We start from the raw sequence: 232925 nt of genomic DNA on the forward strand, positions 1-232925 counted from the left end.
ATGAGATCGGCCTCGGGGGCTGCTGTCACTGCCTGCACTGTAGGGAGGGATGCCTCTGGCTGGGCTGGGGGACCGTTGGCCTGGTTCTCCCGCGTTATCGCTCCCTGCCGGTAGGGAGCTTCCCAGCACGGCTTTCTGCTGTTCTTCCTTGGGCGGGGTACAGCTTCCCCCTGGACATGCGGTCTGGGGTCCTTTGCGCTTTGGGGGGTCGCAGGGTGTCCTGGCTTCTGGGGGTGGGGGTCTCTGCGCGGGTTGATCCAATTGCGGTTTGGTGGGCTGCGGTGGGATTGTGGGGCGATTGTCGATGCATCTTGATGAATTATACTTTTTCCCTGGGCAGGGTCTCTGGATGACTGCTGGGCGTTTAGTTTGTGCATTGGAGTCCGGGGGAGGCATCTCCTCGTTGGCTTGGAGGGACCTGTTTGCGTTCCTGTTTTGCTTCGTTGGCCTCGGATCTGTGCTTGCCCATTTCTCTGTCGGCCAGTTGTTGGACCCCTCTGGATACTGAGGTATATAGTTTCGGGATGTGCAGTGTGGGTGCGGGGCAGGGCTGTGCTCCGGTTTGTTCTGGGTTTGTGCCTGGAGTTCTCGGCCCTTGATGGGTGGGTGGGTTGTTGGTGGCATGCAGCTGAGCTAGTTGATTTTGCCTCGTTGCTGGTTTGGCTGGTGTTGCATGGCGGCCGGTGGGTGCGCTGGGCATGGGGGATGTCGGCTGGCGCCGGCGGCCTTAGTTTTTTCCGGCGGTTGGGGGGACGGCGGACTTTTATTGGCGGGTGCACGGTGACCTGTGCGGCGCGTTTGCTGCCGGGCTGGGACTTGCTGCTGGTGTTTCTCTCCGCTGGCTTTCGCTGTCGTGTTGTTCCGTTTGCTCTCTCTCGTTTGCCCGACCTCGCACGCGGGATTCGCGGGGGGCTGCTGGGCATGGGTGTCGCCGTGCTCGTGCAGTGTGCGCGTTGGGCTCGTCACTTGTGCATTGGTGTTGATGATTGCGTGGCATTTGGGCATTTTGGTTGTTTGCTGCGCGGCGGTGTGGTGCTGGATGGGGGGGAGCCACTGGTCTATGTTGTGTGCGCGCCGCGGTCGGTCCGGGCGCTGCTCTTCCTCTTTTGCGTTCCGTCGGCATTACGTTGTCAACTAGCATTTGGGTCGGGGTCTTCTGCGTTTGCATCGCGGTGCATCTGGGAGTCTTTGTTTTTTTTGATTTGATTTATTCTTTTTCTTTCTTCCACCCCTATTGGCTACTGGGGTTCTTGCCTGCCTGTTACAGTCGTGGCGCCCCACTCTCACTAACAACTACATTCTTTAACAGGCTTATGCGCACACACATGTACACACACACATACAGACACATTCACCCACACGCACACAGACACACACAGACACAAACAAATTTAGGTTGTCCCTGGTAGAATTATTCCTGATGCCTTTCTTTCAGTTACTTATTTAAATTAATTATTATTCCAGCTCTAGTGGCTGTGTTGTGTTGCTTATTTAGTGTGTGTGACTGTTTCTTGTTTTCATTGTTCTCTTAATTGTCTTAATATGTCAGCTGTTTATTGCTGCTGTTCGGCTGGTTGTCTTTTACTATTATTATTATTTTTATTGTTTTTTTGTTTGTGTTTGTTTGTTGTTGTTGTTTTTCTCCTCCCCAAGCCCCCCTCTCTGTTCTCTTGCAGGTTTCGTTGCTTTCTGCAATTGGTGTTTCCCACAGCTTTTCCCTGTTGTCCCCACCTTCCATCCCCCTTCTCTTATAGGTCTTGTCCTTTCTCTGTGCTGTCTGTTTGTGCCCCCCCATCCCCGTGTCTGCCCCCCTGTCCGGCCCGGTGACAAATCAATACATAATTAAATAAATAATAAAACAGACAAAGGAGTATTTTAATACTCTCTTGTTAAAGTAAGATCTGTCTGGCACAATAAGGTATCCAGGTCATTATACTCTATACCAGGCTGCTGGGCAGGACAGGTTTAAAAAAATAAATAAAAATCCTTTTGCAGAATCTCTTATTTTCCCTACAGTATAGAATCCAAAAACAGTAGAGAAGGAGACAGGCAGCGACACTCGTCAAGAGATGAAGACGAACTTACCAAAGACAAGGGAAAACACACTGACTTAAATACATGAGCGAGGGCAGGATTACAAGACACAGTTGAAACACATTACGGTAGGGCAGATAGTCAAATAGGCACAACAAGACAGGAAGAAAAGTTTACCAGACACACGAGGAGGGCTACTTTCAAAATAAAACAGGAAATAAGAACACTCAAACCCAAAACCATTACAGTGACAGATTTTTCAGACATAGTCCTCACTCAGAGGACTATGTCTGAAGTGTGGTCGTATATTTTGGTTTTTATAAATTAGCGCTGATTTGAAGAAAATCGCTGTGAAAGGGGGCAACCCATCTTATCTATGAGTCATCTGCGTGAACTGAAGCTCTCTGTTACCTACTATTGTAAAAACACTACACATTGTTTAGTCCCCAGTCACCCAACCATATTTTGTTCATTTAAAAGCCAGCACTCAGAGAAATATATTACAAAGAGTATGGTCTAGGCCTACTCTATATGAAAAGTGCAATGAGACAACTTTTGTTATGAATTGGAGCTATATAAATAAAAATTGAATTGAATAGAATTGTTTGTTTAAGTGTACCAACAGGAGAAACACAACAGACACCCATACAGGAATCCTCTGTATTTGTCAATTAACAGTAACAATTTTGGTCACTATAATTATGATTGAAAATGTTCATAACGTGTCATCTCTGGTCAAGTGGGAAGCATGGGGAACATAAGTAAATGCTGTATACACTGCGGATACAGTAGTGCTTTTTCAAGGACAATCTATTATGACAATTTATGAGCAAAACTAATAAATATCGTATTGAAAGGCACCACAATTGCATAGAACACATACTTTCAAGGATTTCCACCCCATCATCAGCTTCAAAGCCTTCTAGTGTGATTCCCTCCTAAATTTGCATATGTTGAGTTTTTTGCATTTCTTTTTTCCCCTACAACTCTCGCCTAGCCACAAGACAATAACAAACTGATGCTTATTGGTCTGGGAAGATGTTTCAATAAACAATTTGTTTCTCTGAACTTTGTGATGCCTCTGCCTCAGTGGTACATATGCACAAACGTACAGATGCAGAGATATACACACACACACACACACACACACACACACACACACACACACAAAGAAACCACTCTAAATGATTCCGCCCTTACTTCAGAGAAAATCCTATCCCCTCACTACTTACAACTACATTAACCACCCCCTCACCTCTTTTAACCCCCGCCTTATTCCCCCCTCTTCTCTCATCCTTCCATACCACCCTCTCAACAATTTACATCCAGAGGTTGAGAAGCAGCTGGACAATAAAAGCAGCTTAAAAGGACACACTCCCACAATGTTTACGTTAGCCAGCCCTGAGCAGCAATGAAACTGAACAGTAAAGAGGCCAGTTGTGTTGCTCGCTGGCCAGGTTAGTGTGTCTACGTTTATCTCTGGCAGTCACAGTCAAAACGACGTGGGGTCTGGGGGCTTTTAAGACACTGCTTAATAACACAGTTTCTCCAAACAAGCTGTTAGGATGATCAGATTAGACATTAAGGCAGAGAACATGCTCGAGATCAAGGATGAAAGAGATTCCTCTCGTTGAGAGGTCCACCATTCTTACCACAGACTGATGATAGACCATCACTCTACCTGTAGATATAGATATAACAAGACCCATGCTGCAGCTATAGATTAGGATGATCCTATTTGATACAGCTTATAACCTGTACCTGTAAGATGATGGTGTTTACTTAATGACAATAAAACCTATTAAATAAGTAAGAAGACTTTATTTTCAAAGCTGCCCCTATTTGCAAATGTAAATGTACCATTTTATTTATTTAACGTACATTTTTTAAAAAAGCCCGACTTACATCGGAAGCAGAATACTACAACAGACGGACGAAGCTATAACAAATCTATAACAAAATTATTTTCCAAAATTATACTTGACAAGGAATGGTGGAGCAAGAAACCACAAAAAAGATTAAAAAAGTACCTCTGTAGAGTTTCACAGTGTTCATCCCAAGACCCCATATTTAACCTAAAGAAAACTACCAGCAGTGTACAAGACCTGTACATATGAACTAAAGGGATAAGTAATCTCTTATTTAACATTATTTGATTTTATATTTGAATTGGAACTTACATCTAAGCCTTTAGTCTGGAAAAACAAGCAAATGGTTGCAATAATTCAAAAGCCTGCCGTTTTGAGTCATAATATTGCTTTATTTAATGGACAATATAATCTGCTTAATTTCTTCAGCTATAGCAAGAAAGTATGAAACTGCCTTGCTGGACAAATTTTTAATTGCACCGACTGCAGTGAATTCAGGCTGTGTATGTCCATATTGCATACCATTTGAGTAGCAGATACGGTATGTATTTCATGTTTAGACTGACAATTAGTAGGAAGATATGTTAAACAGATGTTGATCCTGGTATAAAGGCTTGTTGGAGAGGTTTCATCCCACAGAACAGCCACATCCTCTGGCCTGATTTTGACACACACACATAAGCGCGCGTGCATCTGTGGCGGGGGACCCAGCTACAAATCTCTCCAATCACACATAGTTTCATCTGCACGCCTTTCAACAAGGATTACTTCATGTACACAAGGCTGTGTGCTCTCTCTCTCTCACACACACACACACTCAGCTAACTAGGGTCTGTGGGTTTGGAGTTGCAGATAGTTTAGAGGGCCGCGGGGTCTGAGGTTGCCGCTTGTCACACGATCAAACAAACATGGCGGAGACCCAGGCCGGTCTGCGTAGCATTGATTTAAAATGTGTTTCTTGAACTAACAGTGCTGGAAACAGAGTGGTTCCTATAGTGGTGAGTGTGGGAGAAGATGAGATGTTGCGGCAGCATTCAAACACTATTTGTCCGTAGTTTCAGGGGATATAAAGTGAATTCACAATGTGTATGGAGTTTATATTTGGCGTCTATAACCTATGACCTCATCACTGCCCACAAATACACAACAAGCTGAAAAGATTTGGGGGGTGACAACAGTAAACTCACTCCAGCATGTGGCTCATTCCCAAACACAGCTCCCCCAGACATTTAAACCCAACCTGTTAGCCTATGCTGTATCAGGCCAAGACAAAGCAGGCACACAGCAAATCATTGGCCAATCTGACAGTCTCCTTTAGAAATTGTATTTATTATTATCATATAAACAGCATATTATCAACAGTGTACTGAAACTATGCACTTCAAAGTTGGGATTGTGTAAATTAGAGTTGAGCGTAACTTAGAAGCAGCGTAAACCACAGAACAAGAGGTCAGCAAAATATGACGAATAGTACAGCAAGATAACAGATAAACATGTTTCTTCTGAAGTTAAAGATTTCATCATTGCTCTGCTGAATATTAAGTTTCTGGACAAAATATGAATGTGAAAAAGCCTTGTTCCAGTGAAGCAAATAACAAAGGGAAATAATTATGTAAACTGACAGCGGGAAAAGCAGCACTCATGTTTAACTACATCCCTGAAGCCAACATGCCATAGTTAGCATCATCTCCAATTTACACTGAGCCAATAGGAAACCGCCCAAAACAACAGCAATAATCTCTTAATGAAGCAGGACCTGCTGTAGGACGATCGATTTTGCGCAAAATGCAAATGAACCATCCATGTCTGATCCTAGCATTTTGTCACACTATGCATGCCACACACCTCCATGAAGCTAGGAGGCGCAGCCAGAACATCAAACTAACCATTTTTATCCTTACTAAACACACAGTAAACACCAAGCATCTAAATGAACTTATATCACAACATAAATCGCTCTGTAACCACTGTACATGCCTTTAGTAATTGCCATCCACATATCTCTCATCTCATCCTACACCATAGTCCGACCACTCTAAAGAAAGCTCAGCTCCAGCTCTTATCAGCTGTATAACTTAACACATATCACAGAAATCACTAAATTCACAGACCTATTAGCCGAATAATAATAACAACAAACGCACCAATATACATATACAGTTACAACCGCAGACCGTTTTCCCTGTTTTCAGTGTTTGTGTGTGTAAAAAGATCTCCCGGGCCGCCATCTTGGTGTTGTGCAATCCCTCTGAGCTCTTAGGTCTCGTTTCTCTAGTCAAAATGAAGGAGAGAAGTAGTGTTGCTTTGGAACAGACGGTCTTTATCGTTGTCTACTGGCCGACTTGTAGGAGCTACATATACCAAACGATTCATCTGCTCAAGACGAAGACAAAGAACCCACAGTTTTTAGTCACAGGAATGTTGATCAACATTGCTTTTATCAATATTTCAATGTTTTGGAAGCTTTAAGTTATTTGGAACATGGTTATATGGATAGAAACAGTGTTTTGAAGAAAACTCCTAATGAAAGTGAACATATATGGCCAAAACATGGACATTCGCCTGGTATATTTTTTCAACAACTGTTGTATATTAGTTTCTTTTCATCAAATTTACAATTACAGTTGTATTCCAGGTGTATTAGCCCTTTCATGCATGAATTATGACAGCCTCTGTCAGGATTTTTTTCCTATGTGTTTATATTGCTCTTTAGGCATGCAAAATATAATTAGAATTTCATTTTTTTAAAACACATTTTTCAAGGAGTTTCTTACATGTCCACTAAAGTGGACAGCGTGCGCGTAAGGTTTTAACTGAAGAAATATTTATTTAACAATGTGAAAACTATATTTTTAATGCTGTTAAACTAATGTAGTCACATATTTTAACATATTCTAATACTGTTTAATGCAATGCAAAAACATTGAACCTCACTTCTTACTCCTCAGCCTCTCTCTTTCTCAGCATCCTCAGCTCCACTATCACTGCTGCTAGCATTTCAGGTTTCTCTTATTTCTGGCAGCCATTCATCATCACTGCCACTAGTATTATCCTTATTTGATTCTGATGGAATTGGCTCCACTGTCCTGAATGCCTTTCTATTACTTATCTCATCTGGACTAACATACCAAAGTCTTTTAGTCTTAAGATAATAGCAGAAAGCAACAATCAATTAGATGAATCTAACAAAAAATGGAATAATATTTTATGTGTATTATAATTATATGAAACCATGTAGTCTTTCCTTTCTCTTTCATATCAAATTTATTCTTCTATTGTAATACATTTTGTAAAAATTGTTAAAATTTTGTATCCTTGTATATTTTTAGGGTGTGAATGTGAGTGTGAATGTATAAGCCTGTAGCGTTTTTGTAGAGTTTTGTTCTGTATGTTCTATTTTCTATTAATAAAAGAAAGTTTAAAAAATAAAATAAAATAAAATAAAAACATACCAAAGTAAATGAAGAACATCTCAAAACATATCACATCTAGAGCATCAAGTATGTCCACTGACAGATAACAGGACAATTTAAGCCTCACTGTTTCTGCACCACAGTCCATTATAAACCACATAATACATGAAGTTTACAAAGGCATTGGCTGGTGGGGATCAAGGCTCCTCTCACTTTGCGTAATTAGATAAGCATACAATCTTACCAAAATGTCTATTTTAATTTTTTAAAATACAGCAGAAATACAAAGTAGTACTGACAGCAATAATTTCAGCTGTGGTAAAATGGTGCAACGTTTTTAATGGGCATTTAGCATCTGAAAGTACAAATTACAGATTTGTGTGCACAGTGGGAAGGCAATATCCAAAAAAACACGTTTTTTAATGCAAATTCGGAAAGTATTCATATACATATATCACCATTAGCAGTAAAAAGAAATACATGTTTTCCACCAGGGCAGTATTTAACAGACGTTTAGCTGCTGATCTGTGCTTCCCTGCTGTTACCGTTTTATTGCCAATAATATTCATCATCTGTTTGTCTCAGGAAGTTAAGGACACATTTCTGTCCACTTGCAAAGCCATAACAGAACGCTGGAGTGAGAGATTAACTACATAAAACTAATCCAACAACATATTTTTTCTACCAGCGCAGTAAAGGTTTAGCTGTCTGATCTCAGCTTCCAGCTGTAAGCCAATTAATGATCAGCTGATTGTCTCAGGAACATAACTGACAAAGCCAAAACAGAGCGCTGGAGAGAGAGTAACTACATGAAATTAATCCAGCTACATAATTTACACCACAAGCCAAAGCCAGCGCTAGAGAATAAACCAATCCAACTAACCTTACATGATTTTTCTACCAGGGCAGTGAAAGTTTAGCTGGCTGATGCTTCCATGCTCTAAGCTAACGTTTTATTGTTTTATTGGCAATTCATGTTACTTATCAGCTGATTGTCTCGCTAATGTAACAGGTGTGACATCAAAATGTGTGACCTATCAGATTCTGTGACCCAAATGGGAAGTTAAGCGCCAGAGGCTTTGTTGATAATGTGAACCGGCTGCAGTTTGGTTAGGTTTAGACACTCAAAGTACTTGGCTATGGTTAGGAAAACATCGTCGTTTGGGTATAGTCACAGAATCTGATAGGTCACAGTTTTGGTGTTACACCTGCAAAGCCAACTCACAGGCTGGAGAATAAGTAGGGGACATGAAATTAATGCAACTACATACTGACAGGGGAAACACCTCACCTCTCTGTGTGATTATAGCCAGCTTCTATCAAACAACAGCTTTCATTTGCATTGCTAAAGTCTGACAAACTTAAGTTAATTACCTGTCCAGCAGAAAACAAACAACTTCAGCACTGCTTTGAAAATATCTGTCCCACATTATAGCCTTCCATCTGGGAAAATCCACAACTTACGTGATTTCTGCCGTCAGCTGTTTGTATCTGTACGGACTCTTCTGGCTTCATGGTATAAAGATCCACAGGCTCTCATGCTAAATAACACGTGTGCTGGTTCATTTGTCCAAATGTCACTTCTCTTCTTACTTCTAATAAACCGGAAGACTACTCAGAGACTGTATATTATTATTATTATTATTCCCTGTTCTTCTATGTATGTATTCAATGTAGTGACGGGCGTCTACACTGCCGGTGTTCTGACGATATATGCTGCCTTGTCAAAGGCGCTACCGTAGCGCAAATCGATAGCAGAGTCTATCGAATCGCTCTGCCCTATCGAAAAATGCTACCTTATGTGTTCCCTTTTCCAATCCCATAAAGTTATAATTCTCACAGTATTATGTATTATGACATCTTCTGTTTTTTTGATTACATTGTAACATCCTTTCAGGGTTAGGTATTCTGATAGACTAATATCCCCTATCAAATAATGCTCCCACTACAGAATAATTTTACACCACTGCTCACTCCATTTGTACTGTATGGAGATGGGGAGCATGTTGAAATACTAGACCATCTTTATTTAAGATAGCGTATTCTGATAGACTAATAATGATTTTTTGTTTTGATATTGCTGACAATCAGCTACTGTCTCAATGGCATGCCCAACAGCAATGTTGCACAGATTTATGGGCGTGGAAACAGACCACTGTTTGTTCGTTGTCGGCTACGGTAGAAACATGACGACAAAATACAGCGACCTCCATAGGAGGGGGTGCCCATGGTTATGTAGATAAAAATGGCTCATTTTAAGGTAATAAAAACATAACGGTTCAGTATGTAAGGTCTTTATACACCACTGAAAACATAGTTATGGATATTATATTGCATTTCTGTCAATAGATCCTCAGAAATATTACACACTAAACCTTTAAGGAGTTATTACTGATTCATTTTGCGTATGTTATTTTAGGTGTTTTTCCTGCAAATAGGTGTCTGTTTCCAAAAGGTTAATTGGGCCAAAATCAATTAAGCCCATAAAATGCATAATACTCAAGCATGATAAGTATTCATGAATGGTCACATCAAACAACAATGATAGCAAAACTGTTAACTAAACCACTAGAAATTCAATTAATTCACAATAGCAGCATGCAGAAGACAATTGCACAGAGCAAACACAATGTTAGCATAGCATAGTTTACAAGCACAGACTGTAGTAATGTAGCTACTTAGCTTGCTGAAGGGAAACAGGACATCATGGGCAAGTAGCAGCAGTCAAAGACCATACTCCTTCGCACTTGAAGTGACGTTTGAGGCCCACACCTGGTGCATAACTTCTCACTTTATTGTAAGAAACATTATTTATTGCCAAAGCCGTCCATAAAGTGATGAAAAACCAACATGGCCGAATCTGAATCTCCGGGCTAGCTTTTATTACATGCTAGCTAGTAACATTTGTGCAGTTTCACAGTAGAGTGATTATAAGCAGTGATGGTTTAAATTAACCGCCTTTTTCAACGTGGTATGGTGGGTTATTGATATAGATGTGTACAATATGTCACAAGCTGTGTTTGAGAAAGATAAAATTAGAAGTACTGTTGCATTATAGACTAGAATTTGAAATGTAGGCTGTCATACAAATATTTTCTGGAATTAGTAAAGTAAATACTGTACGTATAATTTTGAGGTACTTGTACAAGATTATTTCTTTATACCTATATTCCATTAGAGGTAAGTGTGGGTTAAAATTTTACGTACAAAACATGGAGTCAGTTTATATAAAATATTATGCATTGTTATAGATCACTACAGTACAATAATGTTATATAATACAATTGGGACACCTGGACAAAGCAGGGAATTGCTCCAGGGCCCCCAAAAGCACCAGGTTCATTGTGTGTCAGTTTGCAATACCTTTAATTAAGCATTTGTTTGGTAAAATACAGTAGCCTAAGTACAATAATCTGAAATGATATGGGCCTGAAGGCAGATTCTGGGTTATTACCTGTCTTGTCTACCAGGGACCGTGTGTTAAAATGTGCTAACTAAACAATCAGTAGGAGCCCATAGATTATTTTAGCCTCAGGGCCTCCTACCATGTCTGCATAATGACTACTTTTATTCTTTTGATACTTTACTACATTACTGATAATTCCTCTGCATTTATAATTTTTCAAAAAAAAGGTTGAATGTATTTTTATATTGTGGTATTTCTACTTTAGTAGATTAGTAAAATAATCTGAACATCTCATCCAGAACTGCATATTTTCTTTTCACACAGGCACATGCATGCTCACTGACCTTATCAAACATGGAATCCACATAGTCTTCTCATCATCAAATTGATTCAAAAGCATTCACTCACCAAAACACACTCCCGTCATATAATAATAATAATACCCTCCACATCAAATTGCATGCAAGGCAAGGCAAAACAAACAGTGTTTTTTTTTCGGGGAGGACAGAGTATCCCTGTAGGGAGGAAGGATGGAGGCTTATTGTGGTTGGAACATGCTGGCTATCCTTCAGCGCTCTGAGTAAATACTGGCAGTGTGACAATAGGCCAGCTTAAACTGAGGAGGCTGTCACCTCAGCACTCAGACCTGTGGATCTTCCAGCCGTCTCTACCACTTATCACTCTCTATCTCACACACAAACACCACAAAGACACACGACCTTGGTCAGGACCTTAGACCGTCCAGATGCATACTTCATCAGAAATAAACATCTACAAGAAGTAAATTGGATGAATCTAGAGATGACTTATACAAGAATGCAATAGTTCAAAAAGATGATGCTCACAAAGTAAATGATTATCACTATCGCTGCATCTTGCCTCTCGTGGGGGAGTGACAGTTCTCTTCAGATCTCCTCCAGCCTGAGAGCAGATAACAGCTCGTCTGAGTGCTACTTGTTGCAGGATGAAGCCACCCTCATCTCATACACATGCAATCCCCATCCTCATAAATCTATCTACGGTCTAATCTCCTCCATCTCTATAGTCACCACTCCCCTTCTAAGTACCTCCAGTTCACTCTCCCCTGATGAATGGCAATCAAGTGCCGCTTGTAGGTGAAAATGTCACACAAACTATTTACATTTCAGTCATTATCACAACCCTCATGATGGACTCATGCGATCCCATTCTGTTGCACGCGGACACTTGGAGGTTAGAGAGGTGGTTTTCCTAACCAGCATGTGCATCTTCTTCCCACTATCCCTCATCAAAGTAGAGCTGTTCATCTCATACCTTCATTTTTGGATTAGATGAGATGTTTGTTGCAGGACTGGTTGCGGGATCCTCCCAGCTATATTTAAGAGGCTTATTTGTGATGATCTTTCAGTAAAGGTTTTAGTATCTTTTTAAAAACAATGTGTTATAGTTATCTTGAACTCTTGAGCTGCATTTCATTTCCATTTCAGTGTGAGAAATTTGGAAACAGTTCCTCCAGATTAGGCCCGTTACCATATATTTTCTTCCTACTTTCTACATTTTAAATATTTTGCTTTTCTGGCCGATGCACCTGCAGTTTTGGCACCTTTTGCTTTGAGAACTCACCAATCATAGTGCTGATTGCCAGATTTTGATATAGCTAAAATTGCTTGACACAAGGTGTTTGCATTATGTGGTCTTCCCTCTGTAAAGCAACACTGAACACATTAAGTAGCGTGCATACAACTCCTTCCCCTCACGATCCTTCATCCAGGTAATTGCTGCAAATATTTGAGTTTTCAACCCTGCCGTGCAAAATTGGGCAGGTAACATTACCATCAAAGCTGTGGTAGACCTCAGGGAAAACCTCGCAGATCAACTTGTTTATTATTAGGGAATTCAGCTGCAGCTTTACGAGTGTGTCAGGGAAGGAATGACAGCCTCGGACAACATCTAGTGTAAATACAGGTTTATTAGGGATGAAAATGTTCCATGATAAACATGAGGAGAAAAACATTCACAGTACATTTCATCATTTTAACTCCCTATGTGGTGCATTGAAACATTGTACAACTTCAAAACCCCATTGTTGCTCTGCACAAATAGCCTCTTTAAAAAAATACTTTCCTTAAGCAAAAAGGGTAAGGAAATGGAGGGGGGGGGGGGGGGGGACTGGTTTGCTTTTGGCCATGGTAAATTTCTTAAGATTTTTCCATCTCCCCTAATTTGATCAATACCTATAAAGTACAAAAAATGGCAACAGGCTCCAAATATTAAGCAGACATCTCAATGTAATAGTCCTTAAAGATTGCGTTTGCTTGTGTAAACTGACATGTAAGAACAATAAGCCTCATGAGCACTAATGACATCTGCAGCTCTTCACTTGCATAACATACAGTAAACTAGTCAGCAGCAAACTGAGGTCTGATGGTTAAAAAACAATGAACACAAAACAGAAGGCAATTGTGCAGATTTAGGGTATGCAAGTGTGTGTATGGTAAATGACTGGCCCGTAGTAGATTCAGTCATTGATGATTGGTCAGGTGAAGGTCCTATGCAAAGTTATTGGTCATTTTATGGAGAGGTAGGATAGTTGTCATGGTCAATGTATACGGCCCCAGGGTTAACATAATAACTTACTTCTTACAGTACTAACTTAGTTGTCCTGTCAATTCATGACCTGTTGTTCCTCAAACCTTGTACAAAGGAAACGTACTGATTCTTTTACTGTATCATGGCCATAAAACACAGAGAAAGTAAAGTAATAATAGGATGGCAGCAAACCAACCTTGGTCAAAAATTCAAACTTGGTGGACAAGGTATTTGGTGTTTTTAGTTCAGTTAGCTCAGCTGTGTGAAGACAGATGTAGCGTGGGAGCTACTGTCATTATGTCAGGGATCTTTTCAAGAATTACTCAAGTGGTTAGACAACAACCAATCAATCTACATTTGTGCCATGGATTCTATCCAGATTGAGTACAAAAGGGGATGTTTTGGCACAAGTTTAAAAGAAATGAAAAGGGAACATTTGAATTTAGAAATGCACAATTAATAATAATGTTGAATAATTCACGTATTCTGAAATGCGGCAACAAATCAAATCAATTAACTTCATTGTTGTCTTTACACAACAGTCAGGTTTACATATGGCCCTACTTTACATTTCCTTCTGAAGCCATAACAAGGACACACATATTGGAGTGGATGAGCCAAAAAAAATTAAAAAAACTTCTTTAGCGTAAAAGCCAAAGGCCAGACATATACTATAACATCAGAACCACACAGGATGATGGGACACGCCTGGTTCAAAAACATAAAATACATTGAGCTATCAGAGCTGTTTGTAGGAGTAGCACAGTCTTTACTAGCATTACAGGGTAGCTGTGGTCTTACACTTAAAGGTCAGATCCATTCTGTTTTATTGCATTAAATGCTCGATAGACGAGGTTTGAGTGGATTTCTGACAGTTTTTGGATCCATGTGTGATATCTGGGCATGGGTGGAGGTCACAAGACACACTCAAGTGAAAAGAAAAAAAGCAAGTAGCATGACTAGATTTTGGATAACTGGTTATGGCTTTAAAACAGGATCATTTTCTAGGTTAATGATAATTATTAAACCGAATACAAAAATCTCTCAATACAGTATAAAACTGGAACTGAAAGAACTTTACAAAAATGTTGCACTATTCAGCTTTTTTTACTTGTACAGAAAAAGAAGGTGGGACATTAGAGCAAAACAGATCTTTCAAAGAGAACATCAAATGACCTTACTATAATAAGTCTGGAGAGGGGGTGGGGGGGACTGTTTTTACAGCGTGGGAAAACATTAGTGCTGTAACATAAGTCTCTCAGACCTCTTTCTCTGGCGGCTCATGTTTATATCTCTGCCGTAGCTCCTTTTTAATTCCAATTCGTCTTCAATTTTCTTTCAACAACTTACTATTTCCTAAAACATCTTAACAGTGAAATTTAACAAATCTAACATCTTACTGCATCTACATTTCTGATTGTATTACATTAATATAGGTGTCTAACATGAAGATCTGTCAGTTGCTCTGCAGATTACAGACCATGTGCATGTGCTTGACGTACCCTTCCTTCACTAATAAACACAATAAACGTGTCAAAGAGAAAACTGGGAGTAAAACTACAGTATCTGCATTACTTGGCTTTACTGCACAAGCATTTTTTTGTTTTTTTACAACAAATGTTGCCTTTTTTTTTTTTAAATCTATCAATGATAGGAAGGGTGTGTCATAAACATTGTATCTTAGAGATCATCTTTGCTCAACTGGCTGAGTCACAATGGGACAAAGAAGATCTTAATACTGAGACTTTTGGGGGGGAAAACATCCTCGCGCCATGTGTACTACACTAGCTCCATGTGTGCCACACTAGTCCCAGAGTAACCTTACTGGCTCTGGGACTCGCGGGCCTTGGCCAGCAGAGCATCGCAAGTCTTCTTGGCGTCTCCTAGCAACATCGCAGTGTTGGGCTTGTAGAAGATGGGGTTGTCAACAGCGGCGTAGCCCACGCCCAGGGAACGTTTCATCACAATCACCTGGAGGAAGGGGGGGGGGGGGGGCAGACAGACACTCATTAGCCTCAAAGTGGAAAATTGGAGATTACTACAGTGAAGAAGAAGCAGAAATATAAAGACTTTACAGTTTGTTTTGGACCATAAATTCAATAAGGACATATTTTAGTTGAGTTTGACTTAAACAAATGTCTAAAACTAGTGTATGTGAATAGTAAATGAAATTTGTGTGATTTTGTTAGTAAACCCAAATGTTTGTCTTTGTGTGTTTTCACCTGTTTGTGCGTCTCTCTGTATGCGTTTGTATGAGCGTGTGTGTGGTTAGGTAGAATGTTCTCTCTGATTTCCCCGGGGGAAAGTGCGTGTGCGTGTGCACACAAAGGAGCCCAATATAAATCCCAGATCTCGGCGCCGTGCCAATGGGACGCTCTGAATGTCGTCATTCCACAGCGACACGATCACCACTAATGGGATCAGGATGGGATTGCATCTGGAACAGTAACAATCTGTGTCTATGTATGTGAGCCTGAGTCCACGCGTGTGTGTGTGTGTGAGAATGTATTTCTTTAAGTTTGTGTGTGTCTTCAAGCAGGACTCCCCAACATTAAGTTGCGGCGATAAAAAGCAGTGCAGTTATTGTAAAATCTTCCAAGCCTCTTTATCTTTTAGGGCTTCAGGACAACCTCATTATCACACATGAGTGTACCAGATGTCTCACCTGCTTCGACTTCCAGACCTCCAGCACAGGCATACCGGCAATGATAGAGTTGGGATCTTCCTGGGCGGCTGAGTTCACTGTGTCATTGGCACCGATCACCAGGGTCAGGTCCGTTTCTGATTGGACACGTAACAAATCAAATTAGAAAACATATCTCAATACTTTGACGTCATGTTTTTCTGGATTTATTTCTTTCAGCCTTTGCAACTTAGAAACAACAGTCTACAGCTACACTAGCTGCTCCGTGAGGATGTACGTAGGATGTGGCGGTGCTTTGAGCTAAATGCTAACTCGATCTGCAAGTGCAATATTGATCTTTGGCTTTGATATCTTTTTCCCCTCATCCAGTCTTTCGCTTATCAACTCAAGTTATCAAGTTGTATTTCTGCAGGTGTAACGTTTGGGAAGTGATGCCCCTTCCCTTCCAACACAATTACAGTGTGTCGTGGTTTTGTGGCGATTGTCACAGTTCAGTCTGTCACACACACTTCACACCCTAAAATAACCAACAATCATTTTGAGTATTTCAACACGTGCCAAATCAAATATTTCTAATTGTGTGTCTCTTGTTTGTGTGGACCGGCGATATGGCTTATAAGTTAGGGCTCATTTAGTCGGAGATTGGCCATGACGCACTTGGAGACGATGGGATCAATTTTGTGGGAGAAGTTTACAAAAATAGGTTTATGGGGAAAATGTGGTTGGAAAATTCCAAAATGATGTCAATCCATGTAACCATATGAAACAGATTTTACAGCTATACCAAGAAATTTCAGAAAATGTATTGCTGTATGTTTCTGGAACAAGTCGATGTTACTCGCAAAATCACAAGAGTAGTTGTTTTTGTGTTTCTGTTTGGCTCATTGGCATCATTTTTATGGGCTAAACTGTGTGAGAGATTTCAATCCGACTGAAAAGTATAACTATATGTTTTCACTTGGAACTTCTCATTAAAATGTCTTTCTGCTAAGCTAACTGTCTGCTTGCCTCTGGCTTCATATTTAGCGTACAAACATGAGAGCGGTATCTACCTTCTCATCTAACTCGCAACAAAAAAGTGAATCCATTTCCTATAATGTCAATCTATTCCTTTTAACTCGATATTTTTAAATGCCATCTGCTTTCATTGGAAACTCACAACAGCAAAATCATCAACATTTTCAGTCCGTATGTAAAAGGCAGAAAGGATTGACTCTTACCAGGGAAGTCTTCATTAAGCTCCTCCATCTCCAGGACAATATCATATGGGACACCAGCTTCAGCCAACAGCACATTGAGCTGACCGGGCATACGGCCAGCCACAGGGTGAATACCAAACCTGTGGGAACAAAATTTAATGAGTCCTTGAATACAGTCACTCCTCTATAGACCTGTTTATTGACCACCATTATCTTTAACCTGACATGACAAAGGGAGAGAAGAGATCAAAATAAATGTTGGACAAGTGGATTTGAGAGATGTTGTGAATACTGTCTGGTTACACACACACACGCACACTTCCCATTGCAATCCTCCACCATATATTATTTGTTGAGTGTGTGCGCATGTCTGTAACTGGGTGTACATAGCTCTCAAACTCAATTAGCCATGTCATGTAATCAGGGTAGAATTAACACCAACCACTGAATTCTGGTTGCTGGCTCTCTCTCTTTACCCTTCCAGCCGCTTTGCCATGTGACTGACCACCATTTAGAGATTTATTTTCTATTTGTTCTGCAAGTTTAGGCGGATACAGAGTGCAGACCGCCTGTCAGTTCTGGGATCCATTAGCAGCTGTGGCTGCCGATTGAAAAAGTCAGTTTCTGTAATTCCATACAGTCTGCATGCATTGGAGGACACAGTGGGAAGATGCAGAAGCTTTGGTCTGGTGTTGCGCTTTCAAACTCGTGACCAAGGAAAATGAATAAAACAGCATGTGGTTTATTAAGACTGAGGAAGAGGTGTAGAAGGATTGCACAGACAGATATGAATAGTAAGAAGACCAGTGACAAATGAAGAGAATGCATTAGAATACAGAACAGAGAGAAAGAGAAAATATGAGAGAAAGAGATTGGGGGGGTGAAGGTTTTTTTTTTTCCTGACCACCCACTTTCCTCTAATCAAGCACAAATGCTCTAAGTAGCAGCAGCTGCAACAGCCAGGATCAAACGGCTGAGGCAGGACAATTACAAAAGCTTCCGCTCTACCTTGTCCTTCCTCTCGTCTCTTTCGCATTTCCCCTTTTCTCATTCCTTCTTCTCACACAGATCTCTTCCTATTTGTCCCGTCCCATCTCCTTGTCATCAAGCCCAAACCTCAACTCGTCTTTTATGTCCTTTGTACTACAGTTGACATCTTGTATTTGGTAAAACTGTTTTACTTTATTTCCATCCTCCTTAATCTACATGTGCATCCATCTATACGGTCTGTATCTATTGACATATATATACCATCTATATATATCCGTCTCTTTAAATTACAGCTGACTGTTTATGAACATGCATTACTTTTCCCAAAACTGTTTACCTGAGACACACTAGTTACTGTAGTACTGTAGATTCATTCAATGAAGGTACATTTCATGTACATGAGTTTTATCAACCCTTTACCTGACATTCTTGCCTGCATCTCTAAGTAGCTTCACCAGCTCAGCGATGGGGTACTGGGCCTTCGCAGCACAGAGTCCATAACCTGAAAGAGATTTTAAAAACAACTGTTTGTGATCAGAGAAAAAAAAAAAATCTTGTGTTGATGCAGATATGACAAGAGGTGGTCTAGTGCAAGCAGTTCTGAGACATGTCTTGACCTCAATGTAAACAATGTTTGGACCAAAAACAATATGTTTGAAGTTGGAGCACCTTATAAGAAGGAGTGGGGCAGCAGACAAAGAGATAGAGTGCCTTTCCACTGGTCTCTGACTGAAATAACTTGTAGTACGGTTGAGTCGTTTGGTTTGTGCACCGCACATTAACATGACGACAGTCTAGGACTCGTCTAGTGCCAGCCGCACAGGCTCCTCTAGTCTGCACTAGAGCAACCATTGGTAGATTAATCAATTTCTGGATCGACAAACAATTAACTTTTTTTGACCATCAATTAAATTCTCCAAGTAATTTTCCAAGCAAAAACACTGAACATGCTCTTGTTCCAGCTTCTCAAATGTGCAGCCCACAAAATAACTTTTACCAATCCAGAAATAGAAAAATAAAATGCTCAACAGCACACCGTGAGCAAGCACAGAAAATAAGCATAATATCAAATCCTTTCAACCACAATTTAATATATTGTCGGGAGCATATATTCTGAAACTGCTGCAATGCATTCCTTCGGGGCAATTGCGCCAGTCAAAGTGACTCCCAGTAACACCCGTTGTTTTTAACAAGAAACAGAAGTATTGCTCAAGGACAATTCTCGCGAGTGGCGAGTTGCTGCAGGAAGACGCCGGTGGAAACGATGGTGGAGAGGAGTTGTGTACAAAGAGGAACTGCTAGCAAGCCTTTATTTCTTAACGTCACTCCAACACAACAAACTCCTCTCTCCAACGCAGACTCACCTTTCCACCGTTGTCTTCCTGCAACAACTCGCCTCTTATAAGGTGCAAACTTTCAGATGATGGATTGAACAATAGATACAACAAAAAAAGCTCTCATATATATTTATTTCAATTAAGCATTTTTTGCTTATTACTGCCTTCATGTCTCCGAATACTAACTTTTAATCATGTATTCATATTTATATATGAAAGCTGCCATATAATTCTATACACAATACATGTTTTCTCTCCAATCATGTTTAATGCTGCTGCTGTGTGGTACTTGATTTTTATCAAGTCACACAAACACATGTCTAACGGTCCAGTGGGGTTTACTAGCCTCGTCACAACAACCAGTCAGAAAAAAGTCTTGTTCCGACACACCAATCAAAATGACATGGTTTAAAACTCAGCATAAAAGAAGAAAAAAGAAAAAAGCCTAGAAGAAACATGGTTGACTCTCTGCAGTCAAGCTCAACAATTTAATGGCTTCCAATTCTTTCATTCCTTGTGCTTCCAATATTCTCTCTGGAGTTTCTCCTATAAGAAAAACAAGTGGACCCAGACCATGCCGAGATGGGCCAGACGAAGCCAGGAAAACTCTTATGTTTATCAGGCAGAGTCTTGACTGTTTCCACAGATGTCAATCAGGCAAAGTGACTGTGACGGCTCCAATTAGGGAGAATGGTCAAAATGGAAACACGGGGACTGACTGAAAGACGGAGCTGGGTAACGACACTAGTCTGACAACTGACTACTATGGTAGAGAGAAGAATTATGCATTTGGATGGTTGTGATGCCGATGCGATGCGTGAACTTTAAATAAATGTGTGTAATTTTATTGATGTCTGAACAATAGCATATAAACTTTGCACTGATGTTTCTTACAAATGTTGCAGCTGCAGAGAGGAATATGTCTGTAAAACCACTGCAAGTGTGCGGCTTTCACGTCCTGGTCTAAAGGTTTTGTGATGCCCTGACTGACCCTCAAAGTCTCACTCAATTCATGAAATTACTTTGAAAGGTTGTAATATGATTAGTTTCTTCTCATATTTTACTGGTTTAGGTTTTTCTATAATTATTCAAAGAAATGCCTGGCATTTTATTATTCGTCTGGTTGGTGTTGTATTGTTTGCAGACCATTTGAGAAAAAGCTAGAATAAGAAAATGACAAAAAACACATGATTTTTCATTTCCGCTCCTTCATTTATCCCACTCCCTTCCAACTCAAAATGTCTTTGGCCTGTTTTCTGTTTTTCAGCTTTTGTGTTAGTCTCACAAAAGTAAGGGGGGGAGCTGGTTTAATCTACGTTGGATTCATCTCCATAGATAACTTCTTTTTCACTTCTTCTCAACCATGTGACCACTTTTAAGTTTGCAATTCTTTTAAACTGCAGAGGTATCCTCTAAAGAGTTGTATATAGGCACTCAGCACTTTGACTGGAATCACCAATTTGCAGGCTGAATGCCTTTGGTCTGTGTTTACATGTACCCACGTGAGCAAAACAACTCTTTGGAACTGTGACTAGTTCACAACAGTCTGGCAAGAGGACAAAAATGTCACTGGGCCACACAATGATTATTTCAGGACAGCAGCTCCAAGGACCATCATAATTGCCCAAGTGGGAGGTTCAGACACAAATTTAGAGTCAAATATTGAAAAAACATGTGAAACAAAAAAATAAGCATGTAGCTGCAAAGGTTGGACCATTCACTCCAACCCTGAAAAAGGAACTAGAAGCCAATTTTGAACGTATTATTGGAATTGTCAACAAAAACCCAGCATACCCTCATTCCATCTAATTTTCCCCTTGACCTTGCATATATACGCTGCACTGTAGAATGTCTATTTACCAGGGACTGACGACCACACAGAAACCTGAGTGTGTGTGTGTGGGCACTTTACCATGACTTGTCAATTAGCCTAGCAAAATCGTGATGTAACATGGGTCAAGAAAAGGTTAAATAAACAGAACACACACTTTGCTAATGCTAAAAAAAAGTACCATGTTTTTCCACTCACGTACAAGACCTCTGAAGTGTGTGAAGTTGTGCGTGTGTGTGTGTATTTGTGTGCGTTTCTAACCTGGAGTGATGATTATGCTCTGGGCGTCTTTAATCATGTCGACGGTCTGATCCACGTTGACCTCTGTGTGTGTCCCTGTGATCTCCATGGGCTTTCCTCCACCGGTGGAAGACGTGCCGTAGCCTCCCAGGATCACATTAGCCAGTGAACGATTCATGGCCTGGAGTGGGGGGGTGGGGGGAGTTATTTACCTTTTTCTTTAACTTCATTGTGATACAAAATACAGCAATGTCTAAGAAGTGATATTTGTGACCTGAGATTTTCTTCAGTACAGGGACTCTTTACTATGGTAAAGTTAGAGTCCCTCCTGGTGGACAGGAGAGGAACAACCATATGCAACAGTGTGCTAACAGTGTGCTAAAAACGCATCAAATGCTGCACTTTGGAATTTCAAACAGTGCTACTGAGACTCAAGGCAGTAGCACTACAGTGTATGTTCTCCTTTAAGATGAGACTGAGCTTCACTCACCACACACATAATATATGACAGAATGGCTCCAGACGATCCAATGAGCGCTCCGACGATGGTCAGAAGGTTGTTGTTGAGCAGGAAGCCCTCGGCACACAGGGCCCAGCCTGAGTAACTGTTCAGTACGGTGATTACCACCGGCATGTCAGCGCCTCCAATAGCTGCTGTCAAGGTGACACCCTAAAGGACAGAAGAAGAAAAAGCAGGAGAGGAGTTTCATCCACTGCTGTAATCAGATTAGCAGATTAGAAAGCAGAGGTGAGGACCAGCTATAAAGGAGAGAAGTGATCCGTAAGGGAGAAGTGAAGATAATTATTAAAATGTTATCAAGTATTAACAAATTCTCCCTCCTCCATAAGAACAAGAACTAGCTAGCTTAGTGATGTACTTGTTGAACCTCAAAAAAACTAAACATTTCTCTTTCACTGACGTTCCTAACTTCAGTTACATTTTTCACAATCAAATCCACTCTGTCCCTCTATCATCTGGGGGCCAACTATATTTTCAAGATCCAGGAGTGTGTTCTGATTTATTTCCAATGCGCACAGGTGCACATCATATATTGTTTTTGTTGACACTGTTGAGATACTGTAGGTTTATTTTTAGGAAGTTATGCAAGTGAGGGAACACACACACACACACACACACACACACATATAGTTGATGATGCATTATACTGTACTCTAAAGACTGATTAGAGATCAGACACAGCTATTTTAAACAAATTCATTTATATCAGAAATGATATCCATCCAATTTCTCAAGGGATGCACTCATCAGTCCACCTGCTGATTTTCCCAGCAACACGTGTAAATATAAAAAGCAGGCAAAAATGCTGAAATTCCAACATGTCACTGCGTTTGTATTTTTTTCTTTTTACAATAATTATATTAGTGAGCACTCTCTGCCTGGATTCACCGGATTATAATCTATAATCAGAACCTGTCAAACTCAACATCAGTAGAAATAAACTACCAAGGCCCAGGGTTCCTACACATTTTCCAAATTCCATACTTATCCCGGTATAAATTTCCACTTCTTGGTAGATTGTTGAGATCATATATGACATCAGAGTACAAATAGCTAGATGTTTATTATGTAAATACATTGCTTAAAATTAAACCATTAACATATGTGACATTCTGACTATTTTCCCTTAATATTTTATATAAATAATATTATATTATTGTTCCCCCCTATTTTTTAGTGTTTTCCATACTGTATAGGAACCCTGAAGGCCTATTGAGAGTAACTTTCCGGTTAATTGATTTTTTTTCCTTTCTCGGTGAATCGCTGATGACCTGTCATGATAGGGGCCGTTTGACTGTTATATTACTATGCAAAGTTAGAACCTTTTGTAAAATTTTCTTTTTTTAATGTCCTTTTAACTTACTGCATAAGCTTTTTAAAAATGATTTTCTGCAGAAGCCAGTTACAATTACCTTGAAATTGATTTGCCACAGACTTTCTATTACTACTAAGGAAAAATATCTATTGAATGTGCTGTTGACAAAGGACATCTCGGTCTCTGAAAAACTCTGTGGCATATGAGTCTAATACAAGCAGAAACCTGGCAGTTTCCAAAGTCACGCTTGTTTGCCACTATGGCAGCCAGATGATTAACAGCTCAACTCTGGATGAATTTCTGTGCAACTGCACCATTATCTGTGCATGAAGCCTCATCCTTGACTTTGTTTAGTAAATCCCTTTTGCTGTTTTTTCTCATATATAACATTCTAGTTTTTCTCATTCTGTTTTATGCAGTTTCACCTTCCTGGTGTTTACTGAAGTCGTTTAACAGCATATTTTCAACAGCAGTTTTTCAAATTATGGACCTCACCAAGTGCAACAAAAACAAGACCCCAACAAAAACAGACCCCAGAAATACACACACACAAACACACGCACACACACACACACTCTACCATGACAGCAGAGAGAGCAGAGACTGATCCGAGACAGGTAAGGCCTGTGGTGTAACTGGGATCCAGCATGAAGGGAATCATCGCACCAACACTGGCCGCCATGAGGCTTGCGTTGAGAGCATGACGACCAGGGAGCATCAGGGGAGCACTGTCCAGAACACCTGTATGGACGGATGATGGGAGGCAAGGGAAGAGAAAAAAATTATATGATTTAGGAATTTCAAATAAAACACTAATATCTGTAAATAAACACTTCTATATATGTATCATTCAGCTATAAACTTGTCTTAGAAAGGCATGAATCAAAACGACAGGAAAAAGCTTGTATAGCTTATACATTTTGCATTTATAATTAGATTTATCCTTCAGTAGCCACCACTTGAGACTTGTCACTAACTGAATGGTCATGTTCATGCATATTTTGCCCTAATAAAACACTTGCTGCCTACGTGGAAATTACAGTGTGGCTGCCTAGGACTGGTGCCAGCACATGAACCTGATGAACTTCTTTCTTTACTGCAGGCAGCAATGGGTATAAAGCATCAGAGCTTCTCTTGTTGATAACTACAGTACAGCCAAGCTGACATATAATCTGTCATCTGTATGTTCCTTTTATTACTCCTTAATTTTAAAGCTTTACAGCTTACCTGACTGGTGCTGGTTCCACTGAATTGATGTAAATAAAATAAAATAAAATAATAGATAGACTGTATATAAGTGGACAGTCATCGTGACATCACCCGTTCGTTTGTGGACTGCCATTAGTATGCCGCCATGTTGAGTTTTTTTGCAACCAGAGGCACCAGACGTGACCATATTTGGACAAGACGGTGGAGCTAACGGCCATATGTGGAGCTAGCTAGCTTGTTTAGCTAGGGGCATCTGTAATTCACATTAACTGTCATTTTAATAGGGCTGACAAATTTGTCCAGCGAATAACGGTCTTAAAACAAAATGTACTCGCCAGAGAAAGTGAACAGCCAACTCCTAATACGCTTTTTCAACAGCGTTAGTTAAATTTACACAGTGCCGTGGGTATGAGTCACTCTAGTCTGATTGACTGGTCACCATGGTAACGACTTGTCACTCATAGATAATCCCGCCCTGAAGCATACTCTGCTTTATGATCTATTTTCCACTAAATGGGACCATAATTTACTAAATGAACATCATGTTGTATTGAAGAAGACATGGAACTAGCGATTGAGACCATAAACTCATTAGGAAAGTGTTTACCGAGGTAATAAATCAGCTGAGAAGTAGGGTAATTTTACCATTATTTCTAATGTAGCCAGACTTCTTTTTGCAACCAGAAGAGTTGCCCCCTGCTGGCCATTCAATAGAATGCAGGTTTAAGGAACTTTCGCATTGGATTCACGTCTCAGACCAGAAGTTTAAGAAGAAGAGGCATTTGAGGAAATTTGGGGAATCAACAGAGCCAGGAGTAGATTAGCTTATTTTAGCATAAAGACAGCAGGGGGAAACAGCTGGCCTAACTCAATCCAGAAATCCACGTACCAGAGCCTCTAAAACTCACTAACACATTTTATCTCATTTGTTTTATCTGTACACAAACAAAGTGTGGTATTGAACTTCTTTTTTTACTCTCGGAAAGAAAGTAAAGAATGAACAAGTTGATTTCCTGAAATATCAAACTGTTTCTTCAGAGAGAACAAGGTCAATCCAATCCCCATCAAAGGTTTCTCCAATGTATATCATGCAAAGTAAGCCCTGTAGAGAGTCAAATAGCAAACACATAATGGGCACCAATTGACATGCAGTATAGGCCTTCTCTTTGTCTACCTGTGTCACCAACAACTGTGGTAAATGTGCTTTATACCCTTTTTACACCAAAATGAGCGTGTATATGCATTTTCCTTTGCCAATAGACGTGTTTGCATTTTAATTTTTTTCCTGATGAGTCACGTTCGACATCACAAACACTGGAAAACAGGTAAGTAAAACGCAGAATGCAGCATGGAAGCAATGCAGATTGTGCCCTTTCAAACTGAAGCACTGATACAAGATCTGTCTGTATCCGGAAAGTATAAATGTTTGCTTCCATTATATATTTATTAATTATAATATGAAGTTATTATGCACGATTGCACTTCTCTCACCTTGTAGTTTGCCATATGCCACCAAAGAGCCACTGAAAGTGATTCCACCAATGTAGGTACCGATGTACGCTACAACCTTGGTGAGGTTGGCTGCAGGGTCTGTGGCGAAGTGGGGGTACTCGATCATGTATTCGGCCACACAGGTAAGCACTGCGGCAAGCCCCACCAAGCTGTGGAAGGCAGCCACCAGCTGGGGCAAGTCTGTGATCTGGATCCTCTTAGCAATGGCCAGGCCTACAGAGAAAGCGAGAGAGATTGACTGAGAGTGAGACGTATAACACATAAATAAAGTGCAGTGGCCCTGAAAGACCCACACACAAATAACATGCAAATCACAAGCACGTGCACACACATTCAGAGGACTGCTGGGAAGTGGGTTCGTCTGAGGAACCAGGTGTTGCTGGTGAGGCCTGTTTGGGGAAATTCCATGTTGGTGAGTGGGTCTACATTTTGTGCACGTGTGTGTTTGGAAACCTTGCAACGTTAATGTTTCTGGCGAAGAGCATTATTGTCTATGTGGATAGTTCAGTCTGGCTTTCATCCTTGTTACTGGAACAATTAGCATTCAAATGATTAAACTGTTCTGAGTGAGCGAGATAAAGTGAGTAATACAAAATGCTGACCATTTCAACAGACCTCTGGCGGAGAGTTAGTCATGTTGTGTTTGATGAAAACATCACAGAGAGTCTGCGCTCTGCACACCTGCTGCTTAATCTGGCCAAGCTTGGAATACATGCAGACAAAAGCAACGCAAAACCCCTGTCCATTAATTTACTTCTGCCGCAACACAAATCTGCAAGTATTAAGAGTTTGCCTGCAAGCCTGCCTTCTCTTTCTGACATTCACACAGACTCACCAGCGGTGCCGCCAACAGCCATGGCTGCGCTCATCTGTGCCAGGAGCTCAGGACTCGGTTTGAGAGCTCCCAGAGTGGCAGCGACCCCCCCCATGACTCCCATCATACCCAAAGCATTACCCAGACGGGCTGTGGTCTGGTTGGAAAGGCCAGCCAGGGCACCGACACAGCACAGACCTGAGCCCAAGTACATCATCTGGAGAGAGAAAGAGACAGAGAACGAGACAAGGATTTAAGGACCACAGGGTGAGGAAAAAAGGCAAAATGATTTACTTGGAAGGTACTGTAAAACATCTGGGAAAACAAAGCATACATCTGGAGGATGAATAGCTGACTTTTTTAGTTATGGGCTGTTTTGTACCAATTCTGAGGGAATATATTGATTGAAAACCACATATATACTAAACATGCAGATGTGATATAAAACATCCTGTCACACCTGTTCAATGTTGTATCCAGACTGAAGAGCAGCAGCGTAGCCTCCAACAAAGACACCACCAGGAAGCAGATAAAGGTAGTTATGCTCTGGAGGATCAGTGGGGCGCTTGAACATGTCCAACATCTTCTTAGTCACCAGGAAACCACCTGGGTGAGAGACAGAAAATTAATTCACCTGTGCTTACAGTGGCACAAAATCAGGCTTACAAGCTGCTTTACAGAACCAAAAAGAGTAGTAATACACAAAAAACCTAAAAGGACCTATATAATTTAAAATCCACTTTTTCATGTTTTTATTCATCCTTGACGTCTTGAACAGATGTCTATCATAGGACCTCTTTCAGCCCTTAAGCGCAGTAGAAGTCCATCGAACACATACTGAATCCACCTTTCAGCCCCACTGTCCAATTAACACCAAGCGGTTGCTCCATCAAACTAGAGCTGGAGGTTGTTCAGTGTGTCTTACATAAAGTGCTTTTAAAGTTATGAAGGAAAGGTAAATAAAGGTAAAGGTTTTTTTCCTCTGATCTCCTCCAGCTGCTCTGTCTCAGCTCTGTGATTTAGGAAGTTTCCTGATAGAAAGATTGTTGCTAACGCTACGGTAACCGCTAGCTGCTGCTAATTGAAGCTGCTGTAATCAGCTGGCCCTGCCTTAACCAGCGGTCCAATGCTCCCGTACTAACGTTAGATGTGTAAACACTAACAAACCCCCAGAGCACTAAGGTTACAGTCCAGGTAGAGTCAGCTAACAGGCTAACTGAGCTAACTAGGTAGCTGCAGCTTCAGTTAGCAGTAGTTAGCAGCTAACGTAACTGCTAAAAACAAGTAAAGCTGTCTGTCCATCCGCTAACTTGGAAATCACCAAAGTTGAGGCAGAGCAGGCAATGGACATCAGAATGTAAACCAGTAAATCGTTTCTCCATAAAATATGAGAAAAATAATGTGTTTTATGAACCATAAAGCATGTAAACATTACACATAGGCACCCACATCAACAGTATGAACCGGAAAATGAGCATAATAAGGAAAAAGAGTAAGAGGTGTTGAGGCAGGGATGTAAATGCAGGGAGTTGAGGTGCCTGAAGTACATGAAAAATACCTATTTTTAAACGATAGGTGTTGTAAAGCCAATGGCTAAAAACGGTTGCCAAGCCCAATAACTGATGTTTGGAATTTAATGAGTCTACTTCATGTCAGTATAAATATTTCAAATAGGAAACCTCAAAAGTGTCAAACCGGGACCAGACGGTGTCTCACTGCTTTACAGGAGGAGATCGCATTACCGTGTGCATGTCTCCCTTTTTCCCTGTGTCTTGATTGTAGCCACGTGCACACACATGCTCCCACACATACAAGGTGAATCAGAGGCTAGCACCTGTTTCTTTCCACATCATGTAATTTCAGTCGTAGACTGTCCTAGTTAAAACATGTCATAATAAACTGACTACTATTATTGCAAACCAATCTGAGTCAACATATTAATATGGAGGAATGTTCATGTATTTAAACAACGCAAAGCCAGTATCAACTCACTTCTGCTACTGGCAAAGGCGTGAAGAAATAAAGTAAACAACCTTGTAGTGCTAACCGTAGCTCATAAAACCAAGGACAGACAGCTTTTGTTAATGGTAGTCAAGAATAAGGATAACACGAGCATTTAAACTGACCCATGACAACATTTGGTGAATCTTTAAGCTGTTTGATGTGCTACTAGCTAATGAGCTATTTAGCCTGCAAACTGGTGTAAGCAGTGCATAGTGTAGGATGACCAGATTTCTGAAATGAAAACCAGGGACATTTTCATCAAAAAATATAATGTTATTATATATGAAATAAAAAGGGGGGACAATTTCAGTTTTATATTCTTTCAAATATACTCTTCTGAATGAAATCAAGTAATTTTGAGGCAGAAACTACCTTTCAGTCAATAAGTAGAGGCTGTAATCACTTTCTGGCAAGTGAAATGCTGCATGTTATGGGTTGTATTAGCCATTTAAAGGTATTTTAACAGGTAAAATGGACTGGATTGGTTGGTACATAGCAAGTTAAATAATGTAGAGTCATAAGGATAACTGCAAGAGAGATCATGTCTTCATTTTATATATAACTCAGCAGTAAGTCATGTTAATTATAGGCTACTGTCTGTTTTCCAAATATAAACAAGGACATTAGACATACGCCTACCAAACACATAATACATCGGCAACAACAGGCTTCTATTATTGCCTATGATCACATAAATGTCATGCCTGTTATAAACTGCACGTATTTGGCCACAAATGTGATTATTCCATTAAAAGAAATGGTAAAGTTCCACAAAGACATAGCCTATCTTTGCTATTACCACAGACATAAAGTGATGTTTATTTGCACGTTATGTCTGTTTGATCCAGAAAAAAGCAGCTGTAGTCGAAAAGCGTCTGGGCAACACAGCTTTAACATGCTGCGCGAGGTCCCTCGGACGGCAATCAGTTCCCGGCAGACAATCACTTTTCGGCACGACATCAGTATGCTCTGCTGTCCAGTCTTTCTGGCCATGTAAAATCGGATTTCAGGTCTGTTAACAACTTATACAGTATATGATTAACACACAGTTAAAAACAGGGACATTTCCAAGGACAGGCCACCAAAACCAGGGACGTCTGGTCACCCTAACCCAGTGGCTGTTTGGTTGGTAGCGGTTTCAGTTTAAAATGAAAGGATTTGATAGGTTATAGACATTCTCAATCCACAAAGATGCAGAACAAAAACATAAAATAGAAAGCAGCATGAACATATTTAGCACAAAATATTCAACAGACCCAGGTGTTTTCCATGTAGCATGTGGAGACGAAGGGAACAAGAAGCTACGGTCAGGGACCTGTTCCTCAAAACAGACACACAAGCCGAAACATGTCAGGGTCTGTTTTTTTGTTTTATTGGAACTAAATTTCACTATTGTGTTTCGTCCCATTCCATGGAATTTTCTGTTCCCAGGGGTTTATGGGTAATGTGGTGAACCACTTAGAAATGTGCGTGTGGAACAGAACCCATGAAGAACATCAAAAAATGAAATTAAACAACGGGTAAGAAACTAGGTATTTCTATAAAGTGGTATGTGGTATTTTAGCATGCTTTTGTTAAGGGTAAAGTTAAGAGAAATCTAAAAAGATTAAATAGGTGGTTTGAACAGTAATGTCAGAGATCCCAGAGGGCCCAAGATTTGTGGCAGGATTCACAGCCTTGCTTGAACTTAAAACCTAATGGTGTCCTGCATCTCTTACACATAAAACTTATTTTAACAAACAAGCTAAACTGCTCCATCATGCGAGTTAATTATTCATTTGCTTGCATCAAAGTCTCCCCTGGTGTCTAGCTGTGAGCTAATAGAAGAAATTAAAACAAATCCACAGCTCGGCCCCAGTGGAACACACTGTTTGCCAGGACTATTAGAGAGTGATGAGTATTATAATGACTCCAGGAACACTTTGTCATTATAATGGGAATTATTAAGGGTAATAGCAGGAATAAATGTGTGTGGTCCAAGCCAGAGCCACCAACTCTGGTCTGATCCGGTGGGTAGAAAGGGCAGCTGCATGGTTTTGAAGCCATGTTATTGTACAATCAATATAAAACACTTCAATCTTCAGTGTAAGTTGATATTTTATTGGCTAAAGGTTGCTGTAACTGGCAGGGATAACTCTGAGGTGTCTATGTGCAGGTGACTCACCAGCAATGTTGACAGAGGAGATGAAGGCAGCCAGCAGAGCAAGTGTCTCAGCAGTAGTTGTTGGGGTGTAGCCACCTCCCATCAGGGACAGACCACCCACAGCAGTCAGACCTGCAGAACAGGGATATTTTAGTATTCATTACCCTCCAATTTCATAATTCATTATACAGGATATTAAAGGTGTTGGCGAAGATGTTACAAAAAGGCAAAATCTCAACAAAACATAAATTTAGTGACAAACAAGTTCATCTTAACACTACTATTGTTTAATCTGTGTTTAATCTTAAATTCTGAATACTCCGTTTGCTACCCAGATCGGAAAAAGACAGAAGTGGGAAGATTTTGAGATTTTAAAAAAGGAGGAGAGAGAAAGAGAAGGAGAGTGTGTTTACCAAAAGAGGCTCAGGAAACCTTGATAACATCAGCCCTGTAATGACTTACAGGCAGTACGATGAAACACACAGCACCCTGGGAGTCTGCATTCACACGGAATTGTGTTTTTGTACAATTTAGGTTGACTAGCAGGTAGAGAGTAATGTGTGCGTGTGAGTGCTTGAAGTCAATAGTGTTAGATTGGATTTCTAAATGAGGCAAATGTGAAGTTTGACCTCCTCTCACTAGCCTCCTGTTTTCTCCAACAAAGTCAGCTTTATAATCACTCCAAAAAAAAAAAAAAAAAAAAGCATGTTTCAAAAACACTGCCAAACATCATTTCACAACATCTAATTAGTTAATTTAAACTTTCCACTGTAACAAATGAGACGACTACAGCAGGAAACATGCAACGTTATTGTGATGGTGATATTAAAAAAAAAAAAGAAGAGAATTCACAGGAACAACAAGCTCTCAAAAAGCACACAAATGCCTGAAAGTCTGTCAGGATGCCATAAAATCAGCAATTTTCTCCATAGGCTCATGATGAGCATGTTTTGCTCTTAGCTGCGCAGATGTGTGAATTGGCACAGATGCAAGCCAATGTCCGAAAGGTAAACTCGTAATTGAATATGTACCAATACACAGCCGAGCTCACATTCAATTTGTAGTCTTGTTCTGTATGCTTTCAAATACATGTTTCTCTCAATGTTCAGTAGCTGTTTTGCTCTGCTTATTTCAGCCTCCCCTGTCCCGATATTGTGTTCCAGCCAATAAAATATTAGCTTTATCTTAATTACTTTACACATCTTTAGCTGCACTTGTTAAAAATTATTCTGAGGCATCTTAATGCTTCTATTAGCTGTTCATTGGTCAGCGTTAGCTGATTTTTGTTCTCAATGTGTTCAGTCTTTGTAGGTCTTTCCCTGTGTTGATGTTGAAGCCTTGGAGTGTTGGACAGTGAGCTGGATACATAGATATACAGTTGCAAGTCAGGTGAGTGAGGTGGCCACGGTAAAATCTTCCAGAACTTCTTCTGCAAGCAAGCCTTGGTGGAATTTAAAGTATCCTTGGGATCATTGTCCTATATACAGTTATATTGGAAGGTCCAATGACTCCCAAGCTTCAGCTTCTTCACAGATGACATGACATGACATTTTCTCCTAGGATTTCCTTAAACTTCAATGAATCCATCTTGCCTTTCACACGCTGCAGGTTACCAGTGCCAGAGGATGCAAAGCAGCCCCAGAGCATCACAGAGTCACCACAAGGCTTAACTGTGGGCAGAGTGTTCTTATCAGTCTATGCGTCATTCTTTTACGTGAAGACATACAGCTGATCCATTGAGACGAAAAGTTCCAGTTTTGTTTCCCAAAACTTCTGTGGCTTGTCTATATGATTTCAAGCATACTGGAGCCATCTTTTCTTCTTCTTTTAAGTCAGTATGGGCGTCTTGGAGTACTGGCATGGAAACCATCTGCATTCAATATGCGCCTTACTGTGCTCACTGAAACCTCAGAGCAAGTTGCCACTAAGTTGTACTGCAGGTCTTTTGCAGCTTTTCACAACATGCCTTCTCAAAAATCTGGTTGCAGCCGTTGATAGCATCCTTTTTCTGCCCCGTCCAGGTAGTGTAACCACTGTAACTTTGAACTTGCAAACTATGCTTCCAACTGAGCATTCAGTGCCTTCACTATCTTCTTGTGTCATGTTCCTTGTTTGTGAAGGTCGATGACCTCTTCTCTTAACCTTTTGCACCATTCTTTTTACTTAGCCATATTTCTAACATGCAGTCAAATGTGACACTCAACAAACCCCTAGCCAGTTCAGGTATATCATGTGTTCTAGCTTACGCACACCTGGTGCAACTAATAAAGCCCTTAGTTAGTTGTATCAGGAGTGCTTGAGGCCTAACCTGTTTTGCATATTTGAGATGTTCTATTAAAGGGGTTGAATAATTTTGAGACTGGAGAAGTCATTATGAGTTGCATTTTCAGTTTAATTTGGGGAAAACATTTTGAAGTGTTCATTGTGTTGAGTTATTTCAGTTGCTTTTGTTTGATTTATTCATTGCAAACAGCTGTAAGGCTGGAAATTTTGACAATAAACCTGATTTGCAGTGGGGGTTGAATAATTTTGATTGCAACTGTATCTAAACCAATGGAATCAGTAACACTGTACAAATCGGTAAATTGCCTCATAACACCGTTACCGTAACATTAAGATTTTCAGGTTCTTTTTGTATTTGGCCTCAGCATGCAGTCAATGCCCCTCTGATAACTGAATACGGTGCTGGCTTAAAGAATATATATCAAGCCTTTAAGTGTACATTTTTAAGCCATCTGTATATACTGCCAAATCATTATTTCTTAATGCCTCTTCTTGCTAAATAAAATGTAGTTTAAACTGACTTAAAAAGGTCTCAAAATGTGTTCCGACTAAAGAAAAAAAAAAAATCTTACTAGGGGTGTACTCCAAACCCGAACACAGTCCTTGAATATTGGATATCTTTATTGGATACAGAGTCCCACCGATACATTTTTTTGACCTAAATGTTGATAAAATATGTATCATTGAAATAAGCTACTTGGACTCTACCCCACCCACTGACCCAAAAAAAAGGTACAGTTATACCATTAAGGAGGAGATCAAAGGCAAGACTGGCCACCACAATGAACAGATTAGCCAGAAAGAAAGCCAATAGGCGTCAGAGTCTGCACATATACATGCTGGGTGGGCCAATGTCCTGCAGGTGTGCCTCTGTGACAAACATTAGCTACCAGGCTACAGGCAGAGTGTGACAGTGTGTCAGTGCTCTCAAGTAGATTAAAGCATTTTTATCAGACACCACATATAAAGCCAATGGATATAAGACCAGCGTCTGAAGAACTTAAGATGACCCACCAGCCAGAGTCACTCCTGGTTGTAACACTATAACCTCCCAATGAATAATATAACTGTCCCTCACTCATACTCTAAATTCCAATACTATTCCCTAATGTCTGCGAATGATATTTTGTGTGTGTGTGTGTGTGTGTGTGTGTGTGTGTGTCTGTCTCTCTCTTTATGATGCCTGGCACAACAACTGCAGAATTCTGTTGGTCTGTGAGACCATTCTGTTTCCATAACTGCAGTCAGTGGCAAGAATAAAAAAGGTAATAAAGGCCACTCCAAATATGAAGGAAAAATACCTGGACAGGGAGGAAAGGTTGAGAACAGGAGGACAGATGGGGGGCAAGCAGACAACAGAGCAGAGAAAATAGGTACCCTTTCTAAAAAATTTAAGGAGCTTATTCATTTCTTTCATTTGTGTTCTCTGTGATGATCTTATGAACCTTTGCCCTGTAGACTGATGCCGTTATAAAGTGTGAACAAAACAAAAGCATTGCTAGAATTTGACAGATATTGAATTTCAAGATGACTGAAAAGAAGGTATAATAAGGCAACAAATAAGTCACAGACAAAGTAAGATGGTGTTCCACTGCTGGGTTCTGCAACCTGAGCTCTTGTGTCTGGCTGTGTGCATGAGTAAACGAGCAAATGAGCAAAGGACTTCCCTGACCCTCAAAGATCACTGGCGGCGTGTTACTTCCTACCCCACTGTGGGTCTTAAGCACGATCAAAGCCACGACAACACACACACATGCACTTACCTCTCTAACCTCTTAACCCCTCTGTGTTAAGCAGCCGCCGACAATAACGGCAATCTTTTTATTTGGACTGCAGACCTGCTGGACTGAAATGTTACATGTTTGATCCTCTAGCTAGGTCTTTATTTTATGCTTTCTAACATTGTTTATTTTGATTTCCTACTAATACCATGTGTTAGAATTTGATGGTGTTCCGTACCATATTTGTTCGCCATGTTTCATGTTGTGCTGGTTTAATGTTCAGTGACCTAAAGATGTAGATGTCCTCAACTCTTCAACTTGAGGGTTCAAACTGATGCAATCACTGAGAAATTACTTCACAAATTGAAAGACAGGTTTTAAAAGCTGAACACAGTAAAGACAACTAACCCGAGATAGCATTGGTGACAGACATGAGGGGAGAGTGCAGAGCAGGAGTGACTCCCCACACGGTGTGGTATCCCACAATGCCAGCCAGTCCAAAGGTGGTGACGATCTGCGTGAAGGCGGCGTTAGGAGCTGCCAGACCCAGACCCAGCAGGACAGCAGCACCTGGCACAGAGAGAGAGACATCATTTGTTTAAATAAAGTATTTTTAGGACCAGAAATTGTCTTTGTCCAATATTGAACATGAATTGTGAGCATTATAGCCAAAGAGAAGACATTAAACTATTCAATATTTCACTTAAAAGAAAAGTCGGATTAAAAAAAAGCTTAATTTTGTTTTCTAGATTTCCCCAACTCTAAGGACATTTGGTTGACTGTAAGGTGTGGTTGGCGCTTGACCACCCACGTTGTCCTTTTTTCCTGTTACTTCAACAGACAGCTATACTTATCCAATCGTCAAATTGCGATTTCTCTGGTTACATTTTCTAAACTGGTAGCATCAAACAAACCTTCTTTTCCAAAGCAACTGTTGCAGCTAAAGACGTTATCTATGTCCATGACAGTCAATCAAAAATTATTAAACCGACTACCTCACAAGCCGCGTTAATAAGCACGTAACCAGCACAAAGCATGTTCTCAGTTGAGCACATCATCAGCTGTGTGGTGGTGTTAAGTAGGAAACCACTCGAGCACCTAAACAATGTGTGAACCACATTAACTGCATGTGGCGCACTTACAGGGCGCTCTGTGGCTCCGTGGGAACCACTCACTTCGGCGCTACTTCAAACACACACTCAGTGGGACACTGTTTTTACAATGCACACTTCCTGACACCTAACAAGGTGTCTGTGTGTGTCACTTCTCACCTCCTGTGCACATTCCAGCAGTGACCTAAAAAGCTGGTTATTAACCTACCCTTCACCTTACGGCAGACCTCGACCTCCCTTAAGACCCAAGGTTGGCAATTAACAAAATAAAGCTTTAAATGAGCACATTTCTCAGATAGAGCATCATCCTGATTTTTGTATTTAACCAGAAAATCAAAATGTAATGGCACATTCAGTTTCAACCACAATGACTAACCTCCAGTGTATGAGCCAGCAGTGGTAAGTGTAGCCCTGAAGGGGGATATTTGGGAAGCCTTCTCCTTCTGTAATTCCTGGACAGACTTGGGTTTAGGAGGCGCTGCAGAGGGCAAATTGTTAGGCTGAGGAGCAGGGAACAGGTTCTTTCCATTCTGGAGGTGACAGAGTTGGTACGATGTGAAAAGGAGAGGGGGGGGGGGGGGGGTAAAAAACAGAAAATTCAATAAATCTGTCCTAATCGTCATATTAATGTTGATTATCTATGCTCTATAGATGAGACAGAGAGGATGGTGGGCATGAGGGCAAATGTAAGTTATATTAACAATATCAAATGACATTTATTAGGAGCTGATTTCATCTCTCCTTTTCTTCCCTGATCTCATTACCTGATGGCGCACAAAGACCTCTCTTGCATTCCTAAATGTTTGAAACATTAGACTGTGCTGTCAAGATCAAGGTAAGCAAATTCATGATCAGTAGGTACATAATATCTGCATTTCAGCATCATTTAGATGTGAGCCCATTACTGTGATCCGATATGGGTGGAACTGCTAGCTAACATCCCAAAAAAATGACCTCAGCTTGACTAAGACTAATTGCAGCAAAAACAATCTTCCTAAAATATAATAGTGATCTATGACCTAAAGCTGATATAAATGATATGACTCGACCTCACTGAAAAAATATGGATATTTATGAATTAAAGGCAAATCTACAGAAGGTGTGGTGGACCATCGCTGCCTCACACACTCGGTTTTGATGCTTTGCCTCTATAATTAAGTTTTTAATTATAGAATCTTTTTTTACAGTAACACATAATATAAAAATAAACATTCTGATGAGGATCTCTTACATTTGGTTTGGCAGAAGTATGACCAACATCTGTACTGAGCAGGACATTTCAGTTGAAAAATGCACTTGTGTTATGCTGTATCTAAATTTCTGCACTATGAAAAAAAGAGGGGAGCCTTTTCAATGCAGAAAAGTGAGAAAATGTAATGTGCGCACAAATACAAGTACTTAAAAGAACACAACAAAGAATTGACAGCTGCTGGCAGATGCTCTGGATTGCAACGTGTTTTCCGCTGGATGTTCTTTCTCAAACAGCATCAGATGCCTTCTTATCACTTATTAGCCAACAAAATTATACCAATATATTTGTGACAACCTATAGTGCTCTCATTAACAATTCTTTATAAGTATTTTAGACTGAAATTATCAAGAACCACTTTCCAGTTGACTACACAATTGCACCAATAGAGCTAAAGTCAGTGAGAAGCAGCTCAGAGACCCTGAAAAATACAATGACATTTTATATAGAGTTATCAAAGCCATCTTTGAGCATGTGGTTGTATCTTTATTATTACTATTAGGTCAATGTCATTTTTTTTACTCTTAAAACTCAAACATGGCTGATGAGGTTTAATGTGTACTAAGGAGACATTACTCTGCTGTAAAGATGCTCAAAGTAGAGAGTTAAGAAGACATTGTTTGTGCTTAGAGTGACATCTAGTGACTGTGTAGGGGACCTGCATGATTTTCTACAGCATGGATCCTCAGTTTTTATCTGGGCTGAGCCCTCAGTGTCAGTTGACACATCTGTATGAAATCTCAGCCGTTACACCCGCATGTATGTTTATTCAGCTGTAGGCCACATAAGACATCATACCTGCATGACAACAGATCCTCTGACAACGTGGTCCATGGTCCCGTAGTCAAACACTTCCTTGACGTCGAGGTAAAAGTTCTCCTTGTCGGGGCTGACGGCCCGCAACAACTTAGTGATGTTGTTTGAGTACAGTGTACTGGACTGTGTCGGCAAACGGCTGGGAAGGTCTGTGTACCCAATATGGGTCACTCCCTAAAATACATTAAAAAACAGAAACGTTTTGTGGTGTTACACTAAATTGGAAAAGAAGGCCGATGACACCGTCAAAAGACAATCAACACAAACCAAGAAAACATTTTTTGGTATGGGTGTGAGTATGTGCGAACAATATGTGCACTGACCTTGTATACTGACAGCTCTCCAGGCACTGTGGTCTCAATGTTTCCTCCAGCCTCGGCAGCCAAGTCCACCACCACAGACCCATCTTTCATGCTCTCTACCATTGGTTTGGTGATCAGGATGGGCGCCCGTCTACCTACAATGTCACAATGGAAACACAGACCCCAAGGCATTACACATACTAACCCAAGAACTGAATCATTTTAACTACAGCTACTGAGGAGTAATGGAACAAATGTTAAGCTGCAGTAAAATATGTTCTGGTAAAGCTATTTTTTTAATATTCCATGACTTGTCCATTTTATTTTTAAATTCTCTGACTAACTGCTCAGAAAACGCGTCTCACATTCAGATATTCCATAACCAGAGGGAAGTTGTTTACATGTCCTTTCGTTTGACGGCAGTGCCTCTGTAATGTGTCCTTCACTTTTTAACATACACAGTCTTTGTTTACATTGTGTATGAGTCTTTGCTTCTGTGCATACCAGGGATAAGAGCAGTGCTGATGACAATGTCCACCTCCTGACATTGTTTGGCAAACAGCTTCATCTCTGCCTCTATGAACTCCTTTGACATTTCCTTGGCATAGCCTCCTTGACCCTCTCCTGACTCCTTGAAATCCACCTCCAGCGGCTCTGCGCCCAAAGATTTAAACTGCTCCAAAGCTGCAGCTCTGAGAGAGGAGGAGAGGTGATTTCTTAGTCAGGCAGAAAATATGAGAACACATGCTGCATGTGATATTATAATTTTCCATTATCCTAGATTAGTAATGCAGGAGTGACACTGTTTGTCCTTAAAACTGCATACATAGAACAACGGTACAACTGTGCATGAAGCTGAAAGGTACTATACGTGAAGATTTTCATGAAATCAAATCCCATTTTCCCCGTGACCCTGTACGCAGGATAAGCGGTTGACGATGGATGGATGGATGGATGGCAAATCTCATTTTGATACCATTTATAATCAGCATTTTCTGCTATTTATTTATTGTATTTAGGGCATGCCCGAATATAATTTTTTGAGCTTCGAAGCTTCGACATTAATTAACAACAAATAATCAAAGCTCTGACGGCACTGTGCGCATGGTGGTGGGTTACGCTGTAATTTCATGAGATACAGCTATGTATTTGATAGATTAAAGCCAAATATATGAATGCCCAAAAAAGTTCTGGCAATGACATGAGTGAGGGAGAAACCTGACAGGAGAGATAACGAGCGGTGGTCAATGACTGTGCGTGGGTTTTGATGTGAACTGGAACGTTACGTTCACTGCTGTGAGCAGTCAGGCATGCAAGAAAAAAAAAAAAAATCAATATACGAATCCCAAATTGAAAATCTAATGTGTACCCAATAATTGAATATTCGGGACCATCCCTAATTGTATTTACATTAAGAAATGACCTCTCCATATCTATAGCAATATTGATTGAGTCTGCCACACGCACAAGTGATTTTGAGGAAACGATACATGTATGTAATGTATCTCTGTTTACAATTAACTTTCTTTACACCGTAATAAAGGGTAACTTTGTTATTTTTTAAACCTGTTTTCCCATGTTTTGTGTCAGACATGTCAGACAAGTGACTAATGGGGAGAATCATTTTTGGTCCAGTATGGAGCGAGCATGCTGCAGTTGGCAGAAGAAGAACCAGGGTGCAATGTGATCCTTGGGGGGCGGCTGTATACCATCAAAGTACGTCCACTAAAGTGCTTGTTTTGCCACTTTTTCTTCTTTTTTTTTCTTTTTTTTTTTTTTAAAAAGGAGTAAAATTTTTTCATCTTTTTGTTTAACCAGAAACAGGCGTTATATTACTCTGTTCAAAGCAACCAGACGCCATTTAAAACAGTAATTTTACCTCTTGTCAAGGGAGTCTGGTGGCAGAGCAATATAGTGGCTGTTTCTGGTTAAACAAAAAGGATCGTACTCTTTAAAAAAGTTTTTAAAAAAGGTCTTTCTCTGTAGGGATCCTTTCCATAATGTTGTCAATCTGTCAGTGGCAAAAACAAGCACTTCAGTGGACGTACTTTGATGGAGCCCAATTGCCCGGAAGGATTATGTTGCAGCCTGGTTTCGCTTCTGCTAACTGCAGAACAAAAAATTGTTGTACCCATTAGTCACACAGCCATAAAAACATGGTTGGTCCAGGTTGAAAAATACAGACGTTATCCTTTCAGTTACTGCTAAAGCAAAATTAACATTTTCTACTGCTGCTGCTTGAGTTTAATAGCTTTCAACTGGTGAAAGAGTGTCTTTTATTGTAAAGAGTGTTTTTTTTGGGTCCAAAGGCTTTAATTAAGTTTGAATTAGCTAAGAATATATGCATATGTACAACACATATAATTATGTACGCCTGCTAAAATGCAATCTTCAATCAAAGTCAGTTTAACGTCAAAACAAACCTGGTATCAAATCCTCTGACAATGGCTCCCATTGCCCTGGCAGTACCAGCTGCTGCCAACCCAGCCACGCCACCTCCAATGATCAGAACCTATTCAAATACACATACGTTAAATCGTTTGGGATGACTAATACTGTGATTTAGCGTGTTACAACTGTCATAGACACATTTGCACTCAAAATAATACTTCCACCAATAATAGAAATGCAAAACACACACAGATACACACACACACACACACACACACACACCTTTGCTGGTGGCACTTTCCCAGCTGCTGTGATTTGTCCAGTGAAAAAGCGACCAAAGCTGTTAGCTGCCAGCACAACTGCTTTGTACCTGTGACAAAGAGGAAAATAACACAGGAAAGATACATCAATATGGATATAAGTTTAAAACACATCCAAGTAAGACATTAGGAAAAATTCAAATAAATACATGGAAGTGCGGTATCTCTCTTTTTCTGGTCATGGGCAAGATATCTACAAGTTGTGTTTAGGCTGACAATGCCTAGTAGAATGCCTGCCTCTTGAACACAGGTAGTAAAAATTAAAACAAAGCTGAAAAACACAGTTTTATTTTATTTATTTTTTAAATACTGCTGATAATACTTTGTGAGCACAAACTAGCCAACAGGTATAAGTTGTAAATATTTTAAGCTAAATGTATGGCTGCATTGTTTTATTACAAATTTAAAAACAAGGTATAAAAAGTAAAAATTGCAATGTATATTAGCAGCATATCAACACAGAGTAAACACATGTACTGTACGTACAGTATGCCTGTGATTTCATGCATTCTGTTTCCTCCTCCTGCTAAATATTAGCATTTATATGTGCCTTCAAATGGAACATGGAAGGTTTTCTTTTCAACATGGGAGGTTTAGTATGAGATGCCAGGCACCGTAAACATACCCTGCAATGTTTGCCATTGAGCTCAGTGCATCATAACCCTGGGCGATGGTGACTCGGGGCACTTGGTCCATAGCCAGGACGGTGGCCTTCTTCTGGGAAAGCATGTCCATCAGCTCGGGGTTCTGGGCTGGGTAGATGAAGCTGATTAAAGTAGCCGCGTCCTTCATCATCTCCACCTCATGGACACCCAAATCAGGGTTAAAAATGGGAGCGCGGACCTGGAAGCAGAGGAATTGGTTGAAAAAGACAAGGACAGGGCGAAACATGAGAAGGAAAGCTAAATATTCAACTAAAGGCTATAAATGAAAACGGTCAGAATTTCATATTAAATGTTTTCAGCCTATTGAAGGAGTCCGAGACACAGACAAAGAGTGTCCCTCCATTATTCCTCATTACCTTATCTTATATCTTAACCAGCCTTTCAGATACAAGGACATCTGGCGCTTCCGACTACTTGCAATGCTGTTTGATTCATCTAACCATCTTATTTACCTCCTCCTCCCTCTCTCTGGCCTTGGTGAACTAGTAAACAATCCACTATTCATTTGCCATCCACCCCTCACAATCCTACCAACCTTAACCACCAAATCAGATGCCAAGACATCTTTAATGTTTTTAATTGTTGCTCCAGCTTGGGTGTACTGTTCATCATGGAACTTGGATGGCTCGCCAGCTCCAGACTCCACGACAACATTGAAGCCCTGTTTGACGAGCGCCTGGACACCAGCGGGAGAAAGCGCCACACGACGTTCACTCTGGAAAATTTCTTTGGGTATGCCAACTGTCAATTGTTTATATGGAATACCTGCAAAGGTGAAGAGAAAAACACAGGAGCAACAGTGATAAGTGACATGCTATATTAAGTCATATATCACCATTCATCATCACACTCTTGCAGCTTTTCTCTTATGCCAGTTGGAGCTCATGATTTAAGATGCAGGAGATAATTTGAGAAAATGTTTTATTATAAAGATCACAACAACACACCACTGCAGCTTCAAGGAGAGCCTCCTCAGGAAGCGATCTTGAATGTGGTAAATAAACTGTATGAGTAATGGCTTGTTTGGGCAGAGGGACAAGGTCAGTGCCTTGTAACGACACAAAGACTAGTACAGCCATTTTATAGGCTCAGTGAATCAGTACATAAAACACTAAACACCAAGTATAGCTGAGGCTAATGTGAATGTCTGGGAATCATGAATGTCTCTACCAAACTCTGTGCCAATTTACTTTGGTAGATATGAACCACTGGATACATTAAAACTTTGACCTGCTGTTGTCACAAAAAGAAAGTCAGGGGGTTATCAAAGTCATAAATTATCCTTTGGGGACCATTAATCTCTGAACAAAATTAAATGGAAATCCATCCTGTAGTTATCAAGATATTACCGCCTGGCTCTACAGGTACAGTAGCTTGGTGAAAAAAAAAGAACAACCAACAGGGAAGCAGGAAGTTTTCCTTTGTTGTCTATTCAAAGTAGACCTGATTCAACATGTGTGAGAACAAGAGAAGCTTATAATAAGAATGAAACTAGTAAAGAGAAGATTAAAACGATAGAAACACAATGAAATAAATAGCAAAAAAGAGACACAATAGAATATGAAAGGGACTCTAAACTATTACTATGTTCAGCCAGTTTATTCAGTCTTTTTTCTTTTCCAAGCAGTATGCCAATCACATGTTGCGCCAGCTCCTATGGAAAATTCCACTGAAGCTTTTCCTCCCTCAGTCTCCTCATCCATACATAAACACATGGGCATCTGACAGGCTGCCTGTCCACTCACCCGGCTGTGGTGACATGACCTCTAACTACTTTTTTATGAAAAGATTCAAAATACAAGACAGCCAACAAAGTGGTTGCCAGCTGTTTGATTTCTATTTCTATGAAGCAAGAGTCCGCTCATGTTTTGACAGAAACATATGCCCCATTTGTTTCTGCCAACATATTTGCAAATAAATGCAATTTAGATTAAGTTCAATTTGAGTAGAAACCAGAAGATACACCTGACCACCACCATAATCCTAAAGCATTATTGTTTGTGTTTAGACACTACACATTTGTACTTTAAGAGCTGTTGGGAATCTCACCGTAGAGATAATAACATGATAAGCTATAAATCTCACCTGCAAGACAAAGTAAAGCCCTGGCTTACTGGGCCTTCTGCTCTAGCATGCCCTTCTGTCTGACAGACAGAAATGGCAACAAAAGGCAAACCCCGAGATTACTTTAAGGCCCCACTTCTTTTCTGGTGTCAAAAAAAAAAATCACTGGCAACACCCACTTTTTGAAATGGCAGGAAATTTACAATAATTACTAACATGTTGACATCATGAGATGGCAATTTAAAAAAGCTCATTTGTTGTGAAGCTTAAAAAAGCACCCTGAGGAGTTTTTGACAACTAGTATCATTATTCATCAAGGTGTGTAGTGTGAGTGGATGCCGGTTAAACATGGACTTACAGGTGGGCAACACAATACACAATTCGCTCCAACATTCAATAGTTGGTGCTGTTAAAGTGCCAAAAAACTTGCCATGAAATGACATGTGTGAAGGAAGGCACAGAAGAAGACTGCTAGCATGCAAACATGGATGTATATTTAGAACTAGATACTGGACCCAAAAATGGCACCTTCTCAGTCCAATGACAATTGCTGGCCTGGTGCATACACCAAAAAAGTTTCCTCAATGGCAACATAAGGCTCAAGATAGAGTTTAATCCAGTGTATTCCTACCACATGAACAAGGGGCCCACGACCCTGAATGCAGGATAAGCGGTTGCAGATGGATGGATGGATGGATGGATGAACGAACAAGGGGTTCAACTGTGTTGAGTTTAATGGAGTTGCATCCCCTCGGTAGATATATAGATTTAAAATAATTTATGTTTCTATTATAATTATATTATTTATTGTGATTGTCAGTAGTGTCATTAGTGTTGTGTCCAATCAGCAGGACACAATGTACCTTTACGGCCATATTTAGACTGTGAAAAACCACAGTCGGCTCATTCATTTCAAAAGTGATACCATACTGTGTTGACACACAAGGGCATAAATGATTCTCAGGTGATAACTTTCCAGAATCTTTTCTTACAGTATTATAAATCAGTATGCAGTGCTTTTAAATGTCTGATAAGCCTTTAAACTCCAGGATATAAGACTCAAACCCAAGTTCCTGGATTGTATTTCTTTGTCTCACCGACACCTGAAGCAACACAGCCCCACTAACACACGAGTGGTGTCCTGTTTTTGGTTCAAATGTCCGGTAAAAATGTTTATCACGTGTCATTTTGACACAATGTGGAAACAGACAGATCTACGTTGGTGACAATGACGGTCTCTTCAAAAAGCATAGATTAATTCTGTGCATGTCATAGTTCACGAATCCAGTCTCACAACACACTGCCTGAGTCTTTACTGTACATCTATAGGCTCTATAGAGGTCAAAGTTCCTCTCCTCTACTGTAAGCCGATACGCGAGTGTCCAGAATCGACACTGCCAGCTGTTACTGGAGCGAGCTGAACTGCAGGAATGTCATGAAAGAGGTCACAAGCACCCCTCAAACACCCACCTGCGTATACAGAGAGACATTGGCACAACCATGAGCCCAGCACACTCAGACATGAAACACATGCAAACAGCTGATACTGACAGAGTGTGCATGGAAAATGTGGAATTATGCCTCACTGCAGTATCCTAAATGTGACCTTGGGACTGAAAGCAAACACCGGTAGCAACACTGACCTATAGAATAAACCTTTTAAGTAGAGTTAAAGGAAAAGCTACTGCATGGGGTTAAAGGGTGTCTTCTGTTTCGATTTATTTATCTCTATTTTCCCCCTAAACAGGGGAGTATCTTCTTCATAACAATTACAATGACCTTAAAAGGAATAAGACAAAATGAATGAATGGGTAGTTCGCTACTCCAAAGCGTATTTGTATCACAATGAGAGGTCACCTGTTGCCAAGGCCGATAAAGGACGATGGTATAAATAGCCTCCTTGTCTGTTCCTTCTAATGCTGAGTAGTACCAATTTGCTGAAAACATAACCTCTGTGATTTGTTATTGTAACTATGTTGCCACCTGCTATGTTGCACAAGTACATGAGAAAAAACAGCGAGTGTTTACATTTTAAGTTCCAACAAGGGGAAAATCAGAAATAAATCAAAGTAAGTAATCAAAAACTAACATTTAATATTGATTCCAATCTATCATACTGATCACTAATATAGGGTAGTTTTACAAGCTTCAAGCTGTTGCTAATCTCATTATCTTATAGCTTACTAATCAATGCATGCATGCTGTCAGTAAATCAAATGTCCAACACCTGACACACTATTAAAATATTCACGTTTAAAGATGGATAGAAAATATTTAAATGTTGTCGGGACACTGACTATCACAACCTTTATTCTTTCTTTGTGTTGTAAAAATGTAAGACACATGTTGATATCAGCCTTTTGGCAAATTGTAATGGAAGATCATGTGATGTCTTTGGTACTTACTGTAAATTAGTACATTGGTCACACTTCATTGCAACATTATTTTGCTCTCTAGTGGACGTTTAATCCCTTAAAAATGGAAATTTGTAATGATGTTACTTTACTGACCATTTGTAAATAAAATGTTAAATTATTTTTTGGACCAAATGTAGATTAGATGCTTTATGTAAATTATTCTATTACGTATGTCCATGCCAAATCACTAAGTGTGCATAAGTGTCTTACCTGGACTGGCACATCGCCCGAGAGCTTGATGGGTCCTAAAAAAGCGAAGGTATGACGATTTGACAGCATGGCCGCTCCGCAGCTTCACACATGAAACCCCGCTGAACACAGGGGCCGAGCAGCTAGCTGCCACAACTCGTAGGAGGCTCGCCATGGTGCACACACACCCGACACTCACACACCAGGAGGAGCTCAACAGGGACAGACAGCACCCCTCCTGGGAAGAGACGTGAGAGAAGGGCACCAGCAGACAGGGGGGGGGGTTGTGGGTAAAGAACAGTAAAAGTGGTGAAACAGAGTGAAAGTAAGAGTGTCAATATCTCTACACATCATTATCAGCTTTCAAATCAATTGCACACGTTATCACATTTGAAAAAGTATGTACTATACGTTGTGCCCACAAGTTCCACAGAAATATGTCCTTCCCTGCTCCCTTGTAGATCAAGCAAACACTTACGGCACACTTACGTTTATGCAACATGTCACATTCATTGAGACAACATTTTACTACACGCATGTGTACCCAAATCCATAACATAATACATTATGAATAGGTATTATGCTGTCATATAAACATAAACTATTTTGTCAAATTTTCTGTAAGGATCAGTTTGAAAAGAAAAATATGTTTCATTGACACATCTTTACATCAGTAAAATCATGGACAACACAGTCACTTCTATCAACTGCAACCCACCGGTTGACTCTGAGGCAGTAAATGCTGAAACTAACGCTAAAATGATGAGTCAATTAATCAATTAGTAAATCGAAAATCAAAAATGTATCATTAATTTTGATAAATCATTTAAGTCATACAAGTCATACAAGGGTGGTGGTGATGGTGCAGTGGATAAGACACATGCCTTTGGTGGGAGAGACCGGGGTTCAACTTCCCACTATGACACATCCACCAGTGTGTCTCTGAGCAAGATACTTGCTCCAGAGGCACGCGACCTCTGACACAAATAGCAATTGTCAGTTGCTTTGGATAAAAGCATCAGCTAAATATGTAATGTAAAGTCATTTGTTAAGTAAAATGCCAGGTTCCAGCTTCACTAATATGAAAATCTGCTGCTTTTCTCTTTTTTATATCATTGTAAATTGAATACATTTCTTTCACTATTTGCTGACTGATTTCAAAAACTTAAAAAAACGAGTATTTGTAATAAAATATCCATTCTTTACATATACCCACTTATCCATTGGAAGGTCGCAATGGGCTGGAACCAATCCAGGCATACATTGTCAGTTAAGGGATAATGAGAATAATTGTTAGTTGCAGCCCTAGAGGGCATTTTCCACACAATAAAAATTCCATCTTAGGGTCATAGTTGAAAATATATTAATCAACTGTGTCCCAGTTACGCCATTCATGGACTCTTAGTGGCAGAAGTGACCTACTTGGTAACCTTTATGCAGATTAGTCAACATATCATTGCATCTAAAGTCATACGATTAAAGTACAAAGCATTTCAAAGCACACAGTATAATAATTTCCATTTTATGCAACATTGTACTTCTACACCACTACATTTAATTGACATTAGTTACTAGTTGCTTTGTAGCTTCTGATTATTTTCCAAAATATAAATCAACTAATAAATTATGAATCCTGCATAATGACTACTTTTACTGTTGGTACTTAACCATATTTTGATGATAATTTTTATGTACTTTAAATTAAGCAAGATCTATTTTACTTAAGTAATAGTAAGTAATTTACACTGTGACATTGTTACTTTTACTAGTAAAGTAAAGTATCTGAGTATTCTTTCCGCCATTGCAGACCAGACACTCTCTAATCACAGCCTGTGTGTTGTGTTCAGGACTCTTGTTTCATGTCAGAAAAACTGAAGCTACCACGTCACCAAAAAGAGTCGCGGTCTTAAAATATGAATCACACAAACGGTTAACATGTTGCTAACAATATAACGTTAGCTCATAAAAACCTAACTTAAGGATGGAGACAGCATCGTATTGCAGACAAGTGTTGCTCTGTCATGTATGTGCTAAATTAAACCCATACCGTCTATGATTAGTTAAACCCCGAGTCAGGACTTCAAAGGCTCTCATAAACCTCTTATCTGGTTAGCGGCATCGTTTAATGATTCTGAAAATCACAAATAAAACAACGTTTAAATCAATGGTTTCCTCTCGACAACATTGTCTCACAAATGTGTCATCCAGAGAAGTTAATGCGTAAAAACTGGTGGATTACTGTTGTTTTGGCAGGCCAGTGCTCAGTGCCGTGTTTCTCTGTGAATCAGACATCAACAAAAGCACTTCTCGGTTTTTGTCTCCACTCAATGCAAAATCTAGCCGGGGTGAGAGCTAACCTGAGCTAGCTAGCGCGCTAGCTGGAAACTAATACACATCTGGCTCGTGCATGAAGGCGACGTACTTCACAAAAAGCCCCACACACACGCACAGAAATGCACACCGAAACACATGCACGGTGAAAAGTGAGAGTAGAAAGGTTAACAGCAGACAACTCGACTGACCTTTGCTAATAGTCCTGGCACTGCGCTGCTCAGGTCTGTCAACCCGGAAGTTGTCTCGTCGGCGCAGAAATATTATTGGATCATATGGGATGCGTCAGAGGAAATCCTATCACTTTTGATTTGCAGTCACTGACTATGCATGAAAAATCCCATTTTATTTTATATATAAATATATATAAAATGTGTCCAGCTAACTGTTACCTCCACATTTTATTAATTGACAGTAACATTAATGTTCATATTTTGTATTATGAACCGATTCTTCAGTTAAGGCTTAACTTACAAGTTATGCTCAAAAGTTTACGTCGAGAGCATATGCACGAGCATATTTATTGATAAGCGCAACACCATACAAATACATATTTAATAGTAAAGAAATGGATTAATGAGCGCATTTACGTGCCTTGTACTTTATCAGAAATGGCGTCCCAAAACTGAAGCACTGAAGATGCAACTCTGTATACATCCACCAATGGGCGCTCTTTTGCCATTTTATGGACATCCACATGCACTCCTTGTAATTATAGCACTAGTCATTTTGCGACCAAAGCATCACAGTTTGATATAAGTGCACTATTTCAATTTTTCCCTTCCCTCTTGAATTTGAATATGATGTTTGCATCTCTCTGTGATTGCACTGTAAATCTTTGTTGATGAAAAATAAAGTAATTAACATTGTAACAATATTGTAACTAACAACATTGTTTATCCTGTCGTCAGCATATCCATTCACTCTGCACCAGCATATTCATTCACTTATTACGGTATATGCACTGCAGTATATAAACTCTCTCTCTCACTCACATGCTGATCATCTGGTTCTCTTTATTCGGCTCAGAGGGTGGAATGCATTGTTGCTATGCCTGGTTCTCATTTTGTTCCCAACGCCTCTTTAGAGTCATTGTTTTCAGTCATGTGAGTAACACAGCCTGTTGCTGTACCTACCTCTGTTTAGTATATAGATATGTTTATAGACAGGGCATTTTGAAAGGTATCATTAGTCGCATATCCATTTCTTATTGTAAAAATTGTCTCTTTCAGGTGTGTTATTATGTTGAAATACCTTTACAGTTGTCAATTAATGTTGAAAAGAAACTTAAATGTGCCACTAAATGCTACCTTGGTCATGTTATGGATACCTGATGTTTATGTTACAATAAAGAAAGATACAGTACCTTTTTATGAAATCACACACATCTTTAGTCTTATTCAAACATTTTATGGCTGAAAAAACAGGCATGTATTTTTGTACATCAAAGGCCATCAAAATATGAATTTATGGCAACAGACCAAAGAAGTAAACAATAGGATCATGAATCAATTCCATTATCATATCGTTTTTATTAGAATTCATATGGCAATCTGACTCTCAATGAATGCTGCTATCAGTTAGATTTAACTGGTTTTGCTTCATGTTTGTGCTCTGAGATGCACAGATTATTCCATTGGTTGCAGAATAATTTTTAGGAATTTAAATATAAATGTGGTTCATGTATGTTTACTTTCTTTTGCAGGGCTGGAAAGCCCAGCATTTAGGACATTATATTATTATATATTATCCTTTTGTATTTTGTAAATTTGAAGAGAAAAGGCTGTAGATAGTCAAGTTTATGGTTACATTTGGAGCTTTGTGGTCTTCGTGCTAGTATCAGCTGTTTAAAGGGACAATTCTGGGTTTGATACCTGGTGGGAATTGATAGTTGGCTGTGCATTAAGTGATAGATAGCTGTGTTTTAGTGTGGTTGAGATTTTAGTTAGTGGAGCCTTTAGGGAGCAGTAGTCAGAAGAATTATTACTCTTTTTTCTTGGCAGAAAGTCTTCAGGGTCAACTCGCCTGTGGGCATAGATTAACAACTTTGAACTGGTTTGAACTTTTCCAGACTTCAGCATCTGTTATCCTGTCTGGGTTATTAATGGTTGCTGCCATTTGCCTTTAAGTCCGGCTGAACAAATGGCTTTAAGCTAAACTGCTCTACCTCTAAACTCCCACTTTTACTCCCTCATTCTGTCGACAACATGTGTGAGGCAGCCTGCAATGGTCTGTGATCAGGTCAGTGCCAATCTCTGATGGGTAGTGACAGATGTTAAAATCTAAACTGTCAAATACAATCAATTTTCGCCAGGTGTAATAATGCAGGTAACGTGATATATCTTTACTTGCCCCACTGCAGAAGGAGGTCGGAGGTCAGCATTGCTAGCATTTAATCTCCTGATCAAAGATAAAGCCAGCCTTCACAGGGTGCATTAGCATCCATGTGCATTTTATACTCTGTATGTGTGTATGTATATATGTGAGTGATTGATTTTCTGTTGGTGATAGACACCAAAACAGTCGGCTGTGAGACACACACATACACACACATACACATACTGAGAATGTGTGTGTGTGTGTGTGTGTTTGTGTGTGTGTGTGTGCGAGAGAGAGAGAGACAGAGAGAGAGAGAGAGAGAGAGAGAGAAAAGAAAATGCTTTGAAGTCACAGAAAATTCCAGGAGTTTTCTGTTAACAAGCCTGGGGTATAATGTGAAACAGGAGTGTGTGTGTGTCTGTTTGCAAGCAGAGGAGAGTCTCCCCAGTCAGCCTCTCTCTGCTGGTGAGAGGGGTTAACGTCACTGCAGTCTTTTCTGTCCTTTTACCTTTGCGATTCATGCCCCGATTTAGTCCACCAGTTTTGTAAGGATACAGAATGCTTCAGTTATTAGTGGGGTTGTGAATGTGGTTGCAAAGACTGGGGATTTCTCAGCTGGGGACTTTGTGACTGATGATCTAGAGCTTTTTTATTTTTGAATCACTTTTTAAACAGTTGGTGAATCCATCCTGTCCGTTTCAGATGCAACACTGCTGCCCAAGAGTGGTGAACAAATGTATTCTTTAGCCAGAGGAGGATTTGTGAGCTGCTAACCTATTCCAGCTGATCAACAAATCAACTACCCAACCGTGTCAGTAAGGATGTTTAATTTCTATAACTCACACTGGCCTCTGCTGTTGTTTGCCACCCTGTGGAGCCTCAGCTACCCAAGCTTGCTTACCGCTTGGCCGGGCGTCAGTCGAAGAGAGTCCAAGGATCAGTTGGACCCCAATGTAAGAGACTGGGGAGACTATTCAGACCTCCCTCCAGGAATCGAGCAAGGGTTGGGGTTGGAAGAAGACAGAGAGCATGGAGACAACAGAGGAGTCGGGGAGACGTCATTGATCCTGGCCCCGGAGCTCGATTTCCTGGGTGACTTTGCAGGCAAGACAAATGAACTGATCAGCTGATGTGTTTATTTGTCTATCTCCTTACAGTTCCCTTTCTGCCCCCCAGGTAAAAAGCGACTGTGGGTGATAACAGCCCCATCACGCAATAACCACTACCTTCGAATGATGGAGAAACAGCTGGAAGAAATGGAGCAGGTATTGTACAGATATATACGCCATATTAGAAGTTCACTCAAAACAGTCTCCTTTCCAGCTCTTCTTTAACTATTTTTCTTTCTCCTTTTGGGTCTCTCTCAGAAAGGGCTAAACTGCCGCCTAGCAGAAAGAGACACATTCATCATCACCATCATCCAGAATGCCATGATGGAAGGTCGAATCCAGAAAACAACCTTCCAAGGAGATGCAACAGTAGAGAGCTTGGACCCTGACACCGTTACCAAACTGCTGCACTACCTGGAGCTTACCAGCCAGGTAATCAGTTAATACTATGTTGGCAAGTTACAGCCCCTTTGCATTTCTTTTAATCTAAATTTTTCTGAAACTGTCTTTGTGGGTACCTCCTCTTGACTTGACATTTTTATGCTCTCCCAATTGTTTCAGGAGCAAGGGTTCACCATGCTGGTTCTGAAGAAGAACCTTCGGGTCAGCGAGCGCTTCCCTTATCCAGTCCGCATTGAGGCGATTTTGGAGCTCATTGATCAGTTCCCCATGAGGAAGCTGGAGAAGATGACCAGAAAAGGATCCAACTTGAGGTTCTGTCATACCACTGTGTAATTCACTGTACCGAGGAAGTGTTTTACAAGTTCATTCAGTTCGATTTATAACAAGTCAACCATTCTTAGCCATGCTCATGCTGGAATGTCTCAACAGTTACTGGATTGATTATCCTGAAATTTGGTACACAAATTCATATTACCCTCCAGATGAACTGTAATAACTTTGGTGATTCCCTGACTTTTCCATTTGCACCATCATTTGGTCAAAATTCCAATTTATAGTATAACCATATACAGTACATGAAAACTAATGACATTCTCATCAGCCTCAACTGTACATAGGTTTGCATACTAATATGCTAAACTAAGATGGTGAACATTACACCTACTTAGCATTAGCATGTTTTCATAGTCATTGTGGGTATGTTAGCATTTAGCTCAAAGTACTGCTGTGTCTAAGTTTAGCCTCACAGAGTCGTTAGCTTTGCTGCAGCCTCGTATTGTTATTGATATTTGCCAACATAGCACAAATTTGTCTCATGGGGCTATACATTTTTTGCAACACCCTATCCTTAGAGACTCGATTTGGATGAGAAAAAACATATGTTGCATGTTCAGTAGCATAAAATATGGGTTTCAGTCCTCCAACAAAACTTGCTCCTGCAAGAACATCCACATTCAATAAGGATGAGTTGTGAAAAAACAGGAAGCAAGAAATAAATGTACTGGTGGACTGAGTGGAATTTGAAAACAACCATGGGGTTTTTGCATTTTGATTAGATCTTATGAGTGTTCTGCTTGTGTCCAATTTGAAAATTTGAGATATGGAAAATTCTTGTAAAAACTGTTAATCCACTGATGGAAAGAACACATGTCCCGTGTAAGATCAGTTATCTGAGTGACTGTGCAATTCAATTTCAATCTGTATCATTTTGGTTGAAGTTATCAAGGAAAACATACACAAATCCTCTCATGCAAAATGTTTGATGTTGTCTTTTTATTCAGGTGTAAAACCACTAAAAAGAAGATTGTGATGAAAAGGAAAAAGATGAAGAAGAAGATGGTACTGAGCCCTCAGAAGCGAGGGAATGTGACTTCTGTGGTAGCACAAAGAAAACCTCCCCTGGACAAAAAAGCGGCCCTAAAGAGTAAGGTCCAGGATATACTGAGTGGACGGTCATTGTTTGTTATCCGTAAGGGGAGAAAGGACTCGAGCAGTGGTGGTCGGGCCACTTCTAATCGACAGGAAAAAGTGCACACCTCTCCATCTGTGTCAAAGAGTGCTGAAGAAGTGAAGAAAGATAGGTGCTCCCTTCATATTTCTTTGTCATTTTTTGTAATATAGTAGATGTCTGTGGATGTTTGATTGATTTCAGTTACAGTCTGCCTGAATTTTCTGTTACCATCTGGTATGTCACGCCTCTTCATCCCCTTACACCATACAGAGATGCTTTTTTTCTGTGCTGGCCGGACATCAAAGTCTTTTTTTTTTCTATTCTATTCTACTGCAGGCCTGACTCTACTTTGGAAGAAGGAAAGAGAAGACATGGAGGGAAAAACAGTGAAGATACAAAAGAGGACAATGTAAAGGATCACACACAGGAAAAACAGAGCTCTAAGAAAAAGGGCAAAGGAAAAAAAGGAAAGAAAGGGAAAGGAAGAGGTAAAAAGTCCAACAGAGAGGCCAGTGAGAAGGATATAACAGCCCTGAAAGCATTTTTGGACAGTTTAAAAGGGACAAGAAGGTTAATGGTGAGAACTTTCTCCTTTGCTTGCAGCTTTCTCCCTGCCTTCTCCCTAATCCTGGTGTAAAGTGGCCACACTCCACATTCTGAATGCATTCAAAACAATGAACCTTTAAGACATATCTGCACATGATCTGTATCGTCCATTTGGAGTGATGTATATGTTTGTGTGTGTGTTGTCCTGGTACTAGTTGATCTCAACGCCCAGCAGTGATGCAACACTGTACATCCAGCAGAAAGAGGAGAACGAGAAGCAACACTGTGACCTCGCTATCAGGAAGATCACTGTGGCGACCATTGTGGGTGAAGAAAGTGACGCCACACTCACATTGCAACACCACCAGCTCGGTAAGAAGTGTTTTCTGTGTGTGTGTGATGTTGTATGTTTGAATATTTGCATCTAAAACATTTGGTTAGGTTCTCGCCAGGGGTGATCCAGGTAATCGGAAAATCTTATCAGATGTTACTTTGTTTTTTTCATATATATAAATAAAACTACTGTTGGAGTATTTTTTAACCAAATAAAGGAAGCACACTGTATTTTTTCCCTTAAGCGTGACCAAAGGGATATGTGGTGCTTCCACAGTAACAGCAGCTGAGGTTCCTTTCACTTTGAAGTACAACACTGAACTGAAATAGTGAATTTCCTCACTCTGGTATTTGTTGTAGCAAGGGTAACATTGGTGTTTTTCATGCTGCATCCTCTTCACTTCACTTAATATGCTGTGGGTACTTCTGAATTCAAAGACTTGAGTCAGCAGCTGAACAGCAGCAAGACTGAGTCTAGTGGTAGTGCTAGTGGCCCTGTGAGGTTGCACCACTGTGGTTTTAGAAACTAAAACCACAGTGGTGCTTTGAGCTAAATGAGAATGCATCTTAGTTTAGCATGTAAGCATGTTAAAATTTAGTTTAAACAAACTGCAGTGTTGGCTTATAAGAAGTTCATACAGGTATTGATAATGCCACATCAAAACCCTGCAATAAATACTTGAAGGTTATAAGGCTGAAACATTGTTCAGAGGCGTCTGTTCAACTTTATGGTTGTTCTGGGTCATAGTTAATGTTGTTGTGTTTGTACTGGCTTGCATTAGGCTAAACTGTAAGGAGTCCCTTGTATTGTGTCTCCTGCCTCTGCATCTACGCACACATATTCATTCAAATATTTCACGTGTGTGTGTGTTTCAGAGTCCGAACCTCCACTCAGTGACCAATCAGAAAATTTCTCAGATTCAGGCCTTATTTCTCTGTTGAGAGCAGAGCTCGGCCTGTCATCCCCTGACCTCTTTTCCATGACTGTCTCAGACTACGACATCAAACCCAATGTAAGATCTGCACTTTTATTTGTGTTTGCTCATGCTCGTGCATGCTCATTTTTAGCCCCACTCTTATTGATGTTCACACCTGGCAGCAGTCTAGTATACAGCTGCTCAGAGTTATGAAGACATTCACCTCGTCTGCCAGGACGTTTTCAAGCCAGGGCAAGAGTCACACAAGCAATTCTTTCAAATGTGTTTGACAATAACTACTGTCATCCTTTCATTTATTTGTAACAATATAAAATAATCCAGCTTCATTTAGTCAGAGGTTTACAAAATAATTAACTGATCTCTATTGTAATCCAGCTCATAGTCATTGCTGTGTTTGTTTTTTGGCTATGTCAGGAACTGTTGCTGATGTAGGCTTGTAAAGACCAATGAAATTTAATTCCATGTAATATGCAGACTACAAGTTGGTTTCTCTTTTTTTAAATACCTTTTATCTTTTCCACAGAGAGTCTTTGAGGCTCCTCCATCAAGTCCTGCTCTGTTCGAGTACATTGACAACTTTCCTTCAAGGCGCTCAGAAAAAGAAACGGAGATGAAGAGTCCTACGGTCTGCTCCAAAAACAAGCAACAGCCTGGAGCTGATAATTCACTGCTCAGGTATAGAACTATAAATCAGTTCTTGTTATTACCTTATACTATATAGAGACAAGCAGCGTCTGCAGCCTCCTCAGAAATCATATAAAAGATTTATGTTATTGGGAATATCTTATTTAATATGCCCTGATGTTACATAATTATTACTTTATCTTCATATGAATTCCAAATTAGAACTGATCTGTCCTACAAAGCTAAAACGAAGTAACTTCATATTTACTATTTAAAGTTTTGTAAAGGCCAAAATCTGACTTGACATTTATTTAACCACATAATCTTTTTCCATAGAAAAACATAATTCCAAAGAAACTACATGTTTAATAATCACAGCAAAACTAGCTAAACATTAGCTTAGCATAGAAACACTAATTGCCAGTTTTTGACTCCAGTGGAATTCATAATTTGATGTGGTCAAAGTACTAGCTAAGGTGGAAACTGATTTATTATTGTTCATTGCAATGTTATTATTATTTTAAAAAATAAGTAGAAGAAAAGCTGAGAGATTAATTCTTAATTATATTTCCTGAAGACATAGTGAGTCCAAACAAATATAAAATAAATTACTTCCTACCCTTCTGAAGTTACTGCTCTCTGCCTTTGTAGGCCAAAGTGTGTCTCAACACATCATGGCTGAATGAAATGTGGCTGACTTGTACCACACCATTGAAACTTACATCCCCTGTTTCATGGCTGTTTAGGTTCATGTCTAAGAGGAGACTGCTGCTCATCTCTGCACCCTCAGACGACGACTACTCTTTTCAACAGCAGCTCACTGCGCTAAGTGGACAGGACTGTCACCTGGGTCAGTATGTCTGGGACAATCCAAGCCAATAATGTATTTGTCTTACTGGGCAGAGTTAAATCCTAAGTATAAAAATGTACATAAATGTATAGCATTTTTTGTGCAATAATATATTGCTATTTATATTACGCTACATGACACATTTATGTGTTCCTCTCATTTACACAATAAGCCTTTTCGGGTCTTTCCTCAGGTATTCGCCACTTTGCCATGTTGAAGCTGACTGGAGCTGGACACAAAGCATCAGGAACTGTTGAGCTGTTTCCTCTAAATGGTGAGTAAATCATGTGGAGCAGGAACTTGGAATTTATTGCCATTGTTGTGTATTTGTTCAACATTTAAACTTACATTTAATTTGTCTTCTCTTTTTACTGTAAATTTCTCTACTTCGTCTTCATTTTTCTTCCAGGTCACAGTCAGAGTGAAGTTGAGCCTTTATCCCGTGACACGGTCAACAATCTGAGAGAACAGCTGAAGATCAGTAAGGACTATTTCAGCATGCTAGTTGTGGGAAAGGACGGCAACGTCAAGGCGTGGTTCCAATCACCCATGTGGTCCCTGGACAACATCTATGACCTGGTGGACTCCATGGAGCTCCGCCACCAAGAGGAGAAGCTGCAGAAGAGACTGGGGATCCACTGCCCCGAGGACAGAGGGAGAGGAGGCAGTGAGGAGGGGCATTATCGCGGCTATGATGAAGAAGGGGAAGAGGAGACGTACTTGTATCACCGGTCAGAGGAGTGATGAGGGGGAGGAGGAAGAAGACGCAGTGGTGTGAAGAAGAGCTACCTAAATTCTTAAGACGACACAGCAAATACATGAACTCATTCATGACACACAAGTAAACTAATAAATAAAAACCTCAAACATTCATCTTCAAGACTCACGGGATTCAATTTATAAATACTAAAGAGATGATGATGCTGCATCTGTTGGACACCACAATAATAAGCTGAATATTTTATGTTTGCAGTAATAAATTTGAAAAGCAGAACAGAAAATATTGGGATGGTTTAATTCAAGAAAGTCTTAATGAAAGCACATGTGCACCTTTAAAAATGTTCGCGCTCTGTTATTATCTGCTAAACGCAGCAACAGTGAAAAAGGAAGAAAGTCCATCCAGAGCCGAGCAGTGCTTTTTGTCAACACTTCTATCGAGTCCTTTGCAGTCACATTCACTGTGGAAAGTATGCAAAGTTCCTTTGTTGAAATGTTACTATCCTGAAACTGAAATAGTTTTTAAAAGGAAACAAAGGTTCTTTTTTCAAACTCCGAGCTACACATCAGGGTCAGTAAAACAAAGAGTTACTGATGCTGGACTCGATGCATGCGTCAGTGCTATAACAATTCTTTAAAAAGGAATAATTCAACTTGTCTGCAGTGTACACAAAAACTTCACCACATCTTCCATGGTCAGGTTAATTTCACTATCCTACTAGGGAATGTTTGGTTTACTACAGTTACCAGTAGAACGCACAAGCATAATTTTATAATTTTGAGTGATTTATTTAAATCAGACGTCATTCGGTTAATAAAAAACACATTTCTCATAAAAGCAATTTTGCACTTTTAGAAGCCCTGATTTATAAATCCTAACCAATCCAGGGCCAGTAAAAAGAGAGCAGTGAACAGTCATAACTCTGGACTGGAGATATCCCAAAGTCATTTTCAGCAAATCATCAAAATGAGAGGTTATGCACTCATTTCAGGGGAAATGCATCTGTTTGACACTGCACAACAAACACCACCCAAATGTGGATCTTAGTTTCTGACAGTCAGAAAGAGGGAAGTAGGCCTTGAAACATTAAAATAACAAGATAATCCTGACAAGTGTTGATGCAGCAAATATTATATGTTAATGAAGATCTGGCTTCTCACGCTCATAACAGGAATAATCACATTTTCATTTTGCGGTGCTGTACTTTCCACAGTCTAAATAAATCGCAGCCAGGCGGACGAGACTGTGTCATGTTATAGATGATGGGTGAAGGGGAAAGATCCTGGTGAGTGCCTTCTAGTCAGTGCATCCTGGGAGAGGCAGCATGCCACAACCTGCTGGGAGTAGTAGTAGGTGTATGCAGGTTAAATTAGTGAATTTTACTTATTTGTCCCACACCACCTTCTCTCATAACCCTAAAATATTTGGATATCCCAAAATGTCCTTCAGGTAGGCAAAAGAAAGTAATTTTTCAACAGAAAAAAGCTGTCATATACTTGGTTTTAATGAATATGAAAATTGCAGAAATTAAACAGAATTTTAGGTCATTTTAGGTTTGTCTCTTATCAACTTGGCTGTTGTTGTAGAGTACTTTTCTTTTCTCCTGTTTCACTTGACAAAGCGTGGCAAAGCGTTGCCTCTTGTTGGATACATTTTACTAATGAGGCTCCCTCTATAATGATAAAAGTAACTCGACCTTTGCTGTCAGTGACCCTAAATATGCCTAAAGGTCTTAGGCTGCTAAAATTACTGACTCAACCCTCATATTGTTGCAATTATGTTTTGTGTGCTTTGTTGTTTAATTTACTCATCTGATATCAAATGGACACAGAAGCTTAACTTTAACTACAAATCATTATCGCACATTATCTCTCATACTTAGTAAAAGTTCATTTGTTTCATCAAGTAAAGATAATACCAAGACAACCATGACATCCACTAGGGGGACTGCTCAGCTCTCTTTAGGTTCACTGAGGCTGAGCTAATCAACTTCCTTTTCACGATTTACTGTTGTCTGCTTTTCTCTTTTAGTATCTAAATTGGGCTACTGCATGGACCAACATAGACCAAAGGATGAATGTATGATGAATTTATAATATATACGAACAAATATATATGAATTTGTAACACATTAGCATATCAAAGTTGTAATGTCAGTGGTGACCCCTGTCACTTTGCCACACTCTTATTTAAGGCTGCCATGAGAAACTGTGAATAGTTAATTTAATAGTGTTTATTATTTGTTTATTTAGTGTTTGCTTTGATCATTTACCAAATAATAATAATAATATTAATAAGAATAATGAATAGATTGAATGAATTGTACATAGTTTAATGTAGGTCTTTATGTATATTTATACTAAAAATGTGTAAATATTAAAGATTAATTGTTTAAAAAGACAATATTACATTCCATCAGTATTGTTTTTAACTTGTAAAGAGAGAATGAGGAACAAGCTCACTTGGCAAACACTTTCAAGAAGCTACTTATTAACTGAGTTAACATCCAGTGGGTCTGATTATAACAGTATGTGAGTGGCTAAAGGCCACTGGATGTTTTACTTACTGTATATAGCCTAGTATTAATCAGTGGTGGAAAGTAACTTACATTTACTCAAGTCATTTTTTCACTCATTTTCTTTAATCCCAAGGGGGAATTGTGACCCTGTCTATGAAGAAATTACAATAAAACCCCACCTTTGCAGCTTCAACATAAAAGTGATGTAAAAATGAATGAATACATATATATTCCCTCAATATAATATACATCTGCATACTTTTACTATTGGTGCTTCAAGTATTTTGTTCCTAATTCATGTATACATTTACTTAAGTAACATTTTGAATGCAGAACGTTTACTTGTAACAGAGTACTTCTACAATGAAGTATTGTATTTTTTACTTCTTATACAGGCCTAACGGCGCATGACTTTTTCACATTGTATTTACAATTCCTCCACACTTCCCACAAATCAGAAGGAGCTTTATTGCCAAGTAGTGTTTTAAAACTACTGCTTACTGAACATTACAGTAGCACTGTACTGATTTCCATTCAAAGAGACTTTTGCTGTGTGTAGGGGTCAAGTGTCTTGCTGAGGGACACATAGGTGGACATGTCACAGTGGGCTTCGAACCCAGGTCTACCACACCAAAGGCATGTGTCTTAACCACTGCACCATCACCTCATCTTGGGAGTGCAGTTGTTGCCATTTAAATTAGCTAACTAATATAAAATCTAGCTTATTGAAATCATCATTCACCTCAGGATCCAACTGCCGATGAAATCTTTCTCCATGCTGCACCTCTCCGATCTTTTCTCAGGTTGTCTTTGTAGTTAGGTCAAAAAACTCTTTAAACTTAAGGCCAATAAGCTCTGATCAATTTTCTTTATCATTTCCCAGGCATTCAGTCTACTATTTCAATCTCTCTTGTCAGCTATTATCAAAGTATGCAGGTGACAGGAAATAATAAATAATAATAGAAACTCTAAAACATTTTACTGTATACTGCCAGTTTTACTTAAAAAAAATATTTTATGACCCATTTCTGTGCAAAAGGGAACAAAGGGAAAAAATATGAAAAATGATTTAGTCTTGCTGTTATGCAATATAGCCAGATTCTTCTGTCTACTATTCTATAAGTTGTTGCTTATTACGGCTGTAGCTTTTAGACATGTCAGATCTATTTTACCAAAATCACTTTATCGTATTTACAGTGTTTAACATGGCTGCAAAGGAACAAGTCTCGCCGTGGTTTTTCTGTTGATCTGACTGAGTGAGCATCAGTTGTTCAGCACAGAGGGAAACTGCAGGGAGTTTGCCAGGGATAGGCAAATCCACGAGATGAAAACACACAGATAACAGTGGCTGTGAGACTCACACTCACACAAAACACATACTACTGAGAGAGGAAGTAGTCAAGTAGCCTGCTTATGTCACAGACAGAACTAGAGTATACATCCCCCCACATACAAACACACAGACGCACTCAATGCTTGTTCACACTCTTTGTTATCAACTACTTCTCGGTAGCTTTCTCTCTTGGACAGCAACAGAAACTCACACAGACACACTGAACAAACAGGCTCTCCACCACGTGATACACCATCCATTTAGACATAGCAGCGGCACCCAGGATTTTTGTCCTCAATATGGTGAGTACTATTTAACTAAAGGTCAACTAAAACTATTCAAAAATCATCTTCTAGATAACAGAATTACTCAGGAGTAACTTGGTAAGACTTAATGAAAGAGAGCTGCTATTTGAGGTCTTTTTTATGAGCATTTTACAAGACTTATGACTTGTTATGAATAGATATTATGAATATTACGTTGTAACAACACCCTCAAGTGTTATTCATTGTCGTCCACGACTTTGACTATGCCATTTGTTTGAACAAGTTACTGTATGATGATGAGAGGAAAAGTTGTTATATTTAAACTGTAAATTTACATTTAACAGAACTCAGACTACAAAGTCAACAGAACTCTGACTACAAAGTCACTTTAGCGATTTCTTTTAATTATCCTAATAGCCTACAGTGTTTAAGACCCATGAGATTATTGTTATTTAGTTTTATGTTTCATATTCAAGGCATTTTTGTCACATTTAATCATGTATTTTGTGCAAAAACAGGAGAAGTTTTTTTTTTTTGGTTTTGTGTCAACTAGATTAAGCAAGACAACTTTGGCCTCCACTTTTCATCACACTGGAAATAGTAATCATGGTTCCTCTTTGCTAACTGCATAGACAATAGCATTTGTATTTATATTTGCAGTAACAGGGAACCTAGCTCAACATCTCAGCGGCAAGAATTCATGGCCAACCTACTGTGGCAATGCTGTGGTTCTCACTTCTGCCCATGAATTTCCACACAATAAAAGCGACCCTGCACTAAAACAATGCATTGTACCAAAACGTACAGCCAGTTGCTAGGTACACTTAGCTGAAGCTAATGCAGTCTAACACAACAGTTCTGCAACAAATCTTTATGAAGGTAATGTCACATTTTAGTTTTAGAGAGGCACTGATTAAACTTGATAGTCATTTTGGTTGGCTGGACGGCAGTAGTTTGTGGTTCTGTTGAGTTGCATTATTCTGAGAGGTGTTTCCAGGATTTGACAGAATTTGTAGGTTTTTACAAAATTGCAACTGCACAAACATTTAGAGAAGCAGTAAATGCAACTGGTACAGAACATATTGGGTAATTTCTAGTTTACTGCGGTTGAGAAACAGAAGTGTGAGATAAGGGAACTTTCTTCTATTTCTTTACCCATTTTCATATTCAGCCACATGTCAGGCATAGAGTTAACACACTTCGTTATGCCACCCAAGGTTGGAGTATGGACCGGGCCAGCGCCCTGTGACGTTAGACTGCTGGGCACGACGTGTGGCCTAACACTTCCAAAAGAAGTTGAATGCCAGGGCCCTCTGTGCACGTCATAAGCTGATCACTAGGCACCTTGCTGACTAAAAGTGTGATCTCACACTTGTGCATGCTTGAAACAAGAGGCTTTCAGCAAGTACAGTGCTTCTGTACTACTGAGCCACTAGTTAGCACGCAATTATATATATATATATATATAAATCCCCCTCTCACCCCTTGCAGGGTGGTATGTGTCATCCTCAAGCTTGGGTCTGGCCTGGGAGTTACAGGACAGTTTGAATGGCGTCATATTATGGCAAGCCGTTTGTTATTTGACTTACCGTAACTAGCTATCCTTTTCTTTTAGCTAGTTGCCATTTTTGCCAGGTTGCATTTGTTCATGGGTTGTCTGTGTGAAAGGGGTATAAGATAAAGGTATATCTAGCTACAGTGGCTTGAATGAATGTTAAAGCTGCATGCCACTTTCATGGTGTGTGAATCAAAGCTACTAGCTAGCTAAATATTAGTGCTATCAAAACAACTATTTAAAGGGAATAAAAGTAATGGCTTCTTTTTTAAGTTGTTAGAATGTACATAGATTTGGAGGAAAATATGGTCCCAAGCTAAAAGTCCAAAAATTTACACGTATAATACTTCTGAAGCACAAATGCAGTAAATAATTATCAAAAGCTAAGCTCATGCTAAACAGAACTACTACTAACCGTTGCATTTACCCTGAAGACCAATGTAGCTCAGGTGCTATGCAACAACCATTGTAGTTTCATATAGCCACTAGCTAGAAACTAGCTTTTTAAGGCATATAAAAGCTCCAAAATTCATGAGTTGTTGTTGTTCTTGTGTATTTTATGTACAAGCACTGAAAATCTCCCTATTTCGGGGATTAAACCAAAATCCCATTTCAAAAACAGAGGCACCTCTTTGAAGTGCATCTCTTTGGAGTTCTGTTGATGTCAGATCAGGTGTCTGTTTATGTCAGATCAGGTTTCTAACAAAGGTAAATGCAACGGAAAGTACAAATGTATGAAGCCAAATGGGAAGTTAAACCACAGCATCCGCAGCATGTCAATTAGATCTGAACATGAACTTTCCCAACAAACCCATCTAATTTAAGTCTTTCATGTCTGAGGGTAAGAAGTGCCCAAATAAATAGCTTGAGATGTTGCAGGCACTTAATCTGCAGCCAGTGTTGAAAATAGGCAGCAATTACATTTCCTCTAAAACATATAAGCCAAAAACAATAAGCAGTCTACAAACAGACAGGGTCGGTACAAGACAAGAATCCAGAATCTCAATGTTCAACGTATCTGATTTAAGCCCAAGAAACCGTATGTGATATCAGGCTATACAAATAAGCTTGGCTTTTCCATCATTCACAAACATCATTCTGAGATCATTCTAGTAACAGTAACAAAGTGTTTTCTGTGTTTTTACTGGCAACTGCATGGTTTGGTTTAAGTGTTAATGTGTGAAACATAAACTAGATCTGACACTGACTGTAGTTTAACTTCCCATTTAGCTTACAGTACATTTGTACTTTCCGTTCAACAGTTTTCCCTCGCTTGTACTGTTCTGCTGATAAAGGAATAGCAGTGGCTGTTCAAGTTCTTATCTCAACTTCCTGGTATGGTGTCTGTGACTCCAGTCAAACCAGCCTCATTAAAATAGGTGTGGCTGCTACTTGGTCAGCCTATTGTGACACTGTGTGAAACACCAAACCTGATATTTTGGACACATTTTGAATATAACTTGTAGCTAGTGATTCAGCTACCCCAACATAATCAATCAAACTGCAATATGCTATAAACCATTCCTTGCTAAGGCTCATTCTATCTTTATTTACCTATACTGGAGAATGTGCACAAAGTATATAATTAACTAATGTGCCTATAATAAAGATAAACCATCAAGTCAATACAACCTGTGGTCCGGGAAGTAATTGCTCAGTAGTCACTCCTGACTTTAGCTATTTTACAGATGTTAAATAAACATTTTGCTTTTAAGTGTCTTTTAATTTTTATCTGTCTACTTACGAGAATGTTCTCTTTTCAAATGCTTCATATTGCTTGTCATTTGTACATTTAAATTTCATGTAAGGAATACATGTATTTGGTTGTCATCTCTATAGGCTACATTACCCAAAAAAATTATTCCCTTATAATAGAAAATAGCTTTTTATTTGATAAATGAATGGGACTTTTGGTTGCTAATGTTGCACTGATTACTTTTAAGAGCTCATTAAGTGAAACCCATTAATTTCTGTTATGTTATGGGGAGCTCCTAGCTTAGCATCTAAAATGAAGTTAGAGGTTCCAGATTAATTACACATTCACATAATTTGTCTAGAACTTCTGACTTCACATTCACTTTCCAAGGGGCGTTATCAACATGCACAGACCAAAATGCCTGCGAACAATCACAAAAATAAAATGTAGAGCTGAGCAACCCATGCAAGCTGGGGGGAAAAATGGTGGCCTGGTCATAAACTTTCTCAAATTACAGCTAAACAGTACACTAAAAAGGGTTTCTGTTTGAGACAGGAAATAGACAATGCACTGAATGCAGTAACAGAATCTTGATTCATATTTAATCAGTACTGCCTCGTTTGACAGTTTGATCTGAGTTTTATGAGCCGGGTGCGATGCACTGGACACACATGGAGATTAGACACAGATGCAGACCTGATGTTCCAAACCTATAACCAATCAGAACAGCCAAAAGTGTGACTTTTTAAATCTCGACCAGTGAAGCTCCCGTGTCAAACCCTCCCCATATTAGATAAACGGTTGTAATTGGCCCAACCAGATCCACTTCGGGAAGAAGAAGTGGATCATCTGTCTGAATTGCATTCTGACCAGATCAAATGAAACATGACCTCGGCAGATTTCCACACTAGAGAGCTCCTGTTTTATGCAGTCTCGAAATGTTGAGAGTTTTACTTTCCTGTTAAAAACCAAAGATAACAATGAGATAAACAGATATATGATAGATGCTAATTTGGTACAAACACCAGACCAGGATGGTTCAAACATTTTACAGTTAATAAAAAGTGATGGCCTGGAAACTAGTTTTAAGTACTGGATTAATTCAATTTCTTTTGCTTAAGGACATTTCAACATGATTGAACCACGAACCCTTTCATTAATGTAAGCTGTGTGTGATGCCTAGATTTGACACGGTTTGTACTGTACTGTATATATCAGTGGTTTGTGAGTGGCCTCAAGAAAAGAGAGAAAGTGATCTTTCAGTTCAGTATCTATTTTTCTTTTGTCTCGTTCAGAAGTTATTTATGTTTGTATGCATGGACTGCACACCCTAATTTTATTTTCTGGTTTTCTGGTTTTGTATTTTGGTTTTTAATTCTCCTTGATCCTCTTCCATTAATTCCAGCAAAACAAATCTGATGTAAAGGCCATCATGGCTCGCTTCCAAGCGAGTGGGGCCAGCACTGACGAAACTTCTTCCGCACCGGCTGGACGTCCCAAACAACCCCTGCACCCCACCATCTCCGCCGGCCCGATCGTACAGACCAAGAAACCTGTCTTGGAGAGCCTCTCAGGCAGTGCAATAAATGCTCCTTCTAAACCCACTTTCCTGAAAAGTACAGTATCAACAAAAAGTGACACAGAGGCACATGAACTAAACAAAACTAAAGCCCTGGCTAGCAGGTTTGCAAACACCCAGGATGACACCAACACCAACAGCAAACCTTTCCTTGCTAATAAACAGCAGATACCCTTGAAGCCACCTATTTCCCCGGCTCCTGATGCTAAAAGCCCAGTACAGAAGCTCCCTTTCAACAAGCCCTCCCTCAGCTCCCCTCTGTCCGACTCCAAAACTGTAATTCCTAAACCCCCTCCAGTACTTAGCTCTAAGCCCAGCTGGGTGAAAGAAGACAGTGGCGGGGGCCTAAACAGCTCCACACCTCCCAAAATGCCTCCTGTACAACAGAAACCAAGCAGCAGCATTATAAAATTACGTCAGCAAAATGAAGAGATGGCAGGAGCTAACACGGACAGTACAAGCAAACCTTTACCTCCGGCAAACTCCACTTTTAAGTCCCCCTCCAACTTCAGAACTGCTCAGAACATCTTCAACAAGGAGAAGGACACAACTGAGCAGTCAGATAGTGGCGTTAACGCTGTCGAAGCCAGCAAGCCTTCCTTTGCTGCTACTAACTCCACCATTCCTCCCAAACCTCCAGCCAATAAAAAACCTAGCTTAAAGAAGCCGCCAAAGCCTTCTCCTCAGACCAGTAGCGTTAACGGTGACGCCACTTCAGGCCCCAAGCGTAACCCCCTCCCCAACAGTTTAGCTTTGGGTCCTGCTCCTGCCAAGCCCAACCGACCCCCCAAAGTCAACCTGGAGAACTTTAAAAAACGTGCAGAGGCCTCTGATGATGGTAAGTTGGACTTGCATTAATAGCTTTGTTTGTTTAATTGTGACACTATAGACATGTGAACAAAACAACTAATTCTGAGGAGATACTATATCAGCATTTAAACAAACAAAATCACTCATCAGAGAGTCAAAGTTGCTCGTCTTGGAAGCTGTGGTCACAGGCACTACCAAAATAATAACTTAACACTCAGTGTCTCAAAATGCGTGATCACACTTTTAGAGCCCCAGATACAATCAAGTAAGCATTCTTAATTTAGATTCAACAGAAAGTATCCAGTTATGCTTTTGCAAGAGCTTAGTGAAAGGTGGCTCCTTTGCTCATTTATTTTCCTAATTTCACCCACTGTTCACACATTCGTTTTGGTGGGTTCCTATATTGGTATTGACTGATTGGTTCTGGTGAACAGTCGCAAAAGTATAAAGCTCAAACCAAAACAACTGCTTCATGGATTGGTAAATGTTTGGGCCTTGAAACTGAACATATCTGAATGTAAAGAATTAACTAATGTCCAAACTGCAGCAGTCACGTTACTACTGGAATGAACTGGACAACATTTGAAGTTAGTAAGAATAAATCTTCTGGCAGTGATGGTGTCGATAAGTAATTTGTGATTACTAGGTGCCAGTGAGGACACACAGCTTTGTTTTGGGGAATTCAGGGGATTTAACAACATGCAAAGGCTGATTCCGATTCTTATGATCAGATTGTGATCTGTTTTAAGTCAATATTCATACACTTGACTGTTTTAGCCCAGAGCTATAAAGGGACTTACTATTATATATATATATATATATATATATATATATATATATAAATAAATATTACAGTTGGTTCCTAATAAAAATGTCTCAGGGGGTGGGGTTGCTCTGCACAGGGAAGTATGGACATATGACCTCATAATCAATCCTGCTGTGATCTTTTGGTAATGTCATCTCAGGTCTGTGCTGCAAAAAACATACTGACCTGAATGAATAAAGCATAACTAAATCACCAACTAATTAAAAACATAAGCTTTCCCAAAAGGAATGAAAATTGTTTTCAAGAAAAAAAGAAAGCAATGTGTTGAAGGTAGGGATACTTCAACTATATCTAGCTGCATTTGCATAATTTGTTTTCTGTTTAGTATGATATGTTATTGCTCTCCTGCTCTCAACCATTAAGCAACAAATACAGTAAAGAAAACAATGGAAAAGATGTTTGCATAATTTCTTTCCATATAAACAAGCAACACTATTTGAGATTGCCAACGCTCTCTCTAAGATAAATGGCAGAGGGAGGCAAACAGTTTGCAGGTCTCATGACAGAAGGAGTTCCTCTTATTTTGTGCATTTCCTCTCTGTCACTAGCAGCACTACTTTGGACAGGCTATGTGAAGACATTTCAGAAGTGTGAAAAAGACTTCCTTCACCAGTTAGTGTGGTTTCAGTGACATTAGCAATGTGTAGCGTGCAGTTGTTGAGTTCACTTTATTAGCTGACCAACGCAAACAACTTCTGTTTGTGCATGACAGCAATAAAAGTCCTTTTGTTTTTACCCTTCAAGATATGTTTAAACAGCAGCTAATTTGGAATTAGTGAAAGTTAGACAGAAGCTGCTGTGCAGTTATTCAGAGCTCCAGACAAGAGACCAAAGTCACAGAAATGCACTTGGTTCCTCTATTTCCCTTAGCCAAGTTCCCTGTCAAGTTTCTCCTTTCTCCTTCCCCCTCGCTCTCTGCTCTGACAGCTGAGTTGGTTTCAGCACATGGGGAAATGAAGTTCCAGCACACAGGGAGAGTTTCGAGTGATTGGTGAAAAATGAATGGGCAAATACTGGAAGACCAAAAAAAGTTTGAGTTACACTGGCACATATTCTATTCCAGTAGTAGTTACTTTGCAGATTGCATTTTTACATGCAAAACCTGTGATGAGCAGATAAAATATTAAGTATTAGAATTCAATTATTCAGCAGTATACAGTATAAAGTAGTTAAAACAGTAAAACAGTAAAAGCTGCATACACAATAATGCGTCACCAATCATAATCATAATAATATACTGTAAGATATACCACTGACTTTGTAAGTAAGAGTTGAAATATCTACTCTTTTTTAACACTATGTGTTTTGTTATAGCTCCTAGCACCTTTAAGAAACCCATCATCCCAACTCCTCCGGCCTCTCACCCGACTCAACCCCCTCAGACAGCACTTCCCAGTCTGCCCCCACGACACCCTGGAACCATGTAAGTCACACGCTGATGCACACACAAACACACCTACCAAAGATATATACTGTATGTTTTGTAGGTAAAGCTCCTCCTGTTAACCAAAGGTAAATCCTGACTTTTCAGGATCCAGGAAGATGAAGTATATGATGATGTTGATGAATTCAACAGCTCTCCTCCACCTCTACCTCCATCTACAGGTTCAGTAACTGTCACTATTTGATCAAATTTAGTGACTTCCATGTTGCAAGCCATTTGTTTTTTTAGCAACTAAAGGAAGACAAGTGCATGCAAGTACATTAGTATATTGCTATTTCTTAGCAGTGTAGTCTGTCTTGTGGTTAGCAACTTTTACCTGCTTCAAGACAGTTATTTTAGTGACTGCAGTTTCCATCAATGGTTGTCTTGACAGTTTAGTTCTCATTCTATGAATCTTACCACATAAATAATCAAGAGATAAAATGTTTGAGCAACTCTGTGACAGTTACAAAAATACTAAAAATAGATAGAACTTAAGTATGAGTCAGTTCATGATGATTGTTGCTATTCCCAAAAAAACAAAACCACAAAAAAATTCTCATTTAACGTTGATTCATTGTTTCTCTTTAGCTCACCCGAGTCAGAGGGCAAAGGTGAGACATGCTGAATTACTTTCACTCATATAAATACGTATTTACATGTGCAGATGCTGACACATAGACCTACACAGACTCAGATAAGAACATGCATGTGTGCTCATGAATCTAGAGGTGTTACGTGTATGAACGTATCCTTCCACACAAATTTTCAATATGAATTGACTATACTGAATCATCATTGTCGCTGAATGAGTTGCTATTTTTTGTTGCTGTTTTTATTCATTCTGCTTTACTCTGGCCCAGGAGGAAAATGATGGTGATGATGATGATGGAGAGATGTATGAGGACCTTGATGAACGATGGTGAGAATTGTTCTTTGTTAAACCTTTTTTTAAACTTCACTGATTCTGACCTCTGTCTTTGAATCAGGTTCACAGTCCACATTATTTGTGTATGGACAGATTAGTGAAGTGAAAAGATTTAAGATGTGTTTAAGTTTTATTTTTTACACATGTTTAACAATGTATGTGATTTCACTTAACTATGTTCATCTGTGTTCATGTCTTCTTTACTAACACTACTCTCTGGTGGTTATTTTGCAACGCTACAAGAAGTCATTCAATCCCACTCAGATGTACTTTCAATTGAAAACAGAGAAGAAAATAAGTGTTCTCTTTTGTATGGCTTTGTCTGTTCAGGGAGTTTATAGACAGCAGCAGAAAGGAGTCATAAAACCCTGAAATGAGTTAGCATTTTTGCACTTCCTCATCTAGAAGTGTATGTATTTTTGGACTGGTTTTTTTGGCTAGATGCCTGAGATAAGGTTTGTGATTAACACAAGCTCAAGAGATTTTCATGTTTTGTTCTACAAGATAAAATATGTCATTAAATACTACTTGAACTTTGAAGCTTTTACGTTTCTTTAAAAAGCCGGTTGCTACCAAGTGGCTAAATGGGACTACAGAGGTTGTCGGCGACATTAAACGTCCTCACACGAAAAAGAAATTAGAAGTTGCAAACTTTTTATATAAAGTCTAGGGTTGCAAAGAAGCAAGAAGAAGCAAAATCAAATTAGAATTTGGAAGCTTAATGGTGGTGATACTGGAGTCATGAACTGTGGTGTAGTTTGTCACCACCCTAATGTTAGTTTTTTTTTTTTTTTACTTCTGGCGACTGTATTTACACTTCAAAAAATCATAAAAGTGATTGCATTTATGAAGATAATCTTGCTGAATGAAACATGTATCATATAAGTATGTTCCACAGAACTTATTTTCTGCAATAGGCTAATCCAAAATCAAATGGGGAAATCCCATTGGCTTTTGTTGAAGGAACCGGGGCAAATCTAACTTTTGGATTGGGTTACAAATATACGTCATCAATGCAGCACTCTATAAGGGGTGAGCTTTTTAGTGGATGTATGGCATGAAGGGGTGATTAGGTGCATTTCCTCAGGAGTTTATCTACGTGAAACTTTTTTATTATAATTTGCGTTTTCTATGATTGTGTATTAGAAAACGCTGTCTAGTGATGCAAAATTAGCTTAGGCTAACATACTATCATACTGTACATTATAACTAACTCTTTGGTACTCTCTGTCTTACTCTCAAAAGGGAAGCAGCTGAGCAAAAACAAGATAAGACAAAAGAGAAATCCGAGAAGGAGGAGAAAAAACGACTAGAGGCTGAAAAGAAAGAGCAGAAGGAACGTGAGAAGAAGGAGCAAGATGCCAGAAAGAAATTCAAAGTGAGTAAAGAAACTGGAACTCTCAGCTAAACCTGACTTGGCAGCTGAAAGAAATAGTTTGACATTTTGGAAATGTATTATTTGCTTTCTTGCCGAGAGTTAAGATGAGAAGATTGATACCACTCTCATGTCTGTATGCTAAAATATGAAGCTTGAGCCAGGAGACAATTAGCTTAGCTTAGCATAAAGACTGGAAGCAGGGGGAAACTGCTTACCTGGCTCTGTCCAAAGGTAACACAATATACCTACTGACACTTCTAAAGTCCATTAATTTACATAGTACCTCATTTGTTTAATCCGTACACAAACAGAAATGTAAAGATGACATGTTTTGGTTTTACCGGATGGTAACAAGCTTCATATTTGACAGACATGAGACTGGTATCAATCTTCTCATCTAACTCTCACCAAGAAAGTGAATTTCTCATAATAACAAACTCTCCTTTGAATATTTACTACACTTTCCTATTTTCAGAGACCTGGTATATCCATTAAGCACAGTACATGTGCACACACAAACACACAAAGTGCCCCACCATATGAATACACTCTTGTTTTTAGTTATATCTATGTCCTTTGTGGCTCTACAAAAAGTGACAAATATCTTGTTCTGTTATAATCATGTCATAAAGTAATAATAAGTAATAATCTTTTGGGGGGGGTGGTTGTGTGTGCGTTTGCATATATGTTTGTGCGTGGCTATGTGTGTTAGTTGGTTGGCCCCCTGGAGGTCATCCACCAAGGAAAGGCTCGTTTGGATTGCCGAGGCAGTAAAACCGACCTTGCTCTGAAGCAGGGAGAGGGTCTGGACATCATTCGTGTCCAGGGCAACCCAGAGGGAAAATGGTTGGGACGGTCGCAGGATGGGTCCAGTAAGTAAACATATCGATGCCTCATTAGTCTCATTTTCTTCGTTTATCTTTGCCTTTGCTTGTCATCGTTCACCTGTCTTCTTTTTTTGCCATAATATACATCCCGTCCATCTGTAAATACAGGATAAGACTTTTAATTACATCTCTCAACCTTGTTTTCCACCTATTCTCATTTCTAATTTTTGTTGTCTAAATTTGAGCTACAAACATGCCATAAATTATGCCCAGAATCCTAATTAATCCCAATAAATTAAATTAATATTTTACTTTGTTTTTAACAGTTGGTTATGTGAAGACCACTTCAGTGGAAATTGACTTTGACACTCTGAAGAATCGTAAAGCTCAGCCGGCATACGACCCTGAAGTGTATGATGATATTGACGTGGCCTCTCCTGATAACAGGTACCAGGAACTTCAAATTATATATTCTAGCTCCACTTGTGTTTTTTGCACTTTGTAAGAATAGAGACTAGTGAAAGGCTAGGAGCCACTGGTGTCAGAAATATTTTGTTAACATTATAAACCGTCAATAAGAAAAAAATCAACATTACGCAACACACTCACACCGACATTAGTTGTAAAAATATCACCTTTGTTTTTGAGAAATCCCATCTTTTCAGTCTGTTTGGTATACTGAATGGCATTACTACATAACCGTGAATATGAGTTCTGGAGTATTCAGAAAGCTTTGTATTTGCAATTTAGGACACTGCAATGTGGTAGGGTGTTTGTTCTAGGTGTGATCCAAAATCTTAAATGAATAGTTTGTCATTTTGGGAAATATGTTTTTGCATTCTTGGCCATGATTCACTTTCATGCCCCACCAAGTGGAAATGCTCAAATAGCGATTCATGCAACACAAAATTAAAGAAATAGGTGGTTTACATTTGGACCCTGTTTCCTCTTCTTTCGTTTTTTCTCTACAGTGGGATCAAAGGACCAGGAGGTATGCTTAAAATCTTGCAAAACCCAATACATTTCATTATATTCAGTTTCAATGTTGGGATTCAGATATTGTCAAGCAATCAATTAAATTATGTATTTACTTTTGTCCTGTAGTTGTCTTACCCCCACTACCAGGAGATGGAGGAGAGATATATGATGATGTTATTGATCCAAACCTTGAAGTCAGGTGGGGACTGATTTATTTGTTTACAAGAAAAGGGTAAATGGAGAATGAGTGTTTCAGTACAACATGCTTGAACTCTTTTACAAATATTGAATGCAAATGCTAAATGGAGATGGATACACAGGAAAGATTCAAAAATGAAACAGAAAAGAAATGCAGGTCTTTTCATCATTGGTTGGCTCTCTAGTCCCCTGGACCTGAGGTCTTCTCCTATGAAACCTCGTGCCTTCCTATGGATGTTTGACCGGAACAGACGTCATGTCAGCACTAAAGAGTAAAATACACTCAGTAGTAAGACTGATCACTGATCTACTGTACACCATTGTCAATCCCTAATCCTGCCGCCGTCACTCCCCTTTTAATGAAAGTCCTTCTCAGATGAAGTTGCCTTTGAATGTTGATTTCCTCCCCAGATCAGATAAACCACCTTCCCCTCTTACTGAAGGATGTCAACTTGCAAATTGAAATTCAAGTGTTGTGATTACAATCAGTGAGGTTGATTATCTGTGATTTTACTAATCTTCTCGAGTCATTTGCATGTCTGAAATTGATGTGTGGCTGTTGTCTTAATCCGAAAATCAAGGCACCATCTGCTAACACCGTTACAAGCATGTTCTAACAAGTATACTATCCTACTCCGTAGCTGATGTTTTCTTGTCAAATCAGCCACCACCCTTCTCTTAATTAAAATATTGTGTTGTAATTCATGAATACGATTATTAATGTATGTAACATTTTAATAATTGTTCTTCTGTTGTGCCAGAGTGCCTCCACCCAGCCAGTTTACTACAGATGCAAATTCAGGTATAACACCATAATCCTTCTATGTTTTAAATGGATATTTAATGAAAAGAGATATGTGGCAGAGCCTTTTATAAAGGTACACCTCCCCTTATGCAACTGGCCTTTGGTCATTTATTTACCCAAAACACAAGTTATTGGTCCTTGATTGTCATTATTAAAGTAAGACTATGTAACTTTTGATAGAAGGTATAAACACATTATTCCTCTTACAAATAAAAAGCTGATTCATAAGCCAGTGGTTCTTAACCTGGGGGCGACCTGTTCCCAGGGGGTTCGCCAGAATGCTACTATAAACACAAAAATAGCTAGAAAGAAAATAACTTAAAAATAACTAGACGGACTACAGTTGTGAATGGTATCACTTTGGCTGGACACTGTAAATATTTTGCGCTGTTTAATCCAGTAGGTGGCGGTAATGCCAACTACTATAAAACGACAAAGAAGAATCAGGCCCCGATCAGACAGAAAGCGCTTTGCAGGTTCGAAAACGCGAGGCGCACAGCACTGCTTTTTTTGGTTGAATTTAGAAAAGAGCAAAGCGCTGCGGTTTTTAATGTTGATAGGCAACCACCGAATCAGCTGTCCTGTCAGTCTAATGAAAGAATAGGCTATAGCGCCAGCGATGTGTAATCTTTGGTTTGCCCTAATAACTGGCAGTCCGATATTAGCAGAAACTTGACAAACGGAAAGCGCCTGCTCTGGCACTGTTTGAGTGTGTGAGGTGGAGCCTACAAACGCAGGAGACAGGGAAAGGAAGACCTGTGTGGGCACATGAGACCCTCAGAATGGGGAGACACCGCTGGTAGTAGCCTACGAGCTGGTCCAGGAGCCTCGTTGATGGTCGGTTTAAGGCTTATTTTAGGATGAGTCGGCGACGCGCAAAATATTTTCAACTTCCAAAAAGGGTACGGACTGCCAGAAAGGTTAAGAACCCCTGTCATAAGCAATAGAACACGCCAATTCTCTTCTCAATTCAATACACATAGGGGTTTTTTTTCTGCTACAGCTTTACTTGGGCTGGTATGACCAGTACCTCACAGTGGCTAATGTTAAATAATTTGAGCAAACTTAAGATAGAAATTGTCTTTGAAATTTCCATTACTGAGTCACTTTGCTGACTTTATGACTGTTCTCTACTTGTGTTTCTGTTATGTTACATTTTGGCTTTTACCATTATACTGCCATCGTAACTTGGTGTTAGCAAAAGTTACATATTCGCACTTTAAATAACACTCCCTCAACATCACTAACAGGAAATGTTTGTACTGGTGGTTTATATTCATTTATGATTTGGAATCCTTTTATGTCAGCTTTCATGATTCACTAGCCAAAATGCAAATTACTTGACACCTCCTCTTTATATATTTTATAGTTTATGATTGATTTTATTTGTAGTCTGTCTGAAACCTGCCAAATCTGAATGCATGTTAATGTGAGGCGTCTACATTTGAAAAAAAAAAAAAAATTCACACCACTGACTTCTTCCATGTGTTATTGCAGATCAGCCAGGGGCAGATGAGGAAATATACGATGATGTTGACTCTCAAAATTTGCCTCCCCTTCCTCCCCTAAGCAGGTACAATTACAATTCAATCCCTAAACAAACATTTAGATCAATGATTTCAAGTGTATTTTCACAACTCAGAAGATATATTTCGGTTGACATAAAATAATTAGTAACAAAAGAATCAATTAATATTTTACTCACATTTTTTTTTTGTTTGCTCTCCAGCCTTCCACTTAAAGGCAAAAGCAAGACTGAAGAGATGGACCCAAAGAAACAGAAAAAGTTTGAGAAAGAGGAGAAGGAATTCAGGAAAAAGTTTAAAGTTTGTCTCTCTATTATGTATTTGTGTATCAATCCACCCCTCTTACAGTTGATTCCGCATGATCCCACATGTTGAAAAAAGTGAAATAGCTCTGCAGTGCAAGAAACATATTGCTCGTTAATTTAAATGTATTAATACTTTAACAACAAATAAACCTGTCAAGATAAAGTTAGACTTGAGTTCTTAAAATTACTTTTGCAATGCGCTATTAAGGATGTAAAATTCTAATCTATACATTGTCATCAAATTCAATATTGACAATTCTACATCTCTTTCAGTATGACGGGGCGATACAGGTGCTGTACCAGGTGACCATCATCCCAACACTTAATAATAAGAAGTGGGCTGTAAAAGAGCTTCCGGTCAAAGCAGGTGAAAAACTGGACGTCATTGTTAAAGCCGTGGATAACAAATTGATCTGTCGGAACGAGGATGGCAAGTGTGAGTATCTGCTGCTTGTTATTAGGGAAACAAATCAATACATGTGCTACTTTTTCATCATGTGCACCACAAAATTGGACCGTCCAAATCTAAAATATGCCATTTGTTTTTTACAGTTGGTTATGTTTCAACCAACCACATTGATATGGAGTAAGTACCACAAACATTAACAGATCCGTACATACACATACTAAGAAAGAGAGACTTAACAACATGCTTTCTGTACTGACCTTTTCGTTTCCTTTTACAGCGACGGTGAAATCTACGATGATATCGGAGACGGTATGTTTTTCAGTTTATCTTTCAGCATTTCATGTGAATATATCATTTGTAGATATCTCTGTCGAATCTGAATCACCATTAATAATCTTTTTAACGAGTATTATATTTTCTTTTCAGATTGCATCTATGACAACGATTAAAAAAAACATCCTGATCTGGGTTCAATGTTTTACACTGATATTGTTCATGTTATTTATTATGTGTACTGATGATATACATTAGGAGCTGCTTTTGGTTAGCCTGATAATCAGACTGAATTGTCATTTCATTTTCATTTAATTTTTTATCAATCAATATTTGAATCACTGAATAAATTGGACATGGACAATGGTTCAGATACCTGGAACAAGGCTAGCTTTAATTACTTTAGAACAGCATTATTCTTCTGTTTTTGCTTGTGTTTCTTCAAAAAAACAAACAAACAAATTATTTAATGTGGCTATAACGCCTCAGCAAAGTGGGAAACATTTGTTGGAACAACAGTATTTGCATATTTCATATTGCAGTTTTCTTCAATATTTCCTCTTTTTGACTGCTTTCAGAAACTCCAAAGCATCAATTTACCTGTATTTCTTTATTTTTTCTCTACTGTTTAGATTAGCTACATGTTTAAATAAAGTTGTAAACATTACTTGCAATTTTATTTAATGTCCAAGATACTGTATGTATATTCCATTTCTATCTGCAAGACCAGCTGAAATGTTATCAGATTACTCTGGTGTCTTTGTCTTAAGTTTCAACTTGAAGACTAAACTATTGTATTAGTGGCAAAGTGCCTCCTGTACATATATAATACAAATTACATTTTGGGGGGGAAAGTGTTATTTTTCTCTACACCCCTTAGTTTGGTCTGTTGTGGCATGTCTGCTATAGAGACAGTGCTCATTTCCCAGTGGTATATCTGACTATTAAATGATATTGTGCATGTTATTGTGCACTGTTGTATGATGCTTGTATACTTGAGTGACATGTGTGCAGGTGTATGATGTGTGCATGGCTAAATGGACACATTTTAATGTGTCCAGAACTCAGCCACAAAGAAATTGCAGCTCCTCCATCATTACCATCTCTGTGCAGTTTATGTGTAAGAAGGGAATCATTGCCATCTATTGGGAGCAACCAGGAACTGCAACAATAGCAAACTTAACATTGGGATTCTGGGTATCAAGAAAAAGTCAGTAATTGATTCTTGATTCAGGAAACATGCCAGAGATAATACTTATTAGGTTTTTATTGCATCTTTCAAGCAGTGCACCTGCTTTGATATAGCTGTATAAAAGTGTCTCATATAAGATAAAATGCATTTTACTGCCAAGTATGGAATTTTGTATGAAGCAAGGTTCAAGTCATTTACAATATTTCCCTTATCTCAATGATCAACTGTTTATTTGTTTATTCATTTAGCTGAGTGTACATTTATTTGTAAACTCTGTTTAGGTATCATTACCTTGTGAAGGTGGTGAGTTCACTCTCAAATGGTGTTTGTCTGTTGCTTTCAAAGACACTTTCGTACATCGTTTGCAGCGAGAAAAAAAGCGAACAAATACATTTTTTATATTTTCACTATATATTTCGGAAACTGACGTTTGGCTAACAGTATAATTAACTGTGGTTATGTTGATTTTAATTTTCCTCTTATATGTCAAGAAAAAAAAGGGATAAAATGATTACTTCCGCCCCGGCCCGGAAGTTACTTCCTCGCATCGCAATGGTTCCGCCAGTCGCAGTGTCCCCGCTCATCAAGGTAATAACAAAAAATATTTGTCCTGATTGTGAGCGTTGTAATTTTGTTCATCTAAATAGAATAGCTTAATTAAACCCCAGCTTTCCCCTCAAGACGTCGGCACCATGGCTGCTCATGTTAGCTGTTCAAGTAGCATTTTAGCTAATGTTTGCTAGCAATGACATTGACAGGCTGTTGGTTAACATACAGGTGAACTTTCCTCCGCAAGAACGTCTATATAGTACTAACTTGAAGTGTTATCTTGTTAAACGGTGACCGCACCCTGTATTTAGTTAAAGACAGAAACGTAGAAACAAACGGTGACTTCCTCTCATCTTATAATTGTAATTGTTTTTATTATAATAAAAAGTGACGGTCACGTTAATGTAGTCGTGCAGTGGGAATTTTACATTCTTTGAAAATAACTTCATTGACAGCTTATGTCTTGCAGAGATGTCTCAAATAACTCAGTTAGCTACCTAGACATGGCTTACAGTCGTTAATATGTCTGAATCCCCTTTATTTCAGACGGCCAGGTGGTCTGCCCTGCTGCTCGGCGTCTTCTACGGCAAGCAGAGGTTTGGTAAGCTGATTTCTGCGCATGCGCCAGCCTGTCATAATCACAATGTCCAGTCTTCACGGGCAATAATTAAACACAAGGATGTAATGGAAATAGTGAAACTCTCTTAATATGATGAATGTTAAATAGTTGGGTATATGATAGATTAATTCCATCAGATACTTACAGGGTTCACTTGACAACAAAAGAGCCATAGAGAGCTACCTTTCAAATCTACATGAGTGTTTGATACTCAAACTACCATTTTTTTTATTATTATAGCGGTAGGAATAAAATTAAATACTAAGTTTACTTTACAAAGCAAATTCACCACAAGGGTGTCAGGCCCCTTAATTAACACCAATGACCCCATGAAACCCTTAGAATCAGATTTTTGGAGGGGCTTTAAATACAAAATAGAACATTTCCAATATTTTCCTGTGATAAAGGATGTTTGAAATGAGTGGCTGACATATGCCTGCTCTAATTTATAAAGTTTGTATATATGGAGTATATATGTGCTCTTAAAGTATAATGTAAATCTACTTATTACTGTGTGCATGAGGCTGGACCCCTTGATTGTCATTAGGATATTTTGTTCACTGCATAAAGCTAAATTAAAAATGTTCAGCGTTCGTTTTGAAATAATGACCGGTTGTGGTGTTATTCTTGATCAGAGTACCTAAAGCCCATAGCTGAGCAGGAGAGAATGGTAGAAGAAGCGGAGAAGAAGATCCGAGAGGAGCAGGAGCGCATCTACAAACAACTGTCTGAAGGTAACACCAGACCACCCAGTCTCTTTGTGACTATATGTCTAATATATTTGAATTTTAATTAATTTGTGATAGAGCAGATGACCATATTGCGTCATATTTGAGTTTTCAGTGATTCTGCTGGTTGCTGCTGAGGTATGAAAAATGGAAAAACGATGAAAAGCAAGCTAGTTAGCAGCTACAAGTCACTGTGATTTAATTAGCTTTAATTACCGTCTTTAAAACATATTTGGGACACCTCTGGTTATAAGCTATTTTAATTGACTTTAGCCTAACTAGTAGCTGCTAACTTTCTGGCTTTTTACAGTCTGGAGCAACTCTGCTGTGAGGAGTATAAGATGCCGTAGTAACGTTACATAAACTGACTTTGTAATTTATTTTCTGTTGCAGCAAGCACAACACACAGCCATTCAGTAACTATCGTACTGCAACCCAAGCTTATCTACACACATTATGGCTGACTAAAGTAAAGTAATTACCCCTTAAACACTAGGAAAGACTCACTTTCACAACAAACCCACTAGACTTTGTCACACACAGGTTATCCACAAAGCCACCTTCCTTTAAAGGGAAAGGCTCTGTACTTTTTGAAGAAGTATTCTTCTACCTCTGGTTAGCACTAAAAGTTAAATAACTCTGATACTCTGTCCTGCATTGGAAATGTTAAGTCAAACATTGTACATATAATCAGGAAAATGTACTAAAAGTACTGAATGCAGAAAAATGCGAACCTCGACCAACAGTCCAACCTCAATATTATTAACAATAAATTAAAGTTATTGAGAAGAAAATCAAATCTTCACATTTGTCAAGCTGGAACGATCAAATGTCTTTACATGAATAATTACTATTATCAAAATAGTTGATAGCCCCAGCAACATTTCTCCCCATGCAAAATGAAAACCAACTACTTCTGGAACACTACAAAATGGCCAGGCTCACAGAAGACTGGAGTAGATCCTGAAATTAGTACCCCTGTGTATTGAATCAAGAATCGATATTTAAATCAAAAATCATTTTGAATCGAGTTTTGAATCAAATTGTGAGACACTCAAAGATTCAGACCCTAGTAGTTTATTCTACAGCAGTGCATCATATTCTAGAAGATTATCATGTTTGCACTATTTGAGAATTATTTTAGACAGAAATTGTATATCAAGATATAGTGTGTACTGCAATATAGCCTAAAAATATTGCAATATTATTGAAATTGCGCAGCCTGAATTCGAATCACACATTTTGACATTATGTCCACAAAATGTCATTTGTGTTTCCCTCTTGTTCTCTTTTCTGCAGCAAATTCTGACTCCATCCTCCAATGAATTCTCTCTGGACCTGAGTCGTTATGTTCCAAACTCAATAAAAAGAAATAAATATTTTTCATGTAATAATCAAGGGTTCTTGTGTTCTTTTTTATGTCTGTGGTTTAATTTCATACTAAGTTACAAAATAACATCAAACCATGTAAATTCATCTAATTCTTCAGATGTAGGTTGGTTGTTAGTTGCATGATATGTGAAGTACACACGTTTTCTCTCTCTCTGTGTGTGTGTGTGTGTGTGTGTGTGTGTGTGTGTGTGTGTGTGTGTGTGTGTGTGTGTGTGTGTGTGTGTGTGTGTGTGTGTGTGTGTGTGTGTGTGTGTGTGTGTGTGTGTGTGTGTGTGTGTGTGTGTGTGTGTGTGTGTGTGTGTGTGTGTTGTGTACCTGTCCTTCAGTAAGAGATGAGCCTGAGGGAAGAGCACAGTTGTAATCCTGGCCTAGTTTAGCAGCAATCCCAGGATTGGGGTCAGGGACCAGTTGTAGAAAGTGCAGTGTGGACAGAAGTGTTCCCTCAATACTTTTAAGTTGTGTAATATTGTAACCTTATGAAATCTAAATAGCCTTTATCTTTATATAGTACATGCTATAGCATTGTGATAGCTAAGTAATAGCAGATTTTGTGTTCTCAACAAATTGTCGTCTTTAAAAAAAAAACAAAAAACAAAAACCAAATTAGTGAGATGTCTATAAAAGTCAGTCAGTTGTGGGTATGCTTAATCAGTGAATAGTTAGTTACCAGTCAATAAGTATAAAGTTAGTCATTTTAGTTTGTAAGCAAGTTTCTGTATCTCATTCAATTAATTCACACGTTTACCTCATAAAAATACATTTGCTTTATTTGAGACATCATTGTACACATGGAGCACATTAAGAAGCAAGCTTTAACATACTGACCATAAAGTGAAGTCTATTTAAAATGTTAATGGCTTCATCCACAGCATATTAAGGTGCATTTATTGCCTAATATTACACGGCCATCTCTGAAACACCCACTGACTTGTACATCAGTAAGCTGAGGCAAGCAGCCATTAAAAAAACAGCCATATCTCAATAATTTAAGGGAATAAGAAATTACTTTATGCCTCATTTGCCAGTGCTTACAAATCACACTAATTTCACTGTTTACAAAATAAGCTTCTATATTTCAACTAGAAAAATATTTTTTTATATATGTACAGGGAGGAAGAAAATATGTACATTACAAGTCATTACAAGAACTTGTTTTGTCTCAAACAGCTCTTTGCAGCCTTCATTGTCTGTCTGCAGAAATTGTTAGTGCAGATACATGGTGGACGAGTGGGTTAGCGCTGTTGCGTCACAGTCCCCGGGGTCAGGTCTTTGACCTGATCCTTTTTTGTGTGGAGTTTGCTTGTTCTCTACTTTTACGTTTCCTTTCACATTAAAACATATCGTTGTTTGCTATTATAAATACTCCAAGACAGTGGCCTCAGAACTACAGTCCTCGGGTGCTAGGGCTGACCCCTGCTCCTATTTATGGATGGGACCATTGCAGAGGATGAAATTCCCAACAGGGATTAATAAGTGGTAAATATTTGCAGTAGTTGGAGACAGATGGTTCCTCCTGCCACCATAAAAAAGTGGGATTGCCTTTGAGGTCCAATTATTCAGTTCACACAGAACAATCTAATTTCCAGAATAGTGACTGAGTTTCAATGTGCTCTTGATTAATAAGACATTTGTAATTATTCATAAGATATAACATTCTCAACTACTCTCAGACGTATGTACAGTATGAAGGCATCATGAAGAAGCAACTACAGGCTTGTTCGCGGACAGTAAAGTAAAATTTCTATGCCTTTGCCATAAAAAGGAACCACACTAATATGTATATGCATCTTTTACTGCGGCAGTCTTGTCATCTATCTGAAATCAAGGTAAACAAACTCTCAGATGTAAATGGTAAGTGACTGGAAGATGTGAACATGATATGGTCATTTTGAATTATTGGAATATGTACAGTAGTTTCATTATAGTTCTTTCTACCCGTTATTTGATTTTACATTCTGAAACCCTAGCTGACTATTATGTTAATGTACAATATACTCCAAACATGATAAACAATCTACAGTGACTTGGGCTTTGCAGCAAAGACTGAACTTTTACTGTCACACTTACATAATACATACTGTACATGGGTATCATTTACTACACAGATGTATGTACAAGTTTTATCCTCTCATTTTTGCTGTGTTTCATAACTACTTTAAAGAAAAATAAAAGTGTGTCACACAACAAACAAGCACACATACATACATGCAGCATCTTTCCATCTGAACTAAGATTAATCCTCAAAATACCCTGTGACTTGCCTTGTTCTGGATTCATTTTTTATATCACCTGGTTAGTGTTAAAACATTGCTCTTGTTGGTGAGGATTCTTTCCATGTTCAGGTTTTTCTTTTCTGATCTGAACCAGTTTATCTGAAGAAATACTACGGGGCTGTGCATTCACTCGCATATCTGTCTTTCTGACTTTATTTACTTTATGTACTTTACTGGTGTTGAGACTGACTGACTGGCTGTGGTACCCAGGTAATACTGTAAGTCAGTCTGTCATGAGCTGTCAATGTGCACGCCCATCATGTGCACAGACTTTTGACCTTTTAGCACACTGAGCAGGTCTTGGAGCCTCCACCACTGGTGTTGTTTGTAGTACCTGGGGGGACAAAGACAACATCAATGAAAAGGGTCAATATTTTTGTGGATTAGCAACATTTAGTAAATAAGCTTAATTGTTTAGGTTGATTTCAGCATTCAAACTGAAAAGCCCAATAGTAACTTTTTAGGATCAGTGTTCCTAGTTAGATGTTGGTTCTTGCACTACATAGATCAATGGCACGCATGAAATTACTATAAGATTGGGCAAACGTCATTGCAGCAGCTGTAATACATTTTAATGTTTGATTATTGCAAAGTGTCACAACACCTTTACTGGCTGCGGCTGCCTCTTTAGCAGCCTTCTCGTCTTCTATGGCTTTCAGTTTAGCCTCATACTCTTCTTTTCTAGCATTCCACTCCTTCCTGTTGTTTAGGATGCCATCCAGCATGGGCTGGATTTGTGGGTGGAAGCGAGAAAACTCCTAAGAAGAAAATAGTAAAAGAAATAAAATATTGTTAAGTTATTTAAGTTTGCAAAGATGAAAACGAAGCAGTTTAGGTGAGAGGGTTTGTTCACACTTGTTGATACTCCAGTGAAAATAAGTAAGCGGGTGGCTTTTATTTGGTCATTCCTACCATAAAGGTTTATGTACAAACTTGCAGAAAAATAGGGGAGGAATATACTAAATGAATTATTTAACTTTAGTTAAACTGAAAAGAAACATGTACTGTTTAGTTGATCAGTCAAAATGCAATATTTAACATTACCTTGTAGACAAACGTGCAGACAAAGTCAATGAAACCACACTGTAGTTTTGGAAGCTCTGCTGCCTTGTTTCTGTCCATCATAGGCTGGAGAGAGAGACAGAAAGCATTTGAGACACTCAAAAACATCATATTAACATCCCGAAAATTAATAATAAGAGCTGCCCTTTAAGTGATTGGGAGTAGTGAGGCATAGGCTCTGTTTACACCTGGCATCAACATGCACCCTGGGTGATCCGAACACTAGTGGACAGGACTAAGTACAGGTGTGAATGCACCCAAGGTGCATTGAGGACGCCTGCATTGAAGACCTTATTGTTAAGACCACTTTCAAAGGTCATCTGGGCTACATATGGCCACAGTCTTTTAGCAGTGTGTACACATATGTGTCCTGGGTCACTAGGACCGCCTTCTCATCTGACGTCCTCCGTGTAAGCTTAAGTTAAGTGCAAAACAACAAAAAAAGCCACAACAAAAACAGGCAAAATGGATTCTCTTTGATGTAGTACACGTGAAACACGCTGCCAGGTGTTCTCTGGCTGTTCTGCCTCAACTCTCTGTGATTTATTGAATTTCCTGATGGACAGATAGCTTTACTTGTTGCTAAATTAACCGTTAACTGCTAATGGTAGTCAGCTAGCTAATTGACTCTTCCCTGACTGGGAGCTGGGAGCAAAGAGAGAGTGTTGCTGTTTACAACCCTAACTTCCAGGTAAAAAATCACCGGGATATCAGAATACAAAGTGGTACATATTCACTGAAAATGAATGTGGGCTAGGTGACAGTTGTGGTAAAGAAACTCGTGATTGCTTACATAGCATGTTTAATGAAGCTTGGCCGAGGATATTATAGTATCAGCATACAATGTGGTACCAAACCAACTCTGAAGAATCCCTCTTGGTCTACAATATTTATCCCTTTGCTATGCCATTTTAGTGACCCCGGGTGTGACTTGTATATGACCTGTACCTCACCTGTTACACATTTACTACCACAATTTTTAAACTCACAATAGGTTGCTGTTCCAATACTGTCCTCTCCAGGTCACCCTGCTCCCAAAACTCTGCTGCTACAGACAAGGCAACCTGAAAGATGCATACAAAACAAAGATACACACATAGTCATATGTAGAAAATGACAAAGACTTTGTGAGTGACTAATTTATTACTTTTTTCTGTTTCTCACCTTGCTCTGTACCTCCCAAGGTTTGGTGATAGCTGACAAGTCACATGCAGTCATCATCATAGCCCTGAAATAGGAAATATTTAGACGATTAGAGAAATGCAATTGAACATAGGACTACAGTATATTCGTGCTAGGTGTACTCACATGACGATTTCTTTTCTGGTTGTTTCTAGAGACATGAAATCTACCCACTTCTTTTCATCCTCATATGTGTGCGAAAGGTCCACGATCTTCTGGAACATGGTTCTTTTCCTAGCAAAGTACAAGGAGAGGAAGTGATTTACCAGTTATCATTGTGTATGTTTCCAATAAAGACATAAAAGAAAGAGCACCATGAGTTAATAAACAGGTAGTGTGAGTCAATGAGAGATTGAGCTGACTTGAAATAAAGAGCCAGGTCAGTGGCGATGATGGCGATGTCCATGAGATGAATCACATGGTCTACCTGTCTCCTGTGAAGGTTCTGGTAGATATTCAGTGACTGCAGGCGAGATGAAAGGAGAGAGATGGACATCGCTCATAAGTAGTGACTGGAGGATGTGATTAGCAAGGAATTTCAGTAATGCACAAGTTAGTTCTCTAGTTCACCTCTTCTTTCTCACCTCATCAGCCAAGAGGAACTTTCCAAACTCTAGATGGTGCCTTTCCAAGATGGAGGAGCCATGTAGCTTGGCCAGAGGGTTGCCAGATCTGTTGACACACATTCAGATATGAACAAAATTGGACACGAAAATCAAATTGTTTAGGAGATAACTACGTAAGTTACACAAGTATAGATAGTTTATTTTTATTTTAAGTTTTAAGTTTAACCCATATATATATGTATAAGGATCATACCAAGGTGTAACATATGGCTTTCAAGACTGGAAACCCTTTTTTCTACCAGTTAGCCATAGAATAAAATGAACTTTCAAAGACCACAGTGAACACTATGTTTTATTGTTATCAAAGCTGGCTTAAGATGCATTAAAAACCTTTGAAAAACTAAAAAACAAACGAACTACAACTTCAGCTACATTACCACAAAAAAAATATTTTAAACTTTTTTTTCAATCTGTTTATACATTATCTGTGTGTACAGCGTGAAGGGGGCTACAATTGCATATCATTCATTGTACAATCCTATGTTGTACAATAGAGCTGAACCTTGAACCTTTTACATTCAGATAGAAGCTGGTATGAGTGCACATAGCATACAGTTAATATTGTTATTATGGCATTAAGACACAGCCGTGTTATAATTGTACCTCTCTGAAGGGGACTGATTTTCTATACAACCAGTTTTGCAAAAGGCTTGATTATTTCTCTTAATCTTTTTCTCTTAAAACATGAAAATGTTCTCAGAATCACTTACTTGACTTGGTACAAGTTGTTGGTCCCTCTGTGATCAATATCATGGAGAAAGCCTGCAGTTATCATGGCCATTACTTCCAAGTCAGTGTAGTACCGCTTCAGCATTCCTGTCTGAGCACACAAATCAAAGAAATACACAAAATGTCTTATATGATTGAGTTATGTTATCGTTCTTCAGGCATGAAAGTGGAGTAGTTATATATACCTTCTATTGTAAATTGACTAGAAAAGAATACCGTTAGAAGTGTAAACATGGTCTGCCCCACGTTGAAACCATGACGCCAGTTGTGGTAGGTGATTTTTCTGTAACCTTTACTGACTGAGTACATGAACCGAACCAGCACCTGAGAGGAGAGAGCTGATTAATCACACAGGCTTGGTGCTTCATAATAATGCATAATAATTTGTGTGTGCATGTACGTTTGTGTGTCTAGATCACCTCTTGAGGGACCTGGAACTTTTTGACTACCCCGACCTCATAGTACATCTGGATCCCGCACTTCACCAGGTCCATCTCTGTGCAGTTAAAATCCGAAAAGCGGAACTCATAGATCTCAAACTTCTTAATCAGTGGAGGTAGGTCTTTTTTCTAAGAGGGAAATGAACAGAAGTAACATAAGTACGCAGCATATTCATGACAGTTTTGCTGACACGTTATTTTATTAAGTGTTGCGCTCCCAAATATTTGAATAATGCAAATTTCCCTCCTCTCCTAAAGATTTACTTTGGGGACAAATTAAATGTGTTGACTGAATTACAGACAGGTTTCAGTGTTACCAGGATATCTAGGAGCTCCTCCTCTTCACAGTCTCTGGGTTCACAGTCATAGACTTCTCTGGTGTTCTGGAAGAGATGAGAAAATCATTGAGGTTGTAAGTAGGAAGTAGTTCTAGTTAGGTAGTTAAACCTCCAACAGAGTGGAGCTCATACTGTAAAAGGAAGTGTGTAACAAAAATGTAGAAAAGCTAGAATGTGCACATTGGAACTTTTGGTAAAGCTAAACCGGTTGACCTAATTAACAGGTGGAAAAAATAAAGTACAGTGCTGACCAGGATATTCTGAATCTCATCATCCCGACATTTGACATGGTAAAGCACCATGTCTTGAGCTATGTCTTTCCGATTCTCCAGCTTGTTCATCTTGTCATAAGTGTCCGTGTTCAAAACGGACCAGCCCAGGAACTGGGTCAAAGCCTGAGAAACAGGGATCAAAATCAGCACAATGTGTAACTGTATGTATCAGGAGAGCATGAATAACAGATACAGTCCAAATAACACTGTTTGGTAGACTTGTGAGTATTTCATTACACAAAAATCCCATATGTGACAGAATTCAGTGTTAAGAAGGAGCGATCAAAATACCTCCATGAGCTGCTCATCCTGATCATCAAAAGGCTTTCCATCTTTTCTGTTGTAAAAAGTGGCCACACCAACGATCTCTTCTTTTTTGTTGACGATTGGCAGCGAGAGAACATTTTTTATCGTCCAGCCACTGCTGTCGAGTGGCTCAGTCTGCAACATTGAAACAACAAGCAAGCACATCTGATGCCGTATAAAGGATCTCTCTCATAAGTGTCCCTGAGCTGTCACTTTTCCTTTCAGCTGAGTTTAGCTAACTGAAGTCTCTTACCTGAAACTGGAACGTCTCATCAGCAGCTGCATTCATAATGTTACAAATCTGAGGAGCAGAAGTAAAACAAGGTTCATCAAGGTGGAAGATGTGCACATACATTCATTTGATCCTTACTGATTCAACAGCTCGTAGTAAAGTAATGAAAAGAAACTCACAAAACCACTCTCAGCAACGTAAGTGGGCAGGCCGCTACTCAAGGCCCAGTGATCTGGAGGCGGATTGCTGTGTGAGAGACGGGAAAGCAGACAAGTTATCAGATATCAGCACAGATTGTGTCCAAACTGGAATTAGGCTACTGACCCTCTGCTATGTATGGCATATATTATTCATGGTTTTAAATGTATCTTGTTCATCTATCACAACTGAGTATCATGGTACATACATATACCAATTTTGCTTAAAGCCCTGCTCCCTAGTTCTGCAAATTATTATAAATAACTAAGTCTGGTTTTGTGGTATTTGTTTTGTCATTATAATCCATGACCACAGTTTATAAAAAACTTCAGATTAAGGCAAACTGTCAAATGAAAAAGATTTACTTACGGTATTACTTTGATGTCTTCTTTTCCGTGCAATATATAATCAATCACTTTGTAGAAAATGACCTCCTGGAGGAAAAATAACACACAAATAGATTTAAAACAGTTATAGAAAAAAAGACCAAGGGCAACTTCAGGTAGGTAGATATCCACTACCAAGGAGTGTAATAATATTGTTAGATTGATGAAAGAAAACAATGTACCCTGCCATCAGGCGTGACTGGGCCAGAGTAAGGTGCCTGCTCTCCCATCAACACTGGCCAGATGTCAAAGAATTCCTGGAAGAAGATGGACACAAAAATGTAGAGTAAGAAGTCAGCTCCTTGTCGTGATAAATACACAATGAGCACAAAACATGGGATATTACAGCCAAAGACACAGAAAGAGACCGTACGTACCTTCTCCTTCGTCATGTCTAATAAACCAACAGAGTAGCGGTCACAGTTGAGGTAGGCTCGGACTGTGTACAAGGCTTTGTGAAACTGTCGCTCAATGTCTGTCAGCTCTTCAAATACCTTGTTGGCAGACCACAGCAGCAGCTAGGAGACATACCACACAGTTATGTCAAACATTCGGTTCGTGCAGTGTAAATGCAGTAATTCTGTATATAGCTAGTAAGTAGAATGAAGAGTGACTTCTATCAAAATATGTGCAGGTTAACATGCCTCACCTGTCCTTTACGTGTCTCACAGCTGTGGAGGTAACTCAGGTGGTAGATCTTCAAGTTCAAATTGGCAACTTTCAGATACTTTAGAAAAAGCTAAACGCACAATCAAGAGAAAAGAAAGCAATGTTTAAAAAAAGCACAGTGTCAGAATAAAAGTTATAATTAGATAACATAAATTACATATTATTATAAATATAATGTGTGAGCAGGAGTGGATAGTAATTTGTTACAAGTCACGCAAATGAATACTTTTACTCTTTACTTGAGTATTATTTTTTTGGGCCAGTAATCTACATTTACCAGGTAGCTTCTTCTCTACATAAACCACTTTTTCTTTTCTCCTCCTTTGGTTCTTTCTATAATCATGTTCATATTAGACTATTTTTATTGCTTAGCATCTAAAAAATACATATAAATATAATCAACAGTGATCTTAATTAGTCAGTTTTTCATGCCATGGCCATCATTGCAGCCATGTTTGAATATATTTAACGGTGATGATGGTATTCAGCCAGATACCAACACTAGTAAACACAACAGCTACAAAGTAGAAAGACATTAAAAGCTATTTAGTTGCTGTCATTCACATAATACAGCACAGCATTTTCATCTATTTATTTTTAATGATCTCATACACTGTCATATAGTTACATGCTGTTAATAAAGTAACTAACCTGCTGTGGATCTAAGACTTACCTGACCACCTCAAGCTTATTTCCATTTTGAAGCTTAGTTTATTCCTAATTGGGATGACATCCTTATACGTGGTGGATTAATGACCTGACGTATAGTGAACATACACCTGTCTCACTCGCAAAGACCTTAATAATCTACCCGTCAGCTCAAAGGGAATTCCCTCCCACCTGTAGTGATGCACTTATGTCACTTGTCTTTTAGAGTTTTCATCACAATTTCGTTTAATTTAAAGGTCCAAAATGAGCCCCAATCAAAACCTGACTGCATATTGCTTTGAGTCTGTGATGGAAAGCAGTCACAATTAATTAAAAAACAATTCATTTAATTTGCTTTCTGTATTTTCAATACATGTTGAAAAAACTATGATTTTATTATTGATTATTATTGTAGGTCTTTGACAAGGCCACTGTACATCACACTACTCTGTGTGTGTGTGTGTGTGTGTGTGTGTGTGTATGCTTTAACTGTGTGTGTTTTGTACATTGGTGCTTGTGCGGTTGGGACTTACATCTTCATCTTCAGCAGTGAAATGTGGTCCCGTGGTCTTGTTCAGAGCCATGATCACAGCCACCATGTCTTTGCCGTTGAGGATGGGTGCCGCCAGAATGTTCCTGGTCTGGTAATCTGTGAGGTCATCCACAAATGAGCTGAAGTGCTGGTTCTAACAGACAGAAAATACATGTTTTTAGTACATATAAAACACCCATGTGCACACACAGTGACGTGCTTTCATTACTATAATTTAGTATATTTTATGTAATGTGCAATGTTTTAAAAAAGAAAATGTGATCTTAAATGGATTACTTGTATGATATGCAGTTAGCACTTACTTGATCTAACGGTTGTTTTATTTACGTAAACGTTTTAGGATTTTCAATATCATAATATTCACAATATTTAGTAAATTGTGTTGTCTGGGTCATGAGTGGATTTATTAGAGGTCAGTGGAGTTCCTAATCTTAATATTTTAATGAATGTCTCTTTTTTTTTTTATGTCACATGGTAGGTAGTATAAACCGAAAGGAGACCATTAAAAATAAGATGACAAATCACTTAACCAAAATGCCTTTTGAAAAATACCCGAAATCACCACAATTTAATTGACTATTTATAATTTACGTGTGGATGTAAATATCTTCCCATTTAAAAGCCTGATATACAGACACTCTATGGGCACAATGTATGGAGGTAATGTAAAGTAAACAAATTTTCTGTTTGAGATTCCTGCTGACTGCTGATTAAATGCCAGAGGCGTCTAATCCATCGCTAGAGAATAGGCTGATGGGATCTGGAAATAAATGGATTATGTCTGACAAGGGGATTTATACCCTCACTCTTCTTTTCCTTGTCTGCAACCATCATCAACAACCAACATACAGATTCAGTAAGAGCTTGCCACTGACTAGTTTTTAATCCATAAACAGACGAGTAGGCATTAAAGCTACGCAAACTATGTTTTAAACCTTTGCTACCCAAGTCAGTGCCCTTTGGTGCATTATTGATAACCACCCCTCAAATTAAAGATGCATGAGAGCTTACAATATTATTTCCACAATGCATCACTTCTATTAATAGCTAATTATCTCTTATGGGGGAGTTTGTGTCATTGTAAACATTTAGTTCAAAATGCAAAACAAAAGCCACTCCCAATGAAATGTCATGGATGCCATTGCCTTATTGCCTTTTTCAAATGTGAACTATCAGTGCTTACATCAACGTATCATTTTTGGCATTGACCTACATCTGTTTCACTGGGATTACTTTTGGGGAGAATAATGTCGGCCAGCAAATTCCTTCAGAAACATGCCAGTCATCCAGGGTTTTGATCATCATTTGTCATTAAGGTGATGCAAAACTCATACACTTGTCCGCATGCCACATTTTTAGCAGGACCTCTTTCTAAAGGGCAGTTTGGCTGAGTCATATTTAATTAATGAGTGAAGTGGAAATCATTGCTCTTATGACCCTCAGAAGCACGCTTGCTTAAGATTTAATTGTTCAAAAGATAAACATTTAATTAATAGTTAAAGCTACTATGTGTGGTGTTTGAAAATTGAAGGCTGTAGCGTCATCTGATGGTAAAATAATGAACTACACTGTGACAGACAGCAGTGCAGAAATGCTCGACATCTGCACTCCATTCAGATAGAGCTTCATTGAATCCCCCCTTACCTGTGTGACATCTTTCACATTAACAGGCTTCTTGGTCACAGCCACGTGGCCGACTATTCCCATGTCCAGTGGATAGACGATCTCAGAGTCTGGTGGCACCACACAGTCATCAAACTTTGCCTCCGTGGTGACATTGAAGAGCCTTGTGGCGAGCTCTCCAATGCCATTCCGCTGCCGGTACATGAACAGGCTGCATCGGTCTGCGTGGATGAGCGCGCTGATTCTCTTCAGGATCTTAAAGACCACCTTTTCCATGTTGATGTTCTCCTGCATGTCTTTGATCACCTCATACATGATTTGGCTTTCTTCAAACTTGAAAAAGAGAGAAATAATTTAGAATTTGGCTTCATTGCAGAAGATAAAGCCTTTCATGATAAATACATATGTTTATACTCTATATAGATGGGTTTGTGTGGGGCAACTCAGGCTGCTCAACTGTGACAAAGTTTGGTCAATACTCTCTGTCAACAGAGAAAGAAACAGAGAAGTACTACAACACATGTACAGCTGGTCCAGAGACCTGCCACCTAGGGCAGCTTCAAGTGTCTGGCCCGAGCAAAGGGATGCATAATCATTTACACAGTCTAGGTTTCTATGTCTTGGGGAACAGAGATCATCTCCTCTTCTTGAATGAACAGGAAAGTAGAGGAACAGCAAGAAAGGAAAACACTAAACAATCTCACAGCTCTGACCTAAACTCTACATGAGTGGACAGACTGATATAAAAAGTAGCCTATAATGATAAAGAAAAAGTTAACAAAGAGAGAAAAGGTTAAGGATAAAAAACAATATATATATATATATATATATATATATATATATACATACAACATAAACAATAGTAATAATAATAATAAAATAACATGTATAAAAAATAAATGTAAGAGGAAGCAATTTTCTGCCATAACACTCTCTACCTCCTTTTTTAAAAATAATAAACAAAAAGTGAAACAATTCAATTTACCTGACTGAGCTCCTGGAACTGGCTGAAGTCGACCTTTTTCTCTGGGAGTCCTGACGCCTTCGATATGAAGGCGGGGTTCATCTTCTTGGCAAAGTACTTTTTAGCAAATTCAGGGTTCCCTTTGAGGAACTTTTCCACATCTTCCTTTTGCACACTCATGGTTCCTTCTTCCTCCTCTCCTCCCAAATGTTCCTGTGTTCTCCCTCTTCAGCTCAGTGATGGAACTCCCACTCGGTCCAACGCTGCTCTACACGAGCTACCTCCAACTTCTCAGAGTGGAAAAAGAAAAATAATCAAAACAACACACACAGCTGCCGGTTGCCCAGTTTATCCCTTAAATAAAAAAAGCCAATCTTACCCAGGTATTACACACAAAGGGGGAAAACAAAAGTGGACACATTCAAATGCAGGTAAAATATAATCCCCCCTGTTAGTAGGATGAGCGGACTGAGTGAGGGAGAGCCCTGAGGAGAAGGCAGAGGGCTGAATCCAAACAATCCTTCTGTCATCAGCAGATAGTGCTGAAGGTTAGCAGGGATCTGCCCATGCTAAACTTGTCAGCTGATCATCTAGTAATGGATCCGTGGGCCAAATCATCCAGTCCATCCAGTGTGCTTCAGTATATTCAGTACCTCTATAATAGCGCAGATAATGTAAATCACAAATAATCTGTAAAATCTGCAGGGAAATATACTGTATGTAAATCAGCTTTTCACTGCACTTCCAATTAGCATTTCTTTTACACATATGTTAATGCCAATTTCAAACGTATATTTAGATTTACATAGATGAAACAAATTAAACTAATGAACAAACATTAACAACAGAAAGAAGTGAAAAAATATAACAACTCTAGATAATCTTTGCTTGGTTACTATAAACTACAAGAGTAACACCCCCAATAAAAGTATTATACTTGTCGAATAAATTTTATAAATAGGAGAAATCTTAGGCAGGTTTTGTGAGGAATGGATCAAAATGTAGTAACCCTAGTATTTCTGATAAATTTCCTATTTAATCTATGATAAACATAGAGGAAATTTATGAGATAAAAATATACAAATATTTTTAGTTTGTCCTATATCTTCCATACTATTTTTCAGTTGTTATGTGTTGTCTACAGTGTACTGTGTCTGTCTATCTCTCTCACACATACAGGTCCACCTGTACAATCTCTTTAAGTCCTTATTAAACAAGGCCTGCTCTGGCCTAAGCCCTATTTAGTTAGGACACTAGCTGATTATCTCAGCACCCCAACTCACCATCTTTCTCCACATGCAATCTTTAATGCAGTCTACCTGTAGTGCCTTTCTGAGTTTTCCACAGCAATGACCTTATCGTAGTTAGGAGACTGATGGTCAATGACATCCTGAGAGGGCTGAGGGAGTGAAGCCATCTAAAAGCTAGACACTGATTTAAGATTTATACTGATTAGTGATAGTAGAAACAAACACACACAGACATAAAGTGGAAAAAGAGAAATGCTCTGGGCTTCTGTAAGAAAGTTAATCCTTTCATTCAGCACAGGGAGGACCTGTCTATAATAAGGTTCCATAAACACCTTAAACAAAAGGTCAAATAGATAATCTGCTTCCACTATAATAGATTACGGCAGGTCCAGAGTGTATGGATGACAGAATGAGTCAAGTAAGGAGGGCATAATGATGTGTTGTGTCTCCTGGGCCCTTGGAGAAAACCCACTAAAACCCAGTACTGCCTAATGCTGTGGTGTGTAGCATGTAGCAACATGTTTTCTATTCAGGGTTCAGAAATAGAAAGCTTTAGCTGATTTATTTATATATAATTGTTATTTAGTATATGGGGGCGTGGGGGGGTGTGTGTGTGTTCATAAACCAAGGCATTGACCAAATCAGCACTTTGACCTGATGATAGCCCTACAAGAAGAGCCAGAGGATCACAAACTTTATTACAATTCATCTTGACGGGTGAATTGATGTGCATACAAGGTTTCAAGGTAATCCATCCAATAGTTGCTGAGACACACACAAATGTCAAACTCTTGATAGTGCTAGAGGAAAAATCAAAAAAATAAATAAATAAAATAGAGTTATTTGTCCTCTGTGAACCATCCAGTCTATGTTGAGGTAACTGGATAAGTGAAAACTTTGACCAGCAGATGTAGCTATAGAGGAAGAGCCAGGGGATCGGCAAAGTTATATTGCAATTCATGTTATAGTTGTGGGGATATTTCAGTCTGGATCAAATTGGTGGACAGGATGGACATTTAATGTTGTGCAATTGCAAACAAGTGCCATAATATGAAAAATATTCAAACTCTTTCTGGACATTAAGCTTATCTGCAAAGTTTTATCTCTGCATCTCCTTGAGCTAAATTTCCTTTAGACACTAATTTGGCAAATAAAACAATCACACGGGGAACTTTGAAATAAATCTTTATAGCTTCATACTGTTGAACTACAATACACATATTAACTTTGTTTATAAATATATCACAGTCAAATATATTTTCTTGGTTGTTAACCAATCTCTTCAGATATTAAGGACCACTCTGAGTTTATGGAGATGTTAGATTTATTTCTGTTGAATATGTCTGATTAGTCTGTTACATTTAACTTCTAAAATGAAATCAGTTCTTACTGATTCAAAGTAATGTTTCCACCACTTGCTGTGTATTGCAAAGAGATCATGATAAATACTGTGTATACATTATATGATAGGTTCACATTTCGAGGCTATATTAAAACATTACTAACATGCCCGGATGCACGCTAAAACATTTCTGTTTGCTATCATTGGTTCTCCTGTCCATACTGGCTGTAATGTGACCCCTTCCTAATGCTGTGACATGCTTATTCCATAAACGAAAGATACATGCTTAATTAGCAAATAATAACATAGACTGCTGAAGCCCCATTGAACTTTAGAGGACATTTTTTCACAGACAGAAGCCTGTGGACTTTATCCCCAATTACTTACATTGGATTTACATAGATTTACAATTACATAGGAATGGATCTCTTCAGGGCCAGTATGGACACAAGGAACAATTACAGTGACCAATAACAGTTTCATTATACATTTGGGCATGTGAGTAATCTGTTGTTAAACTTGAAAAATTATGAACATGTCCTGTAATTTGTGAGGAGATACACAACTTGGATTTAGTGTACCTCTACATCACTGTACTGTACTTACTAGATGCAATATGGACATTAACCACAGGATGGCAGCAGGCCCATGTTTTAGATGCTGTACTCATTAAAGTTACAATGGGTCATTTCTGGCCACACCTCCAAACAAATAAAAGGCAGATCCCCTCTGTGCACAGAATATATGATTGTTGACTGACATTTCCTGATACCCTCCTGGTAATTTATCATTTTTATGAGGCATTTTATGTGTTTCCTATAACTTCTTATAACCCCCTTAGGCACCCTAGCAATGAAACAATAGAACATGACAGATGTAAATGTAAACAATCTGTGTGAATATTTAAACTATAGCACACAGGGATATGGATATGTTTAAAGTATGTTCAAATCAATATAGAAGGAAGCTTTGTATTTGTGGGTTGTTACAAGAAGTAGAAATACACACTTTTTAGTCAGACCTAAACCTTTCTAGCCCAAAAAACTGTCCAAACGACCAATTCTCCAAATGGCAGGCAATGTCTCCACGCTTTGTGAATAGGATGTACAGTATGAGCTTAAGGTTTTAGGCAGCAGGTGTTTGCACAGTCTTTGAACATGACATTATTTAAATGATGGTAAGCAGAGGGTGTAATCGTGGTCTTAGCCTTGGCCCGGGTCTATCAGCCAATCACAACCAGCTGATGACCATGACCTGAGCCTTGGAGCATGCTCTGTTGATAGAGCCACCTTTGGGCTCACAGGTGTCCTCAGATTAAAGGTTAATTTATATAAGTGGTTTTACAAGATCAATAATCAAATAAGTATTCATCATCAATCACCAGTTTCTTTACAATAAACAACATGGAGAATGGAGGTAGGGTCACAGAATTTTTAGATTCTCACATATTAACCGCCACATATTAATAAATAAAGTAAAGTTTATTGCATTTAAGATATATAAATAGTGTATATAAAAAGGTGTATATAAAAAGGTGTATATAAGTTTATTTTTGTTGACAATCCATTTCAGGCCGTACAAGTAGGATTATAGTGCTGAGCAGCACAGTCGGTGGAAAAAATAGATGGTCTCTCTTGATTGGCTTGTCAGTCTGCATCCTCGCTGAGGAGACTGTTTACTATCAATGTGGGGTTAGTCTGCAGTGATTAACTTACTCTTTGATTTGTGCATCAAAACAACACACTAAAGAACTTAAGTTAAGCAAACAAACACATGAAGACTTTGGATGTTATTACATGATATGTTATGCAGCAGTAATCTCGTGTTACCAGGGTTAATCCGGGAAATGAGAGTTCACAGCAGAGTGAGTGAGAGAGAGGATGTGTGTGTCTGTGTGTAGGTGCATAACAGCAGTCATTGATTCAAAGTTAAGTGTAGTGATTCCCACTTCTCCTTCTGTCATTACAATTTTTAAGATGGGTCACCAATTCGATCCTCTTTTTGTGGTGAAAGCCCCCTCAAACTCAGTATAGTGTACATAATCTTATGTAACTGTGCTATCAGTGTTGATGTAATTTTAAGAGGCTCATCCCACTATTTGGAAAATTTGGACTCAAATACAGGCTACTTCTTATTCCTTTATTCGGATCCCCATTAGCTGCTACTAATGTGGCAAATACTCTTCCTGTGGTCCACATACAACAAACATACAAAAACATATAATGAACAACATACAGGTTATACACAAATCTAAAAACGATACCTACAATGCTTATAAAAAAGTATCACTATGCGTGTACATGATTACGCAAGCTACTGACAAAGGAAAAAGCATCACAACACTGCATCAGTCCTGGGTTTTTTTCAAAACTAGACAACCCTTTGTAGCCTACTGAGTACTAAAGAATGTTGGTTTCTCACATACTTTATTTGTGAGTACAGACAATTGGGTTGTTTCCTATAACAGATATTCCTAAAGAAAAGGGCCAACCTCTCTTCCACTCTAACCCATGAGAAACTGGCATGCACATTGTCTGTACTCAGCCTCACACCCGATGGACTGGCCAGTGTGAGTCTTGCAGCTTTATTTTGAGCTATTTGTAGCTTAAACAGATCTTTTTTGGCTGCACCTGACTAGACAGGTGAACAGTAATCAAGGTGGGATAAAACTAATGCTTGTGTCACCAGCACTCCGGAGGCAGGATTACATGCTGATTGCTCAACCAAAAGAACACAAACTAAAAAGGTAGTTCAATTATTCTTTAAAGTGGTGTGAGATTTATCAAATACTAATGTAATAAAAAATGTAGTATAACTTTAGCAGTGATATTGTATGCCCTTGTGCGTGAGTGCACATGTAAGAATGCAATACATTGCATTTTTGTTGTTATTATAATATTTATATTCACAATTTTTATAATTTGTCTCTCAAAATTGGACATCATTATTATAAGGAAATAAATATTTAGTATTTACTCATTGTGGCGCTTTGTGAAGTATGCAGTCCTGTTTTGGTTTGAATGTGAGCAGACTTGTGTGCATGTAGTGCAACTTACAACTCCACCTAGATGTCTAGTGCAGAATTTGCAAGCTACTGGGATTCAGCCAGACTTGTGAAATTTTTCATATCATTTTCTGACTTCAAATAGTGCTTGTGCAGTACACAAGTACAGTACAGTATTACAGTATTCCTCAGTCCTTTTATTGTTGGATTCGCCAAAGTATCCGAGGAGATTAATATCTCACCAAGTGTGTGTATGGTTCAATATATACCTTGATGAAAAGTGAGTGGAAAAACGGTTGTGTCCAAATTTAAAAACATTTAATAGGAATATAAGTGTGTTAGTTTATTATTGACTGTTTGCTATGTCAGGAAAATAGAATTAGAATTGTGTTTTCTTGTTGATTGCAGGCTAGTTTTTCAAGTTTAGTTTGACAAATGAAAAATTTGCTCATTAACTTCCTTTTCTTTTTTAAAATCAGAAACTCTCTCTTGGAAACAGATTTTCAACAGATAAACACATGATCATGACATCAATTTTAATTACTTTTTGTTTTGTCTGCAAAAATGGCTGCACCATAACAGCTCAATTATGCCTTGGTTTACCCCAAACTAAAATAGCACAACACTCCACTTATATAATATTTGCCCATACTTTGCATTTACACACAATTAGTTTTAGCCTTTTATCAATCCTGTTATCTCAGATGGTGCATGACAACGTGCATGTGAAGGCTTTTCTTCATAACCCAGTCATTAGAGAGCAAAGGTCAAAACGCATTTTGTGTAGCAGCAATTTCTTATAATTAATACTTAGTATTAATAGTTGAGTAAACGCTTCATGTATGGTCTGTACTGCTATGGTATGCACTTTGCATGCATTCAAATTCACTTAATGAGTTTGCACCTGCATCTGCTCATATGTGCATGTGCCTTTTTATTGTGCTTCCAGTCAGTTACATAAAGGTCTAATTGTTTTTATGGTAATTCTTGGGCAGGTTTGAAGCCAGATTAGGGTAAGGATTTTAACCCAACAGGATTACCGCTAGATTTAAGCACCTTATATAGTACCAAGCAATGAAAATCAGCCGTAAGCTTGTCTGTGGAGTGTGTATATAAAGGCTGCTTCAGAAACAAGACCCAATCTGGTGGATAACCACAACAGTAGTAGAATTTTATCACTGTTGCTTCTTTGATCCAAAACAGGTAAGACACTAAATTTTTACTCATGTCAAGACAATTCACCTTTTAGTTACATTTCATCAGTTGTAACCAGCAGAAAGTAAGTAAGTTTATATTCTGTTAAAAATGTAAATTTTCTCTTCTATCAGCTTTAACTGTTTAAATTAGAGACTTGATAATCATCTATATCGTATAATGTGGTGTTACAGTTTGAAGATGTACTTTTGTCCAAATATTTAGTACTGACATTTTGGCTTAGAATATGTTTTTTAGACTGTTGTGTTGCTCCAGCATGTTATAGGGTGTCCCATGGTGCTATTACAATATATTGTTGTTGCATTAGGGTGCAATAGATCAGGGATGGTGGAATATTGGACAGTTTTTTTCTCAAATAATTATACTGACGTGTGTGAATGAGTAGCACTGTAAAACTAGTTTTCAGCTGTTTATGGTGCTAATACACTGATATGTATGTTCATCATAGAATGGGATCCTCTAAACTGGCCCTGCTGCTGGTCTTGCTGTCCTGTGTGGAGCGCTGTCTGTCTGCCTCCTGTGTCGTTGACAGCTTCACAGTCAAAGAGGACTTTGATCCCAAGAGGGTGAGAGAACTGAAACACACAAACAGCATGCATGTTTTAAAAAAGTAAATAAAAAAGTCAAATGATTTCTTATGTTCTTCCTTTTCATTGCAGTATGCAGGAAAGTGGTACGCACTGCAGAAGAAAGATCCAGAGGGCCTGTTCCTGCAGGACAATATCCAAGCTGAGTACACAATTGATGATGATGGCTCCATGACCGCCTCCTCCAAAGGACGTGTCACTCTGTTTGGGTAAGTCAGAGGGCCAGAACGACCTTCTTGACTCTCTAAGACCTGTGGAGACACCTACATTTTTCAGATAGGTGTGTAATTCTCTTGAAGCACATTCTGAACAGCATTAGCTACAAGACGGGTTTTCCCTGGATTATGAAGGATTAGGAAGAAATGCAGGTTGGAGTGGTGGGTCTTTAACACAGGAATGTGGGCTTGAATGCACTTTCACTAACTTAAGAACTTCAGTTGATTTAAACAAGGACAATGATATTAGTCAAAGACTGTTGGGTCATTTAATACCTTTCACTGTGATGCTAATCTGTGTTTGCGTCATCATGTTGCAGCTTCTGGGTTGTGTGCGCTGACATGGCTGCACAGTACTCTGTCCCCGACCCTGCCACCCCAGGCAAGATGTTCATGAACTACCAGGGACTGGCCAGCTACCTGTCCAGTGGAGGTCAGCTGTGCACAAATATCACCCTCACATCCCTCATATTACCCCTCATTTTCCTTCAACACTAACTTCCCCCTTTCTGTCTAACCAGGTGACAACTACTGGGTGATTGACACCGACTACGACAACTACGCCATCACCTACGCCTGCCGCACCCTGAAAGACGATGGCAGCTGTGACGATGGCTATGCCCTCGTGTTTTCCAGAAACCCCCGTGGCCTGCCTCCTGCCATCCAGCGTGTCGTCCGCCAGAAGCAGGAAGACATCTGCATGGCCGGAGAGTTTCAGCCTGTACTGCAGTCTGGAGCCTGCTAAAGAGAAAAAGAGAAAGGAGAACAAGAGAGTGAGACGCTAAGAAAGCCATCTGGCTGCAGTCTAGGAGGCTTGAAAATAAGAGGAGGGAGAATGAGAGAGCTCATGTGACAGAAGGCGTGTAATGTTGTGTATGTGAGAGTTATAATGTGCAGTGAATGGACAGATGCAAAAGAAAAAAATTAATGAATGAAAAGAGCAAGGAAAGGCTTAGCGTAGACAGTAAAAAAAATCTGCGTATTCCCAACCAGGATCCCAAGATTTATATCCCGTACATCCTCTATAACTCTGTGTTCATCCATTGTTTGTCCAAGGTAAATGTTACTGTGGTGTTTTGAGTGAATGTGAAACTTAAAATAAAAAAAATATTTTTCTAAAGAAATAGCCAATCACTGGAATTTTGTTCTTTTTGTGCTCTAAAAAAACATGGCGTGAAATAAATTTTCCCAAACATGAATATAAATCCCAATATAGTTAAAAACAGGCTTAAAACATGTTGCACTTTGGCCATATAAGAGGCTGTGATCCAGAGCTGGACTGGTAATCTGGCATAGCTACCGGGCAAATGCCTGCTGGGCCGATGCACCTTTGGGGCCAGTGTAAGGTAAATTATTTATTTATATAACTGTTTTTTAAAAATCACATCTCTTACTAGCCCCCACCCCTTCTGTTCTCTGTTTCTTGCTTTGCCGGCCAAACAAAGTCCAAAAAAAGTAATTTAAGCAAAAAATAATAATAAGCTATTGATTACTGCATTATATCTTATTATATTGTTATATTGTGAATTGTCACCTGCCACCTGAATATTGTGCTTCCCTTTATAAAAATAAAGACTTTTCCTCCTTAAATTGGTGCAGAAAATGTCTACAGAATGCAGGAAATTAGGTGTTTAATGCTAAAAATCTTCTGTGGGAGGACTCCCAAACTTCCCATCAAATATTTCATCTATAAATATTTTTCTATTCTATCTGTTAAAATATATTCTTATCTTGTAGTTATGCACACCAATCTTGTGCAAATGTTACGTCTCAGTGTTTCATCATACGCCTAATCTGACCTCCTAAATAGATTGTGTATTGGTGAGAGGTGTCCAACCAGATTTGGTGGGCCAAAAATGCCAGGGCTGATTTTTTGTCCTAGTCCAGCCCTGCTGTGATCCCTCCTGAGCTCAAGAGAATGCAGACAAACCCAACACAACACACACTGAGCAGTAATGAGCTTACTGGTGGTCTGAGCTTAGTCCTATTAGACTAACTCAGCTGTTAGGACACGTAGTGTTCTCAAGAGGTCAGGATTCATATCAGGAGCTTTCTGAAGCCTTGCTTATATTGCAAAGATGACTGAATGCTAAATACGCACAGGTTAGAAAAAGCAGCACTTTGATGCTCAAATGGTCCTGATAGATTTATTACATCACTAATTTGGTAAAACCCAGGTAAAGGAAAAGAGAATAAGAATGGCTGACAATGAGAGACTGACTAAGAAAGACAGATGGAGATGCTTGTTTCTATTGCTTGTGTGTAATCCGTTTGATGTTATGCTACATGTGCTGAAGCAAACAATGGCCGAGCATTACTGTTAATCAATATACTACATCTGGTGTCCTGGCTTACTTCATGGAAAATGTCATTGACTTAAATCATTTTAATGCGGTTTTTGCAAATTTGCCTTGTTCTTTCGCAGTTATATCAGAATCAGCTTTATTTTAAGTTGCTCTCAGTTTTACACACAGTTCCAAGAGCAATTTACAGGAAGATATAAATAGACATATGGCTATAAACAGGGATAGCAAAGCTGAACAAAGATAGGTAAAAATAAACAGAACTATTATGTATGAACAAGTAGGTGAAATAGCATATACGTGAATATATATAAAAGCAACAATGACCACAACATACAATCTCTATATACAAGTCAAATGTCTCTGTAAATTGCAAACAAATACAAAGAGTGAATGCATAATGTAATATATTACTTTTTATACATGAAGCTTGGATGTATGCATGTATACATGTCTATAAAAAGTATATACAGAATGCAGGATTTATTCATACATATTTGACAATGATGGATGACATGTACATGTAAAAGCATGTTAATTATATTATTATACAGCATAAAAACAATGCAAAAATGCCTTGGAAGCATGTTGAATTGATTCACTCTTTGCAGCATTTATTCATTTATTTTTGAGATGTAAAATGACACCAGGGGGGAATAAAGCTTGTTAAACCCATATAGATAACATTATAGCATAATGTGGACATGTGTCAACCTCCATTACTATTTAGTATTTAGCATAGAGGCATGCTAGATCAATTGATTTTTTATCATCTTTTACCCAACATTACACCATGAAAAAGATCATGAATCCTGATGTGGAGCAACATGAAACCCTGTTATGCGATGTTCCTGTTTTTAAACAACTCAGTATTTAAGTCGTTTTTGATAATAAACTTAAAAATATTCTCATTTTTATTTGCAGAAGCATCCTAGCTGCACAATCGGAATGTGACAGGGGATCATAGGTAATCCCTGAGTGATAAAACGTGTTGGCGGGACAGTGTGTAAGGATCAGGCATCAAGCCAAAGCTTCAGTTAGTCTGACTGTAAACTAATTTAGCTTTGATGGGAACTGTTTACTTCAAATAGGACCATCTGTAATTTGCAATTGAAAACAGCTAAACCCAAACAGTGTTTTATATTTCTGTCAAGATTTAACCTGTGTAACTGATTTCTTCTATCCTAGGGCATACAATTTTGACATGTTCTTGGATTTCACACTAGACAGAGAGTAAAGGAAACTCTTTTTACTTGCGCACTACTCCTAATGAAAAAAAACAAACAAAACAAAACAAAAAAGTAGCCTGTAAGCGTGTCCAGATTTTTGGGGGGATAAAACCCAGACTGTTTTCACATAAGTAGGCTACAAGACTAAGGTAAGAATATTAATGGATTTATCTGCTTGAGTCTGGTGAGGCTGTAACTCAAATGTCCCTGATCTGGTGGATGCCAGAGGAGGAGGTTATGGTGTTTTCACTATCATGTATAAAGTTGAATGAATGTTTGCAATTGCTGCCTTTACTGAATAAATTGTATATTATTTGCTATATTAAGAGCTGTCCACTAGAGTGCAGTGAAACCACATCAAACACTGAACAATGAACTTGAAGACCTTTAGACTTAAAAGCAGTTATTATAGTTACTGAAGTTGCAAAAATCGTAGTTAGCTTTTGTTTTGACTTTATGCATCATTGTATCTGTTGGGCTTCACACAGGTCTTGAAAATAATAATACGTATCTATTTTACATTCTTTTCCTGTCTCCCATGGATGGTGTGAGTTGGCAGTTTCAGTGTTCCTTTCAAGACAGCAGAAAAGATAATATGATTCTTCATTACAGTTTGATTTAAAATTTTGTCTCTTTTGTGTCTCTTTTGTTCAGATAATTGAAGCCAAAGATCCCCTGCCCAAATTTATTTTAGACTTATAAACAGTGCCTAAACTTAGAGAATATCTGGAAGTGTGCTTGTTTTTGAAACATCACCAGACCGCTTAATCCAATGATCTGTCTGCCTCCCACTCACCTCTGTCGTCATTCTCTATCTTTCCCTGGGTCTCAGTCTGTGTTAAAGAAGGAGCAAAACTGTTGTGGTGTGGTATCTCCCTTTTGTTTTCCCCTTCCCTTTGTTTTCTGTCTGTTCTCCCTATCTGTCTCTGTGTTGTCTGCGTTTGTCTGGGCGTGGCTACACTCTGTGGCTCAGAGTCTGCTTTTGAGTCCCTAAGTTTCTGACATTATGACACAAACAGAGGGAAGAAAGAAAGATGACAGTACTCCAGCTGCCATAATTTAAAAGATAATATGAACAAGCTCTGTGGATCGGGTTCCATAAATGTGTTCCACAGGGAAAGTGTCAGGGAAAACTGAACACAACAGTATATTTATTATACAGGAGCCTACTATAGTCCACTGTGTCAAACACACACACACACACACACACACACACACACACACACACACACACACACACACACACACACACACACACACACACACAGTGACCATTAAAGTAACCACCCTCCTATAGTTTGCTAATTATTTTGCTAGAGAGAACTTAATATGATATGTAAGTTTTCTGTAAAATACAAATTTTACATCAGTTACACAAAATGGTTAAAGTGTTCAGTTGGCACATTTTTGAACAAAATTTCTAGCTATCCCAGAAAAGTTTTACTCAGTGGCAACAACGGAGCAGGGGGGTGGCTTCTGGGGCTTCAGTCCCTAACATTTTCTAAAAAGCCCCAAATGTTTTCGGTTTTTAAATTAACTTTGTTTCATTTCCCCTCTGCCTCTCTGACTGGACCGGCAAATCAATGGAGCAAAAGCATCTATTGGTCTGTTGTCATAGCGGGTTATTGTCTGTTTCATTCACTCGTGTCACCTCAGTGAGCAAGCTTGCTAACAGGCAAACCAATTTATGTACTAAAATTTTTTAGAAGGTAAACCTCAGCCAACACCCACAGAAACTGTTCAGCAGCATCAGTCATATCTCTTTTCCACCAAAGCATTTTGAGAGCCGGTTCGGAGCCGGTGCCTACTCGCAAACCAGTTCCCCTTCGAGGGAACTCGAACTGCGTCGGTTACGACACTATGGGAACGCCTCTAGGCGAAGCAGGTCTGAACGTGAATGAAATCACTCCAATCCTATTGGCTTGTTGCTAGAACGGTAAGGTGTGACGGAATAACCGGAGGAGTATAAAGCACACCTGTACACACTCATCATTAGCTTTTTTTTATTCAGCAGGCGCTCTGTATGTTGTTTGAAGAAAGCTCCAGTCCTACAAGCAGTGTGTCTTACCTGAAGAAGAAGTCTACCAGCATGTCCGGCAACCAGATGTACAGAAGGTGTGTTTTTTCTTGCCCTCGGTACATCACGGATGGAGATTCTCATGAGATGTGTGTCTCATGTTTGGGGATGGAGCACGCCCGGGCAGCTCTCGAGGGGGCTGCCTGCGCCCGTTGCGAAGCCCTTTCCGTGCGGGTACTGAGGTACAGCATGGCTCTCTTTTCCGAGGATGGCCGGATGTGTTCTCCCCGTGGTGCGGGCCCTGCGGCCGCTGAGGCGGCCCGGCGGCTTCACTCATGGGGTTCACAGCGTGATCTGTCGGAGGATTTCGGGACGGCTGAGGCTTTTTCCCGACCTTCATCCGCTGGCTCCGACGCTTCCTTTCCTCGTTCGGGAGCCCGTTCTCGGCTTCTCCCGCTCGCGGTTTGGATCCGGAGACGCTGCAGCAATCCGACTCCGAGGAGGCGGACGTGCTCAGCGCAGTAGACGATGACTTCCGGGTGTCGGGGCGGCGTCATCTAGCGACGCCCGACTATGACGTGCTGCTGGAGGTGGTGACTAGAGCCGTGGCTAAGCTCAACATCAACTGGCCACAGGAGGAGCAGACACCACAGGCTAGTGGTAGCTTGATGAAAGGTTTCTTAAGCACCACACGCCACCTCCACGCCGGTCTCTGCCATTCTTTCCTGATTTACATGATGAACTGAGTAAATCATGGGGCAGACCCTTCTCTACATGGCTTTCCACACCCCGATCACTGAACTACAGTAATGTGATGGGGGTTAGGGACCGTGGTTATGGGAGGATGCCTCGGTCTCCATCCGTCCTTCTCACAGGAAGTTCCTGAGGTTTGCCTTCGGGGGTGTGGCTTACCAGTATCGGGTTCTTCCATTCGGCCTGGCACTTTCCCCTCGCACATTCACCAAGTGTATGGATGCAGCACTGGCCCCGCTGAGGCTCCGGGGCATCCGGATTTCAACTTCATCGACGACTGGCTCATCCTAGCCCAGTCTCGAGAGTTGGCGGTTCGGCATCGAGATGTCGTTCTGGCTCGTCTGCGGCGTTTAGGGCTGAGGCTCAACGCAAAGAAGAGCGTGCTGGCGCCCACCCAACGGGCTACGTTCCTAGGGGTTGCATGGGATTCGACAACGATGCGGGCACAATTGTCTCCGGCACGTGTCGACACCATATTGGCTGCCGTGAAAGGGGTGAAGTTAGGCCACGCCATCACTATGAAACACTTTCAACGAGTGTTGGGTCTCCTGGCGGCTGCGTCCAGCGTAATACCATCTGGACTGCTGCACATGAGACCCCTGCAGTGGTGGCTAAGGAACAAGGGTTTTTCCCCCGAGGGGAATCCTCTCCGTCTGATTTGGGTTACGCGCAAGTGTCTTCGTTCCCTATCAGTTTGGAAGGAAACTTGGTTCCTGTCCCAGGGGCCCATGCTGGGAGGGTCTTGTCGCCGGCTGGTTATTTCGACAGACGCCTCCCTCACGGGCTGGGGCGCGGTCATGGACGGCCGCTTTGCAAGGGGATCCTGGCAGGTGCATCGATCCGAGTGGCATATCAACTGTCTCGAGATGTTGGTGGTGTTCCAGGCTCTAAGGAGTTTCCTGCCCGATCGCCAAGGCCACCACGTCATGGTTCGTTCCGAGGAGAACAACACAGCGGTGGTGGCCTATCTGAATCACCAGGGCGGTCTGCGCTCACGCCCTCTGGACAGACTGGCGCGTCAGAGCCTCCTGTGGTCCCAGCAGAGGTTACTATCGCTCAGGGCGATGTATCTCCCCGGGACACAGAATCAGGGAGCAGACCTGCTGTCGAGGCAGGGGCTGAGGCCCGGGGAATGGAGACTTCACCCCGAAGTGGTGGAGCTCTTGTGCGAAGAGTTCGGCCCCATAGACGTGGATCTGTTTGCGTCTCAAGAGACTACGCACTGCCTGCTATGGTTTCTCTCGTTCCTCCAGCCCCGTTGGGTCTGGACGCCATGATACATTCGTGGCCGAGGCTACGTCTGTACGCTTTTCCCCCAGTCGCTCTGCTCCCGGAGTTCTGGAGCGGGTCCGCCAGGACAATGTCGGCCTACTGCTCGTAGCCCCGTTCTGGCGAACCCGGGTGTGGTTCTCGGACATCATGTCGCTCCTGGACGGCCCGCCGTGGCGGGTCCCTCTGAGGAGAGACCTGCTGTCCCAGGCGCAGGGCCGGGTTCTTCACCCTTGCCCCGCCATATGGCGACTGCGGGTCTGGCCCCTGAGGGGGCACAGTACCTAGAGGCGGGTCTAACAGCCGGAGCAGTCGAGACCCTCCTGAGCTCCAGGGCCCTGTCCACACGGAGGATGTACGGCCTGAAGTGGAGTGTTTTCTCCACTTGGTGTAGGGAGCGGTCGGTGGACCCAGTTACCTGCCCGGTGGTTCAGGTACTTGAGTTCCTCCAGGACCGGTTCTCTGCTGGTCTTTCCCCTTCCACCCTCAAGGTGTACGTGGCAGCTATTTCCCCACCCCTCTGAGGGAGGGGTCCTTGGGGAAACTTCCCTTGGTTGTACGTTTCCTCCGTGGTGCCCGGAGGATGAGACCTGCGACTCGGTCCAAGGTTCCCACTTGGGATCTGGCAGTGGTTCTTGGGGCGTTGGCTGAGGCCCCCTTCAAACCCCTGGAGTCAGCTGAGGCTAAGCACTTGACCCTCAAGATGGCCTTTCTCCTTGCTATCACCTCTCTGAGGAGGGTGGGGGATCTCCAAGCGCTTTCGGTTTCCCCGCAAAGCCTGGAGTTTGCCCCGGGGAATATTAGGGCTATCCTGCACCCTCATTCAGGATACATCCCTAAAGTGCCTTCTTGTGCGGCAGGGTCCACAGTGCTGCAGGCATTTCATCCTCCACCTCATGTGACGTCGGAGGACGGGAGACTTCATCTGCTCTGCCCTGTCAGAGCACTGAGTACTTACACTCTGAGGTCCTCCCGTTGGAGGAAGGCTGACCAGCTGCTAGTGTGTTTTGGGTTTCCCAGGGCCGGGCTCCCTGCATCCAAACATACTATTAGCAACTGGTTTGTTCAGACTATTTCCCTGGCCTATCAGGTGCGCGGTTTGCCTTCACCTGTGGCTGTGAGGGCTCATTCTACCAGAGGCATGGCGGCCTCTCGAGCCCTCCTTTCCGGGGCCTCTTGCAGGATGTTGTTTAGCGGCTGGCTGGGCCACTCCGCACACATTCATTCGGTTTTACAGTCTTGACCTTCCTTCGTCACCTGGCACTCGTGCGCTCTCCTCTTAGTCGTGCCACTTTATTGCACACAGGGGCAGGCAGGGTTTTCGGCACGGTTTAGTGGGTATCTCGTTCCCATAGTGTCGTAACCGCCGCACCTCTCTCCCCGCCTGAAGCGCCTGCTTCATAGTTAAGCTAATGATGGGTGTGTACAGGTGTGCTTTATACTCCTCCGGTTATTCCGTCACACCTTACCGTTCTAGCAACAAGCCAATAGGATTGGAGTGATTTCATTCACGTTCAGACCTGCTTCGCCTAGAGGCGTTCCCATAGTGTCGTAACCGACGCAGTCTCTCGTTCCCCTTCTCGGGGAACCAGGGTTACATACGTAACCCGAGACGTTCTTTGTGTTTCAACAGCCAAAGAACCGGTTCTCGGCCAGGAAAACTGGTTCCAAAGCGGCACCTACTCTTTGCTGTACTAGAACGTTTCTTTTACCACGTCATGCTTACGTAGGGGGCTGGGGGCGGGGTTATTTTGACCAACAACACGACGGGAAAGGTTGTGACCGCCATTGCTAAAAACACAGTGCTAGTAAAGATAGTACAACGATTGAAGAAAATGGATTCTAAAGCGAAACAGTGGTCGGTGGAGGAGACAAACTGTTTGTTAGCGATATGGTCCTCGGCAGAGGTACAGCAAAAAATAGAAGGTGCTTCGAGAACAAAAAATGTGTTCGAGGAGATCCAGAGGGAGATGGCTACAGCGGGGTTTAACAGAACCATAAAGCAGATCAATAACAAGTTAAAAAAAACTAACAAAGGATTACAGAGACCAAAAGAAGGAGTTGGGGCAAAGGTGAAATGGACGGCCATTTAGTAGAAATACCCATTTTGAGGTTTTGGACTCGGTCCTCGGCGACAGACCGGCGTGCCAGGTCACCGGGGCATTAAATTCTGCCACTGCCATGCTAGAATCTATGGTGAATGAGACGCTGCTGCAGGGTATTGCCAACAACGTTACTGATTCTGGTAAGTTTAACTTTTCTAATGTATTACCTTGTTGCAAAACAACTATACATTTCTTATATGTCTGCTTGCTTGACCAGCCAGTCAGCTAGCTAGCATGCTTTTGCTAACAATAGCTAACGCAGACACTGTATAGGGTTCAATGGAAACGTTTGTGATTTAAACACTGTCTTATTTTTGTTGTTGCTCAGCTCACCAGTACCGTCTTGCAGCTCAGCAGCTGAAAGCTCCTCATCTGCCTCTTCCAGTCAGTCGACCAGAAAGGGTAAGGATTCTTGTTATGAGTATCAACAAACTGAAATATATCAGCCTTCATTAAATAATTTAATGCAGATCTGTTGTATTTGATTAATTTGCATGAAGTGCCCAATAAGTGTAGGGATATGATAGTAGACATACTTTATAAGGTGTAACAGTGTAGTATTATAGTATCATATAATATTATTTTGTTAATATGTTGCATTGACTCTTGTGTTTGATTCTTTACAATTGCAAAATACACGAAGATCTGTGTTTATTGTAATGTCTTTTGTGCACAGGCAAAACGAAACGAGACATGAATGGGGAGCTTCTGGAATATTTTGAGAGGTCAGACGAAAGGTTCCTGCAGCACTGCAAGGAAATGAATGATACCTTGCTGAAGAAAATGGATGCAGACTCAACTGCAATGCTTGGACTCATGGAGCGTATGATCACGGTGATGGAGAGGCAACTTCACTGATAAGTGCTACTGAATCAGAAAGAAACTATTAGTTTTTGCACAGTGTACTTTTGCAAAAAATAAACGTTTTTTGAAGAAACATGTCTGCTGTAGTGTGCTTAATCAACAGAGAAACAAATGCAAGTAATCAAGGTTAAAAAAAAATGTTTTATTTACATTTGTGCAGATTAAACACTGCTGCATTTCAGGAAACCAGAAAGAGAGAACTATTAACTCAGCAAGTAAACATAACAATATTACATCTGGTGTTACAGCAGTTTAATTATTTAACAAAAATACAACTCATGTAGAATTACAATGTATGGCAGTGGTGCAGTAAGAAAAAAAGAAATCAGTCATTCCCTCTACAAAAGTACTGTATTAATGCAGCTCTGATGTCAGCCCCTTCTTGATTGCCATGTTCAGGTAGCGCCTGGATAGGAGGCTGAATGTTTATAGGCCTGTCTTGATGCTCCTCTGTAAAGTTGTCTCCATGTTCCTCAGAAATGTTGTGAAGCACACAGCAGGCGAGTGTCATTTGCTAGCTCAGCTCCAGCTTGCAGTCATTTCTTTTTAGGAGGCACCTCCATCGACCTTTTAGTCTCCCAAAACACATCTCCACAACTGACCGTGCACTGCTCAGCTGGTAATTGTAGGTCTGCTGTTCATGTGTCAGTCTACCAGTGTCTGAAAAGGGGTTCATGAGCCAGTTCTGCATAGGGTAAGCTGGTTCACCAATTAGATGATGTCCAACATCACACCCAGAGATGTTCATTTTGTTTTGGCCTAATAACTCCCCGTCATTTAGGACTTCCCACAAATGTGACTGTCGCAGTACTCTTGCATCATGAACATTACCTGGATAGCCAACAAATACATCCCAGAAAAGACCTTTGGCATCAACCACTGCTTGGAGAACAATTGAATGCCATCCTTTCTGGTTGTAATAGTCTCAAGGGTACTCCTCTGGTGCTATTACAGGGATGTGACTTCCATCTATTGCTCCAACACACTGTGGTACTCTCCAACAATTCTGAAAGAATGTGGCCAGTTCTACAAACTTGTCGGCGTCAGGAAATGAAATGTGCACAGGAAGCAGCACCTTGTTGACTGCGTAGCAAAAGTCCTTGTGTCAAATTAAGAGCTTGTGTCAAATTAAGAATATTCTTGTCATTTCTGTTGTAATGCTCTAGTTTTGTCCTGCTTGGTTGTTGTGATATAATGAATCCTTGTAAGATTGTTTTGTCTCATGGATTCCATTCTGTTGAGAAGTCTGGGAGTATTCCCAGACTACTGGCCTTCTTCCCCAGACTCTGTGTCGGGGTGATTCATTCTGTCAAAGCCATCATGGTATAACAAAAATAAGTAATGCTGTTTCTGCCAAATTCCTACACTACCCTACCCTTGGTATGTAACTTAACATTTGTTGTGTTATGGTTTCACAGTGATAGACTGAAGTTTTTCCCAAATGATGTATAGATTTTTAGGAATTCAAATATCTCAAAACAGCTTGGCAAATACTGTATTTAGCTGCCACGAATGGGAACACCCCATTTTTTCGACTAAGCCCCAAAATGTTAAAAACGTCTGCCTCCGCCCCTGCTCAGTGGTCATGGCCGGACATTTGTGCAAATCAAATATGGAGAAAACCTTTTTTTCTACTCCATATGGATTTCTATATCTGCTTCCAGTTAATGTAAGACTTTTCAGGAATTCCCTCCGGAAACCTGTTGTTTAGCAAACAAAGGTACCTGTGCCAAGAATACATGTTGAAACAACCTATTGTTGCTCATAACTGCCAGCAGCACATCTTACTTCTGTCTCAAGATGTACCAAGATTGATGATGCAAATCACTGATCTTGTATTCAATCTCTACCTTCAAGACTTGTTTTTATTGCTAACAAAAAAGGGTAATTGGATGCTAAGTCAGCAAGATGATTAATTCTGTTCCCAGGGCAGTTCTCCTGGTCTCAGGAATGAGTGTCTGTATCTTGCGCTGTAATAAACAGCAGAATGATGCACTAATATCAAGAAAATGGCAATTGGGAATTCCTGAATCAAGTTGAGATGAAAAAGAAAAATCATCAAATTATTTTGCAGTGTTGATAGCCAGATTAAAACTTGCTCTAAGCTTCAATGGCTCAGAATTTAAAAGGTCCTAAATGCTGTTAGTCCTACAGAAAAGATTATATGTTGGTTTCACTGGCAACAGTTGGATTTCTCCTTTCATTATACAAATACTTTCTCCTTGAGGGAAATTAACATAACATCAGGTGTCAGTTGGTTAGAAGCAGCAACGTAACATAGTTATGCTGGGCCCTGGTGCAAATATTTTCCTTGGGCCCTGACAAACCAGCCTTTGATCAAAACCACGGACAGCTGCTACCTGAAAGGCTTATTCGTCAGTTATCAACACAGTGGCAAAGCGGCCAGAGACGTTACACAGACAGGTTACATTAAGTGCGTATTTTCCAACATACAAGAGGTAACGATCACAACTTACATCCCTGATCCTACTCTAAACAGAAATAAATCTGTAACTCACCCATCAGAAGTTAACTCTATGAGCCTTTTCCTTATAAAGTCAAACCATTGCAAGAAAGATAGCATGGGGATATCCAAGCGCGTTATTGCGCATGACAGGGAAAAGATCATTGGACAAACAGATTTCCCAATTCCCATAAAGCCTTGTTACTTCATAGCTTTTGAGAAAAAATAATAATAAATAATAAATGCTGCTGAAACAGGTTAAATTATTGTTATTATGAGCACAGGGCACCAGTGTCAGACTTTTCTCAGAGATTCTGTCTGTCTTCTGTTTGTCCAAATGTCTGCATGTTGAAATGCTCACTAACTGTTTTGGTCTCACTCATCTGACTTTTCTGTCTTTCTGTCTTTTTATGACTCTTTCAGTCGTCCGACTGGCAATCTGCTGGGAGTCTTGACAGATCTGTCTAACTGCTCTGTAAACGGGCGGTGTCTTTATCACAATATTAAGGGAGGGGCAACAAGATGCCATGAGGATAACCTCAGGCTGAAATCAGTAGTGTTTCAGTGTTAACATTTAGTCTCTCCATCCTGAATAAAGCACCATTTCCTATACAGGGTTTATAGAAAGTGTGTGTTTTTTTAAACTCTCTGAATGCAATCAATTCTAAAATGTCAGTCTCACTGTGTATTGTGGAGTTTTAAAACTAACTGTTATTTGAAAACGCTCGTACGCTGTACTATGTTTGCCATGTGATCTCATGTAGCCTGTTGATATCTTAATGTTGTGTGTCCTGCTGGTCTACTAAGTTCTTAATGTTTGCTCTGTAAACAACAACATGTTTGAAAATTGAAAAAAGCTGCTGGGCAGAAACTGTGTAGAGTTGTTGGCTCAAATGGCCTGTAAACCTTCAGTATATTGTCAATAGCGTGATGTTTTGCTTTTGTTTCAATGTGAATGAGGAACTTTTGAGAAACAACCTGAAAATGTTGGCATAGAAAATTTCAACATGTTAAAGCCATCTAATTAATTGTCATTAATGTGGCCTTGAATACAGTGGAGTGATGCATTTGGACCATTACATATACAATCTTATTTATATTTTCAGCTTAAAATTTAGACTTTTCTCAGTGGTTCATTTTGGTTTCCTTCCTTTTAACTTTTTTAACTCAAGAGGATTTTTGGAGCATGGTGACCCCAGTTCAAAAAGTCATGACCTTTAATTACAGGGTTGATGGGCATCACAGTGGGGTTGTTATATCATGACATAGTGTGTGCTCAGGTAGGACGTGCTTATTAAGGGATTCCATTTTTTTTTCTCTCTAGCAGAGCAGAGAAAAGAAATCCTATAATGACTCAGAAAGGAGTTCCGTCTCTGTATTTGTGGGTCTTCACCCTTTTATCTTATGTAATCTACTGGCAGATTAACCTGTGTGTATAACAACCAAGCATGTAGACTACAGCAACGTCAGTCATTATGGGTTATTTGTCTTACATTTAAAGCAAAGACATAAATCTCAGTTGCATGACTCAACACTTACACACACATTGCCCGTCTCTGAATGAGTTTTACAACAACGTCTCATTATAGTAATTTTCTCCGTATTTACCTCAGGGTTGTCTCCAGTGTCTTTGATGAAAGACCTGCAAGAGACATTACTTCACACCAAACCTCAATGGCAACAGATGTGTCCACCCTCATAATACCTGTGGGGAGGCTCCATGTGTTACCCACAGCACTAATTATAAAGCAAACGTTTCTCACCTTTTCACTTCTGTTTTCCTTTGGTATCATCCCTCTGTTTATTTTTCATTATCAGGGTAGCTACTTTAATCTTCCCCCCAAAACAAGTTTGGACAGAGATGATTTGTTTTATCATTGAAAGTTTGAATTCTAATGATACACCCATCATCAGGTTATGTGAAGCAACAAAGCATGACAAGTACAGAAGTACAGAAGTCCCCACATTCCTTTTTTCACACACACAGTCTTATATTGCTAAACATCACAAGAATTCAGAAGATAAATAAATAACAGTGTGTTATCTTACCTACACTTTTGCATAACTTATTTAGATTTCAGCAGCACTCCAAATTCAAAATGTATATTGTAAATAAGTAAAGGTTTCAGTAAAAATGGAAACCAATTCATCAACAACTTTTATATTACAGTTTTTCTCAATTGTTGTACTAACACTTGTACTTGAGACACACTGATCACTCCCTGTAACCACAACCACATTTCTCACTTTACAGTCTGATTGCTGTTCTAAACTCAAACCGACATACATGTTCCCCAGAGTATTAATCCTATACTGAGTGACTTTGGTGTTCTCCTGACTTTTCATCAGGTCAAAATTTCAATTGGTCCAGTACTTCGGTTTATGACCAAACCTGCCAGACTAATGCCATTCCCATCACCCTCATCTGTACTATAATTGTGCTAATAAGGAAATGTTAACACACTAAATTGAGATGGTGAACACGGTAAACATTATACCTGCTAAACATCAGCATTGTCATTGTGAGCATGTTTACATGCTGAAGTTTGCATTTAGCTTAAAGCACTGCTGTGTCTAAGAACAGCCTCACAACACCACTGATGGATGTAAACTCTTGGTCTTGTTAAACAGCCTTTGCTTGAGCTAAAGTCAAGAGAATTTTTTATGCAACTAGATCAACAGCAAAAAACAGTAGGTAGATGCAACATCTCAACCGCCCAAGAACTGAGCCCACTGGGGACAATGTACATTGGCATTTGTTGGTTTCAGCATAAAAGGTAAAAATGGATTAAAGAAACTTTATTTAGACAGAGTACAAACAAAAAAACAGCACAAAAACAGTTGAAAAAGATATTCTTGTAAAAGGATTAAAGTATGTATTACATTTACTAAGGTAAACTTTTCCACACTAAGAAATAAATATCTTGTTTAACTATAGCTTTATATTAGTATAACAGTATGAAGATGGTTAGTCAGTTGCTCTCACTCAAACACACACATACACACACACACATCTGTATTCAAAATTAGTATAAGCACGCATAACTAAAGCATATGTTTGTGGCATTTTCTCCAAAAACAATTGATCAAAGTGTAACTTATAGGTGAACTGTGGGAAAACATTTCTCTGAAAACACAAAACATTCGCAGTCGAGTGATGCCCACCAAAAATTCTCTATTCAAAACAATGTTTTTTCTGTTGCAAGAATAAATGATGCTCCACATGTGTTATAGTAGGACACTAATATTTTTCTTCTTTACATCTCTCTTTTAACTTTTATCTTCACTTCCTCCTTCCCCTTTTTATTTCTTGGTCTCCTCGATCTGCTCCACCTCACTGGATTCATCCACCACTTTGCCGTTGACCATCGTCTGAGTCACCACCTTCACAATCTTCCTGGTGCGAACATCAGGCTCCTCTGCACAGAATGAGATGAGATTAAATGCGATGAGATGAAATGGAAGAGGAAATAAGGGAAGAGAAAAAAGTAATTATTTGGAATAAGATGTGGTGAAATGATTATAGATTAATGAGTTGAGCAAAGATGAAATGAGTTTAAACGGGATCACATGAGATTTACATAGGTGAGAAGGTAAGCTACAATAAGAAGAGATGATACAAGATGAGATGGAAGAGAAGTTAGATGACATGCGATGAGAAGAGAAGAGAAGAACATAAAACAATTTGAAGTGAGACAAAATGTCAAATAACATATGAGATGAGTCAATTTAATCTTATATTCCTTTGTAATTTAGTTATATAAATATTGGTTAATGTCATGTGTATGTCTATGTACTGTACTAAATGAGATGACATGTCTTGACAGCTTCGGGTGAAGGACAAACCGCTTTAACTATTCAGCTTTGCTGTCTCACGAAGGACTCTTAGAGACATCATGGTTTATGACTCTGTGTTGTCTTTACTCTTCTAATGATGCGAGACAAAGATGAACCGTTTTCAAAACACTTTGTCAGTCCAGCAGGGTGAGTCAGTCAGATTAAGATGCAGTTACCACATCGGGATAAATGGTTTCACACCCACATTTGTTGCTGTAGGACCTGAACTGTTAACGGTGTTTGCATTGTTTTATGGTTAATAAAACAATCATTAGTACTGGGCCACCTGGGTGTGTGCAACAGAATATATGTCTGCATCTGTCTTTCAGCCTCACTACAATGCTTTCTCAAATTCACATCTGATCCATATAAGGAATGGCTATTATGCAACAGATGTTAAATGAACATTCGCAGCTGCTCAACTTATCTCCTCTGTCATTACAGCATGAGACATGCTTTACCTCCCTGATGTTTCCAGATTGTGATAAAATGCATTTAATATGAATTAACTCTCTGCCGTGCTAATGTACTATTGTATAATACGGTGCTTGGATGTCATTCTGTTGTTCTGTAGCGGTGACTTTGCTTTCTTTTAATCTGTTAAAATCAAAAGCCAAGTACTCACTTTTTGGTGGAGGAGGAACTTCCTTGACTCTGAGGGACAGAAAGGAAACATGTTGGAATTAGCTTTGAATTGACCTGAAAACAACATGAACAGATGTAATTAAAGTAATAGTTCCGCATTTTGTCAAATGTGCTTTCTTGCCAAGAGTCAGATGAGAAGATCGATACCACTCTCATATCTGTAACAGTTAATATGAGGCTTGAACCAGCAGCTGGTTAGCTTAGCTTAGCATAAAGACTGGAAACAGGGGGAAACAGCTAACCTGGCTCTGTCCAAAGGTAACAAAACCTGCCTTCCAGCACCTCAGAAACTCACAGTTGTTTAATCTGTACATTTGTTATCTATGGATAGAGCCAAGCAACCTGTTCTCCCTGCTTACAGCCTATATGCTAAGCTGAGCTAACAGACAGGTGCCTGTAGCAGACAGATATGACCGTGGTATTAATTTTATCATCAACTCTAATTTAAGTCCACTTTGGTTGATGTGTCTTGAGAAATAGCACTATACAACTACTATACATTGTTAAACTTATTTCAGTTTGTGACAACTTCTTAATCTTATTTTCATAGTTTTGCCCATCACTTCTATCGATTATGAAAACAGCATTCTCACCAAAGTAATAGCTGATATTTGGGAACACAGTCACATAGCCACAACGAAGTATTGTGTTGTAATGACGTATTCACATGAATGTGGAAAAACCAGGGCCTTGCACTGCGTGGGGATTTGTTTAAAACCTGTATGATCTTCTAATTGCTTGTGTGCTTGTGCTTGTCAGACATAATTTTAGTGATACTGCTGTGTTAAGAGCTCAGCAATTAACTTAATGAGTACAAAGTTATTATAACTGATAGGAATTATGGCCAAAACTATAAAAATAAGACTCATGTTGTAATAAACCAGAATTTAAACATTTGCATTAATTCCTTTTTTATTCCTCCTATTTTCTGACGAGAACTCACATTTCCTCTCCCTCCAGCAGGCGCCTATAGGTGGCGATCTCCATTTCTAGGTTCTGCTTGATGCGGAGGAGCTGCTCGTACTCGGTCTTGGTGCGCTGCATGTCCAGTCTGAGCTGGGAGAGGTCGTCCTCAAGCTGGTTCAGGGTGGCCTGCAGCCGCTCCATCTCAGCAGAGTATTTTTGACCCGTCTCACCCAGGTTACCTTCCAGCGCTGCTATCTGAGGAGAGAAAGGGAAAATAATAAGAGAGATGACCTGCCATATCTGCATACCTGGGTCTAATATTACCATTGTGTGCTTTTAAAGAACTGAATTGAATGAGCATTGTCCAATTCAAAAAATTTCCCAAAATGCTTCATAATTCTGTAATTCCATACCTTTACCCATCTACAGTGTCCGTACTGACTGTATGGCAACCAGTGTGCACTAATGTTATGCTTCAGGTTGGCTGATATTCAAAGTTCAGCCTCCTCACATTTCCTCAAAAGTTGTTTGTCAGTAGAAATCGAACTTCACTGTTTCCTGATTATGAAATCCCTTCTAAAACATTATCTACGAATACTTACAAACTGACAAGACAAAACAAAAACAAACATTCCCTGCTCAGACAAGATTTTCCATCGCACCACCGATACTCACCCGCATGGCCCACAGTTAAGCAACCATATTTGCTTTGTCCTTGCCTAACTTTTCTCCATGGGAGAACATGTTTACTGTCAACACAGGATTACAAGAGAGGAAAAATAAAATGATTTTCCCAGACGGTGATACAGCAGTGTGGAGGAGTAAAAAAACTGGTCTAACTGAGACTGAATCTGAACCCTCTGTAAGGATATTACGAGTTGTCATTCGACAAATCCCTTATACAACTGGTATTTCTTTTAAACAATACCATAACTTATCATGGCTTTGTAAAAAGGTAATACTCATAACCATGTTTTAAAATCATGGTTGTAGTGTTTGCACAGGTTTATGCGCATTAGAGTTTGTTTGCACAGCTCCAAATGTTGAAATATGACTTGCATGGGTATTTTTAAACCAAAACACAATCATGTCAGGTAGCATATTCTTCAGTTTTCTATTGTGAACATCAAACTTTTTCATTCTTATGGAGCCAAATGGTATATGAAGTCACATATTTCCTTTGTATGTGGACTTGGAGACACCACTTTCATCAAATTTTATCGTACTGTGCGTAGAATAAAATCCTCCTCTCGTGCATGTTGGTTCATAGGATATGTTTTGGTCTACTTGTCAGAGCTCACCTGTTTGTGCAGACCCTCCAGCTCCACCTCCAGGGTCTGCAGGAAGCGCTGCCTCTCGATCAGCTCGCTCTGAGCTCCTCTCAGAGCCTCGTTGCTCTCCTTCACCTCGTTCTGCACCATCTCCAGCTGGACAGGACACAAAATGATAACAGGAACGGACACTCACATTAAATACATGCAAGATGAATTTAACGATTGTATGTTTGCCCTCACTTAGTCCACTATTTCTCCTTTGATTATAATATTTATTTTTAACTTTATGTAGGCCATTGTACATAAACATAGATACATTGTGGATTAGACTGTAAGGTGTTACTGACAAATAGTCGATCGACAAAAGAATTCAGAAACCTTTTCGATTAAAAACAAAACAAACACTTGCCAAATATTCTTGGCTTCCTTGGCCTTTTGGTAGTTGTGATGGGCATATTTTTCCCTATTTTTGGACATACACACACTAAACAATTAATTAAAATAAATATCAGCAGGTGAATTGCTAATGAAAATAATTGTCAATTGTCATTTCAATGAATAAGTTCATTAAGGAAAGACATAGCAGTTTCTCCCCACACCTTCTTGCGGTACCACAGCTCTGCTTGTTCCTTGTTCTTCTTGACAATCCCCTCATACTGGGAACGCAGATCAGACAGAATGGTGCCCAGCTCCGGCCCGCTGGGACCAGAGTCCACCTCCACATTCACCTCATCTTTGGCAATACGAGACTTCATCTGCTCCAGTTCCTGCAGGGGAAGAAGTACTTAATACTTCTATGGTTATTTTTGAATGAAAAGAACATTATGCTTGCATTGTGTCGTCTCTAAATACACTTGACTTAAAGTTGTACCGACTGTGTGAACAGGCGACATATGGAACCAAGAACTGTTTTGTGAATCCTACACTGCAGGGTGGCAGACAGGATGTGAGGGCAGCTTCATAATTTAGATGTTCTCCATCAATAGTTGATGGGGCAGAGCTCACCTTACCCCTGGCTTTTCAACTCACATGCACACCCACACACACACATTAAACTCTATAATTTACTTGGTGCTCACGGGATCACTTTCACTCTCTCCTCTCTGCGACATTGTGTTATGTCACATGCGATATGTTTCATTGTGATGTGCTTGATTTATATTTATACATAATTTTCCAGCCTTTGGTGGACAACAAAGTGCAATAATATACTTTATTTTATGCACAATGATTGGATCCACGCGTGGGAAGGGGAAGAATGAGATAAAACAGTGTGATCCAGTTTCCGAGCTAAGCCCCAGAGATGCTACTTTTCTATTTTAGTAGGAGGAAAGTCTATATTTTCAACATAAAGGACTGACATAGATTTCAAAGAGGAGGGCAGACAAAGAGGCATTTAGAATTCTAAATGAGCCAGTTTAAAAGACCAAACCACCATCTAACCACTTTCCTCACACTGGAAACATGTAGTCAAATAAGACAAAGAAGCAAAGGTAAGATGATACATGTGATGTATTCCAGGATTCACAAAAGCCATAGTAATCCAGTCTCATTTGATGAAATTCATTCTCAATATCTGCAATGTGTATGATGGTCTGGAACTTCAGCTTTCTTTGCACCACAACCCTAACCCTACCCCTAACCCTACCCCTAACCCATTATTGTAGTGTTCTGTAAGCGGCATCCAATATCTTAAATTACTTGGATCTGCACAGTCATAGTCACATCTACTTTCAGTAAGTAAGAGATCGACCCTTCCTTTGATGAGAGGGGGTAAGTTTATCGTAGTTTCTCATCCCCCAAGAGAACAGTAGTCCGGACGCCTCGGATCAGCTGATTGGACAGAAAGATTACGTTTGGGAAACCAGATCTACCTGCTCCTTTTGTCTGTAGTAACCAGAGGGCTGCCTCTCTGAGTTTCCCCCACCCTACATGTTTTTTTCCTGTCAGCTTAGGGTCTAAAAAGACCTCGAGTCCACCAAATTGGGTCAATCCGGTATCAAACAACTTGTTGTTTGTTAGGGCAGGTTGGAGAATAAGAGAGAGGGCCAAAATGAAAGTGAGCTGAAGCAAATGTCGAGTAATGGAGAAGGCAAAGTAAATGTGATAAACGTGTATCAAAAGACCTGCATACCATACTAATGTGGGCGGAGAGAAAAGGAGAAGGGATAAGAAGAAAGCGAGTACAGACAGACTTACTTCCTCATGGTTTTTCTTGAGGAAGTAAAGCTCCTCTTTCAGGCTGTCCAGGTCTCCCCTCAGAGAGGCGATGATCTGTTCGTGGTCAGTCTTGGCCTTTTTCAGAGCAACACAGTCCCGCTCCACAGACTGACACATCACCAGCTCCGTCTCCCACCTAGCACAGTCAGAGAAATAGCAAAGAAAAGCAGAAAAACAGAATACCTGGAGTTTATTCTTTCTTCTATAATCTTTTTGATTTCAGTAGAAAATGGCTGATAAGGTTACATTGATACACACATGTCATGACATCTCATTGCATAATATTCATTCAAAATTCTAAATACTCAAAAATTCTAAATACTCAAAATGTGCTCAGGAAGACTTTACAGGGAAATGATATGATGATTTTCCAATAACTATCAGAATTTGCATTAAATATCTCAGTTAGGACTTTCAGTTGATCAAGAATTACACTAAAATATATATAACACTTTATTAGTCATTTAATTCTGCCATGCTGTAGAATCATAAATGCTGCTACTGCATGAAGCAGACTTACTGAGACCTTAAGAAAAGACATGGATTAAACTCTACAGGGCTCAATAAGTCATGTCAAAAAAAGCGAGATAACAAGCAGATGTTTCAGTTTTTTAATCCTCATACTGCAATCATTAATCACTCACTTGATTCTGAAGTCATCAGCAGCCAGTTTAGCATTATCAATCTCTAACATGAGACGAGCATTTTCCAAGGTCTTCTTCCTCACCTGACAAATAGTAATGCGGGGAAACAATGTTACAATAGACTCTCATTGAAGTCAGTCTTCACACTGAAGTCTACCGTGTTTAAACATTATGTTTGTACTGCATTTGCTTTGCTGATAGCAAAGGCAGAGTCTTTCTACATTATAGCGCAGTTGTTAATGGCACAAAAGACACATGAACATTTGAATCCTTGTCCAATTAGGTAATACATTCCAACTTCATTAAACTGTAACTTCTTCTGTTTGGTCATAATATGCAGGAATAATCATTAACTTCACTCCGGCTTTGTTTTGAACAAGTTAACATAAAGATCAAGTACTGGTTCAGATTCTGCCTCTGGTGAATCTACTGACGCAGCTCCTGCTAAAAGACACAGCACATGCCGACATTTGCATGAATGTTTTGTCTATGTAAAATAAGCCAAGTCATCATAACCTTGGGCTTTGTAGATTGACACAAAAATTCAAAACTTGCCATCCAGCTGTTAAAGTGGACCGATCTTTATATTGTATGCCTGGCATGGTTGCATGTTCTTTCATGCCTACCTCTTGCTCAACAGCATGAGCTTGGGCCATCATGGAATCAAGGTCATGACCTTTGGGAATGCGGTCTATCATCAGCTGCTTGATCTTCATCTCAAGGTCAGCATTGGAGCGCTCCAGTGAACGCACCTGGAGGAAGTGAAAGTAGGAAAAAAATGATCAAATGTTTCAGCTTGCTTCTAATAGTGTCATTTCCTTGTCTGCATGGTGCAAATAGAGATAAGCCCATCACATATTTGGCTGCTGACCAATAATGTGATACTGTTTCATATGTCAGACCTTGTCCAGGTAGTTGGCCAGACGGCTGTTGAGACTCTGCATGGCTTCCTTGTCGTTGGTGCTGTTGCCATGCACTCCGTTAAGTTGCAGGCTCATTGGCCCGTTGAGGTCCTGGCTGATAGAGGCTGAGCGGCCCAGCGGGCTGGCTGAGGCGAAAGACACCGAAGCACGGGAGCGTGCACGCCCAGTTTCCATCAGAGAACGACTGGAAAAGGAGGGCTGACGGCTCATGGAGTAACTCCTCACCGACATGCTGGAGGCCATAATGGGTGGCTGTAAGGCAGGGGGACACAAAAAGCAACACATAGACACTGAGAATTAGACTTGTAAAGACAAAATGAAGGCAAGACATGAAGAGAGAAACAGAACAAGAACACAATCACACATGTTACATCCATCATGGCTCCTAAGGGTTCATCTCTCTGAAGAGAGAGTAGATAGATGTTCAAATTACAGATGTCATAAGGAAAATGCATAACTTCAAATGCCGGACTGTTTGACCTATTGCAGTCATTTAAAGCTACTGTTACATGAGATCTGTCTGTAGAAAAGCTCTTCTGTGGCTCTTAAGCAAATGAGTTTTATTCTAGCATTTGGCCAAACTTAAATACAAGTAGGGCCTTATATTCAAGCCCACTGAAGGCCCCCTTAAGATGATGAAAGGAGTATACCTACGGCTGGCTAATGGTTTTTCAAACTAACCATCTGCATGGAAGAGATGACTTTAGGGTTAGAGCCACTTCAGTCTGTCCATCTCTGCATCGTTCAAATGCAACTTCAACAGAAGTCAGTGGGAAATCAAAATGCAAATGAGTATAGCTCAACCCCGGGTGGAAGACAAGCCTCTCACCAGGACTGAGGACACTCTCATGTAGCCTGTTACTATGATAATAAGATGCATTCAAGAAGAGACAAATAAAGGAAAAAACTGAGGAGATGAAAAGTGGCTCCAAAAAATAGAAACCTTCCTATAAGGTTTAGACTACAAGAGATGGCTTTAAATGTTACTAAATAATTAAAATGTATGTTTCTGTTTATATTCAGTTCATAATGCTAAGAACATTTTTTACTGTTACTTTGTTTATTCCCTACCTTTTTAACCTCATTTGACATTAAGCTAACAGGTGTTTACATTCCCTCCTGGACTTCAAGTGTGACTGGTTGGCGTTTGGATGTTTGAACATTGTACCGGACAGTGTATCTTTGTGTGTGTGTGTGTGTGTGTGTGTAAGTGTGTAAGTCAGTGAATGAGTGAGTGTTTCGCGCATGCTTGCTTTTGTGTGTTTGCGACCAAGAGAACCTCTCTGTCTCCCTGTCATTTGATCCTTGCAACACCGTTCCCACAACACTACAAAGGACCAAGCAGGAGACAGACGGTCCTTGTTCAGATGGAAGATAGAGCTTGGGAAAATGATCGGCCAAATATTCCTAGTGAATTCCAGTGACACAAGGAGACACTTTGTTCAGCAGGAAATGGACCTCCATTTCATTTTTTTCACGATTTTAAAAATCGTCGTGCCATTATCTGACAAATTGTGTTGACAACTTTGAATGAAAGTGAACAAGAAAATAAGATTAATGTGCTTTTCCATAATCTCATCTATTAAACTTCATAAAAGAAAAAGATTGAATTGTTGAAAATCATTTAAATCATCAATTCTAATACATGGAATAGCTAAAAAAATTGTTTTAAAAAAACTCACCAGGGTTTTCTTCAGCTAGAGGCACAGTGGGATCCAGGAGAATCTAGGAGGCTCTGTGCTGCTGAGCTCCAGGTGTGCTTATATGCAGGTGTACAGGAAGTGGGAGGAGCTAGCTCTGAACACTTGCGTGCTGCGCCTGTAGTTAGGTTAGGGAGTCTTGCAATGAAAGTTTAACATACCTTTCCGTTTCACCTGCAGTTACAAAGTAGGCATTACAGGTCTGTACTACAACAACACGTTTTGACAAAAAAAAAAAAATTAGAAGAGGAATAATTATTATATCGTATTGGGGACAAATTCAATTTTACGTTATCAAAACATTTTTCCAGTTTGATAAATTCTCCTTGAACTTGTACTTAACAAGCTATTTCTTGTCTAACCTTCTTCCATTTGTTCTGATGTCTAAAATACAACATGTTTTAAGACAGGGAATATTTAATATTAATTTGAGTCTGATATGGTTTATCCTCCAAAAAATAGTTCTATTGTGAGGATAAATTCATTTAAAAGTCAAGTAAATTTTATTGATATAGCCAATATCACAGATCACAGTTTCCCCTCAAGGGACTACAATCTGAACAGCATACAACATTCTCTGAAAAACAAACATAATTGTGTGCACTGGAGTTTCCACATCACATGGTTGCAAATTGCTTATTTGGAACAGGATAGACTCGAAACTAGTTGAGATTTCACAAAGTCATGCTCATATTAACATTTCTGAAACTGAAAAAGATTTAAGGTAAACACAGGCAAAACTTTCCCCCTCAGCAGATTAATGTGAACACAGCTTTCTAGTGTAAACCTCTGCACAAACATCATTCTTCACAATGAACATGAAACATCCAAGTGAAGTAACAACAAGCTAAACATGTTTTTGAGTGGAGGGGGACTTTAAACATTGGGGCAGAGCAACAAACTCTAAACAGAACATTGACATGTTATAACCTCATCATGCTGATATAGTGAACATGTTAAGGTGACCAGATTTCTGAAATGAAAACCGGGGACATTTTTGGTTTGGTGGTCAGTATGTTGTAAAAATATATCTTATTATTTAAGACGTAAAAAAAGGAAGACAACACCGTTTTTATAATCTGTCAAATTTAACCCTCATGAATATAATCAAGTCATTTCAGAGCAGAAATAACATTTCAGTCAGTAAGTAGAAGCTGCAATCACTGTCTGGCAAGCAGAATACTGCATTTTACGTGTTGTTTTGGCCATTCGACGGTATTATAAGAGGTAAAAAGTACTATGTGAGTTAGAATCTGTCAAATATAACTCGTCTGAATGAAATCAAGTCATTTTGAGGCAAATAAGTCAATAAGTAGAATCTGCAGTCACTCTCTGGAAGTGGAATACTGCATGTTATGGGTTGCATTGGCCATTAAAGGTATTTCAACAGGTAAAAATGACTGGATTGGTTGGTACACAGCAAGTTAAATAATGTAGTCATGAGGATAAATGCAAAAGAGATCATGGTTTTATTCTATATATAACTCAACAGTAAGTCATGTTAATTATTGGCTACAGTCTGTTTTCCATGTATAAACAAGGATATTAGACATACGCCTACCAAACACATAATCCATCGGCAACAACAGCCTTGTATTATTGCCTATAATCATGTGAATGTTGTGCCTGGTTACGTTAAAAAATAAAACTGCAAACACTTATTTGGCGACATTTGTGATTTTTCCATTAAAAGAAACGTTAAAGTATCACGAAGACACACCTTTGCTAATACCACGGACATAAAGTGGTGTTTATTTGCATCTACATCTTTAACATACTGCACGGCAATCTGCTTTCCAGTCTTTCCGGCCACGTACAATCTGATTTCAGGTCTGTTAACACCTTATACAATCTATGATTAACACAGTTAAAAACGGGGACAGCTCCAGACGGGGACAGGCCACCAAAACCTGGGACTGTCCCCGGAAAACGGGGACCTCTGGCCACCCTAATGTTACCAAACAACTTCCCATTAGCACATCCAGCAGATATGGAACAACATTAGCATTCATTTAGAGTCGTGTTACTGGCCACCTGGTGAATGTTAGTTCAATATTTACTTTGCTTTTAGCTCTGTTTTTGGTCTCCACCAACTCCTGAGGGAATGTGGGTGAAGAGAAAAGGAGATTAGCGTAGTCAACCATTTAGCTGCTAAATAGTCAAATTCGTTCCCCAGCTAGTTGCCGTCTGTGTGCCGTTTGGTGCTGTGCAGGTAGCATCTTTTTCACTGAAAACTGCCAGCTTTCAACGACAACTGTATAACAGTGGGCTAAATCCAAATCCAAAATGATGAGGTAAAAGAGGCTAAAATGCTCTGTAGACCTGAGGGGAACAGAACAGTTGAGTTTCTGTGGGTTCACTGCTATGAGAAACTCAACACATTTAATTTTTTAGTTAATATAGAAAAATAGATTAATGCAGCTTTAAAATATTTTTTAAAATACAATACTTGCATACCAACATATTCTCTCAACATTCAGTCAGTGATGGTGACAGTACTTCCACCTAGCAGCATTACTGATCACGGTAAAGCATACCTTCTCATGTATCTGTGCTATTAAATATCTCATTATCATTACCATCCCTTTACTGTTTGTACCTGGGTGGGTGGAGCTCTGGTGGAGCCCAGTTCTCTGGAGTCATCTTCTTGTAACCTGATCCTCTTTCTACCTGTTGGAGATAAAATATTTAACAAGTCACCCAGAGAAAAAAAACCTGCTTCGAAACAAACATGGTTTGGGGTGTGTGTGTGTACACATACACCTTCTCGTGCTTACACAGCCCATAGCCTGAAGAGCAGGACTGCTACTGTAGTGTACTCACTCTAACTATAGCTTTTGTGAACTTTGTTCATGCAAAGTCTTATAGAAACATAGAGGGACATGTGATATAAAAAATGTGTGGGTGAAGCATGTATTATCATATTCAAATTCAAATGAGATGAAAATACGCCATGCGTTTTTAAGCCCTACAAATGTCTCTATGTCTCTAAGTGTGCAAAAAGTGAATAACTATATTATTATGATATTAGTTTATCTTTGTCCCTGCATTTTACAAGATGCAACATTAGTAAGAAATCAGAGTGGCCCTCCAAAGACACAAATAATCCTCTCAATACTCTGGCCTCAGTTGAACATTTTACATTTCAGGGAAACACTATAGGGATCATGCAGTGATTATATTTATTATCATAATATAGCTACATATCACTGTTGTGTTGCTCTGATGAAGCCTAAGAAGTAAAAAAAAATGTTTATAATGAGGCGATAGTATTAAGAAAGAAGTTTTTGGACTGCTGCAGGTCCAATCTGATATATTTATGTGACTTAGGCAGTGAATCTCTTTCACCTTAAATAAGGATAATTTATTTGTATTGCACTTAAAACCAACATTACAGACGTCTATGAAGATTCTCAGTCATCCAGGCCATAGTTATCCAACGAAGGTTAAAGTCAAGGGCAACTGGACTTGGTTGAAGATACTGGAAGACGTTTCGTCCCTCATCCAAGGGACTTCTTCAGTTCTGACTGACTGGCAGGGAAACTCAAGCTATTTAACCTCAGTGGGGTCGTTTGCCAAGATTGGTGATACTGCTGGTTCTCAGTGTTCCTGGTTGCTGTAACGACTATCTATCTCCACTATGAGGCGAATGCTGGTAAATACAAGTGAAGTGCACAACAAAACAGGTATCAGTACTCTCCAAAAGAGGGCAGCAACAAGCTATACTACTGTTGTGCTTGCTATGGTTTGGTTATCCCAAACACAGTCTAAATGGACTTTTTCAGTTAAATCAAAATGTAATTTCAAATGGGTTTGTGTTTGAGTAAGAGTAAAAATTAAAATAAATATATTCTTTCAACCTCTTTATATATGGTATTGTCTTTTAATTTCCATGTTAAGTAGTTTTAAAGTTGGAAAACCATCTTAATCTACATTATTTGCTTGTTTCAGCTCCTCATTGAAGATAAATTATGTTTATACTTATTTAAACCCAAGACTCCATGTTTCTTAATGGCTGCACCAAGATGTCTTGTACATAATTTTATACACATTTCCCCCAAACCACATTTATTTCCTGACATGTTCGGTATCTTTGGAAACATTAGGGTCTCTACCAGACTTTAAAATAAAGTTCTGTACATTTGAAACAGTGTTTGGCTGCACAGCATACGTTTGTAAGAACTTATCCACTGACAGGCTGCTGCATGTTAAGGTGTTAAAAACAAAGAGGCACGTAAGCTTAAAAACAATGCGTGCCAGCAGTTTGCACCAAAAATACAACTAAATATGAGCTGCCCATCCCTACATGAGATCAATCATGATCCAGATGAACCTTAATCAACCTTTCACTTTCTCGTCTCTTCTCTTTCTCACTCTCTCTCCTTCAGTCAGTGGATCTGAATGGTTCTTAAAAAAATAAACAGGTGATTAGACTGGCAGGATGTCAGGATACTACTCATGACCCCACTTGACCCCACATGACCTCTGTCACAAGTGATCATGTGACTACACCAGCACCGTACTAACACTGTGCTGACGACATCCAGGTCAGGTCATCACTTTCATAATATTACAACGTATTAAACCACACAGACAGAAAATGTTATGGTTTATTTGAATGATGAAAAGTAAGTGTGAATCGGAAATTTACTGAAATCAGCGTGACAGCTTGGGACATGGCTGCAGCATAAACACAAAATCATAAATAAGCACTCAGTTCGGAGAAAAATTCTGTTCTGTAAGTTGAGGACACAACATGATGCAGAGCGACGCAGCCACATAACAAAGCACAAATACACAAACATGACAGCCAGAGCAAACATGAAAGCATTTAAAACACAATACCTCCTGTGAAAACTGAGTGTGGAATTTAATTATTAGTTGGAATAGTTAAAGTCCTAATAAAAGTATATCTTGGGTAAACAAACTTCAGCATCAAGCTGTGCAGAATCCTTGCTGCTCTAGCTATGAGCATGACTGACGCCTCTCAACAGTTATTTTGCTCCTTGAGTGATTGTTTCCTTTCACAGTTTTTCTGCTGGCAGGACTCACTTGGCTGGCTGACAGACTAGCAGAAAGCTTGCAAGTTCAAGAACAAGGTTCAATCAGATTTTGGGAGCTAATCCAAGTGATGTAAGTGAGACAGCCAAAAACATTCTGTAGCTTCATTGTCTTGTGAACAGTGTATCTCCAAATTATCGACTTTTCATGAGCTAAGAAAGACAGCCCTGTTTTCAGCTGTGTGACAGTGGATTTTTCAGGTAATCAAATATTTTACATTTTTTTATTTAGCTTCAGATAAACATGATTTTTTTCAAACCAATGGAACAATCAATCCTTCAGTTATTCTCAACAGTACAAAATCACAAACACTTGGGCAGTTTGGAGTAGGGATATATACTTTCTTTGGGAAATACTACGCACATTCTTCTCCTTTGAGACACCTTTTATACCAAATCATCTCCACAGTAAAAGTTATGCTCCAGTAATTCCACTGGGACTTATTATCACATGAGAATGCCAAAGAGTATTCAGAATAAGGGACAGCAATCAAACATGGGGAGAAGGTAGAAATTTTGGTCTAACACGGTGGGAAAAGTAAATGCTCTCTTTTGTTAAAGCAACATTGTGTGGTTATTTTATCTTAAAATAACAGCTTCAAAATCATTTTGATGCTACACTAACTTGTAATGAATGGAGTCTCTTGACATTGCCACTCCAGGCTTGCAATTCTTGCTACTGCACTATGTAACATTGGAATCCTGGGGAGGACATTTATCACGACAATAGTGTAATGCTTTACGGCACCAGAACAACTCTTCAGCTAGAAAGCTTTAAGAAGCAGCAGAAAGTATATAGTGTACTTGTCAGACACTTATAAGAACAATCTGAGCCTGTCAGTGGCAAATCCAAGCACTTTAGTGGATGTACTTTGACAATTGACAGCGAGGATTAAGTTGCAGTCCTAACTGCTGCGCACTCGCTCAACAGAATGTAAGTAACGCTCTGAACATAACAAACTCAAAATACAACTGACCTGCCATAAAAGAAGAGTGTAGCCAACTGCTCAGTAAGGAAAGTAGCTATTGGCTGTCCTGCAAGTCACTAGAAGTCGCTAAATGACATCATCGCCTAATTTGCATAATTTGCCATGTGCATGTAATTGTGATGGACGCTGTAGGAGAAAGGAATAACGTTGTGGGAGAGACAAAAAGTGAGTAAAAACACCCTAAATATTTTGAGAACTACAACCATGTAATTCTAAAAATATTTTCACATGCGCAATTTATTTGCAGTCTCTGGATTCAGAGGGGTGAATATCTCGTGCTCTGACTGCATCTGGAAGGGACTGCTGTGCGAGGACCGGGCCGCCTGTGAGTGCTTTGGGACGGGGGAGGGGCCCATGACAACACCCGCGGCTCGTTGAAGAACGATATGTGCTTTCACCTCAGAATCTCCAGAAGTCTCTAACACCAGAAAAAGTCGCTAGATTTGTCACTATTCGCTTTTTTGAAAAATAGTCACAAGAGGGTCTGAAAACTCGCTAAATATAGTGACAAAGTCAATAAGTTGGTAATACTGTAAAAGAAACAAAGGAGATTTATATACTGGTTGATCAGACCAGGTTTGACACACAGGGGAGATTAACAATAAAACATTACTAAGTAAGTTACAAATAACAACAAAACTAACTAAACACTTATTCTAACAAAAGCTTAGCTTACTTAGCATTAACCAAAACAAAAATACTTCATATAATATAAATCAAGAATCAAAATATCTAAGGAGAGAATGAAGCTCCCCCCTGACATGACAAGTAGTGGTAGTGTCCAATTTGACCACCTCCCCTATAAAGCATCGCCTGTTCCAGGCGCCAGGCTTTTTCCAGAGGGCGACATTTCGCTGGTGAGCTCAAAAGAAATAAAGGTTACAAAAAAGAAGCAGATATTTCAGAAGTAACTAAATCTGCATGTACCAAAGATACCATTCTACTGTCAGCTAAATAAATAATGTATGTGTATTTGAAACAAAACCATTTGTCCTGTACATTTGCACATAAGTAAATGTTTGAAACAAAAGCAGATACACTGAACAGAATTACAAGTGCACCACTTTTGTTTTTGCCCCCATTCATCATGAGCGGAACTCAAAGATCTAAGACTTTCTCTATGCACACAAAAGGCCTATTTCTCTCAAATATTGTTCACAAATCTGTCAAAATCTGTGTGTAAGTGAGCCCTTCTTTGCCGAGATAATCCATCCACCTCACAGGTGTGGCATATCAAGATGCTGATCAGACAGCATGGGTATTCCACAGGTGTGCCTTAGGCTGGCCACAATAAAACGGCACTCGGAAATGTGCAGTTTCACTGTATTGCCGGGGGGATAAGGGGGGTTTGAAAACCAGTCAGTATCTGGTGTGACCACCATTTGCCTCATGCAGTGCAACACTTCGCATAGAGTTGATCAGGTTGTTGATTGTGGCCTGTGGAATGTTGGACCACTCCTCTTCAGTGGCTGTGCAAAGTTGCAGTCAGGTCGAGCATGCAGATGTGCTTCCCTGAGACGGTTTGTGCAGAAATTCTTTGGTTATGCAAACCGATTGTTGCAGCAGCTGTCCAGTTGGCTGGTCTCAGACCAGCTAGGAGGTGAAGATGCTGGATGTGGAGGTCCTGGTCTGGTGTGGTTACACGTGGTCTGCGGTTGTGAGGCCGGTACTGCCAAATTCACTGAAATGCCTTAGAGACAGCTTATGGTAGAGAAATGAACATTCAATTCACGGGCAACAGCTCTGGTGGACATTCCTGCAGTCTGCATGCCAATTGCACGTTCCCTCAAAACTTGCAACATCTGTGGCATCGTGCTGTGTGATGGAACTGCATATTTTCAAGTGGCCTTTTTATTGTGGCCAGCCTATGGCACACCTGTGCAATACCCATGTTGTCTGACCAGCATCTTGATATGCCACATCTGTGAGGTGGATGGATTATCTCAGCAAAGGAGAAGTGCTCACTGACACAGATTTGTGAACAATATTTGAGAGAAATAGGCCTTTTGTGTTAATAGAGAAAGTCTTAGATCTTTGAGTTCAGCTCATGATGAATGGGGACAAAAACTAAAGTGTTTTGTTCATAATTATGTTCAGTGTATATAGTTTGCCTGCAAAATATATGAACCACTCTTAAGGAGGAAGAACTGCATAAGCCAAAGAAGTTCAAGTGTAAGTGCAACACCTTACCACTTTTTAAGATGGCTGTGTCAAGATTGGTCAAGTTTCAAGCAACGTTATGCTGCTGCTTGTGTAGAGCAACGCCGGTGTCGTGCCAGAGCCGGCTGAGTGGGCGAAGAGGACTTTGACGGAGGAGAATAAAAGGAGAAAAAGAGGCTGGCATACATTGGCAAGAGCTTCATGAAATAAAAGGTAGAGGTGGCATTCTTTCTATGTGCACTGTTGGACACTTGTCCAACTCCTTGTCTCTACAGAGACAGACCTTTTCTTTTTTTTTTAAAGAGTAACATCCTCTATTTCTGTAGGGATCCACAATCTTTCCACAATTGTTATAACAATCTGTTGGTGGCAAAAAACAAGTACTAAGGTGGACGTACTTTGACGGTGCGCAATTGCCTGCAAGGATTACATTGCAGCCCTATTTCGCTGCTGCCGCCTGCAGCGTGCTCGCTCAATACTGGACCAGTTTCAAAAAGACACATATATAGACACAAAAACATGGAAAAATAGGGTCCCAGTTGAAAAAAGTTACTCTTTATAGCTTTATTCTACTCCACTGAAATAGAGGTAGGCTACTGTATGGAATCAACTTCATTTTATTATGAAAATCTGAATCGGATCATTGCAGACCACAAAAGTATGGTATCATATCATAAAGCTTGTCAACTGGCTAACCTAGGAGTCATCAGTGATTTTGTCATGTGACATGTGACATATTAGTTTGAGCCTTTAAATGATACATGCTGGATAGGAGGAAGGTCAGACATTTTATTTGAAGTGTGATCAACTCTGGAGATCCATCTGATTTGTGAGGTAGACTGACTTATGCCTAAAGCAATCTGCTGTTTACAATCACTTGCTTTTTTCAAATAAGTAATGTAAATAACTTCACAAAAATTCACAAAGATCTTACTGAATACTTTAAGGCAGCATCAAGTGGCACACGAGCCATGATCTCAACTGCAGGTTTTTTCAGCTCATTATTTCTACTATTTTTCTACCGCCTCTGCTTTGTTTCTCACAGGTTCACATCAAAAGTTTAAATCTAAGGTAACGAATGGAAGTATATTCGTTATTCCACCAGTTTAAGGAACTCAAAGCACCGCTCCACTCCAAGCCCTGATTGGTGCAATTTGGGACCCGAGTCCCTGTTTGATGGGCGGACTTCAGTGCACCAGCCATTCCCTGATAAGACGATAAGAATCTGCAGCAGAGTAATTACACACAGATAACAACATATGTGAGCAACTCTGGAGGTCAGCACCTGCACTCGCTCTTTCTTTTCCTTTGCCTTAACTATCAGTTATTTCCCCTCCCACCCCCCTGACTAGGTGCAGGTTGCTTTTGTGTGACGGAAATATGTCAGACCGCTCAGTATGTGTGTGGAGATTATTATCAGAAGGGTTGTTAATATTTAAGATATGGATCTATATGCATAGCTGGTGAGCGTATGAAAAGTTGAAAGGGAAATAGGTCTGTGTGTGTGTGTGTGTGTGTGTGTGTGTGTGTGTGTGTGTGTGTGTGTTAACCTTTATTTAAGAGGGAAACTTCACTAAGGAGAGCACACTATGATCCTGTGTGCGGCCAGGAGAAGTAGCAGCAGAGGGAGGGAGGGCAGCATCCTTGGGAGCTACATAGTGGTGCAACTACAGTCCTGTTGACAGCTGAGCCACTGTAACAGTTATGTGAGTTTGGTGCCTTGCTCAGTGCTACCTTAGCAGTAGTTGTAGAGGACAGATTCTTACAAACTTCCCACTGTGAGGGTTTAAACCTACTATGGCTGGATAACCAACCAGGCAAAGCAGTCTGGATCCTGTATTTTATGTCTTCTGTCCTTTGTTTTTCTGAAGTGTGCTCAGTAACTGAGATGCTGAATGCTACTTACTTTGTGTTGGCATGTGCTATTTGTGTGCAAGAATAAAAAAGAGAAAACAGCAAAATAAAAAGTAAAAAGGTCACTTCATGAAGAGAGACTGAAAATTTAAAAAACATTATGGTTAAAAAACATGATAAAGGTTGAGTTATTTTTAGGTGGGTGTTTCAGTGTAAAGAATACTAAACATCATGTAGGCCTATATACTGTGGGCATTAGTGAGCTTTGTGAATCACTGTTTTCTGCCCAGTATTCACAAAAACAAGGCTGGAAAATAGAAGTTAATAATTATTTAAAAAATTTGACTCTCCAAAAAGAAAAGCTTTTGTCATTTCAAATCTTTTCTTTCAAACGTGAAAATGACTGAGGCTCTAAACCAGACAAGACACACAAGACAGTAATGACACAGCTCTGTGATCCATTGCTAATGTGATCATTGGATGTTTGTTTTGAGGGAGAGAGCTCAAAATCCGATGTTGCTCAGCTTTCCTTCATTTGGTCTCATTAACCGCTGGCAGCGCTCTTGTTTTTCCGCTGTTGTTGAATGAAGTCCTTTCATATTCATATTTCTGTTCTGAAGTCTGCACTGCGTGTGTGTGTGTGTGTGTGTGTTTTCAGGAATGATGCCATAAAAACTGTGCTCTCCAAAATCTAAGTTAAATGAACAAAACATTTAACTAAAACAGGAAAACTTAAAAAGTGATCAGGTAAGTGTGGGTGCTTCTCTGCAGCATGAAAACAGTAAAAATGCGTGTCATTGTAACACAGTCCCTAATGAACAGCTATTAGTATAATGACATAATTCTTACAAAGACTAGTGAACTAAATGAAACTGAACTACTGTTTAATGAGCGTATGTGGTGTAAAGATCCACTGTAAATCAAATAAGTAAATCCTGATTTACTCAATTAATCTTTAAAAAATAAAATAGTTGTCAAGATAGGGCCAATGAACTTTAAGTGCAGTTAATTAGGTGAAGTACAAGCAGAAATTAATATCTGAATTATAATATGTGAAAGACTCTTTTCTGATGAATGACATGTTTTGTCACTTCTTCTTGAATGTGACTTATTAGCAATTAGCTGACACCTACGCCTGATTAAAATAAATACTCCTTTCCTACTTAAAGGGCTTGTCCTGCTAGATGTTACTGTGTCAATTTTGACAACAGGAAAAGAAAGAGAGTTTTTTTTAGCATCGACTGAGCGACATGATACATTTCAGCGCTTCTTGCATGAAGTAAGTTGTTGATCAATATGCCCAGCGGGTGCGATGAATATGCACGAGGCGTCCGCAGCGGCGGCCCGGTAATTGCCGGTCGTCAGGGGTGGCAGGCACAGTAATTTGCATCTTGGGGATCCTGCAATCAGCGTTCTATTCATTAGCGCGCCAGCCGCTTCATCTGCTGGCCACTCAAAGCTGCCAATCTCCCCTCGGCAGCCAAAGCATTTGAAAAAAATAGAATGGAAAAGTTTCAATTACAAGCCTGCGGGTAGTGGTGTAACAAGTCTTAAACCCTATATTTAGGCTGTTTTATGCAGGTGATTGACTGTTACTGCATTGTACAAGAGAATTGGGGGAAAAGCTCAATGAAACCACCATAATCTCATGTATTTTATATCACCTTTATCTCAGGGTGACTGTCTGCATTCACAGGGGTAGAACACATGGCTGCGACGTCTTTGCCCGTCTGAAGTGGGCCTTCACCGCTTCCATCGCAACAGAGGGGGGAAGGGTTACATGAAAGAAAGCTTATTATACCTCTGTAAGTGAACAGTGGCACTCAAGGCCATTGTCTCACAAAGATTATGCACAGTAGGCAGGCTATGGGCTAACACTAGACATTTATTTTTTCTTTGCAACAATAATGCAGTGATTTCCAGTCTGATACCAGCATTTGGCTGCATATGACACAATTAATCAAAGCAGTAAAGGACAGTTAGCTGATTTATGAGGGCGACACACACCCAACACTTTTCTCTTTCTCTACTTACAGTCATAATCTCATAAATAAATCTGACAGCTCGTAGGTGGACATACAAAACTTCTCACTTATATTTCCTGCGTCCTGTCTCTGCTGTTTCCCATGTGGTTTATTTCTTCTTTTTTTGTTACCCTTATTTTTGAAAAGAGGATGCAGGACTGTTGGAAGCATTATCCTGAGGACTTGACGAGCCCAGGGGATGTGTCACTCAGTGTGTGTGTGTGTGTGTGTGTGTCGGCCAGCATTGCAGCAGGAAGGGAGTGCCTTGTGGTAGAAGCGGAGGGGTCTCAGGAGAAGTGAGTGCCAAAAGAGTGCACAAGTGTATATGTAGGCGTATGTTTGCAGTAGTGCTGTGAATCTTCTATTGTTTTACACTGACATAGTCGCTGTTTCCTGCATCATAAATCTACATGTTACATGTTCACACACATTATAATACATATACTTAATAAACAAAAGCATGCTCCATAATTATGCATAAAATCCAAAAAACATGCACAGATTTAAAAACACAGAAATAAAACATATACAGATGCTATTAATGACTTATAATTCACCTACACACAGAAATACATTTGCAAATAAAGAGTCACACACACACACACACTCTGTGCACACAGCTCCTTTGCCCTGACATTGTCTTACAGAGGAAGCCTGCGAGTGGAGGAGGAGGTCGGATCTTGTCCTCAGCTGAAGGAGAATACAGGGCAGAGGCGGATGAGAGGAGGCGAAGGAGGAAGAGGAAGAAGAGTAGGAGGCAAGATGTTATTTCCAAAAATGTAAATCTTTACCGACAGGGAGTTTGACCAGCTATGAGTAAAGTAGTTGAATCAGATGGGGAAGCTGGTTATACATGTGCGTGTATATAAACATAAACCAGGGGTCAAGAAGCACATACAGTTCTGGAGAAGGACCCCAGAGGCCCTTTCGGTGAATAAGACATATTTTAATTTCACTGTCAGTTTTGAAAACTTGAGGTTGTGTGAGACATTAAAAAGGATATAATTTAAAAACCTTGGATGCCAATCTGTATTTTACATAGCTCAGTAATGTCTCTCTCTCACACACACACACACACACACACACACACACACACACACACATACATGCTGATCAAGCGTGTAAAAACCCTGATGGCTTTATAATGGTGTCTACTAAATGGATAGAAATACTTTGCATTGGCACAGAGCCATTTAACTGATTAAAGCCACCACATCAATCTATGCGTGTATAAGTGTGTGTGTGATTGATACATCATTTATACGGTCATAATGAACTTGACAGCTACCATGACTGATATGTGAAGGCAGAAACAAATATTAGATTTTAGGTTTAGTGGGCAAAAAAGGCTATGTTCATCCACCACAGTGCAAATTATCTTGTTACCCTGAATACTGGTTCTGAGAAGGAAGGGGTCAAACACTGAACTCCCTGGTTTTGTGATTTGAGCACAATGCATTTAAGTGTAAATATGTGCCTCATATATACAAGTGAGAGAAACATGTTTTAAAAGGTTGATGTAAATCAGGAACAACTGGAAACAGCTCAGAACTCATAGAAACAGGAGTATGAGCAGTGGAGTGGATGATAGGTGTGTAAATATCTTTTAATTTCTGAGGACCACAGTTCAAATACAGGCTCTCATTAAGGACATTTCTACAGTGAAAATGTTTTAGTTGCAGCTCTAGGAATGACAATGTTGGTCGGTCTGTCCAACACTTTGATCCTGACTAAAATATCTTGGCAACTCTAAGATGGATTTCCATGAAGTTGGGTACAGACATCCACGTTCAACCCACTTTTCCTGTAGTGCCACCTTGATGTTAACATTTGTGGTTTTGTGTAAAATGTAAACTGCCATGAAATGTGGTACAGACGAGCATGTCCCCCTCAGGATGGAATTGCAATAACTTTAGTCATCTCTTAAGAAGTGCCAAAACATGTAACATCATCGAGCAGGTCAAAATTTTTATTCAGCCAATACTTTAGTTTATGACCAAATACCAGCAAAATGAAGCTATACTTTGTTCACTGCTGAATAGCAAATCTTAGCATACTAACATGCTAAACTAAGATGGTGAATATGGTTAATATTATACCTGCTAAACATCAGTATATTTACATTGCCATTGTGAGGTTGTTAACATGCTAATATTAGCATTTATCTCAAAACCTCATCGCTGTGCCTAAGTACAGCCCCGCAGAGTTGCTAGCATGGTTGTAAATGGTTAAGTCTTTCTATTTATCAACCCCCAAACAGTACCTTGTCTGGACAAGGCTAAACCAGTCTGTGTGATAACTAGTTAGCGTGCAGCTTTTTCCCCATAATCCAACACACTGTGGAGTAATCGTCACATTATCACTTTTAATCTTAAAGCAGTTTATTATATGTTAAATGCCAATATAAACAAATCTTTACATATTCACTTGCTTATAACACACATATCTTGTTTTTGTCTTGTTTATGCACAATCACAAACCTGGCAACCTGTGATTTGGAAAAGACCTGAGTTGGATTGCAAATATTTGACTGCTACTACATGCTTGATCTCAGCCCAAACCTGTAAATATGGTCATAAGGAGACATATTTCTGCCACTCATTCATAACAAAACAGCTACTCTTTTGTTATCTTTGCACCGCACCCCTATATTGTATCACTGAAACTAAAAGCAACCTATTTCTGTAATCACTGAAACAACATTATCTATTCAACATGTCTCTGTCAAATTATTATGTAGCATGTCCTCTCCCAATTCTGCTTCGATGCATATCTTTGCTGCTATTGCAACTGGACTCTCTCTCTCTCTCTTCCTATCCCACACACACGTGCACACACAGTAACTCTTTCTCCAAATGACTGAAATAACACTATTACTCTTGCCATCATCATGTCAAAACCCTTTTCAGTGTCAGTCTGTTTCACCCAGCATGGATGGCCAGAACTGCAGCTGTCAAAAATCCACACACACACAAAAAAGAGGAAAAATAAAGACTCCTCGAGACACAGAAGAAGAGAGGAGCAGTTGAAAGGTAAGGTGAATTCCAGGGAAGTAAAATGCTGGGAATTTATGACGCTCCTTGTCCGGTTTAGAACAACAAACCTTTTTCTTTTCTTTTTTTGCTGAGAGGTGTGAGCAGTACGCCTACACCGTCGCGCCTTCCTGGAACTGAAAAGAAAGAAAGCCTGCAGAGCCCTCTGAAACCAAGGCAACCTAACGGCCCTGCCCACAGAGGCACCTTGACACGCACCTGTCCAAGACGTCAATATAGTTTGTGTGCATGTGCATGAGAGAGAGACTGAGGGGGAGACAGAAAGGGAGTGAGTGGAGTGTGCTGTGCAGCTCTGTGGGTGGCAAAGGAGAGGGATCACTGAATCTGACAGGAGCTATTTGACTAATCCAAAACAACAGCTGTAAGGTAGGGATGAGGGGATGAAGGGTAGGAGGAGGTGGAGGGGAGGCGCAGGAGGTGAAGCGGGGGGGTCAGTTGAGGAGGATTTGGGGAGAAAGTGGAATTATGGAAAGGGAATATGAAAATGAATTACACATGTAAGCCCTGAGGGGGAAGAGAGCCTAAAACACCGCAAATAGAAAAATAAATTGTTGGACACAACACAAAGAAAAGTGGAGGGTGAGCGTGGCAGAAACTGCTCGGTTGAACCCAATAGGGTATCTCTGGGTCGCATCCATTAGCCTCCATGCGGGAGGTTGTATCAGCACACACGACAACACAGGTGAAAATGATTACACTCACACATACACACACCATCCTCATGCATACGCTGGCCTTCATTACACATCTGGTTGAGTTTTGTTGAGGGAAGCTGCGTTGGGGTGGTCCTCGCACGTCTAACAGGTCCGTCCTGTTAACACGGCAGGCCACGGAGAGTCCGTCACCCTGCGGGGCAGCATCTTAACATTTCCCCTCTGTGCAGTTCAGCAACACTCACAGCTCAGTGTAGCAGTGCAAACAAAAGCTACTAAGAAGGTTCAATTCCACAAAGATGTTGGAGTCTTTTTGTGTGTATTTTTTTCTTTCCTTCAAAAAAAGGATAAACAAACTTAAATTAAAGTCATAGTTGGACAGTTTGAGCAATGTAGTTTTTTCTTTCTTCCAGAGAATTAAACCCAGTTTCATCTCAGGGCATGAAATACAGACTCTTTGAGAAAGCCTGATAAAATGTCGATTTACCTTCAGTGTCCATATGAGACGCCCTGGGCTTTCATGTAAGTCCAATGTAACCGATCCGTCCTCACGTAATATAATTATTTCATCCCAAAACACACTATTTTCCTTTACCTAAACAAGTAGATTTTGGTGCCTAAACCTAACCAAAACCATGATATTCTCCTAACCCTAAAGGTATACAGGCGCTAAAGACCCTGTGATGAGAATGTGTTGGAGAATAAGATGAGAAGATCGATACCAAGCTCACATCTATCAGCGGCCTGTTAGCTTAGCTTAGCATAATGTCTGGAAACAGGGGTAAACAACTAGCTTGGATCTGTCCAAAGTTCAAAAATCCACCTACCAGCACCTGTAAAGATGACAAATGAACACATTATACTACTCAATTTTTTTAATCCATACATAAACTGAAGTTTTGAAGCAACAATGTGAGAGGGTGTCCGGCTCATAATTCTCCATAAAACCACAACTTGTCATTTTAGCACTTCTGTATTTGTCAAAAGATGAATAAAAAAAGATAAAATGTGTTAATTAGTGAGCTTTAGAGGTGCTGGTTGGCATATTTTGTTATCTGTGGTCAGAATCATGCTAGCTGTTTCCCCCCGTCTTTATGCTAAGCTAAGCTAACATCCTACTGGCTTCTGCTTCACATAAGAAAGTAATAACTTTACACTACATATTCTCCTCTGTCACTGATATAATAATAATTATTTCTAAAATTTTCTTTATTATGTGTGATTTTGTAAAATAGGTTGATATGTCAGCCACATATAGTGTACCTGTATTACCCAGTGGATGGCAAAGGAAAACCAAATCAGTGTTTCGGAGTGTCCTGACCCTCAGTGTTGGCTTCTTTGTTTTTGTCTCTATTTGGTAGTTAATAGTACATCCTCTGCTGGAACCATCTTTTGCATCTTTTACACTGTCCCAACAGGACAACCCAATTGGTTCCCCTTTTGCTAATATGCCATTAGCAGTTAATTACTTATATGTAATGTCTATGTCTAAGTGTGACAGTCATTTTAAAGTGATTCCTAATTGTGTAGTTATTATTCTTACATCATATGTAGAGGATTCCTTATCTCACAAAGCAACAGTGAAAAAGTGATGGTCAGTAACAATCCCTACTAAAGGCAAACTTTAATCATGCACTATGTATTTAATAGCAGTGATACACTCATGTTAAATGTCATTTTAAATTGTGCAATAATGCCACAGGGGATACTATATAATGTTTGCCAACTGACAACTTTTCAACATTTCCTAATACAGTAAAACAGGGCAGTAAACTCTAACTCTGTGTGTACGTGTTTATATATGTACATATTGCTGTTTTGTAAAATCACTTAATTTCATGCAATCCAGACCCCTCTGCATACCGAGACAGAGGTCTGCGATGTGCCGTTCTGGGTTCTATTTAACCCACTGAGGTTATGGCGGTTCTGCTCAGGGACTTGGCTGTGAAGCCCAGTTCCTGTGGCTTCAGACCAAACCAAGAACAGAAATCCTTTTTTTCCTTACAGATCTTTCATGATATCTGGCTTCGATCATGTCTTTGCTCAATGTTTTCTCGATCCCATTCCTGAAACCATGAGAGCAAAGCGGGCTTCTTCTTCTCTGCTTCCATCATTGTGGTATCACTGAAGGTTTTTGCTGAGGTATTTTGAAGCATCACTTTGATGGGATCAGGCCATGTTTGGGCATGAATGTGGTTTTGGGCGAAGAGATGTGAATGAAAGGGAATGAAAACTGACAGAGTAAAACACTCAAGGGTGAAGAGTTGATGCAGTGGACGGCTTCGGCCAGACCAATGCGGCCAACTTAACTATCCAGGTGTACTGTTTTGGCTGGGGCTCTGTAAAATGTACAACTGTCTGCATGTCAGTAATCTGATTTATAAAGAAGAAGCACACACATATTGTACATTCACACATGAGATAAGACAGCATGAAGTCATAGAACTTTTATGACAGAGATTTTATTTAAAGCTTTAAGAAAACCTCTGAAAGTCTGCATTTATGAACATTCCAATTGCATTATTTCATTGAATTTAACTGATCCATTGTTTTTAAGCCTGTAATGCTGAAATTATTTTATAACTCCAGTTTCAACCCCTTAAAATAATGATCCATTTCCTTCACATACACCCTCTTAACCTCCCCATTAAATCTGGAGGTCTAGACCTGGACTCCTCTTTAAAGTCACTTTGGGAACTTTAAACACGCCTTCATGTCTGATTGGGTCTCAGTTCTTCAGTAACTTATACAAAGCAGCTCCTGCACCGTGTACGTGTGCATGTGGTGTATGTGTTTGTGTGTGTGTGTGTGTGCACGTGTGCGCAAGCGCTCATGACTGCAACTTGGACCTAAGTAGCAACAGATGCTGCACTGACCTCAGAGGCTTCCTGGAAACGCAAATTTGTCAAAATGAAGCAGGAAAAAGAGAGAGCAGCAGTTTAGGTAAATGTAACATATAAGGAACACACATATACACACTCAGACACACACTTCCATGACACACACACACACACACAAATACTGCACGGGCACACTCGTACACATGTCCCTTCATGTACTGCACACACACACACACACACACTCCTACCTTAGGGTAGTTTAACATTGGAAGCACACAATGGATAATCACAAATACACACACAGATCAACATCATCAAAAAGAGAGAAAACTATATAACTGAGTATCCAGGTGGTGCCCACACGCTCAATCTCAGACAAACACATGCATGTGTTGCTGCTTTACACTTTGGTGACAATGTTGATATATGTTTGTCTATTTATTTATTAATATATTAGGTTATGTTTATAATGAAAGATGAGTTTATTTAACTTGTACTAATCTACAGGTCTCGCAATTGCCCCATTGGGATAAATAAAGAAATTGAAATGTGCACGTATACACACGCACAACCTCCTGTTAGTAAACTGCTGATGTGGATTTACATGAATTAACTGGTTTTTCATACAAAAAGTGCAAAACAATGTTTATCCATCCATCCAGCCATCCATCAATCCATCGTCAACCGTTTATCCTGCATACAGGGTCGCAGGGGGCTGGAGCCAATCCCAGCTGACATCGGACGAAAGGTGGGGTACATCCTGGACAGGTCGCCAGTCCATCGCAGACAAAGTTTGTCTATTTACTACAAATGTTTAAGGGAAACAATTGGGTCGACTAGAGGTTTTCACTGGTCAAACCAGATTTTACGCTAACAATAGGAAAAAATCAGAAATATTTATTTAACTGACCATTTAGTCTAAGGGAAACAAACATTTCTCAAATCACAGACAAAAAGAATAGAATAAAAGGATAGAAAAGTTTAAAAGAACATGAACTAAAAAACCCTAAACCTTCATCTGATTTTATATTACAAAAAACAGGAAATCTCTGCAGCTGAAATTTTATCTCGAGGAGATATGTTTTAGAGGTAAAAATTAAGCTGCTTAGTGTAGCTTTTGATAAAGCACAATTTCCTGCCAATGTAATGACAGCACATGTGAAACACAACTTGTACAACAAATAATGTTTTCTTTTTGCACTGGCTGGCCTTTGAGCGATAACGCCAAATGATTTGATGTGTGATTTAATGCCACAGTGCCTCACTGAGAACCCCATCACCATCTCATCCATCTCCCCCTTTCTTTTCGTTCTTTTCTTTCTTCAGTACCGGAAGCAATCACGCTATCTCGGTGATGAACAAGCAGCCTGACCGCATGATATCACCCCTTTCAGAAAACAAGAGGAAACGCGTGCCAGTTGCTCTCACATGTGATCAATTATTTTACGGTGAAGTCGGGCTGGGGGGAAATTTTCAGCCATTAGCCCTTGAGTGCAGGGATCATACTGAGGGTAATAGTGACTAAACACTGAATAAACACATTTGGCTAATAGGTCATTCGAACCTGAAGCGGAGAAGGTGTGCTGGTTGATTAGCCAGAAGGTTATTGCATAATAGCATTAGCAATATGTGCGCTCAGAAAAGCACTAATGCATGCACAGGGATAGACAAAACAATACAACCACATTTTAATATTTTTTATTTGTTTTATCAAGCTTGTCATATATCAACTACTGTAAATCCAACACATTCTCATAAAAGTAAACAATCTAGTGAGCCATGCAGCTGACTTGCAATTAGCAGTGTGTGTGTGTGTGTGTGTGTGTCAGCTTTAATAGAGCTTCCAGGAAGCCGGTTTCTGCGTGAATTTAAAATTTGAATTTTAAAGACTCCAAAAGTCATTTGTCAGAAATTTGTCACTCAGTGTCTAATGACTTTATTACAGTGTATCCATACTTTTTTTTTAAAAACATGCACATCATATAGCACCCATACCACATCAGAAACATACACACATACACCAGTAGTGGAGAAAGTGTCTAAATACTATGAAGTACTATATACGTATTCAAAATTGTACTTAAGTAATATACTATACTGTGCTTTTACCCAACAGGGTATTGTATAATGGCTCCTGTCAGATGCTATTTATTATTATTATTATTATTATTATTGTGTTATTTTATACTGTATGATTTATTATTTTATCATTATCAGTGGTGGAAAAATTATTCAGATACTTTAGTTGAAGTAGCAATACCACTCTATAAAATTACTCAATTACAAGTAAAAATTCTGCATTCAAAACTTTACTTAAGTAAATGAGTATTATCACCAAATTGCATCAAAAGAAAAAGCGCTCATAAGGCAGAATGGGAAATTTCAGTATTATATTATCATATTATTAGATCATTATTATTGATGGATTAACATGTAAGGAGTACTTGTAGTTGGTTGAGGTGGAGCTATAACTGCTTTATATGCCTGTTATCACATTTTATAAACCAATCCTGAACCCGTTTTGTTTGTAAAACCTTAATCTGAAAAGTAACTAGTAACTATAGTTGTGAAATAAATGTAGTGGCATAAAAACTACAATATTTCCCTCTGCTTTGTGGAGTACTAAATACTGTAGAAGCATAAAATGGACTGAATGGATAAAAGTACTTTAAAATCATACGGAACATCATGAGCTTGAATTAGATTGTTTTTTAACATCAGTGTTGTTTGACTGTATTTTATAGTCTTTCTATTATTTTGTCCACCCTGCATGTACACACACACACACACACACACACACACACACACACATATAGTTTCAGGCACTGCAAGAGCAGAGTGAAACTTAACTACTCACCTAATTAACACAGGCTGGAAGTTTCCCCCTCTAAATCCAGCACCTTTAACCTCAACATGCTCAAAAGAAAACCTCGATCCGCAGCTCACTGCAGCAAATACAGTGCAACCATTTTTTATCCACTCAGATATGCTGTAGTGTATCTGTGTGTTTTACCATCCAGGAGCCAATTTGGAAATCAGTCACTCATGTTAAACCCTGACTTTTTTCTAGATGGTCTGCTTACACTGGATTGTGAGAGTTGTGCAGAGGAGAGTGTGATTATACGTTTTGAACTTATTTGTTTTTACTGTAGAAGTTGAGGAACACATTGGCGGTGCTCTCTCTCTCTCTTCCCATCACCCTCTTGTCTTTCCCCGCCTCCCCCCTCTCTCTCTCTCCTCCCCTCCCACTGTTTATTCTTCTGGCGATGCAACAGGCCCCAGAGCCCAGAGGCAAGTCTTGTTCTCAGGGAAACGGCAACTCTCCACAGAGCTGATATCAAAATAGTTTAAAATGTGAATTGTCCGATAGTTCCCAGTGAGCGCAGGGCTGAGCCAAACACTTCCAGATCCCCCTTCCAGCAGAATGTAAACAGAGCTGTGGGCTGGGAGAGAGCGCGAGTGAACCTGTTGTGTTCTTGTTACACAATAGAGCTAGAGTCTGGTTGGTTTGGTTGGACGTTTCCAAAACATTTTTTTGTTGTTGTTTTTTCAAGTTTAAAGTCAAGGGTGTGCAGGTGTTGACTCTTGATGGGGAAATATTTTGTCAGAGCTAGAATACTGAGATGAACCAGACGTGAGCAGAGTTATTTCTTCGTGTCTAAAATGAACAACAGTGAGAAAACAATGTTGTATTTTCCTCTGAAAGACATGATGAAATAAAAAAATGCTGTGGTCTGGTTTATCTGGTGGTCTGGGGGTATAAGATGTTGGCCATTTCATTGTAACTTTCCCAATGTTTTACCCAATCTCACTCCCCTGATCTGCTGACTGCTCTCTACTATGTGTCTATCTAATAAGTAGTAAAATGCCATTTTTTTGTATGATGGCTATGGTAGTGAGCTTGTTTCTAAGCATTATACTGTACAAACATTTAATAAAGGGTTTCTAAAACACTATTCCACAAGAGCTAGTATTGTACTAGTTGTGCGCACAACTGTGTTTTACAGGTGCCCACAGGTGGAATTACAGGTGGTAATAACTACTTATATCTGCTCACAACTACATTATAGTTTGTTGTGTGTGCGCATAAAACAAATTTCAAAGTTCTCTGTCAACCTCAAAAGTCGGTATAGTATCCCAAGTTAAAGGGGGAAAATGGAACCGTCCGATCTTCAGCGCGATCACATTTTTAAAACGTGTTTACATAACAAACATCTTTATAAACTCTCTCTTTCTGTGTTTTCTTTAATTAGGTAAATGTAACATATAAGGAACACACATAAACAGCGGGTAATATCTGATGGTATCATATAAGAACCACCAAAGTGTTGATTTCATGGTGTATAAAGATTTCTTCTAAAATCCACATAGCCTCTCAGAGCATATTAAAGTTATTATAAATGATTGTTCCCCACAGCTCTAGCAGAGCACTGAACTACTTGCGTAATATTATGCTGGACCTCTGGACTGCTGGTGAGGGAAATTTAGGGAAACACCTCAGTTAGGTGTTTCCTTAGAGAAACACCAAACAGAGAAACCATTAAAGAGGAGAAAGAAATGTTCATGGCATTTTATCAAAGTCTGAAAAATGCTAGTGTGTAAAATGAAATGTACAAATGAGTTTGACGACAGTCGTGCAGCGGGGGGGAAATGTCATGACCAAGTGTAAATATAAAATCCTGTATGTGTAAAATCTCAACTTAATTTTTCAAAGGACAGATGACCCATGAACATGGAAAATCCTAAAAAAATATTCACTAGTTTGCTAAAAAAAAGAAGCCTTGAAACATCATTGTATTCATTTCATGTGTTTGTGTGTGGAAAATATCTAAATGCACTGTATATTTTCAGTGCATTTGTGATTTGTGGGCTTTATTGATGTACTGGAAGATTTAATATTTCTGTGTATTTGTGCAAGCAAGCCTGCACACTGAAGGAAAAACAAATCTTGCATAATGCTTGATTTGCGCCTTCATTTGTTTGCCCGCATATTTGTTTGCACTGACATTCAGTACATGTTTGTCAGGTAGTCGGAGATGCCAGCATGTAGTTACACAATGTAATATATGAAATAAATTATATTGTCATCATCATCATCATATCCAGAACATCTATTTCAGTGTGAGGTATGAAAATGTTTCTCAGCTTTGCTTAGCCGGTATATTTTGGGGCGTTCCTATAGCCTAGGGATTTTGATCTATTTGTTTATTTAATTAATGTGCTTGCCATTTGCAAACCTTTCTGTAACCCTTTTTAAATGTGCTCTAATCATTAAATACTTTACATCTTAATGTCATTCCTTTCTTCCTGTCATTCTACACTAATAGACTTTTGTTTTATTGACCAAGTGCTCAAATGTTTGTTGGTGATACAAATATTGAAATGTATCCCATTCATCCTTCCAATTATGTGTCACACATTGTAAGTCACTTAAACGCTTAAGATGTAAAACACAAATGTACTGTTTACATGGATGCAACATCTGTAATGATGACTCTCAACACGACTGAATGAAGATTAAATTAAAAAAGAAAAACTGCAAAAAGAATAAAAATGTTCATGTCTGCTTGTTGGGGGTTTGTGGGCTTTGCCTGGATAAGCACTGGAACTTTCCAGCATTTCTTGTCCTTTTTATTTATTTTTTGTCTGTGTTGTTTTCTCAGTATTGCAATGCATCACTTGACATTACCCAAGCAAGTTTGAGCTGCAGCGCATCAGCTGAAAGCAATTTGGTCCGGAGCGCAGCTGCCAGGCGGATAAGACTTTCCTTCTTTCGTTTACTTTGAAATGTTCCTTTTTTTTCAACATCCAAAATACACAAGGCAGCCAAATTGCTGACATGTGTGAGAGGGGCAGCGAGACTCCTGCATTCTTTCATGCCCCACTATGCAAAACTCCATATTGTTTATTTAAAGAACACTGAACACTTTAGCACTATTAAGAAACATGTCATATAGTAAACTAAAGGTTTCCTCTCAGGAAAAATTCCTGTCAGTTTATTTTTCTTTTGCAAAAAGTTATTTTAGTTTTGACTCACAAACTGCCTGCATTCACAATTAAGCAACAGTGTTGTAGCACAGCTTGCGCAGCGCAGGAAGCTAACGGGCTCGGTAAACCCGGAAGTGGTGTGATTATTAATGTGTTAAGGCGTGGACGTGTGAGATGGGAAGACTGGACTCACAGTCACCCAAACAAGACAACACTCAAGAAGGACTAAAAGGCGAGAAAAGGTGGCGTTTTCTTTATTTGAAGTTGCTTTTTCTACCTCGGTTTCCATAACTTTAAATTCAACTAAACTGATAAAGATATGCCCGGGCAGCGGCCTCAGAGAGCAAGATGTTTCCAGGACAAAACAAAGCATGATTCAACATGGCCTCAACACCTACGACAGGTACATTTAGCTCTCCCTATGGCTTTCTGTGGACTGCAAACAGATAGAGAACAGCAAGAGTTTGCTTTGGCCTAATACATGATAGGGTTGAGAGAAAAAAAATTAAAGATGACAAGAGAGGGCCATACTCTGACACACCATGATCTGAGTGGAAAGAAACGGGAAAGGCAGAAGGGATGTAGGGTCTGAGAGACGCAGACAAGGGAAAAGGGCAAAATCTGACATGTAAACCCGGCATGTAAACCCGGCACGACAGCCAGAAGACAGCCAGTGCGTCAGTGTAGGCGAGGCGGTGGGTGGGAGGAGGGCGTGGAGGGAGGGAAAGAGGCTTCCAGGGAGAGCGGGAGACGGGAGGGCCCGTTGTGAGTGATAGCCCACCAGGGCCTCAGAGCAGCCCGACGCTGGGAACAGCTAACCTACCTTGACAAGCGTAGGAAACCCAAAACTCTCTGAGCCCTCTGTCAGATAGGAGCCACCCAGAGGAGCCCCGCCACAACTGTGTAGCCCGAGCCCCTGTGCGTCCTTTTTAACTAGCTTTGTTTAGATGAGCGCATGGCGGAGGAATGCTTCAGTATACCTTGCAGAAACCACAAGCACAACAGCATAAGGGCGACATCAGCTTCCCAGCGCATGGGAATAAGTCAACTCCGGCTACTGACAGGATTATAACTGCTGGCTGGAGTTCAGTGTGTACATACTGAGTGTGTGAGTGTGAGTGTGTGTGTGTGTGTGTGTGTGGGGGGGGGTGATTGCATGTCAGCTGGGAGTGTGCACACAGTATGTATATATATTCAGTAACAGTCCCTTTGATGCTGTAATACTGTCCGAAAGATAAGAGCTGACAAGGGTAAAGTGACTCTGGGGTGGTTTTGGGTCATGTTTGATTTTGAGTAAAGTAGTAGTGTTGATAGTTGGTGACAAGGAGCAATGATCCGATCATAGTCCTTTGGTTAGTAAGTTAGACATCTAAAGCAAAGGTCCAGAGGCTCCCCCAACTTTAGGACTCCTCAGTCCTCAGCAGAGCTATAGACCTGAGAGTAGAGACTTGGACTCGAAACATGGCTGCCAGGTAGACTTGAAAGCAAAAAACCTAGTAAATACAACAATGTGAATATTGAATATTCAATTATTAGGCCAATGTATTGAAAGGACTTATAAAAAATTATATTAACACAGTAAAAAAAATCATTGAAATGGTCAGCCTTTAGAGACTTACATAATGACCTTTTATGTTGTGAAGAATTTATTTTATTGACTTTTCTTCAATGTCTAAAGCACACATAAGAATATGTAGATATGTAGATATGTTAATGTAACATAATTATTTAATTATCTAACTGAGGGGACTGTATTGTCACATATAAGTCCACACAAATGAATGATAGTTCACTTAAATACTTACATACATATTTGTCTCTAGAAGGAGCACAGCAAGACAAATAAATAAAAGGAGAAAATGAGTAACGGGTGGGTGTGGAAATGCATTCCAGTTCGGCTAGATTCGGTCTCTGGCTGAGAGGAAGACGGGTGAGACACGGAAGGTTTTTTGAGGGAGAGCACTGAAACACAGTCCGAGATGAAGCAAATGATGACAGTATGAAAGGAGAGAGAGGAGAGGAGAGAGAGTAGAGAGAGGAGAGGACGGGGAAGAAAAGGATTGGATGTTGGCACGCAGGGAAAGGCAGTCTGCGGTAGACTTGTAAATAGCCGGAGGGACAGAGGGATGGAGGAATGGAGCTATCAGCAGAGAAGTGATGAAGGTCTGGGATCAGGCCAAGATAAACACAAGCCAGCCCAGAAGGAGCTGCAGCACCACACACACACACGTATGAATTTTACTCACACATACATGGACAAATGCACAAACATACAAACGCTTAAGGCTGTAGGCACTTAATGTTCATCATACAGACACACTGAACGCACTCATGCACACACACACACATGCACACACACCTGCAGACGAATAAACAGTGTACTGTATGGCTCCTAGACCACAACTTCTTGAGTGTTAAGCTGTGTGACAACAGCCTGAGATGTCATTTAGACATCTCATTTCATCACATACTTCACATTAGTCCATTTGCTAAGATACCACAGAATAAACACACGGTGAGAAAGAAATGGCTGGAGTTTTATTTTTAAACACGTGGAATAAACAGACTCAAGAGTTTGCTGAGCTATCTGAAAATCCATCTTCATCTGATGAAGAGTCCTTTAAAATACTACTCCATCCCTTACAATGAAAACAAAACTTTTACTTTGGAATTTTCAGAAATTCTGAAAGACAAATAGTGTCAGTGTGCGTGCTTGAATGTGTCTTTTTCACTATGCATTTGTTCATGTGTTTATCTGCATGCACAAGTGTCAGTGTGTTTCATTGTTTGTCCGTGAGCGTGTGACTGAGCTTCATTAATGTGCTATGAAGCAAGAGCTCTCCTGCTCTGTCTTGTCGTTGACCAGCTAACACCTTTAGTGAAACCTTAAAATTTGCTAAATGTTATCTTAAGCGTGGCATTCAGAGGCGTTTTGGCAAAACTGCAGCATTAAAGAGGGGCCGTGAAGCGTGTCCGGCTGGAATGCAAAACACAAGTCATGGTCATCACTCTGTCACCACACAGATTTGGGCTTTGAGGACCTACAGTCTATGTGTGTGTGTGTGTGTGTGTGTGTGTGTGTGTGTAATTTATGTTATTATGAAGCATGGTTATTTTAAAATACAATCAACCCACAACAAAAAAGTTTGTAAAGAGCTTATTTAAAGCAGCTATCCTATCGTCTATATTTTTATAACAACCTATTATCTATATTTATATACATATATATATATATATATATATATATATATATATATATATATATATATATATATATATATATATATATATATGTATATAGGTATATAAAGGTGTGATTGGAAGTGGCCGACGATTAGGACCCAAGTCTGAGTTCTCCTCAGTTCTACAGAGCTTTATAGCATCGTTCTGCTCAATGTTTAGGGTTTCGGGCCCCCAACTTTACTGTTATGGTTCACTCTCAGCAAGTTCATCAACCTCATTTCCAACCTCAGCAGCAGCTGTTTTCAGAGAAAAAGCTCTAAAAAAAAGACTGTATGCTACCTGCCAAGCACCAAACGATGAACAGAAAACGTTAGCGGCATGCTAACAAACATATTGAGCATTTAACAGCAAAAGAGCCAGACATATCTCTCAGGAGGTAGTGGAGACCAAAAGCTAAAAGGAAAGTGAATACGGTACTTACATTTGTTGAGTGGACAGAAATATGACTCCAAATGAATGCTAATCTGCTGGATGTAAATGGCTCACTGTTTGCTAACAAGTTGATGTAAAAGGTGATTGTTGTGTTTACAGCTTGTTTTCATCGCCCTCAAGTGGCGAGACAAATTCAATCTGTTCTTTTTACCCCTTAAATGTAATATTCTAAAATGTCCTGTACTAATATTTATTTAATACTAAAAGTATTTCGCATTATCAATATCAAAACAACTCAGGGTTGGGTAAAATGAGCATTAGCAATGCAACAGCTTTATAAGCAAGAATTTAGCTTTTACCAGACAGTGAAAGACCATAAATACATTTCAACTGTCCACCACATCTCTTACTGTTGGATCTCTTTTCTCTCAAACGTTGGTCCTGTCAGTTGAAATTAATTAATTTTGCTCCAAAATGTAACTGTTGCTGGCGTGACCGGCCCCACAAAGACTTGAAGTTTGTGGCGGTAAACCTGATAGGCCTAGATGAAATCTTACTCTGCTGAGATGTTCTATCTTGTGTAAATGTGACTGCATGGCTCCTCTCAGAAAACACAAAGATTAAAAAAACAACAATGTCTGCCGTGTAAGTGAGCACATGTGCATGAGTACGTTTTTGAAGCTCTCAGATTATTAATCTCCGCGAGTGGTGGTCATGGATGTAGCAGTGGTGGTACTTGTGGCCTGGGGTTGTGTGTTTTATACATAGAGCAACCTGCATGGCAGTTCAAAGCCGCAATGCATTGTGAGGGGATGAGAGGAGACATGAAAGCAGCACTCAACAACAAGTACAGTCTAAAGATCACAGAGCGAAATAGTAAAATTTTAGAGTTTGTTGAATCAAGTGCACCCACATGTTAGGGGCTCTTAATGGCATGGATGCAGCAGACGTCTCATGGGAGAGAAGGGCACTGTAGTGTTACTGATACAAAAGGAATGCATCCAGAAAATGTAAACTCAATGTAAATTTTCTGGAGAAGATTTCAGGAAGCACTTGATTATCTATTTATCTATCCCAGCCGATAAGAACTTACTGTTGAATATTAGAAATTAGTTTTATGTCTCCTTGAACTCTATCTTCAGTATCAAACACAGGTGAATTGACCGGGAAAGAGAAAACAAACATCTACCTGCTTTTACTGCTTGTGCTCATCACCACTTCAAACATTCACTTTATTATGTCAAACTTGACACTGAACAATGGGAATATTGACAGTCGTGTTATGAACAAGCCGGGTTGTTTGAGTATTTTAGCGTGTCAGGCTCCCAGGCTGGCCGTAGCTTTGTGAAGCCCTGTATTGTATTTCTTTCCTGTGCCAGAGCCCGTTTCCTGTGGCGGTGCCGTGTCAAACGATGACCCATTGCTTCCTGCAAGTCGCATGGATAAGGGCCTGCCACGAGCCCTGGAGCCACTGAACAACCTCGGAACCCCCACTCTGTCTGTCAGCTTTCAAGTCAATCCCCACCGTGCCTTTTTTCCCTTTTTTCTTATACCTCCCTTTAACTGTTACTAACTTACTCTGATTTCTCTCCCATCATCCTTCTTCTATCTACCTCCTTCCTCCCCTACTTCAATATTTTCTTATTTGCCACCTCCTGTATGTCCTCGCCCCCTTCTCCTCCAGGTTTCCCTCTGTCCACACCTCCTTTCCTTTTTGCATCCCTTCTTCCCTCCTCCCTTTGTCCCACTGTCCAGGTCAGAAGAGGGTCTGTCAGGCGTTTCCTGTGCAAGCTGCAGGTCCAGACCACACCTTGTGAGGGGATTTCTGCAACTACTGTCAGTGACGCTCTATATAAGCAAGGAGACATGCCTGCATGTCTGCACATATACATGGTGCTACTGTACACACAGAAACTCTATGGTTGTTTTTGGCAATACGCTGTGACTGTGCACTGTTGAACTTTGTGATAAAAAGAAACTTGTGGGAAAAATGTTGAAAACATGCCATATAGAAGACATTCACCAAGAATGATATCAATGCTCCATCTAAAATAAGCAAGACAAAAGAAACTCAATGCGTATTTTTACATATTCTGAATAAAATCACAGTGACTGTCAGCAGATAGCTGTTGACCTCCCTTATAAAGTCAAGTCTGTGTGTTTTTGTGCACTGAAACAAGACATTTTTACATCACATGAAAACACCCTGGGGCCAGATTTGAGTATGAGAAAGCTGTCAAATCATGCACTATTGGTCCCCAAAGAAATCAACCACATGGCAGGGGTTAAAGACTCAACCTGCCTGACGTTTGTAGTGAAGAAAGTCAAATCATCATTACTACTACTAGTATAGTTTTTAAACAGCTAATATGAGCTCTTTTGTAACGGTTGCAAAAGAGTTCCCTCACCACATTATAGTTCAACTTTGATCTTGGATAAAGTCCCGCTGAGACATGTGTGCGTGTCCATTGGCACAGTCCGCTTTATTCCACACGCCAGCGTGCCTTTGTGTTGGCTTCTCATCTCCTTCGACTCAGGGTCAAGAGCACGCGTGTGCATGCACACGTGCGCCGGCAGCAATAACATACTTTACTGTGCGTCTCTGAAATGACTCTTCTAGTCTTCTTCCAGTGCAGGTCAGAGGCAGGAAGTGAGCTGGGAGAAAAGGAGGAAGCAGAAGCAGCACTCTCTGGCTGCAGGTAGTGACCCTCAACCTTGACCTCCAACTTCACCTTCCATCAGTCTGACAATACACACGCTGACAAAACACAGATGTGCAAACACGGCAGTGTTGCCTTAATTTGCCGATACTGAAGAAACTGTGTCTGGCAACAAAGTCTCTCAATAGCTGCTCTTTCTAACGTTAGGAAACGTATACATCTTTTCATTCTTCATTCAGTCTTCAACATATGTAACCTTAAATAAAGACATTAGAAACCTGGATTTATAATTTATCTTTTTTATTATTTGACAACAATAACAACATGTTGCATTGGTTCACTCATTACATTTACAGAGGTGGTCATGAAAGCTGTGTGGATTCATGGACTTTGTTCACACAATTGTCCATCCTTCCTTCCTTTATCAAACTGTTTTTGATGAAGCTGGAGGTACAGCTACTGAAGAGACTATTAGGACATGAGCCCTGCCCAAAACCAACCCTCAGACCATATACAGATAAAAAGGTACCAGCATCCTTGATGCTCGTGTCTGGATTTGCAAAGATTTAAACCTTTTGAAGAACATTTGCTGTATCAAGTAGTCTAGCTGTTTTTGGACAGAGGCCATGGCTTTGGGAGGTGACTGACTTTCTGGTACTGCCTCACCAGTTCCAGAAGAATAACTTGCTGCCATGTTTGGAAGGCTCCAGTTTTGCCTCGATGGCTGGGTTGGGCTCAGGACGTGGTCTAGAATGGTAAGGGTTCTCAGGGAGGGCCCGCGGGGTCGACACTTTGGTCACCTACGAAAGAAAGGGGACATGCACAGCACGAATTGTCAGACATACACAGTGTAGACACAATGAATTAACAGTGCCCTGCAAGGACATTTTGGTGGACATGCTCAGTTTTAGTGATGCAATGTTTAAAAGGGCTCAACTCTTCTTGAAATCAGAATTAATGCAAATGACTCAAAACAAAACAACTACCTTACATGTCAGTGAATTGTACAACATATACTGTATATTGTGTCAATATCAAACTATTCTGTAAAATCTGTGAGAGATCTAATACTAAATGGAGTATGTTGTCGTCATCTTCTTCTAATTAAAGAATGAACAAACAGACTTTAAAGCAGGGCTTTAAAAAGAAAAAAAAATCTTATCAATAAAAACACCTTGTGTAGTTTTTTTTTCTTGGATGAAACCCTACATACCAGAGATGGGGACTCGAGTTAGAGACTCAGACTCGAGTGCGACTTAAGTCGCACACACAGTGACTTCAGACTCGACTTGAGACTCGTCCTCAAAAGACTTCAGACTCGACTTGGACTCGAGGCGCGGGACTCGTGAACAATGTTTATTTTTAGGAAACTTCTTATGAGCTTGCTGTTATTCCCTCCCTCCGTTACCTATAACCTGCCTACATAACATCTGCTGCGCGCGGCCGCACGTGACAGAGGACAAAAACACCCTGGCAGCTGCTGTGCCATTCATCATAAACTTTGGCTTTAAAACTTCATACAACAACATCCAAACAAAGACGCGCTGAACGCAAATAGGTTAGTAACCTGTGGTGAGTGAACATATTTAGCTCAGCATTGGCCATCTAACGTTAGCTTGCTTCTTGCTTCAGCTACGACCTACGAGAGGTTTACTCTGTCTGTCGTTCGTTATGAAAAGATGAATGAGCGTTTGTTTACGTGCCAAACTTATGGTGGTCGATTAACGTAATTATTTACGTCCCGCTGCCTGCCATCACGATAATTATTGCCGTTGGCTGGAAAGAGGTTACAGGTTTATTGTTGATCATGTAGCCTTACAGTTTTATTTACTTATAACGTTACACTGGTTTGAGAGTCTAGTGGATTGTTGACTTAAAGTAGTTTAAGCTGTCATAATGTGCAATACACATTATAGTTGTGCTCTGTGAAAAACAGGTTACAATTTATTGATTTGAGAGTCAGGAGGATGTGTTGACTTACAGTAGTTTATAAGCCGTCATTAACTGTATTGCACAGGTTGTGCTCTGTAAGTTAAAAACATGTTACAGCTTTATTTTTGACCATGTAACTTTACAGTTTTATTTAGTTAACTTTACACTGGGTTTGAGAGTCAACAGGGTTTGCTGACTTACAGTAGTTTATAAGTTGTCATTAATTGTAGACACATTGTACATTAGGCTACATGGTTGTGCTCTAAGAAAAACAGACTTGATTATGCAATGTCACAGTTTTATTGACTTACAGTATTTAATAAGCTGTCATTAATTGCATTGCACATTACATGGTTGTGCTCTCAGTATTCCTTATAGCTATGAAGTTTTATTAGCAACCTGGATTGAACGCAGCAGGTGATACAGCATTCGTAATAACCACGAGAGACTTGAGACTTGACTTGGACTCTAGCTCAAAGACTTGTGAGCATCTCTGCTACATACTCACGGTTCCCACTCTTTTGTAGAGATCAAATTACCCAGGATATTTTCAGTAATGAACGAGCTGGTATGACCGACCGGGATGACGTCATACTTTCCAGGAAATTTCCAGGTTTTCCAAGACCCTTGCATTTACAGCTTCTTCCCTCCTCCCTCTCTATTTACATGAGTTCTGGGTCCAGTCTGTCTTTTCTTTATTCTCTCCTTCTGGTTGCTCTTGTATTTCTCCAAACATGAATGGTTACCTTACTCCCACCATCTCAAAAATAAGTAACAAAGTCTTTTCATTTGTTATATATCTAAGCAACAAGAGAAATGCAGCCAGTGTGTGGGCAGTCAACTTGGACATTTTTTCATAGTAATCTGAAGTCAGATCAGATTTTAAATCTTTTGTTTCCGCGCTCATGTTTGTGATTCTGTGAACACCAGCTCTGCCCGGCAAGCACAAAATGGCCAGAAAAGTGATTACAGCCATTCACTGATTCCTAGGTTTCGCAAGTGTCTTTTCAAACACTACAGAAATAAATGTCCGAAAAGCAATTGTGGAAAAAAAAAGAAAAGTTTTTGGTTCTGCTACCTAATTAGTGCTTGTCAGTGAGTTATGCAAGCCCCTTAAAAATGGCAATTTTGTGAAAAGCAAAACCAAAGCAAAATAAAATACATGATTTGCCTGCTCAAAACTGTAGCTTAATGAGACTACTAAGGAGATGCAATCAGATCCTTGCACAGCCCACAATCAGCAAGAATAGAGCCCATCAACGAAGCCGCTGACATTGTGAATGCACAGTCGATCCCTACCAAGTCTCACCTTAGACAGGTCTCCCAGCTCAGGTCTCTCCCACCCCAGCTTATCAAGGACGCAGTTGTCGAAGGTTTGCTGCTGCTTACGGCAACGGCGCAGTTCCGCCAAGTTCGAATAATCTAGGCAGGTCCAGTACTCCGTGAAGGACTCGGCACAGTTTCCCTTGATTTGCCTACAAGGAGCAGTGCAGAGATTTTAATCAGAATCAAATATGCAAGATTAAATTAAATAAAATAATCCAGAAAACTGTTGCTATAAATGAGTTGGAACCCTAAAGAGATATTGTGACTGAGCAGAGGGAACAAAACCAATATTTAAAAATGATATAAGATAGGCATTTCATAATAAATAATTTTATTCTGAGCCTACACTGCTCAAACTGAAAATCCACACTCCAAACATGTAAAGCGCTTTCATTAAATTGCGGTTTATGACTTGTCAGTTCTCACTAGTCAAAAGATTTCTGAGGTTTGCAGAATCTGAAAATCTGAGCGGGTCATGTGAATGAAGTGCTCCTAAAGGTGTCTGGCAGTTGCCAGAAACACCTAAGAATCCAACCATGTCCCAGGTGCAATTACAACTTTTCTCAAATCTCTCCTCATTATAATAATTACAGGTATTGCCCTTTCACAGTAACTCTCAGTTTATCTTTGGGGTCAGAGTGTCGGTTGTTTGTTTCAGCTTTAGAATTAGAGGTCATGTGTTTTTAGAACCAGAAACACTGTTTGAGACGCACACAAAAGCACCTTAGTTACTGCATGGGCATCAGGGTATAACCGAAGCATAAACACAGACACAGCAGTTCACAGAGTGAAAAACCCCAGACCACTTCCTCAAATAGCCGTCAAGGGCAGTTTTACAGACACAATAAACTCTGTATTTATTAATGTTTCATCATTTTAAAAAGGGTATAACCCTTTTTCTACTGGTCATTGTTGTTGTTTTTAAAGTAGCACAGAAAATAGCATAAAGGTGTTCTCTACATCATGTGTTAGTAATAACTGGTTAATGATTTATTTAAATTTTTTTCAAGATAACAATCATTGATAGAGAATTTGAAGAAGAAATAAATATAAAGTTAAGTGAATATAAATTTCAAAGTTTTGCGGGGATAAGTACTGACTCGATAAGATAGTACAAATGATCCAAAAATACAGACAGCTGTAAGGTTCCTATTCTGACAAAGTACACTTACAGAATGGAAAATAACTCTGATACATCTGGCAGCATCCCAGGAAAGTTAAAGTCGTTGAAAGTTTGACCAAATTTCTGCTGTGGGTAGTTTTGCTTTCTAAAACAAATCCAGTTTTGTCATCCCATGAAGCATAAACTCATCATCATACCTTCACACTTTTAAAAGTTCCGTTGTACACACAGCCTATGCCACCTGTGAAGGGTTTTATTCTTGTGTTCATGTGTAAAAAATGCCTTGACCTTCATTTTACTTTTTCGAGGTATTTTGGAGCTTTCTTGACATTCACAAAAAGAATTTCTTCAATACCTTGTGGATAATCAGAAGGCATCAAATTCTGCTACAAATTCTCACCAATCAGTATAAACAGCACACATTTGGTTTAGAACAGAATTAAGAAGTTATCTTAATCCCCACTCTTCTTTTTTCTAGATCCCAGATGGTGTAATTATCACCAACCTTTTCCTCTCCTACCTTTGCATCACCAGTGTTTAACTGCAAATCATTCAGGAAAGCCTGGCCCCTACATCCCACTTCGACTAAAAGCCAATGGAATGGAAAGCTTATTATCAGGTACTATCAAGTTAGAGAAACAGAAACAAGACATCCCAACTCTGAAATCGTCTTTCTCTGTAAACTTAACAACCGTAACCCCTGGAAGGACGACTGTCCAACAGCAGTATGTGCGACCTCAGAGAATACTTTGTCCCACTTGTCAAAAAATCTGGACCGCAGACCTCTTTTGACCAGGGTTTCACACGGACTCTCAAACTCTTGACAGCTGGCTCCAGTCTTCAGTCACATCTTCAACCACTCACATCACAAGTACACTGTTCACTTTCGCAGATGACACCACTTTGGCTGCCTTCATCTCCAAACATTTATATATTCTGCCTAATCAATACGTTTCTAGTCTATTCATGGTTACCAACATGTTTGATTAATTCACTTTTTTTGTATTGAATCTCTAGAAAAAAAACACACACAATAAATGTTCTTAGGCCCCATCCACACTAATGAGTTTTGCTACGTTTGCACCTCCCATCCAGACTACAATGGCCAAAACGAAGACCTAAAATGGAGAAGTTTGGAAACGCTGCCGACCACGTTTTGTGTTTCAAAACTCCGGAGGGCATTTTAGTGAAGACGGGCAAAAACGGAGGACTTTAGAAACGATGGCGCAGTCGCTCACGCTCAGCTCTCTGATTGGGTCTTATAAGTAACGCAAAGTAGAAACACGATCTGCCTACACTTGTACTGTGCATGTCGCTGTTTACTTTCTGTCTGTTTTCTGCCGCCACACTCCCGTGTTACATTCAGTAACAGTCCCAGCTCGTTATTGGTGCATGCAAAAAAAAATTGTTCTGATTCTGATTCATCTGCATTACTTAATTCTTTTGCCAAATTTTCTGTAACTACGGAATACACCATCTGCTTCATGTTTACACCAACACGCACATGCCCAGTGTTCCTGAACGGGCACTAGATGTGCGTTTTCAGTCGTTTTAATGTAGACGGAGATCAACTCCAAAACGCAGCTAAAATGCTGGTGTGGACAGAGATCATATTTGTTTTAATTCTCCGTTAACTAAATCTATGGGGTGGTGAGAGACCCGGGTTCAATCCCCCACTGTGACCCATGCACCATTGTGTCCCAGAGCAAGACACTTAACCCCTAGTTGCTCCAGAGGCGTGCGACCTCTGACATGTATAGCAATTATAAGTCAGCTAAATGAGTAAATGTAATGTAAAACGGAGTACTGTGGATTGGGCCTTAGAAGTTTCAGTTTTTGTGTCTTATACTAGGGAGTATTTGGCAACAAAAAGGTTGAAAACCCTGAATGTGACTTACCTGAAGAAGTTGAGCGCACACTCGTTGACTTTCCTCCCTTCTTCCATACACTTTCTGGGGTCCTTCTCCTCCCAGCGGCAGAGCATAAACTCCTTGTTGGGTTTGTCACACTGGGAGCCATAGTGGTGGGCAGCAGCCTTCAGCACTGCAGATGACACATTGATCTGGACAGAAACAGGAGCAGACACATGGAAAACAAAGACAGGGTAAACATTATTTATTAATTACCAAATAACAGATACACTAAGACATAATTTAACATTTTAAGGTAAAGGATTATTTAATGTAGCCTGACCCCCATTAAAGAGTCAAAACATTGTGTTTGATCAAAGATTGTGGATCAATTTAATATTCATCCAGTGTAGAGAATCTGTACATTTGTAGCCATCTGGGAAGACCTTTAAACACAATTTTCGCCTAAATGTTGGATATTGTTTACTAAACTTCTGTCTACAAAAACATTAAGATGCAGCTATGAGGTCTGAGCGATTTCTCAGTGGGCAAACATTTATTTTCTCGGCCAGCGTTTCCTTTATTATCCTTGATCCTCCCATAATAGTTTTGGAAAAATACATGCTGCTCCCAGAGCACACCTGACTTCCAAGGACAGGTTCAATGTGCCAAATATCACTGCAGCTGACATAAACCGGCCAGAGGTTTGTTTTGGGGCAACTTGTGAAGTTATTGTCACCACAGGGGATAAGTGAAGAGGTAATACGGACTATGAAGTGTCCAACACAACCTTAACGATGGTTCACAACCAATGAGTTTCTGCATACTTTCATTATCTAATGTTAATGTTACCAAGGTGGATTTCATACAGATGCCAGCAAAGTAACGTTATATTCACCGGCTTCAATTGCATTCAGAAATAATCACTAACGGATCCATGATCAATCTAGGTTGTCTAATTGTCTTTCACCAGGCAGGTGGCCAAAGTTATTGAGCTAACTTACTGGGCATATCACGAACCATACATCGGCTAGCGTTAGCTAACGAGTTAGCTCGCTTGTTTTGTCATGGTATAATTTTCATAACCACTGCTCACCTCATCCACGTTGAGCTCCTGCAGTGAGGGGACTTCCAGCGTCGTGGGCATGGCTGTGTGTCTGTTCTATAAAAGTTAACGCAGAAAAATCAAATACCGCTGCTGAAAAACATTCAAGGTCCTCGTCTGACTCCAGGACGAGCGACGAGGCCGCGAAGAAGGTCAGTTTGGTTTGCTGTTGCTGTCAGCTGGGAGGCGCGGTGTGATGACGCAGCCGCGAGCGCGACCGCAGCCCGTTGCCGCATGCGCACTTCTAAGGGAAATATAAAACGGAAGAATTTCAGTTTTGTAAACTTATTTTAAGTTTAATTTCAAAATTGTTATAACGACCAAACTGTGACAAAAGATGATTTCTTCTTCATGCTTTTCAAACCTGTCGCCGTGGATCTCTGTTGTCGCGTTGCCATGGTAACGGTAATTGTGTTGTCTTGCTATGGTCTTGCCCAGTCGATAATAAATCGATGGTTTATATTTTATATATTTTTAATTGTTTGTCTCTTTTTAGCAGCACATGGAGCTCATCGGTAGCAGTTACAAAGGAGATACAAAAAATGGCAGGTAAGTTAATATCTGTTTCATAACCTTAAAGACAGCAGGATATGCAATCAAGTTAATAAAATCACACTGCTGATTCAAGCTATATGAAGTGCAAGCGCTGACAAAGCACTGTGTGGTCTCTTTCTTCTCTTCTCTCCTCCAGGATGGATGGAAAAGGAGATTACACCTTTCCCACAAATTCCAAGTATGTGGGAGAGATGAAAGATGGGATGTTTCACGGCAAAGGAGTGCTACACTTTCCAAATGGAAGTAAATATGAGGCCACCTGGGAGAACGGCATAGCTAAACAGGTGAGGAGTTCTGTGTGTCCCTGCATGCATGCCAGAATATGTGCATCCACTTGCGTGGCTCTTGTGTGTTTCACATTGGTTATAGTTGATATTACATCTGGTCCCTTTTAGCAATCACTCACCATTATTGTGGTAGTTATTAGGTTTCCCTCCGTTTTTCCCGCATACAGCCTCTCCTGCTCTGATGCAATCGTTCACGGGCTTTTACCACAACAGCGATCACTCCAATTATTATCATCATTTCAGTTGCGGTTCGTTTGAAATGATAGCAGCTCTAAACCATGACTAACCTTTTCCCACACTACCTTGCACCTGCATTCATGCCAGACCAAGAAAACCTACTTCCATTCAGAACACAACTAAGTCATCCCATAAACTCAAAAATTCAAACTGGAAATAATGTTGTGCAACTTGCACCTCTACCTTCAAACAATACTGCTCAGCCAAGAGGTTAAGGATCCCGGACCCATATTTATTTTTCCTGTTTCATTGACCAAATCAAGTCAAGTTCAAGTTCATATACAGAGCATATAAATTAACAAAATGCAACAATCAAATGACAAGACACCATACAACACAACACAGTAACTGACACAAAAAGAGCAGATCTGTTCCTTTAAGAATCAGAATCAGAGTCAGAAGGAGCTTTATTACCAAGTAGTATTTTACACGTTTGAGGAATTTGGTTTGGTGATAAGGTGCTACACTTAGACAAACATACAGTTGACATAAATAAATGTATATAAATATGGAATAAACAAATGGAAGTTATATAAGAAAAATAAAAGAATAGAGAAAAATAATACAACTATTTGCAGAGAAAGAATAATGTGACATATATTTACCTGTGCATTACTCCTGGTTTGTATTGTGCAGACGTATTGCATCGGAAGAGAATATTGTGTACATAAATATTTAAATTGACAAAATATAAAAGTCAGTCATTTGTTGTTAATTGTTAAAAACAATTAACAACAAATATGTGCAATATGCCAGATTTGTGCATGAAATGAAATGAAATGAAATACTCTTTATACATGCAGACATTTTCATTATTAGGCGGTGTGAACATGGTGTTGCTGATATATTACAAAGTGTGTAGTGCTACCCATTTCTGGCTCTATTAATAGAAGTGGAGTGAAAATAGCAGCAACAAAACAAGCATTTTAAAGGGTCATAATCCGAAATGGCTGAGATCCACTGTGTGTGTGTGTTAATGTGTAAGAAAGTCTAGTAATACAAATGTTTTACTAGAAACTTTGTGTTTGAAGTGTAAATGTCACTGCAACAAAAAGTGTTATGACATTAAAGGGACAAAAGCAACATAAAATGAACAGTGACCTCTAATTATGTCTGGTGCAGGTTAACAGAATTATGCTACTGCATACATTTACATTTTGACACATCATAACAGGAAAAAAACAGGTGTACTATTTAATATTAATGAAGGGTACATTCCATTGATGTTCCAGGACAGGTTAATGGGACACAAGCTGAAGCATCCTTAAGCCTGTATTTCTCCTGCAATGACCAGTCCAAATATCTGCTATGAATAAAATGTCTATGGACAAATCTAGCATGTTTTATCACATCAGTTGTAACCTATTATTCAAAATTCACCCCTTTACTGTGGGTCTCTTCTCTTTTTTATTTTTTAAATTTGTATTTGATCTCCCACCAAATATGCACTCCTCAAAAACCAGCATGTTATGAAATCAGAATTAGTGCCACTTCCATGACTGCAAATTATATTGTTGAAATTGAAAACAAGATTCTGTTGTGTCCAGCTGAGCAAAATTACTGAACAAAGTATGTTTATTTTTCATTCCAAGTAGGCTAACAGTTGTATCATTCCTCAGAAAACAAACATGCACACACGCAAACACACAATGTGTGTCTTCACCCAAAATACCAAAAGACATATTTTTCCACTTTCTCCTAGTTGTATATATCTATGCAGACAGTTTTTGTTTTATCTGCTGAGGCTTTGAGATATCCATCTATAAGATTTCTGCCTTAATGCAAAGACAATGGAATAAATTTAAAATTATTTTGTGGAGCTTAAAGTACTGAAAAGTGACATTTCAAAACCTCAACAGCAACATATGTTTCCAGAAACCATGTCTGGGTTACGTAGGATAAACCTCAGACCATCAACAGTGAGGTCTGTGGATTATCTTGAGTGACATTGTTCCCATTGGTGAATGATTCATTTTTCAGTTTTAAATTAAACTGTCTGCATGGCCAGACACCATAGAGGTAAGTGGATGTTGTGTTTTGTTTGGAATCTTTTTGTAATTTAGTTGAATTGACTGAAGAGTGAGGGTAATTCATCATTGTGCTACCTCACAAGGGGTCATTCACCTTTGCTGATGGTCTGCAGTATCAAGAGAAGGACTGGGACTACTGCGATGGTTACGACAGGCGCTTCTACAGTGAGAGGTGTAATGGACTCAGACCTGCAGGTTGGAATTCATTTATTTTCTCATGGATTCTGTCAGACTACAGGGATTTCTTCTCACTGCTACTCCCACACAAACACACTCACATAATTTATCTTGAAAACACAATGAACTTTGGCTAAATTGAAAATGCTGTTAATGAATTAAGATTGGGAGCATGTGTGAGTTAGAGGAGTAACACCCAAAGCCATTAACTGGCAGGCATACGTTCTTGTATTGTTATACTGAATGCACATGTCTCACAAAGCCGGATAACTAAGTTGGCTTTATATCTTTTTGAGTTAAACCTGAACAGCTCTTTGTATTTCACTACACTTTCCAGATTTTAGAGGCTAACAAGATCATTTAGGACTACCTTTTAATGAGTCATGGTGTACCTCACCTCGTGTCACTCGCCTGACACATAGATATACTACACACCACTTAACATGTTTGAGCAATCTACCTGACACCATCAACTTAGGGAACATAAGGTGAAAGCCATTAGAAAGGGCTGAGGTTTGAACACAAAATCTTCTTCACAGAGCCCCTCCTCCAGCTGATAATAATGACTTTTGTTAGGGAAGATTTCCGCGCAAAGCAAAACAACTGTTTTGTCCATACAGGAGAATCTCAGCTAACTGATCTGCATCCGCCACTCATCATTCCTGATGGATGTTACGATTGTGGAGATGGTTTCTATGACCCAAATACCAGAGTCGTCCACTCCTACACTGGCAGATTCCTCAGGAATGCAGGTGAGACAGAGATGACATGTACACGTAATCCTTCTCTTTCTGCTTATGTCACTCTTCAGTGTAGTTTGTGCACGTTTTTTATTCCCACTAATTTGACGCTAAATTGGCTCCATCTGAGTGTTGGGTAATATCCAGGCATCTTTGTGCTTGTTGTGCCAAATACAATTTCAAAGATGAAAGTCAAGAGCAAACACATATTTCCATTTCAAATTAAGTATACAAAGTATGTATTTCAAATGAAGCACCTTGTCAGTGATAGATTGCTGTTATGTTAAATGTATTGATACAGTGACTTAATAAAGCAGCACTGTTTGTTTGCATAATTGATCAAAATTCCAGTAATCATGTGGCTAATGATTGAACCTGTTTCCAAAACCTGCTTTAGTTAGTGTGCACATATGGTCAAGCTAACAGTTTGTATGAGTGCTCTTTTAAAGCGGCAAACACATGAACAGGCACACAGTTATATGATAAAGTGGAATATGTAATTTTTTGTTTGTTTGAACATGCATCATGAGAAACACTGATGTACAGAAGTATGCTGAATTATTCCAGGAAAGAAATGGCCGCTCACGCTTACACCTCAATATGATTGAAGAGTTTAAAGCCATACAATCAGCCAAATTAGTACGGAGGGAGTCATTTGTTGCTGTCTTGTCATACAAGATAGCAGCTCCGTGTAAAATTATGTCTTCCTTTCAACAACTCGACTTTTCTAAGACCATAGAAAAAGTGAAAATGCTTTGAAACACACTAAGGCTCTTGTGTTAAATTTGTCTCAGGCAGGACCTCTTTGTGTTCACCCATTTTTATAATAACTGCATCTCTGAAAGCATACAGTGTGGCCATATGGGAAGCATTTGATAAGAATGAACCTATGGAGTGATGTTAAATGGATTATCCCTAGATTCTCTGATGGAAGATTATAGCTACAAGTCATCTGATAAGCACGCTTCTATAGGCCATTGCAGTCTTTTTTCTTATGTGTCAAAAGTGGAAAATTCAAGACACATTTTTTTCCACTGAACGAGTGCCCAGTTTTGGAACTCCTGATTTGACGTGAATGCGGTCTGTCAGGTGTCCAGATAGGAACTCCCAAATTCTGAGCACGTCATGTCTCCCATGATTTTACATCACTAGACGATGTTGTGAATTAGGCAGCGGGTTATGAATGCAGTTTCTGACATGCATAGCTTTTGGGTAACTACAGTTTAGCCCAGTTGTATTGGTGTGCATCAAAGGTGTTTGATGTTACCATTTTTATTGGACACATGCTTTACAGTACATAAACATAGCAGTCACATGCATGCACAGGGGTGTTGTACAATCATGCAAGAGTTTTATTTACAAATGCAGACTTGTGTCAAGATGTGATTCCTGGCTGAAGTTAAGGTATGACTAACAAATTCCCTAAGGTAGAAATGTATTTTTGGGGCACTGAATATTTCTATTCTGATGAGCTACTTGCAACATAATACAGATTAGTTCCACAAGTACACAAATCTCATTTACATATGTGTAGAGACAGAAGGAAACAGAGGAGGAGATCCACATCCTCGCCAGATGTCATCGGCGTGCGTAAGAAGACAAAAATATGTTTTGCGATTCTTTCCTTGATGCGGGTTGTTCATCATCATTATAGCTCTGGTATTGATCAGTGGAGTGACTGAGAGAGCGAGACATAAAGACGAAGAGAGCATGAGAAGGAAGGTTTTTTTGGGAGATGAAAATAAAGAGGAACTGAACACTTTCCAACAATTCTCTCTGTTTTGGATTAACTAAATATGGAGTCAAACAGGAACTATTTAATTGATGTGTGCCTTTTTATGACAGTGTTTATGTGCAAGTGTGTGGAGGGATGTATTGTCTATATGTGGCTTGTGCTATGTATCCCATACACTACTTATGTGTGCTTCCCCTCTTGTCTTGGTATACAGTTCTTGAGAGGAATGCTCCTGTATGATTTTAGTTTTCCACTCTGGGAGGTGAAGGGACATTTGTCAGAGTGGGTGTGAAGACAGAATTTATTGCCTTATGGCTTCCGCCCAGGATGAAGTCTGTGAGGGGTGATGGGACACAGGGAAGGCCCACCCCCCCAGAGGGGACGTTTGCTGCAGCAAGGAAAGAGGAAGGAGCTCCCCGTGTAGCCGTTACAACTGGTGGATGTAGGACAAGGAAGACATGAGCCAGTGAAGACAACGCCTCCAATCTGGAAATGTTGCAAAAATGATGCGTATGGAACTGCTTTGAAAGTGCAGATGATTCAAGTTTTTCTCCCTTGAACTGAATGTCGTTGCTAGGAAATATCAGGCTAAACTTTACTTATTGGCCAAAACTGACCTATTTGCAAAGTCCTGCTCTGCTTAGTTACTGTTGCTAACTTGGACAAACAGTCCTTGTCGGCATAGTGCCAAGTAGCAAAACAATAGGATCTGTTGCTAATATTCCCCAGGAGGTTAAAGATTATTTTTGGAGTTGAACCGATTTCTTGTCATCAAGGATCTGCCGATACGCCTGCATGGATGTCAAGAATATGTCAAGAATACTGGTACAGCATGTAGACATGAAGATGATAGAGGAAAAGGAGGGTGGTGAGAGCAAGTGTGTCAGTTGGGATTATTAAGTGGGAACCCCCCCAAGCTGTGACATCCCTGAAACACTGACTCTCTGCAGTGATCCATAATTTACGGATCCTGGTTTTACATTACCTCGTACAATTACTTAAAAATTTAGAATTTAGAATTTCTGGGCTGGTTATACAGTAGCTCAGGTGGTAAGGCAGGTCGGCCGTTAACTGTAGGGTCGGTGGCTTGTTCCACATGTCGAGGTATCCTCAAGCAAGACACTGAACCCCAAATTGCTCTCCAAATACAAGTCAGCTTGGATAAAAGCGTTTGCCAGATGAATGCAATGCAAACAATGCTAACAATGGCCGTACACTTGATGGCCCGCTCAACACTTTAAAAAAACATTGTACATTAATAGACTGGTTCCAATTCTAAACTGTCCACCAGACAAGTCCTGCAAAAACTCATCACACAAATAAATGTACTCACTGGTTTTGGGCAAGGACCAGGGAGCATTTTCATGGATTAGAGTAGTCGTCACTGGCCGTTGACCAAAATTACTCCACGAGAAAAAGGGAGCAGTCTTTTTTAACCTGTAGAGGATGACAAGTGGCTTCCTTTACTGATACATGAAGCAACTGGCCTGACATTGGACATTGCTTCAGAGCTTCCAATTTTCTCCTTAATTAAATTTGTTTAATTTAAGGAAAGAAAAGCCATTCGCACACATAATCATGCTTTATTTCGTATCTACAATTCCAAGTTCATGTATCTGCTCATTGGGGTTTACAGCCTTTGAGAGGCAGGGAGTCACATCATCGTCCAGATATCAGTGATTTGTTTGGATAATGAACTTAAGTTATTCTTTTATGAACAATTTGTTTGAAAAGTAGACAGGCCAGGAGACAGACATCTCAGCTGTAAAAGTCATCTCCTGCAATACATAGATAAGGGAAGGAAAAGAACATCTTGAGTGTGTGCGTGCGTGCGTGCGTGCATGTGCGTGCGTGCGTGTGTGTGTCAGTCAGTGATGAGTGACTGCAGGTGGAAGATGAACATTCAGGGATCACAGACTTTGTTTCTGGCTGACGTTCTTCCCAACCTTCTTCATCCAAACTCTACTTTACACACCACAGCGATGAGTCATTACATATTACACTGCAGTTTGCCATGTCTTCAGCTTATTTCTCACTATGTGGGTAAACCAGCGAATCTGAAAAGAAGAATAAAACAGCATGTCAGCGAACTGCACACTGTTAAGTCACATCGAAACATGAGCCGGCAAACTAATCCGTCATTGTCTTCTCATTTTAAAGATGACCTGTGCAGCTGATGGTAATCTGGATGTTGGTTATTTTGTCATGTGGCACACTATACACTTGTGTAAACACAAGTTTTATGGCAAAGCCTCAATGCTGGCAGACATCAGGTGTGTTTTCATCTATGAATTAAGCAGAGTGAAGATGGGATGGCTAGGAGGGAAGAACTGTTTAATTTAAACCAAACTGCATTTCACTAAAAACACTTGCTTGTGTGATGAAGTTCAATAATTGTGGTTAGAATTATTTTAATTAGAACTTCTGTGACATAAAATCATTACAACAAACATGTGCTTCAACTTACTGCGACAGTGAGGTGCACTGTCGTTAACCAGCGCCGCTTAAATAAAGCCAACAGACTGCAACACAATGAAATGATTACTGCTAAATCTGAAACACAAATCACACAATCAACAAACAACTCAAAGAAGGTTATTTTTATCTGCTTTCCCCCAAACTTCCAGAGACACATAATTGGAGTTAATTTGTTGTTGCTGATGAAGATTGTTACTTAGGTTTGAAGGTAAGATGTGAAACATTTGCATTACTCTAAAAAAGTGCAATAAAAAAAGAACAAGCAGGCCACATCTGCACAATCACATCTCCACCACTGGCTGATTGAGCGTGTTCTGTTATTATAAACAAACAAACACACACAATCAGTTGTGTATATTCTCTCTTGGCAACAGGCAGCAACAGTCGGCAGCGGTGCAGGGGGCGGCAGCAGCTCCAGCAGGGGCCATGTGTTGCCATATTGTTTGTAGCACTTTCCTGTTTCTGGAATAACCACTTCCCTTTGAAAGTCCGCACAGAAAGAGCTCCACACTGAAAACATTCCACTGCCAAGGAAAACACCTCTGGTGACCAAACCGCAGCCCCTCCCTTTGTCCCCGTCCAGCCGAGGTGTTTCACAGACAGATAAAATCAGCCAGGGCCCTGGGGAGTGGAACAAATCCTCATGCTGCCTTTCCTGAAGGTCTAATTTTTCATCCATCTTTGAGACAGAAAAAATAATAACTACCACAAAACAGGATCCACACATTAATCCTGTGAGCTGTGACAGATGGATTTATAGTTCTGAAGATCCGTATCGCTCTTTCAAAGCTCAAAACCGGAAAGGCCGCCGCTGTTTTTCCTGTGATGTCATCAAGACATAAAACCAAGGGCCGCTCCGTTTGCAGTGAATTGGATACAGATGACTTATGCATGTACATTTGAATGTTTATTTGAGCTTTCACATTTAAGTAAGTTTGATTTCACTGTGGTGCCTCCACTTGGAAACCGCAAAATGTGTATGTATTAATGCCGTCAGTGGACCAGGTTCAGAGTTTGTCTCTTGATGGCATCACAGTCATAGCTCTCCTGCTTCTGTGAGTGCTGCCTTTGTGTTTCACCATCAAATCCAGCAGAATGCAATCATCTCTTATGCAAATGACTATGGTACAAGAAAACAGATTTTTGCTTTTTGCTAATCAAACCAGCGTGTCTGTCTTTGTGTGTAGGCCTTGGGTGTTTGTGTCTCTTCGCAGCCATTAGGCTGGAAGGAAACACTTTCCCCTCTGAGTGTATTTAAGGATTAAGATAAACAGACTTTAACAAGGTGCCATTATGGCTTCCACACTCTCTCTCTCCTATGTGTACATTGCACAAAAGGTTGTCCATGCAGGTTGTAACAGTCGAGAAGGTTGTCAACCAAAATACTATTTAATAAATAAGCGTGTGTTGTGTGCTGCACTTCACTGAACATTAAGGTGATGATACAAGCTAACACTCGCAGATTTGATTTATTTATTTATGTTTTTTGAGTTAGTCAAACTGCAATATCTCATTTCACAGAATTGATGAAAAGCATCTTTAGGTAGATCTAAATGTATTGACTTACAAAAACTGGTAAATCACAAAAATGTCCTGCTGTCCTCAAATTGCAGGAAATTACCTAAATATACCAGCCACCTGTACTGATTGCACATGACTTACACCCTGAGATAAACGCTGCTATACAAACTCAAGAGGGCAGAATTACAGCAAATATGAAAATGTCCCAATCTAATTACCATTAAGGCAGGTTTGTGGCTAATTGAGGTCGGTTTAAACGCAGCAAGGATGGGCCTAAATAATTACCTTTTTCACTAACAAGTGGTGTCACAAAGACTGAGAATGTTTGCGTGGCAGCTGCCCGCGTGTACGATAGCTATGTTAAATTGACCTCCCGGTCAGAACAGGTAGAAAGAAAGGAGGGGGGGGGTTATGGTTGTATGTTTGAAGTGGCTGTTAGTGTTGACGCCCATCGCTGGCAATTACACACAATCAGTCCGAGAGCCGCAGACCTGATCCTCTATACAATGGAGCCCCGCGCGCAGTGGAACCTGCGCGTGAGGCCCGCGAGCTGCTCAAGTGCGTGCAGCTGCGGGCGCTCCAGAGAAAGCTCACTTCCCCTGCAATTAGCTACTCATTTCAGTTTTAACAATGAAAAACTGGTTTATTATCAGCTCCTCTGGCACTCGTTTCTGTTTAATAAAGATTGGCGACCATTTTTGGAGGTTATTTATTGGTGTCTGAAGTGGCTCTGAGAAGTTATTTTCTCCTAATTGTCAGGCTTATCTTGGTTTGACAAATTTACCCGAGCCTTGAATGGCACTTCACTGTTGCAGCCTCACACAAGAAATGACCTGTGGTTTAATTATGCAGGCTACTGATTATTAGAGATTTGATTTGAACGCTTTAAGTGAGTTGAACAAAATGAGCACGTCTCACTGCTGTGCACCTTTTAATCTGCGGTGTGTAGGCTATTTTTTTCCTTATTCAATCATAGGTCAAACGTTTAGAAAAACAATGCAGTTTCACTGTAAACTTTGTTTCCAATAGTATTTGCAAAAAATCTCAATAATGTCATTTAAAATCTTTCCAACAGATGACTCCGAACATGAGTGGATTGTGCGGACTTGTCGGAAATCTTTGGATGAAGTGCCTGGCGTTGATCCTAAAAAATCTGTCGCAACCAGACCTGAAGAGGCCAGCGATGTGAACTGATGAAGTTTCACACAAGACTCTTTTTAGCAACGTATTAGTATGTGTAACCTATTAAAACTATAGAAAGTGAATTTGTAATTGAACTTGTAATATGTCTAGAAGCCTACAATGAATGAAAAGAAAAATGTTATATTGTATATTATCAAGTTGTGATTTATTGTCCTTTTTTAATCTTTAGACCTAAATATTTTTAAAGTGAAAGGGTGTGAGAATTGACAAGCACCACGGTGTATTTCATTTGGTTTGATTAAATAAACTAGACTACTTGTTTTGAGCTTTTTGTTGGTTGTGCAAACATATAACTATAGCCTATTTATTTGAAATCCATCTGATGTCGCATGTCTAGCAACCAGAAGCATTTATCTGAATATCACATTCCGCAGGATCAAAAGTCTAATACAGGTTGTCCGTTGGTGTTTTTGTTTTAACGTGATCATACAACAAATTTCCGATCCCTAAAACGAAACTGATTTGGTAAAACAATGATCTGAAACACAAAAATGCCTTTCATTCCTGTTTGTTCAACATAAATGGTGGCCTACTGTTTGTGTCTCACACAGAAGGTCAGTGGATACTATACAGTTTTGATGCCGTTTTTAACCCAGATAGGAAGAGTTTTGGGCTTCTTCTTACATGCACATTCAAACCCGGACAGGGAGTGCTCCTGCATACAGAGATATTATAAGTGTGACATTCATAGTCATTAAATAAACTAATATTTAGGCTATTTAGGCTTCATGCTGCAGGATGTCATCAATGAAAAGTGCAGTAATCAGTCATATTTAAAAATAATTGTATGAGATTAGCAGGATAAGATCCATGCATGGTCTGGTAGACAAAATATTATAAATAATAAATCAACAGATATCATAAACAGAGCGCAGTTCTGTGTATGTGTCATGTACTCATTAAAGACTAAACTACTTTAACGCATAATCACCATAAACGATATAGCACCTCAATCAAAAGGGAATCTTTCCCATGATGCAACCTTCCTCCTTCATGGCAAATACACATTCACAAAAAAAAAAATGCGCGCGCAGACGCTCACACGCATACACGCACACACACACACCAGGATGTACACAACTATCCACAGAAATAAGAGCAAATACATGAACCTACAACCAAAGAACTGAACATGTACCAAACCACAAGCACAAGAAGCAAAGAGACAGTGAAACATCATGCATAATTTAAAAACACATAAAATACAATTACTTCATATTTATTTATTTTATTTGTATGTTTGCCCAGCTGAGCTCAATTTTCTTTGCTTTGTGCCAAACATGCTCTTTGGGTGGAAATAAAAGTGAATTATTGCTTCATTAATTTAATCCTAAAAAATGATCCGAAACCACAAAAATATCACATTCTATTTTATTGCATTTTAGTACACAAAACATTTATGATCCACAGTCTATCAAATAAACTTTTTTGTTTCATTTCATGTTTTTTGACAAAACAAAACAATTTCAGAGGGGGGGGAAAGTGCTTTACAGGGATTTACCATCTCAATAAATACAAGGACATTGAGGTCTTCTTGGATCCTGTTCTTCATACAATGGCCATGGCACTAAAACACAGATGCACACTCTCTTCCCCTGCCAATACACACACACACACGCACACACACACACACAGAAATACACACATGTACAACCCCAATCTGTTTCATATTGTCCATATTGTACCAAAACACCAACACTCCATTTCCCTCTTTGTGTGAAAAACACACAGGCATAGGATGAACAAGCAACCTTAGAAATTAGTGACAATACACGCATTTGAAAATATGATAATATGTCATTTTGACATGACAGATTTTGTAGGAATGTGTAGTTTGACAACTATGCTTATCTCGGAGTTTCCCCTGTTTAGCTGTCAGTTTAAAGAAATGACGGTTTAAATCCTGTTACCGCCTGCTTCTAATGTTACAGCCATAATTTAATGATACAATTTCTTTATGGTTTTCCTTCATGATAAACAGTCAAGATGCTGTCTGTGGACATATTTTGTGATTTCCACCAACGTAAAATTTTAAATCATCCTATTTTTTCTGCCCAATAAAAAAACCTGTCCAAATCTTTAATTAACTGATGAATTACAGGCTACCATTTTAATTAGCTGATTCACTGCTGTAAACATCTGCAGTTTCTTTTAATAATGGATAAGGCACACAACATTTTCATTCGTTAACAAAAATCTACACCTCATTTCAGTGGAAAGTTGAGCAAAATAGTATCTGGGAAATTTCTGGGGTTTTTGAAATGTCACTTTGTCATTGCTAAAGAAAATCAACATATTTCATTTAGATTTAGGTTTCCTTCATGGTTGCTTAGAGAGAAAAGAAGGAGTCGTCTTACCTCTGTGGTCTACTGTGTGTGCTTGGCCCATGGGCCACAATGACAGTCCCCCTTAAATTTTCCCCATTTTGTTTATCTTCAGTATTCTGACAGCACTCAAGAGGCTTCAGTCCGGCTTCCTTGGTCCTCCCTTTAAAACTCCCTCCACCATCAAGTCAGAGGGTGGATGAGTAGCATGGAGGATGCTGTACATGTGAAGCAAAATGTGTTCTTCAGTTGGTGTAAAATACAGTCAGTGAGTTCCTGCTAATGATAAATGCTTCATGCTCATTTTTGACAGCGTGGCTGCAGGTGGGATATTCCTGTCCTCAGAAAGAAAAGAAAATCCACAAGGATGGATGTGTCTCAGTTTTTCCTCTTTCTTCCATTTCTTTTTCTGTTTCCGAGTGGGCAGGGCTCCTGAAAGATGTGTCTTTTCTCCAAGCTGACTCCTGCTTGACCTCTGGGTCAGGTCTGCAGACGCCAGTGATGGGAGATCAAGGGTTAGGATCCGGAGGTTTAGGGGTTATAAGGGTCATAGTGGAGCGCTAGCGGCTGAGGGGGAGCTGGGGCAGCGACATGGCCTGGTGAGGGAGACTCTGAGAGGTCAGCACGGAGAAAGGATGACCTGGAGAGCACACAGAAAATACATTAAGGATTTTAAAAATTGTGTAAATAATCTACTGTAGGAAACAAACCTAACAGTCATTGAAAGCACTACCAAAAACTTAAAGGTCAGCTTTTTACCGCACTAAAGTATATTACAACTTACTGTCAATGTACCCGTGAAGGGCCACCATGCGTGCCCGTTCAGGACTGCCAAAGGGGGAGTAATGCAGCTCATCGGGCAGAGATGAGGGTATCCTGGACTGGGGATGACCTTGGGGAGCCCCACTGTGCTGGGGCGTGTGCTTTTTGTGTCTTGCTCTGCAGTTTTGAAACCACACCTATGAAGACGCAATGTAACCAGACATCATGTAGCTACATTCTTGAAATGGAATATGTTGATTTATTTCAAAAGTACATTTTAAAAAACAATAAATGACAGACAAAGCATATATTTAGCAATATGGGTGCGCATATCTGAATATTTTATAATATACTGACAGTTAACATAATCTGAATTTTCTCATTTTATGGCTGGATCAATATGTTGGTGTTTGTATGTTTGAGTTATGCAATTTCAATACATATAACTACAAACACACCATAAGTAGAGTCATTAGCACCAGAAGAGTGTGGGTTTCTGTGTACTGACCTGTATCACTCTCCTGCTTAGGCCTGTCATATCAGCTAGTTTCTGTAGCGTCTGGGCATCTGGATTGTTGTCCTGGGCAAACTGCGCCTGCATGATCTGCATATTGAGACAAAACATTAGCATAACAATCAAACGCTGCTGATATCTGGGATCATTACACATAGAATTTAGGGTTAAAATGCACTTCTGTGATGAAAGTGCTTCACATTTTTACAAAACAAGCTGCAAACTGTATTAGAAACATATTTGTTTTAGACTGAGATTAGTGCGATGTGTTTGTCTGACCTGTAGCTGTTCTGCAGTGAAGGACGTCCGTGCCCTTTTGGCCGGTTTCGGCTGACTGTCTTGTTCTGTTGGAACTGCTCCCTCTAATGTGATACCATTGCCTGAAAAACACGGCGGCAGACATGTGAAATGACAGGCAAATGTGTTGAATAAGCATTTTAAATGACCAAGATAGTTCTAGAACATGTATTTGAACTTGGACACTGTATCATAAAGGAATGTTTTCCTCAGTTGGGGCCCAAGTTTGTGGGTCTTGAGCTCTCGTAACATGACCTGCTAATCCACTCATTGTGTGGACATCCATCGGAACCACTGAGAAGTCAGAAAGCAGGAGGCCAGGCATATTAAATCATCAAAAATATAAAAAACAGTAAATATTCAAATTCACAAACTCAGAGAAAGTCTGTTTGGGAATACTCCTGAGCAAACATCTGGACAGCCGCAGAGAACCATAGCAGTAAATTTGCCAGAACCACTACTCACCACTCTCAGCCGCTCGTTTGAGGTTCTCCACCATGGTGTCGTAGTGGATCCGACACAGGACCTTCTCCTCCACCAAGCCAAACTCCTCTCCCGTAGACAACTGCCTCTTACACGAGTAGCACGCAAAACATGCCAAGTGGTATGCGTTTCCCCTCGCACGGCGCACCCAGTCGCTGGCATATATCTGCCGCCCACAGCGGGCACACTTAGTACCAAACCTACTGTGAGGGAGAGAATAAGAGAACAGGGGCAGAGGAAGAGAAGCAGGAGAAAGAAACTTATTAAGGAATTTGTGACTGTGCATGATGTAAAAGCAACATTTCAGTAGAGAAAATTGCAGCGTAGATGATCTTTTGAATCTTATCTCAAGGCGATTTCCAGAGAGTACACACATAGAATTAAATACGCACAGGCACCTGTTTCTATGAGAATATTTTGCTGAGAGCTGAAGTCAAAAATAAATGTTAAAGTTTTGGCAGAACTCAAAGGTTTTAAGGTAGAAACCCTAGAGGAGGATATGGCCTTCAGAAAAGACTCCTGACTGCGGCTGCAAGCTGAGCCTTGAGTACAAACAAACCAACACCTGCAATTTCCTGGCTGATCTATGAAGGCCCTGACATATGCACACGCTCGCACACACAAACACAGACACGCACACACACCAGGGGAACACACCAACACACGAGTAAACCAGGGTGGTTTTACATACAGTGGAAGATGAAGAAAGACGTGGATGACATCACTTTAGATTGCCGCGCTGTAACTGATAGCAACAGTGAGGTCAGGCGGCATATAAACCTAAACCACCTGACTTACTGTTCAGACTGGGTGGGTGTTGTGGGGGGTTGAGGGGCGCAGAGGAAGATGATGAAAGATAAATGGTCAGAAAGAGGGTAGGCAGGGAACGGGTTGCTTTAAGACAATTCCTCATGAGCTCAAAACAAGGTGATGACAAAGAAATCAACATGTTCTTATCGTTTGAAGTATTTGAATGTGATTGTGGAAAGAATGAGACAAATACAAGAGTGGGATAGCTTGAGTGCTGAGAAAAGTAAAGACTGCCATAGTTATATTTACCTGAAGTGTGTGAGGTGTATGTTCTTTTATTCTGAATGGATAAGGCTGGTGGTTTTCTATATTTTCCTAGTTCCATGAAAAGACCAAAGCCAATACTGCATTAGTCCCTCTCTCAATATTTTTTGACTTTCCTACCATCTCTGTGGCACTTAGATCCCCTCCCATTTACCCCTGGGTAAGATGTAAATCTTTCAAAATGGGTCACACATACAGTACACATAGAGTATTTCTTTTTAAAAAGGCACTGTAATTTTGTGAATATTGCATTTAGGGGCAATTGTGAGCTGACTCAAAATTAGCAACATTGCCCATGGTTATCATAATAAAATGTCACTCTGTGCAACGGTGTGTTTTTAATAAAAGTACAACAATGGAGGTCTATGGCAGGGAGGAATAAGCCATATCAGGCTTCGGTTGCACATATAATGCCTAATTAGTTTTGTTGAAAATACAAAAAAATATGCAGCTGCTGCACTGTGGAGCATCCAAACAAAATACACTAATACAACTGAAATATTATACAAATTTCCTGTTTTACACCAGAATCAGGAGAGATTAACCTCCTCGTTTAAAGTGCACATTAAGGGTATAAAATGACTTAGGTTTGAGATGGTCATGGTTAGGTTAAGGACCATTGTTGGGGTCAGCAGCCACCAATTCTGCTGAAGGAGGCAGGATTTGTAAACAGCCTGCGAGAAAAGGGTAGGGTAAAGAAGGGTAAAACTGAGGGCAATAAGAATAACATAAAACTGCACAGACATGGTTTTAGCTCAAATTAGAAACATTTCCATGTTGATGGGATTGTCTTTTTTCAGCAGACAAGCGGCTTTAAAGAAAAAACTCATGCACGCGTAGCATCACAACATGAGCCAAATTCAAAGAGTGGTCAAGAGTCAATAGAGGTACGAAGGAGGCAAGAACTGTTGAGGGCAGGATGAAAAGAGTAGACATGGAGAGAGGAAGTGAGTGGCTGAGGGAAATAGCACAGTAAAGAGCGTCAATGGCGGAGAGAGAGAGAGAGCAAGGGGACGGAGAGCACGAGGGGCTGCCAAGTGAGTGGGTTTGGCAGCGCATCAGTGCACTCAAGTCCACTCTATCTGGGATGAAAGCATAGTATAGCCCTGACATCTCACAACCTCCTGTCCCTCCTGTATATGAGCTTATTGGCGAGAGGTTCCATTTTCATGCATGTAGTATGGTAGAGGATATTTATAGGTCATCATTACATGGCTACTGTTTGAGGATCTGACTCTTATTGGTCTGTCTGCCTTCCTAGTCTTTATTATTGCAGTCAAATTATCTATATTTTCCATCAACAAACCAATATCCAAATAAAAAAACAGAGCATTTACATTTTGCCAGGCCTGGTATTCCTCATAACAAACATTCAGTTAAGCATTACATCAATGAAACCACGGGGGGAAAGTCTTTGTGGTGACCTTGAAATAAAATTAGCCGGCATAGCACTTACAGAGGGCTTAAGTTGTCACAGATATGTGCAACTTAACCAAAAAACCTCTTATAACCCAATAAAGCCATGCCGGGGACAAATCGACTCCGTGGCTTACTGTACTGTGCGCGTATCGTTTCAGATTGTTATGGAGAATTCCAGGCTGTTTCTACAGTAAAGAGGAAAATATTGTGGAACATTGTGGCTAATCTAGCATGACAGCTTGTCAGTTTCATGCTCCAAGACAGAACCCAGAAAAGCTGCAAATCATCCCTTGTTTTAACCACCTCCTCCTCTTCCTCCATCTCACCCCACCCCTTTTCCGTCTTTTTTTTATCTCGTTTTGTCTTTGTACCAAAAACCTGGTGTTTATTTTGGAGCAATGTCAATCCTTATGGCCCTCCATATCACTCACATGAGGCAAAATCCTACACCGCAAAACTCCCTTTCCCCCCAGACCTCTCCTATTTGTTTCACTTCTTTCACCAAATCTTTATTTCTTCTTTTTTTTTTCACAGTAATTCACCTGCTGCTGAAAGAGGGGCTTGAGGAGGTGCACGTTTTTTGGATTATTTCTGATGTGCTATGAGAATACTCTAATCTCTATTAGATTTGTCCTAAGAGATTTCTTGCTTGACTATGCGGTTTTAAGATTTGTGTTAGGCCTTGTTGTATGGGAATCTAAGATAGGAAATTGATCTAAATACTTTACAGACAACTTCTTTTAAGAGATTATCAGGCTTTAACATATTAACCCTGCACAAAGGAAATCTATTTTGTGAGACTTCTGTAACTGTGAACACAGGCAGTTTTTTGTAATAACCAATCGGCTTTACAAAATGAATGATCTATTTCAATGCTTTGACTAAGCAATCTTATTATAATTTCAATTCATTCAGTTCTTAATAAAACTGAAATCCCTCTTGTCTTTGTCTTACTTGTCTTTGTTGCTATGGAGACGTATGAGGGTTGATGAATAATTATTATTACAATACACGCACACACATGCACACGTGCACACATCTCACCCACTAAGTTCCCTACATATATGGACTCAGGTTACACTGTCAGTATCACAGGCTGCCCTTGATTAGTGCTGCAATGCAACTTCCTGTGTGGCCTGCAGCTCACGGACGAGGATGATGTTTCTACAGAGTGTGTGTGTGTGTGGGGGGGGGTCAGGGGAGGAGGCTGATAAAGACATGGTTTGCGTGTGTGTGTGTCTGTGCCTGTGTGTGTCTGTGTCTGTGTGTGTGTGTGTGTGTGTGTGTGTGTGTCTGTGTGTGTTTGTGTGTGTGTGTGTGTGTGTGTGTGTCTGTGTGTCTGTGTGTCTGTGTGTGTGTGTGTGTGTGTCTGTGTGTGTCTCTGTGTGTGTGTGTGTGTGTGTGTGTGTGTGTGTGTGTCTCTGTGTGTGTGTGTGTGTGTGTGTGTGTGTTTGTGTGTGTGAGCAAGCCCCTGAGGCCTGACCTGGGTTTCAGAGGCACAGCACGGGCTCTGTCCTGCGCCTCCTATCCCGATTCCCAACATACACACACCACCTTCCTTCCCCAGTACACACACACACACACACACACACACACATACACACACGCACACACATATATATGGAGGGAAACCCACTCTGATTTCCTGCTATTACGCCCCATTAAAGCAGCTGTCAGTCCAAAGCCAGATGAGAGGCTGACACAGATGAGGAAATGTCTCCAGAGGTTTGAAACCAGTCCAGAGGATCTGGACTCGCAGTGGTGTTTAGCCTAGTTTAAATCTGGCCTAAACTCAGATTACAGTTTATATTTACAGAGGTAACCAGTGTGCAGGCTCTAGCCCGGCAGCAAAGCTTCACTGTTGCTGCAAAATTTTGTAAATCATTTCTCATTTAGTCGTGTGTTTTTTTTCTAAGAAATCTAATCTAAACCTACAAATATTATTATCCAAATTAGTTTTTTATTATGCAAAATGTCTAACAGTTTGACCCTAGTAAATCCAGACAATCAAATCGAATTTCAAATTACTTTGCTTGTCATTCTTATCTATAGAGTCATTCTGCAGCAGATAGTGTACAGTTAGTCCCTTTGAACCTTTGAAATTAATAAGTGACTAGTTTTACATTTTATGAAGGCGGGTGAAAATTAACTATAGTTCATACCATTCATCAAAACATCTAAAACATTTAAGAAAAGCAACTTAGTACATGGCTATACTTCCTCACAAATGCAGAAAGCAGTAACTACCCAACAGGGAAGTTAGGATCTGAAGTTTGATGGTGACAAGCTGTGTAACGGATATACAAGGATATACGGATATACCTTAATTTACCCCCTTAGTGTAAAATGAAAAAACTTAATTTATAGATTTAAATATATGATTTAAAGGCAGAAACTCAGGTTACAGTCCCTGCAGCTCTGCTAAGCTAGGCTAGTTAGATTTAGCAGAACTCTGCTATCTGGTGTCCCTTTTATCTCCATTATGATTAGATTTATTAACTGCCTCATTTATGTGGTATAATAAATTCACTTATTATGATGTTGGAGCATAAAATATATATATATATATATATATATATATATATATTTTAAATTAAAATAGATTTTTCAATTACAGGAATCGGGTAGGAAAGTGGGGGGAAATAGGTTTCGCTAAGGCTAGCTGTGGCTTACTAACTAGCTTGAGTTAGCCGGAGTGCAGTCACCGCAAATTAAATTTATATGGCATAATCATTTATATGTTGTAAAACCTTAGTCAGACAGTTGGAAAATGGTTTGAATTCAAACCGAATATGCTCTTTTTTGTACGGCAGTATAGGCTAAAGCACAGATTCACAAAGGTCACAACACTACAACTATGACAGCTGCAAGAGCTTGAATGTGAAGCTGTTCAGGTTTACGTTTTTTTATTTTACTTATTAACTAGAAACAAAATGCACCCATAATTTGAGCTACAGTTGGAAACCTTGTTTTAGCATACCTTTCAAAGTCTATGTGGACAGCACTACAGTGGACGTGGCTCACTGCTGCACCCTAGTTGACAAAAAACTACTGCATGAATTTGTGTAAACTGTACTGTGTCTTGAAATTAATTGCGATATTTCTAATCCTCATCCTGGTGTGTCTACCACTAGTGTGAACACATTTATCGCTTCTATATATCCAGGCAGGCTCTTTGATCACAATTACTGTATTTTATATAATTACAGTGTAGGATTTCTCTGATGAGCATAAAATATATGACTCAGTGGCAGCTACATCTGTACCCCTAATTAGCATTTTCAAATGCTCTGGCATATTTTAAATTCACTCTGCATGTTTAATATACTGGATCATAGTCCAGGGAGCAGTGTTGAGGGCGAGAGGGGTGAATGGTGAAGGAGCATTTAAATGGTGACGGGTCAGATAAAAATATTATTATGATGTGGCAGAGCAAACACAAAAATCTCCACTTTGTGAGCAATGAGCAAAATGATTGGCAGCTGTTGGACATGCATAAATAAACAGAGATCTCAGTGTATGTTTATGTGTGAGTGACTGTGTCAGAGTCTTTTGAGTTGTAAAAGGAGGCAATGTGTACAGTGTATTCTTACTAATATGTGCAAACATGAACGTTTCATCAATATTGAGGTGTGTAAGTTTGCACATATCTGTCTTAGCTTGTGTGTTTTTTATTTTGGATAGGAGTCACATTCAGATCAGAAACGTGCTGACCAGGCACCCGGGGAGGTCTAATTGCTGGTCTGGAGGCCTGAGGGTCTAGGGTGGAGGACGACTAATTGCTGGTGATTATAAACCTCAGAGCAGTGGCTAGGTGTCAGGTTTCGATCAGAGAAACACCAAAGCTCACACACAGGTCCAAGCACTCACACACACACACTTGCACGCAGAAACATGGCATGGGTGTCCATACAATATATACACAATGCTTCAGGCTACAGCACAGAATTGTACTATGTTGCTGGTGTGAACCTCATTTAACCTCAGATACCACACACACACACACATACCACACATACACACACACACACACACACACCCTTTCACATGGTCAAAAAAGTGTGTATGAGATAAAATCAATGAGTAAAACCATGAGCCAACCAACACCCCCCCACCACCACCACCACACACACACACATGTAAACACAAGTACAGTATAGCCTACTGCATGTAATGAATGCAACTGATTTTAAATTCAGCACTGAATTACAATAAATCAACACACTGCATTTCCCCAGTGTGTGTGCATGTGTGTGTGTGATTCTGTGTGATCACTATCTGTATTTATTTATTGTATCGCTCTTTCACTCTTGCATGAAAATAATAAAATTAACGAGATAGATAGAGACAGTTTATTTTCACAGTTTATTTGATGCGTTCTAGGTCGTCGATGTCGGCTACAATAGAAATAGAAGAGAATAGTTTTCGTGGCACTTAACGCTTTGTTTGCCTGTAGGGACCGACAAAACCCAGATTTAACGGGTATTTCCGGCAATTTCCGTTTGTTTCACGTGTGCCTCTCCGGATGATAAAACCGTCACTTTCGTGGCACTTGGTGCAATAACTGTGTGTTGATATGATAAAGACAGCGATAACTGCTGTGTCCAGGAAACTACGGGTCCATGGCCTGTCTGATCTGCAATGGTCCACGGGAAATCAATCACTAAAATAATCCACTGTTACTTCAGTGCGCCACTTTAAATCCGATAGGATCTGAGCGCCAGACGCTAGTAAAACGTGGTCAAAAATATCCTGCATTTTAAGATAAAGCGCAGTTATTCTGGTAGACTAGATATAGGCCTATTATTTTTGTAGCTAGTGGAACTGTTGTGTTTTGGATAGCCATAATAAAAGAGTGGATCTTTCAGCTAGGCACTATCATTAAAGACTTTTATTTTGTTACAGACTTTGAGAGTTTTTGAAAAGGTCTTTCAAGAGCACATTTAAGGCAACCCGCATCCGTCTCAAAGGAAGTGTGTGTGTGTGTGTGTGTGCGTGTGCGTGTGTGTGTGTGTGTGTGTGTGTGTGCGTGCGTGTGCGTGCGTGCGTGTGTGTGTGTGTGTGTGTGTGAGAGAGAGAGAGAGAGAGAGAGAGAGAGGCCTGTGTTGGCAGAGCAGGCGTGGTATTTTGAAAACACGGTCATAAACTTACCCTACCTGAAATAATCCATTTTACAGAAGATTTCTTTGTTTTTAATGTAGCAGCTGTTGTGCTGACGTAGCGAAGTCCTGCAGACAGAGCACTCCAGACAGCGCACGTGCCAGATCAGGTTGTTCACCTGCAAAGACACAACATCCATGTCAAACACACACACACACACACACACTGATGATTAATCACTACAGCGAGGACGTACAGTGTGCCTGCCTTGCTGAACGTGTAGGCCATTGCTATGATATAAATTTTTCCCTGAAAGCTACTGTGCAACATTGTGCTTATTGACGTAGCTAATACTATAATTTTATTACTTAATGCCAACACAAAATTTGTTATATTTCTTTATAATTTCCATATATAATAATGAGTTTAAAGTCATTTAAGCATAGCTATTATGATTTATCTACGACGGTATAATTATAAAAAACATTAGGCCTACATTACGGCCTTTTAGTAAGTCTATGTTGCCTACTGTGACTTTATAGAGGTCCCATCATGCTCTTTATAGCAGCACAATATTTATTTACCCCAATATTCCTAAATAGACTTGTGGTTTTGCTTAGGAAATATTAGTATCACTCCTACTTAAATCATTAGCCTATAATAAAAGGTAGACTAGTTGTTTCTGAAATGCATGCATATTTAAAAATATCGATTCCTAAAGCACTCTCTTTGGACCTTACATAACACTTTCTGTGCAATATTTTCATCCACCGGTAATTATGATATCCTTTTAGCAAAATGGAAAAACAAACAAACACAATAACATAATATAATATATATGTATAATTATATATATATATATAATATTAAAAAAATCCCAATCTGTAATAATGACATATCAGTTTGAAGTTTAACATAGACTTCAGGAGAGATTTTCAGATCATGAGGGAAAGTCAACAGTTTGAAAAGTATGGATAGTCTAAACAAAATCACGTGAAGTTTCCGACTATTTTGCGCCCCAATGAACTGCTTATAAAAGCATTAAAAACTTTAAATTATATATATATATATAGCCTATGTCCATCAAAGCATCATTTATTGCAACCACTTTAGAACTTTTCAGATCAGTAGATGCTGATTTATTTGCAAACATATATTTAGGCCTACAGCATCAGCCAGTATGAAACATTTTACACAAGAGAAAGAGGGCAAGTTATTTTTTTAAACAGGACAGGAATCCCATTAATGAAGATAAAACAGAAAAGAGCAAATACATCATCAATTGTAGCCTATCTATTTTTAAATTAATTTATAGCCTAACATAATTTAAATATACCTTTTCAGTCAGTAGTATAAAATATATTTTAAATGATTACAGAGACACTACAGTTTCAAATAATATCCTAATAGGCCTGGACTTTGACACAACAACAAAAATAAAATGTTTTTAATCTTATTAGTTTCATCTTAAAATTGAAATTATTTATAACATAAATAGCCCTATTTATTTTCCATAGACTGAAATATCTGAATAAAAATAACTGCCATAATTTTTCTTGTCCAAACAATGTTTCCCATTACGTTCTGCAGACTGACATCAAAATAGACTCAGATAATTGACTAATGATATTCACACTTCCTGACAAACACACCCATTTGCGCGCGATTACAGAGGCTACTTTGGTTGGGAGCACGCGAGCGCACGCGACAAGACAAGTTGTATTGACAGCGAGGCTGTAAAACAGTAAAAACCAAAACATGGATCCTGTTGTGCCTGCGGTGTCCCAAACACCGCCTGTTGCTTTAGCCTATTTTGTTGCCTAAAATGTTACGGTGCAGATGCATCGGTTACAATTACAAGAAGTTAAGGGTTTATGTATTTTTTGCGTTCAAACAACTAATATTAAATGAGTTAGAAATGTAGAAGGTAAATCTGTAGGCCCCCTTCAGTTAGGAGGTTATTTCTTTATTTTTGTGTCCGTGCGACAGTAAGGACGCCTAAAGTTCAGTCCAGGCCGCTGTTCATTCCAGTAGAGTACATCAGCGCAAAAAAGACAGCAGAAGTGTCCAAACCAAAACAGGACTAGCGGTCAACATGGCAACCTCATTCACTCGCTTCTGCTGGTCTTGTGTAGACAAGCTATGTTTTGTCTATGTTAATGCAGGCGTAAAAAAGAGTAAACAAATACACAGTCTCCCCCAGAATAAAATATTTTCTGGTCTGACCAGTCTGGAACTTTCAGCAGGTTTTAGTCGAAGTGAATCTGGCCGGCCTCTCACCTTCAGCAAGTATCTGTCCAGGATCTCCTGACCGCAGCTGGCGCACACGTTCTTCCCGGTGGACGGTACCGAGCTGGTGGTGGAGGTCGGCGAGCACACGGAGGGGGTGGACGGCGTGCTGGGGGACGAGCGAGTGTCCTCCCGCTCCATGTTCGACCGCTGGGATTCTCCGTCCGAGTGAGACTGCAAGAGGGCATCAGCACAGCTCAGTAACACACAGAATAATCCTCATCCCCACAGTGCCCGTTTGCAGATGTCGCCATTTTCATGATGTGGTCTGCAGCAATGCCCGCAAAATTCACAAATGTCAACTATACATTTGCATGACTCCTAACTCTGTTTCCGCATGCATTGGATGCGCACGGGCCAAGCGGTCATCTACTGCGCGCAACATGCGCACTGAATGATCCAGACATTTTCAAAGCATAAATAGGCAATAAAGCTCTCACCATTGGCGTGCGCGTAGAGTCCACACTGCAGCGCGAGGCTCCCGGCGTACTCTGATGCTCGGTAGAGATCACCTATAAGACAACGTTCAGTGAACGGAAATTCTTCATCACTTTCCTCGTCTCATCTTCAGCAAAGAAATCCTCGGGAGACATTTGCAGACAGCTCTTCAAGGCTACTCCTATATAAAGTAGTCCTGACAATAAACCCCGGTTAACACTGTTCAAAGGGCCCCCGCAACAAAAGGCACATTTTAATGAAGCTATTTCAATTTGGATTGATTTTTCCCTTCCCCTTAACCCGTGCCTCTCAGAATAATAGTATTTTCTCCGCAATCCAGAACACGAGAGTGGAGGAGGGGAGGGGGGCTACCTGTAATTACAAATAGCTTGAAACGCTGCGGATAAGAGGGACCCGGAGTGTCAATTTCAACTGTCAATCAGAAAAAGGCAACGGGTCACCCAAAGAATTGCAAATTTGATTTTTAATGGCTGTAATTAAAATCCAATTCTTCTCGGGCGAATTGGCAGAGCTGGAGAGGCTTGCGGACCGCAAATCACGCTATTCATGGCAGAGAGGCGCGTGCCTCTTCACAGCGGCTGGCGCGTGCAGCTGATCTCAGTACACAAGCAGTGATTCTCATGACATCACAGAGAGACAAAACAAAACTCAAACACGATGCTGAGGGCTGCAAATAAAGTGCGCGTTTTCGCAGCAGCAGATTTAGATCCACTGAATGTTCAAGAAAGAAGAGAAACACTTAGGAAAATTAAAATGATTTCACATTGGCTACTTATTGCACCATTATACCTCATAGCAATCACATAAAAACGTATTCAGTCTAAGCCAAATAGGGAAGGCCCAAACAGTGCATAAGTGGGGTAGGCTACCTCTCCAATGTGAACTTTTTACGCACACAGTTGAAGCTCAGCCGTTTCCAAAGCGTTAGTACCTGCTTCGTGGGAATTCCTTCGGACAGAATCTTATTTCCCTCTGAAAGAGGGGACAAAACTTCATTTTTCCAGTACATGAACCCCTGGAGTCTCACAGCATACAGTGTCTCCAAATTCGGCGCGTGCAATCAGGAGAAGATTCGGCGATGGGCGTCAAAATTTGTACCATCCGTACCACGCAGGGATTCGGGTGTAACTGGCGCACAGTTTTGTTTTTAAACGCAAAATGCTTTCTCCCTTTAAAACGCTGCTGTGCACGACGAGCTGACTGCCAGTGACACAAACTGCAAAAGTCATGAAGCTATGCAGAGGCGAGGAGTTGCTTGCTGCTCCGCAGTGAGCCTTATTTAGAACAGAAAGATTTCCTCCTTTCCCAGTTTCCCCCTCTCTCCTGTTTTTGGGAAGGAGTCTGACTACAGGAAGTGAATCAAATTGAGGGGCTGGCAGCTTTTACTCCAAGGCTTCATATGTGCAGGGGAGACTGCAGAGCTGCAAGGTCGACGAGAGCGCAACAAGCAGAGAACCAGAGTGTCTCCGTAGAGCTGTAGTGAAAGTTTGTGCGGCTCCCTGGCCTGCCTTTTAGTTAAAGAAGGGGGCGGTGAGGAAAGAGTTTCATTTGCGTGAGAAGGGTGGACACACTCTGGAACAGTTATGACAGAAATTTACTCCAACTCTGGTGGTGTATGTTTGATATCTCAGCCATTTATAGCTGCTTCCAGAGAGAAAAATATCCAATGTAAATTATAGTTATTTATATAATTGCCATTTATTTGCTACCAGAATTATACAACTACAGCTGACATATAGGCTGTAAAGCAATAATTAACCCACATATACTCAGGCATATAAATAGACATTTTATATGCAGCATTGCCATACGTATGGATGCTTTATACTGTATTCAGGCTCAACTGTATCTTCATTAGAACAGAAAAATAATGCCCCAAAAAAGGCCTACATAAGAAAAATATCATAATGCATTTATTCAAATTTCATAGAGTAAAATCTAATTTAATTAATTTCAATGCTGTAATCATATGTATTCTCCTTGCTGTTAATGCTCATTATAATAATGATTAAAGGTTTCTATTTTTGTATTTAAAAGTATTAACTTTCGTTTTATGAAATAGGCTATTTAAATTCCATATGTCGTGTAAAATTAATAATACATGTATGATTAACAAATGCATATGTGGGATTTGCAGGACAGAAAAAAATAAAAATAACCACACAGTACGATTAACAGATTTTTCCCTTCAATTTAGGGTTGTATTTATAGGTTAGTCCTTTATTTTGACATAATCGTTTAAGGCTATATAACCCAACAAAAAAAACAATTGTGAAAAAAAAATGGAGAGAAACAGATATTTTTCTTTAATATGTGCAAACAGCAGAGGAGCTGATGCAGTTGAAACAAAATGCTCACAAAAACTCACATCACGTCAAGCTCTGGATAATTACAGGATATGCACGAGCCCACACACCGGTTTAGATCGACGTGTCAATCAGGCAAGAATCCCACAATTATCTGTAAATCTATAGCTCAGAAACCATCCCATCAAAATAAACTAGACCCTAAAAATTAAGAAACGTCTTCCTCATTCCAGAGGAGAAATTAATTTAAAATATTTAAAAACTGAATATATATTTAAACGAATCAGCTTTAAAAAAAATAAAACAAACAAACAGATAAACACATTTCACTTAGTTAATTTGATCTAACGGCCTCCAGAAATATTCTGCAATCGGGTGAGCTTGCTGATGTCAAGAGGTAGGATTTGATTTCTTCGGTGTGCAGGAACTGATGCTCTTTTAATTCTGTCTGGTACAGTTACTCTGCCGACCTCCATCCCTGCTGCATGATATCTAGCCTAATAAGAGTGTTAGATATTCTTGGTAAACTCTTAAAAACACTGGCTCTGCAAAGGAACTTTGGCTGACTGATTCATTCTTCACGCAAACAAAGTCAGACTATAATTTCACCAACATATCTTGCTTTGAAAAGGGTTTTATATGACCTCACACTGCATGTCACAGCTGCAGGAAAACACAATTCAGATCACCAAAACTACTGTGGCTCTAGGACAACACATAGAAATCAATAACAAATGTTACACTCTAAAATATTATATTTATATATGTTTCCACATTAAACCCATATGCAAAAAGACTGTCAAAATATGAAAATGATTCACAGAAACTTTTGGTAGTCTGCACAATAATCAATATCCACCCTGTCTGGGGGAAAAAAGAAAACCCTGTACTGACAATTGTGGTAAGATCCCTGCTTTTTAAAAATATTGTGATATTTCAGGACTGTTTTTTTAACCCATGTTGGATGATGGTGGATTTGCTTTTAGGGAGTAGTCCTCTACGGTCTCCCATTAATGAGATGCAGATGTCTGACATTTACCCAATGTCTTACAAAACAACATATCAGCAAAAAAGGTGGAACTGATTGTTTAAATGTCGCTAATAATGGCATGTAGCATTGGCTTCTTGACAAATCCTAAAGCTGAATGCTGGAGTTCAACAGCAATGTACATGCTACAAAATGGTATACGACAACACACTGTAGATGTGATATTTAATGGCCTTTAATTGAAAACTTTAAGTAAAGAGGCTGTGGCATGGGAAATACCAAAACTCAACACACCACAAAAAAAGTCAGTAAAAAAAAAATATTAGGAAAAGAGCAAAGAACTTCACACAAAAATACTGCAACTTACAGTAAGTGTCGCTGAGTGGCTTATCATTTGAACTCTATTGGTACAAACCTGTTACAAATCTGTGGATGTCTTCCTCTTTATTGAAGTCTTGAGAAAAGACAAACAAATTGTAGTTCACCATTAAATAATATGATCTGAAAGTAAAAACACGTCAAAAACAATTACAGAATCAGCATTAATAATAACATTTCTCTCTCCTAGCAGCTGTGTGTCATGTGACTCACAGCCGTATGATTCAACTGCATTAAATCTCTGCAAAAGTGAGAAAGCAGACCGATAAGGGATCCAGTCTGCACAGCAGTCAGGTATGGGTAATATGTTCAGACTAAATAACAACTGATGCTGTACCCCAAAATAAGTGAAACCACTTTAGAGTACTTGTCCGTGATTGCTGTGATTACTCCCAAAGAGTCTGGTTTCTCAAAGTATTCAAAACCTTTTATTCCCAGATAGGATGTGTCTTTATAGTATCTAGTGTAGAGTCTGTTTGTGTGTAGGTGGGGGCCAAGGTGTGCAGGGTGAGGGGAGGTGGTCCTCCAGAATGGGTGGGGGGATGGGTCATCTCCTAAACTTGCGGAAGGGCCTGCTCTGGTTATTGTGGTGTGATTTAGAGTAGGGCTCCCAGCGTTTCCTCTCTGGCGGTTTGTTGTAAACGTAGGCCGACGGGCCCGAGTAGTCATCATCTGGATTCTCCTCCATCATCTGGAGCTTGGCCTCGATGGCGCGGATTTTAGCACTCGTACTAGAGAGGAGAAAGAGGAGATGTTAGCAGGGAGGCTGAGGGAAATACCGGTGTTGGTATTGATGGACCGAGGCTCTGGCTGAGGGGAAAAGCAGAGAAGGCATTAGCACTCGGGGTGGGGGGAATGGGGCACAAGCAGTAGATTACCGGTTATGCTGCATGACAACTTGCATTTAAAATGGTGAGACGGGATTTGAAGGAGCAAGTGAGAGGAGTTTGTAGGACAAATTACAGTGCAGGTGAGAAGAAGGACTGAGGGAATGAGTGAGTGTGTGAGAAGTATCTAAAAAGCAGGGGAGGGAAAAGTCTAGAGAGGGAATCAGGGGAAGAAAGGGGGGAAAGAGCGTTTATATTTCCTCTCGTGTTCTGTGTGGAGAGAGCGATTTTGAGGTTTACACTAGGACCGAAGTGTGAAGCCTTTCCTGAGAAGGATCCTGATAGCTCATAACTTGCTATGCACACTGGATTGTCACTGGATTACAGAGTTACACTCTATATTCTGATACTGTGAGCACAAGAGGCCTTTCAGCGGCTTAACAGTGCTCCATTTGACTGCCGTACTTACAGTGTGTGTGAATGTAGGCTGCATGTGTAGCCACAATAATGGAACATGTCAGAATTTGCTTTAACAGAACTTAAACACTTCCAAACAGATGTTTCTTGAACCAATGTGTGAGGATAGTTATACTGAGATGAACTCAACTTGAACTGCGGTTTGTGGCGAAAGCAACAAGTCCACAAAGTCTTCTATAATAACTTCAGCACCAAGCTTGAGTTATATGGAGGATTCATTAAGGTAGCATTTGAAAAGACCCTAACGTGACGGGAGACTTCGTCCACACTAAGCGGGCTAAATCGGCCATTTCTGCGTGGCTGTGACTCGCATCCACAGTAGTGTTTTAAAGATCCGCTGCTGCAAATTACCATTCTATGATCGCAAAGCACTCATCTGACAAAATAAACATGTACGTGTATACTTACATCATTGTTTCTTGTTCATATTTCCTCGTCCACACTAAAATGCGAGGTTTTCAGATTCATCCACTCAGGATGCTGATTTCAAAGAGATTAGTTTTTGGGTGTGAATACTGATGGCTTAGGCTGCATCCACACTACTACGTTTTTGTTTAAAAAGTAGAAAGTAATGCTAGAGACGAAGAACCACAATGAAAGTGAAACGGTTACTGAAAGTAACATGGGAGTCCAAAGCAACTATGGCTGTGGAAAACAGATAGGGAGTCGACGCAAAGTAAATACGGCGACATACACAGCAAGTGTTTTAAGTGTTATTTGCACAGTACAAAATATTTTAATATAGAAGGACAATTAGAGAAAGATTGACATTTAGCTCACTCAGTGTGGACATACTCTGAGAGAAATGCAAATAGATACAAAGGTGAAAAAAAATAAATAAAGTGCTGTATGTGTTTGGTACAAACCTTAGGTGGTTGGCAGTTACAGGTCCTTCCTCTGTTGCGCCACTACTCGACGGTTCCAGGCTCGGAGGCATCGTCTTGTCATTACGGAAACCTTCAAACCTCTGCAGACGTGACACGTGGCCAAAACAAAATGACCCACAGAAACAGTGATGGAAACATGGATCGACAGACAGATGGGGAGAGACAAAGGGGTAAAATAACAGGTATAAACAAGTAAAGATCCATGTACAGGGAGACCCAGATGCATGGACAGTCACCGAATACATGAGATAAAGAGAATCAGTCAGAGGGATAGGCTGAAGATAAATATCTGTCTTGTTCAGACCTAGAACTTTGCTTTCCTGCTAAACCCAAAACATTATCTTAATGCATCATGCATCTCTAGACCAAGACTTGTGTCAAAGTCAAGACAACAATAGTGTTTATAGTATCAATCCTGCATTTTATACATGGTTTTATTGAACTGGCACTAGTAGTATTCTAGTATTCATTATATTACGGAATGATTTAAGGTTGCAATGCACTTTATTTATGATAATATGGTATTAAGACTGGTCGAGGCCTAGCCCCGAGTACTAATTTTGTTCTTCAGGGTTGCATGAGAGAATGACAATAAAAGATCCTTGAAACCTTGAATACTTTCAAAAGTGATCAGGAAATAACGTGTTCTGGGTGCATATTAGAAACATTTTAGTGCCAAGTTTGAACAGGACCTCATTACAAGTAGACGAGGAGAAGAACAAAAACGTCAACCAGACAATTAGAAATCATCAGACCTAATAAACACTGACAGCAGTTCCAGCTTCCTCCCACAAACATCAACATTATTAAACTGGAGTATTGATTTTGTTTGTGTCCGGTCAAACAGACAGTAACCAAGCAGGACTGTGCATCCAGCTCATAATCGCAGCCTAAGGCACGAGGGAGGATAAACAGGGAGCAGCTGGAGAGCAACAACCAACGTCTGCACTCATTCCTTTCAAAACCACCTTCCAAACATCTCCACCAGCCAACACAGAACTCTCGAAACCTGCGGAGAAAAACAAAAAAAGACAAAAGCAAAACAGTCACATACATGATGGGCACGGATGGGAGACCCCAGCGTTTGGTGCAGTGGCAGCCATTTGCAGGAATATGATGCTTAGAAGTCAGCTGGTGTAGGTGGTGCTGAATCAAGTTAAATAAATACACACACACAGGCTTACATACTTGCCCAAGAGATAAGTAACATGTATAGCCAAGAATAGGTCAAAAACAATGACCATTTCACTAAGCAGGACCCTTCCCTTCCACCTATTCCTAAAGGCATGTAGCTGGAATGTATATATATCCACACAGAGCCAATCTGTTAAATCTGAATTTAAAGTTATGGAAAAGTTAAGTTCCAATTGTTGCACTTTTGATTTTAAATAGCATACACTATTATAACACTAGAGTTACATAAGCATTAAGAACTTCATTAATCATTAAAAACAAGTATTATGTGGGCTAATTTATGAATACAGACACACAGTAAGGTTAAGAGTATTTTTTGTGAGAGAGTTAGTGATGATGAGAGTTTCAAGTACAAAGAATGTAACATGCATAACATACATTCTGATAAATACCGAAAAATACAGTAATAAAAAGTAAATAGTATTTTTGTTTATCTGTTTAAAAAAGCAGATTTAGAAAGCCAATGATGTTTGTTAAGAGTTTTGGGGGAAACCCTTCAATAAACGTTCATCAATGTGATTTCCTCTCTTTCAAAACTATGTAATAAAATCAAGATGTCAAGCCTGGAAATGAGACAGCAACGACTCACTTTTATCCCAGCACGTCACTTCTGGGGTGGAATCAGTGAAGACAGGCTCGCTAAAAAAAATATCACATTCAACTGGACCTGAGCTGGCCCCATTGGTGGAAAATTGCTTAAATCTCATAAAGATGTGTAATAAAGATTACACTGTACAAACTGGTGACAGTATCAGGTTTACAGGCCGATCTGCTCGCATTATCTCTAACATCGGGAGTATATAGGGCCGGCTCTTCAATTAAAAGGGATCAGCTCTTGTGTAGCTCTGTCCCTGAAAACTGGATCAATATTCCAGCTTCAGTGGGTTTGGGTTTTTTTTGTTTAGTTTTTTTACAGAGCACATGCTATAATCTCTGCAGTCAAAAAGAAACGTAGTTCTTGGAATCCATCAAGGATCAAACAATTGTTAAGGAAAGGCAGAGAGACTGCAACCATGCACAGGGGGCACGCCTGGTTTAATGATGTGACAAATCTTGGTCTTGATCTTAGTGAACTGGTACCATCTTATCAGGAAAGTTTTTGAAATATCTCTGACACAGGTTTGGTGACAATTATTCAGCACACAGCTTTCAACACTTTCTCCTGGACAGATTTGTTGACTGGCTGCTTAACATTGAATGCATGGAGGCCTCAACACTACTTACATTTTGTACTTGCAGAGACAGTAAGACAGAGACACAGAAACTAATGTCTTCAAATGAATATTTTAATATTAACACACCTGAAACTGCAGATAAAACACGCCAGATACATCATCAAATCCAGATGATGATGAATTTGAGAAAACTCCATTCATAGTAGAAATGGACTGAGGCCACAGGCAAGAGTGAGGGTAGGGAATGCAGAAGGCGCTGACAGACACTGTGAGTAAACAATCAGTAACATTTGGGATATTAACTGCTATAATTTCTTATGATGGTATTAATAGCTAAAGCTATTATTGGTTGGAACGGTGGATTGAGCCCAGTTCCAATGAATCTGTGAGCAAATTTATCCTACTACGTGTTGTCTTAGAGGCGGCAGCATTGACCCTGACCTCCCTCTACTGTGTGTGTGTGTGTGTGTGTGTGTGTAGGGCGTGATTAGTCTCTATACAGGATATCCCTTCACCCATTGCCAGTAGGCTGACTATTGTTAAGAGACAGGCATAGGTTGTGCTGGGATCTCACTGCTCTCTGTAAACTGACTACTGCATTAGTAATACAAAAATTAAAATCAATAATGCTCAGTGGATATTTCTCCAATCTTTCAGCTTTATTTCTTAACCTTTACCTCTAAAAGCCAATGATATAAATTTTCCTAATGCAGATGCACATGTCTGTCAACTTCTGGACCACAAACTGCAGCCACAATCAGTGTCATACATAAATGTGATGCACCTTAATCCAGCGAGCCATTAGGATGAGTAAGATTTTAGGCTTATAAAATGGAACTGAGTTTGACACTTACCCTCACCTGAGCATGCGCCCAGCGCACGACCAGCTTCTTGGACAAAGCTAGCTTCCCATTTAAACACTGGATCGCCCTCTCTGCCTCCTGCAGGCAGTCACACACACACACACACACACACACACACACACACACACACACAATGAGGAAAAGAGAAAACAATCTTTCAAAATTATGATTAAAAATCAGACATGATGATTGCACCCGAGTCATTAAATAATTAGTCCTCACAATAGAGAGATGGCAGAAACAATAATAGATGATGATGTGCCACTCTGCCTGCAGATAGCCCATAAGTGACATGTGTGCATGTGTGTGTGTGTGTGTGTGTGTGTGTGTGTGTGTGTGTGTGTTTTATCTGTGTGTTTGTGAGGCAGTATGAGAAAGTGGAGTTTGGTCTAATCAAATGAATAAGTGGCTTTGATGCTAAATTATATTAATTAAGTACTTTTTCTGTGTATGTGTGAGTGTGTAAGTGTGTGTGAGTGTATAAGATAAACACACACTTCCTCTGTATAATCCTTTTGGGAGGGCTTCATACCCCACTGATAAGACACTAGCTGTGAAACTACAGTAGATTCTTATCACGATCCCCAGGCTCACTCCAAAACAAATGCCTGCTCAACACATGAAGGCTCCTTTAAAGTCCCTTTTTGTTTTAAATATGGTCCACTTCAGAAAGACACAAAATCAGGTCCTGACTACTTGGAGATGTCTAATAAAGGTTTCTTATGCCATTTGATTACAGGGAGAATCACTACATGGGGTAAAGGGACATCCTTTCATAAAATTTAGAGTGGATGTGCAAATTTTAATCAAACAATAATTTTCTTCTGTGCACACTTGTGCACAACACACAAATGAGATTATAGCATGTAACACCATACATTTAGAAACAGAAATGTGTAGGAAGACACAAATATGCAATTTGATCTGGTCAAAATCACACTCATCCTATTAATGACTTTGTGTATACACACCAATATCAAGTTTATTGCCGATGACTAACATTTTTTTGTGATCTCTGTTTACACGGCTATGTCACTTCAAAAAGAAAATTATTGACAAACGTAGGTTTTTTGGAAGAAAAAAAAAAAGACTTGACACCGGCATGACAAGAAAACTGTACAAAAATACATACTGTGGCAAAATACAAATAATATAAAATCAGCGTGTACCTCTCTGGTGTTGAAGTTGACGAAGCAGTAGCCCCGTGGCTGTCCCTCCAAAGGCCCAGACTTATGAAATAGGAAGTCAAACTGTTTCACATTGCCAAACTTCTCCAACAACTTCACCAAGTGATACCTGTCGACAGAGGAATCACGTGAAAGAGAGCACAAAAATAGAACATAGGAGAGGAGAGATGAAACTTGTATTTATTATTTAAAGGAGTCTTAAATAAGAACACAGATACATTTTTATTTAGTAAAATGTTCCACATCAGACCTACTCTTTTCTTACATTACATCTGCTCCACACTGTGTTTGCCACCCTACAGCCAGTGAATATGTCAAGTAGGGCTAATGAGAATGACAGCTTTCTCTCCTTTTTAGCAGCAGGCCAGCTGGTGTGGCGGCCCAGTGACAGTAAATCTCTCATTGAGACAATGCTGAGGATACAGTAGCAGGACAATGAGGGAATAAAGAAGAGGAAGCCTCAAATCCCCCCTGAGCCCTGAGCTCTGCACAAACAACATCCACTCACTGTGTGGGCCTGCCTGGGACTGTTGCACTACGAATGAACATAAATTTATGCAGTGTTGTGAGGATTTGTAGGATTGCGTGTAACTGACCACTAGCAGCCATGGGGAAAATATTTGTTCTGACAGCGTAGAAATGAGCAACGAGTTCAGGGTCAGTTTTAGACTATTTTAACTTCTGTATTAAGCAGGTGCTTTTTCATTTCATGAACTGTTAAAGTTCTTGTGTTTGAAATGAAATATTCTTCTTTTTGTGTATGCAGAATAAAGCGTTGTCTGAGGCCTCGCAATTATTTTCATTCTCCACTAATCTGCTGATTATTTCTGATTAATTGTTTGGCCAATACCATGTCAGAAAATAATGCCCATCACACTTTCCCAAGACACAAATTGACATATTAAAATTGCTTGTTTTGTCTGATATTCAGATAGGTACAGATTCAGGTAAGATATTCAATTTATTGTCATAGAATACTAAGAAACCAAATATAGCAAATATAGTAAACGTATGGCAGTTTTGCTAAAAAAAAAAGTCAATTGAATATCATAAATCAAAATTGCAGATTTATTTTCTATTTATTTAATTGTCTAATCAAGCAATTATTTCAGGTCCAATATCATGCAAGTCTGGTGTCCCTCCATCGGGCAAACTCTACCAGAAACAGTTCAATAGCAGTACACGGAGTATCAGAATCAGAATCAGAAATACTTTATTGATCCCTGAGGGGAAATTCTTTATTCCTGAATGTCATTGAATCTACCTGTGAAGCATCTTATTATGTTCTTGACTGGTAGGTAATGAGACTTGGCCCTGGCATGCCTCACTGTATAAAAACAACCCCCCCCCCCCCAGTAGTCCGTGCCTGTCTGCAGACCAATTAAGTCCCTAGTTTACACAACACATCCCATTGTAAGTACGAGCCAAGAACTACAGTTGGATGCATCTTGCAGACAAAATAACAATATTTCAAAATAAAAACAATATTTTACTGGAGCAAAAAATAATAAAATCCATGTCATGGTCATTCTTTGACAGAATTCAGTAAAGAATTTGCTCATGTATCGCTTTACAAATTTATTATTGAAACCGCTGGACATCATTTGTTTGACGCATCAGCTTTTTCCACAGCAGGAAAAGCACAGGTGTAACTAATAACAAAAACAATGGCTCAGTTCTAGACAAGTTTCCTAGTAAGCCATGAGATTTAGACAGTACATGAACATTTCCCTGGACACCGAAACTGAAGCAGCTAAATGGATCATTCGAACTAATGATTTTCCGTCTGTGACTCACCAACATGTTTTCTATAAACCACAAAAAGCAACAATGAAAACAAAACCAAAAAAATGCACAAACAAAAGAAATCAACAAACGCCTTCCTGTGTTGTTGTTTCTGTGCATTTACCTTGTGTGACTGTCCAGGCCTCAGCATGACCTCAGGTGTTTTGGATAACTGTTAAAGAGGAATTAAGGCTTCAGCCTTTTATTGTTTAGTTGTTTGTTATTTTTAATCATGAAGCGGTTTGTGTGTGTGTGTGTGTGTGTGTGTGTGTGTCACTACTATGACGTTAATGTGCAAGCGTGCATTTATGTGTATGAATGGAACTCAATGTAGGATACGGAGGGTGACGTGTGCGTCCTTAGCTACAAGTCCTTCCACCCTTCTATGACTCCCTGGAGGACTCAAGGCCAAAGAGAATTTCTGCTTTTCCCAGACAACACCCTGCAAGCCTCCCATGTGAAGGGGGCTCCTCCAGCACAAGGCTCATTTACAAAGAAACGCCTCCATTAAAAAAAACGTTTGTCATATTAGTTATGATACTTTCCTGCACTCTCAGACTCAAATAGTTTGCCTTTGCACTGCATGCATCTCTGAACCTCTGATCAGGAAATGAGAAAAACTCTAAAATGTTGCCATGCACTAAATACAACCTTTTCTTGCTGCTATATATTCCAATAAATGTATACAGCTATGTTTGTGCATATGCGTATATGCAAGAGACATTAAATGGCTGACACAAGAACATTTTTGGATGCTAGTGCTCTGAACCACAATGGACCGCTCCTCCTGGGGGCCGTAAAAAGCGCCGGAGGAAGAGGAGGAGAGGGAGGAGGAAAGGTGGGGAGAGGGAGAATAAAGTTCAGGGAGGGGATGTTGACGGCAAGGTGAAAGGTGGAGGAAGAGGAGGAGAAGCCAAAAGAAGAGAGGAGGTGAGAAGCCAGGTAGGAAAGATACAAGAGCTAGGAAGCAAAGAAGAGGAAGGAAGGAAAAGGGGAGATATATATATAAAAAGATAAGACAAAAGGTTCGGTCCACAAAAGTGTGCAGGTCAGAGGGGAATAACTTCGGGCGGGGGCGGTGGGGGGGGGGGGGGGGGTAGTTTTGACTTTCTGGCAAGGCAGCTGCAATTTCTTCATACTTTCATAAAAACCTAGGCCTGCATTATGAGTAAGATGACAGTTGTAAGTTCTTTAATAAAAACCATGACAACTTCCAGGTACAGAACTTTAAATGTAAGAGAATGAACAAAGAGGAAGACTGTGATGGATTACCACTAATGACCTCTCTGAGCAGCTAAAAGCACAAAAACATGAATATGTGGCGAAAGCTCCGGTTACACCTGCTGTGTATCTGGTCTGTGCCCAGGGCTGAAAAAATCTGACTGGATACTATATGGGATGCTTATCTAGGTACTGAGAAGATCGTTTCATTGGTGAATACAAAATTGGTTCAACCAATGCGACTATTTATTACTATTTACTGGTCCTTAGGGAGGTCCATCATCTTTACTGGCATTTCAAGGGCCAGTAGCTAGAGGATTACAGTTCTCTCGTAACAGAGTTGCTATGTGCACAGCCTCCGAAATCATTTACGACTAGCAAATGAGGCCAAATACAACAATATCATTACTTTAAAACTTTGCTATTTTGTGAAAATTGGCCATTTAATAATGCTATGTTTTCAAATGAACCATTTCTGCTTCAAAATAGAAAGAAAATATCACTGAAATTGAATGACTAAGCAACCAACTTGTAATATACAATATGATGAATTTAATCAGCTTAAAAAACTCAGAAGAATAATCAAAGAATTATTAACCATTCAGTTTATATTTTGAAAGAAGTGTGTGGCACTCAGTGCTTTGGCTTCATGTATTCACAATTAGCACCTTGCATGTGAGGTCTGCATTCCTCCTCTGCAGTTTGGTTTCGTAGTATTGCGTATGCTACACAGGAGCTAATTAATCTTCCCAATCAGCACCAGGGGCCGTGGGCATTTCTCTTGTTTTCCCTCCATACGGTGAAGCATTGGGCTATTTAAGGAGAAGCAGAGCAGGGAAATGGGAAGGAAACGCCTGTCTAGACGCCCACCAGAGCTGCAGCCCATACATTCTCCAGCAGCCCCCACAGGCACACAAACACCACCCCTCACCCTGAAAATCTACCATACCTCCATCACAATATGTGTAAGGGTGCCCTCCACACACACACACACACGTGGAGTTTTGCACATTCAGACACTCACAACTGCACACACATCCTAAGACACAGATGCGACAAAGCGAGGATTGTCTGCATGTACATATGATGTTGTGTAATTTGAGACATGCTAATATTGTACACAGACACCTCAGTGTGTTGAAGGCGGCACCACTACCAGCTGCCATCCAAACACCAACTGTGTACTTAAACATGCACACACACACACACACACACACAAACACACAATCTGCTCCAGGTTGACACAGAGAGAGTAAACAGGGCAGGTGAGTGAGGAATGATGGCTGCTCCTTAGCAGAGCAGGTCTCCACGCCTCGCTGCCTCTCTTTCACACACCCAGCCCTGTCTGCTCAGTCTCAGCCTGCAACACACTGCAACACACACACACACAGTTAATCAATCATATATGTACACACAATGCACGGCCTTTCTATGAGGCAGATCGAGAAAAGCAATGCTTCGGGATCATAACATGGACAGCCTTACAGGACCTCAAAATTTTCATTCAGCTGTTTGAGTCACAAGATTTGTGCCTTTGTAGAGAAATCTCTTGAAAATGTGATTACTAGATTATAGGGCCCAGTACTTATACTGTCTCACTGATAGTATCAGCTCAAATCCAACTAAAGCTTATATGTATAAAGATGCAACAAGGTGAATGGGATCTCTTTTTTTAACCAACAGCTGCACACTCATGATATTAAAAAGTTTGTGGGCGGCAACCAGTAGTGGATTTACTCACTCTGTGATTTTTGGATCAATGTTGCCTATCCACAAGCGGTTTCCGTCGTGGGCCACACTCTCTGAAATGATGGAGGCATTTTCCACTGTCCCCGCTGCAGACGACATGTGTACTCTGTGGGAGGCAGGAACAAAAGAAATAGAAATTAGGTTTACAAAGAAAATGCAACGATAGGTTAATAGATTTGCATTTGTTTCAGCGCGGAGCCATTAGAATTGTTTTGAGCACAATGGCAGTGACCTTGTGAACACAGAGATACTCGGCAGTCATTAAGGATGAAGGACCGGCACACAACACAGAAAATTAGGCTCCTAACTAGAAGACTGAAATATTGCCTTATAGAGAAACTTAAAACATCATTCATGGAAGCATTGTGGCTTCCATGAGTGATCAGAAGGCATCTGGAAAATGCAGAGAACTGATCAGAAAAGACCTGACCATCCACTTCACCTACTATATGTGCTGTGAATAGGTCAAACAGTTAAGCCTACATTCAGAGGTAGTGTTAATAACATGTAGAGTGCTAACATCAACTGTATGATAAAAGTACAACAGTAAGTATACAGTTCCTAAATAATCAGTGAAAAAGGTTATGCAAGGGGGGGGGGGGTGTTAACAGGAGGATATACCAGGGGCAACTTTGTGGGATCCCCTCATTAGGTACAATGCAACCACTGGCTCTTAATGAGGATCTCGACATGAGTGTGTCGCTATGAATAAATTATAACAGATTCTATATGTTTGATGGCAGCTGAAGCCTGATGTTTCCCTTGTTGTGTATATTGTATGTGATTTGTGTTTCTTGACTGTCTATGTGTCTTTAACTTGTAATCCATCATACCCAGGAGAACAATTCCGTTTATGTTTAGCCACACAAGTTCAATTGTGTTTTGCATTAAGGCTTTTCAAGTGATATTCTTTTAACCCTTTGCACTGCTGCATTCACTTGCTTCCTGGTCGTGGTATTTACAGTTAGTGCATAGTTTGAGATTTAACCAACATGGTATGTCATAGTATAAATGTCAAATAGTGCATTCATTGTAAATATTGTGATTTATATATACAGAGATGTAGATCTATAAAGAAGCGAAATACGATTGAGTAGTGTCAGCACATTCAATTTACAGTCCCTTTATTTTTCATTTACAATTTAGATATCTAGCATCTCCATTTTGATCAGAATCCGGACATTATGCAGGTTGAGCTACTTTTATTCACAGTGTCAGGTAAACACCTGGTTCTTGTAAAAGACTTGCTACTAGCTAACGTTAGCTTAGCTAACTGCAGTTGATCGATTGATTACTATCTGCGCATTGTTAGCGTTTGCTGGTTAAGATCGACTGTTTAAGGTTAAACTAATATCGATCATCCTGGTAGTGACATGTTCAGTTAGCTAAATCTATCCTCTAAACGGTTAATGGACCGTTTGACGAGTGGTCGATTGCTAGCAGTTAGCTAGCTTAGATAGTGTCACTTTACCTCCTCGATCTGTCAAACTTCCTCTTTGATAGCGACTGACTTCTTCGACTTAATTAGCTACAGATCCCACTTTAGGGATGATTCAGTTACGTCAAAACGTAATACTAATCATTTCAGGCGATTTTTATATCGTCCTTCTATAAAACTGGCCAGGTTATCTAGCTCGAATTATAAACAGTCGCCTTGCTATCGTCTCACAACAAAGGCGCGCGGTGATGCTGTAGCTTGTTTAACTGTCTGTGGAGTCGACATGAGGCGCTCGGTTTAATGTTCGGTATCTCCCGCGAGTCTCTCCCTCAGACCTCGAGTCATCTTGGTTTGTCACTTAAGGCAGAAACCCCGCCCCATCGGCCCACCTCATAAAATGTTTCAAACACACAACTGGACGTCGCAAAAAATGTCGGCGCGTGATGATGACGACAGAGATGGCAACCGTGGCTTTTCTCTAGCCGACATGCTTCTGTGAGGACTAAACTTGGAAGTAAGCTGTTTGGGGTAATGTACCATTGAAGGTTGTGTTTTGCTGGGTCATAGCTGAAGTTAACGGCAGTGTGGTGTTTAGGAAAGCACGTTGTTACGTTTTTGTTAGTTTTTTGCCCGTGGTATCTGCAGGAGAAGGCTGTATATACGCGCCCCACATCACCGACCTTCACACAGCTTCACTTACATAAAGTGTTCAGACCTGTCAGCTGTCTTACACGTACGTATTTGTCCTGCTTTACTCGAGTGTCAGTTACAAACTCCAGCACTGAATCATCCTGGTAACACTTGCAGGACTGAATGGCAAAAAGAGTAATGATTACCAAAAACCACTCTGATATCGACATGTATCAATAAATCTGTTCAATGTGGGATATCTCGTGAAGTTGCCCAGCGGATGTTCCTCGCAGTGGCCTGCAAGACGATAAAAAGTCAAACTGATCATATCATCATATCATATCATTTTCAGTTTTTAGGGAGGTTTTCGATAGAAATCAGATAATGGATCCACTGAGACGTAACTTTAGTGTCTCCTTACTTAGTTTGTTTATAGTGTGACCAGGTACTCAAAAGATTAGTGATTAGGTGACATATTAAATTAACCGCCCACAATTCTGATAATCAATTAAAAAAATTGTCAAGCTAAAATGCCAAACATTTGCTGGTTCTAGCTTCTAAAAGCTCTGTTCTCTGCTTTATAGCATTTTCATGTGACTATGGCAAAAAGCAATTCAAACGTGTTCTTGGGCTCTAGGAAGTTGGGATCATCATTATCAGCCTTTTCTGGCACTTTATAGACTAAACAGTCTATTGGTTAAACTGATGGACACATGAACAAATAACAGAGGTTCAGTGATTTTTAAGCCCCAGTCTGTACAGTGTTGAGGCGTTGCTGATGCTCTGCTGTATTATTTTCTGCTCAAACTGTAAAGTGTGCATAGGGGAGATCATGCGGGCTCACCAGCTGGCTCCTGCTACTGGAAGAAGTAGAGTTGTGTCTGCAGCTGCTGCTGTGTGTGAAACCTACAGGATATGAGGCTACAGTATCCCACTGAACACCTGTGCTTCACTTTTTCTGCTTGACTTCCACTCTAAAGAGATCCGTCACCGTCCCACATCCGAGCCTATCTGCTCTGCCACAGTTTGCCGTATCATATCAGCTTGTCAGGAAACCTGCCAGCCATGGATGCCTGTTATGGGTTTGTATTGTAGGTGGTGGTCCACAGTCTAGCCTAAATATTGACATTGGAATATGTTTGGATTTTGGTTGGACTTGTGGCATGGCCGTGGCAACCTTTTTCAGCACACAGAGATCAGTATTGTATCTTGGATATTTGGGCTTTAAATGACCTGAGGAGGAGTCTAAAATCTACAGTTACACAAAAATACATATGCTGGGTTATTTAAGTTTTTTTAAAAAGTTTAAATTTATTTAGATTTATATTCCAGTGTGGAGAAATCTTTGAAACAACATTTAGAGCATAATAAAGAGCATACAAAAAAAACTGGACATTTAATTGGATCCTCTTTGATGAGTGGAGAAACATCTTCAGCTTTTTAGTAGCTAATTGAGTGGATTTTGCTTGAAGCTGAAAATAATTTCAAATCTTTATAAAATTATGCAGGGAAAATATCTCAGTAATATGTTCTTCTAATTTGTAACCAACCTGTCTTCAGTGCCGACAGTATGGTTTGTTTCTCCTCACAGCCACCAGTTATAAATACACACCAAACAATAGGGGATGTCAGTCAGGCTGCAGTACACGAAGAGCTGTTCACAACCACTGACTGTGAAAGACAGGCTTTAGTGTGTTTTTGTCTGTGGGCTCCGAAATCTTGTCTGTGCTTGTGTGTACGCTGAGGTTCAGTGGCACAGTTCACACTCGAGAGCCAGTTTGCGAGGTGGGAGGTGGTTGGTCTCATGTTGTTGTGTGTTTTTTGGAATGGGAGGTTCCCCTTAAGGAATTTCCCAAACAACAGTGCGTGGGCTGAGTATAGAGGTAGTTTAATCCCATAGATTTGTGTGTGTAAAAGGAAGCGAAACAGCATGTTTGTGACTGTGTAATTGCATATAACGTAGTCTGTGCGTGCAACTGGATTTACAAGAGCCTCCTTTCAATGTCCTTTTCATTGCCAGTCAGAGTAATTCAGATCCAACCCATTAGTCAGTTAATCTATTAGTCAGTCAACAGAAATATAATTGGCAAATATCTTGATTTATGAGGCAATCATTTTTCAAGCAAAAATGTCAAACATTTCCCAGTTTCAGCTTCTCAATTGTGAGGATTTTCTGTCTCTGTTTGTCTTATGTGACTGAAAAATGAATATTTTTATATTTCAGAGAGTTGGCCTGTTAGGTTGACATGTGAAAACATCACCTTCTTTTTAAGAAATGGTGGTGGGCATTTTTCACAATTTTCTTACATTTAATAGACCAAACGATTTAAATGATTGGTCAAGAAAGTAATAGTCTACCTTTTTCACAGCAGATTTTTTTGGGTTGTCATAGCAGGAAAAAGCAATGTCTCGGTTCATTTAAGTGCTCCAGTAAGTCAGGCCAGTGAGCCAGCAAGCACAATACTGTCCCCCTGGAACTTGCTTACCGAATTGTAATGCGGTCATTATTAGTGTTATTAATTACACATGTGCTTTTCCCGTTGTTGACGTGCCAAAATGTGTGCTGTGAAAAACGCCTACAGGGCAGATTATGAAAATAATTGTTAGTTGCAACCGTAGAACCAAGTGTAAACGAAAGGGTCACTCTCCACAACCACAATTCAAAACACAAAACTGGAAGTCTATATCTGTCACAAACAGATGGAAATGGAGCCTGCAGTGCAATGGTGCTGTTGAACTGTATTGCATAATACAGACAGGTGTTTCTATTATTTGTTTAGCCCACTTATATCATTAAGGGGTGGGCTAAATAACAGGAACACCTCCCACTACAATGCAACACAATTCAACAGCACCAGTCACAAAGTATCATTATATAGCTGTCAAGAGAAAAAGAGACTGTGGTACAGTAATAAGTCAGAACAAGATGTAGGTCTACCTCCTACTGGCTGATATGAGTCATTTCGCTAAATATTACCAGCGGTGCCTTCAACAGATCTGTGAACAATTTGTGATTATATCAAGTTTAATCAATATTTTTCCTTCCAGACGTAACCACATTGTGCTTTTATACTTCCTCTAACAACATTTTTATTTACTCTCTTACTTCCTGCTTTTGTCTCGGCAGTTATGGCTTTGAACGTGCTGCGACCACTGCTTTGTCAGGCCCTGGGGCGACAGGTCCGGTCTCCCCTCGTGGCCACCTCCAGGGCCAGTGCACCACATCTGTACCCCAGCATCACCTGCTACCCGGCTGCATGCACCAGGCTGTATGCCACCAAGAAGGCCAAAGGTTGGTGAGGAGATCCCAGAGACTGTAGTGCAACCTCTGTGGTTCTGTTGTTGGCGAGAATGTGGGTTATTTGATTAGATATTATTTGTCATACATATGAGTCTCCACTCTTCCCACAGTGCCTTTTTTTTCCCCCCTCTTTTCATCTTCCAAGCCAAGGCAAAGGGCCAGTCGGCTAAGGTGAACATTAATTCGGCTCTAGTGGAGGACATCATCAGTCTGGATGAAGTGAAGGGGGACATGACGGCTGTTCTTAATGCACTCAAAGATGACTTCACACGCAACCTCAGCATCCGAACCTCACCAGGTATTCAGCTCGTCTCTGTTTCTTTCGTGGACTCCCTTTCATCTGGTGCTTGTTTCTCAAACTTCACTCCCTCATGGACAAAACTAAACAGCTAGCAAAAAGGAAAAACACGAAACATTGAGTCTCAAGTTCAAATTTTAAGTCTCCTTACAAAAGACATAAATAACAGAAAAGTTAACATAAATAGCTTTCCAGTAGTGCCACGTATTCATTTAATGTAACACTGAGTGGACATAAATAGCTGTATAATAAGAGGAACCATAGTGTTACCACAGATGTAAGGATTTAATTGAATTGCTCAGCTTACTAGTTCCCTTTATTGTTAACAGGGTTAAAGAAGAAACACACGCTACAACAACAGAACAAATGCTATATGTTGAACATCATACCACATACAGATCTGTTAAATTACGAAGTTCCTCTTATTTCATTTCTGGTATTTGTATCTATTTCCCTACTGCAGGTTCAATCTGCAAAGGTATGTCTGTAGTCTCATGGATGTCTGCAGTCCAACCAGAATGATAAAATGTTTACCCAGAGTGAAAGTGATTTTTGAATCCAGTTTTTCCAAAGAATGTTCTTCAGTAACCTCTCTGCAAAAGCAGCTACACACTTCTCTTGTGTGCTGCATAAGCCATTTGTTACGTCTCGTTGTAACTTAGGCAGTAGGCAGCATTACATTCCCAAATTGCAGAGTATTAAGTAAGTTTTTTTTTAAAACACCACACCACAAGATATTCATGCATGAATGCTGCATCGACTATTGCAGTGTATTTTTATTTTTTCACTGTGTCATGTACCATACACATGAGGCATTTCCTTCTTAACAGCACATCTAAGGGACATTCTTACTTTGGGACAGAGGTCAGTAAGTCTTCTTCTTTGTTTGCATCTACCTGACAAAGGGGATAGAGTGAGCCCAAGTGTAACCTTACCTTGGCCTTGAGTTTGACCTCTTTTTTTCCCCAAGTACATCCAGGTCGTGACCCTTTGCCTCTGGGTTCTAACAAATGGGAGCTGGGCTTGGGGGGGGGGGGGGGGGGGGGGGGGTTCCAAGGCGGGCTGTGTAATGGAAGCTCCCGAGGGAGGATGCAGCCCCTGGATTCAGACTTCAGGCTTAAAGTGTCTGAGCTTTTTACTCCTCAGATGAAAGTACACTTTCTCTGAAATTTGATCTGCAGTTTTTTTACTTGGAGTTAACCAACAGAAGCACAAAGACGACCTTGATTTTTTTTCATAGTTAAAACCTCAATGTCTTGTAGATTTCCAACTGTTTCATTGTTCTTTTTTGCCTTTACTTTCCCCACTCATCATTCAGTAATTTCTTGGTCTGAGTTGTTTTCTATCTTCGGCCCCTCCCTTTATCTCTCCATTACTTTCTCTTCTCATTTATTTTTCCAACAATTTCCAGCTTTATATTTTGGCCTCTACTGATACCATATTTTTAATCTCTGTCTCACATTTTGAATTCAAATTTCTAATCGACCTACAGGGAAACATTTGTTTCTTCACTCCCTCCAACTCTTCAGTCCTCCTTTCTCTTGTCATTTTTGTCTCTTGTCTTCCCTCCATCCTGTCAGCTGCCCTGTCTCCTCCCTGCATCTCTCTATCCCTCGCTGCTGTCCTCCAGTCTCTCCATCCTCCTCTCTTCTGTCCAGCTGCACAGTAATCCAGGGAGGCAGCAGGACTTAGAGCTGACAGGAGAGATGAGATGGTGGAATGGAATGACGTCAGTTGTCCGAATGTGCGTGTGTCTCATGTAAGTGTGTGTGTGTGTTTGTTCCACGAACCTCTCATCTGGCTCTCATTAGGCTTATGAGTACATGTGTGTGTGTGTGGATATGACAGTTTGTACTATTGTGTGTTACAATGAACGCATATCGTATGTGTGCATGTGTTTGTTTGCATGTGGCAAACGAATAGCAGAACTCAGATAGATAGAAAGAGGGGATCATCATTATCATGTGGTCAGTCACAGATGAGTAATCTTACCTGAAGTTAAATACAGCACATTCAAGCTGCAATGATCCAAACTGATCCACAACTTTTTGTATGTAAAAAGGAGCAGCTCGTATCCCCACAGACAAATATCATTTGACTCTGCGGCTTCACCTCCTTTTTTAGCATCTTTCAGCCCATTGCTTTGGTTTCACTGTTTGGATTCCCTCTCACACTCCTCTTGGCTCCACTAATGACTATATACTAAATATCAGCCTCGGGTGTACATTGTGTTTTTAGTGCTAATTTGTAAATATTTGTTAAAACCCAGAAGCAGCAGGCAGTTGTTTTCAGCAAGAAAGCTCTAAAAATCAGCTGTACACTATCTATAAAGCACCAAACGTCAGACACATTTAACAAACATATTGCCCATAGTGGAGCATTTAGAAGCTAAAGAGTCAGATGTTTCCCTCAGGAGTTGGTGGAGACTAAAAACAGAGCTAAAAGCAGAGTGAATGTTGGACTTCCATTCACCAGGTGGCTAGAAACACGACTCCCAATGAATGCTAATATTGCTCTGTGTCTGCTGGATGTGTAAACATGCAACTGTTGCCTATGCTAACAAGTTTTCCAAAGTTGTCAACTTAAAAGGTGATGATACTGTATGCCAGTGTTGTTTTTACAGCAGTCGTTGAAGCTCTGACCAACTGCACAGACACCATCTAAAATTAATGGTCTGGGTCAAATCTCTAGCTAAAGTTAACTTGTTTGCATGTGGTGAGAATGCAACATGGACCAGCCTCATGGTGATGACACATTTATGAACCCGAAAGCTCAGCTAAACATATTTACCCACATTTTTGCTGATCAGGGCGATTGTTTCTCCAAGTGTTACAGTTCAGGATGCATCATTTCCTTTACCTTTTACTAGCTGTCTCAGATTGACAACAGATAAAGTCCAGCTGTAGTATTGACTAATGCTCCTAACCATATCTTTGTGAGCTCTCTGTGACCGCCAGAGTTTATAGTGTAAGTAAAGCCTTCCAGCAACACCTGCTGTCAGAATAAACCAGAGTAGATTTTATCGTGATTTCGCCATGTATGTCTGATGAGCTGAATGGAAAACCATGCTGACTTCATGTTTACTTAAACTATATGTTTGTATTATGGAGACAGTGTAAACTTTATTAGACTACGTATTAGGGCTGGGCGATTAATCAAATTTTATTTTCAAATACAATTTTGGCTTCCAACGATCAGGAAAACAAACCCCTTTCCTTGACAGTGGCACGCTTTTGCACCTCCCTAAAAGCCCAAACTCACTCTGAGTCAGACTGTGTCATGTTTAGTTCAGCTCAATGTGGACTAGTGAGCAATCGTTTGTGAAAACCCGGTTAAGCCGGCCACTTCTTGGATTTTGATGCGTGTGTGTCTGTGCTGTTAGAGTTGTGTTGTGTTTGGAGCCTCCAAAAAAAATGAGTCACATTTCAGCAATCCTTTCTTACATTTTATATACCAAATAAAAACAACAATATAATACCATAGACTGTATATACACATCATACATTAAATAAGGCTTTATTTATTATATTATATACATTATTATTATTATTATTATTATTATTAATTTTATTATTATTATTAAGATTAATAAGATATGTGTTTTTGTATTTTAGTTGAATTATATTTACAGTTCAAGGAAATTCACTGTTAAAAAACATGTTTTTTTAGTTCAAAATGCATAATGTTTCCAATGTCATTGAGTTATATTGGGATGTCAAAGTGGACCAAAATAGATCAAATATCAATAAATATTGACCAAAATATCGATTAGCCGGATACATCCTTAGCACTAGTATTGGAAGTTTACAAATAGTGTGGCCTGTTTAATATTAGTAACTTAAACTTTGATAAAAAGCAAAAAATTATAGTTTACATTTAAATGTATAGTGTACATTATATAATATGTGTTCTATTATTGGTATATGTAATGTCTTTATAAAGAACAATTTGGCAAATCCTTTCTCAGCCATCTTCCTCTGACCTATCTCTTGTCTCTCAACCCCCCGTTCCCCTCCTCACCCTCCACCCATGTATTTGACTGTCCGTCTGTCTGCCTTTCTGTCTGCCCTCCTAAATTACTAGCAGATGTGTAGTTGCTCATTGTCAAGGCACAGGTAACAAAGACGGAGAAGCAGAAGGTCAGAGACATGGACATGGACGGTGTGTATACACAGAGAGGCACTGTGAGACAAACAGGCAGGTTCAGAGCTGCACACTCAGGACGTTTGAATTCAAAGAGGGAGACAGAGTGATTGGCAGGCAGGAAGACAGTATGTAAGTGAAATAAAAGGTGTTAATTTCATCATATCATGCCAATCTTTTATATATATATTTAATTTCTTCTGTATCTAATCTCTGACTGATATGTCTGGGGTTTTTTGCCCTTTAAGTCATTTTATAAGTTGATCATATAGAGAAAATTACACCAGTAGCTCACCAAAACCACCCACCCCTGACCCCCCACCCCCCTTTTCCACACACACCACCAGCGCAGGCCCCAGTGGGTAAGCGGGGAGCGAGTGATGTAAGGCAGAGGTGGAGAAGAAGGAAACAACTGCGTCTGAGGTTAGCCAGATGGAGGAGAGGGAGAGGGGTGGATGGATGGTGTGAGGGAGAAAAGGGAGAGGGAGGGAGGGAGAAAAGGGAGAGGGAGGGAGAAAAGGGAGAGGGAGGGAGGGAGGGAGGGAGGGAGGAGACAGAAGTCAACTCATGTTGGCAAATGTATCTTTGCTTCTCTCATTGTTGACAGTGAGGAGAGACAGTAGATCATGGAAACTCTTAACAGTCTGACAGTGGACTCGCATTTTTATTAACTCATGCAGTTTGTGGCTTCTGCTGCACATTCATCTTTCTGTCTATTTATTTGTTAATCTGTCTGACTGACAGTCTGAATGATTGATTGACTCTTTGCTTTCATTTTTATATTAGGTCTGCATGGAAACAGTGTCATCAAACCAGAAAAGCTCCCATATTTACCAGAGACCAACCGATACTTTTGGGGCCAATATTGATCCATGAGAAGAAAACAAATCTGATAATAATGTATTTGTTAAAATTAATTATTTTTACAAAAACACATAACATAAATAAGCAGTAAAGATATTTTACAGAGGAACAATAACCTTTATTATCAAAAACGACACTAATATAATAGTAAAAGGAGTGCACAGAGCAGTTATTGAAGTTTAAATTATTTTAAATAGTAGCTATAAATATTACTATAAAATGACAGTCAACTTAAGTATAGAAAAACAAACCATCAAATATTTGTAAAATGCAGCCTATAAAAATGTATTGCTGCAAATGCTGATAAATTTGATATTGGCTGATTAAAATGGGCCTGCAGATGAATAAATGCACAGAATCAGGGGGACTACAGAAGGCACTTGCACATGGCAACATTAAAATTATGCCGTAAATTGTTTATGTAGGTGAATAAATTAAGTAAATAAACAATTACTTGTATCTGTATTTGTTTAGGAGCTCTGGATCACATTGTGGTGACGACTCAAGATGGGAAGTTCCCTCTCAACCAGCTGGGTCAGATCTCCATGAAATCACCCCAGCTCATTATGGTCAACATGAGCAGCTTTCCAGAGGTAAGACGAACACACACACACACAGCCAAACTCAAAAACACACATGTACAGATTCTTCCTACCGGTATCTGTTTGTCTGACATGGACAGGGACAGTAACTAAAAGCTTTATAAAAATAATCCAAAGCACAGACAGATCGACGTCCTCTCACAGAAGGAAACGTGAGCCAGACCAGAACTCTTAAGTCCACATCTCTGTATAAATGAAACCTGACCTGCCTCGCTCTCTCCAACTGTGTCTCAGATGATAATTGATTGATCACTCGGTGAGCCCTTTGTTCTGGTGAAAGATAGCAACAAGAACCTAAACTCTGGGTGTGCGCCCACAGAGATGTGGTTATGTCTACGTGTGAGTTGTCACAGAAAAGGAAATGACCTCATTTTACCCCCAGGTTAGGAAGGAATGGACTATTTTTTTTCATTCCTTTTTCTCTCCCTCCTTTTCCTTCTTAGATGATACAATACATTACTAATCAGAGCTCAAGAAAGACATTTTCTCCTCCAGAGCAACTCACATTGTTAGTGGCCAGACTTTCTGGTTGTCTGGAAAAGCTAAATGTGCTCTTAGCATTTAACACGACATTGTACAATCATATATCCGCGGACTGTCATTACTGATGATTTAGTTATTTTTGATCTCATTAGATATTGAGCTGATACACAGCCAAGTGGTGCTTTGTTTTTATAATGTTCATTAAGTTAGACACAATAAAATAGATGGACAACAATTTAAAATAATTAAAATCTTAAGGACAAGCAAGACAAGTGAGTTTTAAAAAATCTAAATCAACCATTTTAACATGTTTTGCCAACCTGCCACAGAGCTTAGAGACCTGTGTGTCCACAAATGTAGTTTTTCCAGTTTTTAAAAGCATAGATGACATTCAAAAGCAGTTTGTTGTTTCAGAGAACCACCTGTCTGTTACAACAAACAACAGTTTCACAATCTTCACTATCACTATCTTCCACCACCTTTTGCTTTCCTGCTGGTCACCTTTTGTGAACCTGAGAGACGTGCTTTCACCTCTTTGTTCTCTTTTGTGCCAATATCACAAAACAACATGCAAATCCAAGTATTTATCAGCACCTCAAATCTGGAAATCCAGTCTCTTTAACCTGAATCAGGCTGAATGGTCCTTTTGGTGAGTCTATTTCCTTCCCAGAAACTCCGACCGCAGACCACACACACGCTGACAGACACACTCATGCGTACACACGCTACCCTGTCGTGCCCTACGTTACCCATGTCCCACATGGAGGTGAGTCCTCAGTACCTAGAGCTAATAGGCTTATAATGATGCCTATCCATTACCAGGCACTCCAGAGGCCCTATCATTGTTTTCCATTCATTCATTAAGAGCAGCCTGGGAAGGAACAGTGGAACCAACAACAACTAACAGCATGCTTAGATCAGGAGGCAATTCTGTGTGTGTGTGCGCGCATGTTTTAAGCATACCAACGCTTTCTTCATAAAGTGTTTCTTCAGGTCTCCCTTTTTCTTTTCTTTTTTTATACACGCTCACACACACAGACTCTCGCACACACACATTCCTCTCCGCTCGCCTCTTTGCTTTGAACCAGGCCATCAGGCGTTTGATGTGAAACTTCAGCGTAATTTCTCTTCCTCTCCAACATATTAAGCAGAACCTGCCCAGCCTTTCCAGAGAAGTTCCGCTCGGTATTCCGTAACCACCGGCGCAGTCGTCAGAGAGGGGGGGAAATGGTGATGAATTTGATGCTGAGAACAATCAAACATAGGTATTTGCCGAATCTATCACCCCACACTCACAGAGAGCAACCAGAGGCCTGTGCTCCGGATGACTTTTAACAAAGGAAACAAAAAGTAACCTCATGCATTAATTTAATGCACACAAATAAATTCCTTTAATCTTGCTGCCATTTCTTTCCCCCAGAGGAAAAGCCCAGAAGGAGCTGTCGAGAAAGGGGAGTAGGGTAGAAAGGAAGGGAAGGGAAATGTTGTGCTTTTTTCCTCACATAGCACATTTCCTCACTTTGTAAAGCTCAGCTAAGGGAATTGTCATGCGGTTTCAGAATTGGTTTGAGGAGTGTGACTTTGTTTTCAGTAATTCAAAGGATTTGGCTTCATCCCTCTTTGTCTGCATGCACTGTTTAACTGTAGCTCTCTGGCTCTAATGTAGTATTTGCTGGACTGAGGAGGTGTGTGTGCGTGAGCGCGCGTGTGTGCGTGTGTTGGATCAAGTTGGATTCACATATGTGAATGCTATTCTAATATTTACCATTGAGTCACATGTAAGCTTCTTTTTCTGCCTGACCTAATGGACTGTTGAACAAATACAAACACACTTTTAAATAAAATGCCGAAGAAGCTACAATATCAGTAAACTGATATCATCATAGTGTATCAAAGCAACTTTTGTCTCATCCTGTGTTGTGTTCAGACATCATTTAGCATTTACAGCACATCTGCCTTTCCAGCCAGTGGCCACAGACTCTGGATCTCTTGTTCCCTCACAAAACACACAATGCTCTTCTTTTCATTTCCCTCTGATTATCTTCATCCTTTACAGAAATGACAGATGGTGTTTGGGAAATATTAGTAGCATTTTTTTTTCAATAAGCCATTTTAGGCAACAGCTGAGAACATGGGCAGATGTTTTCATTTCTTGTGATAGTTTTGACAAATTTGCAGGAGGCAGGAGATATCTTGTGTCCCAGAGCCATGTCTATCCTCACCTGCTATTTATTTCTGTTGATGTTGTTGCACAATGCAGATCAGAAACATGCATTTCCACTTAATGCTCTTAATTGAATTCATGAAAATGGCTTTTGATCAGATCATCTGTTTGTCTAGTTTACATTTACTCCAAGATTTCTAATCAGTTACACCACCTACAGAGTCATGTGTGATGATGCCAGATTTTAAGGGAATCTGATGTCCATGTTCACAGAAATGAGGCTGGTCTTGACACAACCAGTCTAACATTAATGATGGTTCCGTTCTGTTCAAGTGTCACAGTAAGCCATGGCAGTTTGACAGTGAGCCAGCATGCATAATGCCGGGACCCTGAAAGTGAAGCGGTTAAATGGAATTCAGCCATCATTGTTTTGATTATTTACACCTGAGATTTTCCTACATACCTTCCAAAACGTATTTTGTGAAAGAGCCCTAGTAAGACAATAACATGAATGACCCACGTCCATTTCTGCATAATTTCAAAAGCCTTTATGTCACTACTGTTATCATCCAGGTCTTAGTTATCCATGGTGGGTTAAAATCAAGGGCAAATGTACTTGGTTGAAGACTCTCATCCAAGAGGCTTCTTCAGTTTTTACTGACTGGCAAGGAATCTAAGCTATTTAACCTCTGTGGGGTCGTCATCAATGGGGATGTTGCTTGGTTCATCAGTGCTCCTGGCTGGTTGGTTTCTGTACTCTGGTGAAACATTTTTGAGTGTCTTAAGCCAATTCCAGTTTGACCACCTTGGATAACTATGACCTGGATGACTGAGAATCTTCACTGTCGTCACAACAGCCAGAAACAAAATAGCAGAACAAGAAAACTGGGTTCAGTCGTTCTCAAAAATTGTCCCTCAGTTGTGTTAAAGTGTCACAATCAATGTCTTTCAACATATTTAACCTCCAAATGTTTTAACTCCCGCCTTTAGACCTCCCTTTCTCCCCTACATGAGGTAATGAGCTGGCCACATGCAAAATCTGACCACAATACAAGAAAAGTGTTGACATGTACTCTCTGTTAAAGTGAATAAAGTCATACATGTACATGCGTTTTTGTCATTACAACAAAAAATCCATTTTCATAAATAAGCCAAAGCTGCTTTGATATTTATACATTTAAATTTGATCCGAAAATGAACACATGCAAACTCAAAAGCGTGTGTTTGTGTATGTGCGAGTGTCCATGTATTATACACAAGCACAAGCAGACTCTCCTGTGAGGTCGCCATGGGTCAACGCCCTGCCCTGCAACCTCTCAGTCCTGTCCCACAAGGCTGAGCACTGACAGTAGCCCGAGGCACTTCCACACTGCATGGTTCTTCCCTTGACACACACACACACACACACACACACACACACACACACACACACACACACACACACACACACAAAACCACCTACCTTAATTATTGCCAGCTGGAGCTAAGCCACTACCTGCAGTTGTAGTGATGCTTTTCCATTCACACCAGTGTTTGACGTGTGTGTGTGTGTGCGTGCACCCCCAGGCTACAGCGGCTGCCACTCGTGCCCTGAGAGAGAGTAGTATGAACCTTAACCCAGAGGTGGACGGGACGATCGTCAAGGTGCCTGTTCCCAAGTGAGTTTCTTTCTGATACAAACAGCCCCACAGGCAACTTTCCTGCTTTTCCATCTTTTTCCTCACACTTTTACTTTTCTTCTGTCATTCCTCCTGTTTTCCCACTCCTGTGATTTAAGATAAACATTTATTTTAACGACCTGAAACGATTGGGTGATCTGATCAAGTTACTCAGTTGATAAAATGTTTATTAATAATCATTTTTAAATAAGTTTTATTTACTGTTATTTAGATAAAATAAATCATTTGGATACTTATTTGGTTGTGCTCTTAACCTTTTGGCAGACATTTGACTTTATTTTTTGAGATTTTGTAGGTTAAATAATTAACCAGTAAACCAATAAAATAATCAGTACATTATGTAAGTCTCATCCATGGCTTTGAATTTCTCCCCATTAATAAATCCCCCAGTCTGAGCTGTAACTGACAGATTTATTGACTTTTGTTAGATGTACCGAGATCTGCATTGTGTAGATTTGAGGCTTGGGTCACTCTATATCTTCATTCTGGCTAGACCTCTCTAACTCTCACACACACACTCTCACTCTCTCTCTCTTTCTCGCTCTCTGCCAAGTCAAACAACCTCATACAAAACTATCCTTAACTCACTCACTAAAGAACTCTGTGTGTGTGTGTGTGTATATAAAGATTTTATTTTTTACATATACACACATGTGCATGTAAGTATACATGCATAAATGCCGGCCTGTATTTATGTGCATGCGTGTGTACGCGCGCATGGAGCAGCAGGTGTTAGTCTGGCAGAGGAGGGAGACAAGAGTCGGACTGCTTTCCCCCTGCAATCAGTCTCGGCACGCTTTGAGCCTCCATTTGCATTTCCAAAGAGAAGGCGCTCCTTGATTGGCCCTGGAATCAGTAATTAGGCCGTATTGTTTGTGGTAAATAGACGCTGCACTTGGATTGTTTGCAAATAGTCCCTGAGGCAAAAACAATGAGGAGAAGTGGAAAAAAGGCAATTAAGGACAAAGAGGGAGAGTGAAATGGGAAGTAGGATTTTCTGAGTGATTAACAAATGCAAAGTGAATGCAAAGTTGTTGGGATGACGGACGTTTCAGCTCTGGTCCGAGACCTCGGGAAGTGATTGTTGTTAGGTGATTGCTACGAGTCACAACTAAAAGACTTATACTTCATGCCTACAAGCATTCATTTGCACAAGTGAGGATGTTGGTTTTATGGTTTATTTTGTCATTTTGTCTCTGCACAGTTAAGTGTTTCTGTGTTTAGTATTTTCTTTACAGTCAGAAGAGTCAGAGCAACTCTCTTTTTAGGTGTTTGTGTGCAGTTTGAGGGTATGTTAACTGTTTAGCCTAGTTTATCTTATTTTCCTAGATGTATGGTACTTAACAGCGTCTTATTAAACATTTTCTTACTTTACACAGAGGAGCTGCTACTTAAAACTATAGAGTCGTGCTAAGCTAATTTCCATCATCATATCTTCAAAATGCACATAGACAAATAAAAACAGATATTTGTCTGTGAACCCTTGCTTGGTGTAATCCATTTCCCTGTCTGTCTGGGATTCTTACGGTCTCTGTTTTGTTTTTTCTCTGTCCTCTTCTGTCTTACTCTCATTCCTCTAATCTTTTCCCTCACCTGCAGAGTAACGCGGGAACACCGAGAGAACCTCGCCAAGCTGGCCAAACAGTTCAGCAACAAGGCTAAAGACTCACTGAGGAAGGTGCGATCTAATGCTGTCGCACAAGTCAAAAAGGCGAAGGAGGGACACTCGGAGGACACCATACGACTTGTAGAAAAACAGGTAGGCGACAACAATGCTGCTACACGTAGTCCACAGAAAAATTGAGATGAGTGGCTCATTGCGTCAGATGAGTCATAAAATTGAAAAGAGTCAAAGAGGTAAATGATAATTAGAGCTTACTCACACCTGAAACTATTGTGGGTCTTTTTTTTTTTTTCTTTTTTTTTTAAAGTGAAAGTATAACTAGCCATGAAGTCATTTCCTTATATGTAATTTCCAGCTTTAGTGTTTTACTGTTAATGTTAGTTGTAAGTTCCACATTGGCACCAAAGTGAAAAATCAGTCCAGTCAAATCGCAGCGACATATTGTCATCCTTTACTGGACCTTTGGTCAAAAGTAAGCCCATAAGGTGTTTTCAAAATAGATTTATCTTTTCCCGTCTTACCCTCTGCCTTCACAGATCCAGCAGATGTCAGACAACATTGCAGTGGACATTGACAAACAGCTTGCAGCCAAGACCAAGGAGCTGTTAGGGTGACTGTGACGTTTGAAAGAGCATTGTATTTTTATGTTGTTTTTGATACTGTATCATTTGGTTGTTGCTGAACCTACAGATGGACACATAGAAGCAACATGTCATTCTTATTGTGGTTATAAAAGAGGGTGACTCAATCGAGTTGGGGAGGTAGCTTTTGATGAGTGGAACAGTCTGTAAGATTTATACAGAGGAGCGAGACTCGGCCACTGTTGTACAAGTTCTGGTGCTCCAGGCAGAAACTGGGCTTTGGTTCCTGCCCTCATCAATGGCAATTATGTGCTCTTCACTGCTGGGTGATATCTGTGTTTGACCGTCAGTGCATAAACAGAAATTGTCACGGAAACAACAACGAAAGACTGCCAGTCACCTCCCTCCTCCCTTGTTACTCTTCCTGTCTTCAAACAAACACCAACTGAGGGACAAATGGACTTTTAATGGGATTTGTGGGCCTCCTCCTAATCAAACCCCTTGCCACAAGGGCTGTCTGTTTATATAAAACAAGCGCACCCGTCTGAATGTAAACTGGCTGCGGGTTGGTCTTGGTGGCAAGAGCAAGAGAGAGAGAGAAAGGGAGAGAGAGTATGTTCCAGAGACGCAGGATATGATTAGCGTGTTGCCAAACATTTGTTTCACATTGATTCAAAGTCTGTTAAAAAATGCACTTAAAAAAAGGGGCCTTTAATTTCTGCCCATGTCTACGATTGATAGTACAGCTGTTCTCTCGACAATAAAGTCAGGGAACTAACATTATTGATGGACTCCATTAAAGAAACACTGCTTTGTACCATGTGCGTCATCTTTCTCTTGTTTTCTTTTCTTTTTCTCCGCGTTTGGTTTGAAGTCGCCCCCCTCCTCCATTAGTCAGAGTGATAATGGACTTTTCCTGTGTACAGACCTCCAGGTCTTGGCTGCTGGCACCACCGTTGTCCATTAGGAAAAGAGGCCTTTTAACTTTGTGCGCTTGGCCCTCCTTTGTCTTTAAATAGCTGCACTTTTAAATCCACGTTCAGGAATTGTTGCACGAGTAGTTGTTCAAGTCGGATTAATAAGAAGAAATGTTTGAATGGGGAAACCTACCCAGTGACACACACACACACGTCTCTGCTTTCATCTAGCCACTGTTTACACCAGCTAGAGGCTTTCCGTGCTATTATGTGGTCAGTGTCTTCAGCTTTATCGTGGTTTGTTTTGCTTCCTCTGCTACCGGTCGCAGGCGTCTCCTCATGGCAGACAGGTTTCATTTTAAAAGTTTGCCCACACACTTGGTCACCCAGTCATTACATTGCTGCAACATTGCAAACTACTAATTATGTTTATCAAAATGCTGTGCGACTTAACTAAAATGGAGAATATGAAGTGAGGAGTGGTGACGATGCAGATTCCGTGGTGTTTTGTTTTTTTTGTCATCTTTTGTGTTAGTTGGTAGCGGCACTAAATTGCACGCTACAGATTGTGGATTTATTACATTTGCCTTGGCGCTCCGTCTCCCTGAATGGCTTTGCTTTAATGGCCTAAACAGACCAGAGTCATTGGATAAACAAGAGTTTAGCAGAGGAGTGGCTGGGTCGGGACAGAGGAGGGGTGGGGTGGAAATGGCAGGTTTTTGTGGTGATTCTAGGTCCATATGTCAGCAATTTGAGGGCATTGTGTACCTTGGCCTAAAACAGAGGCTTCATGATCGATGGAGGGGTGAAAATCTCCCAAGTCCCTGGCGCAGAACACAGGCAAGCACAAGGAAATTGCTTTCAGCTGATAGCTTCATTTTGGTTGACATTTATCATGTGAATTACCCCTGTTCCTTTCAAATGTTTACTACTACTAGCACCGCCTTTTGACGTGTGTGTGTGTGTGTGTGTGTGTGTGTGTGTGTGTGTGTGTGTGTGTGTGTGTGTGTGTGTGTGTGTGTGTGTGTGTGTGTGTGTGTGTGTGAGAGACTACATTTGTGTGTGCAAGCGAGAAAGAGCAACAGAGGTTTGTCTTTGTGGAATTTCTGCTGTGTCCTTTGGCGATTCTTCTGAAAAATATACAAGTCTAAATTAGCACAGTAAACGTTTGATTTGATAGTCTAGCCTTTTATTTGTTGCTGGTGCATTTAAGGAATGATTACCAGTTACACATTTTAGCCCACTAACTGAGCTTTAACTCACAACAAGCTCTTTTATAAAGCTTTTTGCTATAAAGCACCAATGTCTGATTCTTGCATGACAGAAATACAAATGCAAGACTATGTAACAATTTGCCAAACAGCTGCAAAGGGGACACATATAGGATAATGGTAAAATGTAATGTAACAGTAACACAAGTACAGAAGAGTCATAAATCAGTGAACTGACTAAGTAATGTCAGTTATACAGCAATATCTCTCTGCTAACAGTAGCCAATGTACGCTACTGGTCATACCAGACCACGTGTTGCTGAAGCAGCAAAACTCCTGAGTGTATTAAATTTAGCATGAGTGCTTTTTAGTTCTTATGAATTCAGGTTCTTCTCACTTCAACATGGGAATTTCTGAAACTACGCAGGGTTTTTCTTTATGCAGTGTGTTTACTGATGCCAGTTTCATCCTTTTCAAACTTGTATTCCTAAATAGTATCACAATCCCATGAGTGTTGCTCTCTATCACTTCATTCTGCCCCATACCCCTGTTTGCATGGTTCTACTTCTTAATAGCTCTACCTTTCACGCAGATGTCTGCACTGCATTATTCATGTCTTTTGAGAGAAGCTCATGACCATGGTCTAATACCAGTTTGCCATAAAAGACCAACATTATATTGTGTAGCAGCTGTGTGTGTGTGTGTGTGTGTGTGTGAGAAACAATACATATATGATTCCCCTCTGCTGTCTGTCTTCCCTTTGTGCCGCCTGTGATTACACTCCGAACATCAAGCCCCGGAGCTGGGCGACGACAGAGCCGACCCTTCAGGGTGCGCGTGCACACACACACACACACACACACACACACACTTCTCCCTCCCTCCTTCTGTCTCTCTCTCTCTTCTCATCACCTCTGGAGTGTTAAGAGCACCAGAGTGTGAGAAGCCACCCTGAAGATCTCATCAAGGATCCAATCAGGGCGTGAATGCGAAATGCACTCTCCTCTTGCAATGTGATGAGGGGGGGGGGCAGTGAGAGAGCCTGTCTGGAGCAAAAATCTCTGCATACGCAGATTGAACTAAAGATTTAAATGGATTTGATGTTCATAAGAGTATCTCTGACCCTTTTCGGGGATGCCGTAACAGGCTCGTAGGAGAAGAATATGTGCAGATTAGCCTATTAATATTTATATATGTAATTGGTTGAGCTTTGTGGCGTGAGGCCTTGTTGTGCCTCGTGTAGGCTAATCCAGATGGGCGCTCTTACTGCATCTAACAGGGAAATGGCCGTTCCATTTTTGGAGGAAGCTGGATTTCCTAATAATCAGGTAAACTACTACCGGGCGGTGAGAGTGTTTCCTTCCGGAGCTCTTGGTACGTCAGTCATTCACAGAATTGCTCCTGTCTGGTCTGCAAGGCATTTTAACTATATGGACCGTGCGCCCCCCCGCCATGTGCATTTAGAGAGGACCACACGGGCCCCTTTGGAGAGGCTACGTGCCCACGACGAGGCTCCCCAACCATCGTAGGGACCAACCAGACGCTCCAACGCACACACCTGCTTCTCAAATCTGAACAAAGCGTTCCTCAGTCTAAAGTGGTTAAACTGTCATTTCAAATCGTCTGGACATCGTGATTACCAGCATGGGAGGAATTATATATTTAGCTTTATGTCCGTCGCCATTTCCTCCCCCCGCCTGATCTGAAGTGACTAGCCAGTAGTGCCCTCGATATTACTATCTCTGAGGAGTTTAAACCTTCCCCCAGGAGACAAGTGTAATCAAGGGCTGCCAGCAGGAGAGAGGAGAGGCAGGCAGGGAGGGAGGAGGATGAGAGGTGTGGGGTGGGTGGTGTTTGAGGCCTGTAGTGATGGGATGGTGGAGGGAATGACAATGGACCCAATCTACAAAACACATCTCTACATCTCAATCCTTAAAAAAAGAGTCCTCAGCCAAGTCTTATTTAAAGAAAATATTACAGAAAATTAGTAAAAGCCTGTCTGGCATGACTTGCTGTTTAATGAAATAATAATACTTTTGTTATACAAACCCTCTTGTCTTTGACAATAAATAATAAATAAAATACTTTTCAGGCCTAGCAAAGATATCTTCATCTTACCATCTGTACCTTTTAAGTAATTTTCTTCTTTTATTAAGATTTTTTGAAGAAGTCGTGTTTTCTTACAGTAAAACTAATTTTCAAAATTGTTTCCAATACAAATCCAAATTAGTTAATTGAAACAAGACAGAATAAGGGAGATTGCTGCATTAGAATCAAGAAACATTACACTTCTAGACAGTCTAGACAGCTTTTGCATCAAGTTAATTTGCACTGGAATACCTCCTCACACTGTCCGATTTATTTCACTGGTTTTCCAAAAATATGACTTTCAGTGCCCAATAATAGACAAAGGTTATTTGGTCAGATGGAGATTTTTACAGTGAACCGCTTCAAGAAAATTAAACTCCCAAAGTGTTGTAGTTCAGCAAGCGATAACATACACTGCACAAATATTCTTTCTGAATTCTTTATGCAATGCACTGCTAAAAAACTTTGTCCCTCAATTATCACCACCCCACACCCCAACCTCCAGGATCTCATCCATCCTGAAGAGACTCATTCATCCTCAATAACGTCACCGCTTGCTCATAAATAAAAGTACCGTACGGAAAGCAGATGAACGCAGCCAATGGATTGGACAGGAAGCCAGTTAATCTGCAATCCAATCCGGCCCGAGTCGAGTGAAACCCGGCTCAGTTTGGCTGACCGAGGCCTGGGAGGAAGGAAGTGAAGGGCTCAGGAAACACTGTTCAGAGCTTTCACCAGTCATATCCATCACAGTGCACTGTGATGGAAGCGTGTGTGTGTGTGTGTGTGTGTGTGTGTGTGTGTGTGTCCATTTCACCAGTCATATCCATCACAGGGCTCTGTCTCCAGGCCTGGGCAAGAGAGCTGGAGAGTCATTAGAGGGGCTGGGCTGCAGGCTGCAACGCCGCACTTTAACTAAACATCTTTTCCATAAAATAAATGCTTCCAGGTTAGTGTGTGTCCCGGAGAACCCAGGTCGCCTCGCTTTTGCTGCCACTCATCTGATCCCAATTACCACACAGTCTGAGTCAGAGCCAGTGGAGACTATATGGATACAAACTGGAGTCGTGTGATAGATTCCAATGACAAGTGTGGCATCTTTTTGGCTAACGTCAACACATCGCCACCCCTCCCTGTCACTGTGCAATACATGTCCATGTAAGTAAGGTTCTTGCACTAGCATTTTTAAATTTTAGCTAATCTTCTTAAGTGGCTTAGTATGAGTTAGTGGGGGGGGGGGGGTGTTAGTGTCTGGTTTGATGACATTTTAGTGGGACATGAAGCTGTTGTGGTGATTAAACCTGACTTATCTCCAATGGGAATCTAACCACAAAGCCACCTTGAAATCTATCTAACTGCCCATTTGGAGCATAAAAAAACAACACTTTGACCCATTTTACTGCTTTTGCACAATACATATGCACTTACTTTTTACTCTATCTCAGAAACGGGCATCATACACAGCATACGCAAGGCGTATGTATTTGTATGGCACCTTTAAACAACGAGGTATTTCAAAATTCTTTCTATATGGCTAAATCACCCCAAAGTTGCTGTGCATATTATATAATACTGTATATCAGGACATGTCCTGTCCTCATTTAATGTCTTATTGTCCTTTGTTTGTCACTTAGTCTTGTCACCTCATATAACTTTCAGTAACATTTAATGTAATGCAGGTGACATTATAACATGTCATATCTAGTGAATCTGTCAATATCTTCATTCATGTCATGAGAGTTGTCAACTGTTCAGATGGAAAAGCTGTCCTATAATGTGTTATGCACTTTTATGTCATGGCCTATTATTTCATGTAATATGATCAAATTTATACACTTCTTCTTATAACTTGTCCTTTAATGTAAGTTTACAATGTAAATGAACAACATCTCCTACTTTGAACTGCTATTCCCTCTATTGACTGGCTATATTGTTTTCTGAAGTAAAAAAGCATGATCACTCTGGGCAGGTCTGGTACACACCCTGTTACAACTGGAACATATATTTGTAGTTGTAACAGCTTGCTTGCTTATATACTTTGTTTGATGGACATCAGTGGATCAGCTTACGCTAACTCATAAAACCTGTTGGACATTTGTGGCTACAAAAGAGCAGAAACATGTTTAGAAATATGCTCTATAGTAAAAATTATATTTAAAGAATAATAGGACACAAAATGTGTGTGTGAGCCAGCACCATGAATAATTTTTCAAATGTTAGATTTCACCCTCCACCCAGCACATGTATTACACTCACTCCAGTTGTGTTGCATGTCTGAGAGCAACCTGATCTTGGATGAGAGGAAGAGTCGATCATGGTGATATACGGTGCTTGTACATTCCTGTGTTTTTGTGTGGACGCAGTGTGCATTTACATCCATACATTATTACATAATTGTTTCCTGATGCTCACCTCTTCTCTAGAATATTAATTACCAAATGATGAAACCGCCGGTCTGGGAGGTTGAGGTTGAAGGTGGAAGTGGGGGCTGCACATGTAGGAGACCATCCTTTTTGATGGCATTAACACTCATTTTGAGTGTGTGTGTGTGTGTGTGGGGTTTGTGGCGCATCAGCTATGTTGGGGAGTTGGGTTTCTCAGATTGAATGGATGATGGGAATATTTTGGACAGCTGGACCTTGCAGTTGTATTTTTGGCACAGAATCACTAATAAATACTTTTCTCTCGACTGAAAGAAGATTATCTTCAAGCAGAAGGACAAAAAGCATAAAAATAAAGAAAAGCTGTATTCAAATGTTCCTGTCTATCTGCTGCTGCAGCAAAATCACTCTGGTAAATAAATTTTTTCAGTCTCAGTGAGGCTCTTTCCAGGTTAAATAAAGTTAGATCTATGAGTATTCAGACAAGCAAGCACAAATACCAACTTAGCTGACTGAAATCTCTGATATTCAGTGCAGATTGATCCATTTTTCATTTACTGATTCATTGATCAATCCCTGATCCTATAGTCCAACATCAGACTCTATTTGCAGTGAGAAATCCCAGTGACTCAAACCACAGAGCTAAACATTTTTGAAACAAGATAGGATTAGAAGCAATAAAATAGACATCACTGAGTACTATGGTAAGAAAAGCATATGACAGTGAATTCAAGAAAGGAAATAAAAGAAAGACACAGTTGCCTCATAAGAACCCTCCCTTTTATTAAATGAGGGGAAAGAGCAGAAATAGAATTTCTGTATGTTTACAGAAATAATTTTCCCTGTGACCCTTTAATTCCAAAATTAGCCACCAATGTGAACACAATTTCATAGATTCATAATAAGCCAACCTCAGAAACCTGCTACAGCTCGCACACTGATCCTGCATGGGAAGGAAGATGGCACCATCTAGTGAAACTATGATGTAGGCAGGGCGGGAAACTACACCATTTTCTTGTTGTAATGGTTGAAAAAAAGTGCTTGCAGATATTAAGATATAAGTATAAGAATAACATAAAAAATAACTACCCTTTAACATCTCGTTCTCATTTACACCTGTGGAATGAAATAATTTTACAGTTAACAGTTTTATAATACTGAATGTATAATATGGCTTCCCTTTTTCTGTTGAAAGACTGATAAAACAGGTTTAAGGCAATACTTAAAAAATACTAATAATTGATATTGATATTTCAACCACTTACCTCCAGTAGGCTTAAAAGGTGGCTGTTAAAAATTGGTAATTTTCTCATTGAACAGCAGTTCAATTTGTGTTTCTTAAAATCAATTCCAATGGGGACAATGTTTTCATGGTGGAAATAAAGTACCTACTTTTCAAACCACTCTTGCATCATAGACCACTTCTCTTTTGTCATTTGGTAGGCCTATATGTCAAAAAGGTTGTCCAACTCAAACTTTTTCCAAAATATTGAAACATGTTTGGTATTTCCCATGATTCAGATTTCTTACAGTAATCCTAAAATGCTCAGTGTGTACAGTAACACTACTGACCAATATATTTTTCACAACTGAACTAAGCCCTAGTATTTGTGATGACGTTAGAACTGATCATGGCACATTGTTTGTGTGTAATAGTGAAATATGTTTGTGAAATGTATTGACTTAAGTCCCTTAAGTTCTCTTAAGAGAGAACCTTTTTTGAAACATACTTGGGCAGTCACTAAGACCAGGAGTAAACTGCCAACGTCTACCAGAACACGACACACTAATTATGCAATACTTAAATAAAATAATTTATTTAATCTATTTTACTGATGAGTCTTTTATGAGTAAGACAGATTCCTGTTACAGTCTTCCCAGGATGAGCTCTTGTTCACATAAACATACAGAATGACACAGTGTATTCATCACAGCTGAGATTACAGACACAATTCATTAACTTTCTGAGTAAAGCAGAAAAGCAGAAAATCT

At 39.9% G+C, this 232925-nt stretch overlaps 12 protein-coding genes and 2 long non-coding RNA genes across 26 annotated transcripts; 8 read left to right on the forward strand and 6 right to left on the reverse strand.

Moving 5' to 3' along the window:
- Positions 1-12649: 12649 nt before the first annotated feature.
- Positions 12650-49171, reverse strand: nnt (nicotinamide nucleotide transhydrogenase). 2 transcript variants are annotated; one of them, XM_038733474.1, is made up of 22 exons: positions 49099-49171; positions 46598-46814; positions 42442-42671; positions 41867-42084; positions 41204-41291; positions 40954-41042; positions 39035-39222; positions 38552-38685; positions 38211-38402; positions 36540-36693; positions 35460-35621; positions 31069-31179; positions 27361-27506; positions 26922-27117; positions 26066-26299; positions 23946-24106; positions 22021-22200; positions 21552-21711; positions 18543-18624; positions 17154-17272; positions 15955-16070; positions 15111-15260 (listed from the first exon to the last, which is right to left on the reverse strand). In XM_038733474.1, the coding sequence occupies exons 2-22, from the start codon at positions 46749-46751 to the stop codon at positions 15111-15113; spliced, it is 3264 nt and encodes a 1087-aa protein (XP_038589402.1). In that variant the 5' UTR covers positions 46752-46814; positions 49099-49171. The 2 variants fall into 2 exon arrangements, with proteins under 2 accessions (XP_038589403.1, XP_038589402.1); XM_038733475.1 differs by lacking the exon at positions 49099-49171 and having other exon boundaries at positions 12650-15260; positions 46598-46751.
- Positions 49172-49904: 733 nt separating this feature from the next.
- ccdc80l2 (coiled-coil domain containing 80 like 2) lies at positions 49905-58351 on the forward strand. 3 transcript variants are annotated; one of them, XM_038734738.1, is made up of 13 exons: positions 49905-50013; positions 51929-52330; positions 52403-52491; positions 52594-52767; positions 52897-53048; positions 54018-54317; positions 54524-54764; positions 54949-55105; positions 55943-56079; positions 56528-56679; positions 57375-57478; positions 57672-57752; positions 57888-58222. In XM_038734738.1, exons 2-13 carry the CDS (start codon positions 52048-52050, stop codon positions 58220-58222), a joined length of 2205 nt encoding a protein of 734 aa, XP_038590666.1. In that variant the 5' UTR covers positions 49905-50013; positions 51929-52047. The 3 variants fall into 3 exon arrangements, with proteins under 3 accessions (XP_038590666.1, XP_038590668.1, XP_038590667.1); XM_038734740.1 differs by lacking the exon at positions 49905-50013 and having other exon boundaries at positions 51623-52318; positions 57888-58351; XM_038734739.1 differs by lacking the exon at positions 49905-50013 and having other exon boundaries at positions 51625-52330; positions 57888-58351.
- A 3799-nt stretch (positions 58352-62150) lies between these two features.
- Positions 62151-78810, forward strand: fybb (FYN binding protein b). Of its 3 annotated transcripts, XM_038733625.1 has the most exons (19): positions 62153-62349; positions 66970-67981; positions 70094-70202; positions 70311-70384; positions 70794-70816; positions 71066-71124; positions 72376-72508; positions 73221-73380; positions 73662-73782; positions 74307-74326; positions 74440-74512; positions 74697-74783; positions 75273-75313; positions 76814-76889; positions 77046-77142; positions 77421-77583; positions 77700-77733; positions 77834-77865; positions 77983-78810. In XM_038733625.1, the coding sequence occupies exons 1-19, from the start codon at positions 62347-62349 to the stop codon at positions 78003-78005; spliced, it is 2340 nt and encodes a 779-aa protein (XP_038589553.1). In that variant the 5' UTR covers positions 62153-62346; the 3' UTR covers positions 78006-78810. The 3 variants fall into 3 exon arrangements, 2 of the variants coding, with proteins under 2 accessions (XP_038589553.1, XP_038589554.1); XM_038733626.1 differs by lacking the exon at positions 74697-74783 and having other exon boundaries at positions 62154-62349; XR_005446766.1 differs by lacking the exons at positions 77046-77142; positions 77421-77583; positions 77700-77733; positions 77834-77865; positions 77983-78810 and having other exon boundaries at positions 62151-62349; positions 74697-74800.
- A 643-nt stretch (positions 78811-79453) lies between these two features.
- Positions 79454-82311, forward strand: LOC119914361 (ATP synthase subunit e, mitochondrial-like). Its single transcript, XM_038733627.1, has 4 exons — positions 79454-79609; positions 80117-80171; positions 80825-80923; positions 82217-82311. Exons 1-4 carry the CDS (start codon positions 79505-79507, stop codon positions 82240-82242), a joined length of 285 nt encoding a protein of 94 aa, XP_038589555.1. The 5' UTR covers positions 79454-79504; the 3' UTR covers positions 82243-82311.
- Positions 82312-83321: 1010 nt separating this feature from the next.
- On the reverse strand, positions 83322-94990 carry pde6b (phosphodiesterase 6B, cGMP-specific, rod, beta). Its single transcript, XM_038734067.1, has 23 exons — positions 94832-94990; positions 93868-94179; positions 92204-92356; positions 91003-91092; positions 90731-90871; positions 90536-90610; positions 90337-90401; positions 89949-90015; positions 89791-89838; positions 89523-89672; positions 89211-89354; positions 88939-89004; positions 88601-88750; positions 88398-88505; positions 88163-88272; positions 87411-87498; positions 87189-87289; positions 86953-87060; positions 86809-86872; positions 86634-86708; positions 85627-85710; positions 85187-85340; positions 83322-84916 (listed from the first exon to the last, which is right to left on the reverse strand). The coding sequence occupies exons 1-23, from the start codon at positions 94988-94990 to the stop codon at positions 84864-84866; spliced, it is 2565 nt and encodes an 854-aa protein (XP_038589995.1). The 3' UTR covers positions 83322-84863.
- Positions 94991-102070: 7080 nt separating this feature from the next.
- Positions 102071-103490, forward strand: rbp4l (retinol binding protein 4, like). The gene is made up of 4 exons (XM_038734265.1): positions 102071-102187; positions 102281-102417; positions 102744-102856; positions 102945-103490. Exons 1-4 carry the CDS (start codon positions 102071-102073, stop codon positions 103166-103168), a joined length of 591 nt encoding a protein of 196 aa, XP_038590193.1. The 3' UTR covers positions 103169-103490.
- An 8028-nt stretch (positions 103491-111518) lies between these two features.
- On the forward strand, positions 111519-113038 carry LOC119915052. Its single transcript, XR_005446884.1, has 3 exons — positions 111519-112239; positions 112428-112501; positions 112776-113038. It is a non-coding gene; the product is annotated as an uncharacterized LOC119915052 (long non-coding RNA).
- Positions 113039-118210: 5172 nt separating this feature from the next.
- si:ch211-243g18.2 (uncharacterized protein LOC559906 homolog) lies at positions 118211-127713 on the reverse strand. 2 transcript variants are annotated; one of them, XM_038733771.1, is made up of 11 exons: positions 127559-127713; positions 125856-126128; positions 125580-125705; positions 124954-125036; positions 124289-124445; positions 122689-122856; positions 122499-122552; positions 122117-122242; positions 120853-121070; positions 119890-119918; positions 118211-118846 (listed from the first exon to the last, which is right to left on the reverse strand). In XM_038733771.1, exons 2-11 carry the CDS (start codon positions 126117-126119, stop codon positions 118731-118733), a joined length of 1341 nt encoding a protein of 446 aa, XP_038589699.1. In that variant the 5' UTR covers positions 126120-126128; positions 127559-127713; the 3' UTR covers positions 118211-118730. The 2 variants fall into 2 exon arrangements, with proteins under 2 accessions (XP_038589699.1, XP_038589700.1); XM_038733772.1 differs by lacking the exon at positions 122499-122552 and having other exon boundaries at positions 127559-127694.
- An 8177-nt stretch (positions 127714-135890) lies between these two features.
- Positions 135891-138380, forward strand: LOC119914808. Its single transcript, XR_005446845.1, has 3 exons — positions 135891-135998; positions 136831-137062; positions 138298-138380. It is a non-coding gene; the product is annotated as an uncharacterized LOC119914808 (long non-coding RNA).
- A 20375-nt stretch (positions 138381-158755) lies between these two features.
- On the reverse strand, positions 158756-165988 carry ndufa8 (NADH:ubiquinone oxidoreductase subunit A8). The gene is made up of 4 exons (XM_038734125.1): positions 165800-165988; positions 164752-164915; positions 161714-161879; positions 158756-159272 (listed from the first exon to the last, which is right to left on the reverse strand). Exons 1-4 carry the CDS (start codon positions 165848-165850, stop codon positions 159135-159137), a joined length of 519 nt encoding a protein of 172 aa, XP_038590053.1. The 5' UTR covers positions 165851-165988; the 3' UTR covers positions 158756-159134.
- Positions 165989-166007: 19 nt separating this feature from the next.
- Positions 166008-177036, forward strand: morn5 (MORN repeat containing 5). Of its 4 annotated transcripts, none has more exons than XM_038734120.1 (6): positions 166008-166213; positions 166305-166357; positions 166500-166647; positions 169001-169112; positions 169715-169846; positions 176644-177036. In XM_038734120.1, exons 1-6 carry the CDS (start codon positions 166160-166162, stop codon positions 176760-176762), a joined length of 618 nt encoding a protein of 205 aa, XP_038590048.1. In that variant the 5' UTR covers positions 166008-166159; the 3' UTR covers positions 176763-177036. The 4 variants fall into 4 exon arrangements, with proteins under 4 accessions (XP_038590048.1, XP_038590051.1, XP_038590050.1 ...); XM_038734123.1 differs by having other exon boundaries at positions 169031-169112; XM_038734122.1 differs by having other exon boundaries at positions 166008-166207.
- A 1079-nt stretch (positions 177037-178115) lies between these two features.
- lhx6 (LIM homeobox 6) lies at positions 178116-192973 on the reverse strand. Of its 2 annotated transcripts, none has more exons than XM_038734595.1 (9): positions 192424-192973; positions 191474-191545; positions 191025-191207; positions 188801-188922; positions 181134-181351; positions 180651-180751; positions 180366-180461; positions 179880-180054; positions 178116-179735 (listed from the first exon to the last, which is right to left on the reverse strand). In XM_038734595.1, exons 1-9 carry the CDS (start codon positions 192499-192501, stop codon positions 179656-179658), a joined length of 1125 nt encoding a protein of 374 aa, XP_038590523.1. In that variant the 5' UTR covers positions 192502-192973; the 3' UTR covers positions 178116-179655. The 2 variants fall into 2 exon arrangements, with proteins under 2 accessions (XP_038590523.1, XP_038590522.1); XM_038734594.1 differs by having other exon boundaries at positions 178117-179735; positions 181134-181354; positions 192424-192972.
- A 2021-nt stretch (positions 192974-194994) lies between these two features.
- On the reverse strand, positions 194995-208215 carry rbm18 (RNA binding motif protein 18). Its single transcript, XM_038733130.1, has 6 exons — positions 208001-208215; positions 206522-206635; positions 201757-201883; positions 200585-200665; positions 197335-197435; positions 194995-195895 (listed from the first exon to the last, which is right to left on the reverse strand). The coding sequence occupies exons 2-6, from the start codon at positions 206626-206628 to the stop codon at positions 195712-195714; spliced, it is 600 nt and encodes a 199-aa protein (XP_038589058.1). The 5' UTR covers positions 206629-206635; positions 208001-208215; the 3' UTR covers positions 194995-195711.
- A 128-nt stretch (positions 208216-208343) lies between these two features.
- On the forward strand, positions 208344-225154 carry mrrf (mitochondrial ribosome recycling factor). Of its 3 annotated transcripts, none has more exons than XM_038733127.1 (7): positions 208344-208481; positions 211725-211889; positions 212044-212196; positions 217678-217796; positions 222019-222110; positions 223731-223890; positions 224292-225154. In XM_038733127.1, exons 2-7 carry the CDS (start codon positions 211727-211729, stop codon positions 224367-224369), a joined length of 765 nt encoding a protein of 254 aa, XP_038589055.1. In that variant the 5' UTR covers positions 208344-208481; positions 211725-211726; the 3' UTR covers positions 224370-225154. The 3 variants fall into 3 exon arrangements, with proteins under 3 accessions (XP_038589055.1, XP_038589057.1, XP_038589056.1); XM_038733129.1 differs by having other exon boundaries at positions 208390-208495; XM_038733128.1 differs by lacking the exon at positions 208344-208481 and adding an exon at positions 208532-208700.
- The last annotated feature ends 7771 nt before the right edge of the window (positions 225155-232925 follow it).

Source organism: Micropterus salmoides, unplaced genomic scaffold, assembly GCF_014851395.1.
Source record: "Micropterus salmoides isolate LMB-PRFRI ecotype aquatic unplaced genomic scaffold, ASM1485139v1 Ms_hic_scaffold_20, whole genome shotgun sequence".
NCBI lineage: Eukaryota > Metazoa > Chordata > Actinopteri > Centrarchiformes > Centrarchidae > Micropterus > Micropterus salmoides.

Excerpts from the sequence above, each read along its gene's own strand:
- morn5 (XM_038734120.1), top strand. The coding sequence starts at position 166,160 with ATGCTTTTCAAACCTGTCGCCGTGGATCTCTGTTGTCGCGTTGCCATG. Across the intron at positions 166,214-166,304 it reads GTCGCGTTGCCATGGTAACG|CAGCACATGGAGCTCATCGG; the intron begins GTAATTGTGTTG and ends GTCTCTTTTTAG. Across the intron at positions 169,847-176,643 it reads CAGATTCCTCAGGAATGCAG|ATGACTCCGAACATGAGTGG; the intron begins GTGAGACAGAGA and ends TCTTTCCAACAG.
- LOC119914361 (XM_038733627.1), top strand. The coding sequence starts at position 79,505 with ATGTCAAGAAAAAAAAGGGATAAAATGATTACTTCCGCCCCGGCCCGG. Across the intron at positions 79,610-80,116 it reads CAGTGTCCCCGCTCATCAAG|ACGGCCAGGTGGTCTGCCCT; the intron begins GTAATAACAAAA and ends CCTTTATTTCAG. Across the intron at positions 80,924-82,216 it reads CTACAAACAACTGTCTGAAG|CAAATTCTGACTCCATCCTC; the intron begins GTAACACCAGAC and ends TCTTTTCTGCAG.
- fybb (XM_038733625.1), top strand. Across the intron at positions 70,203-70,310 it reads CCACGACACCCTGGAACCAT|GATCCAGGAAGATGAAGTAT; the intron begins GTAAGTCACACG and ends CTGACTTTTCAG. Across the intron at positions 72,509-73,220 it reads ATGCCAGAAAGAAATTCAAA|TTGGTTGGCCCCCTGGAGGT; the intron begins GTGAGTAAAGAA and ends TATGTGTGTTAG.
- mrrf (XM_038733127.1), top strand. The coding sequence starts at position 211,727 with ATGGCTTTGAACGTGCTGCGACCACTGCTTTGTCAGGCCCTGGGGCGA. Across the intron at positions 211,890-212,043 it reads TGCCACCAAGAAGGCCAAAG|CCAAGGCAAAGGGCCAGTCG; the intron begins GTTGGTGAGGAG and ends TCATCTTCCAAG. Across the intron at positions 217,797-222,018 it reads ACATGAGCAGCTTTCCAGAG|GCTACAGCGGCTGCCACTCG; the intron begins GTAAGACGAACA and ends GTGCACCCCCAG.
- ccdc80l2 (XM_038734738.1), top strand. The coding sequence starts at position 52,048 with ATGTTTAATTTCTATAACTCACACTGGCCTCTGCTGTTGTTTGCCACC. Across the intron at positions 57,479-57,671 it reads TGGACAGGACTGTCACCTGG|GTATTCGCCACTTTGCCATG; the intron begins GTCAGTATGTCT and ends GTCTTTCCTCAG. Across the intron at positions 57,753-57,887 it reads TGAGCTGTTTCCTCTAAATG|GTCACAGTCAGAGTGAAGTT; the intron begins GTGAGTAAATCA and ends TTTTTCTTCCAG.
- lhx6 (XM_038734594.1), bottom strand. The coding sequence starts at position 192,501 with ATGTACTGGAAAAATGAAGTTTTGTCCCCTCTTTCAGAGGGAAATAAG. Across the intron at positions 181,355-188,800 it reads TGTAAAATGGATTATTTCAG|TAGGTTTGGTACTAAGTGTG; the intron begins GTAGGGTAAGTT and ends TCTCCCTCACAG. Across the intron at positions 180,462-180,650 it reads TCACTGCAGAACAGCTACAG|ATCATGCAGGCGCAGTTTGC; the intron begins GTCAGACAAACA and ends CTCAATATGCAG.
- ndufa8 (XM_038734125.1), bottom strand. The coding sequence starts at position 165,850 with ATGCCCACGACGCTGGAAGTCCCCTCACTGCAGGAGCTCAACGTGGAT. Across the intron at positions 164,916-165,799 it reads AGGAGCTCAACGTGGATGAG|ATCAATGTGTCATCTGCAGT; the intron begins GTGAGCAGTGGT and ends GTTTCTGTCCAG. Across the intron at positions 161,880-164,751 it reads TGTGCGCTCAACTTCTTCAG|GCAAATCAAGGGAAACTGTG; the intron begins GTAAGTCACATT and ends TGCTCCTTGTAG.
- si:ch211-243g18.2 (XM_038733771.1), bottom strand. The coding sequence starts at position 126,119 with ATGGCCTCCAGCATGTCGGTGAGGAGTTACTCCATGAGCCGTCAGCCC. Across the intron at positions 124,446-124,953 it reads GCTGATGACTTCAGAATCAA|GTGGGAGACGGAGCTGGTGA; the intron begins GTGAGTGATTAA and ends TGACTGTGCTAG. Across the intron at positions 122,857-124,288 it reads TCAAGAAAAACCATGAGGAA|GAACTGGAGCAGATGAAGTC; the intron begins GTAAGTCTGTCT and ends CTTCCCCTGCAG.
- nnt (XM_038733475.1), bottom strand. The coding sequence starts at position 46,751 with ATGGCGAGCCTCCTACGAGTTGTGGCAGCTAGCTGCTCGGCCCCTGTG. Across the intron at positions 42,672-46,597 it reads CGGGCGATGTGCCAGTCCAG|GTATTCCATATAAACAATTG; the intron begins GTAAGACACTTA and ends TCACCTTTGCAG. Across the intron at positions 41,292-41,866 it reads TCAATGGCAAACATTGCAGG|GTACAAAGCAGTTGTGCTGG; the intron begins GTATGTTTACGG and ends TCTTTGTCACAG.
- rbp4l (XM_038734265.1), top strand. The coding sequence starts at position 102,071 with ATGGGATCCTCTAAACTGGCCCTGCTGCTGGTCTTGCTGTCCTGTGTG. Across the intron at positions 102,418-102,743 it reads GGACGTGTCACTCTGTTTGG|CTTCTGGGTTGTGTGCGCTG; the intron begins GTAAGTCAGAGG and ends ATCATGTTGCAG. Across the intron at positions 102,857-102,944 it reads CAGCTACCTGTCCAGTGGAG|GTGACAACTACTGGGTGATT; the intron begins GTCAGCTGTGCA and ends CTGTCTAACCAG.
- pde6b (XM_038734067.1), bottom strand. The coding sequence starts at position 94,990 with ATGAGTGTGCAAAAGGAAGATGTGGAAAAGTTCCTCAAAGGGAACCCT. Across the intron at positions 88,751-88,938 it reads AGGAGCTCCTAGATATCCTG|AAAAAAGACCTACCTCCACT; the intron begins GTAACACTGAAA and ends TTTCCCTCTTAG. Across the intron at positions 87,061-87,188 it reads GACCTGGCTCTTTATTTCAA|GAAAAGAACCATGTTCCAGA; the intron begins GTCAGCTCAATC and ends GTACTTTGCTAG.
- rbm18 (XM_038733130.1), bottom strand. The coding sequence starts at position 206,628 with ATGTCGTCTGCAGCGGGGACAGTGGAAAATGCCTCCATCATTTCAGAG. Across the intron at positions 201,884-206,521 it reads ATTGATCCAAAAATCACAGA|GTATCACTTGGTGAAGTTGT; the intron begins GTGAGTAAATCC and ends CTCTGTCGACAG. Across the intron at positions 197,436-200,584 it reads TGCGCTGGGCGCATGCTCAG|AGGTTTGAAGGTTTCCGTAA; the intron begins GTGAGGGTAAGT and ends TCACGTCTGCAG.